This window comes from Sphaerodactylus townsendi, linkage group LG02 (genome assembly GCF_021028975.2).
Source record: "Sphaerodactylus townsendi isolate TG3544 linkage group LG02, MPM_Stown_v2.3, whole genome shotgun sequence".
Taxonomy (NCBI): Eukaryota; Metazoa; Chordata; class Lepidosauria; order Squamata; family Sphaerodactylidae; genus Sphaerodactylus; species Sphaerodactylus townsendi.
Window position 1 is genome coordinate 170,142,268 of NC_059426.1, and position 247,500 is coordinate 170,389,767.

General features: G+C 55.4%; 2 protein-coding genes across 2 annotated transcripts; both read left to right on the forward strand.

The window, feature by feature from the left end:
• Nucleotides 1–5,972: 5,972 nt before the first annotated feature.
• On the forward strand, nucleotides 5,973–138,075 carry KCNH5 (potassium voltage-gated channel subfamily H member 5). The gene is made up of 6 exons (XM_048484657.1): nucleotides 5,973–6,024; nucleotides 6,436–6,551; nucleotides 7,877–8,269; nucleotides 44,052–44,481; nucleotides 135,417–135,616; nucleotides 138,037–138,075. The coding sequence occupies exons 1-6, from the start codon at nucleotides 5,973–5,975 to the stop codon at nucleotides 138,073–138,075; spliced, it is 1,230 nt and encodes a 409-aa protein (XP_048340614.1).
• Nucleotides 138,076–181,239: 43,164 nt separating this feature from the next.
• LOC125426401 (potassium voltage-gated channel subfamily H member 5-like) lies at nucleotides 181,240–219,125 on the forward strand. Its single transcript, XM_048484658.1, has 4 exons — nucleotides 181,240–181,472; nucleotides 192,825–192,901; nucleotides 193,032–193,228; nucleotides 217,814–219,125. The coding sequence occupies exons 1-4, from the start codon at nucleotides 181,240–181,242 to the stop codon at nucleotides 218,756–218,758; spliced, it is 1,452 nt and encodes a 483-aa protein (XP_048340615.1). The 3' UTR covers nucleotides 218,759–219,125.
• Nucleotides 219,126–247,500: the final 28,375 nt, after the last annotated feature.

The window sequence follows — 247,500 nt, forward strand, 5'->3', positions numbered from 1 at the left end:
GCTGCTGCTGCTGCTCCTCCTCCTCCTCCTCCTCCTCCTCCTCCTCCTCCTTCTTCTTCTTCACTTTTTTGATTGCAATTAAAATTTTGCATCATTCAACACCTTTTCACAACCACACGTACGGTCTGCCTACTGAGGATCCGCTACCTCTCCTGTACCTTTCTACCTGGGAATTCATATCATAGTGAGGGACCCTCTTGACTGTCAAACCATTCAAAGAATCTTATCTGGTAGGCATACAAAGGGGATGGGATTTTGAGTTGCAGCCTCAGAAATATGAAACAACTTCCCCAGGGAAGTGAGCTTGGCTCTTTCACTTTTGATCTTCAGGAAGCAGTTGAAGACCTTTTTATTTATTTTATTATGAGTCACATCATCAATCAATTAAATTAGCATTTACATACTCTGGGCAGTGAGGGAGATCAGAGTTTCAAATGGATAAGCAAATAGTTTAAGTGTAGGGCTGTACCCTAATAAAGCATGTTAAGAATAGCCAAATAACATTTCCAAAAAGTGAGTCATAAGCCCCTTCCGCACATGCAGAATAATCCACTTTCAATGCACTTTGTAGCTGTGTGGAATAGTAAAATCCACTTGCAAACAATTGTGAAAATGGATTGAAAGTGCATTATTCTGCATGTGCGGAAGGGGTCTTAGAGCGACTGAGGAAACTCAAGTCTGTGTTTAAGACAGGATGACATACGGTGTCCAATTTCTCAACCAGTTCTAATTCAGCACTTTCACACTGTGTATCCCCTTCGAAGTTTTTTGTGTGTTTGTTTTGTTTTATGTATTGTTGAAGACTTTCACCACTGGAATCAACTGGCTATGGTGTCAGTTTTTTTGCTCCTAATGTTTTGCCTGCACATTATGCCACAGAGAGAAACATCACAAGAGAACCGTGTATGCACCATGGTAGGGAATTGTGTCCAATTTTGGGCACTGCAATTCAAGAAAGATATTGACAAGCTGGGACGGGTCCAGAGGAGCCATCGGTAAAAGATGAAAGGTCTGCGTTCCATGCGCTACGAGGAAAGACTTAGGGAGCTAGGTATGTTCAGTCAGGAGAAGAGAAAGTTAAGGGGTGACATGATAGCTATTTTTAAATATTTGAAGGGATGTCATATTACCTATCCTGAGCTTGCTGGAAATTATAGGATACAGATCCCAACTGTGGAATAAATATTAACTGGAAGGAGTGCAGTGATTTGAGGATCAGCAGATTCTCTAGAAGATGTGGATTTAAACGCTCAGTCTGCCAGAACGCAGTAGGTCTGGGCAGCCTTTGGCAAGTAACCTTCTCTTGGCCTGACCTACCTCTCTGGGTTGTTGTGAGGGCGGAAAATGAGAAAAGGAGATCTGAGTCCATCACCCTAAGCTTCTTGATGGAAGATTAAAAAATATATTAAATAGGTAGGAGTGTTCGCAAGTTGGACCTGCTTTCATTTAATCCAGCAGCCGCGTTAAAACTTCCAAACCTGAAGCACACTAGAAGTTTTGAGGTAGCATAATTGAAGATCTCTTCAAATTAAGAGGAACCACTGAAAAGACAGACTAGACAAGGGTACAACTAATACCCGTGAAATATTAGGTGGCCTTCATTGTGCAGTTTATGCTTTCCTATTGCATGGTTCTCTAGCATTGCTATCTGGCTTTTATTACTCTATTTATTGTGCCAAATGGAATGTCCCACAATGTCGTTCTGCAGTCATCTAAACGTGCTTTATTGTCTGTGGTATTGTTTGTGGAGGCTTTCTTTTTGGGGGTGCGTCATTCTCTGATTTTGTTTGTTGTGTTGCTAACACTCAGTGGGAAAGGGGCACGACGAAGGAAATAAATAAATGAGCAGCAGTGCTGTCTGGGGATGAGAACAAGATGAGGACAGGCCGTATTCTCGGTTGTCCATGTTTCCTGAACAGACCCAAACTCCCCATAGAGATGGCGGATCGGATCGGCCGAACTGCAAGTTCGGCCGAGATCCGCTAGTTCGGAGGGATTTAGACAGCCAAGAGTCCGAACTCGCCCCCTCTAAACTTTTCTCAATCCGAACGCGCCCTTCTCCCCGAGCGGTGGTTCTTCCGAGCCAGCCGGGGGGGAAAGGATTTTTTGCACCCAAGAGGCAGGCAGCTGTGCAGGACACTTCCTCACCGCTGTGCAGACCGGGGCTTGGGAGCTGGAGGGGTGTCAAGCTGGCCAGGGAGGATAGATGGATGCTTGGACTCAAGTCCAAGTGTCCCATCTACTCCTTCCGAGGCCCCGCCTTGACACCCTCCTTCCCAAAGTTGCCTCCCTCCGAGCTCCTTAAACATACGCACACACACAACTCCTGTCTGTGTGCAGACCGGGGCTTGGGAGCTGGAGGGGTGTCAAGCTGGCCAGGGAGGATAGATGGATGCTTGGACTCAAGTCCAAGCAACCATCTACCCTTCCAGGCCCCGCCTGGATGCCCCCTTCCTCCCAAAGTGCAAGTCGCCTCCGGTGCCCCATCCCCGCGACGCATTGGCCACTGCAACTCCTGTGTGTAGCGAGACGGGCTTGGGAGCTTGAGAGGTGTCACGCTGGCTAGGGAGGGATAGATGGATGCTTGAGACTCAAGTCCAAAGTCGGCCCACTACCCTTCCAGGCCCCAGCTTGACACCCCTCCTTTCCCAAAGTCACCCCTACGAGCTCCTTAATCCGCACGCACACACAACTCCTGTAACGCTGCAGACCGTGGGGTTCTGGGAGCTGGAGCTCTGGTTAGGAGGGGTAGATGGATGCTTGGACTCCAAGCCCCGGGCAACCATCTACCCTTCCTGGCCCAGCTTGACACCCCCCCCCCCTTTCCCAAAGAGTCGCCTCCTCCGAGCACCAATCCGCGACGCACACACACCCCTTTCCCAAAGTCGCCCCTGCGGGCACCAATCCTTGCGCTGCTTGCTTTCGAGTGGCCTAAACTTCCAAGTCCTGATCCTCACGCACACACAACTTCTTTGTGTGTGCAGATCGAGACTTGAAGCTTGCAGGGTGGCAATGCATGGCACAGGGAGGGTGACACAAGTCCAAACCCCAGCCAAGCTTAGCACCCCTTCCCATCCCAAAAGTTGCCCCCTACTTCTAGAAAGCTCCTGACCCGTTGCACGCGACGCTTGCGCGCCGCGCTATACGCGACGCACGCACAGCACGCACACACACACACAGAAGTGTAAGCACTCCACCCACCGCATGCCACCCTTTGCCACCCAGTTTCCCAACCAATCCCCAGTAAAAAAAAGATGCCTACTTGCCTTTAAAAATGAGCCGCAGGCTCACCAGGTAATTCCCCATTGAAAAGCCAATGGTGAAAAAATTCAATGCAAAACCACAGAATCTTTGTGCAAAAAATCACTGGGGTGCCTGTAGGGGACGCATTTTTAAAGGTATAGGCATGAGAGTTTTAGGATATCTTCAGAATACTGTTCTGATCATGCACCCCAAGTTTGGTGCAGTTTGCTTCATGGGGGGCCAAGTTATGGACCCTCAAAGATAGCCCCTATATTCCATTGGCTCCCATTGGAAACAATGGGTGATTTGGGCTATCTTTGAGGGTCCATAACATAGGCCCCCCCTGAACCAAACTGCACCAAACTTGGGGTGCATGATCAGAACAGTATTACGAAGATACCCTGAAATTTTCATGCCGATAACTTTAAAAATGCTCCCCCTGCAGGCCAAAATGGGGAAAAACAGCAAAAAAATAAAAAAGCATCCGAGAATCTCGGAAATTCGGGTGTATCCGAGCCTGGCAGGCTCGGATATGGGGGGATCCGACCCCATACATCCGAATTGGGCCCGAATCCGAACTGGGGCTGAATTTTTTTCCCATTTACCAACCCTAACTCCCCAAGTAGCAGAAGTCTGAGGAGCAGTATTGACCGAACTATTTCGAGGTGAAGAATCACTGGAGGTTTAGTCCAGAGGTGGGATCCAGCAGGTTCTCACAGGTTCCCGAGAGTAGGTTACTAATTATTTGTGTGTGCCGAGAGCGGGTTACTAATTGGTGATTTTGCCATGTGATTTTTGCCTTAGTTACGCCCCTCCTCTCAGCAGTAGCGCGCAGAACTTGAAGCAGTCTAGCAGGAGGTGCACCGGCATGCGTGGCAGCCTGTGCCTGCGCCTGCGTGCATTAGTTTCCCACCCAAGGACCGGTGCAGCGGCTGCGTCCTTGCCACAGCCCCGCCCAGGAATGCCCCGCCCCCGGAATGCCCGGCCATGCCCCCATCGTTCCCCGCCCAGCCCCATTGGTGCTACACCACAGTTTTAATCCCACCACCATGGGAACCTGTTACTAAAATTTTTGGATCCCACCACTGGTTTAGTCCCTTCCGCACATGCAGAATAATGCACTTTCAATCCACTTTCAGTGCACTTTGGAGCTGGATTTTACTGTGTGGTATAGCAAAATCCAGTGTGTGGTATAGCAAAATGCATTATTCTGCAGGTGCGGAAGGAACTTTAGGAATAAATTCATGCACGTGATAAAGAAGGTTTTAGTTCCTGAAAGCTTTGTTTGTTGTGAAGATATTTTGAAACCCTGTGACGGTGTGATTGTGTCATGGCTAAATAAAAATGTGTATGAAGCCAGCGGTTCGTCGGGCTTCTATGCTCTCTCTCTTCTCATGCAGAGTGGGATGAAGGAATGGTTGAAGGCCATTTGTGGTTACCTGCGATGCACAAATACAAGCACATGGTTTACCTGGAGATATTTTTCCTTCCGCTAACTGGAATCCTAAACTAAGAATAAATACAGGTTAAGAATCTTGCTTTGTAATGATCAAGTGCCTGTACTTGTACATTATGGGCAACTGGAATTTGCCTCAAACCACCATTTCTTTATTACGCTTTGTGTGAGAAGACAGGCGTCAGACAGTCACAAACAAAATTCATACACATTTTTTATTTAGCTGCGGTTGAGCCAGCCGCCGGAATGCAGCCTTTGTTATTTCAGCTGCGGCAGGCTTACCACAGCTTCTCCCCTGGGATTTGTAATATTTACTTCATTTTCAAATATACGTAATGTTCTCAGCGGAAAGGAATTACTCCTAGGAGCAGGTAGCACACCTGCCAATTGTGCATCACAGCCCAAGAAAGAGAGAGGCAAAGAGTCTGTATAACAAGAGTCCACAGCTTTTTTCGACCACAACATGGCTGCCGGTGGGAGTTGGGCCACAAAATGGCTGCCGCGGGAGGCGGAGCCAACCACACAAAGAGGAAACCGAGTTGCAGGGGACAAGAGGAGTAAATGTTAAAAATACAGTGGGAAAGAGGAGTCAGAAAGAGAATGAGCCCCACATTTAGGGACGTTGGTCACTGAAATTTTATTTTAATCTGCACAGCCAATCAGGCAGAGGCATAGCTGGGCCAAACTGTGCCCGGTGCACATTCTATACTTTCCACCCCACCCCCTCTGCGGCGTCCCCCCTTCCCCCCTTCCCCCCTTCCCACACTTACCTTAGTTCCTTTCCTTTTCCAGAACTTTTTCAGGCTGCAAAAGGCCTGTTCTCAGTAAAAACGGCCTGATGGGATCTATACTTCCCAGGAGACCTTGAGAGCCCCAAGGTCCCTGCCAGCAGGGACTGATGGGAATTGTAGTCCATGAACATCTGGAGAGCCACAAGTTGCAGACCACTGCACTAGAACATGGGGTTATCCACAGAAGTTGTGGGAGATTCAGGAGACGCATTAGGAAGTACGTCTTCACACAGCACATAGTTAAACTGTGGAACTTGCTGCCACAGGATGTAGTAATGGCCGCCAACTTGGAAGGCTTTAAAAGGGGAGAGGATAAATTAATGGGGGACAGGGCTATTTAATGGTTTCTAGTCATGATATATATCTATCCTCTCCAGTACCTGAGGCAGCCTGCCTCTTTACGTCCATTGCTGGGGAATGTGGGTGGGAAGATGCTATAGTGGACTTCCTAGAGGCAGTAGGTCGGCCAATGTGTGAACAGAATGCAGGACTTGATGAGCCTTTCGTCTGATCCAGTGGGACTCTTCTTACGGTGTAAGCACTATTACGCCCAGTTTTCGAAAAAGCAGCATCTGTGTCAATAATATGAGTGCAAAAATCACTCCTTGTGGATGGAAATGATTGGCAGTTGCTTGTAATAGTTGTCCGTAGAAGCTGTGTTGTCCGTAGCTGCTAGTATGATTGGAGAGATCTTGTGTCTGCCTGTATGGCCTCTGTCAGAAGAATGTGGTTCAGCTGGGATCCAGACTCGTACATTTCAATCTTCATTCCCTCTGCCCAGCAAAACATGGTCATTATATTATGAGTGGCGCAAACGACAATTGGGGGTCATCACTGGTGCTGCGGAACGGTTATGGCTGTTAGCTCCAACAGGGATTAATGGCTGACTGACCATAGATTGTCACACTTAATACAGCTCATGGCTTTTCTCCCCTTTTCCCACAGGCTGGACGAAGTTTGCCCGGTTGACAAGAGCTCTGACCAACAGCCGGAGCGTTCTGCAGCAGCTGACGCCCATGAACAAAGCTGAGGTGGTCCATAAACACTCAAGATTAGCTGAAGTAAGTGTGGTGCGGAGAATCGCAGCAGATCAAGAAAAACCAGTGCACCTTTCAGGTGTGAAAGTGCCATGCTCTTCTTTCCGGCAGGTGTAAGGAGCATTTGAGATTAGAGAGGCGGGAAGGCAGGTTGATACTTAGATAGGTTGATTTGTCAGTTCTAAGGTAGGCACATCACGGAAAGACAGCTGCTATCCAGCGGTGGAGCAAGGGGACACTGCGCCTGGGGCGCTTGCCCTGTACCCCTGCCGCAGCACCGCTCACCCCTGCCCCAGAATGCCCCCTCTGCAGCCCGGCCATGCCTCCGCCATGGCTCCACCTGGGGTGTCGTGCCCCCCTGTCCCATGGGTGCTACACCACTGCTGCTATCAGAGGGTACGGCTGAGGCAGCGTTGGCTACATTGTTGCTGACTTCCCTGTCCTTATTTCTTGTTTACATTGATTGGTTATCAGTTGGATTTGGACTGATGATTTTAATGGGTCCTCCCTTTCTTGGTTAGTCACCAGGGGGTCCATAAGTGGATCAGAGTGCCAGTGGGTATTGTTTTATGACCTTTATGGCACCCCACTAGTCACTTCTCTTCCAGGATGAAGATGGGGTGAACACCCTTTGGGATCGATCAGTTAACCAATTACAAATCCACCTAACAGTAGCCTTGTCCAGCCCACATTTTACTAGCTTGCTTGCACCTTGTCAAAGGCCTTGCCGAAATCAAGGTACGCTACATCCAAGACATTCCCTTCATCTACCGAGCTTGTCACTCTATCAAGAAAGGAGATGAGATTAGTCTGGCATGACTTGTTTTTGAGAAACCCATGTTGACTTTTAGGGATCACAGTATTTCCTTCCATGTGCTTACAGACTGTTTAATGATCTGCTCTAGAATATTTCCCAGTATTGATGTTAGGCTGACCAGGCTGTAATCGTTTGGATCCTCTTTTTTTCAATTTTTTTTGAAGACGAGGACAACATTTGCCCTCCTCCAGTTTGTTGGAACTTCTCCTGTTCTCCGGGGATTCTAAAAGATTACAGCAGGTGGTTCAGAGATTACCCTGGGATGTAGTTCATCAGGCCTTAGAGATTTGAATTCATTTAAAGCACAGGTGTCAAACTCATGCCCCTCCAGATGTTATGTACTACAGTTCCCATCATCCCCTGCCAGCATGATGCTGGCAGGGGATTATGGGAACTGTAGTCCATAACATCTGGAGGGCCACGAGTTTGACACCTATGATTTAAAGTAACCAGGTATTCCTGTACCGCCTCTTTATTTATTCTGTGCTGAATTTCCCCGACTGCCATAACTTGTGCATGTCTGTTGTTTCAGGTTCTCCAGCTGGGCTCCGACATCCTCCCACAATACAAGCAAGAAGCCCCAAAGACTCCACCGCATATCATTTTACACTACTGCGCTTTTAAGACCACCTGGGACTGGGTCATCCTCATCCTGACGTTCTACACAGCGATTATGGTTCCTTACAACGTGTCTTTCAAAACCAAGCAGAACAACATTGCGTGGCTGGTTCTGGACAGCGTGGTGGACGTGATCTTTCTGGTGGACATCGTGTTGAATTTTCACACGACTTTTGTCGGACCCGGTGGAGAAGTTATCTCTGACCCCAAACTCATCAGGATGAACTATCTGAAAACGTGGTTCGTGATAGACCTCTTGTCATGTTTACCTTATGACATCATCAATGCCTTTGAGAACGTGGATGAGGTAAGTAAACTCAGCCTCTATGGCCAGCTTCAATTGCTTTGTTACAATTGCTGCTGTTTCTCATGTCCCTATCATAGGCTGTTTCCGCACAGCCAGGGGAGAGACCCTGCATCGGCATTAATCATGCCGATGCAGGGTCTGGGGCCATTCACAAAAATGGCCCCATGGGATGCGCACCTGTGGGAGCAAACTCCACACAGCCGCGTATTCCCCTCCCTGGTCCCAAACGCCTCCTTACCTTCTGCTGGAAGCTGCGTTGCTCTATCGTCACTCTGAGGAGGGAAGGGGACATGCCTCCATGGCCAGAGCGATGGCTGAAGCACGGGAGACCAGGGGGCGTGTCCCCTTCCCTCCTCAGAGCGACAATAGAGCAACGCGGCTGCCAGCAGAAGGTAAGGAGGCATTTGGGGCCGGTGAGGGGAAAACGCCGGCTTCCACCCGCTGCCGTTCACATGGCAGTGGATGGAAGCCAGCGTCTGCAGAAAAACTCGCTCCCCAAGCGAGTTTTGAATACACCGTTTGGGTGGGCACAGAGTGCTACTGCATCGATTTGTCAGCGGCGCCTGTGCGAAGGGTCCCCACCAAAACAGTATTTTACCGGGCTGAAGCCGTTGCTTTCAGCCCGTGCAGAAACCGCCATAGATTGTGTGTCAGCTGATATAGTGATTTTCATTTTTTAAAATTATGTATGCTGTTGTCATTAGTCTGAGTTGGTTTTGGGAAGGTCACATCTCATTGGAAGAGCACTGCCTTTGAATATCAGTTTCTGTCCCTGATATGCATGGGCGTGATGTCAAGTCACAATTGACTTATGGCGACCCTAGATAGGGGCTTTCAAGGCAAGTGAGAAGCAGGGTGTAAGGAATTCCATAGACGCAGAAATAAAAGGCTTTGGTAGTGAAAGTCCATTTATTAAGACATCTTAGAAAGCTCAAGTACACGCAGTGGCAGGAATGACACTTCCCGCCAGAAGCACAGGTTATAATACCATTCACCCCATCCCCCCCTTCCTGTTGATTCCTTAGCGTAGGAGCGGAGACTTCATCTCGGCGGGGTAAAAGTCTCCGCCGATGCATCTGGCCCATCGCCCGGGCTGTGGAATGCACTCAAGTTTACTTCACCATCAACACCATTGAATCCTTTACACTCTGCCTCCCCTAAAGAAGACCCCTTCCCCCCGGTTTATCTTGGCGCGAAAACGTTGGAAAGCAGAAATAAGTGTGGGGCTTCCAATGTTTTGAATAAACCCGTGATTATACCCAGAGGAATATCCCACCCAAGAAACTTAAATATTACGGCGGTTGCGATTAAAGCGGTGAGTCCAGGGATAATCAATTTAAGTAGTGCTTGTAATGCCATCAATAATTTAGGTCGGGAGGGCCTCTCCGGTAGTGCGTTACCAGGCATCGGAAGCCGGAGCCTCATGTGAGCAAGCTGGAATGGAAGACAGGATGGATATTGCCTAGAGAGTTAGGCAAATCTAAAGCGGGCAGTGGACATCGTTACATCACTTTAGTAATCTGAAAAGGTCCCGCAAATCTCTTGCCAAGTTTGGAAAATTTATGCACGTCTCTGAAAGGATTTTTTGTGAATAAATTTTAGGAGCCTGCGCACGAGGGAAATCTGAGCGGTAGTTTATGCAGCTTTGCAATTTTAAGGAGTCCTTTGCTTGCTGTAAAGGCGGTCTGGACCGACTTCCATCCCTACGACTGGGGATGATGAAATCCGTGTTGGAATTCTGGGGGGGGGGGTCCAATCTGCTGCGGGTAGTTGTAGTACTTGGCCGGGAAGAAGGCGACCTGCGACACAATTTCAAAGGGGTTTGCTTTGTACTATGAACCGCGATTGTTGTATGCGTGCTCCGAAACGAATAGCCAGGTCTTCGCACCATTGTCTTGGTGGTAGTTGGTGTAACAACGTAAGCTGCTCTAGGGTTCTCAATTGCGTTCTCTCGGATCTACATGCCGTCACTTTGAACGCGTGGTAGGGCGGCGACGGCGAGGCATTTCCCAACAACCCCAAAAGCGCTTTCCAGAACTTCGATAATTTCAGATGGTGGGGCGCGGTGGGGAACCACCATAGCGTAGCGGAATGGAGGCGAGTAAACATGTTGGAATAAACAGCTTGCGTGCTAACTTAGGAGCAGAGGGGATGGAAGCACATGGAATAAAAAAATGGGCTTGCTTAGAAGATAAGTCTTCACCACCTCACCCATAAAACCGCGGTGGCCGGAGACTTTGGACAAAATCTGTAATGAAATCCATAGAGATGACTTCCAAAAGCGGGGAAGCTGCAGGAGAGGTTTCAACAGTCCATGGGGCTTTCCGGGATAGTTTTTGGCTTCTGCACAAACCGAGCAGCCTCTAATGTAAGCCTCAATGTCTTTAGCATTAAGCGCCACAGAACTACCGGCGGGCTAAGTGCAGAAGTTTTCAAAAAAGCCAAAATGTCAGCGAGCGGGCGCCGTGGCAGCTTCAAGAACTTTTGCTTGCGGAGGAAGTACGTACCAACATTCCCCCCTCCGCCAAACTCCATTCTCCAAAGCGCGGTGGGAGTCCCCTTCGGCCGCTGGGGAGCTCATGCAGCCGCCTCCTCCAATTTCCGCCCAGAAAGGAGCGAGACTGGGAGCGGGGGGGGTGGAGAGGCCGGGCGTTGAGAATCGGGTGACAGCCAACCCCAACTGGGGAGGGCTGCAGTGCGTGGAATATGCCGTAGGCGGCTCACCTCTGGTGGTAGCGGCGTCAGCGGATGGTTTCCCAGGAAAAAATGGACTGTAAAAGCGAAATGCGGCCCAGAAGTTGTTTTGCGGTTATCTTGAAGTGGAAAGAGCTTACTTGAGTTTTATGATCGACCAAACTGAAAGAGATTGTAGCCCCCTCCAGCCAGTGGCAGTGGAGGAACGCTTTCGCTTGATGGCATGATCTCCTTGTCTCCGATCCAGTTGAGTTGACGCAGAGAATTTTTTTTAGACAAAATAAGCACCACGGAACCAGTCTACCATCTTTATTTTTTCGCAACAGGGCTGCCCGGTGGCTTTGTCGAAGCGTCCAGAAAGTGAACCTAGCCGGGGATCTGGGTGGAGTGGGTGCTAGGATAAGACCGGTGGTAGCGCGTTTAATAGTTGAAAGGCTGTTTGACATTCCACTCAGACCAGAAAGGGGCGGGCTTGGCGGACAGTGAATCTTTACTATAGTCGTCAAGAGGTCTGTGAGGAGAGGAGAGTCAGTTCAGCAAATTGGGTGTAAAGATCATGATGAAATTAGCAAAACCAAGAAAGCGACTGGAGTTCTTTGCTGACCATTGGGAGTTCATCAATTTTAGCAGGATCCATTTTAAAACAGCCCTGGGAAGATCAGTACCCAAATAGTCAATGGAGGTCTGATGAAAACAGCATTTGGAGAGTTTGGCGAAGTTGTCAACGGCGTTTAATACCTCTCGGACCAACATTTTCATGCTCTTCTATAGTTTAGATGAAGATAAAGCGTCATCTAAATATACAACAACTCCTTGGCGTCGTGGAGAACCGTTGATAAGGGCCATAGAGCTCGGGGGGCCCCATAGCAGAATGGCATTATTAAATATTCAAACTGTCAAACTTGTATTAAGCGCCAGTCAGGTGTTCTATATCCTTCAGCAATTCTGACTCTGTAGTAAAAGCTTCTCTCAAGTCTAATTTAGTAAAAATCGTCCTTTGCCGGAATTAAGCTAAAGGTCCTTGATCAAAGGCAAAAGGATATTATTTATTGGACAGAGCAGCATTGAACCTCGATAATCTGTTTTAAAGCCGTGAAAGACCATCTCTTTGACAGAACAGCGTGTATTGTGTTTGACGCGTGAAACATGAGCAAGAGTTCTTGTCTAGAAAGCAGTTCCTTCTCCTCGGTGGACTCATACGTGGAATTTCTACCCTTGGGCAGTTAGCCCTGGTTGTATGACAATTTTACAGTGTGTCTCTGTGGGGTGGCAATTGGTATTCTGCTCCTAGAAAACTCGAGCTTGCGTTCCTGATATGCGGTGGGATGTCAATAGAATCGGGAGCAATCACTGAAGGAAGCCAGAGAAGTGTCAGGAAGGCGTTGGGTTTTCTTCCCAATTCATGTGTTCACGCAGGAGAAGTCCAGTGAATTCTAGGATCCTTGCTGGTAATTTTGGTTCATGTAACAACAACCAAGGCATGCAAAACTATGGAGTGTTTTGGCCACTGGCTAAATGAAACTAATTTTCTCCCAATGAGTCGACGCAATGGAGAGGAGCCGACGTGTTTTGAATTGGGCGGATCAGCCGTTTTCGAGGGCTACCGTCCATTTTAGGTGAAATGGTATGAACAACCAGGGTGGTCCAGACCTAAGCTCCTCTGCCACCTGGGGCGCGGTAAGCAGTGGGAGCAGCGGAATCCACAAGGGCGAGGCTATAATAGAAGAGTGTGTTTAGCGGGGTTGGCCAAAGAAATGTGAACAATGTGGGGCGCTGCGCTTCACTCTGGCGTCAGAATTGGGGCCCATGTCCGCTGGGGGCTGGGGAAAAAAGACAGACAGCTGCTTCCTCCTCTGGGTAAAAGCCTTAGGTGCGGCTTTGGGCGAACAGTGGGAAGGCTGACCCTGATATCGTGGTGGTTTGGCAGAGCCAGTCGAACTGGAAGCGGTTGATTTTGCTTCTTGGGACAGTTAGATGACCTGGCCCTCGTAGAACACAACCCCAAAGTGACGTTCGAGAACGTTTGGTAGGAAAGCGGCGAACGGCTTGGTGGCACAGTAGTGGTTTACTACCGGTAGAGGCGCATCCTTGTGGCGTATTTAACAGGCGCCGCGGGGAACTACAACGGATCCAATCTGCAGTAATGCGAGGAACCCGAGATTAAGAAACTTTGCGGATTTCCATAGCTTGCTATCACAGCATCGAGAAGTATTAGCATCTCATGCGTTCAGGCCACTCAGGAGGAAGTCGAGCAGCCTTGCCGCGAAATTCCTGCGGACAAATTCTGCAAGCGGTTGCCTTGCTGGATAAGTTTTGATGGTGCGGACCGGCACTTCATTCTACGGCCTGGATCTTGGCGTCTCAAAGCTTGGAGGAATCGCGGGCACTGTCGAGAGTCTCATCCTGCAAATCCAAAACAGTCCGCGAACCAGTGGAAACGCTATCTAGGACTGAGCGATGTCCACGTATTTTTTCGGCGTTCAGACGGTAGAGATCATCATAGTCTTCAAGTGGGCATTGGGTTGCAAGATAGTAGGAAGTTTGAGCGGTCCCTACATCCAAAGCGGGCTGGTATGAGGGCGAAAGTAGCCCGTTAAACTCTTAGCCTGCTGGGAGTGTAAAGTTTAAGCTGGCTGAGCAGGTTGAACGGCTGTTGTCACAGGGGCTGGAATCCGAGCTGGCGGTGCAGCTGGCGACTGGAGTGGCAGGACCCAGATGCATTATTTATAGCACAGCATGATCAAGTAACAACATAGGTTCAACTTGCGGCCCTCTGGTCTGCTGCCTCCTTAGTTCCCTCTCCAAAGCCAGCTCCCTCATGCGAGCAATGCATGTCTTAGTGCGCATGCAAAAGCAACTTTTCTCGCCCTAATTTAAGCAGTTCGTCCGTTTAAGGGCTTCAGTGGAAGTTCACTTTGCGTCATAGTACAAACGCTTTAGCGTTACCCGTTATGAAATCCAGTCTGGACTGTTCAGGACTTTATCATGGACTGACCAGATTCTGGGCATATTGCCGTTGGAAGCGTCTTTGTACGGTCCAACTTCGAGCTGGACCTAACTGCGTTGCTGTTCCAGTCCTTCTGCAGGGTTTATCTTGCCTTACCTTTGTGCCCGTTCCTCCTCCCATAGCTGGCGTTCGCGGTTCCATGCGGCAGGCATCTCGAAGTAAACCCTACTTCCTCATTCAGTCTTCTCTCGATGGGAGAAACCGGTCGGCTGGGAATGCAGAGCTTTCTTCCGAACTCTTAAATTCATCCAGAGGCGAAGAGCCTCGGAGAACCGTAGCCGCCCGTAGCCACGGTGTTAACCGAGAGCACCTCGGAATGCTGATCGCGGACCGGGATGGGGGGGGGGTCGATTAGGCGATCACGGATACCTCGAATTCCAGGTTGAGTCACCGGTGTCCTTTGGGCGGGCCCCAGTGCTGTGCCGCGGTGGTTCTTTGGGAACATCACCAAAATACGAGTCAGGAATCGTTCAATGGATTCCTGGGTTGCCTTATGAAAGGTGGTCAGGCCGTCTCCTCCATGACAGGTTGCATCTGAGGTTTTGTAATCCCCTGCGAGCGGGTAGAAATCCGATCCACAGTATTTCGATCCATAGACAGCCCCAAGCGTCTGGAAGTCCCCATAATTAGATGCGTCCGTCCCCTGCGTTCAACGGGTAAAGAGCGGGCTTCGTTAACTGTCTGAGGGCGGGGAAAAAGAGCCACCAGCGAGCCCGTTCTCCTGCTGGTTCCTCAGATCAGAAGGGAAGAGTGAACCCTCTTTGGGGGCTACGCTTTTGCTTCGCGGTAGATTCAACCTCCCATGCATAGAACCGAGGTCACTGCACGGAATATAGATGAATTAGGATTCCTGCCACAGTAAAGGAATTCCATAGGCCTTAGAGAAATAAAAGGCTTTGGTAGTGAAAGTCCATTTATTAAGACATCTTAGAAAGCTCAAGTACACGCAGTGGCAGGAATGACACTTCCCGCCAGAAGCACAGGTTATAATACCATTCACCCCATCCCCCCTTCCTGATTCCCGTAGAACCCGGAGACTTCATCTCCCGCGCAAAGATAAAGTCTCCGCCGATGCATCTGGCCCATCGCCCGGGCTGTGGAATGCACTCAAGGTTACTTCACCATCAACACCATTGAATCCTTTACACAGGGGTGGTTAGCCGTTGCCTTCATTGGCAGAGTCTTCCTTGATGCTCCTTCATCCAAGTACCAACTCTGCTTAGCTTTGAAGACTCAATGAGATCATGCCATTCCATAGCCCCTCCAGACCCTGATTTTTATTCTTATTTTTTGCCATCAAGTCACGACTGACTTATGTGACTCCTGGTGCGTTTTTCCAAACAACAGCCGGTCAGAGGTGGTTTGCCATTGCCTGCCTCTCCGTCACAACCGTGGAGATACCGTGGAGATCTCCCATCTAAATACTTGCCAGAGTCAATGACAAAATGTGGTTTAGATTCCCATCGGGAGATACACAACATTATCTGGTGTAGCGGTTAAGAGCGGTGGACTCTGATCTGGAGAACAGGGTTTGATTCCCTGCTCCTCCACATGAAGCCTGTGGGATGACCTTGGGCTAGCCACAGTTCTCTCAGAACTCTCTCTCAGCCCTACCTACCTCACAATAGGCCTGTGGTGGAGAGAGAAAGGGAAAGGAGTTTGTGTTGGTTCAGTTCTTGCTTTATGTAGTTCACTTCCAATGGTGTGGGAACCTGATTTGCCTTTCTCAGATTTAGCAAGTTTACCAGTTCTTTGATTTTCTATTCTTGGTTGATGAGAAAACTCCCATCTTTTTCTCTCTGCACTTGGGTTCCTAAGTAGTGTGCAACATTGCCAACGTTCAGAATGTTTGTTTAGATGATGTACTGTTTCTTTCGCAAGCCACCTTGAATCTCCTTACAGGCGAGAAAGAGGGGTGTGTGTAAAAAATCCAAACTCCTCCTCCTCCTCCTCCTCCTCCTCCTCTTCTCCTCCTCCTCCTCCTCTTCTTCTTCTCCTCCTCCTCTTCTTCTTCTTCCTCCTCCTCTGCCTCTTCTTCTTCTCCTCCTCCTCCTGCTCCTCCTCTTCTTCATCTTCTCCTGCTCCTCCTGCTCCTCTTCTTCTTCTTCTTCCTCCTCCTCCTCCTCTTCTTCTTCCTCCTCCTCCTCTTCTTCATCTTCTCCTCCTCCTCCTCCTCTTCTTCTTCCTCCTCCTCCTCCTCCTCTTCTTCTTCCTCCTCCTCCTCCTCCTCTTCTTCTTCCTCCTCCTCCTCCTCCTCTTCTTCTTCTTCCTCCTCCTCCTCTTCTTCTTCTTCTCCTCCTCCTCCTCCTCTTCTTCTTCTTCTTCTTCCTCCTCCTCCTCCTCCTCTTCCTCCTCCTCCTCCTCCTCCTCCTCTTCTTCTTCCTCCTCCTCCTCTTCTTCTCCTCCTCCTCCTCCTCCTCCTCTCCTCCTCCTCCTCCTCCTCCTCTTCTTCTTCTTCCTCCTCCCCCCCCTCCCCCTCTTCTTCTTCTTCTTCTTCTTCTTCTTCTTCTTCTTCTTCTTCTTCTTCTTCTTCTTCTTCCTCCTCCTCCTCCTCCTCCTCCTCCTCCTCCTCCCATGTGAAAACAACATCCAGTTTAAATGAGTAAATGCTCCTATCAGTGGGCTCCCAGCTGATGGTGATCTAGCAAAGCGAACTGAACAGCGCCTGCGAACCTTCAGCGAGGGTCAGTTCTTCCCTTTCACATTCGAGCCACTCACTTGGTCTCAAGCCAGACCGGTATTTACCTCTTGCTTCTCGTCAAGAGTGCAAAGAACAGTTCACACGACGAAAGGTTAAAACCATTCACCGGGTACAAAAAGGGAAACAGTAGGATACAAAACGCTGGCAAAAGATCGCAAACCACTTCCGTGAGGGAACCACAGCCGTGCTCCGCCAGACCCTTTTAATCAGCTGCTGCTGATATTTAGTCATTCTTTACGACGCTAAAGATGTGCGAGGAGACATTTTGGCATGATGCATGAGGAAGGCAGGGGAGTTAATACGCCAAAAAGAACGATCCTTTTCCTCTCCCAATGAAGAGAAGTTATTTTGCCCGACTTCAAGCTGCTGCTGTTTGGGAACTTGCTAGGAAGTCAGCCCAATGGAATTGCTTTCCTAGTAAACGTGCTCCGGATCGGGCTGCATTGTATTAATTTCTCCACTTCAAACACAGCTTCATTTTTATTTGCTCCTAATCAGGAGTTAAGACAAAATTTAGTGTCAGCGACGGGCTGAGCATTTTGATAAATATGGGTCTTTTCTTGACTCGGGAACCGCCTACTTTGAAACAGTAGCAGAGATGGCGTCAGAGAGACATTTATTATAATACACAAGCGAAAAATAAAGTCAGGTAACATGCTATCCTAGTTGATAAGGGAGGGCACATGCTTCGCATGCAAAAAGCAAAGAGCAGCCGGCTAAAAAACAGCCTGGCTGGGCCACCACCCGGCCCGGCCCGGCCCAGCCCAGGCCTGCCAGGCTGTTCTGGGCTGTGGGGCCCTGGCTGGTGGGGTGGGGCCTAGCAGGGGCACCTAGCAGCAACTCCTGCCAGGCCTGGTGAGGTGGGGCGAGGGGGGAAGGGGGAGAGGTGTGGGGGGCAATTTTCTACCCCCACATGACCCCAATGGTGCGTGCCCGGGGCATGGCGCCCCCCGTCCCATGGCAGCTATGTGACTGGGTTCTAGTATATCGTTGAAGGCTTTCACAACCGGAATCCAGTGGCTATTGTGGGTTTTTCAGGTTGTGTGGCCATAGTCTGGTAGTTTTTGCTCCTAACATTTAACCTGCATTTATGGCTGCCATCTTTAGAGGAATGTCGTGGCAACGTGTGTTTCTCTCTGTGGCACACTGTGGAATGATCGGGTGGCAGGGTATATGTTTTGTCCACCTCTCAGGTTCTAGCCCTAGCATTTCCAGGTAAAGGGAACAGGTGATTTGAAAGATCTCTACCTATAACGGGGGTTGCCAGTCCATGTACCCATTGGTGCTATGAGTGGCGGCTAAATAAATGTTTCTTTAAAGTATCGGTATTACATGTTCCATTATGTCACTTCCAGAGAAAACCTGGAAGGGACGTTGACCCGTTCCGCACAGATCTCCTAAAACATTTTGAAAACATTTTCAGTCCCACCTTTTAGCACGTTGAATGTCCACACTCACCCCCTCGAAATGATTTATGGCTGTCATTATGTGTGTGTGTCCCCCACACACTTTTTTTTACTTAGTTGAAGAATTGATGCTTACCAGCTTCATGCTGCGATTCTCCGTATGGATGTCTCGAAGATTAGCCCCCACCTCAAGCGATAAAAACTCATAGAAATAAAGAGATGCAGGCGAGGGAGAACGAGGGGCGGGTGAGCTCACAAAATGGCAGTGAAGAGAAAGTTCGTGGAAGGCAGAGAGGCATGGAAATTTTTTTTAAGAGACTGCACAGCGGTGAAGCCGTTTTGAAAATGTTGCAGTTTTGAGAATCGTTTTTAAGGGGATTCCCTGAAAACATTTTGAGTCTGGAAATAAAACGTTTTCAGAACCCAAAGGGGGGGGGAAACCAATGAGGGACTCCTTGGAGAAAACATTGTATTTCCTGCCTCCGAGTGTTTTAAAATGTTTGTAAGGAAATGTTTATTGGTGAGCTCTAGCAATAGCTGCAAACTCTATGGTTTTATTGTAGACTTCCCAGCAATTTCTAGAACTATCTCATGTCCATTTTGGGTTTTCTTGGAAGGGACATCTGCCCCCATGCCCAAGCTCCTGCCAATCCTACCTGAAATCTGGGAGACCTTCTTCCAGTCAGGGTAGAGACGATAAACCTGGATAGCCCATGGTCAGACTTGGTATAAGTCAACTTTGCATGGCGCCATAGTGTTAAATACATTTATTGTTTTATATTGTCATGAGCCACTCTGAGCCTACTGCAGTTGGGGATAGCGCAGAGGCGTAGCTGGGCCATACTACGCCCGGTGCGTACTCTGCATTTTCAAGCCCACCCCCCCACCCCCACTCACACTCTCACTTTCCGTAGTTCATCCTGAAAGTGCAAGCTGGAAAAAGCAGCCTGTTCACTTGAGGCTGAAAACGGCCTGGTGGGAACTACACTTCCCAGGAGACCTTGCGAGCCCCAAGGCCTCATGGGGAGTGTAATTCCCACCAGGCCATTTTCAGCCTGAAGGGAACAGGCCACTTTTCCCAGCCTGCACTTTCAGGTTGAACTAAGGTAAGTGTGGGGGGCACCACGGGGGGTGGATTTTCCACCCCTAGGCATGCACCCGGTGCAGTGTGCACCCCCTTCCCCCTGGTAGCTCCACCTCTGGGATAACGGGATATGAATGAATGAATGAATGAATGAATAAATGAATGAATGAATGAATGAATGAATGAATGAATGAATGAATGAATGAATGAATGAATGAATGAATGAATGAATGAATCTCCATGGAGTTGGCAGCACTACCGAGAGCACGAGAGGTGGGTACTTTAAACAAGCAAACACGGTGGCGTATTTCGCTGGAACGATATCCCAAATTTGCAGCCGTAGTCTACAACGCATCCTCATAACTGTGAGGATGATTCAGCAGGCATATTTGTATTCTGGCACGCTGCACGGTTTTCTTTGGAAGCTGTTGAAGTGATATTACTGTGTTCTTTTTTTAATTGCTGGGGCCCTGTAAGAGAACAGATGATTCCGTTCGAGAGCAGACACACACGCAGAGCTACGAGCAAACAGGGGGGGAAAAACCCTTGAGCGAATCAGAAGAAGGGACTTCACTGAGTCTTCCCATTGTGAAGATTTGTATGCTTTATACCAGTGGTTCCCAAACATTTTCAAGCCCCCATGACTCCCAAGCCGCATCCCTAATGCCCCCCCCACACACATGAACGCACACCTCTTTCTTGGTTTTAGGTCTACTGAGAGCCAGCGTGGTGCTGTGTTTAAGAGCAAGTGGATTCTAATCTAGAGAACCAGGTTTGACTCCCCACTCCTTCACTTGAGTGGTGGAGGCTTACCTGGTGAACCAGATGTGTTTCTGCACTCTTACATTCCTGCTGGGTGACCTTGGGCTAGTCCAGGGGTAGGGAACCTGCAGCTCTCCAGTTGTTCAGGAACTACAATTCCCATCAGCCTCTGTCAGCATGGCCAATTGGCCATGCTGAGTAGAAACTGATGAACCTGCTGACCTGATATGGTCCCCTGAATTTATCTGGAAAACCGATTCCCTACCCCTGGGCTAGTCATAGTTCTTCTGACCTCTCTCAGCCCCACCTACCTCACAAGGTGTCTGTGGTGGGGAGAGGAAGGGGAAAGGAGCTTGTAAGCTCCTTACAGGTGGTTTATCGTATCGTATCGTATGTTTAATTTATATACCACCCTCCCCCGAAGGGCTCAGGGCGGTGCACAACAGCATAACAACATCAGTAATTATAACGTCATACTACAACCTCAAAACACAACATCAAGCAGAATCAATAAACATAGCACCATAACACAGCATCAAGGTATAACATTATAAACAACGGTAAGCAGAACATTATAAAACATATCATTATAACCAACAATAACCTAACATTTTAAACAGCAGCATCAATAACTTTAATAGCATATTAAGAGGATTAGCACCTTAGCACCAAGCCTTTATTGGCATACAAGACAATGCAGGTAAAATACAGAGAGAAAAAAAAACCCCAAACCAGAGGCAACAATAACATAAATTCAAACTTCTTCTCCTGCAAATTCAAAAGAACTTCTAATACTGTAAACACACACACGTATCTCACAAATAAGATATGGCGTAGTCAAAGTAAACCAATGTATTGAGGAGTTTTAGCAGTAGGGAAGGATCTGTTTCCATCTTACCCATTACCTCTTCACAGTTTTATGGGATGGATGTTGTTTGGTGCAGGGAAATCCGCTTCTCAACATTAGGCTGCAAGGCACTGAGGCCCCTTCCGCACACGCAAAATAATGCGTTTTCAAACCACTGTCAGAACTGTTTGCAAGTGGATTTTGCCATTCCGCACAGCTTTCAAAGCAGTTTGAAAGTGCATCATTCTGCATGTGCGGAATGAGCCAGAAGAGATCCCCACGTTCAGTACATTTCAGCCTGATTCTCCGCTAGAAAAGAAGTTGGGTGAGTGCACTGAAGCCCCGCTCTGGTAAATATGATGTTGGGAAGGCAATAAAGTACATTTCGACTTTGTCCCGCTGGGCTACTTTTCCTTTAAAAAATCTTGCCTCAAAGCAGCAGCAATGGGGCTGTGGGCCTTTGCTCCCTCGATCCCCCACAGGCTCAGGTGAGGAGACTGTTGCAAAACAAAATCTTGCCTTGCAAAGTAACCGCAATGGGGCTCTTTGAAGAAGAAGAAGAGTTTGGATTTATATCCCCCCTTTCTCTCCTGCAGGAGACTCAAAGGGGCTTACAATCTCCTCGCCCTTCCCCCCTCACAACCAACACCCTGTGAGGTAGGTGGGGGCTGAGAGAGCTCCGAGAAGCTGTGACTAGCCCAAGGTCACCCAGCTGGCATGTGTGGGAGTGCACAGGCTAATCTGAATGCCCCAGATAAGCCTGCACAGCTCAGGCGGCAGAGCGGGGAATCAAACCCGGTTCCTCCAGATTAGATACACGAGCTCTTAACCTCCTACGCCACTGCTGCTCCCTGGCTCCCCTGCCCTGGCTCCCCCTTTGCCCTGGCTCCCCTGCCCTGCCACCCAGGGCTACACAGTGAGGACAGTGCTGTTGCAAACAAAATATTCCCTAGCAAAGCAGCAGCGAGGGGCTCGTTACAGGGCTGGAGAAAGGGGGAACTGTGCCCGGGGCACGGATGCATCCTGTGCCCCTGCCATGCCCCCGCCCGCCCCCGGAACGCCCCTGGACTGCTCTTGTTTTCCGTGGAGCAAGAGCAGTAGAAGAAGAAGCAGAGTTTGGGTTTATATCCCACCATTCTCTCCTGTAAGGAGACTCAAGGTGGCTCACAAACTCCGTTCCCTTCCTCTCCCCACAACAGACACCTTGTGAGGTAGGTGGGGCTGAGAGTTCTGAGAGAACTGTGGCTTGCTCAAGGTCACCCAGCAGGAATGTGGGAGTGTGGAAACGCATCTGGTTTACCAGATAAACCTCTGCCACTCGGGCGGAGGAGTAAGGAATCAAACCCAGTTCTCCAGATTAGAATCCACCTGCTCTTATCCACTACGCCACACCGGTACAAGGAAGTTTGCCACGCCGGGGTTCAGTTGTCAGTGTGCCACAGGGGCAGAGGCGGAGTGAGGGGAAACTGCACCTGGGAGGCACGCCCCCCCAGCGCCCCTACTGCAGCACTGCCTGCCTCACCCCTGGAATGCCCTGGAATGCCCCCTCCACGACTCCGGCATGGCTCGGCCTGGGGCGCTGTGCCTCCCCTGTCCCGTGAGCGCTACACCACTGCGCAGGGGCCTCCGACATAATTGGCCTTAGAGGAGCAAAGAGCCATCCCCCCCGCACAAGCCCCCAATCTTCAAAACCATCAGGAAGCAGAACGCATGCAGGCTTGAGGTAGGAGGGATGTCTGACCAGAGCTGATTCTGCCGCTCAGCTCTTGCCACAGAGGCAGCTGGTGTGACAGGAGTTGCAGTTCACGCAGGAGCGAGCTCGATAGAACAGCCCTCTTCCCTCCAGGTGTGTTGGTGGCAGTTCTGGCTCCCTCAGGTTGGGCAACGAACTGCCCATCAGATGACATCCTCCGGATTGGATGTTTCAGGGCTGCTCTTGCCGCAGTTGCTTTCCTCGAGGCAGCTTCTCTGGGTTTTTTTTTTTAGAAGAAAATCCACGCTGTTCTGTATGTGCCTGCTCCCCGACGATCGATGCTTATGTTTGTAAATACTGGGGTATTGCAAGACTGTGGAGAGCTCAGAGCTCTAGCCTTGCAGGGAAATAGAATGGCTAATGGCTGTTCCTTTGCACTGCAAAGGGAACTGGGGAAACAGCCTGCCTGCTGGAGAAGTTAAAGATTAAGACTTAAACAAAGGAGAGGAGAAGTTGATTAAATCTAACTGACATCAGCAATGTCCAAAGGAGGCCTTTCGGGCATGGTGGTTCTTTCAATTTGACAAGGAATGAATGTACTTCCAAATCCAAAACCTTTATTAGGCATAAAACCGGTGTGTGTCAAGAATTCCAAACGCAACAAGATCACTATTGCACAACTTGCAGTATACAGAGTAAAAATATAGCAACAGCTTCAGGGATTTCAACATTAGAGTTATTTAGAAGCTTAGCCATTTTTATCTTATCAGAAAGGAGCATAAATGAATGTACTTAGGAGATCTGTATTGCTCCTTTCTGCAACTAAAACAAAAAAAAATAGCACAACTGAATTAAAAATATATATATAATCTAAGATCTAGAACTAGCTCTTAATAGCAGCTGAATCTTCAAACCAGCTAGTTTTGGCTTATGGTGCATTGTGTTGTTGATGGCTTTCACAGTTGGAATCAACTATCTGTTGTGGGTTTTCTGTCCTCGTGGTCCGGTAGTTTTTGCTCCTAATGTTTCACCTGCAGCCATGGCTGACATATTCGACAATGCGGACAAAACCTGAGGAGCAAAAACTACCGGACCACAGCCACACAGCATGGAAAACTTGCAACACACAATTATGGGCTCCTTCTGCACATGCAGAATAATGCACTTTCAATCCACTTTCAGTGCGCTTTGCAGCTGGATTTTATTTTCATACAATGCTGAATAAAGGAGCAAATCATACAAAAACACAGTAAACAAATAACATAAGCTCCGTCCAGTTAATAATCAGTAAAACTTACTAATACTCCATATAAAACAGCGGTTAATACAATCAAATAAGAGGCGTCCAGAAGACCCACATTTAAAACCTTCCCCAAAAAGGAGGAACGGCGGGCCCCTCAATATGAGGGTTACCCTGATGTAATACAGCCCAGAAAGCTGAATAGCAAAATCCACTTGTGAGCAATTGTGAAAGTGGATTGAAAGAGCATGATTCTGCATGTGCAGAAGGGGCCTTGGGGTATTACTTAACAAGAATGTCAACACAGCGACTGTTTCCACACAAGTCACATTTTAGATCCCCCCAAATAGCATGACTTTTGTTCATGTTCATTCCTTTCAAAAGGATCCTTGGCTACCATTTCTATTTTTCCCTGTTTTTCCCCCAGTGTGTTGATAGATTTGTGCTTCTGTTTCCCTGAGACTTCTGTAGTCGATGCTGTGAACAGTAAGCCCCCCCACCAAATCATAAAAATGCTCTGAAATTCCTCCAAAACAGGCAAGGGGGAATAGGAGAGTGAGTTCAGAAAATGGCACCAAGGAGGAAGTTAAAGGAGAAAACATTTCAAAGTGTTCGCACGACAGAGAATCCGTCTTCAAAATGTTTCAGTCTGAAGAATCGTTTTAAAAGGGGATTCATTTAAAAATGTTTCCCAGCTGGAAATAAAACATTTTGAGGAAGAAATGGGGGAAAAAACAATTCAGAACTCCGTGGAGGAAACATTTTCTTTCCTGCCTCAAAACGTTTTAAAGTGACTGTGTGGAATGGGCCAGTGTCTAGATGCAGGGAAAAAAAGATAAATGGCCAATATTGTAATGTTGCAGTGGCGTATCTACCTAGGGACAAGGGGTACCCCTTGTCCCTAGGTAGATACGCCACTGCAGCATTACAGATACGCCACTGCAGCATTACAGATATGCCACTGCAGCATTACCCCTTGTCCCTGGGAGCCACTCTTCTGGTCATGTGGGAGGCACAAAATCACGTGACCAGGAAGTCCTGCTGCCTTGTCGTTTTCGCGGACCCGTCCGTATCAGTCGAGGCATGCAAAAACGACGAGGCAGCAGGACTTCCTGCTACCTCAAAGCGCCCTCAACCATGCCCTGGACTCCCCCCTTCCTTCCCCTCTCCTGCCGACTGGGCTCCCAGCCAGCAGGGGGAGTCTGGGGGGGAGGTGGGCACCCTAGACCTTTCCCATGTCCATGGTGACATGGGTGGGGTCAAGGGCAGGGGGTGGAGCCTGGGGGCATCAGGGGCAGAGCTGGGGGCATCCTGGAGACAATTTGTCTCCGGGCACCATTTATCCCTGGTACGCCTCTGTAATGCTGTATGATATATTCTCATTTGCAATACTGTTTGTAGCTCTCGTTACATATGTAATTGCGGGCGGATTCTGCATGGGCCAGAAACAGCGGTGTGAAAACAGTGTGAAAACGTATTGTCGAAGGCTTTCACGGCCGGAATCACTGGGGTGCTGTGTGGTTTCCGGGCTGTATGGCCGTGTTCTAGCAGTATTCTCTCTTGATGTTTCGCCTGCATCTGTGACTGGCATCTTCAGAGGATCTGATGGTAGTAAAACAAGTATATATATTCCACTTGCTTTACTACCATCAGATCCTCCAAAGATGCCAGCCACAGATGCCGGCGAAACGTCAGGAGAGAATGCTGCTAGAACACGGCCATACAGCCCGGAAACCACACAGCACCCAAGTGTGAAAATGGTGTAAAATGGTTTAAAAGGGCGTAAAAGGGTTTACACCTGTCAAGTTGCCACTGACTTACAATGTCCAGCAAGGGACATTAAAGGCACAGGAGAACATAGGAACATAAGAACGAGCCAGCTGGATCAGACCAGAGTCCATCTAGTCCAGCACTCTGCTACTCGCAGTGGCCCACCAGATATGGGAGCTCAGAAGCAGAGGTGGTTTGCCTTTGCTTTCCTTTGTCTTCTGCAGAGTCTTCTTTGGCAGTCTCCGATCCAAATGTTGACTCCACTTAGCTTCTGAGATCTGACGAAACCAGCTGCGCCGTGCCACTTTCTCTCCTGTGACTCTGCTACTGTATCTCAGAAAAGATATCCTAGTAACTGGAAAAGAATACTAAAAAAGATTGTTGATGGTTTTCCACGCTTTGTGTCCACAATCTGGTAGTTTTCGCTCCTAGCGTTTTGCCTGCATCTATGGCTGGCATCTTCAGAGGCGTGTCACAGTAAGATGTGTTTCTCTGTGCGGCATAGTGCGGTGTGATGGTGCGGCAAGGTATATGTTTTGTTCACCTCACAGGTGAGGGGAGGGTGTGAGGCACATTTGCAGGTGAAACGCTAGGAGTAAAAACTATCAGATCCCACCGCATAGCCCAGAACAAAGCAAATACCCCATTACACAACCAATCTACACTGTACCACAGAGAGGAAACTCACCTTAACGTGATATGCCTCTGAAAATGCCATCCATAGATGCAGGCAAAACATTAGGAGCAAATAACTACCAGACCGCAGCCACCCAGTTTGGAAAACCCATCACAGAGCCAGCATGGTGTACTGGTTAAGAGCAGATGCACCCTAATCTGGGGAACCGGGTTTGATTCCCCACTCTGCCACTTGAGCTGTGGAGACTTATCTGGTGAATCAGATTAGCTTGTGCACTCCAAGACATGCCATCTGGGTGACCTTGGGCCGGTCACGGTTCTTTGGAGCTTTCTCAACCCCACTGTTTGTTGTGAGGGGGGAGGAAAAGGAGATTGTAGGCTCCTTTTGAGTCCTCTTGCAGGAGATAAAGGGGGGGATATAAATCCAAACTCTCCTTCTGTGCATAGCCAGTTGATTCCAGTCATGAAAGCCTTTGACAAGACAATGCTAAAAAGACCTGATGAACGCGATGGGAGCATTTTTCCAGATGAGAAGTTCGGTCTGGTGAGTTCAGAAGAAAGAAAACTTAGACCTGTTCCTGTTTCAAAATCAGAGCACCTGCATGCCCCAAATATTGCCGCATTAACCTAGTTGAACAAGCAGCAAACGCTGCGTTCCCCTGCATTTTGGAGGGCCCCGCACTAAATGGTTGCAGTCTATCTGGTGAAATCAGCATCCCACTATGTTCTCACCATCTGGCAATGCTGTTGTAAATGTCCCTTTCAAATGTTAGTTTTCTTACTTTTGACATTTGAAACTGTTGGAATAAGCGACTTCTGCATGCCTGGACACTGGGGGGGGGGGGGGGGCTGTGTATCTCACTCTAACTGTGATGTTGCCTCTCTTGTTTGCCCTCCTTGTCTGGGCCAGGAGACCGCCCACTAACTTCCTTTCTTCCCCATGCTGGTTTCACTTCTGCTCTAGCCTTTGACCCGAGCGCATGGTCAATGGCAGCCTGCCACAGTGGGGCCCTTTCCCACTGCAGCATCCTCTCACCTGCGCACACGTGATGGCGCGATAGTTGTGCCCACTTGTCGTAGGGAAAGTAATCTCTTTAGACTAGGGTTTCTTTCTATCTACCTTTTTCCTGGAACAAAGCTGTGAACTGGAGATGCTTGAATCAATGTAAGTTTTACCTTTTACATTTATCTCTTGGGAAGTCTCTATAAACTGCACTCACACACACTACTGGGCAGATCTATGACTCTAAACTAAATCTAACAGAAACTGATACCTACGTGTCAGTAGTAGTGTTGCTGAAGTGTCAGAGGCCAATTCCGCACAGCAACTGTATAACGGGTTGCAGTCGTGATAAAGCAACCCGTTTTCCTGTTTTCGTGCTCACGTGCGTTCCGTGCAGGCAGCGATCGGAGCTCATGGAAACAGTCCAGGTGGCTGTTGCGCCTTCGCGCGGAGACTAGGTTCAGCTCGGACTGAAATCAGAGATAACAATTTTCAGTGATTTCTCTCATGGAGTTTGACGGTTGGTGAACTTGGGCCCCTTCCGCACCTGAAGAATAATGCACGTTGAATCCGCTTTCACAATTGTTTGCAAGTGTATTTTGCTATTCCGCAAATAAAATCCAGCTGCGAAGTGCATTGAAAGTGGATTGGAAGTGAATTATTCTGCATGTGTGGAAGAGGCCTTGGTCACTTCTTTTCCCCAGTAGCAGTACAAAAAAACCCCTCCGTGCTCAAACGACTGGCCAAATGCTACCACAAACCGCATAAAATGAGACACTAACACAATTAGCCCCGTAGCGCTACCATTTACTACAATTTACCGAAAGCGTTATGTTCCCTAAAGCCCTTGGATTGACGGTTTATGAGCTCTGATCCCCGTGTGTGATGAACAGGGGGATGAATTGATGAGGGTAATAATAACGCAGTTGAGGTACTAAGTAGTGAAACAGGCAAAGCTCATTTTGCGGATTTATTTGCCTGGCCGATAACCATTAGCGTCATTGTCTGTTTGTTAAAAGGAATGGGTTTGTTCTGCCGCTCGGCATAGCTGAAACAGTCACGCAAGGAGCCTTCATTCAGTGTAAAAGGCCTCGCTGGTCAGAAGAAGACCGATGAGTTCCTCATCAGAGACTATTGAGAAAACTCAGCAATGAAGGAATAAGAGGGGAAGTCCTCCTATGGATTAAAAACTGGTTGAGGAACAGGAAACAAAGGGTGGGTATAAATGGGAAGTTCTCACAATGGAGAGATGTCGGGAGTGGTGTCCCCCAAGGATCCGTATTGGGACCAGTGCTCTTTAACTTATTCATAAATGACCTGGAAGTAAGGGTGGGTAGTGTGGTGGCCAAGTTTGTGGATGATACGGTATGTAGGGTGGTGAGAACCACAAAGTTCTGAAAGAAGAGCTCCAAGCGGACCTTGATAAATTAGGTGAGTGGGCTCAGAAATGGCAAATGCAGTTCAATGTAGCAAAATGTAAAGTGATGCACATAGGGGCAAAAAATCCAAACTTCACATACACGCTACAGGGGTCAATTGCTATGTCAGTCACAGACCAGGAAAGTGATTTAGTCTTAGTTGATAGTTCCATGGGAATGTCAACTCAATGCATGGCAGCTGTGAAAAAGGCAAACTCTATGCTGGGGATCATTAGGAAAGGAGTTGATAATAAAACTGCAAGGATTGTCATGCCCTTATATAAAAAGCAGTGAATTAGACCGCACTTAGAGTACTTGTATGTTCAATTCTGGTCGTATCTCAAAAAGGATATCGAAGAGATAGAAAAAGTGCAGAGAAGGGCAACGAGGATGATTGAAGGATTGGAGCACCTTCCTTATGAGGAGAGGCTGCAGCGTTTGGGACTCTTTAGTTTGGAGAGGAGACGTCTGAGGGGCGATATGATTGAAGTCTATAAAATTATGCATGGGGTAGAAAATGTGGACAGAGAGAAATTTTTCTCTCTTTCTCACAATACTAGAATCAGGGGGCATCCATTGAAAATGCTGGGGGGAAGAATTCGGACTAATAAAAGGAAACACTTCTTCACGCAACGTGTGATTGGTGTTTGGAATATGCTGCCACAGGAGGTGGTGATGGCCACTAACCTGGATAGCTTTAAAAAGGGCTTGGACAGATTTATGGAGGAGAAGTCGATCTCTGGCTACCAATCTTGATCCTCCTTGATCTGAGATTGCAAATGCCTTAGCAGACCAGGTGCTCAGGAGCAGCAGCAGCAGCAGCAGCAGAAGGCCATTGCTTTCACCTCCTGCATGTGAGCTCCCAAAGGCACCTGGTGGGCCACTGCGAGTAGCAGAGTGCTGGACTAGATGGACTCTGGTCTGATCCAGCAGGCTAGTTCTTATGTTCTTATGTTCTTAAGACCGTATGGCCTGGAGCCAGAGCTAGGTGAGAGGGATTTGTTGTCCCCGCATGATGACAGAAGTTCTGGCGCAACCCAGACTTGACAGTGTTGCACCAATGGTGACGCTCTAGCACTTGGCTTCAAACTCTATAGAAACCATCACGTTTTATTTATTTATTTATTATTTATATTTGTATACCGCCCTCCCCAAAGGATGTATGTATGTATGTATGTATGTATGTATGTATGTATGTATGTATGTATGTATGTATGTATGTATGTATGTATGTATGTATTTATTTATTTATTTATTTATTTATTTATGGGATTTTTATACTGCCCAACCCCTGAAGGGCTCTGGGCGGTGCACAACACAGATTCTACATACAATATATACAAACAAAAAAACCCATTAGATTAAAATTTAAATTTAAGAATTTAAAACACAGCGGTAAAATTCAGTAAAAATGGCATCAGCAATAACCCCAATTAAACCCTCCCAAGGGGGGGGGAAGCAGAGCAAGAAGTGGGTCCCCTAGATGACAGGGGGACTCCGAAACTGGAGGAATAGAATAGAAGGGGCACCTCGATCAGCAGCTGGGCACTCCAAAAGCCCGGTGGAACAACTCAGTCTTACAGGCCCTGCGGAATTCACCAAGATCCCGCAGGGCCCGGACAGCTGGAGGAAGAGTGTTCCACCAGGCAGGGGCCTGGTGAATGGGGTTTTGGGGTGAATGCTAGAATGTTGCACAAGCATAATGTCATCAGTTCTGGGGCATGCCAGAAATTGTGTCTTTGCATGGTGATGATAGCGCTCCCCACCCTCCATAAGTTACCCATCTTCCACTGGAGGCCAGGCTAGGGAGATTTCCTCTGCTTTATCCTTTTTCAGTTGAGGAGAATGGGCCCTCATGAACTCCCCCCGAAACTGAACCCCCAAATCTTTAAAGACAGTTGAAAACCCCTAGCCACATAACGACACAGACACCAGCATAGTTTCTTTCTATTTCAGGGCAGCCTTTACGTCAGTAAGTGTGCAAAAATCTATTATCTGTCTGTGCTGTTCTGGGAAGAAAATATTAAAAAGACAAGATGGAATAAGTATTCTGTGGCGTGCCCGGGTTGGGGAGGCGAAGAAATACGCATTGCTCCAAGGTAGTTCACCCCGCTGTAAAAGTGAGCAGAATTCCCCCAAGGATAAAGTTGGGCCCGAAGGGTTTTTTTAAAAAAACAGTGCCTCAATTTATGCGGGATTTATAACTGATTATTAAGGCAATAGGATTGAATTTTAATTACCCTTCTCAAACATTCTCTCTCCATACATTCAAACGTACTGTATGCATTAGCAGGGAAACAGATGTTGGGTGTACGTTATTGAAACTCAAATCCCTTGTGAAAGGCACACTAATGAGTGTCGGGTCGAATTGAGGACTGGTTCCGTCTCTGAGGGTTTATGGGGGAGCGTTGAGGTCCCCAAGCCCTTCCCTTTAATGCTGGGGAGAAAAACGAGAAGAGAAAAGGAAGATTTTGCTCAGGCAACAAGGGACGTGAAGTAATCCTTTCGGACACCGACTAGAAGGTTGCTGACGGCAGCAGTACGGATTTGTAACACTTAAGTGGCTGCCCGAGCTGGGAATCGAGGGTGTTGGAGAGAAGGCATCATTCATTGAATGTTCTCCAGAATGATAATCGCAACAGAGCAAAGGAAGAGCAGGGTGAGATGAAGAAAAGGAAAAAATTGTTAAAACACTCCTTTCCCTCCCCCCCCTGCAACAAACACCCTGTGAAGTGGGTGGGGCTGAGAGAGCTCCGAAGAACTGTGACTTGCCCAAGGTCACCCAGCTGGCGTGTGTTGGAGTGCACAAACAAATCTGGTTCCCCAGATAAGCCTCCACAGCTCAAGTGGCAGAGCAGTGGAATCAAACCTGGTTCTCCAGATTACAGTGCACCTGCTCTTAACCACTACCGTCAGAATCCCAAAAACACACACAAACTCTTGTTGAAGAACAGTAGTTTTTAATGGTGTTGGATCTTCCCTGGCTAAAGCCAGAACTGAGATTTGCCCGCGCAAAACCCAGTAATTAAAACAGCTTGCACCCCCCAGCCTGGGAAAGCGCACAAGCAGTGGCGTAGGAGGTTAAGAGCTCGTGTATCTAATCTGGAGGAACCGGGTTTGATTCCCAGCTCTGCCGCCTGAGCTTGTGGAGGCTTATCTGGGGAATCAGATTAGCCTGTGCACTCCCACACACACCAGCTGGGTGACCTTGGGTTAGTCACAGCTTCTCGGAGCTCTCTCAGCCCCACCTCCCTCACAGGGTGTTTGTTGTGAGGGGGGAAGGGCAAGGAGATTGTAAACCCCTTTGAGTCTCCTACAGGAGAGAAAGAGGGGATATAAATCCAAACTCCTCCTCCTCCTCCTCCTCCTCCTCCTCCTCCTCCTCCTCTTCTTCTTCTTCTTCTTCTTCTTCTTCTTCTTCTTCTTCTTCTTCTTCTTCTTCTTCTTCTTCTTCTAAAAGTTACTGTCAGAAAGATAACATGAGATGGGCAAGCAGTGACCTTGAACACCACCTGGTACTGCATAACACTCTACAGAAACAGTGAAGAAACAGTTGGAAATGCATTTAACCCATTCCACCTCCCACTGTGCATTAAGACAGCCGCATAAGCAAAATCCCCAAATACAGGGCTCCTGACACACTACACCACACTGGCTCTCTGGAGGAGAGACTACATGGACTCTGGTCTGATCCAGCAGTCTCTTTCTTATGTTCTTATGTTCTTGGGTTCCTCTTCTTCTTCTTCTTCTTCTTCTTCTTCTTCTTCCTCCTGCAACCACTCTGGACACTTATTGACCTTTGAGAACATGCTGAATAATGCACTTTCAGTACACTTTGCAACAGGATTTTACTGTGTGAACAGCATTCTGTTGTAATCAATATTCCCTGTTTGAGAGTGTGCAGCCAGGCAGTCACTGTCCTGGGGCGGCACAGATGAAAATGTTGCTGTCCTTTGAGCTACTGATCTTGGGTGGATATTTGGGTCTGCCCAGCAGGGGGAACTCTCCTAGATGGCTCAGTTCCTCTCAGGGCCCTTCGCATATGCAGAATAATGAGCTTTTAATTCACTTTCACAATTGTTTGCAACTGGATTTTGCTATTCCGCACAGTAAAATCCGGCTGCAAAGTGCACTGAAAGAAGAGTTTAGATTTATACCCCACCTTCCTCTCCTATAAGGAGACTCAATGAGGTTTCCAAGCTCCTTTCCCTTCCTCTCCCCACAACAAACACCCTGTGAAGTAGGTGGGGCTGAGCGAGCTCTGAGAGAACTGTGACTAGCCCAAGGTCACTCAGCAGGAATGTGGAAGTGCGGAAACACAGCTGGTTCACCAGATAAGCCTGTGCCACTCAGGTGGAGGAGTGGGGAATCAAACCCAGTTCTCCAGAATAGAATCCACCTGCTCTTAACCACTACACTACACTGGCTCCAGGTGGACTCTAATCTGGAGAACCAGGTTTGAATCCCCACTCCTCCATATGAGCAGCAGACTCTTATCTGGTGAACCAGATTTGTTTCGCTGCTCCTACACATGAAGCCTGCTGGGCCAATCACATTTCTCTGTACACTCTCTCAGCCCCACCTACTCACAAGGTGTCTGTTGTGGGGAGAGGAAGGGAATGGAGCTTACAAGCTGCCTTGAGTTTCCTTACAGGAGAGAAAAGAAGAGCATAAATCCCAACTCTTCTTCTAAATACTTCTTTCTTCCGATTGGTCAGCTGGTATCCTCAAGGGCTGGACTTGGCCCCGTGGCCCCCAGTGGCTGACCCTGGATGTAAGGTTTGGCAGCGCAGGTCTCCAGCCTTCATGTTCTCTTCTCGAGTCTCTGTAAGGTTAAAAAGAAACATCGCCGGCACGTACAAGCGTTCCCGCTTTTCCCGTTGCTGAAAATAAACCTCCAGTGTTTTACAGCTTCATAATATGATTAGGCAACGTTTTGACTAGACTGATTTGATAATGATGCGTAGAAAAGGGCCATTTAAAGTTGGCACGGATGCAAAGTACGCCTGCTTTGTTGTCTCTTGCCGAATGAATCATCCTCGGCGGCCGAACCATCTGCAGCGGAATCCTTTTGTAGGAATGCGCCTATAATTGAACAGTAACGATTCGGATTGCAGAAGCCAGTTATGGTTTTTGCAGGCTGTAGTAAATGAAGAGCCTCCGGTTCCCTATCAGAGCTTGAACAACTCCCGGACGTGAGACACATGGCTGTGGAAAGGGGGAAGAAAAAGCCAAAGGCGCCCAACCGAAAGCTCTCTGAGAAGTGGTTAATGGCATGTGACACTCACCGTAATGGCTAATTAAGTTTCGGCAGTTAGACGTATGTCCTACCTTAAGAACGGAGGAAGCGGATGAGCTCCTTTCAGCTATTTAAAAACTCTGTAGGGAAACTTTTCCAATAAACGGGGGGCATTTTAGAACAGAACAGATCTATTTATCTGCATAATAGCGTGTTCCCATGTTCTGTCTTTTTGTGTGTATGTAAAGCACTGTCAAGACATAGGCGACTTATGGTAACCCTGTTGGGTTCTCAAGACAAGAGACTAAAAAGGTTAGTTTGCCATCGGACTTCCTCTGCACAGCTCCAGCATTCCTTGGTGGTCTCCCATCCAATTACTAAACAGCGCTGAATGTTAGGGATGTGCCTAGGTGATGGAGGGGTATTCCTAACTCAATGCAATATATTGACGGTGATTATATTGTCATGATATATAAAAAAGAGAGTAAAAATTCACTAAAAGGTCATCTTCTATGTTAGCAGAAGTTTGCAAAACCCAGAGGATGGAGACAGTCAGTCTAGGGCAGTGATGGTGAACATATGGCACGGGTGCCAGAGGTGGCACTCAAAGCCCTCTCTGTGGGCATGTGCACACAGAGTTCATCACGTGGGGGGTGGAAAATCACCCATTCACACATCTAGGCTGGCCTGGGCCACTGAGCACGACGTGCGCCCACTGCAGTGAGCAGGGAGGACTCAGCTGGCGGGCCTGGTTCCTGTGCTCTGGGTGGTTGCTGCATGGGGGGACGCAGAGGAGGCAGAGATGCTAGAGAGGCACAGAACGATGTGCGTGGGACTTGCTGGAGGTTTGGACAGGCTGGCCCCTGCTCGAGTGGGTGGGGCGGAGGAAGAGGGAGCCAACTGGTTTTTTCTAAACTAAAACCTCAGCATTTAGGTTAAATTGCCGGTTGGCACTTTGCGATAAATAAGTGTGGTTCGGGTTGCAATTGGGGCACTCGGTCTCAAAAAGGTTCACCACTACTGGTCTAGGGGCAAAAGTAGCAAAGATTGACCTTTAACGTGATTGGTGAATTCAACTGTAACTCTAGACCAATGAGAAGCTGTTGCATGGGTGAGGAACAGTATCCAGTTGGATGTATACATTTGTATATGCTATGCTAAGTTGAGATAGAGATAGAGTCTGAGTTAAGTTCTGTGTGAGTAGAACTTTGTTCTAGCTGAAGGGTTCTGTATAGTATTATAGTCTTATATAGAATAGACTTGTGTAACCTTGCAACTGCTAAAGTAAAACCTTCCTATGGAAAGAACATCTTGCGTGGAGAGTATTCTTTTCCAAGTATGGTAGAAGGTTGCAGTGAGTGCAAGAAGACTACTAGACATTCTCATCTTACCTGAGAAGCTCCGCTTTAAACTCTTCTGATATGTATCTAGTCAGTTAAGATGCATTCCTATTTCAGTGTAACTGCTGAAAGATATATGTAACCAACCGGCTTTCTGTGACCATTATGTGATGGGACATTCTTTCCTTGATCTCTCTTTTTTTATGGCTTCGCATGCTTGGTAGATAACTGGGCTGATCCCCGATACCTTTGGCTCTCATGGGAAACGGGATGTTTCCGTTGCTCTGTGGGGGCAGGAGGCCGGGTGGCTTTATCTCTATCTGTTGCTGAGCTTGGGGCGCCTCGGCTGCGCAATAAATCTTTCTCACATTCTTAGGGAAAACAGGAGGGGGGATTATTTCTGAATAAAGGGGAAAGCAAAAGCCAGGTTCACCAGAACTGGCTTTCTCAAAGCTGGGTACCTCGTTGCCTTCCAATAAACGCTATTGATCATCAATCCAGAGTTAGCTTCAGAGATCTGACAAGATCAGGCTAACCTGGGACATCCAGGTCCGAGCTCTGTCTCTTTAGTATCCTTTCTATTTCCTCCCAGGTAGTGGAAATATGTGCATCTTTTGTATGCAGGGTTGCAAAACCTCCAGGTGGTAGCTTGAGATTACAACTGTTATCCAGGCAGAGACCAGTTTCCCAGGAGATCACTTCACCTGAAGAAAATGGCGGCTTTGGAAGGTGGACCCTATGGCATGATACTACATTGAGGCCCCTCCCCTCCCCAAACCCCACCTTTCTTAGACTCCACCCCCACAACTTCCAGGTTGTTCTCAATCCAGTTCTGGCTACCCTATTGGTGTACAGCGGAACCTCCGTTTTCGTTGGTAATCCGTCCAAAAAAAAGTAGATGAAAACCGAAGGCAATGAAAACTGAGATTCCACTGTACCTCATTTCTTCAGCAGTGGCGTAGGAGGTTAAGAGCTCGTGGATCTAATCTGGAGGAACCGGGTTTGATTCCCCGCTCTGCCGCCTGAGCTGTGGAGGCTTATCTGGGGAATTCAGAATAGCCTGGGCACTCCCACATCCGCCAGCTGGGTGACCTTGGGCTAGTCACAGTTCTTCGGAGCTCTCTCAGCCCCACTTCCCTCATAGGGTGTTTGTTGTGAGGGGGGAAGGGCAAGGAGATTGTAAGCCCCTTTGAGTCTCCTACAGGAGAGAAAGGGGGGATATAAATCCAAACTACTCCTCCTCCTCCTCCTCCTCCTCCTCCTCCTCTTCTTCTTCTTCTTCTTCTTCTTCTTCTTCTTCTTCTTCTTCTTCTTCTTCTTCTTATTATTATTATTATTATTATTATTATTATTATTATTATTATTATTATTATTATTATTAGGATTCCAGGAAGGTAGTCATGTTAGGCCCTAACATGGATATTCTTGGCTAGCACAATCTTGGACAAAGTGACTCTCCCGCCCCATAATTCTGCCTTCCCTATGTTCTCCTCAAATAATCAGTAATCTCCCAAGCCAGGGATGGCCAACCTAGGTTCCATGATAATGTCACTTGGGTTGAAGTGAGGTCAGGATCGGGTACCAGGGTTTGTCGCAGGGCTAGCCAAACCTTTTAAGAACAATTAGGAAAGAGAGCAAATTGCAGAAGCGAAACGTAAATGCCGAAGCAGCAAAGTCAAGGGAATTACAGCAGACTCCAATGTGCTGAATAATTAAGATGGCAGATTTTTTTTGCCTTTGGGGAGATGTCTCCGAATGCTGTCAGGGAGAGTTGCTAACGTTGTCATCCTTCAGGGCTCGCTGCCCTCTCTGGACTTCAGAAGTGCAGTCCCCAAGTACAGAGTGGTGTGTCTTGTCTCTGGTTAGCATGCACATAAACACATGCGCACCGACGCCACGGCACCATGCCGCGCGTAGCCTGCCCATTATCGCATGGCAGCTGCTGAGAAATACTTTGAACTGTGATGAAATATCGGCAGACGATTCGGGTTTTCTCCCTAATATGTCTTTAATCAGGAAGAACAAACGCTGTCTTGGCTTTTAAATCGGCGGGGGGGCAGATATTTTGCAGGGAAAAAATGGATACAGCAGGCAGGAGTGCTCAATTATGAAAGGGTCTCAGACAGTAATCTTGTGTAAGAATCTGAGTGTTATGGGAACGTGCCTCAAGTTTCATCTTTGAAAAGTCGGTGGGTATGAATGATCTTTGTTCACCCCCACATCCGGAATACCATTTCCTGGAGTATGAAGTTTAGAGCAAGGTAGTTGGGTGAAGATGTGCTTGTTTCAAATGAAGATTGTTGTTCTTGTAATTTTCCTCAAAGCCTCCTGGGAAACGAAGAAAGACATCAAGCAACAACTGGCACTTTTATGCAATTTGCAAATGCAGGAGGGGGTCATCGGGCTTCACTATAATTGCTGGCCTCTCCACAGTAACTCTGAAGGTATACAGAGTCCCTTTAATGACCAAAGAGTTTTGTACTTGTAACCTCTATCTGTGGGTTCTGTGGGGCAGAACTTGGAATGAGTTTGCCACAACAAATTAACCCCCCCCCCCAAAAAATGGTTTACTTTCTTAACATAAAACATCAAATATCAACATTTAACATCACACTTCAAGGTCCTGTTTAGGTGTCATTTCAAGTCCTTCTAGTTACAGTCTTCTGATATTGCCAAGTCCAATTCTTCCTGCAAGTGGGTTGGCTCCTGAAGACTCCAAGGGCTGGGTGAACAGGATTCAACATGATGAAGGTTTCCAGGAGAACTCTCACCCACTCTCACAAAAAAACCTGAAACAATAAACTCCAACATTACAACATAGCAAAAATAAACAACTACCTTCCCACTAGTTCCCAACCACATTGCAGTTACCTTAACAAGGTGTTATGGGCTTATACAAATCAAGGTCCGAGTCTGGTAGCCTGGTCTCCTCCAAACTACATGAGCTCTGCAGCCTCCTGCTGCTTTGAGTCTCCACCCCTTTTCTGGGTCAACCCATTCTGAGCATGGGGGTTACATACTCATTACCACTGCACCCCGTTTCCCCAAAAATAAGACCTACCCTGAAAATAAGCCCTAGCATGATTTTTCAGGATTTTATCTTTACAATAGTCTTGCAAGGTGGGCAGTACCATCGACAACATCATCATTTGTTTGGAGAATGTACACACCGCCTCTCTGTGGTTCTGTTTGAGGTGGCTCACATGTAAAAAACAACACTGCATAAGTTATCAGTATTAAAAGTTATCAATACTGAGAGCCAGCATGGTGTAGTGGTTAAGAGCAGGTGGATTCTAATCTGGAGAACCGGGTTTGATTCCCCACTCCTCCACCTGAGTGGCAGAGGCTTATCTGGTGAACCAGCTATGTTTCTGCACTCCTACATTCCTGCTGGGTGACCTTGGCCTAGTTACAGTTCTCTTAGAACTCTCTCAGCCCCTCCTACCTCACAAAGTGTCTATTGTGAGGAGAGGAAGGGAAAGGCGCTTGTAAGCCACCTTGAGTCTCCTTACGGGAGAAAAAGGTGGGGTATAAATCCAAACTCTTCTTCTTAAAAAAAAACCCAGTAAAAACAAGCCAGAAAATAAAACAGCATAAAACATCTTAAAATGAGATCCATAAAACAGACCTCAGACGATAAGCAGACCATTTATACGCACACAGACACACATATATATGTAAATGATTGGACCCCCTCAGGGAGAAATCTGAATAAAAAAGAAATATCCAGGAACCAATAAAAGTAGGTTCTGAGCAAGCCCACAGTTGCTCCATGTCTGCTAGGGGCAAGAGATTTCCCACCTATAGTGCACCAACACTCCGGCAGCCTCCGGGGAAAAGAACAATTAAAATATCACTTCCAGATTTTCCTGAAAGTGACATCTGGTCTTCCTGGGAATTATTGGAAACTCTATAGTAAACAACATAGGATTTTTAATAATTCCTAGAAAGGACCTGATGCCACTTCTGGGTTTTGATGACACTTCCCTGTTTTCCAGGAAGTGATGTCACACTTTCTCTAATGGCCATTCCCCATGTCCCCCAGTTTCCCACTAGTTGCCCTTCTCACTTCACCAGTTTTTCTTCCCAGCCTGGCTTGGAAGCTTCCTTGGCCCTTGGGGTTAATGTGACCCTTGGCCCCTGACCCTTGGCCCCAATCAGGTTTATTCCTGTCTCTTCCTGGAAGTGATAAAAAAAGGGTGGCTACCCACTTTTAGCACTTCCTGTACTTTCCTCCTGGCCAAGCCTCCTTCCTCCATCTTGCTCTTACCCTTGCCCTTTCAGTATGCCAGCCTTCACCCCTAGGCACCACAGTGCGGCTGTCCAGGTCTCTGGCCATCTCTCTCTCTTGAAGCAAATGGTGGCCTGGGCCTGTGCTTCTGGATTGGAACTCCCTGACGCTGTTCTCGCTCCTGCCTGGTGGGGCTTTTGGACCCCACTGCTCCCTGGAGTTTCTTTGGCACTGCTTCTCCCTCTGGCTAAGCGGGGCTCTCAAGACACTGGGTTGTTCACAGCTTGCCTGATAGGAGGGGGGCTAAGTCAGGGTCAGAATCTGACCCCAGATAGTCAGATTTGCACAGGCCGTCTTTTGCCGCAGAGCTCATCCACTTAGCTACTATATTCCCATCAGCACCCATGGAAAATAGTGTGTTTTATAACGTTAATATTGTCCTTCCTCCAAAGATGTAAGGGTTGGCTCTGGGTATGACCCACCTCTCCTCTCCTGCATCCCATTTATCTCCACAAGAACCCTGCGAGGTATGCTATTGACATGGACATATAGTTTATGATGTTTTAAGCCATTGTATTTAATCATACAAGTTATATGAGTGTAATTTCAATTTCCGGGCACCTCAAGCACCTCTCGGAAAACTTCTACTTTCAAGTTGGCAGAAACTTGTTCAAACTCATAGGAGCAGCCTTGACACTTTGAGCTTTGATTTCCTGTGGTACCAGGGCCCCTAAATTTCAAGGAGATATGGAATTAGCAGAAACCTCAAGCCAAATGTATTAAGATAAAAGGAAAATAGAAACCAGTATTTCTACAATCACAACTGGCCAATAACCTCAACCATTGGTATTAGGTATGAGGACAGTGGTTATACACTATTATGAAATTATTAAATTTAAAATCATATGTTACATCTATGGATTTTGCTTTCCAACTTGACAGTTCATTAATAGAAATATAAAATGGGTTAAAAGGGTTTAGCCATTCAATTCAAAAACAAATTTGTAAAACAGATACCATTTGACTAGAAACCAGTAGTTGTTATAGAAACCTTTTACGCAAGGTGTTTTGGACTTAAGTTTCACCAAATATGGGAATGGGCAAGGTGTGGTAAAAGGTGGGATGAGATGACCAGGTCTGTACGTCTTCTTGACTCAAAACCAATGGTCAGAAGACAAGGAGGGATGTTTGTAAGAGGGTGTAAATTATGTTAGGCAAGCAACAGCCCCTTGAACCTCCTCCCTGTTGCTAACAGAGGAGAGTTCCCTACTCTGCGCAGAATTGAAAGAAAACAATAAATCTTTTGGATGGTTATTTTTGTAACCGGTCAGAGCTGTTGCGCTGTGGACAGGGCCTTGCCCTGTGCCTATCACTAGGTTTGCAGGGATGGGTGGGCCCAGCGCCATCTAGTGATTTTGGGGGCTGAGTGTGAATTTGAACCTGGGTCTGTTATAAACACTCTCAGTCACCCATCAGAGCAGGGCCTGGAGAAACCATTCGTTGAACCCGGCGATCAGAATTGTAAGCAGCTTTATTAATAAAGGGAGCAGAGCCAGATGGCGTTTCCTGTTCTGCTCGAAGCAGCATGGAAATAACAGCAGTTTATATTTCCCTTATTTCCCGTGAGGCAACGGTCCCTCTCCGTTCTCCCATTGGCTAAGAGCAATTAGAGTTACACCCTTCCCAATCTGCCTATTCCATATAAAAACATCAAACGTATCAAATATTACATAAACATATCAAAGCCTCTTCCTGTAATAAGCTCCCCCCACTCCCCCCATTCCCGTAATCATTACTAAAGCCCTTTATTACTTATTTTTGCAGTGAGCCTTAAGCAAGCTTGTCGGTTTGGTCATAAGGGGAAACCTTGCATCTGTATTGCGAAATTGTTAAAAGATTCTTGAGCAAATGTTTCTGCCTGCCTTTGGCTAACCCTTGCAAGCTTCTGTCTGTCAAAAAACCTTTTAACCCTTTTATAACAGGTCTCCTTAGCCCTTAAGAACATAAGAACATAAGAACAAGCCTGCTGGATCAGACCAGAGTCCATCTAGTCCAGCACTCTGCTACTCGCAGTGGCCCACCAGGTGCCTTTGGGAGCTCACGTGCAGGATGTGACAGCAATGGCCTTCTGCTGCTGCTGCTCCTGAGCACCTGGTCTGCTAAGGCATTTGCACTCTGTGATCAATGAGGATCAAGATTGGTGAGCTATAGATCGACTTCTCCTCCATAAATTCCGCATCCAAGCCTCCAGTCTATCCAGGTTAGTGGCCATCACCACCTCCTGTGGCAGCATATTCCAAACACCAATCACACGCTGCGTGAAGAAGTGTTTCCTTGTATTAGTCCTAATTCTTCCCCCCAGCATTTTCAATGAATGCCCCCTGGTTCTAGTATTGTGAGAAAGAGAGAAAAATGTCTCTCTGTCAACATTTTCTACCCCATGCATAATTTTATAGACTTCAATCATATCCCCCCTCAGTCGTCTCCTCTCCAAACTAAAGAGTCCCAAACGCTGCAGCCTCTCCTCATAAGGAAGGTGCTCCAATCCTTCAATCATCCTCGTTGCCCTTCTCTGCACTTTTTCTATCTCTTCGATATCCTTTTTGAGATGTGGCGACCAGAACTGAACACGGTACTCCAAGTATGGTCGCACCACGGCTTTATATAAGGGCATGACAATCCTTGCAGTTTTATTATCAACTCCTTTCCTAATTATCCCCAGCATAGAGTTTGCCTTTTTCACAGCTGCTATGCATTGAGTTGACATTCCCATGGAACTATCAACTAAGACGCCCAAATCCCTTTCCTGGTCTGTGACTGATAGCACCCTGTGACCGATAGCACCCTTGTCCAACATGCTAACTACTACAGCATGCTGGATCGTCAGTGTATAATATTTTATTGTGCTGTGCATACATCTGTGTACCTTTCACGAAGTAATACAAAGCCCAAAGGTATACAATTTTTATTGAAGTAACAGGGGTTAGCTTTTTGTTTGGTCATTAAAAATGATTCTTGAGTTCTATCTTGTATTGATTTTTAGCTGATTATCATACCAGTTCTTTTTTCATTGTTTCATGCTTCGCCACGGCATGGCCTCTGGCTAAAATATTCAATTGGATCAGGTCCAGCTATAAAGTTATTCATGCTTAAGTCCGAGAGAAATCAGTGTTCCTAGTTACACATGACTACTTGAGCTCTGTCAAGGCCTAGGGGTCTCACATAACAAAGTGTATTCGAGTCGTAATCCTTCACATATTGACTGATTAAAACCAAATTAGTAGGATCAGTCCTGTTGATCTTGGATGCAACTAAAGGACGCAACCCCGCCATTTTGATTTTAAAAAATCCGGTCTGATTTTTGCTTCCTCTTTGTGTGCACTGAATGTAGGAGTATTTATGTTCATACCATTTTCTTTGCAGGGAATTTTGTGATCACATTTACCATGTTTTAATACTGTATTTTTTGCTGATTATATTAAAACAGTGTTAAAGATATGAACAAGTCAGGAACGCCAGGAGTGAAAATTAGGCTTATTCGGCTATACCGATAATTTTACAGCCGAATCAAGCCGAATCCAAATTTTCTCGAACTTTCCTCAAGCTTACTGAAAATGGATAAAACAAAGGGGCTCACAACAAAAATATGCCTAACCAAGAAGAAACAAAAAGGGCATGTTTATACATCCCTAATTCTCTAGGTTACGAATTGCCACTGGCAGAAGTCCAAGGAGGCAGCAACGTGGTGTGTGTGTGTGTGTGCGCATGCGCCAGCCATTGGGTAACATCAATATATAATTCCCAGGGAAACCTCCCAAAGTGATGTCATACTACTCTAGGAATCACCAGAAGCACTATGATTTTACCATAGAGTTTCTGGCAATTCCTAGAGTGTCCTGATGTCACTGGGTTTTCCTCAGAAGTGGCATAATGCTATCACCCAGTTTTGATTTTTTAAATGTTGTTCTCTCCTACCAGCCTCCGTAGTGCCGTAGCAATGGGAGCTGATCTCCTGCCCACTCCCCAATCCCCAGTAGGCCAAATGGTAATCCTACCTGGGGTTAATGTGGCTGCAAGAAACAGCTTTGATGCATCACAGTATTTGATTAACAGCAGTCAAAAACATAGAACTCCTTGCATACCAGCATGTTTTGTTTAAGGATAGACTGATCCATTCACCTACTGGGGAGGATCTTGTTGGGCTGTTTTTCCTTGAAGACTACTGGTAGCCAGGGGCAACCTTAGCTGAGTGGCTTCTCTGATGCTGACATTGTGATGAGAGCCAGCATGGTACAGTGGTTAAGAGTGGATGGACTCTAATCTGGAGAGTTGGGTTTGATTCCCTACTCCTCCACCTGAGTGGCAGAGGCTTATCTGGTGAATGGGATTTCTTTCTCTGCTCCTCCACATGAAGCCTGTCACAATTCTTTCAGAACTCTCTCAGCCCCACCTACCTCACAAGGTGTCTGTTGTGGGGAGGGGAACCGGCAGGGTGATTATAAGCCACTTTGAATCTCCTTAAAGGTTGAGAAAAGCAGGGTATAAATCCAAACTCTTCTTCTTCTTCTTCACATTAGAGCCCAATCCCAGCAATGACCATCATCCAATCCCAAGGTCCACTTGGCACAGCCAGGGCTGCCTCGACATCTCAGTCCTCCTCCATCTATGCTACTCAGTACCCAAAAAGTAAAGGATTTTTGTTTTTCCCTAGGGGATCAGCAGCCTCTTCAGTTCCTTAAAAGTGGTACGCCTTCTGCGATTGGGCCGTGTCGCCAGAAAGTTGGACCATTATCTGGAATATGGTGCCGCGGTGTTGGTCCTTTTGGTCTGCGTCTTTGGACTAGTGGCCCACTGGCTGGCTTGTATATGGTACAGCATCGGGGACTATGAGGTCATCGATGAGATAACAAATACCATCAAGACGGACAGCTGGCTCTTCCAATTGGCTGAGAGCATTGGGATGCCCTATCGATACAACACGACCGGATCAGGACAATGGGAAGGCGGACCCAATAAATACTCTCTGTATATAACATCCCTCTACTTTACCATGACAAGCCTTACGACGATAGGATTTGGAAACATTGCTCCAACCACCGACGGAGAGAAGATCTTTTCGGTGGCCATGATGATGGTTGGCTGTAAGTAGGATCTTATTTCCGTGTTGCCGCAATATTTCTTTTTAATGATTTTGCATGGGATTTCTAGAGCACCGCCATCAAATTGTGACAGATATTTCTCATTATGCCGAAGTAGAGCTGTGGGGAATTTGGCCTGCAGCAGTTTTATTCAAATTGTACGGTGGGGCTGTCCACCCACTCACATGAAGTTCTGAGAAGTTTGTCTCTTCTTCTGGTACAATGACCTCAGCGGCTATGCCTCCATGCAATGTATGCTCATTGGGTCTTGGAATCATTCTAGATATGACAATCTGTTTACCTTACAAGCACAGTCCACTGATGGATTTTTTTCAGGAGCATATCTAGAAATACAAATGTGCCTGTAGTCTTCTTCAGATGTTAGAACAGCCATTCTCAACCAGGGGTCCCTGGTACCCCGGGGTGCCATGAGCATGTCCCAGGGGTACTGCGGCAACACTACCGCCCCCTCATTTTTGTGGTGTCTCCCACCAGTGCCAGCAAGGACATGGAGCTGGCCCATGGGACAGGGCCAGCCACAAGGTCAGCAGCCACCACCACCCCCAGTGCTACCCTTCACCCTGGGAGGGGAAGGTGGGGTGTGTGGCAAGCAGGGGCAATGGGAGGGGAAGGTGGAGGGTGGTGGCAGGGGTACTGTGAGATATGAAGAGTGAGGTCAAGGGTACCCTGACCTCGAAAAGGTTGGGAAACCCTGTGTTAGAATGATAGAATCATAGAGTTGGAAGAGACCCCAAGGGCCATCCAGTCCAACCCCCTGCCATGCAGGAACTCACAATCAAAGCACTCCTGATAAATGGCCATCCAGCCTCTCTGTTAAAAAACCTCTGAAGAAAGACTCTACCACAGGTAGCATATTCCATTGTCTAGCAGTCCTTACCAGCAGAAAATTCTTCTTGATGTTTAGGTGGAATCTCTTTTCCTGTAGTTTAAATCCATTACTCCCTGTCCTAGTCTCTGAAGCAGCGCAAAACAAGCTTGCTCCTTCTTCAACATGACATCCCTTCAAATATTTAAACATGGCTGTCTTGTCATGTAATCCATTCATTATACCTTTATTGGCATATTAAAAGATTGTCAGAAGAATGTAAACGTGAAAAACATTAAAAGAAAAGGTAAAAGGTCCAAATGCAGAGTTTAAAAGTTTAATTTTTTTTCTAGATATATGGCTACCGCTGAGGTAATTTGTGAATTATAATCACTTAATAAAAAGTGAGGAACCTGTAAGTGTGATTGGGTGGACCATGAGGTGAACAAAGGTTGAATCAGGCGTACGCATAGGTCATGGTAAAGATTATATTCCAAAAATGTTTGAGATATAGTATCTGGAGAGTTGCATCCACAGCGGCATAATCTTTGTTGTTTGGGTATACGAAGATATCTTCCAGAGGTGGCAGCTGTTGGAAAGCTGTTAAAATGTGCTACCTGTGTTCCCCCGAAAATAAGACAGGTCTTATATTAATTTTTGCTCCAAAAGATGTGTGAGGGCTTATTTTCAGGGGATGTCTTATTTTTTTCCATGATTTTGCACCCTCCCCCCCACGTGACCAGATCAGCAGCGCCGGGGAATCTGTACCTAGGGTTTATTTTTGGAGTAGGGCTTATATTTCAAGCGTCCTCCAAAACCCCCAAAAAATCATGCTAGGGCTTATTTTCGGGGTAGGTCTTATTTTCGGGAAAACAGGGGTAGCATAAAAACTCGACGTTGTTTGATAGATGAAGAGTAGAGAAATATTTGACTCTGGATCTATAATTTGGCTTTATCCCAAGAAAGCAAGGGGAACATATAGCTGCCTTTGATGGGTAAAGGATCATGTTCATGTTTCAGTCTTTGTTTGAAGATGTGTGGTTCGTTATTTATATCTATATTGTCCAGATTGATCCCTATAGTTCTGATTTTATCCACAATAACTTTGGACCAATAACATTGGAACTGATCTTTTAAAAAAATTCAATTGAAATCACCATTGCTTGAGCCAGTATTTTATAGTGACAATTCAGGCTGTCATGCCCCCCCCGCCCTTAGCCTTCTCTTCTCCAGACTAAACATCCCCAGCTCACTATGTCTCTCCTTGTAGGGCAAGGATTCTAGACTTTTCACCATTTTGGTTGCCCTCCTCTGGACCCGTTCCAGCTTGTCCATATCCTTCTTGAATTGTGGTTCTTCAGATGTAGTCTTTTAAAGACATTTGTTTGGGAATATCCAGCCTCTTGTACTAGGAACAGTTGCTATGTGGTCTGAAACAAGCACTCTGCAAATATATATGGTGCTTGTTCAGGGGCGGAGCGATGGGGAACTACGCCCGGGGCATGTGTGCGCCCTGTGCCCCCTGCTGTGGCTCCCCTCCACACCCCAGCCATGCCCCCACTGCGGTGCGCGCCTAGAGCGTCGTGCCCCACGTCCCATTAGCGCTACGCCACTGTGCTTGTTTCAGCCAAATGCCAGCTGTGTGTATCTGGAGAACTGTGGCTATATCATGAGGCTGGATGCCCCCAAAGGCAGCATCTCAAAGAGGCTACGCACATCTTTACAAGTTCATAAAGCACACAAGTTCATTCATTCGAAAGCCCGGATTGCCTGCAGCTCCATCCTGAATCTACCATCAATGGACCAACACATTGTTGTGTTCATTGTTGTGGAATTCAAGTCTTATCATCTGGATTGGTGGTTCTGAATGTGTGTGCTGTTAACGTTTATGAAGGTTGGAAGACAGAAGGTCTTGGTGATAGGGCTGGGCAACTGGAGAAGACATAGAAGACCCTAATGTTCCTGAGTACAGGGATCATTTATTTGATTTACGCTCTGCACTCTCTCCCCACAAGGGACTTGGGACGACTGACAACATTTAAAATACAATAAATAACAGCATGGCGTAGTAGTCAAGCGCAGCGTTCTCTATTCTGGAGAACCGGGATTGACTCTTCCACACGAGTGGCTGCCTCTTATCTGGTGAGCTGGATTTGTGTACCCTCTCCTGCACGCGAAGCCTGCTGGGTGACTTTGAGCTAGTCACAGTTCCCTCCAAACTCTCTCAGCTCCACCTGCCTCACAAGGTGTCTGTTGTGGGGAGGGGAAGGGAAGGTGGTTGCAAAACACTTTTGAGACTCCCAGCAGTTGAGAAAGGCAGGGTTTAAATCCAAAACTGTTCTCTTCTTAAAAAATCAATTCAAACAACAAGACAATCTGGAGGATTAAGACAACCGGCCTGCTCCATAATAGTGACCAAAGCCTGCAGAAAATAGTGACCAAAGCCTACAGAATGCTGGAAGATCCTACAGAGCACAGATATCACCTGGGAGATGGTTCCAGGGAGAGATGCTCTGGTAGTTGACAAGTGGGCAGTTTGTGGGTCAGGTACCTGATGAAGGCATCATGACCGTCTAAGGAGGTGAGGGGTGGCATATTGAGTCACACAGGTGAGACGATCCCGGACAGTTTGTCGTTTAATAGGTTCAATATGGTTTAATAGCACTTTGGCCCCTTCCGCACATAGAATAGAATAGAATAGAATAGAATAGAATAGAATAGAATAGAATAGAATAGAATAGAATAGAATAGAATCTTTATTGGCCAAGTGTGATTGGACACACAAGGAATTTGTCTCCGGTGCATATGCTCTCAGTGTACATAAAAGAAAAATACATTTGTCAAGAATCATAAGGTACAGCACTTAATCATAAGGTACAGCACTTAATGATTGTCATATGCAGAATAATGCCCATTCAATCCACTTCCACAATTGTTTGCAAGCGGATTTTGCTATTCCGCACAGTCAAATCCAGCTGCAAAGTGCATTGAAAGCGCATTATTCTGCATGCGCGGAAGGGGCCGTAGAATTGACATCGGAAGCTGGGTGGAAGTCAGTGTGTAACCTCTATCTGTGGGTTCTGTGGGGCAGAACCTGGAATGAGTTTGCAACAACAAATTAAAAAACAAACAAAATGGTTTACTTTCTTAACATATAACATCAACATTTAACATCACACTTCAAGGTCCTGTTCAGGTTGCATTTTCAAGTCCTTATATTTACAGTCTACTGATACTGCCAAGTCCAATTCTTCTTTGCAAGTGGGTTGGCTCCTGAAGACTCCAAGGGCTTGATGAACAGGATTCAACAGGATGAAGGTTTCCAGGAGAACTCTCACCCATTACAAACACAAAAAGAACCCTTAACAAGGTGTTAAGGGCTTATATAAACCAAGGTCCGGGTCTGGTAGCCTTGTCTCCTTCAAAACACATGAGCTCTGCAGCCTCCTGCTCCACCCCTTTCTGGGTCAACCCATTCTGAGCATGGGGGTTACAAGTGCAGGTGCCAAAGTATTGTTGTTATATATGCAGCCACATTCTAGACCACTCGAAGCTCCTTTTGCCCTCTCCGCTGTCTCTGCGCACAACCTGGTATTTTGGCTATAGCTGTACATCCGAGCTGTAGCCGTTGTCATTCTGTCGCTTTGCTTTTTTGAGTGCCGTGACCTGAACGAGCTCGAACGGCGGTCCAGTCAGGCTGGGCCTATGGGAATCAAGATGAACTCCTCTTGGCGGCATCGAAACGCCCAAAGGCGTTAAGGGTGTTTCGTTCTCTCAAAGTGTGGAAGGGCTGCGGCGTGGGTTGCGCAGCGACTTCTTTTTTAATCTCCTGGGAACGGTATTCCTCATTACCTTGGAAGCTGGAGGCAACACTGTGTATTTCTAGACATGACACATTGTATGGTTGATGCTCCTGTCTTTTCAGTATTCCTGCACATCTGCGGCTCCTCTAGAGTGTCTTTTTAAAAGCGACACCTACAAAAGACGCTGCCGCTTCCTCCCTCTGTTATCAAAGCGACATCAGGTGCCTGTCAGGTGGATGCAAACATCAGTGTTGTTAATCAGGAGGCTTTTTGACAACTATCCGTCATGCTAGTACACTGCGCCAGGAAATGCCTTATGTGGACTTATTGATCAGTTGAGGCTCTTGCCTTGTGGAAGACACCACAAGGTTTGTGCTCAATCCTTGGGAAGGGGCCATAGCTGGGCTTCCCATTTGCCAATCTATGCTGGGAGACCTCTCTTGTGTTAAATTTAGTTTAGGGTCACGGATCTGCCCAGTAGTGTGTGTGAGTGCAGTTTATAGAAACTTCCCAAGAGATAAATGTAAAAAGTAAAACTTACATTGATTCAAGCATCTCCAGTTCACAGCTTTGTTCCAGGAAAAAGGTAGATAGAAAGAAACCCTAGTCTAAAGAGATTACTTTCCCTACGACAAGTGGGCACAACTAACGCGCCATCACGTGTGTGCAGGTGAGAGGATGCTACAGTGGGAAAGCCCCACTGTGGCAGGCTGCCATTGACCATGCGCTCAGGTCAAAGGCTAGAACAGAAGTGAAAACAGCATGGGGAAGAAAGGAAGTTGGTGGGCGGTCTCCTGGCCCAGACAAGGAGGGCAAACAAGAGAGGCAACATCACAGTTAGAGTGATATACACAGCACCCCCCAGTGTCCAGGCATGCAGAAGTCACTTATTCCAACATCTTGCTGGGGTTCCCGTTTGCCAGTAGACCCCAATCTGAGACCCCAAAGAGCCACTGCCAGTCTGCCTAGACAGTAGTGACCCTAAATAGCCATGGATCTAGCTTGGGATAAGACAGCTTCGACCTCGTTGCTCCAGTAAGAGCAAAAATGGGGTGGCGGCGGCATGGCATTGTGCAATATCACAACATCCAGTCTTGTTGCATGCTGAAGTTATGTCATGGACTCCTAGAAGTTCTCCAATCTTTGTGGCAAAAACCATAGAGATGTTGGGAATTCTTAAAGCATTGTGATGTCATTTCCTGGTAAAATCAAAGAGCAGCTATAGATGCGGGGAACCAGGACTGGGAGTTCATGGGGGACTCCACTTGCCATGCCCCCTGGCAGAAGCAAAATAAGTGGTAGACTATTGTTTGTGCCAGCTGTGACCAGTGAGTACACACTACAAATTTGGCAGTTCAAGGGGACTTCTGTGCACAAATGATGTCAGGCAACATCTGGCAATTGTGTTTATATTAAAGTTCACAGCAGGGGGGGTATTTTCAATCAGGAAAATGACATGGGCGGAAGAGAAACAAACAGGTCAACTGATTGTGTTAATTTCCTTCTGGAACTTGAAGATTGACTTTTGTCTTTTTCTGTCCTCTTTTGTTTCGAAGTCTTTTGCCGTTCTCTTTAGAGAACTTAATTATAAGAGAAAGGTTGTCCCTGGTCGCATGTTTCTGTCTTCCTTTGGGCTTGTTACACCTCCTTCGAAAACAGCCTGATGAATGGGCCCAGCACGAGGCAGCTGTTGCAGCCTCGCCAGATGTGCCGGAGGCAAGTCCTCGACACTTGGAAACAATCCTGCGCCAATAAAAACCTGATTCTTTGAGGGTACATTAATGTCAATTAACTTACTCCTCCAGCTTTTTGCTCAGCTGTAGCAGTTGAGCGGTGTGTGTGTGTGTGTGTGTGTGTGTGTGTGTGTGTGTGTGTGTGTGTGTGTGTGTGTGTGTGTGTGTGTGTGTGTAATGAGTTGGGTTAGAGAGAAAAAAGCAGGACAGTTGATAAATGTTTATAGCAAATAAAATATGTCATAAGGTAAGGGCATATTATAAGATACAAGTTATATAAAGGCCATATGATGAGTTATGAAGGGGATTGAAACTAAAATAGTCAGGATCAGCATATCCTGGTATAGATTTATGATGCAATCGTGTTTGGGATTCTGGGCACAGTTCTGGTCGCCCCCCGGTCTCAAAAAGGCTGTTGTGAGGATGGATGGAATTATGACAAAGATCAAAACATGGATGAAAGTTTAGTTTATTATATGCATAGATGGAGAGAAATACATAAACATGGAAGGGGAAAATTATTTTTAGTTCTTCCTTAAATAGAAAAGAAGGTAATATCTTTTTGAAGTTAACAAATCTATTGAATGAAATATGTTCTGCAATGATTATCAAATTGTGTATAATTTGTGTATAATTGGTTTGTTAGTTGTATTTGAAATTCTTAACAAACTACTTAAAGAAAGAATATTGCTATCATCTGAGAAATATCGAATCTGGCTGTTTACGGGCAGTAAAGCCATTTTATTGTACAATGAAAAAAAAGGCTGTTGTGGAGGGGCAATTCAAATGATTAGTGAGTTGGTGTACCTTTTGGGGAAAAGTTGACTGAGGCCCCTTCTGCACAAGCAGAATAAAGCACATTCAATCCACTTTCACAATTGCTTGCAAGTGCATTTTGCTATTCCGCGCAGTAAAATCCAGGTGCAAAGTGCATCGAAAGTGCATTATTCTGCATGTACGGGAGGGGCCGGAGGGCCTCATTACAACGTACATAACAAATGAGTTTTCCGTCAACTCATCTCTCTTTTTTGGCCTTTTAAATGGAGAATGCAGAAAAGAGAGGATGTTCTATTCCTCAAGTGAAACAGTCTTAGGTGTCCTGTACTCGACCAGAGCAGAGTGGGAGACTCACAAGCAAGGTACAACAGTTTAAAACAGGGGTCTGCAACCTGTGACTCCGGAGCCGCATGCGGCTCTTTTGTACTGCAGCTCTGCGTGGCTTGGGTCCTCTCAGCCTCCTTCGGAGAGTCGCCCTAAGGGTTAATGGGAAAGAGTTCCCGTTCCTAGAGAGGCACAGCCCTAGACAGCTATTCCAAGCCACTTCCTGCTTTCCTGTCCCAGCTGCCTGGTTGGCTGATGACGGTGATGTAGCACTTCATGGATTTCATAACACACTATAATTGTTTATACAAAGTGTAAAGGCGAAAAAAAAACCCAATATATACAGTGTTATCTTCATTTTAAATGTCAAAAAGTATTTGCGGCTCCAAGTGTTTTCTTTTCGGTGGAAAACGGGTCCAAATGGCTCTTTGGGTGTTAAAGGTTGCAGACCCCTAGTTTAAAAAAAAGAGAGGAGGTTTTATTGCATAGAAGAATTGAGATCCTAACTCCTCCCAGGGTCTGACTAAAATAAAGCACTTGCTTGACTGGAACAACTTGAGGCTTGAGGCTTTGATTCTTTCTTGACTTCTTCCAAGAAAGTCCACTTTGTCTGTGCTTTCTCTTGGTTCCTTCAGTGTCCTCTATCTGGACTCTACTTTCTGTTTCAGACTCGATACACTTTACACACCTTAGACTTTTATACTCCTTATACACCTTAGATGTAAGAAATATTACAGCCTTCCAGCTCCACTGGCACTTTAGACTAAATTAACAGAACAGGAGCACTACTGGGTTATGCCTCTAGGGGGCTTCTTAAAGGGACAGGGTCTAACTAAGGTTCCCTACCTTAGTACAAAAGGAATTAAACCCATACTAGCTATAGGGGTAACTGAAACTAATAAGAAAATAGTGAAAGCTTCTCTAAGGGCATGACAGAGGAGTTGTATCATACTTGCATACTTCCATAGTGGCTGATAAGAGCAAGAAAAATGCCCTTCCTCTTGTCTCCCCACAATGGTAAGGAATTTACTTGCCAAGCCAGAGCTAAAAGAGAAACAGGTGGTTTTGCCTTTGCCTGCCTCTTTGTAGCAATCCTGAACTTTCTTGGTGGACTCTCACCCTGGGGCCCCTCCCGCACATGCAGAATAATGCACATTCAATCCACTTTCACAATTGTTTGCAAGTGAATTTTGCTCTTCCGCACAGTAAAATCCACCTTCGAAGTGGCCATACCCCTTCCGCACATGCAGAATAATGCACTTTCAATCCACTTTCAATGCACTTTGCAGCTGGATTTGACCGTGCGGAATAGCAAAATCCACTCGCAAACAATGGTGGAAGTGGATTGAAAGTGCATTATTCTGCATGTGCGGAAGGGGCCCGGGAGATCAGGCTGCCCTGGGCTATCCAATCCAGGGCTCTGCAGATCTAGCTGCTCTTAAAGGCGCAGGAGCGAGTTAAGTTTTCTTTTGAAAGGCGATCCATCCTAGGGCACACCTCCTGTGCCTCACCAGGTGCAGCCGGCCGGGGGACGATTCTCACCGCGTGCTTCAGAAGACGTTTTCCAAATCCTGGCGCCCGACATCCTTTTTGCCGGCCTTCTCACATTTTCACAGGCACAGGAATGTTTGCAGCATTGCGGCAATTCCTAAATAAATGCAGGGGGAAACATTTCTGTGTTATTGAGGACACTCAGACTATAAGCGCTGCATTTTTAATCAGGCTCTGAATGTAGAAACCCCAGAAGGAGTTCGCTGCTGAGATCTTGGTGCAGCATCTTGCAGGCTTCTTTCTTTCCACCTGGCCAGCTTCCGCTTGAGTTTACAGAGCATGGCCCTGTTTAGGATCCGAGTTGGGGGACGGGCTGGGTGGATCTGCCAAGTCTGAAGGCAGAAGTGGGGGAAAGGAGCTGTAACCTACGGTTACAAGCTCTAGGTTGCAAAAATTCCTGGAGAGTTTGTGGTGGAGTGGGAAGAGGGCAGGTTTTTGGGGGAGGAGAAGGTATGGGAGGCCATCCTCCAAAGCAACTTTTTCTCCAAAGGGAACTGATATCTTCAATTTGGAGGGCTTCTAAGAGCTTCAAGGAATCTTCAGGCTCACACTGGAAGCTGGCAATCCAACTGGAATGGGGTATAATGCTTCAGAGCCCATCTTCGATATCCACCATTTTCTCCAGGTGAACTGATCTTTGTCACCTGGAAATCAGACTCATGATCCCAAGATATCTCCAGCCACCCCCTGGAGGTTGGCATTCCTAGAAAGCAGAGGTGCAGAGACCCAGGAGCCAACAAAGGGTAGGAAAATGGAAACAGACCTCAAGAGGCGTATGGGGGGCAAATGGCGCCCGAGACAATGTCTCAGGGCGTGCTCCCCACTCAGGGGTGTGACCCTGCCCCCTGAGCCCCGCCCACAGCCTCCATGCCTTTAAAAGCCAGAAAACCCAGCTTTTAAAGGCACAGAGGCCGGGGGCGGGGCTCAGGGTGGGGCCACACACCCCAACCCCGCCCCTGGCCTCTGTGCTTTTGAAAGCATGTCCCTGGTCTCGAGGCCAGCTTCTGCTCTCCCCAGCTTCTGGGGATGGTAGAATCCGGGCTGCAAAGAGCCAGGGAGGAAGAGTGCCGCAGCCCCGCCCTGCCCCGCCCCACCCCCTCCCCTCCCTGGAACCTGGCTCCTTCTCTCTCCAGGGCCTGGGGAGGGCAGAAATCAGCCTCCAGGCCAGGGACGAGGAGGCTGGGGGGCGGGGCTTTGTGGGGTGGGGCCCCACCTCAGAACCCTGCCCATCAGCCTCCGTGCTTTTAAAAGCACGTCACTGGCCTCGGGAGCTGGAGCTTCTGCCTCCTCCCACGAGGCCCTGGGGAGGAGAGCAGAAGACAGGCTTCTGCCGAAACCGAGGGGAGCCAGGGGGGGGTGCTGTCGCCCCCTCCCCTCCCTGGAGAATGGCTTTTGCTCTCCCCAGGGCCTGTGGAGGGCAGAGGCCATGATGCCAGGAGGGGGACCAGGAGGCACGACTGCCCACCTGTGCTCCCTACAGCCTGGCTTCTGCCTTCCCCAGAGCCTGGAGAGAAGAAGCCAGCCTTGAGGCCAGGGATGTACTTTTAAAAACATGGAGGCTGAGGGCCCCTCCCCCATGTGACTGAAAGGCATGTGCTAGGGGACTTGGGTACGCCCATGTCCCCATTGTTGATACTCCCCTGCCAGACCTGGAGGGGGTGTTGTGGGACAGTGGAGGCAGCTCAGCTGCTCTGGTACCCTGCCATATTATTCAGTAAGAATGAAGGCGTGGTGACGACTCACTATCAGCCAATCGCTGAGCAGGGCTCACTTCCAGCCTAGCCGTTTGTGATGATTGTTTAGAAGTGAGACCTGCACAGTGATTGGCCACCAAGGCCGTTCAGGGGCCAGCAGCTCCAGAATGTCTCTCTGCCCCACGAGTCGCAACCACCCCCACGCCAACCGCCACCTGCTTTGGGGGTTCCACAGCGGTGGCAGGCAGGAGACTACTCCACACGGGTGCAGACAGGCAAAGGGTGGGAAGGCTGAGTGAGGAGCTGCAGCTGGCTTTGGGGGCGGGGAGTCCCTGGTAGGGGGCCAATGGCCACTTTGTGGGGAAGGGAAAGAAGTCTCCTACGGGTTCTGGTGAGGCTGGGGCAAGGGAGGAAGAAAGGCAAGAGGCGTTACCCCCTCAGGGCCCACCATTAACCCACCAACCTTTCCAGCATGTGTTGTAAGTCTTTGTGGAATGGGTTTTACTGCAGCACACCATGGCGGTTCCACAGTGGTGGCATCTGAACTTCTGTGCCAAGGATGATTTGCAGTGTCCCCCTCCCCCAGTACAATACGGCTGAAGTCTCTCTTTTTTCCTCCAAGCATCAGTCTATGAATCTCCTCTCCCTTTGGCAGCCTTTGGGCCCTGACAGGATGAGTAAATATGTTGACCGTTAGAGTTTCCTTTTTTTTAAAAAAAATCAAAGTATGTAGAACTGCTTGTACTTCTCATGGAAGAGTGGGAAGCTACGGCACGTTCGTCAGCATTTATTCCGGAAAGATGCAGGTTTGGATTTGTCTGTATAGCAGCAGTGGCGTAGTGGTTAAGAGCAGGTCCACTCTAATCTGGAGAACCGGGTTTGATTCCCCACTCTGCCACTTGAGCTGTGTATTAATCCAAACTCTCTTCTTCTTGTTGTTGTTCTTCTTGTTGTTGTTCTTCTTCTTCTTGTTGTTCTTCTTGTTGTTCTTCTTGTTGTTGTTGTTGTTCTTCTTCTTCTTTCTTGTTGTTGTTGTTGTTCTTCTTCTTCTTGTTCTTCTTGTTCTTGTTGTTGTTGTTCTTCTTCTTGTTCTTCTTCTTCTTGTTGTTGTTGTTGTTGTTGTTGTTGTTGTTGTTGTTCTTCTTCTTCTTCTTCTTCTTCTTCTTCTTCTTCTTCTTCTTCTTCTTCTTCTTCTTCTTCTTCTTCTTCTTCTTGTTATCAGGTCCTCATGGACCACCAGTGGGGGATGGGGAGTAGGTTTGCCAGCTGCAGATTGGGAAACTCCTGGAGAATTGGGAAGTTGAACTTGGGGAGCTCAGTGGGAGAAAATGCCATGCAGCACACCCTCCAAAGCATCCATTTTCTCCAGGGGAACTTATCTGTCTAGTCTTGAGATTCTGGAGGATCCCCAGGTCCCACCTGGAGGCTGGCATCCCCAGTACCAAGAGCATTGCACTAAGGCTCAAGAGACCCAAGTGCAGCCCTTCACCCAGCTGCAAAGCTCAGCCCTAAAAGAGACATGCAACGATCACAGATCTCTGTACATCTTTAAGTAGGAAATTTTCACTTGTGTGCAGCAGAGGGAGGGTCCCTCAGGGCTTGGGGAGGACAAGGGATTCAGTCCTTCAAATCCCAACCATTTTCATTAACCCCATTAAAGGGCTTCCCACACAGTGGTTAGCATCATAATTATTTTCTAAGTGATTCAAAGTGCTGCGAGGTTTTCAAGGCAAGAGATGACCAGAGGTGGTTTTTGCCTCTGCATTTCGACCCTGTCCTTCCTGCTGGTCTCCCATCCAAGAATTAACCAGGGGCGACGCCTGCTTAGCTTCTGAGGTCTGACAAGAAAAGGCTAGCTTGAGCCATGCAGGTCAAAGGGGGGGAAAAAGCCACAGGCTTTTGAAAGACATATTTTTGAATTCATGAGACCAAACAGGGTTTGAATGGTGAACAGTGTCATCCTAGGCAGAATAATTCTGGTCTGTATATTTCTTTTCCCCTTCTTGCACAGTCTGTGGCAGTGGCGTAGTGCCCATGAGGTGGGGCGCACGCAACGTCCTGGGTACGCCCTGGTACAGGGCGTGGTACTCTATGGTACTCTATGCTGGGGATCATTAGGAAAGGAATTGATACTAAAACTGCAAAGATTGTCATGCCCTTATATAAAGCCGTGTTGCGACCGCACTTGGAGTACTGTGTCCAGTTCTGGTCACCGCATCTCAAAAAGGATATCGAAGAGATAGAAAAAGTGCAGAGAAGGGCAATGAGGATGATTGAGGGATTGGAGCACCCTCCTTATGAGGAGAGGCTGCAGCGTTTGGGGCTCTTTAGTTTGGAGAGGAGACGTCTGAGGGGGGATATGATTGAAGTCTATAAAATTATGCCTGGGGTAGAAAATGTTGACAGAGAGAAATTTTTCTCTCTTTCTCACAATACTAGAACCAGGGGGCATCCATTGAAAATGCTGGGGGGAAGAATTAGGACTAATAAAAGGAAACACTTCTTCACGCAACGTGTGATTGGTGTTTGGAATATGCTGCCACAGGAGGTGGTGATGGCCACTAACCTGGATAGCTTTAAAAGGGGCTTGGATAGATTTATGGAGGAGAAGTCTGAGATTGATCTAAGATGGTGCGACCTTAACAGTCCATGTGCTCGGGAGCAACAGCCGCAGAAGGCCATTGCTTTCCCATCCTGCCTGTGAGCTCCCAATGGCACCTGGTGGGCCACTGTGAGTAGCAGAGAGCTGGACTAGATGGACTCTGGTCTGATCCAGCTGGCTTGTTCTTATGTTCTTATGTCCTTATGATGGGGCGTAGAGGGGTGTGGGGGGGCATGGAGGAGTGGGGTGGGCAGTGCCGCAGCGGGGCGCAGGGCACACGTGTCCAGTGGTGGGATTCAAACATTTCAACAACAGGTTCCGATGGGGGTGGGATTCAAATAATGACTGTTAAAAGTATTTTAAAAATATTTTTAATATCACTTTTTTATTTTAAGTATTAAAATATTAATACTTAATATAAATATTTTAAGTATTAAAAAAGTGATATTTTAAGTTTTAACAACAGGTTCTACAGAACCTTCGGAACCCCCTGAATCCCACCTCTGGCGCGTGCCCTGGGCTCAGTTCCCCCTCACTCCGCCCTGGTCTGTGCCCAAATCACATTTTTTGCAGACCAGTTGGCATCCATGTCAGGGAATTCAAAATAAAGAGGTGTGCATCTTGTGCACAGATCGTGGAGATCTAGATGACAGCACCTGCTGCCAGAGTAAGTTGGCAGAAGCCTGGCTGAACCGAATCAAACCAGTCTGAACCGGTGCTGTGGCCTTCAATGTGATTGGGCAGTGTTTGTATAATAGTAGAGCACTATCATGCACATTGTTCTGTTAGGGTTATATGTTTACTGCGAAGCATGCTGCCGGTTTGTTTTCTGATGTTCACTTGTATATAGCTCGCACCTGTGGTAAAATTCTTCTCGCTGAACTGTGTGGTGGAGTTATTTGTCTGCTGTGCCAAGCCGTTTTCAACTGCACTTACCTTTACTGGAAACGCACTTTTCTGCTAGTAAAACGCACACTCTGTCAATCCATCCATCCATCCATCCATCCATCCATCCATCCATCCATCCATCCATCCATCCATCCATCCATCCATCCATCCATCCATCCATCCATCCATCCATCCATCCATCCATCCATCCATCCATCCATCCATCCATCCATCCATCCATCCATCCATGATCTTGGTCATATCTGTTTTGGACCTTTGCTGGTCACAGTCAGCTTTGCCTACCTTGCAAGATTGTTGTAAGGATACAATGCGTTTTGGGTGGAAGTTTACACTGGGCGTGTACATTCAGCAAAGCTGAACGGCGGCGGGAGGGGGGAAGACAGGAAAAAAACCTTATTAATATTTTCCAGTTTTTTCCCACCTGAAAAATGGTGATGGTTTAAGATAGCTGCAAAGGAGATCCTGAAAAAATGCTGATTTGGGGGGCATTTTGGGGCCATTTTGGCTCTGCTGCCATTTAACAGAGTTTGGATTTAGAAGAGTTTGGATTTATATCCCCCCTTTCTCTCCTGCAGGAGACTCAAAGGGGCTTACAATCTCCTTGCCCTTCCCCCCTCACAACAAACACCCTGTGAGGTGGGTGGGGCTGTGAGAGCTCCGAGAAGCTGTGACTAGCCCAAGGTCACCCAGCTGGCGTGTGTGGGAGTGTACAGGCTAATCTGAATTCCCCAGAGAAGCCTCCACAGCTCTGGCGGCAGGGCTGGGAATCAAACCCGGTTCCTCCAGATTAGATACACGAGCTCTTAACCTCCTACGCCACTGCTGCTCCTGAAAGTAGCTAGTATAGGGGTTCAGCTTTGGGGGGGTACCCATTTTTTTGGGGGGGATTATTGCACCTGAAAAGGAAAAAAATACCAAAAAAGATCCATACCCCTCGCTTACACCGTCCCGACCACATTGAAGGATGTGGGGTAAAAATCCAATCATTCCAAGCCGAGTCAGGTACTAGAGAGCGCGGTTTCGATTAAACCGAGGCACGCAGTACTTCTAAAAAAGAAGGCATCGGCATTCACAGACTCCACCTGAAGAATATTTCCCATCTTTTAATTGCCGGTCTGCTAATTTCCATATCTTCTCATTAAATACCCCATTTATGATTATGTGGGCTGACTGCTTGCAGTGGTTTAAAAAAAGGGACCGATTTGCTTCAAGCACGCGATATTCAATTCGCTGAGGCAAAAACAGCGCAAGCCATTTACAGAGCACGAGAGAGACGGCAGAATCTCCGGCGTGGGATGACGGTTGTGTATTTCAAAGGTCAATTCTGCCTGTACAGGGTTTTTTCCCCTGGTAAAATCCACAGAGCGGACCTTGGCATGAAGCGTGGTTTCATGCACGGGTTACGAGATCCCACCTGTCCACACAAGCGAGACTTTTGTAATGAGCAGTGAGCAAAGAGCACTGAAATCAGACCTGGGGCAACGTTGTTTGTCGTTTGTGCAAGCAGTATTTACATCCAAGCAGTATTTTCACACTTTCTCAGGCTCAGACTCCTTGGCAGTGGGATTTATGATACTCATCAGCTTGCTTCTTGTGAGGTAGGTTAGGCCAAGAGAAGATGACTAGCCCTAGGTCACCCTGTGAACTTCATGGGCCGAGTGGGCATTTGAAATTGAGTCCCAGCCTGAGACATTAACCACTCTGCCGCGCTGTTCCTCAGTTTGGTCTGCTAGAAGTAATGCAGGATGTAATTGGCTGATGGGAATTGTAGTCCATGAACATCTGAAGCACCAGAGTTGGACCCCCTTGAATTTTGCCCTGCTGAGGTTCACCCCTCCCCAAACTTCACCACCTTCCAACTCCGCCCCCTAAGATCTGCAGATATTTCCCAGTACCATGCTTGTGTGATCTGCTCTGTATCCTAACATCATGCTCAAATACGTTTCCCTGCCTCCACTGACCAATGGTATCCAGTGGAGGACAGAGGCATATCTAGGGAAAATGTAGCCTGGTGCAAAATCTGAGTTTTCCACACACCCCCCCCCCCCCCGCTTCTGTGGGTGGCCACCCTCTCCCACCACGACCAAACAACCTTTTTCACACCAGGTCTTGAAGTCAGTGTATGGACCCAGGGGGAAGGAGGAGGGGGTGGGGGGATTTGCCACCCCCACGTGACTAAATGGCTGCAGCCCAGGGACATTTGAACCCATTTGTCCCCATGGGAGATACGCCCCTGGTGGAGGATGAGACATACTCTCCCAATAAAATCTGGCTATTCAAGACATTGAACTAGACATTACAAGGAGCATTGGATCCGGGGCTGCTTTTTTTCACATACCTTTCTGCATTCTTCAGGACTCTCAGTTGTGTTTAGATTGCCCCACGTCGGTGTGAATCCTGGCAGCGGTCTGTGAAATAAATTAGAAACGGGACACAACTTCCCTGTGCCAGTCCATGCAAGTGTTGCTTATTGGATTTTGTAGAAAGCCTGGAGCAACGGAAGAGCTGAGCCAGCAGGTTTCCAGCACGGATACGCTCCTAGAGCGGAGAGCAAACTTGGCCTTGTAAATATCTGTGGGTGAATTACATTTGCAGCTGCTTCCAGATCACAAAAGAATGGCGAGGTGCCGGGAGTCTCAGATGTGGTGTTGTGAATTTGTCACTTATATATAGAAAAGATCTAGACCAGAGTTCCCCGACATGGTGTCTGGGAGCACCGTGGCACCCAGTGACACCCTTTCTGGCAACTGCCAAACATATTTGCCAGGGGGAACATGGATTATCAGTCTAATACAGTGTTTCCCAACCTTTTTGAGGTCAGGGTACCCTTGATCTCACTCTTCATATCTCACGGTACCCCTGCCGCCACCCTCCACCTTCCCCTCCCATTGCCCCTGCTTGCCACACACCCCACCTTCCCCTCCCAGGGTGTAGGGAAGCACTGGGGGTGGTGGTGGCTGCTGACCTTGTGGCAGGCCCTGCCCCATAGGCCAGCTACATGTCCTTGCTGGCACCAGTGGGAGGCACCACAAAAATGTGGTGGGGCGGTAGTGTTGCCGCGGTACCCCTGGGACATGCTCACGGCACCCCAGGGTACCAGGGAACCCTGGTTGAGAATGGCTGGTCTAATGAATAAACGAAAAAAGACTGTGCCATGCAGAGGCATACATCTCACCGTGACAAACCAGGATAGCTCTAGAAATTGCCAGGAAATCTGTGATAAAGTCATAGAGTTTCCAGCTATTGCTAGAGCTTGCCAATGCCACTTCCTGGTTTTCTCTGGAAGTGACATCATGGAACATGGAACACAAATACTTAAAAAAACCCAACCTCCTGGCAGTTGGGGAGGCCAGTCACGGACAGCTACTGCACCCTTTCAGAATGACAGCTTCTTGCCATTCCTGGAAGAAAGGGGAGCAAGCGGTCACTAGAAATGCCTGGGTTGGCCCCATAGGAGTAGCTGCCATGGGGACGCCTGGGACAAACACCCCAGGCCCCCCGTGGAAGTCACATTGGGGGTGGAAAAATCGCTCCCACTCTTTCAGGAAGGAGGAGGGGCATGGCTGGGCCCAGCCAAGCCCCTCCCCGGAAGTGGCTGGGCCTTGGCCCCCCACAGCGCCCCCCCACTTACCTGAGTTTAGCTGGCTGCAAAGAGCAGCCTGAACATAAGAACATAAGAACATAAGAACAAGCCAGCTGGATCAGACCAGAGTCCATCTAGTCCAGCTCTCTGCTACTCGCAGTGGCCCACCAGGTGCCTTTGGGAGCTCACGTGCAGGATGTGAAAGCAATGGCCTTCTGCGGCTGTTGCTCCCGAGCACCTGGTCTGCTAAGGCATTTGCAATCTCAGATCAAAGAGAATCAAGATTGGTAGCCATAAATCGACTTCTCCTCCATCAATCTGTCCAATCCCCTTTGAAAGCTATCCAGGTTAGTGGGCATCACCACCTCCTGTGGCAGCATATTCCAAACACCAATCAGACGTTGCGTGAAGAAGTGTTTCCTTTTATTAGTCCTAATTCTTCCCCCCAGCATTTTCAGTGGATGCCCCCTGGTTCTAGTATTGTGAGAAAGAGAGAAAAAGTTCTCTCTGTCAACATTTTCTACCCCATGCATAATTTTGTAGACTTCAATCATATCCCCCCTCAGCCGCCTCCTCTCCAAACTAAAGAGTCCCAAACGCTGCAGCCTCTCCTCATAGGGAAGGTGCTCCAGTCCCTCAATCATCCTCGTTGCCCTTCTCTGCCCTGGTGGGCCTGGTGAGAACTACACTTCCCAGGAGACCTTGTGAGTGAGTTGGACTCGCAAGGTCTCCTGGGAATGTAGTTCCCACCAGACTGCTTTTCACACCAGGCTGCAAAATGCAGCTGGCTGAACTCAGGTAAATGGGGGCACCACAAGGTGTGTGTGTGTCCCAGCCCATTCCCCCCCATGCCACTGGCTGGCCCTGATCCCGTCTGTCTCCCAAAGGAACTCCAAAACAATCTTCTTGACTTGCTTGCTCCCCTGACCCGTGATGAATTCCAGGAAAACTTTCGCCTCGTGTTTGCAGCCAGCAGCTGAGCAGAGAATGGGACGGAAGAGAGAAATAAGGCGTCGGTGGCTCATCGGTTTCAGCCCAGCTAGACGTCCCTTATTTATTTATGCATTTCTTTATTAACATTATTTATACCCGGCCATGTTCAAGATTGCTTCCAAAATACAATAAAACGCAATATAATACAAGGACAATAAGACCCAAGTCAGGGAAAATACAACATCACGTCATACCATAAAAGAACCAGCTGACAATAAAATACATGATAAAAAGCCTAAATTGCTGCTTATTAAAATCTAGATGTTAAAAACGGTTGGAACTAAAAAAAATCTTCGTCTGACAAACAGGAGAGCAACGAAGGAGCACACCAGGCTTCTGTAGCAAGAGCGTTCCAAAGTCCGGGCGCTGCCACTGATAAGGCTCTGTCCCAAGTTTTTCGGGTGGGATGGAGAAATAGCCCTTCCTAGATACTCTCTGTAAACAGGCAGGTTTATGTGGGAGCGGTGGTCCTTCAGATAAGCTGCCCCCGGGCTCTGAATTTTGGGATTCTTCTGGGAGAGAGATGTTGTGCTCTCATAGAGATCTCTCACCTTTGGCCAATGGCAGAGGACAGAGACTCTTATTCTTAAGTGCTGGATTTGAGTCAAGTAGCATCTTAGACGCATAACAGGATTTTTGAGGTGTAACTTTTCAAGTCTCTAATGGGCTACAATTCCCATCAGCCCCATGACCAATTGGCCATGCTGGCAGGGGCTGATGGGAATTGTAGTCCATAACATCTGGAGTGCCAAAGGTTCGCCACCACTGCTCTAAGCTCTCTTCAGCCCCTTCCGCACACGCAAAATAATGCGTTTTCAAAACACGTTCACAACTGCTTGCAAGTGGATTTTGCCATTCCGCACAGCTTCAAAGAGCACTGAAAGCAGTTTGAAAGTGCATTATTCTGCATGTGCAGAATGAGCCTTCGTCAGCTACAAATGGAGCTTTGACTCTCGAAAGCTTATACTCTGAACCAGAGGCATAACTGGGGGGGAATTGTGCCCGGAGATGCCTCCTTCTCTGGGCACCTTCCATGCCCCCACACTCGGGGGCAGGGCTTGGAGGCATGGCCCCACCCCTGTGGCCCACCCTCCCCAGCCTCCATGCAGGCCAGCGGGTGGGGCTTGATGGTGAGGGCGCCTGCAGGGGGGATGGGGGGGTATGGTGGCATGTGGCTGGGGTGCACGCCATTGGTCATGTGGGGGGGCACCCGGCACCTACGCACATGACCCAAAGGCATGCACTTGGGGACATGGGTGACCCTATGTCGCTATCCAGTGGTGGCAAACCTATGGCACTCCAGATGTTCATGGACTACAATTCCCATCGGCCCCTGCCAGCATGGCCAACAGGGGCTGATGGGAATTGTAGTCCATGAACATCTGGAGTGCCATAGGTTCGCCACCGCAGCTATAGGCCATATACCTCTGCCCTGAACCTTTTTTGGATCTATAAGGTGGTACTGGACTCAAATTTAGCTGTTCGACTGCAGGTCGACATGGCTAACCTGTGAGATGTCCTCTCGGAAGAAGAAGAAGAAGAGGAAGAAGAAGAGTTTGGATTTATATCCCCCCTTTCTCTCCTGCAGGAGACTCAAAGGGGCTGACAAACTCCTTTCCCTTCCCCCCTCACAACAGACACCCTGTGAGGTAGGTGGGGCTGAGAGAGCTCTGAGAAGCTGTGACTAGCCCAAGGTCACCCAGCTGGCATGTGTGGGAGTGTACGGGCTAATCTGAATTCCCCAGATAAGCCTCCACAGCTCAGGCGGCAGAGCGAGGAATCAAACCCGGTTCCTCCAGATTAGATACACGAGCTCTTAACCTCCTACGCCACTGCTGCTCCTTAGGTGGTAGAGGTGCCACTGTGTTAAAAAGGGGGTCCTTGGTCCACTATAGGTCAGTCTGGCAACAGTTTAATAATCTGACTATTGCACATATGATTGATGGTTGTTCCATGCGTTTTAATTTTGAAATGGCTGTTTTCAATTATGTTCGCTGCTTTGGGTCCTGAGGCGTAGCAAGGCGGGAAAGCGCCCGGTGCATTGGTGCGTCCTTCACCCCATCCGACCTTGGAACGCCCCCACCCCGCCCCAGAACGCCCTCACCACACCCCCACAGAAGCGCACACCCGGTGCATCGCCCCCTATCCCCTTGGAGTTACGCCTCTGTTTGGATCCCATAGGAAGAAAGGTGGAATAAAAGTTTTTTTAAAAAAAATAAACAAACAAAAAACTGGCTTTATAAACCATTTTTAAATTGGTTCATAACACAGCAATTTTTAAAAAATAATTAGCTAGTTAGTTTAGCAGCCGACTCTGGTAGGTATACTGCTACTGAACCTGGAGGCTCCAATAAACCACCAGTATCACTGGCCATGGTGCGTTATTCTAGCAGGGAACAGCAAAGACCGCTGTTCCTTCTGGTCGCTTTTCTTAATTAAATTGTATCGGCCTTAATTTCTCAAAAAGACATCAAACTGAGGTTTCGGTAATGTGTTCATTTGTTTAAATTTAGGAAATTAGCCATTTGGAAGGCAGATGATTCATCAACAGAAAAGTCTTTAATTGGTTGACAACCAGCCCAGGCTGTAGCACGTCACTGATGGCAGGCGGATAATCCTCAGGAAAAGAAAACTGTGCAGAACCAGACTCGATTCTCGACCTAGAGGGGATGTTCTTACAGTCCCTGCGGTCAGTGACTTCTACTGGATACGGAAGCTTGATATTCAGTCTATCACGTTTTCTCAAAGGCTGTGGTTCTCAACTAGTGGACTGTGTACTACAGGAGGAATGCAGAAGTAGTCTCGGTGGGATGCAGGGTTTTCATAACAGTTGCAAAGAATTGCTGTCCCTAGTTGCCATCTCAGCTTACAGGTGTGACATGCTGTCACCTGTTGACTCTATAGACCATGAATTATCTACCTGTGACTTTTAGCCTGCTAGTAGCAATCTTGGATACTTGGCATTTCTCTTATTCCCCTGTTTCTTCGGTCCATCAGCAAGTGTATTTTATGTGCTGCTTCCCATCAAACCTGTCTGTCAGGGATTACTTTATTGTGGTTCTGTAATTTTTGTGCCCTCAACAGTTGCACATGTAAGTCAAGTCATACCTGACTTACAGTGACCCCAGGAAAGGGGCTTTCAAGGCAAGTGAGAAGCAAAGGTGGTTGGCCATTGCAATGGCGTACCACCCATGGGGACACGTGGGGTCATATGTCCCCAAGTGGAGGCTATTAAGTCACGTGGGGGGCACACCGCTCTGCGCCCAATTGTTTGCGAAGGGCAAAGGGCCTGGGCTCGTAGGGCTCCCAGCTGACACAGCTTACTCGGAAGAGTTGCAAAGAAGTGTGCGCCGCTTTGGGAAGGGCGCAGCCAAAGAAATGCGGGACATGCCTGACCACTGCTCAGTCAAAGACGCTTTGGACGTGGCCTCAATGCTCCGTGTCTTCTGCCAGACACAAGCCTGACTTGCGGCTTGGAGCAAGTGTATTGAGATCTGCAGTATTCGCGCAAACACCCGCCTGATCCCCCAAACTGGCAAAGGCCCTCCCTGAGGCTTTCCAATGGGACTTCCACTCTGAGCACAAGCCGGGCCGGATTCACCTGGGGTTCAGGGGGAGAGAGACTGCAAATTCGGCTTTGTCTTTGCCTGAAAGCAACGGGGCTGTGGAAGTGGGTGGTTGGGGTGCAGGCCTTCTCTTTCCCCTTTCGTGGGAATTTGGTGCCCGCATTTGTGTCCGAGGGCTCTTTCAAACCACCAATGAAATATCTGCCTGGCTGCATCCTAATTTCTGGAGTCTGTTGGTTGAATTTTGGGGAAGTCTTCAGTTCTATAAAGGAATGGTGAGTCTAGCGGCTGAGTCGCCTTTTGAGACTGGGCATCCCATCAATCTGGCAGAAGAGAAATAAGGCCGGGCACCGGGCAGGGGGGCAGGTTATAACAAGGGCGTGGAGGAGCTGCCAAAAGGAGACTCTCCGGGAATAAAACCGGGGCCAAAAAGGGCCACCGCCCCAAGAGGCTGGCCCTGAAATCCCATCAAAGGGGACCCTCCTGCTCCTGTCTGGCACTTTGCTTCGAGACTGTTTATTCAGCCACAAATCCCCTGACAGTCCTTCACAGCCCCACTGAACCCAGCAGCAGGAGGAAGCAGCCCTTTGCCAAACTGCCTGCAGCCACCGGCAACATCCTCAGTGCTCCGTGGTTTTGCCGAGTCGCCCCCAGAAAACTCAGGCTTTACCCCAGGATCCATTTTCCCTAGATATACCTTTGGGCTATTGCCTTCCTCTGGAGTCTTCCTCAGAGGTCTCCCTTCTGAGTATCAACCCTGCTTAGATGAGATCAGGTTATTCTATGTTTCCTAACTTTTTCCATTAAAAGTCACCATAATGCTCTCTCTCTCTCTCTCTCTCTCTCTCTCTCTCTCTCTCTCTCTCTCTCTCTCTCTCTCTCTCTCTGGCTGTTTCCGCACTGCCATGGTGGGGGTTGGGTTTGCGTACATGACGCCGACCCAACCCCCCTGGGACCGTTCGCGTGAACAGTCCCAGAAACTACCGGGACGACGGTGCCGTGCTGCGCCGTCGGCCGATCGACTTACCTTCCCTGTGACCGTCCGGCGCGTTGCCGAGGCCAGGGGACACGCCCCCCCTGCCCTGCGCGACCACTCCGGAGTCGCAGGGCAGCAGGGGCGTGTCCCCAGGCCTCGGCGACGTGCCGGACAGGGGGAGGGATGGCACCTTCCAGCCGCTGCTGTTTGCACGGCAGCGGTTGGAAGCCGCTGTTTCCCAAAAACCTCGCTCAGGGAGCGAGGTTGGGAAACAGTGGCTCCGCGCCGCTGGGGAGGTGTGAGGGTGGCACAACTGCGAAGCAGCTGCACCCCCCATGTGAACAGCTCCCTGGGGATGGCGTTTTTGCCGTCCCCAGGGCGCTGTATTAGGCCCGTGCGGAAAGGGCCATTCTCTCTCTCTCTTTGTAACAACAGAATGTTCATAAATATAGAAATGCTTCTTTGGAAAAGCTCAGGGTAGGCTACATTGTTCTGCCTTCTTCATTTTATCCTCAGACCACCCCTATGAGGTGGGCAATGTTGAGAAAATGTGACTGTTTAATGTCACCAATCTTCATGACACTGCGGGTATTGGAACCCTGTTCCTCATGTCATTGGAGTCGGACACTTGAACCACTGCCCTGGTTTGTCTCCGGTGCTCTGCTGGGCCAGCAAAAGCAGAAAGCTGAGCTGCTATTGGATGTCCATATTGGAATTGAGCTGCTATTGGATGTCCATATTGGAATTGAGCTGCTATTGGATGTCCATATTGGAACTGAGCTGCTATTGGATGTCCATATTGGAATTGAGCTGCTATTGGATGTCCATATTGGAACTGAAGACCTAGAGGCACATATTCTCTCCAACAAAATGGAACTGAAGACCTAGGGACATATTCTCTCCATACTGGAATGAAATTGAAGACCTAGGGGCATATATTCTCTCCAACAGAATGACAAATTACTACTCAACTCAAAGCAGAAGTTACAGTACAACTTTCAAATTTTGCCTTCTGTGGGCCCTTCGGCCAATCACTCACGTAGCCTTGGGTAGAGTTTAACATGTCACTGTCTTTTCAGACATTTGATGACTTCAGAGAACCTGAAACCACCCCTCGGTTTGGCTGGAGAGCTCTGATTGGCACCTTTCCAGGGGAGATGCAGAACGGGCACAAGAATAGATTCGCAAGTCGTGGCTGAAATGCAACGACAGGAGGAAGCGTGTATGTGGGGAGATAAGCCCTGTTGTGTACAGCAGGTGGCCCGGTGCCAGGGGTATCGAGTCACTCACTTAAATGAGCACAGCATTTGACTAAGAGAAGTGAGAGGCTGAACGCTCTTGCCCAGGCGGAGAGCTACGAAACCCACGGTGACTGGAGGGACTTTGTAGGGAAAATTTCTCAGTCACTTTCTCAGTCACTCTCTCTCTCTTAGAGGCATTTTTTATTTGGCATCTGTGGGATTTAGACCCAAAAATCCACATTCCTCTTTTGCTTCTCCCTTGTGCCAATTAAACCCAGGAGTCATTATTCTCGCACGCTTTTAAAAATTCCTCGTAGCGATCCTTTTCTTGTAAGAATGTACGACCCCTTCCGCACATGCAGAATAATGCACTTTCAACCCACTTCCAATGCACTTTGCACCTGGATTGTACTGAGCAGAAGAGCAAAATCCACTTGCAAACAATTGTGAAATGCCTGTCTGAGGGTCCCTTTACATCTTTGGGTAGTGTGACCAGATGTCCTGCTTTTGGCGTGACAGTCCCACTTTTAACCAATTTGTCCCACGTCCTGTGGGGTTTTTTTAAATGTCCCGATTTTTGGAAGGCTGCCACACTGCCTTCTGGGGCGCTCCCCTTTTGCGCTCCTGCGGCCGCGTGCGCACGCGTCCCGCTTTAAAAAGGTGAAAATCTGGTCATCTTATCTTTGGGGCCCACCATGCCCCCCCTCCTTGTTAGGAGGATTTTTAAGTAAGGTTTTTGCGGGACGCTGTTTTTATGTATTAATCACTGCTTTAAATTAGTATTTTAAAGTTTATGGGGTTTAATCCATCGTTTATTGGTTGCTGTTTACTCGTCCCTCTTGTTACTTGTATTTTATGATGGTTATATTGTACACCGCCCAGAGCCCTTTGGAGATGGGGCGCTATACCGAAATCAAATCAACAACAACAACAGCAACAACAACAACAAAAACAAAATGCATTATTCTGCATGTGCGGAAGGGGCCTATGCATTTCAATGTTGTTGGTCAACCAACATTGCCTATCAAAATATGTTATGCCTATAACTAGCAGACATCATGTAGAAAAATACCATATACATTGCATAGCGTGATCCCATAACATGTATACGCAGCGCAGAATTTTCTAGAAAAGCAAGACCAGGAACCAAATCCACTGACAAAAATGTAAATGAAGAAGAGAGAATCTGCAAGACTCGTGAGAGGGATCCCATCTTGGTCTCTCTTCCCAACCCCCACCACCAACCCCTTTTATGTCTACAACCCTGCTTTCTTCTACTATTCCTGTCCCTCACTGTTCCCCAAGGTGGAGACACAGTCTCTCAATGTAGTGGGAAATATTAGCCTAGATCAGACTGCTTATTAATGTTGCAAGAAGCTGGGTAAGGAATCTTGAATACCAGTGCATACGAAGATCAGCTCTTGGAAGAAAATCCACAGAGAGGAATATAATGCAAATTTGACAGTCTTTATTGTAGGGATAAGGGGTTTACAATCACTGGGTTCAATGTTGCAAACATGCACACACTGAGTTCCTAAGGTATCGATAGGTTGGAAAATAGATTTGGAATAGAGAGGGGTATGGGATATATGGGTAATATAACCTGATCACGAGGTGAAGAAGATCCAGGGTTCAGAGCCAAATGGCCAGCGTCTGGTTCCAAGGGACGACATGTTGGGCACAGCAACAAAGAGGAGGAGGAGGAGGAGTTTGGATTTATATCCCCCCTTTCTCTCCTGCAGGAGACTCAAAGGGGCTTACAATCTCCTTGCCCTTCCCCCCTCACAACAAACACCCTGTGAGGTAGGTGGGGCTGAGAGAGCTCCGAGAAGCTGTGACTAGCCCAAGGTCACCCAGCTGGCGTGTGTGGGAGTGTACAGGCTAATCTGAATTCCCCAGATAAGCCTCCACAGCTCAGGCGGCAGAGCGGGGAGTCAAACCCGGTTCCTCCAGATTAGATACACGAGCTCTTAACCTCCTACACTACTGCTGCTCCTACCCACAAAGACGGAAAGGTGTCAATGGCAACTGATCTCTGGACTATAGAGAGCAGTGTCCATGGAGAAGATGGCTGCTTTAGAGGCTGGACTCTATGTCATTATACCCTGCTGAGCTCTGTCCCCTCCCCAAACTCTTTCCCCTCTCTACCCCCCCCCCATGAATCTCCAGGAATTCCCAGACCAGAGCTCACAACTCTACCATGCATGATTGAGCTAGAATAACATCTTTACAAAATGTTGATGGCCCTAATTAGTAATTGCATGTATGGGGGTGGGGCAAGGAGCAAGATTTATGGTTATTAAAAAGTCGTTGGCGTTTACAGGACTTTATCTCCACGTGTTTGCCTACAAGCGGCATTTTTTAACCTCAAGCTCTCCCTTGAATGAAGTGGATTTATGTGGAGAAAAGGGATAGGAGAATTGGGCTGCGACTAGGTGGAAATAAGGAAACGAACCCCAAATGGTTCACACACGAGTTTTGTTTTGTTTTTTAAAAGTGAGTGCTAAATTAAGGTGACCAGATTTTCACTTTTTAAACGCGGGACGCATGCGCGAACGCGGCCGCAGGAGCGCACTGCGTTTTGGGGCACTCCCCTGTTTCCCACCCTGTGACAGGGCAGGAAAAGGGGAGCGCCCCAGAAGGCAGTGTGGCAGCCTTCCAAAAATCGGGAGAATTAAAAAAGCCCGTGGGACACGGGACAAATTGCTCAAAAGCGGGACACTCCCGCCAAAAGCGGGACGTCTGGTCACCTTGTGCTAAATGCTACACAGCTGGTTTTTGAGCCTTTCATGCAAGTGGACACCGGAAATATATCCTGGCTGCCAATTCATATTATACCTGAATCATCTCTTGTAAATCGGGGTTTAATTAATCCAGCTGGGCTAAATAATACCCTCTATATTATATTAAGGGGATAAATCCTACTGGAATTTTTTTTCCCCCTGCAGAGCCCAATTGCCAAATTTCCGCAGCTGTTTAATTTGCGGTTCAAGCTGGAGCTTGTTTCAGTAATTCAAAAGGGCAATTAATTGTTTAGCTGCCTTTGACCCAGTGATCCGGGCTCATCACTCAGAGCATCTGCTTCCATAGCCAATATACACCCAGGATCCCGGATTCTTCTCTTCCTTTGTGAGTTACATCTAATCACGGGAAGCTTATGAATTCCTTCCCACTAAGAACTCTTCTGGGAAGCTTATGAATTCTTTCCTGCTAAAATGGAGCCGGCGTGGTGTAGTGGTTAAGAGCAGGTGGATTCTAAATCTGGAGAACCGGGTTTGATTCCCCACTCCTCCACCTGAGTGGCAGAGGCTTATCTGGTGAACCAGATGTGTTTCCACACTCCTACATTCCTGCTGGGTGACCTTTGGGCTAGTCACAGTTCTCTCAGAACTCTCTCAGCCCCACCTGCCTCCCAAGGTTGTTGTGGGGAGAGGAGGGGAAAGCAGATTGTAAGTCGCCTTACAGGAGAGAAAGGTGGGATATAAATCCAAACACCACCACCACCACCACCACCGCCACCACCACCACCACCACCACCACCACTACTACTACTACTACTACTACTACTACTACTACTACTACTACTACTTCCTCTTCCTCTTCCTCTTCCTCTTCCTCTTCCTCTTCCTCTTCCTCTTCTCCCTCTCCCTCTCCCTCTCCCTCTCCCTCTCCCTCTTCCTCCTCCTCTTCTTCTTCCTCTTCCTCCTCTTCTTCTCTTGTCATAACAACTTAGGCCCCTTCCACACATGCAGAATAATGCACTCTCAACCACTTTCACAATTGTTTGCAAGTGGATTTTGCTATTCCGCACAGTAAAATCCAGCTGCAAAGTGCATTATTCTGCATGTGCAGAAGGGGCCTCTGTGGTGTAATGGTTGAACTAGACTGGTGAGAATCAGGTTTCCGATTTCCATACTCTGGCCCCTCTCGCACATGCAGAATAATGCACTTTCAATTCTCCGAACTGTAGCAGGTGAGGCTTGGGGTACTGTTCCAGTAATGCATGTGACAAGGCTTCAAAATCAAAGAATCATTGAATCATAGAATCATAGAGTTGGAAGAGACCCCAAAGGCCATCAAGTCCAACCCCCTGCCATGCAGGAACACACAATCAAAGCACTCCCGACATATGCTGATCCAGCCTTTGTTTGAAACCTCCAAAGAAGGAGACTCCACCACTCTCCGAGGCAGAGAATTCCACTGTCGAACATCCCTGACGGTCAGGAAGTTCTTCCTAATGTTTCGGTGGAATCTCTTTTCCTGCACCTTGAATCCATTACTCCGTGTCCTAATCTCTGAGGCCGCAGGAAACAAGCTTGCTCCCTCTTCGACATGGCATCCCTTCAAACATTTAAACATGGTTATCATGTCACCCCTTAACCTACGCTTCTCGAGACTAAACATCCCCAGCTCCCCAAGCCTCTCTTCATAGGGCATGGACTCCAGACCATTTTGGTTGCTCTCCTCTGGACCCGCTCCAGCCGGTCAATATCCCTCCTGAACTGCGGTGTGCAGAACTGTACACAATATTCCAGGTGAAATCTAACCAATGCAGAATAGAGAGGTACAATTACATCCCTTGATCTTGACACTATACTCCTATTGATACAACCCAGAATCGCATTGGCTTTCTTGGCCGCCGCATCACACTGCTGACTCATATTTAGTTTATGGTCTACTACCAGATCTCTTTCGTGTCAGGTGTCACCCATCCTATATCTGAGCATTTCATTTTTTCTGCCTATGTGTAGTATCTTCCATTTATCTCTAAAATGATGCATCGAGAAATGATGATCATAGGGATGTCATTTTGGTGGCAGGCCTGGAGCAACGATACCATCTTGCTTTGCTCTCCACTTACAAAGTCAACGTTCTTGAGCCGTAATCTGGGAAAATATACTTCAGGTTTTTTATGACGGTGCCTATCCTGTAATAAATTCTAATAAATGTCTGTACAAGATTTGAAGCCGAATGTCTGAAATCTGTCAGTTGCTGTTGGGCTTAGTTGGAGTTCGGGATGAAATGCAAAACAGGCCAGCTGTCAATCTAGGGAACACATCTGTCTCTTTTAAAGTGACGCAGCAGCCGCTGAGCTCCCTGCCGTGTCCTACACCTTCCCGCCTGCTTCACCGGCGTAACGAAGCATGCACGTATTCCCGCACTGGACGAAAACCGAGGGCTTTATTTGTTTGGGGATCTGCCATACAAATTCTGGTTTGATGCAGCCCGTTTGCTTGAGTGGGAGCGGACTGGATTTCCGAGGAAAGTCAGATCTTTCTTAGCGCTGTCGTTTGCTGCCCAAAGGACTCTCCTGATGTTGCAGCAACAAAAAGCTGTTGACATTTTGTCAGGATGGTGCCTACATTTTTGCATGTGAGCTATGAATCGTTTCCTTCTTTCAGAGCAACTGGGGAACTAGAATGGGAAAACTTTAGGGTGGAGGTTCCCAAAAAAGGGCGGAACAGGAGCAGTCTGTATCATTGGAAATGAAACGTTAGGATCAAAAACTACCAGACCACTGCCACCCAGCCCGAAAATCCCACAACAGCCAAACCTGTACTCCTTTCAAGGAGCTTTGGATTGAAGGATGGTATCCATCTAGTTAAGATCCTAGTTTCTTTCCCAGTTTTCAGCACCAATAACTTTGTTCGCATATAACTTACTAGTGGAATGGGCGAACCTTTGCCAGCACTCAGATGTTATTGCGCCGGACCTACAATTCCCATCAGCCCCTTCCAGCATGACCAATTGGCCATGCTGGCAGGGGAACTGACTAAGGAAATTCTGATAAAATACCGTCCATAACATCTAGAGTATTAAAAAATTCTTTCATCAATTCTTTAATGCTGGCAGGGGCTGATGGGAATTGTAGTCCATAACATCTGGAGTGCCAAAGGTTCGCCACCACTGATATAACACTTGTCTCTCCCTCTAGGAAGGTGAACAGTTGCATCAAGCGGGTGGCTGGGATATTTATAATGCAGAATTAAAGGGGATTCCCCCCCCCCCTATGCAAGTGCTAGTCTGGCTTTCAAACCAAAAAGTCAGCAGGACGTACATCATGTTTTCAGTGGGGATCATAACAGTGCTGCGGGTTTTTTTTGCGATGCATTAAAGAGATTAGAATTCCGTTGGACATCTGACATCCCAAATGAGGCATTTGCTCAAAAAGAGATGGCCCTGACTGTAAGACAACTCCGCCCACGTTGTTGTAGAGACACACACAAAAAATACGCTCCTGTACATATAGATGTGAATGTAAAATGCCCTTTTTTGATGGCCTACCTGGGAAAAAAACTTACCGTTTCATTTGAGAAAACACTGCATTCTTTGTCACAGCTTATTCCCCCCCCCCCCTTGAAATTGGATTGGATTTTATATTTACAGGTTTTAGGATAAGATCAAGGCCAGGAACAGAAGAAGACAGGCAGAAATGATTTGCTTTTGGGTGCACCCATTCTCTGATGACTCACACTCCTGACAATTCCCATTCCTTAAGAGTGAAGCCGGTATTGCATGCGAATGCTTTTTGCTTAGGCAGGGCCTGAACCAAATTTCCGCACAAACCTTATAAAACGTGTTGAGGTCGGAAATAAGACATTTCCTCCACGGAGTTCCGCACTGTTTTAATCCCCAAATGTTTTATTTCCGTCCTCAAACCGTTTTAAACAAATCCCCCTTTAAAGCGTGTCTCTGGCTGAAACACTTTGAAAACGTCTTCAGTGGCTGTGCGATCGATTGACGACATTTCCAACGCGTCTCTGTTCCCCTGAACTTCCTCCTCGGCCCCATTTTCTGAGCCCGCTCGGTTCCCCGTCACCTGTTTGTTTGCAGCGTTTAGCAGTCTGCTCTTTTATTTTGGAGGAGACTATCTTTGAAGCATCCCATATATGATGAGTAGAGAATGCAGCTTGAGGCTGTGAAGCACCGAGGCATCAATTCCATACAAAACTAATGATGCGGCGGCCAAGAAGGCCAATGCGATTCTGGGCTGTATCAATTGGAGTATAGTGTCTAGATTGAGGGATGTAATTGTACCTCTCTATTCTGCATTGGTTAGACCTCACCTGGAATATTGTGTACAGTTCTGGGCACTGCAATTCAAGAAGGACATTGACCGGCTGGAGCGGGTCCAGAGGAGGGCAACCAAAAAGGTCTGGAATCCGTGCCCTACAAGGAGGGAACTGGGGATATTAAGAACATAAGAACAAGCCAGCTGGATCAGACCAGAGTCCATCTAGTCCAGCTCTCTGCTACTCGCAGTGGCCCATCAGGCCCATGCAGGATGTGAAAGCAATGGCCTTCTGCTGCTGCTGCTGCTCCCGAGCACCTGGTCTGCTAAGGCATTTGCAATCTCAGATCAAGGAGGATCAAGATTGGTAGCCCTAGATCGACTTCTCCTCCATAAATCTGTCCAAGCCCTTTTTAAAGCTATCCAGGTTAGTGGCCGTCACCCTGTGAGGTGGGTGGGGCTGAGAGAGCTCTGAAGAACTGTGACTAGCCCAAGGCCACCCAGCTGGCGTGTGTGGGAGTGCACAAGCTAATCTGGTTCCCCAGATAAGCCTCCACAGCACAAGTGGCAGAGCAGGGCATCAAACCCGGTTCTCCAGATTAGAGGGCACCTGCTCTTAACCACTACGCCACATTGGTCTACTATGTTCGACCACCGCAAGCACTTTCGCTCCGATCCTTGGGTTTCTTTTCCCTGCCGTTATCCAACTTAAGCCACTGCTGGAAACCTTTGCAACTGCTCGGTAGCTGTAGTAGTTTTGGTTCCTTTCCGTCTGTCTTGCAAGCTGCTCTTTCATCTGTGTGGTAAGATAAATCGGTTCTCCGCTAGGGTCATAGATGGATGGGTCAAGCAATTAAATTATGTGTGTGTATTACCATAACCTCCATAATGCCGAGCAAAAAAAGAGGACAAAATTACCTTGACAGTAACACAAACTTAAATTAATGCCATTAAAAATATATAATGCGTTCATAATCACTGGTTGCCTGATTAATTGGCTTACTGTCTGTTTCTGTGATCGACTGCCAAGCTGGAGCATGTGGAGAACAGGGAACGTTCAGAGGTGGGATCCGGCAGGTTCTCACAGGTTCCTGAGAGTAGGTTACTAATCATTTGTGTGTGCCGAGAGGGGGTTACTAATTGGTGATTTGGCCACGTGATTTTTGCTTTAGTTACGCCCCTCCTCTCAGCAGTAGCGCGCGGAACTTGAAGCAGTCTAGCAGGAGGTGCACCGGCGTGCGTGGCAGCCTGCGCCTGCGTGCATTCGTTTCCCACCCAAAGACCAGCTGCATCCTTGCCACAGCCCTGCCTAGGAATGCCCCGCCCCCAGAATGCCTGGCCATGCCCCAGTCGTGCCCCGCTCAGCCCCATTGGCACTACGCCACAGTTTGAATCCCACCACCATGGGAACCTGTTACTAAAAATTTTGGATCCCACCACTGGGAACGTTACCAGCTCTGGGTTGGGAAATTGCTGGAGGTTTGGGACTGGAGCCTGGGGAAGATGCCATTTAACAGGGGAAGGATGCCATTTAAGGACAAGATGCCAGCCTTCAAATGGGATCAGTGATGTGGCTTCAATGGCCGATTCCCCACGGTCAGTTGATTGCGTGACACTCAAGCAAAATATCAAGGATTCATGACTGCACTGCCTGACCGACGAAGAAGGATTCATCCCGGTTCTGGTGCTCATTCTCCCCCCGAATCAGCTCGAAAGTGCCGGATTTGATTCCCTGCTCTGCCACTTGAGCTGTGGAGGCTTAGCCGGGGAACCATGCCAGCTGGGTGACCTTGGGCTAGTCCCAGTTCTTCAGAGCTCTCTCAGCCCCACCCACCTCACAGAGTGTTTGTTGTGGACGAGGGGGGAAAGGGAAAGGAGTTTGTAAGCCCACAGGTGGGATCTAGCAGGTTCTCACAGGTTCCTGAGAGTAGGTTACTAATTATTTGTGTGTGCCGAGAGGGGGTTACTAATTGGTGATTTTGCCACGTGATTTTTGCCTTAGAATGCGCCCCTCCCTCTCAGTAGTAACGGAAACGGTTCTAGAAGGAGGTGCACCGGATGCGTGGCAGCATATTTTCGTGCATTCGTTCCTTGGAGACCGGGTGCAGCGGCTGCGACCTTGCCACAGCCCCGCCCAGGAATGCCCCGCCCCTGGAATGCCTGGCCATGCCCCCGTCGTGCCCCGCCCATCCCCATTGGCGCTACGCCACAGTTTGAATCCCACCACCATGGGAACCTGTTACTAACATTTTTGGATCCCACCACTGTGTAAGCCCCTTTGAGTCTCCTTACAGGAGAGAAAGGGGGGATATAAATTTATTTATTTATTTATTTATTTATTTACTTACTTACTTACTTACTTACTTATTACATTTATATACCGCCCTCTCCCGAAGGGCTCAGGGCCAGTGGAGTTTGATGCCCCCCAGGCGCGTGCCCAATGCAATGCACACACCCCTTGTAGCTACGCCCAGTGGCGTATCTAGGCAAACTGGAGTTTGGCGCCCCCCATGGGCAGCCACCCTCCCCCACTGTGACCAAGCAATGATTTTTTACACCAGGTTGTTTCAAAGTCACCATCACATTATAGAACATGCCCCAACTCATAAATCTGAGCACAGCAATAAGCCATGCCACACAGCAGAATTAATTTTTTGAAAACATTTTCAAAATGCTTTCAAAATGTTTTATTACTGCTATGAAAACATTTTATGGTGTTGGTTATCCAGACCCCCAATTGGGGGAAACAGCATCACTTTCAATGTTTCAAAGGAGAATCTGGGCTCCCTAAACAGTGATGCTGGAATCCACCTCCAAACAGCATCATTTTCAATGGTGTTTAAACTAGGGAGCCCAGATTCTCCTTTTAAATCCACCTTAAAGGGACAATCTGGGGTTTCCAGTTTAAACAACATTGGAAGTGATACTATTTAGGGGTTGATTCTCCCCCACCCTGAAACAGCATCACTTGCAATGTTTAAACTGGGGACCTCAGATTCTCCCTTTAAATCCATGTCAAAGGCGGGGGGATTTAAAAGGAAAATCTGGGGAAATTTGGAAGGTGCCTGCTGTCAGGGGTGCAATTGTTAAGCTAGCAGCACCAAACTTTCAGGGTATCTTTAGGAGACACTCCTAATGATACCACCTAGGTTTGGTGAAGTTTGGTTTAGGGGGTCCAAAGTTATGGACCCTAAAAGGTGTAGCCCCCATCTTCTGTTAGCTCCCATTGGAAACAATGGATGATGGGGCTTCCCCTTTGGGAGTCCATAGCTTTGGAACCCCTGGACCAAACTTCACAAAACCTGGGTGGTATCAGTAAAAGATTCTCCTGATGCTATCAGCCAGGTTTGGTGAAGTTTGGTTCAGAGGGTCCAATGTTATCGACCCTCAAAGGAGTAGCCTCATCTCCTATTAGCTCCCATTGGAAACAATGGGGGATGGGGCACCCCCTTTGGGAGGCCATACCTTTGGACTCCCTGAACCAAACCTCACCAAACTTGGGTGATAGCATCAGGAGAGTCTCCCAGAACATCCCTGAAATTTTGGTGCTGCTAGCCTAAAAACTGCGCCCTCTGCAGGCCAAAAATGAAAAAACACTGAAAATACAAAAAATCCCACAAACAAACCTGCGCCCCCCACAGGGCTGCGCCCAGGGCAACTGCCCACTTTGCCCAATGGGAGGAACGCCTCTGCTCAGGGCGGTGAACATGAATATACAAATAGAGCACAAAATCCAAATCTTCTTCTTCAAACCTAGATTGCATCGAGATTGAACGTGTGGCTCACTGCTATCTGTTTGTATATACACAATAGGCTGCGCACATATGCAGCCCTTGAGCTCGCGGAAGTTAGCAGTGGGGCCTGCGTTTCATTTCCACAGAGGCGAATGTACGAAGAAGGCTAAAATGAATGTTGATTGCACACCTGGGTTTATGGACATGAGCCCCGAGGCGTTTGAATGGATCATAAACAGTGTATACTAATTAATCTCAAATTTCCTCACTGCGAGTCACCCTATTACCGGCACAGAAGATGCATAATTAGTAATCCAGCGATACATGTAAATGGAAATATCGTGCTTTTTATTTATAGCCCTGCACTGCTCCCTCAGCTCGATTTTTTGCTTTGTGGGGGTTGGAGGTAATGGATGCTCCGGGAGCGCAGCCTCATTTCTTCTTCCATTATCAGATGGCCACAAAAGCAACACAGCGGATGGTTTTGATGCGCTTCATCAAATCGAAAGGTTTTAATAAGAGGCTGAGGGTCGGCCAAGCTGCCTCCTGCCAATCACTGGAGAAATACAGGAAGCGGCATTTCCTGTACCTTGTTTCAATTACGATTACCTGGAATCAGGGAGACCTTACGATTACCTGGAATCAGCATTCTTATTTCAAACACCAGGGGGCGTTGCAAGGATGCGGACCCTTTGTGGGAAGGCCTTGACTCAGTGGCTGTTCTGTTGCCCGAGCAAACTAAAATCAGGTGCCTTGACTTGGCCAGAAAAGAGGGTATGACCCACAGACGAACGAGTAACAATGTATTGTCGAAGGCTTTCACGGCCGGAATCACTTGGGTGCTCTGTGGTTTCCGGGCTGTACGGCTGTGTTCTAGCAGCATTCTCTCCTGACGTTTCGCCTGCATCTGTGGCTGGCAGCTTCAGACAGGCGAAACATCAGGAGAGAACGAGTAACAGTTCGAAAACGGTTTAATCAGAGGAGGAGGCAGGGGGGGTCATGTTGCACCGAGCACACGCCTGGGGGCGAAAAATCACCCCCACAGCACCCCCAGGGATGCCCTTCTGCAGCACCCTCCCACCCCGCCCCCCACACTTACCTTAGTGAAACAGTGCAGATTGGAGAAGTGGCCTGTTCCCTTCAGGCTGAAAACGGCCTGGTGGGAACTATACTTTCCAGGAGACCTTGCGAGCCCCAAGATTGCGAGTGGGAGTGGGGAAACACAGAGTGCGCACTGGGTGCAGTATGGCCCAGCTACGCCTCTGGGGTTGATAATATTGAAAGTGTAGTACTCTGACTCCTCCCATGAGGTCTAACTGTGAAAGAATACTTGCAAGGCTGGAAACAATTGGAGATTATCTGAAGGGATTGCAGGTTCCAATCCTCCCTTAACTGTTTCTAAGGAAGTCTGTTCTGCTTGCTTCTTCTTTTGAGTCCACCCAGTGTCCTCTCGCTGGACTCTGTTTCCTTGCAGTTCTGTTGAAACTTGATTGCTCACATACCATGGGCCTTTAACACCTTAAACGTCTGAGATATTGCTGTCTCCAGCCTTCCCCGGACACCTGACAACTAAACCGACTGTAAAACAGGAACAGCTAACTAATAAGAATACTACAGTGCTCTTGCCTATAGAGGGCTTCTTAAAGGGACAGGGTCTAACTAAGGTTTTCTCCTACAGAACACTGTACAAAAAGCAACTAACCCAGAGGTGGGATCCAGCAGGTTCTCACAGGTTCCTGAGAGTAGGTTGCTAATTATTTGTGTGTGCTGAGAGGGGGTTACTAATTGGTGATTTTGCCACGTGATTTTTGCCTTAGTTACGCCCCTCCTCTCAGCAGTAGTGCGCAGAACTTGAAGCAGTCTAGCAGGAGGTGCACCGGAGTGCGTGGCAGCCTGTGCCTGCGTGCATTCGTTTCCCGCCCAAGGACCAGTGCAGCGGCTGTGTCCTTGCCACAGCCCCGCCCAGGAATGCCCCACCCCTGGAATGCCTGGCCACGCCTCCGTTGTGCCCTGCCCAGCCCCACTGGCGCTACGCCACAGTTTGAATCCCACCACCATGGGAACCTGTTACTAAAATGTTTGGATCCCACCACTGAACTAACCCCATTCTAACTAAGGGTATAACTGAGGCTTAAATAAGGAAAATAGTGAGGGTTTCTCTGGGGGCATGACAGGGGCAGAATAATTACTTTACACACAAAAGGTCCCAGGTTCCATCCCTGGAATCTTCACATAAAAAAGACCAGGTAATAAATATTGGGCCCTGATATGGATGGCCCAGGCTGGCCTGATCGTGCCAGATCTCAGAAACTAAGCAGGGTTGGCCTTGTGTGGGAGACCAACAAGGAACATCTCACAGTCACTGTGCAGAGGCAGGCAATGGCAAACCAACTCTGCACGTTTCTGGCCTTGAAAACCCTACTGGTCGCCATAGGTCAGCTGGGACTGGATGGCCCTTTATACACACTCACAGTAAGGGATGAAACAAACCTTGGAGAACCTTTGCCAGTTAAAAGGATTAGGTAGTAGGGGATATGACTTCTACCGGAGACTCTGGAGAGGGACTGCCAGTAAGAGGACATGACACAGTCCTTGGCCGATGACTGGTCTGACTCAAAAAAGAAGGTTCGAGTGTATGCATGGGCAGTTAAAAAACTAGAAACCCAAAATTAAAGCAGAAGCAGAAGCAAGCCTTTCTTGGCATAGACAACAGTACAACAGTAATAAAAACAGATTAAAAGCATATACAATACAGGTCGAAGGAAATCTACTGGCGTTTAGTAATTTCCAGGAGAAAGTCTGCCACTATCCTACAGAGAGAAGGATCAGGGTTGTCCAACAAGTAGTGTAATCTAATTAAATCGGGGAGATGGGGTAAATGTAAAGGAGTAAGATTCACATACTTGGATCTGATTTCCTTGAATCTGAGACAGTGTAGTAATTGGTGGGCCAGAGATTCAACGGAGCCATCGTTACATGGGCACAATCTTTTAGCCTTTTCTTGCTTATTAAATCTGCCATGTAACAAGGCCAAAGGCATTACATTAAACCTGGCGAGCATTATGGCTCTCCTTTGAACAGGGTTTATTAAGCAATACAGGTAGTGTGCCAAGTGGCCCCGTTCAAATGGGAGAGAAAAATACAGGGGGGAGCACGTTTTCTTGGCTGCGGTGATTAGAAACCCAAAATGTTTGCTGTGTGAGACAACTTCAATTATGTAACTCAGTTATGTAACTTCAACATTTTTACAGGAGAAAACAGAGACATGCTCAGAAGACCCTTGTGAGCCAGCGTGGTATAGTGGTTAAAAGCAGGTGGATTCTAATCTGGAGAGTTTGATTCCCCATTCTTCCTCCTGAGTGACAGAAGCTTATCTGGTGAACGAGACGTGTTTCCGTACTCCTGCATTCCTGCTGGGTGACCTTGGGCTAGTCACAGTTCTCGCAGAACTCTCTCAGCCCCACCTACCTCACAAGGTGTTTGTTGTAAGGAGAGGAAGGGGAAAAAAGTTTGTAAGCCACTTTGAGTCTCCTTACAGAAGAGAAAGGTGGGATATAAATTCAGACTCTTCTTCTTCATACAAAGGATCACTAAAGGCACGACTAAACATTACGGTGTCTCCTTTGGTATGTAGCACTGGCAGCCATTTAAGATTGCTGTGGTGGCTCGATTCTGATCAGGACTACCAATGCACGGGGGAGAGAGGGCTCTTGCCTTCCCCCCAGACCATTTTTCCAACCTGGGGATCAATGTTTCATCTAGTTTATTTATTTATTTATTCATTCCACTTTTATACTGCCCTCCCCCAAAGGGCTCAGTTGTCATTAGACTCAGAGGCCGTTTCCACACGGCCGTTTCCACACGAAAAGTTGTCATTAGACTCAGAGGCCGTTTCCACACGGCCAAGGCAGCGGCTCTCCACTGGCTTAAAGTAAGCCGGTGGAGCATCAGGAACAGCTTGCATGGATCCGTGCAGGCAGTCCCGACACTGCTGCTGCCCGCAGGGGCGGCTCCACACGGAGCCGCCTCTGCTGTGCAACAGGAACTTACTTTGCCTTCTGTGTGCAGCTCGGGACCACTGCAAAGACACGTCCATGCTGCCCTCTGACCAGGTTCTGATGGTGGTGGGATTCAAACAGTGGTGCTGCCCCACACACGCACCTCCAGTCCCTGTTGGGCAGGGAGGCTGCTTTAGTAACCCCTTCTCAGCACTCAGAAAAAATTAGTAACCACTTCTAGAGAAGTGGTGAGAACTGGTTGGATCCCACCTCAGAAGGCAGCGTGGACGTGTCTTTGCAGCTGTCCCGAGCTGCACACAGAAGGCAAGATAAGTTCCTGTTGCACAGCACAGGGGCCTGTTTGCATCGCGCCGGCAGGAAGGCGCCGCTTTTGGAAAACCTCACTCCACGAGTGAGGTTTAAAAGCGGCGCCTTCGCACTGCTTGTAAGTGGTACGGCTGGCGCTGCTATGATGCAGCAGTGCCAGCTGTGCGAACAGCTCCCCGGGGACAGCATTTTTGCCGTCCCTAGGGTGCTGTATTCCGCTCGTGCAGAAAGGGCCCTAGTTTCTGGAAGTTTGATCCCATATCCTGCCTGCTCTACTAATTTTTTCACTCTGGAAAAGCCTATAACCCACTCCCTCTGTTTAAAAGCCCAGACAGTGTTTGTTCTTTAATTAAGGATAGTTTTTTTTGGGGGGGGGGAATTTCCTGACCTGTCAGAGAACAGGGTTCCTGATGTGCTATTTTTACACGCTAGCTAGGGTTAGCATAGGGGGAGAACGATGCTAAATAAGTACCTTGAAAATATCCTGATGCTACAACGTGCACAATTGACAGTCTCAGGCGGTGTCCGGCACATGTACTCTGCTCAGGCTGCACAGGGGTAAGGGAACGGGTTATGTAATGCAGAGGTGCGTAAAGGCCCAGAAAGCATTTTTAATTTTTAATGGCATCTGTAAAGGTTTGTTCTTCCTAGGTTTATGCATTAAGCCTGTTGACAAGTACCAGAGAGAGAGAGAGAGAGAGAGAGAGAGAGAGAGAGAGTATTCACTAATAGCACCATTTAAAGCGAGGCGGGGGGATCTCTCCGTGGAGGCAATGTGGGTCTATGCTGGCAGATTTGCCCTCTTCGGGGCACTTGCCCTGGTAGAGGGGTGGATCCATTGGCGGGCAGCCAGTGCGGCCCGCCAAAACAGCCAGATGTGGCGGGGTGCCATGCTGGTGCTGCTGTACCCCTCTATATACGCTGGTGTTGTGAGCGTGTTCTGGAGGCGTGGCCGGGGGCGGAGCTTGTTTCTCCTCTGGAAACACTGGTGCCGGATTCTGGTCTTAAGCCACCATCTATGGAGGGCTTTCCAGTAGTGGGAGGGTTTGTTTGACTTTTTGGCTCCCTGTGCCACCGGAAAGCCCCCCTCGAGAATGATGGGGCAGGGAGGCGGGACTGTAGAACCACGTCTGGGTTCCTGGCCATTTGGGTGAGGCTGCCCGATGTTTCATTTGCTAATTGCAAGTAGGTTATTTCTTCATTAAAGAAGAGATAAGCAATGGTCTCGTTGGCCAGCTCCCCGTATAAGACGGCGGTGTCTTTTTTCAAAACTGTTTTCATCTAGCCTCATTAATTTTATTTCTTTGAAAAGGCTCCTGTTTTGTGAGTTCTCTTCGTTCGTGTGTTGCATGGAAGCCCCTGGCCTGGAAATGTGGCAAGTCTGAGGGTTCTGGAGTCAAAAGGATTAGAACTTCAACCTTTTGCTTCTGAGACAGGCCGTTAATGAAAGAGAATTATTCTTAGTGATGAACAAATGCTCATTTCTTTTTGATGCTTGTTTATGCCTGGCCCACAATTTCCGTCCTCTGCTTTTTCACAGTGGCTCGGGCGGCAACGGTGTACACGTTGCACAGTTTTGACGTGATGTTTCTATGGTGCTCGGACGTACAATGTGGGTCAGTTCTACTACATACGTAGGACGCTTGAATGCTTTGACGTGCAAAACGAAGGAGGCGCCTTTCACCAGCAGCTTTTGGGATGGAACAGAAACGGTTTGAAAATGGGAGTTTGATATGCTCAAGGGACAGAATACAATTGAAACGAGGGTCAGAGCAACAGGGATGTCACATTGGAAAACGTCCCTTGCCTGTATCTGATCATAAAACTGGAAGGGAACAGGCCAAATATTTCATTTATTTATTTATTTTTCGATTGATATCCCGCCCTCCCCTGTAGGGCTCAGGGCGGCAAGCAACAACAGCAGAACGTCAATAATCATAGCATCACAAAAAATCATAGCCTCACAGCAGCGTAAACAGTAAACCATTAATAATCATAGCATCGAGAATAATCATAGCAGCATTAACTGCAAAACATTAATCATATTGAAAATAATCATAGCAGCATAACAGCATAAACAGCAAAATAGTAATAATCATAACATCACAAATAATCATAGCATCACACAACTACAAGATTAAAATGCAAGGAACTAACATAGAGTCTGCTCCACCCACAGCACAACCCTCCCCCTCCCCAGTGGCATACCTAGACAAACTGGAGCCCTGGGCAAAACCTGCTTGATGCCCCCCCAACAACAACAACAACAACCTTTATTAGGCATTGAAAGAATAAAAGAAAGAAAGAAAACAAGCATTGGCAGGAAGGGAGTGGATTTAAAAGGAGAATCTGGGGAAATTTTTTGGGTGTGCCTGCTGTCAGGGGTGCAATTATTAAGTTAGCAGCACCAAAATTTCAGAGTATCTTCATGAGCCCCTACTGATGATACCACCCAGGTTTGGTGAAGTTTGGTTCAGGAGTCCAAAGTTATGGACCCTCAAAGGTGTAGCCCCCATCTCCTATTAGCTCCCATTGGAAACAATGGGGGATGGGGACACTCCCTATGGGAGTCCATAACTTTGGACTCCCTAAACCAAACATCACCAAACTTGGGCGATATCATTAGGATAGTCTCCTGAAAAATCCCTGAAATTTTGGTGCTGCTAGCCTAAAAACAGCACCCCGTGCAGGCCAAAAACAGAAAAAACACTGAAAATTCAAAAAATCCCACCTGCATTTTTGGCGCCCCCCACAAGGTGGCGCCCTGGGCAACTTCCTACTTTGCCCAATGGGAGGAACGCCTCTGCTCCCCCCAAAAGTTCCCAAATGGGTTCACAACAGGTGGCGCCCTTATGCTGGTGGAACTCCTGTTGCTGGCAGAACTCCTGTTGTAGCTGCCAGACCCCTCCCCCTGCAGGTGTTTCCAATGGGGTGGGCGGGGAAGGACTCTCAATAAAATACGTTTATTGATTTTCCCCAAAAAAGGTTGCCAGCAAACTGCAGACTGGCATCAGTCAGAACAGAATGTTGAAAACTGGCAAACTTTTTTTTTCAGTTAGAGATAAATCCTGATCTCTGGTACAGAATTATGCTCTTATTGTCAGTGACACATTAGCAGGGTCCCCACCTAGGGCAGGGGATATCCGGTCCCCCCCACCCCCCGTGTTGTTCAGCTGGCCAACAGGGGAACTTAACAGTAGCAAACTTAGCCCTAGGCCCCTGTTGTGGTGATGTGTTGACATCAGTTCTGGAGTACATGGGAAGTGACATCATCACGTTTCTAGTGAAGAGTAGACACTCTGGTATTTGGGCAAAAAAATTATGGTAAGAATGACTTCTACCATGGAGTTTTAACCCAAAAACCAGAGCATCCTCATGTCACCAGCAATGTGATGATGCCACTGCTGGTGGCCACTGTGAGTGACATAGACTGGCTACTGAGGCTGAGGCTTTAGTTTAGTGTACCAGCTAGTTGCCGTGGGATATCTGGCAACCTTACTCGCTTGGGAGCAGCAGCAGCAGAAGGCCATTGCTTTCCCATCCTGCATGTGAGCTCCCAAAGGCACCTGGTGGGCCACTGCGAGTAGCAGAGTGCTGGACTTAGATGGACTCTGGCCTGATCCAGCAGGCTACTTCTTATGTTCTTATGTTCTTACATGTTAAGAGACTAACAAGGTTTATGGGGTATAAGCCTTGAAGAGTCAGTTAACTATATTGCCAAAGGCCCCTTCCACACATGCAGAATAATGCATTTTCAATCCACTCTCAATGCACTTTGAAGCTGGATTTTACTGTGCAAACAATTGCGAAAGTGGATTGAAAGTGCATTATTCTACATGTGCAGAAGGGGCCAAAGGCTTTCACAGACCGAATCAACTGGCTGTTGAGGGTTTTCTGGGCCACATGGCCATGAAATGATAGTTTTAACTTCTAACATTTTTGCCTGCCTCTGTGGCTGGCATCTTCAAAGGCATGTCACAAGACAGCAATCCCACAGTGATATGCCTTTGAAGATGCCGCTGTAGATGCGGGCGAAGCTTTAGGACAGTGATGGCGAACCTTTTCGAGACCAAGTGCCCAAATGGCAACCCAAGACCCCCTAATTTATCGCAAAGTGCCAACACGGCAATTTAACCTGAATACTGAGGTTTTAGTTTAGAAAAAACGGTTGGCTCCGAGGCGTGCGTTACTCTGGAGTAAGCTTGGTGGTAGTCGGTGGCTTTGCTTTGAAGCAACTGTGCAACTCTTCCAATGGGTGAATCACGACCCTAGGAGGGTTTACTCAGAAGCCAGCCCCATTGCCAGTAACCAAGCTTACTCCCAGGTAAAGGATCACACTTTAGTTCTTCGCATGAAAACCAGTGAGTTTAATCAGTGGGTTTAACAGTGCTTAACAGGGTTACCTAAACTGCTTCCCCAAAACTAGGTCGTAGGTTTAATGCTAATAATCGAGCCCAGCGGCCCAGGCAGCCTAGATGTGTGTGTGGGGGGGGATGGGGGCAACTCTGTTTGCGTGTGCCCACAGAGAGGGCTCTGAGTGCCACCTCTGGCACCCGTGCCATAGGTTCACCACCACTGCTTTAGGATCTCAAACTACCACACGTTGGCCACGCGGCCCAGAAAACCCAGTCAAAGCTAACTGACGAAGAAGAAGAAGAAGAAGAAGAAGAAGAAGAAGAAGAAGAAGAAGAAGAAGAAGAAGAAGAAGAAGAAGAAGAAGAAGAAGAAGAAGAAGAAATTGGAGTTATACCCTGCCTTTCTCTCCTGTAAGGAGACTCAACTGTGACTAGCCCAAGATCACCAATCAGGAGCCTAACAGCAGAGAAATAAATCCGGTTCATCGGATAAGAGTCCGCCGTTCATGTGGAGGAGTAGAGAATCAAACCCAGTACTCCAGATTAGAGTCCACCTGCTCTTGACAACTATACCACACTGGCAAAGGGAGCTTTGTCTCTCAAAAGCTTGTACACCCCCCACAATCTCACAGGTCTCTAACATGTTACTGGACTCAAATCTAGCTCTTCTACTGCGGACCAACTGTGGCTGGCCTCCTGAAGATTTCTATTCTATTGAAGCTGGGTGAGTTAGCAGAGGGAGGACCCACCATTTTACAAGGCAGCTGAAATATATACAAAGCTCACTTTCTTAGAGGGCTTGGAATTTTATTGCTTTAATAACACGGAACGTTTCATTCACCATCTCAAATTGGACTATTTGCTGTGCTTATGAAATGTAAAAGTATAAATGTCTGACAGTGCGGTTTTCCGCCGAGCGTTGGCAATTTAAGCACAGTGCAGTCCAGCGACAAAGACAGAAATAAATCTGCCTTGGATTATGCTGCGTGTTTGCATGTGGTTCACTTTGTTCCAAAACAGAAAACGTTTCATAGGGTTAAGACACCCTAACCCTAACCCTAACCCTAACCCTTGCCCCCAACGGACCTCAACATTTCTTTGGGGAAATGGGGCTCTTTTCCCCAGAACATTTTTTTGTGTTTTTCCCCTCTTGGGTCTTCATTTCTATACTTCTTTTAAAAGAAAATAGCTAACGGGAACTGCCAGCAACCCAGAAGATTCGTCAGTTAGGGGCATCCAAAGCTTTCTCAATTATTTTCCCTTTTGAGGGGAATTCTTTACCTCAGGAGATCTACCCATTCTCAAGTTTGTGGAAACATAGAAAGCTGTCATTGTTGATTAGCTGCTGCTGGTCTTTCATACCGAAGATTATTTGTGTGTGTGTGGTAGATGCTGTCAAGTTACTTATGACATATGGCAACCCTATGGATTAATGATGCCCCAAATATAATTAACAACCCTGCTCAGGTCTTGCAAACTGAAATTCGTGAATTTAGTCATTTCATCCTGTGTTCAGTCTTCCTTTTCTCCTGCTGCCTTCGATTTTTTTTCTAGCATGATTATTTTTTCCAGTGACTCCTGTCTTGTCAGGATGTGACCAAAGTATGAAAGCCTCAGCTTGGTCATTTTAGCTTCGAGGGAGAATTAAGGATTGATTTGATCTAGAACTCACTTTATCCTTTTCGACAAACTGTGTGAGGTGAGTCAACGGTCTTTCTGTCAGCTTTCTCAGTTGCCTAACTTTCACATCTGGGCATAGTAATGATTCATAGAATCATAGAGCCGGAAGAGACCACAAGGGCCATCAAGTCCCCTGAACCAAACTTCACCAAACTCAGGTGGTATCATCTAGACAGTCTCCGGATGATACCCTGAAATTTTGGTGCAACTAGCTTTACAAATGTGCCCCTGCAAGCTGAAATGCAAAAAGACACCAAAAATAACAAAAAAAATCAGACGGAACTGAATATTCAGGTATATTCGAATATATTATTTGTCTTATTCGGGCATACAGATAACTTTATGCTCAAATAAATCAGAATCCGAATTTTACCGAGTTTGTAGGGTATTGTCCAAGCCTACCCCAAATTGCTATTTTTATTTAGCTTCTTCTACGCATTCTTCTGTTGATGTTTTCTGTTTCCATGTACAATGTTCCTCTTAGAAATCTTCCCCAGAAAATGTACCCGTTTTTCAAATGTACACGGGCCAGTATATCAGCATCATAAACTCTATGCTTATCTTGTGCATATATTAACATATATTGTCATAACAACACAGGTGTACATAATGCAAATGGATCTACCAAACCAATGACAAAGACTGGAGGGCCAAATCCATTGACAAAAATAGTGAAAATCTTTTGATTGCTGTTGATAATATTTTCTCTTGTTTATTTTTGTTTAGCTCTGTCTTTTTGTTTTATGGATCCCAGATGCTTGAAGTTATCTTGTTTCTAGCTTTACTACATAAGATGTGGGTTTTTTTTTTAAAAAAAAGACAACATACTTTTTTGTACATTTTACTTGTGAGACACTTATGTAACAGCGGACAATCTGTGTTTAATTCAAGCTGATAGAACAGAGGTGAAAGAATTTTCCTTCCTGTTCCTTCCCTCCTAATGGACCCCTCGGGCTCCAGGCTGCAATCTAATTTAACAAGATTGTAGTATTTGGAGTCTTAACCTCTCTGAAGGCTCTTTCTCCTTTTCCCGTTTATCTCTGATTAGGGCCTCCCTGGGAAGATAAGAATTACTCAGTGTTAAATCTTTCTCCATCTTGGCTTCCCTCTTTCCTCTGAATCAAGGATGGCTTTCCCAGACTCAAAGCACATGAAGTATGGAATCGTACTTGATTCTTGCCCAGTCTAGTTCAACCATTACACCACAGAGGCCCTTTCCACACATGCAGAATAATGCACTCTCAATGCACTTTGCAGCTGGATTTTACTGTGCAGAATAGCAAAATCCACTTGTAAACAATTGTGAAAGTGGTTGAAAGTGCCTTATTCTGCATGAGCGGAAGGGGCCTAAGTTGTTATGACAAGAGAAGAAGTAGAAGTAGAAGTAGAAGTAGAAGTAGAAGTAGTAGAAGAAGAAGAAGAAGAAGAAGAAGAAGAAGAAGAAGAAGAAGAAGAAGAAGAAGAGAGAGAGAGAGAGAGAAGAAGAGAGAAGAGAGAGAGAGGCAGGAGTCTGGATTTATATCCCCCCTTTCTCTCCTGCAGGAGACTCAAAGGGGCTTATAATCTCCTTGCCCTTCCCCCCTCACAACAAACACCCTGTGAGGTAGGTGGGGCTGAGAGAGCTCCGAGAAGCTGTGACTAGCCCAAGGTCACCCAGCTGGCGGGTGTGGGAGTGCACAGGCTAATCTGAATTCCCCAGATAAGCCTCCACAACTCAAGCGGCAGAGCTGGGAATCAAACCCAGTTCCTCCAGATCAGAGTGCACCTGCTCTTAGCCACTGCGCCACTGCTGCTTCCTGACCAGTGTTTGTCCAGCTGGTGTTTGAAGACTGCCGGTGAAGGACAGCTCACCACCTCCCTAGGCAGCTGATCCACTGCTGAACTATTGGTCCTGTAAAAAAAAATAATTGCTAATGTCCCGCTAGTGCCTTTCCACCAGTAATTTATACCTGTTATTTTGAGTTCTCCATTGGTGTACTTTTCTCCAGTAGGGACGATGAGAATTTCACCATGATCACATTTGATAATCAAACACATTGTGTTTAAAGGCATCTATCAGCCGATCAAGTGATCTATTAATTTGATGCTAACCAGCCTCAAACGGCTGGCAAGTTGGTTTATTTTATTTATTTATTCACTTATATCCTGTACTGGCGATCCAAAATTTGTTTGTTTGTTTACTTTATATCCCGCTGCCTTGGGGTTCCAAAGCAGCTTACATTGTTCTCTGCTCCTCTGTTTTCTTCTCACAATGATCCTGTAAGGTAGGTAGACTGGGAATGTGTCACTGGGCCAAAGTCACCCAGGACAGAGTAAAGATTTGAATTCCCACCCCAAAAGAAACCATGCATGAAAATAACCTTCCAGTTCAAACTGATCGGCAGCCGTTACCATCACTAAGACCCCTTCCGCACATGCAGAATAATGCCATTTCAATCCACTTTCACAATTGTTTGCAAGCGGATTTTGCTATTCCGCACAGTAAAATCCAGCTGCAAAGTGCATTGAAAGTGGATTGAAAGTGCATTATCCTGCGTGTGCGGAAGGAGTCTCAGATCGCAAGTGGGTTATTGTATCTATTTGTCAGAGGACACACTGTTGGTCTCCCTGTAGGAAACTTATGCATGCCTGTATGAATATTTAGGAAGGCTTTCATTTGACTCTGAATCAGTTTGGAAGAAAATGGAAAGATTAAAGAGGACTGCGATCCAATGTGAAAAGGAAGGATGAGATCCAATGGAACAATAATCAGCTAATGGTTAGATGGGGCTTTTCAGAGGTAGAGTGAAATTGGTGACCTATTTTGGTCCATTTTTCATACATACATAATAGTATCCCTGCCCTCAAGAAACTGAGGTGTCCAAGAAAAAAATGGCCAGAAAATGACCTCTATAATGACATTCCAGGAATTTCCCCATGTCACTATGACATTTACTATAAAGATTAGGGGAAATTCCTAGAATGTCACCCAGAAATGACTTTCAATCCTTCCCAAATGCTACTCTCCACCAGGCATTGTCCTCAAAATCTCCCAGCATTTGCTGAGGCAGTGCTGGTGATCCCAATAGGACGCTCTCTTTGAACCCCATTTCCCTCATGCTGGTAATCCCAATAGGACACTCTCTTCGACCGCATTTCCCTCATCTACCAAATACTACCAAGTGAATATCTGCAGGCTGTTTTGGGTTTTCCGTGCTGTGTGGCTGAGGTTTGCTAGTTTTAGCTGCTAATGTTGTTCCCGCTAAAACTACCACACCTACGGCCGCACAGAACAGAAAAGCCACAACAGCTAGTCGATTCCAGCTGTGAAAACCTTCAAGAACGCATTGAATACCTACACATTTTTCTCTCCTTCTGAGTAAAGCGGGAATTGTGGGACCAAGAGATTTCCCTACATTAATTACAAGCGAGGATCAATTTTGAGAAGCGGATGGGGAAGCCACACAGTTTTAGCATTTTTTGATATAAAAATATTAAAAGGCGCTATAATTTCATGAATTGTCGACTAAGATGCAGCTTTTCTTATTTCATGAGAGTTAATATCTACTTGCTGTAGGCAAATGCTCCGAAAATAGCATTATTTGTTTTGGAGCCTGGTCTTTGCAGCCCTGACGGAATGCTTATTCTGTAGGAAATCAATTTATGTACTGCCATCATCCAGGTTGCCAGAGGTAATGCATATATTAAGGATAACCTCGAAGTTAATAATATGTATGCATTATGGCTGTATTCTCTGAGAAAGCCAAATGTGCTTAGACGGCTGCTTGTTATGTTATTAAAATAGCCAGTGGCAAGTTGTGCGTTGAGTGCCAGGCTAGTCCTGGGTTTGAAATCCCCTACCTGCCCCGTAACTCATCAGGCATTCGGTGTTGGAGCGCCATTTACAGTCATCCCACTGGCTGACTGTGGTGCGATTCAAATAATTTAACAACCGGTTCCGGTGGTGGGATTCAGATAATTTAACAACTGGTTGTTTACAAGCACCATTTTAACAACCGGTTCTGCCGAAGTGGTGCGAACCTCCTGAATCCCACTACTGCTGTCAACCCCGTGAAACTAATCGAGGGCAGGGGGAGAAAACTGGAAATCCTTTATGAAATATCATTTGAAAAATTATCCAAATGGAGAAGAAGTGGCAGGGTTTGAAATCTGAAGGAAACCGTGATGTAGGGGTGCGTCAGCGGACCCAGTAGGGCCTCAGAAAGTGCACAGGAATGCCTGCGCCATCTGTCCCCTCCCGGACTCACACGTACGCACATCCCGAGATCTCCCAGACACCCAGGTCACAAGATACCTGAATGTGGATTCGACCCAGACAGGAACGTTTCTCCCTGCACGTACGCAGCCCTCCAATGAGTCATGAATTGCGCAACTCTCTCCCGCTCTCCCGCTCTCCCGCCTTCCCCAAACCCTTAATAAAGGTGCCAGGGACCCCAGCTCGGCAGATTAGCCGCTGGCTTCTCTCCACCAGCTTCCTGATTTCGCTGCGTCTCGTCTCCATTCATTCCGTCGTCCGTAACGACTTCACCGTAGATTGTAATTATCAGAAGACATTAAAAAAACTCTGGAGTCAATGTTTGAATTGTATGTAAGAATCTAGAGTTAACTTTTAGTCAACATAGGATGTATGGCGGACTGTATTTGCATTTGTTTTTTTCTTTATATTTGTGTGTTTTGTTTGTTTTTGTTGTCATTATTATTTTCATCACTCCTGCAGAAAATGGCTCTATGGCATTGTACCCCATTAAGGCCCTTCCCTTCAGCAAACTCTGCCTCCTCAGACTCCACCCCCAAAATATCCAGGTATTTCCCAGCCTGGATATGGGAACCTTACTGTCAGATGATGTCACTGGGAATGAAGACCCTGGCTTGCATCCCCAGTGAATCTCACTGAACCATCTTGGGCCAGTCCTGTTCTTTCCCAGTTCCACCAAGTTTGGTTGTTGTGAGGAGAAGATGGGGTAGGGGTAGGGTTGCCAACCTCCAGGTGGGGCCTGGAGAGCTCCCACTATTCCCACCGATTTCCAGACAGTAGAGTTCAGCCCTCCTGGAGAAAATGGCTGCTTTAGAGGGTGGACCTCTAGAGTGTTGGAAGGAAGGGAGGGAGGGAGGACGGACGGATGGATGGACGGACTAGGGGGGGAGGGAGGGAGGGAAGAATTCTGAGTGAGACAGCATCACACCCTCAGGGGAACAACCTGTAATTAGACAGGTGGCTCGGCCTCACCAGCCACCGGGAAAGCGCTCGCCCCACTCCAAAGGGGCAGGCGAGAGTTGGTGCGCCCGCCCTGCAGGTAGGGGCCAGTGGCTCGGCTCGTGGAGCCGCAGTGCAAGGGCAGAAGAGCTGCATGCGGCTCTCGAGCCGCAGGTTCCCTACCCCTGCTCTAGATATTGAACCAGAAGTCTTTATTGGCAGACATCGGATGGCATAGCTATAGAAAGCCAGTTCTGCAAATTGTCCTTGGGTTCAACCTTTTATCACCCTAAAGCTCCCCCTCCTTCCCTCTCCCCCCTTTCTCTCCCCCACCCCCCATATCAAAGACAGTGTGAAACAGGACAGGAAACAGCCATTATTCCCCTCAATGTGTGAAAGATAAGAGCAGTGCCCGGCACTTGGGCGCCTCTAGTTCGCTACATCGCAGAGATCAAGGGAAGGCAGGAAAGTGAAAGTGAAGATCCATTACCATGACAGAGCCCTTTTGATGTTGGAACAGCTCTTCCTGACAAAAGGAAACCATGACCTTTCATGGTTCTGAAGCCTCTCCTAAAGGGTATGAAAGAGAGGGGGCACTGGAGAATTCTGGAAAGACAAGGGTGGGGGGTCCAGTAGTCCCCTTTTATATTAAAAATACTCAGCAGAGAGCATGTGGTTCCCCCTAATTTTGGCTGCAAGCACATTGAGGGTGTTAATAGCTTTATCTGTGCTCTTTTTATTTCCTTTGGTAGCTCCGTTTTTCGCATTCATATCTGCAAATTTATGTTAGCAATATACGCTGGGAATTTTGAGAAAGCCAGGGGCTCTTTGATTCAGTTGCTCGTTCAAGACTGACCCAAGGAGGTAGCGTTCGCTTATGTGGGTAATGGTTAGGAAAACACACACACACACACACACACTTGCAAAAGTAAGGGATCGTCATTAGATGTAAACCTTTGGGGGATAGCTAGTCAAATTAACTGTGCGGCAAAAGTCAACAGTTCTCTCTGGCACGTCCCCGAAGACCAGCTAACCTAGATGCTCACAGGACATTTATGTAATTAAATTATAGTTGCGTATTAACTGTGGAGGCTTTTTCTACACCACGGGCTCTATCTTTGCAGAGAGAAGGCCCCCCTCCCGCAAAGAGTGACATCTTTCGGGAAAAAAACTAAGTTTGCTTCCTGTCTCGATACATTTCTTTCCCCATATTTCCCAGTAATTTACAAGCGGCTATTGTTATTTCTGGATAGGCAGTGTGGCGTAGTGGTTAAGAGCAGGTGGGCTCTAATCTAGAGAACCGGGTTTGATTCCCCACTCTTCCACATGAAGCCTGCTGGGTGAACTTGGCCCAGTCACAGTTCTCTCAGAACTCTCTCTGCCCCACATGCCTCACAAGGTGTCTGTTGTGGGGAGGGCAAGGGAAGGGTTTGTAAGCTACCTTGAGTCTCCTTACGGGAGAGAAAGAGGTGTAGAAATCCAAACTCCTCTTTTTTTCTCTTTCATCTCCTCGTCCTCGTCCTCGTCCTCGTCCTCGTCCTCGTCCTCTTCTTCTTCTTCTTCTTCTTCTTCTTCTTCTTCTCCTTCTCCTTCTCCTTCTCCTTCTCCTCCTCCTCCTCCTCCTCCTCCTCCTAAATTTAGAGAAGCATAAAAGAGACCAATGCACAGCTGCTGATTATATAAGTGATTTTACTAACTATTTGGGGAGGGTTACATGGAGAAAAATATAAGAACACCTTTCTATTCTCGCAGTAGACTTAGTTACATAGTTCTGCCATGTGGTGACAACAAAGGAACATACTTAACTACATAACTTTTGACTAAGTGACCACTGGCTGACCAATACCTTAATGAATAGACCTGGCCATAAAACTGTGACTTCAGTAACTAATTAACATACACACAGTTAACCCTTTCATGTCTGAGTTGTGACAGACACTTGCAAAAATTCCAACACAGGACCCCAGTGGCTGGCCATCTGCTTTGCTTGGCAGGAGCAATGGTAGGAGAAAACCCATTAGCAGCACTTGAGCTATGATGTCACTTCCAGGCATGATTGTGGGTAGCTCCAGGAATCATTTTAACCATAGAATTTCTGGCAACTGCTAGAGCTATTTACTGGCTTTCCCCAGAAGTGCCTGACTCTCCCAACTGTTTTTCTCTCTCCATCTTTTGCAACATGAAATGTTCAAGGGACTATGTTGGGAGAAATATACTTACAGAGCAGAGTTAGTGCAATCAGGAGGCAGAGACGGTTGCTTGACTGAAGCAAAGTTTACTTACTAACAGGGAAGGGTAACTTGGAAGAAAACAAGAAATATCTTTCTAACTAGCTAGCTCCAACAGCCAGCTTGCTGCTTGACCAGAGGTGGGATCCAGCAGGTTCTCACAGGTTCCCGAGAGTGGGTTACTAATTATTTGTGTGTGCCGAGAGGGGGTTACTAATGGGTGATTTGGCCACGTGATTTTTGCCTTCGTTACGCCCCTCCTCTCAGCGGTAGCGCGCAGAACTTGAAGCAGTCTACCAGGAGGTGCACCGGTGTGTGTGGCAGCCTGTGCCTGCGTGCATTCGTTTTCCACCCAGGGACCGGCGCAGCGGCTGCGTCCTTGCCACAGCCCCGCCCAGGAATGCCCCGCCCAGCCCCATTGGCGCTACGCCACAGTTTGAATCCCACCACCATGGGAACCTGTTACTAAAATTTTTGGATCCCACCACTGTGCTTGACTATTACATGGCTACTACTCACACACAGAAAATTAGACTGAGCACGTGCAGAGAGCAACGAAGAATATATATATATAAAGCCTACGTGCAGACTGGCATGTAGCCATGCCAGGTCTGCTTGACCAATAGGGATCAACTACCTGGTCACTGACTCCTGACCTCACTAACTAATTAGCATGCACCAATTAACTCCTTCATTACTGGATTGTTTGACTGGCACTTGCCAAATCCCATCAGACTATTATATGCAGTTCTATTTTCCATTGGATTCAGACTGCTTGCTTTCATTTTTGTGGAGGATCCCTCTCTGGCACGGCAGTCCATGCCCCTTGTCAAGTTGCGATTGGGATCTCTATTCAGTTTTTTAAAAAAATGTTTGAAAAGTACATTGTCATCACGGCCAACAGAGGAAATATTGGCCACGGCAGCACAAATCAAGCACCTGGAAAATGTCTGACTCAACTTGTGATCATTACTTGGTGAAACCAGAATTCAGCTTACGGGCGATCACTGGAATCTTGGTTTTTCTTAGCAAATCGTTTGTCATTTTTGCTATTGCCAGAGATGTGTGTTGTCAGGCAGCGCATGAAGAGGTTTGTGTTGTCAGGTGGTTTGTGAAGAGATCTGTGTTATCAGGCAGCCATGGAATATGTCAGAATGTCTGTTTCCATGTCATAATGATAGTCAAAACTCACTGTGGGTAATAAGCTAATTTCAAACCAAGGTTTCAGACCCTGGTTTGAAGGAGCCACAACTGAGATGCCTGCATTCAAACTATCACTCTTAGGCTCCTTCTGTACATGCAGAATAATGAAGAAGAAGAAGAGTTTGGATTTATATCCCCCCTTTCTCTCCTGCAGGAGACTCAAAGGGGCTGACAATCTCCTTGCCCTTCCCCTCCCCCTCACAACAAACACTCTGTGAGGTAGGTGGGGCTGAGAGAGCTCCGAGAAGCTGTGACTAGCCCAAGGTCACCCAGCTGGCGTGTGTGGGAGTGTACAGGCTAATCTGAATCCCCCAGATAAGCCTCCACAGCTCAGGCGGCAGAGCTGGGAATCAAACCCGGTTCCTCCAGATTAGATACACGAGCTCTTAACCTCCTACGCCACTGCTGCTAATGCACTTTCAATCCACTTCCACAATTGTTTGCAAGTGGATTTTGCTATTCCGCACAGTAAAATCCAGCTTCAAAGTGCATTGAAAGTGGGTTGAAAGTGCATTATTCTGCATGTGCGGAAGGGGCCTAATTCTAGTTGGGGAAGGAACGTACTGTCATATTGGAGCTAATTTATGGTGACCCTGAACGGTTTTCAAGGCAAAGGTTGTTCAGAAACAGTTTGCCACTGCCTGTCTCTGCATAGTGACCCTGGATTTCCCATTCTCGCAAAAGGGGTAGAAAATGTTGACAGAGAAAATGTTGAAATGCAGTAGAAAATGTTGACAGAGAGAAATTTTTCTCTCTTTCTCACAATACTAGAACCAGGGGGCATCCATTGAAAATGCTGGGGGGAAGAATTAGGACTAATAAAAGGAAACACTTCTTCACGCAACGTGTGATTGGTGTTTGGAATATGCTGCCACAGGAGGTGGTGATGGCCACTCACCTGGATAGCTTTAAAAGGGGTTTGGACAGATTTATGGAGGAGAAGTCAATCTATGGCTACCAATCTTGATCCTCTTTGATCTGAGATTGCAAATGCCTCAGCAGACCAGGTGATCGGGAGCAGCAGCAGCAGAAGGCCATTGCTTTCACCTCCTGCACGTGAGCTCCCAAAGGCACCTGGTGGGCCACTGCGAGTAGCAGAGAGCTGGACTAGATGGACTCTGGTCTGATCCAGCTGGCTTGTTCTTATGTTCTTATGTTCTTAGGGACAGAGGCAAGGGTAGCTCTAGGAATTGCCATAAAGTCTATGATAAAACCATAGAATTTCCAGCACTTTTTAGATCTACCTGTGCCATTTTTTTTTTACTGGGAGTGACCTGACACTTCAGCCAGCCTCGTGCATCCTTAGATACCTGCCCGTGGCTCTCTTTCCTGTTGTCAGACACTACTTGGCAACTCTACATAAAGGGCACCTGCAAATTTTCAGGTTGCTGGTTTTTAAAGCACTTTACCAAAGGCTACCTGGAGCCTCGATGCTGCTCTGCCATTGAAATCCATTGAGGAACGAAGTGTTTATTTTGTAAAGAGATGCTGGCATTTTTCCCAGACAGAGGCCAAAGCTGACTAGCTCATCCTTCACGGGATATGAGTTACAGGTAATAAACAGGTCAAGTCCAATCAATCTAGGACAATCAATGTGAGATTAACCAGCACAGGGACTATGCATAATGATTCTTGAATCTAGACGATAACCCCTTCCGCACAAGCCAATAATCCCGGATAGGAGATGGGGGGAAAACCCTTGTTGGTCGGGGAACTTCGCACGGCTCCCACTCCTAACACGGGTCCGTTCCGCATTTTCACCCCCAACCAGGGTTTTTCAAGAATCGCACTTTCAGCGATTCTCTTGTTTTAACGTGGGTGGCAGCTAACGACTGATGTAGTCAGATGAATCTTGGAAATTGTGACATCTTTCAGTCACATGTTAAAGGCCTGTATCTTTTATGGAAGAGGTCCAGTATGGTGTCAGATTAGGATCTGGGAAACTCAGGTTCAAATCCCCATTCGACCAGGGAAGCTTGCTGGGTGACCTCGGGCCAGTCACACATTCTCATCTGTGACTCTGGCTGGTGTTTGGACAGGAGACCTCCAAGGAATCCCAGGGTCATGATGCAGAGGCAAGCAATGGAAAACAATGAGGGACTGGAGCACCTTCCCTATGAGGAGAGGCTGCAGCGTTTGGGACTCTTTAGTTTGGAGAGGAGGCGGCTGAGGGGGGATATGATTGAAGTCTATAAAATTATGCATGGGGTAGAAAATGTGGACAGAGAGAAATTTTTCTCTCTTTCTCACAATACTAAAACCAGGGGGCATTCATTGAAAATGCTGGGGCGGGGGGGGGGGGCTCATTACAACGTACATAATAAATGAGTTTTCCGTCAACTCATTTCTCTTTTTTTTTTGAAGAAGAAGAGTTTGGATTTATATCCCCCCTTTCTCTCCTGTAGGAGACTCAAAAGGGCTTACAATCTCCTTGCCCTTCCCCCCTCACAACAAACACCCTGTGAGGTGGGTGGGGCTGAGAGAGCTCTGAGAAGCTGTGACTAGCCCAAGGTCACCCAGCTGGCGTGTGTGGGAGTGTACAGGCTAATTTGAATTCCCCAGATAAGCCTCCACAGCTCAGGCGGCAGAGCTGGGAATCAAACCCGGTTCCTCCAGATTAGATACACAAGCTCTTAACCTCCAACGCCACTGCTTTTGGCCTTTTAAATGGAGAATGCAGAAAAGAGAGGATGTTCTGTTCCCCAAGTGAAACAGTCTTAGGTGTCCTGTACTTGACCAGAGCAGAGTGGGAGGCTCACAAGCAAGGTGTAACAGTTTAAAAAAAGAGAGGAGGTTTTATTGCATAGAAGAATTGAGATCCTAACTCCTCCCAGGGTCTGACTAAAATAAAGCACTTGCTTGACTGGAACAACTTGAGGCTTGAGACTTTGATTCTTTCTTGACTTCTTCCAAGAAAGTCCACTTTGTCTGTGCTTTCTCGTGGTTCCTTGGGGGGAAGAATTAGGACTAATAAAAGGAAACATTTCTTCATGCAACATGTGATTGGTGTTTGAAATATGCTGCCGCAGGAGGCGGTGATGGCTACTAACCTGGATAGCTTTAAAAGGGGCTTGGCCAGATTTATGGAGGAGAAGTCGATGTATGGCTACCCATCTTGATCCTCCTTGATCTGAGATTGCAAAGGCCTTAGCAGACCAGGTGCTTGGTAGCAGCAGCAGCAGAAAGCTGTTGCTTCCACATCTTGCATGTGAGCTCCCCAAAGCACCTGGTGGGCCACTGCGAGTAGCAGAGTGCTGGACTAGATGGACTCTGGTCTGATCCAATAGGCTCTTTCTTATGTTCTTAAAACCTCTTTGAAAATCTCGTGCCTTGAAAACCCTACAGGTCACTATAAATCAGCTGCACCTCAATGGCACTTTACGAATGCACACAACTCCCTATTGGTATGGTATAACGTGACCATGTCAGATCCCAAAAGCTAAGGAGGGTCCATACAGATGTGGGATCCAGCAGGTTCTCACTAGTTCCCGAGAGTGGGTTACTAATTATTTGTGTGTGCCGAGAGGGGGATTACTAATTGGGTCTGCTTTTCCATTAGAAATTCCATTAGGTCCAAAAATCATCAAGTCCTGTTGTTTCCTATGTGGCTGGTTAGCGAAAGTAGAAAACGGGATAATTCTCCCTGTTGGGCTGCTTTAAAAACATGTTTTAGTAATATGGTCAAGTTCCTTGTTTAAGGAAAGTGTCCTTCTTTTGATTTCTAGAAACAAAATTAAGTATTTGAAAGTATTAAGTATTTGACAGGCAGTCAGTTAGAGGAGAAGTGGTTGTTTCTGTTGGCAGTAGACGATAGGACTTGCTATAATGAGTTTAAATGATGGACAGAAAGATACCAGCTCGAAATTAGGAACTTTTGTTTTTACAGTAAGAGTTTTTTACAGTAACAGAGAAATTATTAATGCCCCGCCCCCGGAATGCCCAGCCACGCCCCCGTCGTGCCCCGGCCAGCCCCATTGGCGCTACGCCACTGTTTGAATCCCACCACCATGGGAACCTGTTACTAAAATTTTTGGATCCCACCACTGGGTCCATAGCTGGGTGGGAGACCACCAAGGAAGAATCCAGCTGCAAAGTGCGTTGAAAGTGGATTGAAAGTGCGTTATCCTTGATGTGCGGAAGGGGCCTCCATCTCCACCCTTCTTTTAATGACAAAGATGGGAACAGACGTTAGGAAGAACTTGTCGAAAGCAAAGAGGCTGCTGGCTAGCAATCAGCACGCTTCCAGCTTTATGTAATTCCTGTGGAGATATTACCTGCGCTTTCCAGCGGTTCTCATGCAGAAGGAAATGTGCTCCAAGCATACCTATAAATATCTGCTTGCTTATTTGGAATGTTGGCTTTGTGGGAATTTGCGAATTGTTACCTAGAGTTTTACGAGAGACAGCTGCCGTATGTTCACCCTGCCAGGCAATCAGATGCAAGAGTCAATCGCAACAGCAGCGTTGCAGCCATTAAATATGAAATATGCTGTGCCGAGCCAGGAGCGATGGCTGTGCTGTTGTGGTCACGCCATCTTTCAGGAGGATTTCCGGCACAGTGCTCTTTTGATCCCTCCAAATCTAATCAGCGGGGTAATTAGCGAGTCTGACATTTAATGGTCATTATTGTTTTTGCTGAAGACACATTCGGGGAAGATGTCTTTTTTTGTGTCAGGACTGGAAGTTCTTTGCGCTTAAAAACAGGCACGTTTGCATCTGGGAAATTTAAGTATCCAGGTTCAAGCTAAACCAGGGGTCTGCTACCTGCGGCTCTCCAGATGTTCATGGACTACAATTCCCATCCAATTGGCCATGGTATGCTCTCCCACTGAGCCAGATTCAGGTATGTTCATATGTGTTCAAGATCAGTCCCCCACCCCAAAATTCTTAAAAGGCCAACCCAGAACCTCCAAGGTGTCCTTCAAAGACTGTAAGAACCTCCAGAACCTCCAAGGTGTCCTTCAAAGACTATAAGAACCTCCAGAATTTCCAAGGTGTCCTTCAAAGACTATAAGAACATCCAGAAAATGATCTTTAGGGGTACCATTCATGCTTCTATCACATCCAACTGAGGGAAAAGTATGTTTTGGGCAGGGACATGACTCAGTGGTAGAATATCTGCTTGGCATGCAAACAATCTCAACCTTTATCGCTGGAACCTTCAATTTACAAGATGAGGAAGTTGGTGATGTGAAAGACCTCTACCAGAAACCTCAGAAAACCTTTGCCAGTCTGAACAGACTGTTCTGACTTCGATGGACCAATGACCTGACTTTGATGGACCAATGACCACTGGTGAGGAGTCCATCCTATAAAGTGTTGTTGCCTCCAGTGGAATAGTGGAAGGAAACTTCATGTGCCCATGCTTCCCTGTTCCCAGTTGTTCCTTGAAAGAAATATAGATCTGTTTGCAATAAAGGAGTTTTGTTGTGGACAAATGACTGTCTTGTCGCCCAATTTGCTTCGTAATGTGACTGGAACTTTGTGTCTGTCTGAGGAAAGTGGATGAGACTGAATTGAAAGAGCTGCCAAGAAGTCACCCCCAACGCATCCACAGTCTATTAGCCAACTCCTGTGGCCCTGATGACAGCTGCCATCTGAGCTGGCAGAAGTTAATGATGGAAGTGGACAGTGTTGACCCTGTCAGCTAAAACAGCCCCAAGTCCCTCTTTGTGCCGCACACTTATTACCTGTGACATGCCCGACACCGCAAGGTGCATGATGGAACAAACATGATACGGCTTTAATCCCAAAATTTCAGCCGTGACTTGGTAATGATACACGAAGCAAGGGCCTTCAGCAATACCTTGTTCTGAGGGGAAACCGTGGATCGGGCAGCCTGTGACACATAGCGCTGCCAGTTGTTTGACAGGCAAATTTTTGATTTGCACCGCCATTCAAAGCAAAGCCTAGCCAGGAGTGTGTTTGCGTGGAAATTGCAATTAGTTGGTGGTTGGGATAGGATTCCTTTTTTAATGAGGGAAATGACAAAAGGAGAAAAGTGATGTATGCTGTTGGGTTTCCCCCCTTTTGTTATCAACTCAAGTCTTCACGAGCTTTTGGCAGTCCAAGAAACCCATAATTAATTATCAGCTCTTCCAATATCTCGCAAGAAACTGGGCAGGATTTGCCAGTATAGTCAGTGTGTGTGTATTCGTATTTGGTGACCCAGTAGAGTTTTCAAGGCAAGAGACTTTAGAATCATAGGCTGTTTCCGCACGGGCGAAATACAGCGACCCAGGGACGCTAAAAACAGTGTCCCTGGGGAGGGGTTCACACAGCTGCTGCCGCTGCATCGCAGCAGCAGTGGCCTCGCAACCCCCGAGCGGCGCGAAGCCGCTGTTTCTGAACCTCGCTCCTTTGGTGAGGTTTTTCAGAAACAGCGGCTTCCAACCGCTGCCATGCAAACGGCAGCAGGTGGAAGGCGCCATTCCCCCCCCTTCCTGAACGCCTTACCTTCCCTCCGACCTTCCGGTGCGTCATTCCTGGGGGGGAATGCGTTGGTCCCCCCAATCGTGGCCATGCAGAAATGGCCATAGAGTTGGAAGAGACCCCAAGGGCCATCAAGTCCAACCCCCTGCAATGCAGGAACACACAATCAAACACTCCTGACAGATGGCCATCCAGCCTCTCTTTAAAAACCTCCAAAGAAGGAGACTTCTTCCAAAGAAGGAGACAATCTCCAAGGTAGTGCATTCCACTGTTGAACAGCCCTTACTGTCAATAAGTTTTTCCTGATGTTTAGGTGGAATCTCTTTTCCTGCACCTTGAACCTATGACTCCTGGTCCTAGTCTCTGGAGCAGCAGAAAACAAGCTTGCTCCCTCACCAACATGACATCCCTTCAAATATCTAAAAATTCGGCCACAGCTTCCAGCACTTCATAGTAATGACTGTTTAAAAGACATATAACCTTCAGTTAATCAGTTGTCCCTTCCCTTTCACACAAGAAGGGGGTTATATACTTTCCCCTATCTTGAACATAGAAGGGACAATATAACAATATGTGAGATACAGATTCCACACAGTCCTGGTGTTGTGGGTTTTCCGGGTTGTATGGCCATGTTCCAGTAGCATTTTCTCCTGACATTTCGCCTGCATCTGTGGCTGGCATCTTCAGAGGATCCTCTGAAGATGCCAGCCACAGATGCAGGCGAAACATCAGGAGAAAATGCTACTGGAACACGGCCATACAACCCGGAAAACCCACAATACCCTAGGAGAAAAATTGTTCTTCCTGGGTGGACATCCTCACACCCATAAAAATGATCATCCAGATCAAGCCCTACTGCCTCTTTTTCCTGTAATTACATCCCCGCTAGCCTTTTTTTTTCCAAAATGGCTTTTTGTTGGGGTTGAGGAGAATTGTGGGTTTGGCGGCCTCCCAGATCTAATCAGAAGGCTGAGAAAACTTCAGCGCTGGGAAGCGGCCAAACAGGCAGCCGCGAGTGCCCGTCAACAAAGCCGCCGCTGCCACCAAGTTATGAAAATGACGAGCGGAGATAGAAAGACATTTGAAATGCAGGTCACTTGAAACCGCGAACGCTTGGAGAGAAAATGAATATCGCAAGTAGGGCAAATTTGATTTTTGAGCATGTCGTTCGCGAGTACTGCAGCCTCGCTGACTCTATTCTTTGCAGGCCTTTCTTCTAGACTAGTGTGATGCTGAGCAGTTTTGGGTGTGAGAAAAATGAATAGATCGGAGGTCAGGATCTCGAGAGAAAAAGCTTGGAGATGAATTGGAGAGTTGTTTCGGGTCCCGGTTGTTTTGACAGCAATACATCCCACAACTTCCTCTTACGGACACAATGAAAAAGAGGTTGGCCTGTCGAGCTGCCACTCAGGACAGGGAATCCCCTTTCCCCTGCTCCTGAAGAAAAAAGTTAAAAAAATCACCCCTGCAATGCCAGCAACATCACTTCCTCGAAATGCCAGAAATTACCTTGGATAGCTCTAGGAACCCCCCAGAACCCCCATGGTTTACCATAGAGCTTCTGGCCATTCCTAGAGCTACCCGTGTCCCACCCTGCTTTTTGCCAATTGTTACCAGTGTGCAAAACCACATCCCTGCTTCTAGTTTCCAGCCAGTCTGAAACTTTCCCAAATGAGGCCTTTCGTGCTGCCTTAATGAGGGACAAACTGAAATCCTCCAGCGCTGTCAATCATTTCTCTGCGACCTCAGGGGAGTAACGGCGCAGAAAGCTCTGGGGTGGCCAATTACCATAATGCAATCCTCTGTCTGGAAATAGACAATCCGTAGACTTTTTGCATCGTCTAATTGATTCTTTGGTGCTTTGTTAGGTTGCAGCATAAATGAATAACCGTCCTGTTACCTTGCAGCTGTGAGGCTGAAGAAAAGGCGACCCAGCGCGGCACCCTGTTTATTGGGGCAGCCAATCAAATTCCCCCAGAAATCCTCTATGGAGGCCCATCTTGTAGCTTGTGCCCTTCAGCATCTGATATTTCGATGCGCATTGCCTTTAAATATGGAAATCGCCATTTAGCCATCTACCTAGAAGAAGAAGAGGAGTTTGGATTTATATCCCCCCTTTCTCTCCTGAAGGAGACTCAAAGGGGCTTACAATCTCCTTTGCCTTCCCCCCTCCCCCCCACAACAAACACCCTGTGAGGTAGGTGGGGCTGAAAAGATCCGAAGAACTACGTCTAGCCCAGGGGTAGGGAACCTGCGGCTCTGCAGATGTTCAGGAACTACAATTCCCATCAGCCTCTGTCAGCATGGCCAATTGGCCATGCTGGTAGGGGCTGATGGGAATTGTAGTTCCTGAACATCTGGAGAGCCGCAGGTTCCCTACCCCTGGGCTAGCCCAAGCTCACCCAGCTGGCATCCGTTAGAGTTCACAAGCTAATCTAGTTCACCCGTGTAGCCTCCACCGGTCAAGTGGCAGAGCTGGACATCAAACTCATTTCTCCAGATTAGAGTACACCTACTCTTAACCACTAGACCCGTGGTGGCGAACCTATGGCACTCCAGATGCTATGGACTACAGTTCCCATCAGACCCTGCCAGCATGCCCAATTGGCCATGCTGGCAGGGGCTAATGGGAAATATAGTCCATAACATCTGGAGTGCCAAAGGTTCGCCACCACTGCACTAGACCATGCTGGTTCTCTACCCTGTTTTTGTGGTCTCACTTTTTAAACACATTGAAGATAGCAGCCAATGGTACCCCTTGTAGGACTGTCAACCCCTGGGTGGGGCTCTGAAGATCTCCTGGGATCATAATTGATCTCCAGACAACAGGGATCAATTCCCCTGCAGGGAATGTCAGTTCAGAAGGTGGAATCTATGGCATTATATTCTGCTGAAGAAGAAGAAGAGTTTGGATTCATATCCCCCCTTTCTCTCCTGCAGGAGACTCAAAGGGGCTGACAATCTCCTTGCCCTTCCCCCCTCACAACAAACACCCTGTGAGGTAGGTGGGGCTGAGAGAGCTCTGAAGAACTGTGACTAGCCCAAGGTCACCCAGCTGGCGTGTGTGGGAGTGTACAGGCTAATCTGAATTCCCCAGATCAGCCTCCACAGCTCAGGCGGCAGAGCTGGGAATCAAACCCGGTTCCTCCAGATTAGATACACGAGCTCTTAACCTCCTACGCCACTGCTGCTGAGGTCCCCCTGGGCCCCTAACCTGGCTCTCCCCAGGTTCTATCCCCAAATCTCCATGAGTTTCCCAACCTGGATCTGAAGACCCTGCCCTTCCGTCACCCACCAGTGACTGGGAGGACCTCTCCAGCCTAGAGTCTCGTGGAATAATTTCCCCTTGTGTGCCTCACTTCCTGTTTTGTTCATGACGTTTTAAATACTTTTACCATTTTGGTTCCAGCTTCGGCTTTCATGGATGAGAATCCTCTTCCACTCAGAAGCTGTTGTTACAATCAGATTTTGTTGGTTCTTTATCAGTTAGTTTGGCTGCAGCAGATCAATATGTTCACAATTCTGAAATTATTATAGGCTTCCCAAGAGCCAGTGGGGTGTCGTGGTTAAGAGCAGGCACTCTCTAATCTGAAGAACCAGTTTTGATTCCCCGCTCTGCCACTTGAGCTGTGGGGGCTTATTTGGGGAACCAGATTAGCTTGTGTACTCCAACACAGGTCAGCTGGGTGACCTTGGGCTAGTGAAGTTCTTTGGAGCTCTCTCAGCCCCACCTACCTCGCAGGGTGTTTGTTGTGGAGCAGGGAAGCGAAAAGGAGTTTGTAAACCACCTTGAGTCTCCTTACAGGATAGAAAGGGGTGATATAAATCCAGACTCCTCCTCCTCCTTTTCTTCTTTCTTCTTTATTTTTATTTATTTATTTATATTTGTATTTATATCCCGCCCTCCCCCAAAGGGTTCAGGGCGGCAACCAACAGTATCTTCTTCTGGGATGCCGTGTGGTTTCCGGGCTGTATGGCTGTGTTCTAGCAGCGTTCTCTCCTGACGTTTCACCTGCATCTGTGGCTGGCATCTTCAGAGGATCAAGAAGCCTTCGACAATACAGTTTCTTCTTCTTCTTCTTCTTCTTCTTCTTCTTCTTCTTCTTCTTCTTCCCCCCCCCCCACCCCCCCCCCCCCCCACCCCCCCCCCCCCCCACCCCCCCCCCCCCCCACCCCCCCCCCCCCCCACCCCCCCCCCCCCCCACCCCCCCCCCCCCCCACCCCCCCCCCCCCCCACCCCCCCCCCCCCCCACCCCCCCCCCCCCCCACCCCCCCCCCCCCCCACCCCCCCCCCCCCCCACCCCCCCCCCCCCCCACCCCCCCCCCCCCCCACCCCCCCCCCCCCCCACCCCCCCCCCCCCCCACCCCCCCCCCCCCCCACCCCCCCCCCCCCCCACCCCCCCCCCCCCCCACCCCCCCCCCCCCCCACCCCCCCCCCCCCCCACCCCCCCCCCCCCCCACCCCCCCCCCCCCCCACCCCCCCCCCCCCCCACCCCCCCCCCCCCCCACCCCCCCCCCCCCCCACCCCCCCCCCCCCCCACCCCCCCCCCCCCCCACCCCCCCCCCCCCCCACCCCCCCCCCCCCCCACCCCCCCCCCCCCCCACCCCCCCCCCCCCCCACCCCCCCCCCCCCCCACCCCCCCCCCCCCCCACCCCCCCCCCCCCCCACCCCCCCCCCCCCCCACCCCCCCCCCCCCCCACCCCCCCCCCCCCCCACCCCCCCCCCCCCCCACCCCCCCCCCCCCCCACCCCCCCCCCCCCCCACCCCCCCCCCCCCCCACCCCCCCCCCCCCCCACCCCCCCCCCCCCCCACCCCCCCCCCCCCCCACCCCCCCCCCCCCCCACCCCCCCCCCCCCCCACCCCCCCCCCCCCCCACCCCCCCCCCCCCCCACCCCCCCCCCCCCCCACCCCCCCCCCCCCCCACCCCCCCCCCCCCCCACCCCCCCCCCCCCCCACCCCCCCCCCCCCCCACCCCCCCCCCCCCCCACCCCCCCCCCCCCCCACCCCCCCCCCCCCCCACCCCCCCCCCCCCCCACCCCCCCCCCCCCCCACCCCCCCCCCCCCCCACCCCCCCCCCCCCCCACCCCCCCCCCCCCCCACCCCCCCCCCCCCCCACCCCCCCCCCCCCCCACCCCCCCCCCCCCCCACCCCCCCCCCCCCCCACCCCCCCCCCCCCCCACCCCCCCCCCCCCCCACCCCCCCCCCCCCCCACCCCCCCCCCCCCCCACCCCCCCCCCCCCCCACCCCCCCCCCCCCCCACCCCCCCCCCCCCCCACCCCCCCCCCCCCCCACCCCCCCCCCCCCCCACCCCCCCCCCCCCCCACCCCCCCCCCCCCCCACCCCCCCCCCCCCCCACCCCCCCCCCCCCCCACCCCCCCCCCCCCCCACCCCCCCCCCCCCCCACCCCCCCCCCCCCCCACCCCCCCCCCCCCCCACCCCCCCCCCCCCCCACCCCCCCCCCCCCCCACCCCCCCCCCCCCCCACCCCCCCCCCCCCCCACCCCCCCCCCCCCCCACCCCCCCCCCCCCCCACCCCCCCCCCCCCCCACCCCCCCCCCCCCCCACCCCCCCCCCCCCCCACCCCCCCCCCCCCCCACCCCCCCCCCCCCCCACCCCCCCCCCCCCCCACCCCCCCCCCCCCCCACCCCCCCCCCCCCCCACCCCCCCCCCCCCCCACCCCCCCCCCCCCCCACCCCCCCCCCCCCCCACCCCCCCCCCCCCCCACCCCCCCCCCCCCCCACCCCCCCCCCCCCCCACCCCCCCCCCCCCCCACCCCCCCCCCCCCCCACCCCCCCCCCCCCCCACCCCCCCCCCCCCCCACCCCCCCCCCCCCCCACCCCCCCCCCCCCCCACCCCCCCCCCCCCCCACCCCCCCCCCCCCCCACCCCCCCCCCCCCCCACCCCCCCCCCCCCCCACCCCCCCCCCCCCCCACCCCCCCCCCCCCCCACCCCCCCCCCCCCCCACCCCCCCCCCCCCCCACCCCCCCCCCCCCCCACCCCCCCCCCCCCCCACCCCCCCCCCCCCCCACCCCCCCCCCCCCCCACCCCCCCCCCCCCCCACCCCCCCCCCCCCCCACCCCCCCCCCCCCCCACCCCCCCCCCCCCCCACCCCCCCCCCCCCCCACCCCCCCCCCCCCCCACCCCCCCCCCCCCCCACCCCCCCCCCCCCCCACCCCCCCCCCCCCCCACCCCCCCCCCCCCCCACCCCCCCCCCCCCCCACCCCCCCCCCCCCCCACCCCCCCCCCCCCCCACCCCCCCCCCCCCCCACCCCCCCCCCCCCCCACCCCCCCCCCCCCCCACCCCCCCCCCCCCCCACCCCCCCCCCCCCCCACCCCCCCCCCCCCCCACCCCCCCCCCCCCCCACCCCCCCCCCCCCCCACCCCCCCCCCCCCCCACCCCCCCCCCCCCCCACCCCCCCCCCCCCCCACCCCCCCCCCCCCCCACCCCCCCCCCCCCCCACCCCCCCCCCCCCCCACCCCCCCCCCCCCCCACCCCCCCCCCCCCCCACCCCCCCCCCCCCCCACCCCCCCCCCCCCCCACCCCCCCCCCCCCCCACCCCCCCCCCCCCCCACCCCCCCCCCCCCCCACCCCCCCCCCCCCCCACCCCCCCCCCCCCCCACCCCCCCCCCCCCCCACCCCCCCCCCCCCCCACCCCCCCCCCCCCCCACCCCCCCCCCCCCCCACCCCCCCCCCCCCCCACCCCCCCCCCCCCCCACCCCCCCCCCCCCCCACCCCCCCCCCCCCCCACCCCCCCCCCCCCCCACCCCCCCCCCCCCCCACCCCCCCCCCCCCCCACCCCCCCCCCCCCCCACCCCCCCCCCCCCCCACCCCCCCCCCCCCCCACCCCCCCCCCCCCCCACCCCCCCCCCCCCCCACCCCCCCCCCCCCCCACCCCCCCCCCCCCCCACCCCCCCCCCCCCCCACCCCCCCCCCCCCCCACCCCCCCCCCCCCCCACCCCCCCCCCCCCCCACCCCCCCCCCCCCCCACCCCCCCCCCCCCCCACCCCCCCCCCCCCCCACCCCCCCCCCCCCCCACCCCCCCCCCCCCCCACCCCCCCCCCCCCCCACCCCCCCCCCCCCCCACCCCCCCCCCCCCCCACCCCCCCCCCCCCCCACCCCCCCCCCCCCCCACCCCCCCCCCCCCCCACCCCCCCCCCCCCCCACCCCCCCCCCCCCCCACCCCCCCCCCCCCCCACCCCCCCCCCCCCCCACCCCCCCCCCCCCCCACCCCCCCCCCCCCCCACCCCCCCCCCCCCCCACCCCCCCCCCCCCCCACCCCCCCCCCCCCCCACCCCCCCCCCCCCCCACCCCCCCCCCCCCCCACCCCCCCCCCCCCCCACCCCCCCCCCCCCCCACCCCCCCCCCCCCCCACCCCCCCCCCCCCCCACCCCCCCCCCCCCCCACCCCCCCCCCCCCCCACCCCCCCCCCCCCCCACCCCCCCCCCCCCCCACCCCCCCCCCCCCCCACCCCCCCCCCCCCCCACCCCCCCCCCCCCCCACCCCCCCCCCCCCCCACCCCCCCCCCCCCCCACCCCCCCCCCCCCCCACCCCCCCCCCCCCCCACCCCCCCCCCCCCCCACCCCCCCCCCCCCCCACCCCCCCCCCCCCCCACCCCCCCCCCCCCCCACCCCCCCCCCCCCCCACCCCCCCCCCCCCCCACCCCCCCCCCCCCCCACCCCCCCCCCCCCCCACCCCCCCCCCCCCCCACCCCCCCCCCCCCCCACCCCCCCCCCCCCCCACCCCCCCCCCCCCCCACCCCCCCCCCCCCCCACCCCCCCCCCCCCCCACCCCCCCCCCCCCCCACCCCCCCCCCCCCCCACCCCCCCCCCCCCCCACCCCCCCCCCCCCCCACCCCCCCCCCCCCCCACCCCCCCCCCCCCCCACCCCCCCCCCCCCCCACCCCCCCCCCCCCCCACCCCCCCCCCCCCCCACCCCCCCCCCCCCCCACCCCCCCCCCCCCCCACCCCCCCCCCCCCCCACCCCCCCCCCCCCCCACCCCCCCCCCCCCCCACCCCCCCCCCCCCCCACCCCCCCCCCCCCCCACCCCCCCCCCCCCCCACCCCCCCCCCCCCCCACCCCCCCCCCCCCCCACCCCCCCCCCCCCCCACCCCCCCCCCCCCCCACCCCCCCCCCCCCCCACCCCCCCCCCCCCCCACCCCCCCCCCCCCCCACCCCCCCCCCCCCCCACCCCCCCCCCCCCCCACCCCCCCCCCCCCCCACCCCCCCCCCCCCCCACCCCCCCCCCCCCCCACCCCCCCCCCCCCCCACCCCCCCCCCCCCCCACCCCCCCCCCCCCCCACCCCCCCCCCCCCCCACCCCCCCCCCCCCCCACCCCCCCCCCCCCCCACCCCCCCCCCCCCCCACCCCCCCCCCCCCCCACCCCCCCCCCCCCCCACCCCCCCCCCCCCCCACCCCCCCCCCCCCCCACCCCCCCCCCCCCCCACCCCCCCCCCCCCCCACCCCCCCCCCCCCCCACCCCCCCCCCCCCCCACCCCCCCCCCCCCCCACCCCCCCCCCCCCCCACCCCCCCCCCCCCCCACCCCCCCCCCCCCCCACCCCCCCCCCCCCCCACCCCCCCCCCCCCCCACCCCCCCCCCCCCCCACCCCCCCCCCCCCCCACCCCCCCCCCCCCCCACCCCCCCCCCCCCCCACCCCCCCCCCCCCCCACCCCCCCCCCCCCCCACCCCCCCCCCCCCCCACCCCCCCCCCCCCCCACCCCCCCCCCCCCCCACCCCCCCCCCCCCCCACCCCCCCCCCCCCCCACCCCCCCCCCCCCCCACCCCCCCCCCCCCCCACCCCCCCCCCCCCCCACCCCCCCCCCCCCCCACCCCCCCCCCCCCCCACCCCCCCCCCCCCCCACCCCCCCCCCCCCCCACCCCCCCCCCCCCCCACCCCCCCCCCCCCCCACCCCCCCCCCCCCCCACCCCCCCCCCCCCCCACCCCCCCCCCCCCCCACCCCCCCCCCCCCCCACCCCCCCCCCCCCCCACCCCCCCCCCCCCCCACCCCCCCCCCCCCCCACCCCCCCCCCCCCCCACCCCCCCCCCCCCCCACCCCCCCCCCCCCCCACCCCCCCCCCCCCCCACCCCCCCCCCCCCCCACCCCCCCCCCCCCCCACCCCCCCCCCCCCCCACCCCCCCCCCCCCCCACCCCCCCCCCCCCCCACCCCCCCCCCCCCCCACCCCCCCCCCCCCCCACCCCCCCCCCCCCCCACCCCCCCCCCCCCCCACCCCCCCCCCCCCCCACCCCCCCCCCCCCCCACCCCCCCCCCCCCCCACCCCCCCCCCCCCCCACCCCCCCCCCCCCCCACCCCCCCCCCCCCCCACCCCCCCCCCCCCCCACCCCCCCCCCCCCCCACCCCCCCCCCCCCCCACCCCCCCCCCCCCCCACCCCCCCCCCCCCCCACCCCCCCCCCCCCCCACCCCCCCCCCCCCCCACCCCCCCCCCCCCCCACCCCCCCCCCCCCCCACCCCCCCCCCCCCCCACCCCCCCCCCCCCCCACCCCCCCCCCCCCCCACCCCCCCCCCCCCCCACCCCCCCCCCCCCCCACCCCCCCCCCCCCCCACCCCCCCCCCCCCCCACCCCCCCCCCCCCCCACCCCCCCCCCCCCCCACCCCCCCCCCCCCCCACCCCCCCCCCCCCCCACCCCCCCCCCCCCCCACCCCCCCCCCCCCCCACCCCCCCCCCCCCCCACCCCCCCCCCCCCCCACCCCCCCCCCCCCCCACCCCCCCCCCCCCCCACCCCCCCCCCCCCCCACCCCCCCCCCCCCCCACCCCCCCCCCCCCCCACCCCCCCCCCCCCCCACCCCCCCCCCCCCCCACCCCCCCCCCCCCCCACCCCCCCCCCCCCCCACCCCCCCCCCCCCCCACCCCCCCCCCCCCCCACCCCCCCCCCCCCCCACCCCCCCCCCCCCCCACCCCCCCCCCCCCCCACCCCCCCCCCCCCCCACCCCCCCCCCCCCCCACCCCCCCCCCCCCCCACCCCCCCCCCCCCCCACCCCCCCCCCCCCCCACCCCCCCCCCCCCCCACCCCCCCCCCCCCCCACCCCCCCCCCCCCCCACCCCCCCCCCCCCCCACCCCCCCCCCCCCCCACCCCCCCCCCCCCCCACCCCCCCCCCCCCCCACCCCCCCCCCCCCCCACCCCCCCCCCCCCCCACCCCCCCCCCCCCCCACCCCCCCCCCCCCCCACCCCCCCCCCCCCCCACCCCCCCCCCCCCCCACCCCCCCCCCCCCCCACCCCCCCCCCCCCCCACCCCCCCCCCCCCCCACCCCCCCCCCCCCCCACCCCCCCCCCCCCCCACCCCCCCCCCCCCCCACCCCCCCCCCCCCCCACCCCCCCCCCCCCCCACCCCCCCCCCCCCCCACCCCCCCCCCCCCCCACCCCCCCCCCCCCCCACCCCCCCCCCCCCCCACCCCCCCCCCCCCCCACCCCCCCCCCCCCCCACCCCCCCCCCCCCCCACCCCCCCCCCCCCCCACCCCCCCCCCCCCCCACCCCCCCCCCCCCCCACCCCCCCCCCCCCCCACCCCCCCCCCCCCCCACCCCCCCCCCCCCCCACCCCCCCCCCCCCCCACCCCCCCCCCCCCCCACCCCCCCCCCCCCCCACCCCCCCCCCCCCCCACCCCCCCCCCCCCCCACCCCCCCCCCCCCCCACCCCCCCCCCCCCCCACCCCCCCCCCCCCCCACCCCCCCCCCCCCCCACCCCCCCCCCCCCCCACCCCCCCCCCCCCCCACCCCCCCCCCCCCCCACCCCCCCCCCCCCCCACCCCCCCCCCCCCCCACCCCCCCCCCCCCCCACCCCCCCCCCCCCCCACCCCCCCCCCCCCCCACCCCCCCCCCCCCCCACCCCCCCCCCCCCCCACCCCCCCCCCCCCCCACCCCCCCCCCCCCCCACCCCCCCCCCCCCCCACCCCCCCCCCCCCCCACCCCCCCCCCCCCCCACCCCCCCCCCCCCCCACCCCCCCCCCCCCCCACCCCCCCCCCCCCCCACCCCCCCCCCCCCCCACCCCCCCCCCCCCCCACCCCCCCCCCCCCCCACCCCCCCCCCCCCCCACCCCCCCCCCCCCCCACCCCCCCCCCCCCCCACCCCCCCCCCCCCCCACCCCCCCCCCCCCCCACCCCCCCCCCCCCCCACCCCCCCCCCCCCCCACCCCCCCCCCCCCCCACCCCCCCCCCCCCCCACCCCCCCCCCCCCCCACCCCCCCCCCCCCCCACCCCCCCCCCCCCCCACCCCCCCCCCCCCCCACCCCCCCCCCCCCCCACCCCCCCCCCCCCCCACCCCCCCCCCCCCCCACCCCCCCCCCCCCCCACCCCCCCCCCCCCCCACCCCCCCCCCCCCCCACCCCCCCCCCCCCCCACCCCCCCCCCCCCCCACCCCCCCCCCCCCCCACCCCCCCCCCCCCCCACCCCCCCCCCCCCCCACCCCCCCCCCCCCCCACCCCCCCCCCCCCCCACCCCCCCCCCCCCCCACCCCCCCCCCCCCCCACCCCCCCCCCCCCCCACCCCCCCCCCCCCCCACCCCCCCCCCCCCCCACCCCCCCCCCCCCCCACCCCCCCCCCCCCCCACCCCCCCCCCCCCCCACCCCCCCCCCCCCCCACCCCCCCCCCCCCCCACCCCCCCCCCCCCCCACCCCCCCCCCCCCCCACCCCCCCCCCCCCCCACCCCCCCCCCCCCCCACCCCCCCCCCCCCCCACCCCCCCCCCCCCCCACCCCCCCCCCCCCCCACCCCCCCCCCCCCCCACCCCCCCCCCCCCCCACCCCCCCCCCCCCCCACCCCCCCCCCCCCCCACCCCCCCCCCCCCCCACCCCCCCCCCCCCCCACCCCCCCCCCCCCCCACCCCCCCCCCCCCCCACCCCCCCCCCCCCCCACCCCCCCCCCCCCCCACCCCCCCCCCCCCCCACCCCCCCCCCCCCCCACCCCCCCCCCCCCCCACCCCCCCCCCCCCCCACCCCCCCCCCCCCCCACCCCCCCCCCCCCCCACCCCCCCCCCCCCCCACCCCCCCCCCCCCCCACCCCCCCCCCCCCCCACCCCCCCCCCCCCCCACCCCCCCCCCCCCCCACCCCCCCCCCCCCCCACCCCCCCCCCCCCCCACCCCCCCCCCCCCCCACCCCCCCCCCCCCCCACCCCCCCCCCCCCCCACCCCCCCCCCCCCCCACCCCCCCCCCCCCCCACCCCCCCCCCCCCCCACCCCCCCCCCCCCCCACCCCCCCCCCCCCCCACCCCCCCCCCCCCCCACCCCCCCCCCCCCCCACCCCCCCCCCCCCCCACCCCCCCCCCCCCCCACCCCCCCCCCCCCCCACCCCCCCCCCCCCCCACCCCCCCCCCCCCCCACCCCCCCCCCCCCCCACCCCCCCCCCCCCCCACCCCCCCCCCCCCCCACCCCCCCCCCCCCCCACCCCCCCCCCCCCCCACCCCCCCCCCCCCCCACCCCCCCCCCCCCCCACCCCCCCCCCCCCCCACCCCCCCCCCCCCCCACCCCCCCCCCCCCCCACCCCCCCCCCCCCCCACCCCCCCCCCCCCCCACCCCCCCCCCCCCCCACCCCCCCCCCCCCCCACCCCCCCCCCCCCCCACCCCCCCCCCCCCCCACCCCCCCCCCCCCCCACCCCCCCCCCCCCCCACCCCCCCCCCCCCCCACCCCCCCCCCCCCCCACCCCCCCCCCCCCCCACCCCCCCCCCCCCCCACCCCCCCCCCCCCCCACCCCCCCCCCCCCCCACCCCCCCCCCCCCCCACCCCCCCCCCCCCCCACCCCCCCCCCCCCCCACCCCCCCCCCCCCCCACCCCCCCCCCCCCCCACCCCCCCCCCCCCCCACCCCCCCCCCCCCCCACCCCCCCCCCCCCCCACCCCCCCCCCCCCCCACCCCCCCCCCCCCCCACCCCCCCCCCCCCCCACCCCCCCCCCCCCCCACCCCCCCCCCCCCCCACCCCCCCCCCCCCCCACCCCCCCCCCCCCCCACCCCCCCCCCCCCCCACCCCCCCCCCCCCCCACCCCCCCCCCCCCCCACCCCCCCCCCCCCCCACCCCCCCCCCCCCCCACCCCCCCCCCCCCCCACCCCCCCCCCCCCCCACCCCCCCCCCCCCCCACCCCCCCCCCCCCCCACCCCCCCCCCCCCCCACCCCCCCCCCCCCCCACCCCCCCCCCCCCCCACCCCCCCCCCCCCCCACCCCCCCCCCCCCCCACCCCCCCCCCCCCCCACCCCCCCCCCCCCCCACCCCCCCCCCCCCCCACCCCCCCCCCCCCCCACCCCCCCCCCCCCCCACCCCCCCCCCCCCCCACCCCCCCCCCCCCCCACCCCCCCCCCCCCCCACCCCCCCCCCCCCCCACCCCCCCCCCCCCCCACCCCCCCCCCCCCCCACCCCCCCCCCCCCCCACCCCCCCCCCCCCCCACCCCCCCCCCCCCCCACCCCCCCCCCCCCCCACCCCCCCCCCCCCCCACCCCCCCCCCCCCCCACCCCCCCCCCCCCCCACCCCCCCCCCCCCCCACCCCCCCCCCCCCCCACCCCCCCCCCCCCCCACCCCCCCCCCCCCCCACCCCCCCCCCCCCCCACCCCCCCCCCCCCCCACCCCCCCCCCCCCCCACCCCCCCCCCCCCCCACCCCCCCCCCCCCCCACCCCCCCCCCCCCCCACCCCCCCCCCCCCCCACCCCCCCCCCCCCCCACCCCCCCCCCCCCCCACCCCCCCCCCCCCCCACCCCCCCCCCCCCCCACCCCCCCCCCCCCCCACCCCCCCCCCCCCCCACCCCCCCCCCCCCCCACCCCCCCCCCCCCCCACCCCCCCCCCCCCCCACCCCCCCCCCCCCCCACCCCCCCCCCCCCCCACCCCCCCCCCCCCCCACCCCCCCCCCCCCCCACCCCCCCCCCCCCCCACCCCCCCCCCCCCCCACCCCCCCCCCCCCCCACCCCCCCCCCCCCCCACCCCCCCCCCCCCCCACCCCCCCCCCCCCCCACCCCCCCCCCCCCCCACCCCCCCCCCCCCCCACCCCCCCCCCCCCCCACCCCCCCCCCCCCCCACCCCCCCCCCCCCCCACCCCCCCCCCCCCCCACCCCCCCCCCCCCCCACCCCCCCCCCCCCCCACCCCCCCCCCCCCCCACCCCCCCCCCCCCCCACCCCCCCCCCCCCCCACCCCCCCCCCCCCCCACCCCCCCCCCCCCCCACCCCCCCCCCCCCCCACCCCCCCCCCCCCCCACCCCCCCCCCCCCCCACCCCCCCCCCCCCCCACCCCCCCCCCCCCCCACCCCCCCCCCCCCCCACCCCCCCCCCCCCCCACCCCCCCCCCCCCCCACCCCCCCCCCCCCCCACCCCCCCCCCCCCCCACCCCCCCCCCCCCCCACCCCCCCCCCCCCCCACCCCCCCCCCCCCCCACCCCCCCCCCCCCCCACCCCCCCCCCCCCCCACCCCCCCCCCCCCCCACCCCCCCCCCCCCCCACCCCCCCCCCCCCCCACCCCCCCCCCCCCCCACCCCCCCCCCCCCCCACCCCCCCCCCCCCCCACCCCCCCCCCCCCCCACCCCCCCCCCCCCCCACCCCCCCCCCCCCCCACCCCCCCCCCCCCCCACCCCCCCCCCCCCCCACCCCCCCCCCCCCCCACCCCCCCCCCCCCCCACCCCCCCCCCCCCCCACCCCCCCCCCCCCCCACCCCCCCCCCCCCCCACCCCCCCCCCCCCCCACCCCCCCCCCCCCCCACCCCCCCCCCCCCCCACCCCCCCCCCCCCCCACCCCCCCCCCCCCCCACCCCCCCCCCCCCCCACCCCCCCCCCCCCCCACCCCCCCCCCCCCCCACCCCCCCCCCCCCCCACCCCCCCCCCCCCCCACCCCCCCCCCCCCCCACCCCCCCCCCCCCCCACCCCCCCCCCCCCCCACCCCCCCCCCCCCCCACCCCCCCCCCCCCCCACCCCCCCCCCCCCCCACCCCCCCCCCCCCCCACCCCCCCCCCCCCCCACCCCCCCCCCCCCCCACCCCCCCCCCCCCCCACCCCCCCCCCCCCCCACCCCCCCCCCCCCCCACCCCCCCCCCCCCCCACCCCCCCCCCCCCCCACCCCCCCCCCCCCCCACCCCCCCCCCCCCCCACCCCCCCCCCCCCCCACCCCCCCCCCCCCCCACCCCCCCCCCCCCCCACCCCCCCCCCCCCCCACCCCCCCCCCCCCCCACCCCCCCCCCCCCCCACCCCCCCCCCCCCCCACCCCCCCCCCCCCCCACCCCCCCCCCCCCCCACCCCCCCCCCCCCCCACCCCCCCCCCCCCCCACCCCCCCCCCCCCCCACCCCCCCCCCCCCCCACCCCCCCCCCCCCCCACCCCCCCCCCCCCCCACCCCCCCCCCCCCCCACCCCCCCCCCCCCCCACCCCCCCCCCCCCCCACCCCCCCCCCCCCCCACCCCCCCCCCCCCCCACCCCCCCCCCCCCCCACCCCCCCCCCCCCCCACCCCCCCCCCCCCCCACCCCCCCCCCCCCCCACCCCCCCCCCCCCCCACCCCCCCCCCCCCCCACCCCCCCCCCCCCCCACCCCCCCCCCCCCCCACCCCCCCCCCCCCCCACCCCCCCCCCCCCCCACCCCCCCCCCCCCCCACCCCCCCCCCCCCCCACCCCCCCCCCCCCCCACCCCCCCCCCCCCCCACCCCCCCCCCCCCCCACCCCCCCCCCCCCCCACCCCCCCCCCCCCCCACCCCCCCCCCCCCCCACCCCCCCCCCCCCCCACCCCCCCCCCCCCCCACCCCCCCCCCCCCCCACCCCCCCCCCCCCCCACCCCCCCCCCCCCCCACCCCCCCCCCCCCCCACCCCCCCCCCCCCCCACCCCCCCCCCCCCCCACCCCCCCCCCCCCCCACCCCCCCCCCCCCCCACCCCCCCCCCCCCCCACCCCCCCCCCCCCCCACCCCCCCCCCCCCCCACCCCCCCCCCCCCCCACCCCCCCCCCCCCCCACCCCCCCCCCCCCCCACCCCCCCCCCCCCCCACCCCCCCCCCCCCCCACCCCCCCCCCCCCCCACCCCCCCCCCCCCCCACCCCCCCCCCCCCCCACCCCCCCCCCCCCCCACCCCCCCCCCCCCCCACCCCCCCCCCCCCCCACCCCCCCCCCCCCCCACCCCCCCCCCCCCCCACCCCCCCCCCCCCCCACCCCCCCCCCCCCCCACCCCCCCCCCCCCCCACCCCCCCCCCCCCCCACCCCCCCCCCCCCCCACCCCCCCCCCCCCCCACCCCCCCCCCCCCCCACCCCCCCCCCCCCCCACCCCCCCCCCCCCCCACCCCCCCCCCCCCCCACCCCCCCCCCCCCCCACCCCCCCCCCCCCCCACCCCCCCCCCCCCCCACCCCCCCCCCCCCCCACCCCCCCCCCCCCCCACCCCCCCCCCCCCCCACCCCCCCCCCCCCCCACCCCCCCCCCCCCCCACCCCCCCCCCCCCCCACCCCCCCCCCCCCCCACCCCCCCCCCCCCCCACCCCCCCCCCCCCCCACCCCCCCCCCCCCCCACCCCCCCCCCCCCCCACCCCCCCCCCCCCCCACCCCCCCCCCCCCCCACCCCCCCCCCCCCCCACCCCCCCCCCCCCCCACCCCCCCCCCCCCCCACCCCCCCCCCCCCCCACCCCCCCCCCCCCCCACCCCCCCCCCCCCCCACCCCCCCCCCCCCCCACCCCCCCCCCCCCCCACCCCCCCCCCCCCCCACCCCCCCCCCCCCCCACCCCCCCCCCCCCCCACCCCCCCCCCCCCCCACCCCCCCCCCCCCCCACCCCCCCCCCCCCCCACCCCCCCCCCCCCCCACCCCCCCCCCCCCCCACCCCCCCCCCCCCCCACCCCCCCCCCCCCCCACCCCCCCCCCCCCCCACCCCCCCCCCCCCCCACCCCCCCCCCCCCCCACCCCCCCCCCCCCCCACCCCCCCCCCCCCCCACCCCCCCCCCCCCCCACCCCCCCCCCCCCCCACCCCCCCCCCCCCCCACCCCCCCCCCCCCCCACCCCCCCCCCCCCCCACCCCCCCCCCCCCCCACCCCCCCCCCCCCCCACCCCCCCCCCCCCCCACCCCCCCCCCCCCCCACCCCCCCCCCCCCCCACCCCCCCCCCCCCCCACCCCCCCCCCCCCCCACCCCCCCCCCCCCCCACCCCCCCCCCCCCCCACCCCCCCCCCCCCCCACCCCCCCCCCCCCCCACCCCCCCCCCCCCCCACCCCCCCCCCCCCCCACCCCCCCCCCCCCCCACCCCCCCCCCCCCCCACCCCCCCCCCCCCCCACCCCCCCCCCCCCCCACCCCCCCCCCCCCCCACCCCCCCCCCCCCCCACCCCCCCCCCCCCCCACCCCCCCCCCCCCCCACCCCCCCCCCCCCCCACCCCCCCCCCCCCCCACCCCCCCCCCCCCCCACCCCCCCCCCCCCCCACCCCCCCCCCCCCCCACCCCCCCCCCCCCCCACCCCCCCCCCCCCCCACCCCCCCCCCCCCCCACCCCCCCCCCCCCCCACCCCCCCCCCCCCCCACCCCCCCCCCCCCCCACCCCCCCCCCCCCCCACCCCCCCCCCCCCCCACCCCCCCCCCCCCCCACCCCCCCCCCCCCCCACCCCCCCCCCCCCCCACCCCCCCCCCCCCCCACCCCCCCCCCCCCCCACCCCCCCCCCCCCCCACCCCCCCCCCCCCCCACCCCCCCCCCCCCCCACCCCCCCCCCCCCCCACCCCCCCCCCCCCCCACCCCCCCCCCCCCCCACCCCCCCCCCCCCCCACCCCCCCCCCCCCCCACCCCCCCCCCCCCCCACCCCCCCCCCCCCCCACCCCCCCCCCCCCCCACCCCCCCCCCCCCCCACCCCCCCCCCCCCCCACCCCCCCCCCCCCCCACCCCCCCCCCCCCCCACCCCCCCCCCCCCCCACCCCCCCCCCCCCCCACCCCCCCCCCCCCCCACCCCCCCCCCCCCCCACCCCCCCCCCCCCCCACCCCCCCCCCCCCCCACCCCCCCCCCCCCCCACCCCCCCCCCCCCCCACCCCCCCCCCCCCCCACCCCCCCCCCCCCCCACCCCCCCCCCCCCCCACCCCCCCCCCCCCCCACCCCCCCCCCCCCCCACCCCCCCCCCCCCCCACCCCCCCCCCCCCCCACCCCCCCCCCCCCCCACCCCCCCCCCCCCCCACCCCCCCCCCCCCCCACCCCCCCCCCCCCCCACCCCCCCCCCCCCCCACCCCCCCCCCCCCCCACCCCCCCCCCCCCCCACCCCCCCCCCCCCCCACCCCCCCCCCCCCCCACCCCCCCCCCCCCCCACCCCCCCCCCCCCCCACCCCCCCCCCCCCCCACCCCCCCCCCCCCCCACCCCCCCCCCCCCCCACCCCCCCCCCCCCCCACCCCCCCCCCCCCCCACCCCCCCCCCCCCCCACCCCCCCCCCCCCCCACCCCCCCCCCCCCCCACCCCCCCCCCCCCCCACCCCCCCCCCCCCCCACCCCCCCCCCCCCCCACCCCCCCCCCCCCCCACCCCCCCCCCCCCCCACCCCCCCCCCCCCCCACCCCCCCCCCCCCCCACCCCCCCCCCCCCCCACCCCCCCCCCCCCCCACCCCCCCCCCCCCCCACCCCCCCCCCCCCCCACCCCCCCCCCCCCCCACCCCCCCCCCCCCCCACCCCCCCCCCCCCCCACCCCCCCCCCCCCCCACCCCCCCCCCCCCCCACCCCCCCCCCCCCCCACCCCCCCCCCCCCCCACCCCCCCCCCCCCCCACCCCCCCCCCCCCCCACCCCCCCCCCCCCCCACCCCCCCCCCCCCCCACCCCCCCCCCCCCCCACCCCCCCCCCCCCCCACCCCCCCCCCCCCCCACCCCCCCCCCCCCCCACCCCCCCCCCCCCCCACCCCCCCCCCCCCCCACCCCCCCCCCCCCCCACCCCCCCCCCCCCCCACCCCCCCCCCCCCCCACCCCCCCCCCCCCCCACCCCCCCCCCCCCCCACCCCCCCCCCCCCCCACCCCCCCCCCCCCCCACCCCCCCCCCCCCCCACCCCCCCCCCCCCCCACCCCCCCCCCCCCCCACCCCCCCCCCCCCCCACCCCCCCCCCCCCCCACCCCCCCCCCCCCCCACCCCCCCCCCCCCCCACCCCCCCCCCCCCCCACCCCCCCCCCCCCCCACCCCCCCCCCCCCCCACCCCCCCCCCCCCCCACCCCCCCCCCCCCCCACCCCCCCCCCCCCCCACCCCCCCCCCCCCCCACCCCCCCCCCCCCCCACCCCCCCCCCCCCCCACCCCCCCCCCCCCCCACCCCCCCCCCCCCCCACCCCCCCCCCCCCCCACCCCCCCCCCCCCCCACCCCCCCCCCCCCCCACCCCCCCCCCCCCCCACCCCCCCCCCCCCCCACCCCCCCCCCCCCCCACCCCCCCCCCCCCCCACCCCCCCCCCCCCCCACCCCCCCCCCCCCCCACCCCCCCCCCCCCCCACCCCCCCCCCCCCCCACCCCCCCCCCCCCCCACCCCCCCCCCCCCCCACCCCCCCCCCCCCCCACCCCCCCCCCCCCCCACCCCCCCCCCCCCCCACCCCCCCCCCCCCCCACCCCCCCCCCCCCCCACCCCCCCCCCCCCCCACCCCCCCCCCCCCCCACCCCCCCCCCCCCCCACCCCCCCCCCCCCCCACCCCCCCCCCCCCCCACCCCCCCCCCCCCCCACCCCCCCCCCCCCCCACCCCCCCCCCCCCCCACCCCCCCCCCCCCCCACCCCCCCCCCCCCCCACCCCCCCCCCCCCCCACCCCCCCCCCCCCCCACCCCCCCCCCCCCCCACCCCCCCCCCCCCCCACCCCCCCCCCCCCCCACCCCCCCCCCCCCCCACCCCCCCCCCCCCCCACCCCCCCCCCCCCCCACCCCCCCCCCCCCCCACCCCCCCCCCCCCCCACCCCCCCCCCCCCCCACCCCCCCCCCCCCCCACCCCCCCCCCCCCCCACCCCCCCCCCCCCCCACCCCCCCCCCCCCCCACCCCCCCCCCCCCCCACCCCCCCCCCCCCCCACCCCCCCCCCCCCCCACCCCCCCCCCCCCCCACCCCCCCCCCCCCCCACCCCCCCCCCCCCCCACCCCCCCCCCCCCCCACCCCCCCCCCCCCCCACCCCCCCCCCCCCCCACCCCCCCCCCCCCCCACCCCCCCCCCCCCCCACCCCCCCCCCCCCCCACCCCCCCCCCCCCCCACCCCCCCCCCCCCCCACCCCCCCCCCCCCCCACCCCCCCCCCCCCCCACCCCCCCCCCCCCCCACCCCCCCCCCCCCCCACCCCCCCCCCCCCCCACCCCCCCCCCCCCCCACCCCCCCCCCCCCCCACCCCCCCCCCCCCCCACCCCCCCCCCCCCCCACCCCCCCCCCCCCCCACCCCCCCCCCCCCCCACCCCCCCCCCCCCCCACCCCCCCCCCCCCCCACCCCCCCCCCCCCCCACCCCCCCCCCCCCCCACCCCCCCCCCCCCCCACCCCCCCCCCCCCCCACCCCCCCCCCCCCCCACCCCCCCCCCCCCCCACCCCCCCCCCCCCCCACCCCCCCCCCCCCCCACCCCCCCCCCCCCCCACCCCCCCCCCCCCCCACCCCCCCCCCCCCCCACCCCCCCCCCCCCCCACCCCCCCCCCCCCCCACCCCCCCCCCCCCCCACCCCCCCCCCCCCCCACCCCCCCCCCCCCCCACCCCCCCCCCCCCCCACCCCCCCCCCCCCCCACCCCCCCCCCCCCCCACCCCCCCCCCCCCCCACCCCCCCCCCCCCCCACCCCCCCCCCCCCCCACCCCCCCCCCCCCCCACCCCCCCCCCCCCCCACCCCCCCCCCCCCCCACCCCCCCCCCCCCCCACCCCCCCCCCCCCCCACCCCCCCCCCCCCCCACCCCCCCCCCCCCCCACCCCCCCCCCCCCCCACCCCCCCCCCCCCCCACCCCCCCCCCCCCCCACCCCCCCCCCCCCCCACCCCCCCCCCCCCCCACCCCCCCCCCCCCCCACCCCCCCCCCCCCCCACCCCCCCCCCCCCCCACCCCCCCCCCCCCCCACCCCCCCCCCCCCCCACCCCCCCCCCCCCCCACCCCCCCCCCCCCCCACCCCCCCCCCCCCCCACCCCCCCCCCCCCCCACCCCCCCCCCCCCCCACCCCCCCCCCCCCCCACCCCCCCCCCCCCCCACCCCCCCCCCCCCCCACCCCCCCCCCCCCCCACCCCCCCCCCCCCCCACCCCCCCCCCCCCCCACCCCCCCCCCCCCCCACCCCCCCCCCCCCCCACCCCCCCCCCCCCCCACCCCCCCCCCCCCCCACCCCCCCCCCCCCCCACCCCCCCCCCCCCCCACCCCCCCCCCCCCCCACCCCCCCCCCCCCCCACCCCCCCCCCCCCCCACCCCCCCCCCCCCCCACCCCCCCCCCCCCCCACCCCCCCCCCCCCCCACCCCCCCCCCCCCCCACCCCCCCCCCCCCCCACCCCCCCCCCCCCCCACCCCCCCCCCCCCCCACCCCCCCCCCCCCCCACCCCCCCCCCCCCCCACCCCCCCCCCCCCCCACCCCCCCCCCCCCCCACCCCCCCCCCCCCCCACCCCCCCCCCCCCCCACCCCCCCCCCCCCCCACCCCCCCCCCCCCCCACCCCCCCCCCCCCCCACCCCCCCCCCCCCCCACCCCCCCCCCCCCCCACCCCCCCCCCCCCCCACCCCCCCCCCCCCCCACCCCCCCCCCCCCCCACCCCCCCCCCCCCCCACCCCCCCCCCCCCCCACCCCCCCCCCCCCCCACCCCCCCCCCCCCCCACCCCCCCCCCCCCCCACCCCCCCCCCCCCCCACCCCCCCCCCCCCCCACCCCCCCCCCCCCCCACCCCCCCCCCCCCCCACCCCCCCCCCCCCCCACCCCCCCCCCCCCCCACCCCCCCCCCCCCCCACCCCCCCCCCCCCCCACCCCCCCCCCCCCCCACCCCCCCCCCCCCCCACCCCCCCCCCCCCCCACCCCCCCCCCCCCCCACCCCCCCCCCCCCCCACCCCCCCCCCCCCCCACCCCCCCCCCCCCCCACCCCCCCCCCCCCCCACCCCCCCCCCCCCCCACCCCCCCCCCCCCCCACCCCCCCCCCCCCCCACCCCCCCCCCCCCCCACCCCCCCCCCCCCCCACCCCCCCCCCCCCCCACCCCCCCCCCCCCCCACCCCCCCCCCCCCCCACCCCCCCCCCCCCCCACCCCCCCCCCCCCCCACCCCCCCCCCCCCCCACCCCCCCCCCCCCCCACCCCCCCCCCCCCCCACCCCCCCCCCCCCCCACCCCCCCCCCCCCCCACCCCCCCCCCCCCCCACCCCCCCCCCCCCCCACCCCCCCCCCCCCCCACCCCCCCCCCCCCCCACCCCCCCCCCCCCCCACCCCCCCCCCCCCCCACCCCCCCCCCCCCCCACCCCCCCCCCCCCCCACCCCCCCCCCCCCCCACCCCCCCCCCCCCCCACCCCCCCCCCCCCCCACCCCCCCCCCCCCCCACCCCCCCCCCCCCCCACCCCCCCCCCCCCCCACCCCCCCCCCCCCCCACCCCCCCCCCCCCCCACCCCCCCCCCCCCCCACCCCCCCCCCCCCCCACCCCCCCCCCCCCCCACCCCCCCCCCCCCCCACCCCCCCCCCCCCCCACCCCCCCCCCCCCCCACCCCCCCCCCCCCCCACCCCCCCCCCCCCCCACCCCCCCCCCCCCCCACCCCCCCCCCCCCCCACCCCCCCCCCCCCCCACCCCCCCCCCCCCCCACCCCCCCCCCCCCCCACCCCCCCCCCCCCCCACCCCCCCCCCCCCCCACCCCCCCCCCCCCCCACCCCCCCCCCCCCCCACCCCCCCCCCCCCCCACCCCCCCCCCCCCCCACCCCCCCCCCCCCCCACCCCCCCCCCCCCCCACCCCCCCCCCCCCCCACCCCCCCCCCCCCCCACCCCCCCCCCCCCCCACCCCCCCCCCCCCCCACCCCCCCCCCCCCCCACCCCCCCCCCCCCCCACCCCCCCCCCCCCCCACCCCCCCCCCCCCCCACCCCCCCCCCCCCCCACCCCCCCCCCCCCCCACCCCCCCCCCCCCCCACCCCCCCCCCCCCCCACCCCCCCCCCCCCCCACCCCCCCCCCCCCCCACCCCCCCCCCCCCCCACCCCCCCCCCCCCCCACCCCCCCCCCCCCCCACCCCCCCCCCCCCCCACCCCCCCCCCCCCCCACCCCCCCCCCCCCCCACCCCCCCCCCCCCCCACCCCCCCCCCCCCCCACCCCCCCCCCCCCCCACCCCCCCCCCCCCCCACCCCCCCCCCCCCCCACCCCCCCCCCCCCCCACCCCCCCCCCCCCCCACCCCCCCCCCCCCCCACCCCCCCCCCCCCCCACCCCCCCCCCCCCCCACCCCCCCCCCCCCCCACCCCCCCCCCCCCCCACCCCCCCCCCCCCCCACCCCCCCCCCCCCCCACCCCCCCCCCCCCCCACCCCCCCCCCCCCCCACCCCCCCCCCCCCCCACCCCCCCCCCCCCCCACCCCCCCCCCCCCCCACCCCCCCCCCCCCCCACCCCCCCCCCCCCCCACCCCCCCCCCCCCCCACCCCCCCCCCCCCCCACCCCCCCCCCCCCCCACCCCCCCCCCCCCCCACCCCCCCCCCCCCCCACCCCCCCCCCCCCCCACCCCCCCCCCCCCCCACCCCCCCCCCCCCCCACCCCCCCCCCCCCCCACCCCCCCCCCCCCCCACCCCCCCCCCCCCCCACCCCCCCCCCCCCCCACCCCCCCCCCCCCCCACCCCCCCCCCCCCCCACCCCCCCCCCCCCCCACCCCCCCCCCCCCCCACCCCCCCCCCCCCCCACCCCCCCCCCCCCCCACCCCCCCCCCCCCCCACCCCCCCCCCCCCCCACCCCCCCCCCCCCCCACCCCCCCCCCCCCCCACCCCCCCCCCCCCCCACCCCCCCCCCCCCCCACCCCCCCCCCCCCCCACCCCCCCCCCCCCCCACCCCCCCCCCCCCCCACCCCCCCCCCCCCCCACCCCCCCCCCCCCCCACCCCCCCCCCCCCCCACCCCCCCCCCCCCCCACCCCCCCCCCCCCCCACCCCCCCCCCCCCCCACCCCCCCCCCCCCCCACCCCCCCCCCCCCCCACCCCCCCCCCCCCCCACCCCCCCCCCCCCCCACCCCCCCCCCCCCCCACCCCCCCCCCCCCCCACCCCCCCCCCCCCCCACCCCCCCCCCCCCCCACCCCCCCCCCCCCCCACCCCCCCCCCCCCCCACCCCCCCCCCCCCCCACCCCCCCCCCCCCCCACCCCCCCCCCCCCCCACCCCCCCCCCCCCCCACCCCCCCCCCCCCCCACCCCCCCCCCCCCCCACCCCCCCCCCCCCCCACCCCCCCCCCCCCCCACCCCCCCCCCCCCCCACCCCCCCCCCCCCCCACCCCCCCCCCCCCCCACCCCCCCCCCCCCCCACCCCCCCCCCCCCCCACCCCCCCCCCCCCCCACCCCCCCCCCCCCCCACCCCCCCCCCCCCCCACCCCCCCCCCCCCCCACCCCCCCCCCCCCCCACCCCCCCCCCCCCCCACCCCCCCCCCCCCCCACCCCCCCCCCCCCCCACCCCCCCCCCCCCCCACCCCCCCCCCCCCCCACCCCCCCCCCCCCCCACCCCCCCCCCCCCCCACCCCCCCCCCCCCCCACCCCCCCCCCCCCCCACCCCCCCCCCCCCCCACCCCCCCCCCCCCCCACCCCCCCCCCCCCCCACCCCCCCCCCCCCCCACCCCCCCCCCCCCCCACCCCCCCCCCCCCCCACCCCCCCCCCCCCCCACCCCCCCCCCCCCCCACCCCCCCCCCCCCCCACCCCCCCCCCCCCCCACCCCCCCCCCCCCCCACCCCCCCCCCCCCCCACCCCCCCCCCCCCCCACCCCCCCCCCCCCCCACCCCCCCCCCCCCCCACCCCCCCCCCCCCCCACCCCCCCCCCCCCCCACCCCCCCCCCCCCCCACCCCCCCCCCCCCCCACCCCCCCCCCCCCCCACCCCCCCCCCCCCCCACCCCCCCCCCCCCCCACCCCCCCCCCCCCCCACCCCCCCCCCCCCCCACCCCCCCCCCCCCCCACCCCCCCCCCCCCCCACCCCCCCCCCCCCCCACCCCCCCCCCCCCCCACCCCCCCCCCCCCCCACCCCCCCCCCCCCCCACCCCCCCCCCCCCCCACCCCCCCCCCCCCCCACCCCCCCCCCCCCCCACCCCCCCCCCCCCCCACCCCCCCCCCCCCCCACCCCCCCCCCCCCCCACCCCCCCCCCCCCCCACCCCCCCCCCCCCCCACCCCCCCCCCCCCCCACCCCCCCCCCCCCCCACCCCCCCCCCCCCCCACCCCCCCCCCCCCCCACCCCCCCCCCCCCCCACCCCCCCCCCCCCCCACCCCCCCCCCCCCCCACCCCCCCCCCCCCCCACCCCCCCCCCCCCCCACCCCCCCCCCCCCCCACCCCCCCCCCCCCCCACCCCCCCCCCCCCCCACCCCCCCCCCCCCCCACCCCCCCCCCCCCCCACCCCCCCCCCCCCCCACCCCCCCCCCCCCCCACCCCCCCCCCCCCCCACCCCCCCCCCCCCCCACCCCCCCCCCCCCCCACCCCCCCCCCCCCCCACCCCCCCCCCCCCCCACCCCCCCCCCCCCCCACCCCCCCCCCCCCCCACCCCCCCCCCCCCCCACCCCCCCCCCCCCCCACCCCCCCCCCCCCCCACCCCCCCCCCCCCCCACCCCCCCCCCCCCCCACCCCCCCCCCCCCCCACCCCCCCCCCCCCCCACCCCCCCCCCCCCCCACCCCCCCCCCCCCCCACCCCCCCCCCCCCCCACCCCCCCCCCCCCCCACCCCCCCCCCCCCCCACCCCCCCCCCCCCCCACCCCCCCCCCCCCCCACCCCCCCCCCCCCCCACCCCCCCCCCCCCCCACCCCCCCCCCCCCCCACCCCCCCCCCCCCCCACCCCCCCCCCCCCCCACCCCCCCCCCCCCCCACCCCCCCCCCCCCCCACCCCCCCCCCCCCCCACCCCCCCCCCCCCCCACCCCCCCCCCCCCCCACCCCCCCCCCCCCCCACCCCCCCCCCCCCCCACCCCCCCCCCCCCCCACCCCCCCCCCCCCCCACCCCCCCCCCCCCCCACCCCCCCCCCCCCCCACCCCCCCCCCCCCCCACCCCCCCCCCCCCCCACCCCCCCCCCCCCCCACCCCCCCCCCCCCCCACCCCCCCCCCCCCCCACCCCCCCCCCCCCCCACCCCCCCCCCCCCCCACCCCCCCCCCCCCCCACCCCCCCCCCCCCCCACCCCCCCCCCCCCCCACCCCCCCCCCCCCCCACCCCCCCCCCCCCCCACCCCCCCCCCCCCCCACCCCCCCCCCCCCCCACCCCCCCCCCCCCCCACCCCCCCCCCCCCCCACCCCCCCCCCCCCCCACCCCCCCCCCCCCCCACCCCCCCCCCCCCCCACCCCCCCCCCCCCCCACCCCCCCCCCCCCCCACCCCCCCCCCCCCCCACCCCCCCCCCCCCCCACCCCCCCCCCCCCCCACCCCCCCCCCCCCCCACCCCCCCCCCCCCCCACCCCCCCCCCCCCCCACCCCCCCCCCCCCCCACCCCCCCCCCCCCCCACCCCCCCCCCCCCCCACCCCCCCCCCCCCCCACCCCCCCCCCCCCCCACCCCCCCCCCCCCCCACCCCCCCCCCCCCCCACCCCCCCCCCCCCCCACCCCCCCCCCCCCCCACCCCCCCCCCCCCCCACCCCCCCCCCCCCCCACCCCCCCCCCCCCCCACCCCCCCCCCCCCCCACCCCCCCCCCCCCCCACCCCCCCCCCCCCCCACCCCCCCCCCCCCCCACCCCCCCCCCCCCCCACCCCCCCCCCCCCCCACCCCCCCCCCCCCCCACCCCCCCCCCCCCCCACCCCCCCCCCCCCCCACCCCCCCCCCCCCCCACCCCCCCCCCCCCCCACCCCCCCCCCCCCCCACCCCCCCCCCCCCCCACCCCCCCCCCCCCCCACCCCCCCCCCCCCCCACCCCCCCCCCCCCCCACCCCCCCCCCCCCCCACCCCCCCCCCCCCCCACCCCCCCCCCCCCCCACCCCCCCCCCCCCCCACCCCCCCCCCCCCCCACCCCCCCCCCCCCCCACCCCCCCCCCCCCCCACCCCCCCCCCCCCCCACCCCCCCCCCCCCCCACCCCCCCCCCCCCCCACCCCCCCCCCCCCCCACCCCCCCCCCCCCCCACCCCCCCCCCCCCCCACCCCCCCCCCCCCCCACCCCCCCCCCCCCCCACCCCCCCCCCCCCCCACCCCCCCCCCCCCCCACCCCCCCCCCCCCCCACCCCCCCCCCCCCCCACCCCCCCCCCCCCCCACCCCCCCCCCCCCCCACCCCCCCCCCCCCCCACCCCCCCCCCCCCCCACCCCCCCCCCCCCCCACCCCCCCCCCCCCCCACCCCCCCCCCCCCCCACCCCCCCCCCCCCCCACCCCCCCCCCCCCCCACCCCCCCCCCCCCCCACCCCCCCCCCCCCCCACCCCCCCCCCCCCCCACCCCCCCCCCCCCCCACCCCCCCCCCCCCCCACCCCCCCCCCCCCCCACCCCCCCCCCCCCCCACCCCCCCCCCCCCCCACCCCCCCCCCCCCCCACCCCCCCCCCCCCCCACCCCCCCCCCCCCCCACCCCCCCCCCCCCCCACCCCCCCCCCCCCCCACCCCCCCCCCCCCCCACCCCCCCCCCCCCCCACCCCCCCCCCCCCCCACCCCCCCCCCCCCCCACCCCCCCCCCCCCCCACCCCCCCCCCCCCCCACCCCCCCCCCCCCCCACCCCCCCCCCCCCCCACCCCCCCCCCCCCCCACCCCCCCCCCCCCCCACCCCCCCCCCCCCCCACCCCCCCCCCCCCCCACCCCCCCCCCCCCCCACCCCCCCCCCCCCCCACCCCCCCCCCCCCCCACCCCCCCCCCCCCCCACCCCCCCCCCCCCCCACCCCCCCCCCCCCCCACCCCCCCCCCCCCCCACCCCCCCCCCCCCCCACCCCCCCCCCCCCCCACCCCCCCCCCCCCCCACCCCCCCCCCCCCCCACCCCCCCCCCCCCCCACCCCCCCCCCCCCCCACCCCCCCCCCCCCCCACCCCCCCCCCCCCCCACCCCCCCCCCCCCCCACCCCCCCCCCCCCCCACCCCCCCCCCCCCCCACCCCCCCCCCCCCCCACCCCCCCCCCCCCCCACCCCCCCCCCCCCCCACCCCCCCCCCCCCCCACCCCCCCCCCCCCCCACCCCCCCCCCCCCCCACCCCCCCCCCCCCCCACCCCCCCCCCCCCCCACCCCCCCCCCCCCCCACCCCCCCCCCCCCCCACCCCCCCCCCCCCCCACCCCCCCCCCCCCCCACCCCCCCCCCCCCCCACCCCCCCCCCCCCCCACCCCCCCCCCCCCCCACCCCCCCCCCCCCCCACCCCCCCCCCCCCCCACCCCCCCCCCCCCCCACCCCCCCCCCCCCCCACCCCCCCCCCCCCCCACCCCCCCCCCCCCCCACCCCCCCCCCCCCCCACCCCCCCCCCCCCCCACCCCCCCCCCCCCCCACCCCCCCCCCCCCCCACCCCCCCCCCCCCCCACCCCCCCCCCCCCCCACCCCCCCCCCCCCCCACCCCCCCCCCCCCCCACCCCCCCCCCCCCCCACCCCCCCCCCCCCCCACCCCCCCCCCCCCCCACCCCCCCCCCCCCCCACCCCCCCCCCCCCCCACCCCCCCCCCCCCCCACCCCCCCCCCCCCCCACCCCCCCCCCCCCCCACCCCCCCCCCCCCCCACCCCCCCCCCCCCCCACCCCCCCCCCCCCCCACCCCCCCCCCCCCCCACCCCCCCCCCCCCCCACCCCCCCCCCCCCCCACCCCCCCCCCCCCCCACCCCCCCCCCCCCCCACCCCCCCCCCCCCCCACCCCCCCCCCCCCCCACCCCCCCCCCCCCCCACCCCCCCCCCCCCCCACCCCCCCCCCATCCCTAACCCCCCCCCTCCCCCCCACACCCCCCCCCCCACCCCCCCCCCCCCCCACCCCCCCCCCCCCCCACCCACACCCCCCCTCACCCCCCCCCCCCCCAAACCACCCACCCCCCCACCCTCCCGCCCCCTCCTCCCCCCCCCCCCCCCCCCCCCCCCCCCCCGCCTCCCCCCCCCCCCCCCCCTCCCCCCCCCCCCCCCCCCCCCCCCCCCCCCCCCCCCCCCCCCCCCCCACCCCACCCCCCCCCCCCCCCCCCACCCCACCACCCCCCCCCCCCCCCCCCCATAAGCCCCTTTGAGTCTCCTACAGGAGAGATATATAAATCCAAACTCAGTGGTGTAGTGGTTATGAGCAGGTGTACTCTGATCTGGAGGAACTGGGTTTGATTCCCCGCTCTGCCGCTTGAGCTGTGGAGGCTTATCTGGGGAATTCAGATTAACCTGTGCTCTCCAACACACGACTCTGGGCTAGTCACAGTTCTTCGGAGGTCTCTCAGCCCCACCTACCTCACAGGGTGTTTGTTGGGGCGGGGGGGAAGGAAAGGAGATTGTCAGCCCCTTTGAGTCTCCTTACAGGAGAAAAAGGGGGATATAAATCCAAATCTTCTTCTTCTTCTTCTTCTTCTTCTTCTTCTTCTCCTCCTCCTCCTCCTTCTCCTTCTCCTCCTCCTCCTTCTCCTTCTCCTTCTCCTTCTCCTTCTCCTTGCCTTGGTCCAAGTGGGACTAATGACACTGCAGGGTATAGGTTTTGGGATATTGCAAAGGATTATGAGGCTCTGGGTAGGCAGCCAGTTAGAAAGGCGGACTACAAACCCACGTTTAGCTGAAAACGTGGTTGCCAAAGTAGCTTGTAGCAGTTAGGAAATACCGTGTTTCTCCGAAAATAAGACAGTGTCTTATATTAATTTTTGCTCCCAAAGATGCGCTATGTCTTATTTTCAGGGGATGTCTTATCTTTCTGTGTTCTGTTTGTCTGGCATGCTTCTAAACAAAAACTTTGCTACGTCGTACTTTCGGGGGATGCCTTTAATTTCGCAGTTCAGCAAAACCTCCACTATGTCTTATTTTCAGGGGATGTCTTATATTCGGGGAAACAGGGTAGTATAAATATCCATTGTAATTTCAGTGAGCTTTCAATCCAAGCAAAATAGGAGTCTGCTTGGCCGATGGCGCTTGGCACTTCAAGGCCTGGCAAACCTAATGAGGACCAACTGCATACTGTGAAATTATCTTTTCCTCTCCTGCATGCACCCACTTCGGTTTGTTGGAGTGAATGTTTCGAAGATTCGGCCAGCCGAACCCAGGGCCCCGACTGAACGAATGAGAACGACGTTTCCCGTTTGTCTGATCGCTGACTTTCTGTTCTCTTTCCAGCTCTTCTTTATGCAACGATTTTTGGAAATGTCACCACCATTTTCCAACAAATGTACGCCAACACCAACCGCTACCACGAGATGCTGAACAACGTGAGAGACTTCTTAAAGTTGTACCAAGTCCCCAAAGGCCTTAGCGAACGAGTCATGGATTATATTGTCTCCACGTGGTCCATGTCGAAAGGGATAGACACGGAGAAGGTAGGAACGTGTCCGGGAAACGTTCAGTTTGCTAAATGATCCATGTCTTTTTGCACTGCCTGCCGTGTTTTCCCGAAAATAAGACAGTGTCTTATATTAATTTTTGCTTTTAAAAATGCGCTATGTCTTATTTTCAGGGGATGTCTTATCTTTCCGCTCCACAGCTGCATGCTCTGGTCGACGGGCATGCTTCCAAACAAAAACTTTGCTACGTCTTACTTTTGAGGGATGCTTTATATTTAGCACTTCAGCAAAACCTCTACTACGTCTTATTTTCAGGGGATGCCTTATTTTGGGGAAAACAGGGGAGTATATTAAGCAAAACAATGTCGAGTGATCAATGCTCATATTATTGGGGCTGTTCATTCAAATGAGTGGGAAAAGCAATTGTCATTCTTGACAGCGTTATCCATATTCAAGAGACAAAAAACAATGACAACTTATAACGTTACAAAACCTTCAGAAATGTAGCTGGTTCGGTCCGTACCTTCTGTTTTTCACATTTGCATGAAATAGCAGTGGAAGGGAGGGAGGGGGGAAGAATGGAAAATGAAGAGAGACAGTGAGTCAGAACGTAATGTACATGTTAGGCACAGTATCCAACCAGAGGAGCTAACCAGTGTTCCCACTAAGCTAGATTGTGGTGATAGGTTGGACTGTGCTCCACAGACTGCCGATTATTATATTGTCTCATCTAGTTACAGAAGAGCTCCAAGTTCAGCCTAAAGCGGGCGACACAGTCTCTCTTTGCCTTTCCAAGTCTGCTTCCTCTTATCATAGCTGCGCATTTACAGGTTCCCAGTTGGTGACTTGGTTTGCTTTTAGCCGTTGCTTGCTGTTATATATTGAACTGTGTTATATGAGAATCAATGGGTTGGATTGAGCCCTTCTGCTGGGGTAATGGCACTTGTGCAACAGACCTTCCAATGCTGGGGGGGAGGCGAATTTTGCCAGTTCATAACTCCCATTGCAAACCATCACTTTGCAATTTATGGTGACCTTCTTCTCTCCCCCCACCCCACCCCAAGCAAAATGTTGTGGATCTCAGCGGGGTGTAGGAGCATAACTTCCAGGTGTAGAGGACTTGGCATCAAAAGGAAGAGGCAGAGTGGGGGAGGAAAATTCATTTCTACAAGCACAACTCCTTTCATGCTTGGTATACTAAACATTCTTCCTCCACATCCAACGTTGCATTTGTTTATTTTCCCCCAATATTTCCCAGTCTTTTAAAAAAACACAAACAACAGATGCACCAAATGCACTCAGAATGGAACTTGGAGAATGTTTATTTCTCTGGAAAAATGTATACCCTTCTCACCCAGACAATCAGTGACTTATAAGTACATGACTCTTTATATCTATAGATATCTATATATATCTATATCTATATCTAGATATATATCTATATATCTATATCTATTATCTATATATATATATCTACATATATATCTATATCTAGATAGATAGATAGATAGATAGATAGATAGATAGATAGATAGATAGATAGATAGATAGATAGATAGATAGATAGATAGATAGATAGATAGAGAGAGAGAGATCTAGATAGATAGATAGAGAGAGAGAGAGAGAGAGAGAGATCATAAATAGAGAGATAGAGAGATAGATAGACAGACAGATAGATCATAGATAGATAGAGATAGAGATAGAGAGAAAGAGAGAGAGAGAGAGAGATACAGATACAGATACAGAGATACAGAGAGAGATAGAGATAGAGATAGATGATAGAGAGAGAGAGAGAGATAGTGAGATAGAGAGAGAGAGAGAGAGAGATGATTGATAGAGAGAGAGAGAGAGAGAGAGAGAGAGAGATGATAGATAGATAGATAGATAGATAGATAGATAGATAGATAGATAGATAGATAGATAGATAGATAGATATACTGTGTGTACATACACACACAAAATATGCTTAAAGAAAACAATTTTTTAAAAAGAATGATTCTTTTAAAAATCATTTTTTAAAAAAAGATTATTTAAAGAACTATAAATAGTGCCAACAGATCTTAAAAACAACAGCAGTCAATAACATTGACAAGCACCAGAAATGTCAATCAAATCAATAATTTAGATCTCAGGAGTGAAACCAACATGCAGCCTAGAGGAATAATTCAGAAAACCACGGCAGGGTTCAGTCAGAGGTGTTCAAATGCAAAGGTCAGGCCTGGGGGAAAAAAATTCATAAAAGGCCTGGGGAAAAGAAACGTTTTGACCAAATGCTGGAAACGTACAAGATTCAGTGAATGGAAGTAGCAAAGTAGATGCAGAACTATGACCAAGATACTCCCTTGAAAAGATTGGGGTAACACATAGCAGGGCTGTCTAGGGTGACTGATGGCCAGGTTTGGATGGAAGCAGGTGGTTCTTTAATTGCTCTGCACCCTGACCGTTTCACACCCAAGGTACACAATTCACAGCACCGACTGAACAAAAGCTTGTAATCCACCACCCAGCAGCTGTGACAAAAATAACATCTGTCTGTCTGTAACGCCCCAGGCTAGCCCGATCTCATTGGATCTTGGAAGCTAAGCAGATTCAAATTCAGCTAGATGGGAGGCCACCAAAAAAGTCCATGGTTGCTACCCAGAGGAAGGAAGGGGCAAACTGCCTCTGAAGGTCTCTGGCCTTGAAATCCCGTGGCTGCATCGTCACGACTAGGGTTGCCAATAACTGAAGTTACACAATAAGGCTAGAAGTCAGACAGTATAAATTATAAGTTTACTAAGGCCCTTTCTGCACCGCAATGGTACGGGGGTGCGTCGGCGTAAACGATGCCGACGCACACCCCCGGGGCCGTTCACATGGACGGTCCCGGGAGGGCGGCAGGCAGCGGCGCAGCCTTTGCACAGGCTGCACCGTCCCTGCAAGCTTACCTCGTCCCCTGACCTCCGGCTCGTCGCAGAGACCAGGGGACACCCCCCCACAGGCTGAAGTGACGGCTCTGGAGTCGCAGGCCAGGGGGGCGTGTCCCCTGGCCTCTGCGACGAGCCGGAAGCCAGGAGACGAGGTAAGCTTGCAGGGATGGTGCGGGCGACATGGCGCCTTCCAGCTGCTGCCGTTCGCACAGCAGCGGTTGGAAGCCGCTGTTTCCAGAAAAGCTCACTCGGGGAACGAGGTTGGGAAACAGCAGCTTCGCACCACTGGGGGGGGGGAGTGAGGGCGGCCATGTGAACAGCTCTCTAGGGACGGCGTTTTTTCCATCCCTAGGGTGCTGTTTTTGGCCTGTGCGGAAAGGGCCTAAGTCTACAATATATATACTTATGGGCACTGGTGGGATTCTAATAATTTAACAACCGGTTTGCCCCCCCCCCCACTGCGCCCCCCACTGCCCTCTTACCTGCTGTGGAGGAACTTCTTGTGGGGGCGGAAGGGGGGCAACAGGGCCTTGATGCCGATGCTCTGAAAGCCCCCTCGCTCCCCCGGGAGAGGATGCTCCAAGGCTTTTGGCCCCTCAGAGCAGCCGGGCTGCTCTGGGGCTCTGAAAGTCGCTTTTAACAACCGGTTCTCTGAACTCAACAAAAAATTAGGTGCCGGTTCTACCGGACGGGTGCGAACTGGCTGAATCCTACCACTGCTTATGGGGCCGTATCTCAGGAAAGTCAATGTGGTGTAGTGAGCTATCCCTAAATGGTCAGGAGCAGCAGTGGCATAGGAGGTTAAGAGTTGTGTATCTAATCTGGAGAAACCGGGTTTGATTCCCAGCTCTGCCGCCTGGGCTGTGGAGGCTTATCTGGGGAATTCAGATTAGCCTGTCCACTCCCTCACACGCCAACTGGGTGAATTTGGGCTAGTCACAGCTTCTCGGAGCTCTCTCAGCCCCGCCTACCTCACAGGGTGTTTGTTGTGAGGGGGGAAGGGCAAGGAGATTGTAAGCCCCTTTGAGTCAGGAGAGAAAGGGGAGATATAAATCCAAACTCCTCCTCCTCCTCCTCCTCCTCTTCTTATTCTTCTTCTTCTTCTTCTTCCTCTCATCTTCGTCTTCGTCTTCGTCTTCTTCATTATCATCTTGGAAGGACCGTCTCTCCCATTCCGATACCCCCACGTTGCTTGTGCTCTTCATCACACAATCTTTTTGTGGCACCTGGCCCTTCCCCCTCTTCTACCAGGGCGAAGGTCTTCTCTGTGGTGGCTTCATCCTAGTGGAATGTTTTTATCAAAGGACACACATGCCCTGCAGGGCCTTGCTAGCTTTCTCAGGTTTTGCAAGTCTGAACTCTTCCAACAGGCTTATAAATTATATGTCTTGCAATTCTCGCATTGTTTCCACCAGATCATTTCACAGTTAACTTGCTCCATGTAGCTGTGTTTCAATAGGATATTTATATAGCTGGTTTTAAATTCTGTTATATACAACAGTCTAACTGCAGTAGGGAACTGTGTGGTAGTTTCCTACCTCTGTGCAGAAATGAGCCACCTGGGAGAGGTCCTGGACCAAGGATCAATAAGCAGACTCTAGATATGGAATCAGAAGTCTTTATGGGGTTGGCAACAGGTACTCAGCTTCAGAACCCTAGTTGTGGGGAATCTGGCTTTTACAGTAACATTTATCTCTTCCTGAATGCTCGGATCTCCCCCCTCCCTCATTCTCATAGAATGTGGGAACAACAAGGTGTGAAAGACTTTGTTTTTGAAAGCAAGTATCCCAAGGCCACAGTGATAGACTCCTGTCCGGCTGCACCCATGGCCTCTGCTCCTCCCTCCTCCCTTCTGGAGCCCGCAACAGGGGTGCACTAGTTATCTACGTTGCTAAGCATTGGAACATTGAAACAGAACAAAAGGCACATTAACATACAACAGGTTAAATGAAGATCCGCAGAGGCGGAGCTACCAGGGGAAAGGGGGGGTGCATGCAGAGGTGGGATCCAACCAGTTCTCACCACTTCTCTAGAAGTGGTTACTAATTTTTTTGGAGTGCCGAGAAGGGGTTACTAAAGCAACCTCCCTGGCCAATAGGGACTGGAGATGCGTGTATGCGGCGGCGCCACTGTTTGAATCCCACCACCATCGGAACCTGCTATTAAAATTTTTGGATCCCACCACTGGGTGCATGTTGCACTGTGCCCCCGTCCCCCCACCTGTGGCGCCCCCCACACTTACCTTAGTGAAAGAATGCAGGCTGGAGAAGTGGCCTGTTCCCTTCAGGCTGAAAACGGACTGGTGCGAACTACACTTCCCAGGAGACATTGTGAACCCCAAGGTCTCCTGGGAAGTGTAGTTCCCACCAGGCCATTTTCAGCCTGAAGGGAACAGGCCGCTTTTCCAAGCTGAACTAAGTTAAGTGTGGGGGGGGGGCAGGGCGCCGCGACAGAGGTGGGGGCATAAAACACAGAGTGCGCACCGGGCACAATATGGCCCAGCTATGCCTCTAAAGGTCAGCATTCGCACTCTTGTCCTCAGCCCAGATGTGTCCCCTGGTTTCTCCTGGTCTGAAGTCGGGAGGGGTAGGTGCCACTCCTGACAGGGAGCTCCCTCTCTTGGTGGCTGCCCAAGATGTATGGCATCAATATGGTAACCCTGTGGCTGTGCGACTTTCTGCAAACGTTAGTTATATATTTATTATTATTATTGCTTTTAAGATTGTCTACTGATTTTTTTAACTTTGCTATGAGCCAGTGATAGTGAACCTTTTTGAGACCGAGTGCCCAAATTGCAACCCCAAACCCATTTATTTATCGCAAAGCGCCAACACGGCAATTTAATCTGAATGCTGAGGTTTTAGTTTAGAAAAAACGGTTGGCTCTGAGGCGTGCGTTACTCAGGAGTAAGCTTGGTGGTAGTCAGTGGCTTTGCTTTGAAGCAACCATGCAACTCTTCAAACAGGTGAATCACGACTTTAGGAGGCTTATCGCAGAAGCAACTCCTTACTACAAAGCAACCGAAGCCTACTCCCCGGTAAAGGATCGCGACTGAAGTTCTTCGCATGAAAATCAGTGGGGCTCTACAGCGCTTAACAGGGTTGCCATCTACACCGCTTCCCCAAAACCAAGTCCCTAGGTTTAATGCTAATAATCGAGCCCAGCTCCAGGCCAGCCTAGATAAGCACTCTGTTTGCATCGTGACCACAGAGAGGGCCTTGCGTGCCGTGGTCTGGCAATCTTCGCGCTATAGGTTCCGCTGCACCACTGCTATAAGCCATCTCAAGACTTATTATTGACAAATAAATGAAAAATAAGTCCCAAATCTGTTACATTTAAATATATTAGCGCATTTATTTGTTAGCAGCCATGCAATTTAAAAGGTGGTTGAGGTACAGTATTTAACTGGATAAGACCCCCCCCCCCCTTCTTGTATCTTCAGATAATTTGCTCTACAGTATCCGCTTGACATTTTCCAAAGAAACCGATGACTTTTACGCAACGGGATTCCCATTACAACATTATTCACCCCAAGCTCATATACTAGATTTCAGACAGGAAAAGGTGCTCAGCTAGGAGAAGATTAATTCCATTCTGCACAATTCAAATAATGAACTGAACAGGGAAGAATCCCATGTGCCTGCCGACACGGGGCTTCTATATTTAAACCTTGGCAGCAGGTTCCTATGGCAACGGGAAACTCTATTGTGTGGGAACTGGAGGGGTTTAAAAATAGCCCGCTGGCACCAATAGCCTGATAAGACTATGTCATAAAATAGTTTGTTTGCGTGTGTGTGCGTGTGTGTGTGTGTCTGAACATGAGAGAAAGAGCTGTTGTAGAGAAATGGGCCAAATTTTAGACTGGAACTATGGAGAGGGAGAAATTGCGACCCACTAGTAGTCGAGCATGCACTTTGTATCTTGAAGACCCCAGGTTCCAGGGGAAAAATAAATAAATTGATGACTAGTGGTTTTGAAGGTTAAGGTTTGTTAAAACAAAATAAGAACCAACACAGAGAAGTGAGATTGGTATTCATAGACACTCTAAAGCAGTGGTGGCGAACCTATGGCACGGGTGCCAGAGGTGGCACTCAGAGCCCTCTCTGTGGGGATGTGTGCACAGAGTTCGTCATGTGATGGGGGCAGAAAATCCCCCTCCAACCATTTAGGCTGGCCTGGGCCATTGGGCATGACATGTAGGTAATCCTGTTAAGTGCTGTTAAACCCCACTGATTTCCATGGGAAGAACTAAACCTAGGAGTAAGCTCGGTTGCTGGCAATGGGGCTTGCTTCTAAACCCTCCTAGGGTCGTGATTTACCCATTGGAAGAGTTGCATTGTTGCTTCAAAGCAAAGCCACCGACTACCACCAAGCTTACTCCCGAGTAACGTACGCCTTGGAGCCAACCGTTTTTTCTAAACTAAAACCTCAGTATTCAGGTTAAATTGCCGTATGTATGTATGTATGTAGTATGTATGTATGTATGTATGTATGTATGTATGTATGTATGTATGTATGTATGTATGTATGTATGTATTTATTTATTTATTTATTTATTATTGTTTAGTTTTGTATCCCGCCCTATCCCCGAAGGGCTCTGGGCGGCGTACAACAAAGTTAAGTTACAATCCGTTGGCACTTTGCGATAAATAAGTGGGTTTTGGGTTGCAATTTGGACACTTGTTCTTGAAAAGGTTCACCATCACTGCTCTAAAGATCCAATTTTACTTAGGTGGTTAATGACCAAGTGGTTAAAAAAAATACTTTTAGTGTTCATATTCAGTGCATAAGAAACTGGGAGTCCTAATGGCATGTGTACTTTGTGCTTTGTGAAATTTCTCTTTGTGTGTTTTTGGTGATGAAAAGACTTTTAAGGACTAATAAAATTTTTATCAATTCCAGGCATTTCCAGTTTAAGTATCTCAGGGGCTGGGGAAGGTTGTTAAAACCGAATAACAGCGCGACAAAACAGTGTAATATATGGAATGACGAAAGCCAAGAAAACTGCCTTATTTCACATGAAATAACTTCATTTCTGTTCCTTTTATTAAAAAAGCCACCCTGAACGATTCTGTGTTATGTGTTCTGCAGAATGACTGAGAGAACTGAGGATCTGTCTGAAGCTCAGAACTTTGGAAAATGTTTGTGAAAGTGAAGAAGAGTTCGGATTTATATCCCCCTTTCTCTCCTGTAGGAGACTCAAAGGGGTTTACAATCTCCTTGCCCTTCCCCCCTCACAACAAACACCCTGCGAGGTGGGTGGGACTGAGAGAGCTCCGAAAAGCTGTGACTAGCCCAAGGTCACCCAGCTGGCGTGTGTGGGAGTGCACAGGATAATCTGAATTCCCCAGATAAGCCTCCACAGCTCAGGCAGCAGAGCAGAGAATCAAACCCTTGCACAGATGCATGCGAATGGGAAAACAGGGAAGTGGGTTACTTTATCCTGACTGCAACCCATTATACATTTACTGTGCAGAAGGGGCCTTAGCAGAGGCGTATCTAGGAAAAATGTAGCCCAGTGCTAAATCTGAGTTTTCTGCCCCTCCCCCTGTATGGGTGGCCACCCTCCCCCGCCTCGACCAAACTTTTTTTGCACCAGGTCTTGAAGTGTATGGGCATGGGAGGAAGGAGGGTTGTGTGGGGGTAATTGTCGGCGCCCCACGTGACTAAATGGCTGCAGCCCAGGGTAATTTGACCCCGTATGTCCCCCTTGACGGTACGCCCCTGCGACTTAGAGAGCTGGGTATGTTTTGTCTGGAGAAGAGAAGGTTAAGGGGTGACATGATGGCCCTGTTTAAATATTTGAAGGGATTTCCTAACCTGGACGTGTCAACCCCCACCCACTCACTTCAAACTGCCCCCCCTTCCTATCTTGTTGTGATGTGTTAAATCCACAATTGGGTCGGTGGCGACTAATTGTACCCCAAAGCAGCGCACAGAACAGCTGAGGCGAGCCACTTTTCGCTAAGATGACTCAAGTGCTCTTCAGAACGCGCTGCTTGGATACAGTCGAAACACTTGAACGTTTGAGCTTTAATCAAAACCCACTTGACAGCAAGTGAAAAATTAATAAGTTGCCTCTCTTTAAATAGGTCATTACACAGGGAACAGCAAACAACGCTGGTTCAGCCAGCTTTTTCAATTAAGCTTGCGCTCTTGCCCAGTGCCAGAAGGCAAGTCCACATATATATTCCCTCCCTGGTTCTTTTAGTCAAAATTATTGTCAGGCTTAAGTGAGACTTAGAATATGAGAGAAAGGGAGGATATAAATCCAGACTCCTCCTCCTCCCCTTCTCCTCCTCCTCCTCCTCCTCCTCCTCCTCCTCCTCCTCCTCTCCTCCTCCTCCTCCTCTTTCTTCTTCTTCGATTCCCATTCCTCCATTTGAGTGGCAGAGGCTTATCTGGTGAATCAGATGTGTTTCCGCATTCCTACATCCCTGCTGGGTGACCTTGGACTAGTCACAGTTCTCTCAGAACTCTCTCAGCCCCACCTGCCTCCCAAGACATCTGTTGTGGGGCGGGGGGAAGGGAAAGGAGCTTGTAAACCACCTTACAGGAGGGAAAGGTGGGGTATAAATCCAAACGACTACTTCTACAATTATTCTTCCTCCTCCTTCTCCTCCTCCTCCTCCTCCTTCTTGATTCCCACTCCTCCATTTGAGTGGCAGAGGCTTATCTGGTGAATCAGATGTGTTTCTGCACTCCTACATCCCTGCTGGGTGACCTTGGACTAGTCACAGTTCTCTCAGAACTCTCTCAGCCCCACCTGCCTCCCAAGGTATCTGTTGTGGGGCGGGGGGTAGGGAAAGGAGCTTGTAAACCACCTTACAGGAGAGAAAGGTGGGGTATAAATCCAAACTACTACTACTACTACAATTACTCTTCCTCCTCCTCTTCCTCCTCCTCTTCCTCCTCCTCTCAGCCCCACCTACTTCACAAGGTATCTGTTGTGGGGAGAGGAAGGGGAAGGAGCTTGTAAAGCCACTTAGAGTCTCCTTACAGGAGAGAAAGGTGGGGGTATAAATCCAAATTATTATTCTTCGAGTACAGATTATTAGAAAGCACAAAGAGCCTATTGTACTTGAGCCCCTAGCATTTGTAAAAATAAATCCCCCAGTTTGATCACCCTTTTTGGCCCCATTTAAGATCAGTAGGTCCAATTTCAACTGAAAGAGAGATAACTGCTTCCAGTCCAAGTAAGCTCGTTTGCGCCTGATAAGTATTGTGATTTATTGTCCAAGATTCTTTGGTCTGAATGACAAAGGGATTTGCCTTGTTGCTTTGCAGCCTCTGCCCTGGTGCTCTAGGCCAGTGGTGGTGAACCTATGGCACAGGTGCCAGAGGTGGCACTCAGAGCCCTCTCTGGGGGCACGCACAAACAGAGTGCCCACACACACACACATCTAGGCTGGCCTGGGCCTCTGGGCTCGATGATTAGCTTTAAACCTAAGACCTAGTTTTGGGGAAGCAGTGTAGGTAACCCTGTTAAGTGCTGTTAAACCCCACTGATTTTCATGGGAAGAACTAAAGCGCGATCCTTTACCTGGGAGTAAGTGCGGTTGCTGGCAATGGGGCTTGCTTCTGAGTAAACCCTCCTAGGGTCGTGATTCACCCGTTGGAAGAGTTACACGGTTGCTTCAAAGCAAAGCCACCGACTACCACCAAGCTTACTCCTGAGTAATGCACGCCTCAGAGCCAACCGTTTTTTCTAAACTAAAACCTCAGTATTCAGGTTATGTATAGAGAGAGAAACAGGAAATATGCAAAGATAGTAATTTGTGAAGGGTAAAAGGAAAATAACCTAACATTATAATTTCTAAACTTGTATCTATATAAAAGACCTATTGGTAATACCATATACAAGGAAACACAAATGTTTGTTTTGAGGTAGAGATAACTGGACAGTTGTATATTTTATGTTTGTTATTGTATGTTTGTTTGTTTTTCTATTATGTTAAATGGTATATATTTAATAAAAATAAGTTAAAAAAAGCAAAGCCACCGACTACCACCAAGCTTACTCCTGAGTAACGCACGCCTCAGAGCCAACCGGTTTTTCTAAACTAAAACCTCAGTATTCAGGTTAAATTGCTGTGTTGGCACATTGCGATAAATAAGTGGGTTTTGGGTTGCAATTTGGGCACTCGGCCTCGAAAAGGTTCGCCATCACTGCTCTAGACCTTCCTCCTTGCCTCACCCACCATAGCTCCCACGGGCCACAGGTGCCGAGCCGGGCCGCTCACCTGCAAATGACAACGCTTTGAGAATCAAAACGTTTCGTTTTGCGAGCGCTGACACCAAGCAGTGCGATTAATCCAGGTTTCGTGGGGATGACTGCTTTTCTTCTTTCCCCTCTTAAACGTCAGACTGGGCAACGTGCACAAAAGAGTTGGTTTAAAAAAAGGAGAAGGAGAGAAAACACCATTATGCACGGACTCTAACGGCCACCGCGGCTGATGCGGTTCGCGGAACCTTTGCAAAGCCCCGGGTCAGCCAACCTGGTCTAATGAGTTTTCTGCCAACAAAACAGGGAATGTTAACACCAGGGCCCGGAGGAGGAAGACGCGTTCAGCAGAAAAGGAAAAACGGTCCTCATTAAACGAACGCCAACCTGTGCACCCGCAGAAGTGGCATCCGGAGCTCGGGGAGGGGTTAAATGATGCGTTCGTTGGCTTGGTGTGCTGGAAAAATGAGCCGAAGGCCTTCTAATTAAGGGGGGGAGGGGAGACTTGAAATCTTTTTAGAAGAGCAGGGAACTAGCAGAGGTGGATTCTGCGCAAACATCTTTAGGATGTTGTAAATAACGTTTTGGGGGAGTCAGTCAGTTTTATTAAGGCCATTAGGCCAGCAAAAAAGAGAAGAGAGGAACAAGAAAAAGAAAGAACAGTAAACAAAAGAAAAAAGAAAAAATTGAATTTGTACAGAAATCCATGGCATAAGTCTATACACAAAAAATATCATCAGATTGTAGCATTATTACGGTCACCATCATGTGGTCTGGCTCTTGGTCCTAACATGATTCTTCGCTTATTATGTGCCAGCATACAAAATTTAGCTAATTGGAAGAACTCAAATATCCCAACTTTGTTTGACTGGCATTTGAAAATGTTAGAGCTTATAAAGATTGCTCAACTTCAAGGGAATGATGCACTAGAAAAAACTTACAATCTAAAAAACCAGTGGGATCAATGGAATAAGTATTTAGAACGAAAATATGCTGTCCAAAGCAAGTAGTTGGATAGACAATTGTGTACGACAACGCTAACACCAGAGAAGACAATCATAAGTTTGCTGAATAATTATATTTTATTGTTGTTAAAAGTGTAGATACAGACTGGAAATGTAACTTTTTCTCTTTTGTTCTTTATCTTTCTTTCTTTCACTTTTCTTTTTCCTTCTTCCTTTTTTTGATATTATATTATTTTCTCTCTTTCTTCTCTCTCTTATCTGGTTCCCTCCTTTCTTTTTCTCTTTCCTCTCTCCTCCGTTTCAATGTCACTTAATTTTCTTTTCTATATCGAATTTATGATTGGGGGATGTGAATGTAAAAACCACTGTAATGTCTTGAGTATTTGTACTTACACAAAACCCCAATAAAGATCTGAAAATTCAAAAACAAAAAAACAAAAAAACCCCAAAAAATTTAGCTACCTGCTGAGACATAAAAGAAACTCGGTCTTCCAGTAAAATTCTCACAAGGACTGAATCGGAATTGACTCTAGTTCAATTTCTGTCCTGAATAAACAATGGGTGAATTAAAGCCTCCCTTTCCCCTTTACGGAGTTCGCGATGCAATAGAATATGTAACACCGAGTCCCACTTCCCCCTGAGTTACAAGCACATAATCTCCTATGCCGTGGGATTTTTTTTGAAATCTGCCCATTGGATTGGCTGGTGGAAAAGCGTCAAAACGGGCCCTGGAAAAGGCCCAGCAACGTTTTTATTTTTTTTTGGGGGGGGGGGAGAACTTCGCACAGGTCTCTCCCTCAAAACGACCTTAGTCCCGTTATTATCCCCCTCGACCTGGGTTTTGCAAAAATCGCTAAACCAGCCATCTTTTCGCACGGTCCTGGGTTGAAGACGCTCCCGTGCGAACACAGCGGGCAGGAGATGCTTTATTTTCCCCACCTGCTGGCTGATTCCTCCCTCCCTCCCTCCCTCCCTCCCCCCCCTTTTTACGTTCACTTCTGCCGCCGTCTGCCGTGTCAGGAACATTCTGCCTGCCCATCATTTTGTGCAGTTCGATTTCGAATACCTTTAATGGCATATAGATTGTTTAAGATTAGCTTAGCAAGATAATAACAGCCTTTACAACTTTACAATTTCTGACGAGTTAAAATAACACCATTTAAAAATTTAGCCACCGCTTCCAACAGCTCGTAGTTGTGGCTGTTTAAAAGATATATAACCTTCTGTTTATCTGTAATGCCTTCACTTCCATGCAGGAAGGGGATTATGTGCTTCTTCCTACCTATCTCATAAAAGGGACAATCCAACAGCATATGAGATACTGTTTCCACAGAACCCATGCCCCACGGGCATTTCCTTTCTTTATGTGGGATTCCAAGGTGGCGTCCAAGGCTAAAGGAAGAAGGCAGGGCATTACACCTAGCTAAGGTGATTGCTCTACGCCACCGGGCCTCAACCAGGAGATAAAGGTACTGGGCTGCAATTAGTCTATCCACAGGTATTCCCAGAGAGATCGGGGAACAGGTTTTATTAGCTTCCTCTAGCATCTGTTGAAACTCTCTGTCAAAAAGTCTCTTCTTGATAGCCCCATAGACCTCCTGCTCTGTTAGCATTAGCAGGTCCTCCAAGGAAATGCCCAACTCCTTAAGTTTGGCTTCGATTTTAACCCACCACTGGGTTGTGCGGAGGGTGGAGCGTCCCTGGGATGTATAGTCCAGTTCATCTCGATTAAAACAAATCCTGGCCCAAAACTTGAATGTACGGCACCAGGCCAGAGTTTCCAGCCGATGCTGGCCTGTTTCTAAGCACAGGGCCGACATAGGGAACAGAATGGGGCAAGCCAAGGATTTTATACAGAAAGTATGACTGGACCCTTTCACCCTCTCTGCTCCATGCCCCTATCCAGATGGGGATCCCATAAAGGATTTGTTGACTCACTTTGGCATTAAATGCTCTCATTTGGTGCAGTTCATCCCACCTGCTATGGGTTGGCCCTCTTATTTTATTTTATTTTATTTTATTAAACTTATAGGCCGCCCATCCCCCGAAGGGCTCAAGGCGGCTTCCAACATGGCTGTTACATAGGCAGCAATCAACAACATAAAATACTGAAATCATTGAAACCGAAGAACTGAGCAGCAGTTTACTACAGGGCTACAGGCTAAGCAACCCAGTTCATAAATTCGTTAAGACAGGCGCCCCGCCGACAGACCATTAAAAGAGGAAAAAGGGGAGGGAGGAAGTAGGGCCTGGGATGGAATTTATAAGCAAGACAGGCCCAGCTTTAACAGAATGGAACGGCAGTCTCAGTTTTGATTCCAATTCCAGTGTCGATAGGGGGCAGTAGATCCACGGCCGGCCTCCCCGAAAGCCCGGTGGAAAAGCTCCGTCTTGCAGGCCCTGCGGAACTCGTTAAGGTCCCGCAGGGCCCGCACAGCCGGAGGTAAGGCATTCCACCAGGCGGGGGCCAGAGCCGTAAAGGCTCTGGCCCGGGTTGAGGCCAGCCGTATCATTGCAGGACCAGGGGTCACCAGTAGATCTGCCGTTGCCGAGCGCAGCGACCTATGTGGGACATAAGGGGTGATGCGGTCCCGCAGGTATTCTCTGAGCGCCTCCCCCCCCATTTTACAGGTCCCCCCAAGCATGTTTTTTTCTCCCTGGCAGCGAGTATGACTGCAAGTTCACTCGTGGATCTACAGTAACGCCTTTATTATCGGCTGGCCATTGCAAGAAAGTCCCTTTCCCTCTCTTTTTCGGGAATGTTTTGTGTGTTGAACATGCAAAGCTGCGCAGGCGCATCCGATTAGATTGCGGGGTTCATTTCTGTCTGCCTTTGCAGCTAAATAAAACACGCGTGTTGTTAAAAAAAAAAGGGGGGGGAGCGTTTCCGTTCAAAGGTTCAAAAACAACCTGAATTGTTTTCGTGGACTCAAATGTTGATGTAGATCTAGGACGCTCATACTCGCTGCCGCGGGGAGAAAACTCCCTCGGGGGACTTTGTACAACTAGCAACTGGTGATGCTAGTTCTTGATGGACAGCTGAAAGTGAGACCTTGATATTACAAGACACCAATTTGCTCCATCCTTTCCCAAGTACGGTTTGCCAACTTCGTTTGTTCGTTTGTTCGTTTGTTTGTTCGTTCGTTCGTTCGTTCGTTAGTTCCTTCCTTCCTTCCTTCCCTCCCTCCTTCCTTCCTTCCTTCCTTCCTTCCTTCCTTCCTTCCTTCCTTCCTTCCTTCCTTCCTTCCTTCCTTCCTTCCTTCCTTCCTTCCTTCCTTCCTTCCTTCCTTCCTTCCTTCCTTCCTTCCTTCCTTCCTTCCTTCCCTCCCTCCCTCCCTCCCTCCCTCCTTCCTTCCTTCCTTCCTTCCTTCCCTCCTTCCTTCCTTCCTTCCTTCCTTCCTTCCTTCCTTCCTTCCTTCCTTCCTTCCTTCCTTCCTTCCCTCCCTCCCTCCCTCCCTCCCTCCTTCCTTCCTTCCTTCCCTCCCTCCCTCCCTCCCTCCCTCCCTCCTTCCTTCCTTCCTTCCTTCCTTCCTTCCTTCCTTCCTTCCTTCCTTCCTTCCTTCCTTCCTTCCTTCCTTCCTTCCTTCCTTCCCTCCCTCCCTCCTCCCTCCCTCCCTCCTTCCTTCCTTCCTTCCTTCCTTCCTTCCTTCCTTCCTTCCTTCCTTCCTTCCTTCCTTCCTTCCTTCCTTCCTTCCTTCCTTCCTTCCTTCCTTCCTTCCTTCCTTCCTTCCTTCCTTCCTTCCTTCCTTCTTAAGTGCTGTCAAGTTGCTTCTAGCTTAGGGTGACCTTCTGAATTATTGGCCTCCCAAATGTCCTATTGTGGGCAGCCTTGCTCAGATCTTGAAAACAGAGGGCCATGGCTTCCTTTATGGAATCAGTCCATCTCTTTTCCTGCCACTTCACCTTTCCCTAGCATGTCTTATCCTGTGACTCTCGCTTTCTCACTATGTGGCCAAAGCCTGATAGCCTCAGTTTAGTCACTTGAGCTTCTGGGGAGAGTTCAGGCTTGATTTGATCCAGAGCCTACTTCTTTGTCTTTTTGGTCCCGTCCGCACATGCAGAATAATGCACATTTAATCCACTTTCAGTGCACTTTGCAACTGTGGCTCATTCTGCACATGCAGAATAATGCACTTTCAAACTGCTTTCAGTGCTCTTTGAAGCGGTGCGGAATAGTAAAATCCACTTGCAAACAGTTGTGAATGTGGTTTGAAAACACATTATTTTGTGTGTGCTGAAGGGGCCTGCCAAATCCACTTGCAAACAATTATGAAAGTGGATTGAAAGTGCATTTTTCTGCATGTGCGGAAGGGGCCACAGTATCTGTACAAATCTCCTCCAACCCCACATTTCAAAGGAGTCAACTTCCTGCCAGCTTTCTCCATTGCCCACAGCAGAGTATACTGAATAATTTTTTTTTAAAGTACTTCTCATGATCATGACAATAATTCACAAAAGTACAGTGCGCTAATGTGTCCAAATGGATCTCCTGCAACTGGAAACTCCAGACTTTGGAGCGGGGGGCATTGCAGCCGCCTGGGCGTGATGGAAGGGAACATTTCTCTTTCCCCCTCTCTTCCTCCTCCTCTGTGGCCAGTTGTAATCTGTATGGTGGTTCGGCAGCTCTGTTCTTTCACACTTCCCCTCAGGGACGTGGCACGGTGCCTCTCTGTGATGTGCTGCGGCCCAGATTCATTACATAACAACCGATTTGATTGCGCCAATAACGGATCTTTGAAAAACCGTCTGTTCCCAATCTTCCCACACTGAGCACAGAAGCGCCGGAGACGACAGCCAACTTGGGGGTGGGGGGGCCATGAAATAGGATTCCACTGGGGAAAGAAAACGATTGTCATGCCCGCATGCTTAATTCCGTGATTTAGTATTAAGCTAGTAACCCAGCAGGGAGACGTTACTCCAGCAGTCGGCCTAGTATAGGGCTCTCCCAACCTCCTGTAACCATGGAACAGCCATGGAGTGAAATAGAGGAGTGAAAGAAGAAATTGCACGTTGGTTCAGCCCCAGGGATGCTTCCAAAAACAATATCCGTTTAAGGGCACGTGATCTCGTCTGACGTTGACCAAAGTGGCGTGCCCCCTCCCTTTGGATCACAACTTTGAAAACTATGAGTGAACCTTGTGTTGTGTTCTGATTGATTAGATCTGGGACTCTATTGGTGCAGATTCAGGGTCCGGCCTGTTATAGGATAGGGCAGTGATAGCGAACCTTTTTGAGGCCAAGTGCCCAAATTGCAACCCGAAACCCACTTATTTATCGCAAAGTGCCAACACGGCAATTTAACCTGAATGCTGAGGTTTTAGTTTAGAAAAAACGGTTGACTCCGAGGCGTGCGTTACTCAGGAGTAAGCTTGGTGGTAGTCAGTGGCTTTGCTTTGAAGCAACCATGCAACTCTTCAAACAGGTGAATCATGACCCTAGGAGGGTTTACTCAGAAGCAATCCCCATTGCCAGCAGCTGAGCTTACTCCCAGGTAAAGGATCGCGCTTTAGTTCTTTGCATGAAAATCAGTGGGGTTTACAGCGCTTAACAGGGTTATCTACACTGCTTCCCCAAAACTAGGTCTTTGGTTTAATGCTAATAATCGAGCCCAGCAGCCCAGGCCAGCCTAGATGTGGGGGGGGGGGCGCACTCTGTTTGCATGTGCCCACAGAGAGGGCTCTGAGTGCCACCTCTGGCACCCGTGCCATAGGTTCGCCACCACTGGGATAGGGTATCCAACCTATGATGGGAGGGGTACCCGAACAAACCATACCCGGAATAGGTGACACTACTGGCATGAAGCTGTTGGTGCAGATGGCAGACAGGAAATGGGCTAATAGCCCTTTCAGGTTTTAAGACTGTATCATTTAGGAATTGTGTATGTTGGGGGAAATTCAACAGCTTTGTTTATGACACTGCAAACATGAAGCATTATGGCTAAAAGACGTGTATATCTCTGGAGAATCAAAGGAACTTTATTGACTTATGTTTGTCTGTGTATTCAGACAGTTGGCTGCTCTTTCCAGGGAGCGCCTAGGGAAATGCCGGCTTTTAATAGAAAGGCTCTGTTTTCATATCAGACTAGATGCTTTGTAGTTCACAAGGCATCCTAAGGCCAGAATCTCTTGAAGTGTATTCTTCCTACATCACCTCTGGCATCAGGAGACAAGGGGGGTCTTGGGTTATCTCCAGTGGTGGGATCCAAAACATTTTAGTAACAGGTTCCCATGGTGGTGGGATTCAAACTGTGGCGTAGCACCCATGGGGCTGGGCGGGGCATGATGGGGTGTGGCTGGGCATTCTGGGGGCGGGGCATTCCTGGGCGGGGCTGTGGCAAGGACGCAGCCGCTGCACCGGTCCTTGGGCGGGAAACGAATACACGCAGGTGCAGGCTGCCACGCACGCCGGCGCACCTCCTGCTAGACTGCTTCAAGTTCTGCGCGCTACTGCTGAGAGGAGGGGCGTCACTAAGGCAAAAATCAGGTGGCAAAATCACCCATTAGTAACCCCCTCTCGGCACACACAAATCATTAGTAACCTACTCTTGGGAACCTGTGAGAACCTGCTGGATCCCACCTCTGGTTATCTCTCTTGGAGCATCAAGACAAAGGATCCAAAGAATAGGTCTGGGAAGGAGTGTATTGATTATTTGAAACAGCCCAGGAAGGGCTTCCAATTGAAGATAGGTGGACATGCCAAACATTATTTATGCATTTATTTACTTATTCGGATTTATATCCTTCCCAATCCCCGAAGGGCTCTGGGTGGATTGCAACAAGTTCAAAACGCTCTATAAACATTCACATTAAAAATATAAATCCTAACCAACCATGTAAAATTGCTGAGCTGATAACATAACGTTGTCCATCTCACCACCCACCCCTCCTTCATCCCTCTCCCCTCAGAGACCAAAAGACGTTATACTGTGTTCAATCAATCCGGCTGGCTAATTGGTACAGACCTGGTGGAACAGCCACGTCTTGCAGGCCCTGCGGAATTGACATAGTTCCTACAGGGCCCTGACGTCACTAGGCAGTTTGTTCCACCAGGCTGGGTGTGCAGGGGTCACAAGGGCGAGGGGCCGGGGGCGATTTTCCGCCCCAGGCGTGCGTCCAGTGAGTGACGCACCCCCATCCCCTTGCTGCTACGCCACTGCGAGGAGGTTCCCCTCCGCTGAACGACGGGGCCTTGTAGGGCAATACGGGGAGGTGCGGTCCTGAATATATGCAGTTCCACTAATTCATGGTTAGATTTGAGTGCAGTAGCACCTTAAAGATCTTTGAGGTGTGAGCTTTCAAGAGTCAGATCCCCCTCTTTTTAGATATGGGAGCTTTGATGCTTGAAAGCATATTCCCCCCAAATCCTGTTGGTCTCTAGGATGCTACTGGACTTGAATCTAGTTCTACTGCAGACCTGCATGGTTACCTTCTGAATCCATAACTCATGGACGTATTGTGGTGGAGTAACGAGAGATTCTGGGGATTGAACAAGGAGCAGCAGCAGTGGTGTAGTGGCTAAGAGGAGGTGCACTCTTATCTGGAGGAACCGGGTTTGATTCCCAGCTCTGCCGCTTGAGCTGTGGAGGCTTATCTGGGGAATTCAGATTAGCCTGTGCACTCCCACACACGCCAGCTGGGTGACCTTGGGCTAGTCACAGCTTCTCAGAGCTCTCTCAGCCCCACCCACCTCACAGGGTGTTTGTTGTGAGGGGGGAAGGGCAACGAGATTGTAAGCCCCTTTGAGTCTCCTACAGGAGAGAAAGGGCAGATATAAATCCAAGCTCTTCTTCACTTTCACAAACATTTTCCAAAGTTCTGAGCTTCAGACAGATTCTCAGTTCTCTCAGTCATTCTGCAGAACACATAACACAGAATCCTTCAGGGTGGCTTTTTTAAATAAAAGGAACAGAAATGAAGTTATTTCATATGAAACAAGGCAGTTTTCTTGGCTTTGGTCATTCCATATATTACAAACTTCTTCTTCTTCTTCTTCTTCTTCTTCTTCTTCTTCTTCTTCTTCTTCTTCTTCTTCTTCTTCTTCTTCTTCTTCTTCTTCTTCTTCTTCTTCATGCAAACAAAGTTGCCTTATACTGTGTCAGATTCTTAATCGATCAATTATGGTCTTGACTAGCAGCTCCAAGGCTTCAGGATGAGATTTTCATCTATTGTTTATTCAAACTATCGATGTTGGTTGTTAATGGGTTCCTGTATACTCTCCCCTCATTTCCCCCCCTTTGTTTTCTTGTTCTCTCCTACTCTCAGATAATATTGTGTATTAGACCTGTCGAGATGGGGAGATATATATATCACATGATGTTACAATACGATGCTGCTGATACTAAATGCCGTTATTAGAGTTTATGCTTAGGTTTGGGGTTTTTTTAACCTTAACTGCTTTTAATTTTGTATGTCGTGATACAGGACCAAATACTAATGTCTCTGGAAGAGAACCACTGATTTTAGAGCACCTCAGGGCTGGAGCTGGGGGGAACTACGCCCAGAGCATGTGTGTGCCCCTACCACGGCACGCCATGCCCCAGAATGCCCCCGCCATGCAGTGGTGTACCACTCATTGGGCAAAGTGGGCAGTTGCCCAAGGCGCAGAAATTTTTAGTCACGTGGCGGCACCTGATTTCTAAGCCCCACCCACTCTGGACAGTGGCCCACAAGCCACCAGAGGCAGAGCAGGAGGATGGGGGAGCTCCGCCTCCGGTGAACTTGGGCTGCTGGGGCCGTACGGGAAGGGTGAGTGCCGCGGCTGGGCTGCTCCATCCATGTGGGGGCATCAAACTCAGGTTTTGCCCAGTGCTCCAGTTTGCTTAGGTACACCACTGCCACCATGCCCCTGCACCAGCATGCGTCTGGTGCATCACGTCCCCCACATCCCCTTGGCGCTACACCACTGACCTCAGTTCATTTTGAAAGAGGTTCGGTTAAAAGCTGTCCATAAAATTAACTTTTATATGATAAAAACCCTTTCATTCTTAAAAGTGTTGAATGTAAGAGGGATACTACAGTCTCTGACCATACCTCAGTTAAGTTTAATCTTAATAGGAGCAGCAGTGGCGTAGGAGGTTAAGAGCTCGTGTATCTAATCTGGAGGAACCGGGTTTGATTCCCAGCTCTGCCTACCCCCCCCCCCCCCCAATACCTCCCCCCCCCCCCCCCCAACCCCCCCCCCCCCCCCCCCCCCCCCCCCAAACCCCCCCCCCCCCTCCCCCCCCCCCCCCGAAACCCCCCCCCCCTCCCCCCCCCCCCCCCCCCCCCCCCCCCCCCCCCCCCCCCCCCCCCCCCCCTCCCCCCCTCCCCCCCACCCCCCCCCCCCCCCACCCCCCCCCCCCCCCACCAGCCCCTCCCCCCCCCCCCCCCGTCCCCCCCCCCGCCCCCCCCCCCCCCCACCCCCCCCCCCCCCCACCCCCCCCCCCCCCCACCCCCCCCCCCCCCCACCCCCCCCCCCCCCCACCCCCCCCCCCCCCCACCCCCCCCCCCCCCCACCCCCCCCCCCCCCCACCCCCCCCCCCCCCCACCCCCCCCCCCCCCCACCCCCCCCCCCCCCCACCCCCCCCCCCCCCCACCCCCCCCCCCCCCCACCCCCCCCCCCCCCCACCCCCCCCCCCCCCCACCCCCCCCCCCCCCCACCCCCCCCCCCCCCCACCCCCCCCCCCCCCCACCCCCCCCCCCCCCCACCCCCCCCCCCCCCCACCCCCCCCCCCCCCCACCCCCCCCCCCCCCCACCCCCCCCCCCCCCCACCCCCCCCCCCCCCCACCCCCCCCCCCCCCCACCCCCCCCCCCCCCCACCCCCCCCCCCCCCCACCCCCCCCCCCCCCCACCCCCCCCCCCCCCCACCCCCCCCCCCCCCCACCCCCCCCCCCCCCCACCCCCCCCCCCCCCCACCCCCCCCCCCCCCCACCCCCCCCCCCCCCCACCCCCCCCCCCCCCCACCCCCCCCCCCCCCCACCCCCCCCCCCCCCCACCCCCCCCCCCCCCCACCCCCCCCCCCCCCCACCCCCCCCCCCCCCCACCCCCCCCCCCCCCCACCCCCCCCCCCCCCCACCCCCCCCCCCCCCCACCCCCCCCCCCCCCCACCCCCCCCCCCCCCCACCCCCCCCCCCCCCCACCCCCCCCCCCCCCCACCCCCCCCCCCCCCCACCCCCCCCCCCCCCCACCCCCCCCCCCCCCCACCCCCCCCCCCCCCCACCCCCCCCCCCCCCCACCCCCCCCCCCCCCCACCCCCCCCCCCCCCCACCCCCCCCCCCCCCCACCCCCCCCCCCCCCCACCCCCCCCCCCCCCCACCCCCCCCCCCCCCCACCCCCCCCCCCCCCCACCCCCCCCCCCCCCCACCCCCCCCCCCCCCCACCCCCCCCCCCCCCCACCCCCCCCCCCCCCCACCCCCCCCCCCCCCCACCCCCCCCCCCCCCCACCCCCCCCCCCCCCCACCCCCCCCCCCCCCCACCCCCCCCCCCCCCCACCCCCCCCCCCCCCCACCCCCCCCCCCCCCCACCCCCCCCCCCCCCCACCCCCCCCCCCCCCCACCCCCCCCCCCCCCCACCCCCCCCCCCCCCCACCCCCCCCCCCCCCCACCCCCCCCCCCCCCCACCCCCCCCCCCCCCCACCCCCCCCCCCCCCCACCCCCCCCCCCCCCCACCCCCCCCCCCCCCCACCCCCCCCCCCCCCCACCCCCCCCCCCCCCCACCCCCCCCCCCCCCCACCCCCCCCCCCCCCCACCCCCCCCCCCCCCCACCCCCCCCCCCCCCCACCCCCCCCCCCCCCCACCCCCCCCCCCCCCCACCCCCCCCCCCCCCCACCCCCCCCCCCCCCCACCCCCCCCCCCCCCCACCCCCCCCCCCCCCCACCCCCCCCCCCCCCCACCCCCCCCCCCCCCCACCCCCCCCCCCCCCCACCCCCCCCCCCCCCCACCCCCCCCCCCCCCCACCCCCCCCCCCCCCCACCCCCCCCCCCCCCCACCCCCCCCCCCCCCCACCCCCCCCCCCCCCCACCCCCCCCCCCCCCCACCCCCCCCCCCCCCCACCCCCCCCCCCCCCCACCCCCCCCCCCCCCCACCCCCCCCCCCCCCCACCCCCCCCCCCCCCCACCCCCCCCCCCCCCCACCCCCCCCCCCCCCCACCCCCCCCCCCCCCCACCCCCCCCCCCCCCCACCCCCCCCCCCCCCCACCCCCCCCCCCCCCCACCCCCCCCCCCCCCCACCCCCCCCCCCCCCCACCCCCCCCCCCCCCCACCCCCCCCCCCCCCCACCCCCCCCCCCCCCCACCCCCCCCCCCCCCCACCCCCCCCCCCCCCCACCCCCCCCCCCCCCCACCCCCCCCCCCCCCCACCCCCCCCCCCCCCCACCCCCCCCCCCCCCCACCCCCCCCCCCCCCCACCCCCCCCCCCCCCCACCCCCCCCCCCCCCCACCCCCCCCCCCCCCCACCCCCCCCCCCCCCCACCCCCCCCCCCCCCCACCCCCCCCCCCCCCCACCCCCCCCCCCCCCCACCCCCCCCCCCCCCCACCCCCCCCCCCCCCCACCCCCCCCCCCCCCCACCCCCCCCCCCCCCCACCCCCCCCCCCCCCCACCCCCCCCCCCCCCCACCCCCCCCCCCCCCCACCCCCCCCCCCCCCCACCCCCCCCCCCCCCCACCCCCCCCCCCCCCCACCCCCCCCCCCCCCCACCCCCCCCCCCCCCCACCCCCCCCCCCCCCCACCCCCCCCCCCCCCCACCCCCCCCCCCCCCCACCCCCCCCCCCCCCCACCCCCCCCCCCCCCCACCCCCCCCCCCCCCCACCCCCCCCCCCCCCCACCCCCCCCCCCCCCCACCCCCCCCCCCCCCCACCCCCCCCCCCCCCCACCCCCCCCCCCCCCCACCCCCCCCCCCCCCCACCCCCCCCCCCCCCCACCCCCCCCCCCCCCCACCCCCCCCCCCCCCCACCCCCCCCCCCCCCCACCCCCCCCCCCCCCCACCCCCCCCCCCCCCCACCCCCCCCCCCCCCCACCCCCCCCCCCCCCCACCCCCCCCCCCCCCCACCCCCCCCCCCCCCCACCCCCCCCCCCCCCCACCCCCCCCCCCCCCCACCCCCCCCCCCCCCCACCCCCCCCCCCCCCCACCCCCCCCCCCCCCCACCCCCCCCCCCCCCCACCCCCCCCCCCCCCCACCCCCCCCCCCCCCCACCCCCCCCCCCCCCCACCCCCCCCCCCCCCCACCCCCCCCCCCCCCCACCCCCCCCCCCCCCCACCCCCCCCCCCCCCCACCCCCCCCCCCCCCCACCCCCCCCCCCCCCCACCCCCCCCCCCCCCCACCCCCCCCCCCCCCCACCCCCCCCCCCCCCCACCCCCCCCCCCCCCCACCCCCCCCCCCCCCCACCCCCCCCCCCCCCCACCCCCCCCCCCCCCCACCCCCCCCCCCCCCCACCCCCCCCCCCCCCCACCCCCCCCCCCCCCCACCCCCCCCCCCCCCCACCCCCCCCCCCCCCCACCCCCCCCCCCCCCCACCCCCCCCCCCCCCCACCCCCCCCCCCCCCCACCCCCCCCCCCCCCCACCCCCCCCCCCCCCCACCCCCCCCCCCCCCCACCCCCCCCCCCCCCCACCCCCCCCCCCCCCCACCCCCCCCCCCCCCCACCCCCCCCCCCCCCCACCCCCCCCCCCCCCCACCCCCCCCCCCCCCCACCCCCCCCCCCCCCCACCCCCCCCCCCCCCCACCCCCCCCCCCCCCCACCCCCCCCCCCCCCCACCCCCCCCCCCCCCCACCCCCCCCCCCCCCCACCCCCCCCCCCCCCCACCCCCCCCCCCCCCCACCCCCCCCCCCCCCCACCCCCCCCCCCCCCCACCCCCCCCCCCCCCCACCCCCCCCCCCCCCCACCCCCCCCCCCCCCCACCCCCCCCCCCCCCCACCCCCCCCCCCCCCCACCCCCCCCCCCCCCCACCCCCCCCCCCCCCCACCCCCCCCCCCCCCCACCCCCCCCCCCCCCCACCCCCCCCCCCCCCCACCCCCCCCCCCCCCCACCCCCCCCCCCCCCCACCCCCCCCCCCCCCCACCCCCCCCCCCCCCCACCCCCCCCCCCCCCCACCCCCCCCCCCCCCCACCCCCCCCCCCCCCCACCCCCCCCCCCCCCCACCCCCCCCCCCCCCCACCCCCCCCCCCCCCCACCCCCCCCCCCCCCCACCCCCCCCCCCCCCCACCCCCCCCCCCCCCCACCCCCCCCCCCCCCCACCCCCCCCCCCCCCCACCCCCCCCCCCCCCCACCCCCCCCCCCCCCCACCCCCCCCCCCCCCCACCCCCCCCCCCCCCCACCCCCCCCCCCCCCCACCCCCCCCCCCCCCCACCCCCCCCCCCCCCCACCCCCCCCCCCCCCCACCCCCCCCCCCCCCCACCCCCCCCCCCCCCCACCCCCCCCCCCCCCCACCCCCCCCCCCCCCCACCCCCCCCCCCCCCCACCCCCCCCCCCCCCCACCCCCCCCCCCCCCCACCCCCCCCCCCCCCCACCCCCCCCCCCCCCCACCCCCCCCCCCCCCCACCCCCCCCCCCCCCCACCCCCCCCCCCCCCCACCCCCCCCCCCCCCCACCCCCCCCCCCCCCCACCCCCCCCCCCCCCCACCCCCCCCCCCCCCCACCCCCCCCCCCCCCCACCCCCCCCCCCCCCCACCCCCCCCCCCCCCCACCCCCCCCCCCCCCCACCCCCCCCCCCCCCCACCCCCCCCCCCCCCCACCCCCCCCCCCCCCCACCCCCCCCCCCCCCCACCCCCCCCCCCCCCCACCCCCCCCCCCCCCCACCCCCCCCCCCCCCCACCCCCCCCCCCCCCCACCCCCCCCCCCCCCCACCCCCCCCCCCCCCCACCCCCCCCCCCCCCCACCCCCCCCCCCCCCCACCCCCCCCCCCCCCCACCCCCCCCCCCCCCCACCCCCCCCCCCCCCCACCCCCCCCCCCCCCCACCCCCCCCCCCCCCCACCCCCCCCCCCCCCCACCCCCCCCCCCCCCCACCCCCCCCCCCCCCCACCCCCCCCCCCCCCCACCCCCCCCCCCCCCCACCCCCCCCCCCCCCCACCCCCCCCCCCCCCCACCCCCCCCCCCCCCCACCCCCCCCCCCCCCCACCCCCCCCCCCCCCCACCCCCCCCCCCCCCCACCCCCCCCCCCCCCCACCCCCCCCCCCCCCCACCCCCCCCCCCCCCCACCCCCCCCCCCCCCCACCCCCCCCCCCCCCCACCCCCCCCCCCCCCCACCCCCCCCCCCCCCCACCCCCCCCCCCCCCCACCCCCCCCCCCCCCCACCCCCCCCCCCCCCCACCCCCCCCCCCCCCCACCCCCCCCCCCCCCCACCCCCCCCCCCCCCCACCCCCCCCCCCCCCCACCCCCCCCCCCCCCCACCCCCCCCCCCCCCCACCCCCCCCCCCCCCCACCCCCCCCCCCCCCCACCCCCCCCCCCCCCCACCCCCCCCCCCCCCCACCCCCCCCCCCCCCCACCCCCCCCCCCCCCCACCCCCCCCCCCCCCCACCCCCCCCCCCCCCCACCCCCCCCCCCCCCCACCCCCCCCCCCCCCCACCCCCCCCCCCCCCCACCCCCCCCCCCCCCCACCCCCCCCCCCCCCCACCCCCCCCCCCCCCCACCCCCCCCCCCCCCCACCCCCCCCCCCCCCCACCCCCCCCCCCCCCCACCCCCCCCCCCCCCCACCCCCCCCCCCCCCCACCCCCCCCCCCCCCCACCCCCCCCCCCCCCCACCCCCCCCCCCCCCCACCCCCCCCCCCCCCCACCCCCCCCCCCCCCCACCCCCCCCCCCCCCCACCCCCCCCCCCCCCCACCCCCCCCCCCCCCCACCCCCCCCCCCCCCCACCCCCCCCCCCCCCCACCCCCCCCCCCCCCCACCCCCCCCCCCCCCCACCCCCCCCCCCCCCCACCCCCCCCCCCCCCCACCCCCCCCCCCCCCCACCCCCCCCCCCCCCCACCCCCCCCCCCCCCCACCCCCCCCCCCCCCCACCCCCCCCCCCCCCCACCCCCCCCCCCCCCCACCCCCCCCCCCCCCCACCCCCCCCCCCCCCCACCCCCCCCCCCCCCCACCCCCCCCCCCCCCCACCCCCCCCCCCCCCCACCCCCCCCCCCCCCCACCCCCCCCCCCCCCCACCCCCCCCCCCCCCCACCCCCCCCCCCCCCCACCCCCCCCCCCCCCCACCCCCCCCCCCCCCCACCCCCCCCCCCCCCCACCCCCCCCCCCCCCCACCCCCCCCCCCCCCCACCCCCCCCCCCCCCCACCCCCCCCCCCCCCCACCCCCCCCCCCCCCCACCCCCCCCCCCCCCCACCCCCCCCCCCCCCCACCCCCCCCCCCCCCCACCCCCCCCCCCCCCCACCCCCCCCCCCCCCCACCCCCCCCCCCCCCCACCCCCCCCCCCCCCCACCCCCCCCCCCCCCCACCCCCCCCCCCCCCCACCCCCCCCCCCCCCCACCCCCCCCCCCCCCCACCCCCCCCCCCCCCCACCCCCCCCCCCCCCCACCCCCCCCCCCCCCCACCCCCCCCCCCCCCCACCCCCCCCCCCCCCCACCCCCCCCCCCCCCCACCCCCCCCCCCCCCCACCCCCCCCCCCCCCCACCCCCCCCCCCCCCCACCCCCCCCCCCCCCCACCCCCCCCCCCCCCCACCCCCCCCCCCCCCCACCCCCCCCCCCCCCCACCCCCCCCCCCCCCCACCCCCCCCCCCCCCCACCCCCCCCCCCCCCCACCCCCCCCCCCCCCCACCCCCCCCCCCCCCCACCCCCCCCCCCCCCCACCCCCCCCCCCCCCCACCCCCCCCCCCCCCCACCCCCCCCCCCCCCCACCCCCCCCCCCCCCCACCCCCCCCCCCCCCCACCCCCCCCCCCCCCCACCCCCCCCCCCCCCCACCCCCCCCCCCCCCCACCCCCCCCCCCCCCCACCCCCCCCCCCCCCCACCCCCCCCCCCCCCCACCCCCCCCCCCCCCCACCCCCCCCCCCCCCCACCCCCCCCCCCCCCCACCCCCCCCCCCCCCCACCCCCCCCCCCCCCCACCCCCCCCCCCCCCCACCCCCCCCCCCCCCCACCCCCCCCCCCCCCCACCCCCCCCCCCCCCCACCCCCCCCCCCCCCCACCCCCCCCCCCCCCCACCCCCCCCCCCCCCCACCCCCCCCCCCCCCCACCCCCCCCCCCCCCCACCCCCCCCCCCCCCCACCCCCCCCCCCCCCCACCCCCCCCCCCCCCCACCCCCCCCCCCCCCCACCCCCCCCCCCCCCCACCCCCCCCCCCCCCCACCCCCCCCCCCCCCCACCCCCCCCCCCCCCCACCCCCCCCCCCCCCCACCCCCCCCCCCCCCCACCCCCCCCCCCCCCCACCCCCCCCCCCCCCCACCCCCCCCCCCCCCCACCCCCCCCCCCCCCCACCCCCCCCCCCCCCCACCCCCCCCCCCCCCCACCCCCCCCCCCCCCCACCCCCCCCCCCCCCCACCCCCCCCCCCCCCCACCCCCCCCCCCCCCCACCCCCCCCCCCCCCCACCCCCCCCCCCCCCCACCCCCCCCCCCCCCCACCCCCCCCCCCCCCCACCCCCCCCCCCCCCCACCCCCCCCCCCCCCCACCCCCCCCCCCCCCCACCCCCCCCCCCCCCCACCCCCCCCCCCCCCCACCCCCCCCCCCCCCCACCCCCCCCCCCCCCCACCCCCCCCCCCCCCCACCCCCCCCCCCCCCCACCCCCCCCCCCCCCCACCCCCCCCCCCCCCCACCCCCCCCCCCCCCCACCCCCCCCCCCCCCCACCCCCCCCCCCCCCCACCCCCCCCCCCCCCCACCCCCCCCCCCCCCCACCCCCCCCCCCCCCCACCCCCCCCCCCCCCCACCCCCCCCCCCCCCCACCCCCCCCCCCCCCCACCCCCCCCCCCCCCCACCCCCCCCCCCCCCCACCCCCCCCCCCCCCCACCCCCCCCCCCCCCCACCCCCCCCCCCCCCCACCCCCCCCCCCCCCCACCCCCCCCCCCCCCCACCCCCCCCCCCCCCCACCCCCCCCCCCCCCCACCCCCCCCCCCCCCCACCCCCCCCCCCCCCCACCCCCCCCCCCCCCCACCCCCCCCCCCCCCCACCCCCCCCCCCCCCCACCCCCCCCCCCCCCCACCCCCCCCCCCCCCCACCCCCCCCCCCCCCCACCCCCCCCCCCCCCCACCCCCCCCCCCCCCCACCCCCCCCCCCCCCCACCCCCCCCCCCCCCCACCCCCCCCCCCCCCCACCCCCCCCCCCCCCCACCCCCCCCCCCCCCCACCCCCCCCCCCCCCCACCCCCCCCCCCCCCCACCCCCCCCCCCCCCCACCCCCCCCCCCCCCCACCCCCCCCCCCCCCCACCCCCCCCCCCCCCCACCCCCCCCCCCCCCCACCCCCCCCCCCCCCCACCCCCCCCCCCCCCCACCCCCCCCCCCCCCCACCCCCCCCCCCCCCCACCCCCCCCCCCCCCCACCCCCCCCCCCCCCCACCCCCCCCCCCCCCCACCCCCCCCCCCCCCCACCCCCCCCCCCCCCCACCCCCCCCCCCCCCCACCCCCCCCCCCCCCCACCCCCCCCCCCCCCCACCCCCCCCCCCCCCCACCCCCCCCCCCCCCCACCCCCCCCCCCCCCCACCCCCCCCCCCCCCCACCCCCCCCCCCCCCCACCCCCCCCCCCCCCCACCCCCCCCCCCCCCCACCCCCCCCCCCCCCCACCCCCCCCCCCCCCCACCCCCCCCCCCCCCCACCCCCCCCCCCCCCCACCCCCCCCCCCCCCCACCCCCCCCCCCCCCCACCCCCCCCCCCCCCCACCCCCCCCCCCCCCCACCCCCCCCCCCCCCCACCCCCCCCCCCCCCCACCCCCCCCCCCCCCCACCCCCCCCCCCCCCCACCCCCCCCCCCCCCCACCCCCCCCCCCCCCCACCCCCCCCCCCCCCCACCCCCCCCCCCCCCCACCCCCCCCCCCCCCCACCCCCCCCCCCCCCCACCCCCCCCCCCCCCCACCCCCCCCCCCCCCCACCCCCCCCCCCCCCCACCCCCCCCCCCCCCCACCCCCCCCCCCCCCCACCCCCCCCCCCCCCCACCCCCCCCCCCCCCCACCCCCCCCCCCCCCCACCCCCCCCCCCCCCCACCCCCCCCCCCCCCCACCCCCCCCCCCCCCCACCCCCCCCCCCCCCCACCCCCCCCCCCCCCCACCCCCCCCCCCCCCCACCCCCCCCCCCCCCCACCCCCCCCCCCCCCCACCCCCCCCCCCCCCCACCCCCCCCCCCCCCCACCCCCCCCCCCCCCCACCCCCCCCCCCCCCCACCCCCCCCCCCCCCCACCCCCCCCCCCCCCCACCCCCCCCCCCCCCCACCCCCCCCCCCCCCCACCCCCCCCCCCCCCCACCCCCCCCCCCCCCCACCCCCCCCCCCCCCCACCCCCCCCCCCCCCCACCCCCCCCCCCCCCCACCCCCCCCCCCCCCCACCCCCCCCCCCCCCCACCCCCCCCCCCCCCCACCCCCCCCCCCCCCCACCCCCCCCCCCCCCCACCCCCCCCCCCCCCCACCCCCCCCCCCCCCCACCCCCCCCCCCCCCCACCCCCCCCCCCCCCCACCCCCCCCCCCCCCCACCCCCCCCCCCCCCCACCCCCCCCCCCCCCCACCCCCCCCCCCCCCCACCCCCCCCCCCCCCCACCCCCCCCCCCCCCCACCCCCCCCCCCCCCCACCCCCCCCCCCCCCCACCCCCCCCCCCCCCCACCCCCCCCCCCCCCCACCCCCCCCCCCCCCCACCCCCCCCCCCCCCCACCCCCCCCCCCCCCCACCCCCCCCCCCCCCCACCCCCCCCCCCCCCCACCCCCCCCCCCCCCCACCCCCCCCCCCCCCCACCCCCCCCCCCCCCCACCCCCCCCCCCCCCCACCCCCCCCCCCCCCCACCCCCCCCCCCCCCCACCCCCCCCCCCCCCCACCCCCCCCCCCCCCCACCCCCCCCCCCCCCCACCCCCCCCCCCCCCCACCCCCCCCCCCCCCCACCCCCCCCCCCCCCCACCCCCCCCCCCCCCCACCCCCCCCCCCCCCCACCCCCCCCCCCCCCCACCCCCCCCCCCCCCCACCCCCCCCCCCCCCCACCCCCCCCCCCCCCCACCCCCCCCCCCCCCCACCCCCCCCCCCCCCCACCCCCCCCCCCCCCCACCCCCCCCCCCCCCCACCCCCCCCCCCCCCCACCCCCCCCCCCCCCCACCCCCCCCCCCCCCCACCCCCCCCCCCCCCCACCCCCCCCCCCCCCCACCCCCCCCCCCCCCCACCCCCCCCCCCCCCCACCCCCCCCCCCCCCCACCCCCCCCCCCCCCCACCCCCCCCCCCCCCCACCCCCCCCCCCCCCCACCCCCCCCCCCCCCCACCCCCCCCCCCCCCCACCCCCCCCCCCCCCCACCCCCCCCCCCCCCCACCCCCCCCCCCCCCCACCCCCCCCCCCCCCCACCCCCCCCCCCCCCCACCCCCCCCCCCCCCCACCCCCCCCCCCCCCCACCCCCCCCCCCCCCCACCCCCCCCCCCCCCCACCCCCCCCCCCCCCCACCCCCCCCCCCCCCCACCCCCCCCCCCCCCCACCCCCCCCCCCCCCCACCCCCCCCCCCCCCCACCCCCCCCCCCCCCCACCCCCCCCCCCCCCCACCCCCCCCCCCCCCCACCCCCCCCCCCCCCCACCCCCCCCCCCCCCCACCCCCCCCCCCCCCCACCCCCCCCCCCCCCCACCCCCCCCCCCCCCCACCCCCCCCCCCCCCCACCCCCCCCCCCCCCCACCCCCCCCCCCCCCCACCCCCCCCCCCCCCCACCCCCCCCCCCCCCCACCCCCCCCCCCCCCCACCCCCCCCCCCCCCCACCCCCCCCCCCCCCCACCCCCCCCCCCCCCCACCCCCCCCCCCCCCCACCCCCCCCCCCCCCCACCCCCCCCCCCCCCCACCCCCCCCCCCCCCCACCCCCCCCCCCCCCCACCCCCCCCCCCCCCCACCCCCCCCCCCCCCCACCCCCCCCCCCCCCCACCCCCCCCCCCCCCCACCCCCCCCCCCCCCCACCCCCCCCCCCCCCCACCCCCCCCCCCCCCCACCCCCCCCCCCCCCCACCCCCCCCCCCCCCCACCCCCCCCCCCCCCCACCCCCCCCCCCCCCCACCCCCCCCCCCCCCCACCCCCCCCCCCCCCCACCCCCCCCCCCCCCCACCCCCCCCCCCCCCCACCCCCCCCCCCCCCCACCCCCCCCCCCCCCCACCCCCCCCCCCCCCCACCCCCCCCCCCCCCCACCCCCCCCCCCCCCCACCCCCCCCCCCCCCCACCCCCCCCCCCCCCCACCCCCCCCCCCCCCCACCCCCCCCCCCCCCCACCCCCCCCCCCCCCCACCCCCCCCCCCCCCCACCCCCCCCCCCCCCCACCCCCCCCCCCCCCCACCCCCCCCCCCCCCCACCCCCCCCCCCCCCCACCCCCCCCCCCCCCCACCCCCCCCCCCCCCCACCCCCCCCCCCCCCCACCCCCCCCCCCCCCCACCCCCCCCCCCCCCCACCCCCCCCCCCCCCCACCCCCCCCCCCCCCCACCCCCCCCCCCCCCCACCCCCCCCCCCCCCCACCCCCCCCCCCCCCCACCCCCCCCCCCCCCCACCCCCCCCCCCCCCCACCCCCCCCCCCCCCCACCCCCCCCCCCCCCCACCCCCCCCCCCCCCCACCCCCCCCCCCCCCCACCCCCCCCCCCCCCCACCCCCCCCCCCCCCCACCCCCCCCCCCCCCCACCCCCCCCCCCCCCCACCCCCCCCCCCCCCCACCCCCCCCCCCCCCCACCCCCCCCCCCCCCCACCCCCCCCCCCCCCCACCCCCCCCCCCCCCCACCCCCCCCCCCCCCCACCCCCCCCCCCCCCCACCCCCCCCCCCCCCCACCCCCCCCCCCCCCCACCCCCCCCCCCCCCCACCCCCCCCCCCCCCCACCCCCCCCCCCCCCCACCCCCCCCCCCCCCCACCCCCCCCCCCCCCCACCCCCCCCCCCCCCCACCCCCCCCCCCCCCCACCCCCCCCCCCCCCCACCCCCCCCCCCCCCCACCCCCCCCCCCCCCCACCCCCCCCCCCCCCCACCCCCCCCCCCCCCCACCCCCCCCCCCCCCCACCCCCCCCCCCCCCCACCCCCCCCCCCCCCCACCCCCCCCCCCCCCCACCCCCCCCCCCCCCCACCCCCCCCCCCCCCCACCCCCCCCCCCCCCCACCCCCCCCCCCCCCCACCCCCCCCCCCCCCCACCCCCCCCCCCCCCCACCCCCCCCCCCCCCCACCCCCCCCCCCCCCCACCCCCCCCCCCCCCCACCCCCCCCCCCCCCCACCCCCCCCCCCCCCCACCCCCCCCCCCCCCCACCCCCCCCCCCCCCCACCCCCCCCCCCCCCCACCCCCCCCCCCCCCCACCCCCCCCCCCCCCCACCCCCCCCCCCCCCCACCCCCCCCCCCCCCCACCCCCCCCCCCCCCCACCCCCCCCCCCCCCCACCCCCCCCCCCCCCCACCCCCCCCCCCCCCCACCCCCCCCCCCCCCCACCCCCCCCCCCCCCCACCCCCCCCCCCCCCCACCCCCCCCCCCCCCCACCCCCCCCCCCCCCCACCCCCCCCCCCCCCCACCCCCCCCCCCCCCCACCCCCCCCCCCCCCCACCCCCCCCCCCCCCCACCCCCCCCCCCCCCCACCCCCCCCCCCCCCCACCCCCCCCCCCCCCCACCCCCCCCCCCCCCCACCCCCCCCCCCCCCCACCCCCCCCCCCCCCCACCCCCCCCCCCCCCCACCCCCCCCCCCCCCCACCCCCCCCCCCCCCCACCCCCCCCCCCCCCCACCCCCCCCCCCCCCCACCCCCCCCCCCCCCCACCCCCCCCCCCCCCCACCCCCCCCCCCCCCCACCCCCCCCCCCCCCCACCCCCCCCCCCCCCCACCCCCCCCCCCCCCCACCCCCCCCCCCCCCCACCCCCCCCCCCCCCCACCCCCCCCCCCCCCCACCCCCCCCCCCCCCCACCCCCCCCCCCCCCCACCCCCCCCCCCCCCCACCCCCCCCCCCCCCCACCCCCCCCCCCCCCCACCCCCCCCCCCCCCCACCCCCCCCCCCCCCCACCCCCCCCCCCCCCCACCCCCCCCCCCCCCCACCCCCCCCCCCCCCCACCCCCCCCCCCCCCCACCCCCCCCCCCCCCCACCCCCCCCCCCCCCCACCCCCCCCCCCCCCCACCCCCCCCCCCCCCCACCCCCCCCCCCCCCCACCCCCCCCCCCCCCCACCCCCCCCCCCCCCCACCCCCCCCCCCCCCCACCCCCCCCCCCCCCCACCCCCCCCCCCCCCCACCCCCCCCCCCCCCCACCCCCCCCCCCCCCCACCCCCCCCCCCCCCCACCCCCCCCCCCCCCCACCCCCCCCCCCCCCCACCCCCCCCCCCCCCCACCCCCCCCCCCCCCCACCCCCCCCCCCCCCCACCCCCCCCCCCCCCCACCCCCCCCCCCCCCCACCCCCCCCCCCCCCCACCCCCCCCCCCCCCCACCCCCCCCCCCCCCCACCCCCCCCCCCCCCCACCCCCCCCCCCCCCCACCCCCCCCCCCCCCCACCCCCCCCCCCCCCCACCCCCCCCCCCCCCCACCCCCCCCCCCCCCCACCCCCCCCCCCCCCCACCCCCCCCCCCCCCCACCCCCCCCCCCCCCCACCCCCCCCCCCCCCCACCCCCCCCCCCCCCCACCCCCCCCCCCCCCCACCCCCCCCCCCCCCCACCCCCCCCCCCCCCCACCCCCCCCCCCCCCCACCCCCCCCCCCCCCCACCCCCCCCCCCCCCCACCCCCCCCCCCCCCCACCCCCCCCCCCCCCCACCCCCCCCCCCCCCCACCCCCCCCCCCCCCCACCCCCCCCCCCCCCCACCCCCCCCCCCCCCCACCCCCCCCCCCCCCCACCCCCCCCCCCCCCCACCCCCCCCCCCCCCCACCCCCCCCCCCCCCCACCCCCCCCCCCCCCCACCCCCCCCCCCCCCCACCCCCCCCCCCCCCCACCCCCCCCCCCCCCCACCCCCCCCCCCCCCCACCCCCCCCCCCCCCCACCCCCCCCCCCCCCCACCCCCCCCCCCCCCCACCCCCCCCCCCCCCCACCCCCCCCCCCCCCCACCCCCCCCCCCCCCCACCCCCCCCCCCCCCCACCCCCCCCCCCCCCCACCCCCCCCCCCCCCCACCCCCCCCCCCCCCCACCCCCCCCCCCCCCCACCCCCCCCCCCCCCCACCCCCCCCCCCCCCCACCCCCCCCCCCCCCCACCCCCCCCCCCCCCCACCCCCCCCCCCCCCCACCCCCCCCCCCCCCCACCCCCCCCCCCCCCCACCCCCCCCCCCCCCCACCCCCCCCCCCCCCCACCCCCCCCCCCCCCCACCCCCCCCCCCCCCCACCCCCCCCCCCCCCCACCCCCCCCCCCCCCCACCCCCCCCCCCCCCCACCCCCCCCCCCCCCCACCCCCCCCCCCCCCCACCCCCCCCCCCCCCCACCCCCCCCCCCCCCCACCCCCCCCCCCCCCCACCCCCCCCCCCCCCCACCCCCCCCCCCCCCCACCCCCCCCCCCCCCCACCCCCCCCCCCCCCCACCCCCCCCCCCCCCCACCCCCCCCCCCCCCCACCCCCCCCCCCCCCCACCCCCCCCCCCCCCCACCCCCCCCCCCCCCCACCCCCCCCCCCCCCCACCCCCCCCCCCCCCCACCCCCCCCCCCCCCCACCCCCCCCCCCCCCCACCCCCCCCCCCCCCCACCCCCCCCCCCCCCCACCCCCCCCCCCCCCCACCCCCCCCCCCCCCCACCCCCCCCCCCCCCCACCCCCCCCCCCCCCCACCCCCCCCCCCCCCCACCCCCCCCCCCCCCCACCCCCCCCCCCCCCCACCCCCCCCCCCCCCCACCCCCCCCCCCCCCCACCCCCCCCCCCCCCCACCCCCCCCCCCCCCCACCCCCCCCCCCCCCCACCCCCCCCCCCCCCCACCCCCCCCCCCCCCCACCCCCCCCCCCCCCCACCCCCCCCCCCCCCCACCCCCCCCCCCCCCCACCCCCCCCCCCCCCCACCCCCCCCCCCCCCCACCCCCCCCCCCCCCCACCCCCCCCCCCCCCCACCCCCCCCCCCCCCCACCCCCCCCCCCCCCCACCCCCCCCCCCCCCCACCCCCCCCCCCCCCCACCCCCCCCCCCCCCCACCCCCCATGGAGCTCTCTCAGCCCCATCTACCTCACAGGGTGTTTGTTGTGAGAGGGAAAGGGAAAGTGTTTGTAAGCTCCTTTGAGTCTCCTTACAGGAGAGAAAAGGGGGATAAAAATCCAAACTCCTCCTCTCTTCTTCTTCTTCTTCTTCTTCTTCTTCTTCTTCTTCTTCTTCTTCTTCTTCTTCTTCTTCTTCTTCTTCTTCTTCTTCTTCTTCTTCTTCTTCTTCTTCTTCTTCTTCTTCTTAATCCTCCAGAACTTTTGATTTCTATCGTATTCCAGATCCATCCCATGCATACGATACAGTGTTCATGGGACAGACTTGGAACATTTCCAGACTGCGCTTCAAAGCAACCATTTTCTCCAAGGGAACTGGGGGCTGGCAATCCTGTGTCTCTGCCCCACTCCCTATTTCAAGAGATAGGTGAGGGAGCCAAGAAATGGGAAGAGGATCTTGGGTGTAGCTTAATCCTTCCCCTCTGTGAAGCTCAGACCTGACGGGAAAGCTCTTTAGGTGTTCAAAGGGCTGGTTCCTACCATAGATTTTGCAATCCCTCCAGAACTGGGGAAGAGAATTAGCCTCGATTCTTTCTTCTAGAAGGTCCCGCTGTGAAGAAGACTTTCTTTCTGGCCCTGAGGGCTGTCTTTTGGCTCCAACAGTACAGCCCGCTGGCTCAGTTTCATTTGGCAGTGAAACTCCCATGGAGAGCCAGAAGCGCTTGCAAGCAGCTAGCCTTTTGCACAAGAACATTCAGCTGAAATAGTGGAGAAAAGGTCTTAACCTTCTCCGTGGTGTCTGGCTTATTATGTATGCGCCCCACGCCCCCAGTGGCCGGTGGGAATTGTAGTCCACCTCGAGTTCAAGGCCAGAGACTTTAATTATTGGAAACGGCCTTTCATTCTTTTCATCATCACGGATGGGCCATTCTGGGAGTTGTATGAATTGTGCAAGAGGCGCGCGAGAGACAGATTTCGCTCGGAGGAAGTTTAATGGCGAGAGAGTCTGCGTGAGGCCTTTCTCCCGCCCTGCGGCGGACGATTGAAGAGGAGCGCGGGGTAATTAATTGTGCAGGCTTGCACCCCAGGTCCATCATCCCCCCCCCCCCCGCTAGGATGGAAGAAGCTGTATGCCACTTGAATATCGAAAAAAGGTTTTCCTCAGATAGCTATAGTGCATGAAAGAGTGCTGAGCAGATCAGTAAGCAGTTCAGACAGAAGGCCAAAAGAAGAGAGGAAACTAGATTTTAAGAACTCTCTGAAGTTCTACTTGACTTTTCTTCCCCCCTAAACCTTACCCAAGGGGGGATTTCTGCGAACTTGTCTTTTCCCAGAAATATCCCAATTACTATTTGCATAGCCCTTTCATGTTATGCTGTAATTGGCTCGTTTGACCTCCCAATTACCTTACGGGGGAGATCAAACTCCTTCCCTTCCTCTCCCCACCGCAGACACCTAGGGAGGTTGGTGGGGCTGAGACAGTTCTGAGAGGACTGTGATTGGCCCAAGGTCACCCAGCAGGCTTCATGTGGAGGAGCGGGGAATTGAGACAGTTCTGAGAGGACTGTGATTGGCCCAAGGTCACCCAGCAGGCTTCATGTGGAGGAGCGGGGAATTGAACCTGGTTCTCCAGATCAGAATCCACCTGCTCTTAACCCCTATGCCATGCGGACTCTTCTTGGGGCATGGGAACATATCCTCCTCAAATCGCCAGGAGTTTCCCAATGTGAGAACCAGAGTGGTATAGTAGTGAAGAAGAAGAAGAAGAAGAAGAAGAGGAAGAGGAGGAGGAGGAGGAGGAGGAGTTTGGATTTATATCCCCTCTTTCTCTCCTGCAGGAGACTCAAAGGGGCTTACAATCTCCTTGCCCTTCCCCCCTCACAACAAACACCCTGTGAGGCTGAGAGAGCTCCAAGAAGTTGTGACTAGCTCAAGGTCATCCAGCTGGCATGTGTTGGAGTGTACAGGCTAATCTGAATTCCCCAGATAAGCCTCCACAACTCAAGCAGCAGAGCTGGGAATCAAACCCGGTTCCTCCAGATCAGAGTGCACCTGCTCTTAGCCACTAAGCCACTGCTGCTCCTTAAGAGCAGGTGCACTCTAATCTGGAGAACCGGGTTTGATTCCCTGCTCTGCTTGAGCTGAGGAGAAACCAGATTAGCTTGTGCACTCCAACATATGCCAGCTGGGTTACCTTGGGCTAGTCACAGTTCTTCGGAGCTCTCTCAGCCCCACCCACCTCACAGGGTGTTGCTGTGGATGTGGGGGGGGGGAGGGAAAGGAGATTGTAAGCCCCTTTGAGTCTCCTTAAAGGGGGGATATAAATCCAAACTCTTCTTCTTCTTCTCTTCATCTGGCAACCATTCCCCCACCCCCAATTTCCCATTGGTGGCGAGGGGCAACCTGGCAACGCTATCTCTGCTGCACTGAATTAAACGTCCCCGAACCAGTTTTTGAGGATGGGTTCTCATTTGGGCTGACTCTCAGATGAGGAAGCAGGATGTTTATGGAAGATTTAAACCAGCTGCTGTGGAATTGTGTACCCTGTCTTTGAAATCCCACTGCAGAGTTCGGGCCCAGCACTGGGGTTGCGTGCGGCCTCCTTGCTTGCTGGCTTTGCAGTAAGCAGCAAGGTAGTTAATCATTAGCACAGCTAGAAACGTATGGAGAAAGCCTGTGATGATAGCAAATCATATATATCGGTGTCCTTGCTGTGTCCCCTTTCCCTGCTAAGAGTTGTTTAGAGCACAGTTTGCTGCACAAAATGCCTCGGTTTCATCAATTTTTCAGTGGCACAACATGGCCCTGTTTGTGTGTTATGATTTCGTTAGCGTCTGGGGGCTTTGCGACGATTTTAGGCTGGCTGTTGGGGGAAAATGCACGGCCCCGTTGTTCTCGGCTGCGTCGGCGCCAGAAAAGTTTCTCTAAAACTGTCCCTTTCGCAGTCTGTTACAAAACGAGTGTTTATGAGAGAATCAATGTCCTGCCTCATCCTCACATTTATAAGCAAAGCTACGCATGGCCTTCGTGTAGATCGTTGGCCAAACGAGGCAGGTTTGTTTTGTTATGTCTCTATCTCATTGAAGTTTGCAGCACTCAATCAAACAAATGTTTGTAACTTTAGACTCGTTACGCATGTAATGGCAAATTAGGAGCCAGCGTGGTGTAGTGTAGGCTGACCAGACGTCCCGCTTTTGGCGGGACATTCCTGCATTTAAACCATTTGTCCTGCGTCCCCTTCAAATTGTCCCGATTTTTGGGAGGCTGCCACACTGCCTTCTGGGGCGCAAGGCAGTGTGGCAGCCTCCTGCGTGCGCGGCCGCAGGAGCACTGCCTTCTGGGGCTTGCCTTTTCCCGCCCTGTCACAGGGCGGCAAACGGCAAGCCCCAGAAGGCCATGCGCTCCTGCGGCCGCATGCGCATGTGCAGCCGCCTATCCCCCCCTGTGTCCCGGCTCACAAAGGTGACCATCTGGTCACCTTAGTGTAGTGGTTAAGAGAGGTGGACTTTCGGAGAACCGGGTTTGATTCCCCACTCCTCTGCATGAGACGCAGAGGCCGTTTCCGCACAGCAAATATACAGCAAGTTGCAGGTGGGAGGAAGTAACCCATTTCCCTGTTTTTGCGTTCACACGCATCCATGCAGGCAGCGATTGGAGCCCACGGAAACAATCTGGGTTGCTGTCGCGCCTTCGTATGGAGATGCGTCTCTTTCTTTCATTTACTTCCCACCCATGCCTAGCTACGCAGGCCAAGGAGCAAACAATACCTCATTTGTTAAATTACTGCCAGAAAAACACCAGACAAACTTACTCCTACGTGAATGAAGAGACAGCAGAATGTCAAAGAAATAGGTTGAAAGAATGTGGACTTTTTGAGCATATGCTTAAACGGACTGGGAATCTCTAAGTCGGGATGGGCAGAGAGGGTCACTCGGATTTGACTAGTGACTCTCCAAGCGATTATGAGTAAGTGGTTTTGGTGGGTTTTCCGGGCTGTGTGGCCGTGGTCTGGTGGATCTTGTTCCTAACGTTTCGCCTGCATCAGTGGCTGGCATCTTCAGAGGTGTATCACAGAGGGACGTCTGTTACACACTGTGTCCAGGGAGAAGGGAATGTTTTAGTGGGGTAGATATTGTCCATGTCCCAGGGTGGGGAACCGATCAGTAAGCGTTTGGGTGGAACTTGTTATGCAAAGATGTGGTTGACAGTACCCACCGGCAATACAATACAATACTATCCACCACATCCACTGGTGACTTAGGAAGATTTAAAATGTAATAAAATGACAGCACCCTGTGGCTTGTCAGGCAAGTGTGGAATTGCCTCAACAAATTAACAACCCTTTAATTTAAACACAACAATTTTATATTATATTATTTAAAGATAAATAATAATGGATAGAAGAAGAAGAAGAAGAAGAAGAAGAAGAAGAAGAAGAAGAAGAAGAAGAAGAAGAAGAAGAAGAAGAAGAAGAAGAAGAAGAAGAAGAGTTTGGATTTACATTCCACCTTTCTCTCCTGTAAGGAGACTCAAGGTGCAGCAGTGGCACAGGAGGTTAAGAGCTCATGTATCTAATCTGGAGGAACAGGGTTTGATTCCCAGCTCTGCCGCCTGAGTTGTGGAGGCTTATCTGGGGAATTCAGACGCCAGCTGGGTGACTTTGGGCTAGTCACAGCTTCTCGGAGCTCTCTCAGCCCCACCTACTTTCAGGGTGTTTGTTGTGAGGGGGGAAGGGCAAGGAGATTGTCAGCCCCTTTGAGTCTCCTGCAGGAGAGAAAGGGGGGATATAAATCCAAACTACTCCTCCTCCTCCTCCTCCTCCTCCTCCTCCTCCTCCTCTTCTTCTTCTTCTTCTTCTTCTTCTTCTTCTTCTTCTTCTTCTTCTTCTTCTTCTTCTTCTTCTTCTTCTTCTTCTTCTTCTTCTTCTTCTTCTTCTTCTTCTTCTTCTTCTTCTTCTTCTTCTTCTTCTTCTTCTTCTTCTTCTTCTTCTTCCAAGCTCCTTTCCCCTCCTCTCCCCACAACAGACACTTTGTGACATAGGTGGGGCTGAGAGAGATCAGAGAGAACTGTGACCAGCCCAAGGTCACCCAACAGGAATGGAGGAGTATGGAAACACTTATGATTCACCAGTTAAGCCTCTGTCACTCAGGTGGAGGAGTGGGAAATCAAACCTGGTTTTCCAGATTAGAATCCTCCTGCTCTTAACCACTTCACCACACTGGTAGCAGAGGTAGCTGTATATCTTTCCCCTGAAGGGTAAGATACAAGGGTGTGCGTGGGGGGATTGCTTCGGGAAAGCATCTGAGGAACTATTTCCTCAGTGGGGTACAGCAGACCTGCTCTGAAACACAACAATGTTCGTACCAAGCAGCGTTTTACGACCGTCTCTACCGACTGAACTCCCACGTTGTGTCTGGCAACACCTGCAGCTCTTTTAAAATATTGAATAGCTCCCCAAAATATAAAGCCTGCCCTGTCCTCAGGTTGCTAGATTGTACCTTACATAAGAACATAAGAACATAAGAACTAGCCTGCTGGATCAGACCAGAGTCCATCTAGTCCAGCACCCTGCTACTCGCAGTGGCCCACCAGGTGCCTTTGGGAGCTCACATGCAGGATGTGAAAGCAATGGCCTTCTGCTGCTGCTGCTGCTCCCGAGCACCTGGTCTGCTAAGGCATTTGCAATCTGAAATCAAGGAGGATCAAGATTGGTAGCCATAAATCGACTTCTCCTCCATAAATCTATCCAAGCCCTTTTTAAAGCTATCCAGGTTAATGGCCATCACCACCTCCTGTGGCAGCATATTCCAAATACCAATCACACGTTGTGTGAAGAAGTGTTTCCTTTTATTAGTCCTAGTTCTTCCCCCCAGCATTTTCAATGAATGCCCCCTGGTTCTAGTATTGTGAGAAAGAGAGAAAAATTTCTCTCTGTCAACATTTTCTACCCCATGCATAATTTTATAGACTTCAATCATATCCCCCCTCAGACGTCTCCTCTCCAAACTAAAGAGTCCCAAACGCTGCAGCCTCTCCTCATAGGGAAGGTGCTCCAGTCCCTCAATCATCCTCGTTGCCCTTCTCTGCACTTTTTCTATCTCCTCAATATCCTTTTTGAGATGCGGCGACCAGAACTGGACACAGTACTCCAAGTGCGGTCGCACCACAGCTTTATATATGGGCATGACAATCTTTGCAGTTTTATTCTCAATTCCTTTCCTAATGATCCCCAGCATAAAGTTTGCCTTTTTCACAGCTGCCATGCATTGAGTTGACATTCCCATGGAACTATCCACTAAGACGCCCAAATCCCTTTCCTGGTCTGTGACGGATAGCACTGACCCCTTCCCTTCCCAAATGCTACGTCGGGATACCTTTCTGCCGTTTTTGAACCGCACAGTGTTTTTACAGAGCAGGTTAGAACCCGCTTGCCTTTTCAAAAAACATTTGGAAGCCGGCAAGTTCTGAAGAGCTTTGATTTGCCAGCTCTGATCTTACTGGGACATGAGATAAGAACCAGGCCTCTGTACATTTCCACAGGATCCTGCCACTTTCCCCCCTTTGTGTTCGAAGAGAGTGTTCGCAAGGGCTGGGTTCTAAACAGCCGCCTTACCTTTTGATCCGGCACTTAAAAGGAACTGGAATGTTATTGAGATCAGACGGCAGCAGTCGCTCCTGCATAACTCGAGCTGTCTCGACACTTGCTTAGGTCTTTGGATGCTTTGTGGAGATGTTGACAGAGACTCCCCTTCAAAACAGAGGAGGTGAGAAGTTGGCTTGACATGTGATTTTTGTCTACACGAGAAGCAAACATGTTGCATAAGAGGGTATTTTTACACTGGAATATCTTGGCTCCTGTCACCTTTCAAATTCTACAGTGTTCTTTTGCTAAATATAAAGCAAAAGCGTGTAAATGTAAAACTGCCTGAGTAGCCAGAATAGCCGGAGCTCATCAGAGCTTGGAAGCTAAGTAGGATTGACCTTGGTTAGTACTTGGGTGGGAGGCTACCGAGGAAGTCCAGGGTTGCTACGCAGAGGCAGGCAATGGCAAACTATCTCTGTCTTGCCTTCAAATCCCATAGGGTTTGCCATAAGTTGCTTGTGAAGTAACAGGACTTTTATTGCCAGGAAATCAAAAGGACACGTTTCTTAGAAGAAGCAGTTTGCCTGCCATAGCAATAAGAACATAAGAACAAGCCAGCTGGATCAGACCAAAGTCCATCTAGTCCAGCTCTCTGCTACTCGCAGTGGCCCACCAGGTGCCTTTGGGAGCTCACATGTAGGATGTGAACGCAATGGTCTTCTGCGGCTGTTGCTCCCGATCACCTGGTCTGTTAAGGCATTTGCAATCTCTGAAATCAAGGAGGATCAAGATTGGTAGCCATAAATCGACTTCTCCTCCATCAATCTGTCCAAGCCCCTTTTAAAGCTATCCAGGTTAGTGGCCATCCCCACCTCCTGTGGCAGCATATTCCAAACACCAATCACACGTTGTGTGAAGAAGTGTTTCCTTTTATTAGTCCTAATTCTTCCCCCCAGCATTTTCAATGAATGCCCCCTGGTTCTAGTATTGTGAGAAAGAGAGAAAAATTTCTCTCTCGTCAACATTTTCTACCCTCCATGCATAATTTTTTTTGTGACTTCAATCATATCCCCCCCCTCAGCCTCTCCAAACTAAAGAGTCCCAAACGCTGCAGCCTCTCCTCATAGGGAAGGTGCTCCAGTCCCTCAATCATCCTTGTTGCCCTTCTCTGCACTTTTTCTATCTCCTCAATATCCTTTTTGAGATGCGGCGACCAGAACTGGACACAGTACTCCAAGTGCGGTCGCACCACTGCTTTATATAAGGGCATGACAATCTTTGCAGTTTTATTCTCAATTCCTTTCCTAATTATCCCCAATGTGTATGAACAAGATCTCAGGGAGCAGTGAGACAGTGAGCAGCAAATGTGATGGTCTCTAAGGAGCTACTCGTCTTCAGTCTAACCAGTGGTGGGATCCAAAAATTTTAGTAACAGGTTCCCACAGTGGTGGGATTCAAACAGTGGCGTAGCGCCAATGGTGCTGGGCGGGGCACGACAGGGGCGTGGCCGGGCATTCCAGTGGCGGGGCATTAATAATTTCTCTGTTACTGTAAAAAAACTCTTACTGTAAAAAAAAAGTTCCTAATTTCCAGCTGGTATCTTTCTGTCCATCATTTAAACTCATTATAGCAAGTCCTATCGTCTCCTGCCAACAGAAACAACTACTTCTCTAATTGACTGCCTGTCAAATACTTCATACTTTCCAATACTTATATTTTGTTTCTAGAAATCAAAAGAAGGATACTTTCCTTAAACAAGGAACTTTACCATATTGCTAAAACATGTTTTTAAAACAGCCCAACAGGGAGAATGATCCCGTTTTCTACCTTCGCTAACCAGCCACATAGGAAGCAACAGGACTTTATGATTTTTGGACCTAATGGAATTTCTAACGGAAAAGCAGACCCAATTAGTAACCCCCTCTCGGCACACACAAATAATTAGTAACCCACTCTCGGGAACTGGTGAGAACCTGCTGGATCCCACCTCTGAGTCTAACCCTTCTGACAGCTGGTTTCCCCTAACAACACATCATTTGTTGAGGTTTAAGATGTTCCAGCTGATGCCCAGGCAGTCCATATGATCCTCTAACTTCTTAGCCAGGGTCCTGCCATATTTCTGTCTACAGAGAGCTTAATGCTGAAGCAGCCTTGAGAATTGTTTTGCTTTCAAGTGCTCCGTGTACCCGTCTGCCCTGCAGCTGCAGTGGAGTGGGGTTGAAACTGAGTGCCTGAGTTTCCCAGTTCTCACCCACTGAAGAATGTGGGCACATGTGAGTGTGTGAAAGTACTTTCCCACTGCAGGGAAGGTAAGGGGAGGGGGTTGTGGGCCTGACATATCTATCCTGGGTAGTGGCATATCGAGAGAAAATGGAGCTGGGGCAAGAACTGAGTTTACCGTCCCCCATGGGCAGCCACCCTCCCAAACCTTCTCATGCTCCCCCCTTTTATCTTCCCCATCCTCCCTCTGTGTGCATGCCACCCCCTCCAGCCAAATCCTCCCCGTCCTCCCTCTGTGTGCATGCCACCCCCTCCAGCCAAATCCTTCCCGTCCTCCCTCTGTGTGCATGTCACCCCCTCCAGCCAAATCCTCCCCGTCCTCCCTCTGTGTGCATGCCACCCCCTCCAGCCAAATCCTTCCCGTCCTCCCTCTGTGTGCATGCCACCCCCTCCAGCCAAATCCTCCCCATCCTCCCTCTGTGTGCATACCACCTCCTCCAGCCAAATCCTCCCCGTCCTCCCTCTGTGTGCATGCCACCCCCTCCAGCCAATTAGTGCCCTTCCCCCTTCTTATTCTGTGGGTCCAGCCCACCTCCATGCTGGCCCACTTCTGCCCAGCCCACCCATGGCCTCCCTGTCAGGTGTGGGGGCCGTCCTTAGGCCTGCTGGCTCGCCCGAGGCCGCCGGGCTCTTGTGGCTCATGCGTCAGCTGCCCACCAAAGGGACTGCCCACCGCCAAGCTGTGTGCCGCAACCGCACGCCTCTTGCCCTCCCCTGCCTCGCTCGCTCACTGCCTCCACTCCTGGCTCGCCCTCTGGCTCGGGATATGTTGCTGGGTAGCTGGGTTGGAGTGACTGGGTGAGTCCAAGGCGGGGGTCACTCCTGGACTCCAACACGAGGAAGGGGAAGGAGGAGGGGTGATTTTCCGCCCCACACATGACTAAATGGCCGCTGCCCAGGGACATTTGTCCCCGTATGTCCCCCTGGGCTGGTGGATATAATGCTTTGCCTGTTCCAATGTACTCAGTTCTGACAATGTAAGTCAACAGCTTTTCTATGCTTGTGATCAATAGATAAGAATTCCGCTTTCTAAGTACTGATTCATTTATTGGACTCGTCTGGGGTTGAGACACCACAGCTGCAGCTGAAGCTCCCCCTATAGCAGTGATGGCGAACCTATGGCACGGGTGCCAGAGGTGGCACTCGGAGCCTTCTCTGTGGGCACGTGGGCACAGAGTTTGTCATGTGGGGAGCGGAAAATCACCCCCCCCCACACACACACACACATCTAGGCTGGCCTGGGCTGCTGAGCACAATGTGCGTGCACCGCAGTAAGCAGGGAGGACTCGGCTGGGGGACCTGGTGCCTGTGCTCTGGGTGGCTGCTGCCTGAGGGGGGGGCGCAGTGGAGGCAGAGATGCTGGAGAGACACAGAGAGACACAGAGTGATGCGCGTGGGACTTGCTGGAGGCTAGAGCAGGCTGGCCCCTGCTCAAGCAGGTGGGGCGGAGGAAGAGGAAGCCAACCGTTTTTTTCTAAACTAAACCTCAGCATTCAGGTTAAATTGCCAGGTTGGCACTTTGCGATAATTGAGTGGGGCTTGGGTTGCAATTTGGGCACTCGGTCTCAAAAAGGTTTGCCATCACTGCCCTATAGCAGTGATGGCGAACCTATGGCACGGGTGCCAGAGGTGGCACTTGGAGCCCTCTCTGTGGGCATGCGCACACAGAGTTCGTCATGTGGGGGGCAGAAAATCACACACACCCCACACACACATCTAGGCTGGCCTGGGCCACTGAGCACGACGTGCGCACACCGCGGTGAGCAGGGAGGACTTGGCTGGCGGGCCTGGTGTCTGTGCTCCGGGTGGCTGCTGCCCGGGGGGGGGGGTCGCAGAGGAGGCAGAGATGCTAGAGAGGCACAGAGCGGTGCGGGCGGGACTTGCTGGAGGCTAGAGCAGGCTGGCCCCTGCTCGAGCGGTTGGGGTGGAGGGAGAGGGAGCCAACCGGTTTTTTCTAAACTAAAACCTCAGCATTCAGGTTAAATTGCCGGGTTGGCACTTTGTGATAAATAAGTGGGGTTTGGGTTGCAATTTGGGCACTCGGTCTCAAAAAGGTTCACCATCACTACCCTATAGCAAGTTCCATTTCAGAGATATAAGGAACACTTCAGAACTGAACTAAATAGGCGCATTTCAAAATAGGCCATTGTGTAAGCAAAGTCACACTTCAGTACATTTTCTGGAGTTGTGGTTACGAACAAGAGTAGCGCCTAACTACCGAAAGGATAAATTTAACTACCGATGAACACATTTCCAAACGGCACCCCTTGCGCACACGTTATCCATGATTAGCAGAGACAGCCAAGCAAACATTGACTTTCTGCCACTCTTATCTAGAAATCATTAGTGAGATTATGTATTCCCCATTCCCCTGTTTTTTTTTTCTCTAAAGCTATTAAATCCTTCAAAAAGACCCATGTACAATGTTCCGATCAAGCCTGTTATATGGCAGCCAGGGATAAAAGTAGAATGAAATACAAACAAATTGACATGGATTTTTACACCCAACCATGTCTGGGAGCGCAGAATTAATAGCAAAATAGTATCACCACTACTGTGTTAACCTTTTTTTTCCCACTTGTTCTATGTCAGGCACCGGTATCTCACACTAGGATTTACAGTGCATATGTAAACAGAGTTATACCCTTCTAAATCAATTAAAGTGAATGGACAGATATCTGTTTAGAATGCTCAAGTGGATACAGACCTCTGAACATAAGAACAAGCCAGCTGGATCAGACCAGAGTCCATCTAGTCCAGCTCTCTGCTACTCGCAGTGGCCCACCAGGTGCCTTTGGGAGCTCACAGGCAGGAGGTGAACGCAATGGCCTTCTGCGGCTGCTGCTCCCGAGCACTTGGTCTGCTAAGGCATTTGCAATCTCAGATCAAAGAGAATCAAGATTGGTAGCCATAGATCGACTTCTCCTCCATCAATCTGTCCAAGCCCCTTTGAAAGCTATCCAGGTGAGTGGCCATCACCACCTCCTGTGGCAGCATATTCCAAACACCAATCAGACGTTGCGTGAAGAAGTGTTTCCTTTTATTAGTCCTAATTCTTCCCCCCAGCATTTTCAATGAATGCCCCCTGGTTCTAGTATTGTGAGAAAGAGAGAAAAATTTCTCTCTGTCCACATTTTCTACCCCCTGCATAATTTTATAGACTTCAATCATATCCCCCCTCAGACGTCTCCTCTCTTCAGTAGAACAGAATAGGAGTTTGGATTTATACCCCACTTTTCACAACCATAGGAGTCACAAAATGGCTTATAAACCCTTCCTTTCCTCTCCCTACAACAGACACCTTGTGAGTGAGGTAGGTGGGGCTGAGAGAGTTCAGAGAGAAGAAGAGTTTGGATTTATACCCTGCTTTTCTCAACTGTGAAGAGTCTCAAAGTAGCTTGCACACTTTTCCCCTTCCTCTCCCCACAGTAGTCACCTTGTGAGGTGGGTGGGGCTGAGAGAGTCCAGAGAGAACTGTGACTGGCCCAAGGCCACCTAGCAGGCTTCATGTGTAGGAGCAGGGAAACAAACCACCAGATTTGAGTCTGCGGCTTATGTGGAGTAGGGAATCAAACCCAGTTCTTCAAATTAGAGCCCATCGCTCTGAACCACAATACTATGCTGACCTTTAACCACTACACCACACTTCTTCAAGTGAAGGAGGTAGCAGAGAAAGGCCAATGATATAGGGTTGCCAACTACCAGATGGGGCATGGAAATCTGTTGGAATTTCAACTGGTCTCCAGTATACATTGGTCAGCTGGGAAAAAATGGCTACTTTGGAGGGGGGACTCTGTGGCTTTATACAGAGGTGGGATCCAGCAGGTTCTCACAGGTTCCCGAGAGTAGGTTACTAATTATTTGTGTGTGCCGAGAGGGGGTTACTAATTGGGATTTTAAGCCACGCGGATTTTTTGCTTTAGTTACGCCCCTCCTCTCAGCAGTAGTGCGCAGAACTTGAAGCCGTCTAGCAGGAGGTGCACCGGCGTGCGTGGCAGCCTGCGCCGGCGTGCATTCGTTTCCCACCCGGCGCTGCATCCTTGCCACAGCCCCGCCCAGGAATGCCCCGCCCCTGGAATGCCTGGCCACGCCCCCATCGTGCCCCGCCCATCCCCATTGGTGCTACGCCACAGTTTGAATTCCACCACCATGGGAACCTGTTACTAAAATTTTTGGATCCCACCACGGGCTTTATACCCTACAGAGGTTCCTCCCCTCCTCAAAACTCACCCATAGGCTCCACCCCCAATTCTTTAGGATTTCCCAAACTTAGAGCAGGCAATCCAATGATAGCTTTGAGTCCCTCCCAGTCTCCTCCCTGGGAATAACGAAAGAAGCCCTTGTTTTCTGCGGAGCTTCCGAAGTGGTTTCCCTACTCTGAAAGCCCCATCAAACTAAATGAGACCAGAATCCAAATTTTTCCCACGAGAGTCCCGGCGGAGGAGGACCGCCTCATCCACTTCCTCTCTTGCATTTTACAGCGTCTATAAAAGCATATTTTAATCATACCAACGCCGCTAGTTGTGACACAGCCGTCTGGGTGGTTCTATTGATTTTCCTTTTGTACAAATGAGAATCCATCATTTCACTCTGGCAGGATTCCTCTTTTTATAAATAATAGGACCAACAGATGCCTGTTCTGCAGCTTGCGACTCACTCGCTTTCCGGAAGAGTAGATATTTTGAATGCCGCCCTTCACGAATTAAATGAGATGAACTCATTCCAGTGTTGAAGGAGCAGGCCCATCAACATTTATTTTCAGCTGTTGTTGTATTCCAGAAATCTTTTGAATAGTTGCACTGACATAAAAACTAATAGAAGCAGATGCTCTTCTCTTTTTTTTAACCCTCCTCCCCCCTTACCGGGGTTCACAGTTTGAGAATTGACTCCAAAGGTGTGTGAAAGTTTGCCGTTTCGCGCTCTGTGCTCTAACTCACATGGGCTGTTTCCGCACGGCCACGCTTGGGGGGTGCGTCGGCGTATATGACGCTGATGCACCCCCCTGGGACCGTTCACACGAACGGTCCCGGTAGGGGTGGGGAAGACGGTGCAGCCTGCACAGAGGCTGCGCCATCCCCCGAACGCCTTACCGTCCCCTCCTGGCTTCCGGCGCGTCGCACAGGCCAGGGGACACGCCCCCCCGACCTGCACGACAGCTCTAGAGTTGCAGGGCAGGGGGTGCATGTCCCCTGGCCTGTGCGATATGCCGAAAGCCAGGAGGGGACGGTAAGGTGTTCGGGAAAGGGGGGGTAATGGCGCCTTCCAGCTGCTGCCGTTCACACAGCAGTGTTTGGAAGCCGCTGCTTTTGAAAAACCTTGCTCAGGGAGTGAGGTTCGAAAGCAATGGCTTCGCGCCGCTCGAGGGTTGTGAGGCCAGCGCTGCTGCGATGCAGTGGCGGCGACCGTGCGAACCCCTCCCCAGGGACGCTGTTTTTAGCGTCCCTGGGACGCTGTATTCCACCCGTGCGGAAACAGCCATGGTTACAAGCCCTTTGCTGGCAACTGTTAGGAGTATGGGGATGGTAAGGTTAGCAACTTTATTATCCACCCCCCACCCCCCATACTCCTAACAGTTGTCAGCAAAGGGCTTGTAATGCCATCGAGTCATTTTCTCCAGGGGCACTGATCTTCATTATCTGGAGATCAATTCTGATTGCAGGACATCTCCAGATGCCATCTGGAGGCTGGCAACTATTACGAATCCCACCACTTAGCCATATTTACTGCAGGTGGAATGCAGCACACTAAGAAAGAACTGGTTCTGGTGGGTTTTCCGGGCTGTGTGGCTGTGGTCTGGTGGATCTTGTTCCTAACGTTTTGCCTGCATCTGTGGCTGGCATCTTCAGAGGTATATCACAGAGAAAAGTCTATTTCACACTGTGGACCCTTCCGCACACGCAAAATAATGCGTTTTCAAACCACTTTCACAACTGTTTGCAAGTGGATTTTGCTATTCCGCACAGCTTCAAAGAGCACTGAAAGCAGTTTGAAAGCGCATTATTCTGCATGTGCGGAAGGAGCCTGTGTCTAGGTGAGAAGGGAAAGTTTAGAGTGGTATATTGTCCATGTCCCAGGGTGGGGAACCAATCATTGTTTGGGCGGAACTTGCTATGCAAAGGTGTGGCTGAGTGCATTGTATTGCGGGTGGGGTTATCAGTCCATTTTTTAAGTACTGGGAGCCAGGCTTTGCTAATTTTTAACGTCTCTTCTTTCTTATTGAAGTTGTCCTGGTGTTTGTGAATTTCAATGGCATCCCTGTGCAGTCTGACATACCGTGTTTCCCCGAATATAAGACAGTGTCTTATATTAATTTTTGCTCCCAAAGATGTGCTATGTCTTATTTTCAGGGGATGTCTTATTTTTCCTGTGTTCTGTTCGTCGGGCATGCTTCCAAACAAAAACTTTGCTATGTCTTACTTTCGGGGGATGCCTTATATTTCGCACTTCAGCAAAACCTCTACTATGTCTTATTTTTCGGGGATGCCTTATATTAGGGGAAACAGGGTAGTAAGCTTCTGAATTGTCCAGAATTTCAGTGTTCTCAAATAAAATATTATGTCTAGTTTTGTTTAACACATGTTCTGCAACTGCAGATTTTTCAGGATGGTTAAGCCGACAGTGTCTTTCGTGTTCCTTAATGCTCCTTATAAGAGAGAACTGCTTGTGATTGACTGATTTTTAGAAGCAGAGTTCTTTAGTCAGTGAGAGGAGTTTTGTTCAGAGTACGCTAGTGAATGGATGTGTGGGATGAGTTCTGTTCTCTGGTGGTTTTAAGGCTACTCTGATTGAGGGACTGGAGAGTCAGATTAAAGAGGGACCTGTACTGAGTCCCTAGTGTAACAAAACAATCTCGCTAAAGAAACACACGGGTTGCTATTCTGATTCCTCCGAAGGGAATCCATGCTTAGATACTGAGCAAGGAAACTTATGAGAGTGGTGGGATTATAATAGAGAAAAGAGAGGAAATTGACCTTCTAAGAGATAGAAGGAATTCCTGCTCTGGAAAGCAATGTGTAGGCAAGATATATCGAGTGAAGGAATTGTCTTTGCAGTTTGGGTGAGGGAAACTGTTTTGAAATACTTACCTGAGGGTAATCTGAAGGACTTTCTAACTAAGAGAAAGAATACTGAATATTATTTCACCAATACTTAAGTGCAAATATCTGTATATGTATATCAGCCTGATGGTAACATCTTAGAGGAACTAAGCTACCGGTAGGAACCTGAACTATACTGTAACCAAATATGAAGAAAGTTACAGCGGCAGCTTGTGTAGAATAACGTTGCAATTTACCTGCTTCATATTTCTTGCTATTTCAATATTTTGACAAAACAGTTTCTGTTCCTGTAAATAAAAACTTCATTTTTCTTCTTTTTAAAATTATAAAGCATCTGGTGCCTCAGGTTATATTTCTGACAGAAAGGAAAAAGTTTATTTCCTGTTATCTCAGAGCAGACCTCTGCCTGGCTCAGAGGTGCCCACACTGAGCAGCTGATGAACATTTTACATTGTCGTTTTATTTTTATAAATGTGGGAAAGCACAAAGTGAAATATAACTTAAAATCGTCACATTTACACTACTGCTGTATTATAACAGTGGACAAGGGGGCAGCTCAGTAGCAGCCGAAATTGACACGTGGAATTTTGGAAGGAAAAATCTCAGGGCACTTGTGGGCAGAGGGAACGCCCACATAGTTGTTATAGCAACCCTAGCAGATACTGACAGTGTCACATGATGCCATGACATCACTTCCCAAACACTCGGCCTCTAGGACAGCAGCCTTCCAGGAAACTTTCCTTTAAGTTCAGTAACTAGTCTGACCCTGCTCTTGGGATCCCTTAGATCATAGGTGTCAAACTCACAGCCCTCCAGATGTTATGGACTACAGTTCCCACCATCCCCTGCCAGCATCATGCTGGCAGGGGATGATGGGAACTGTAGTCTATAACATCTGGAGGGCTGCGAGTTTGACGCCTGTCCTTTGATTATGCCTTGATCCAGCATGAAGCCCTCTTACCACATAAAGCATTGTTTAGATGAAAAATAATATATGAGAACAGGTGGACAGCATCTTGTGACATTTTTGATTGTTCACAAGGGGAATGTAAATCGAAGCTAGAGAACAGTTAACAGAAGGAAATAATCGTCGAGGGTTTTTCTACGCATAACTATTAGAAAGATTCAAAGCAGACAAAAGGCTTGATGGTTTTGATGACGATAAATCTGAATTTGAACAAGATTTGTGCACAAACGGTGACCACGTTGTAGCTAAGATGTATGAATTTTTGTTGAGATTTGGAAAAGGAGGAGTGAAAGAATGTGTGATGAAGTGGGCTGTTAATTTTGAGTAGAATGGGCAAATATGTGGTTTGAAGGTCTCAAGCGTTCTCTAAGTTCTAGACTTAAAGAGAACATTTATATTATTATTATTATTATTATTATTATTATTATTATTATTATTATTATTATTATTATTATTATTATTATTATTATTATTATTAATTGTATTTAATATACCGCCCCATCCCTGAAGGGCTCTGGGCGGTGTACAACATAAAACCGTATATATAAAATCAACATGAATACAATTTCCATAAATACACTTAAAACAGTAATTGCTTCCAAAAAAGGCGTCTCGCGAAAGCCTTACTTAAACTAAAACTTAAACTTAACCCTCCTAAAAAAAGGGGGAGGGGGGAGGTAATGGGTCCTGATGACATTGAGGACCCAGAGAATAAAGGGGAATAATTATAAAATGATGTATCGATGGTACTTATCAGTGGAGAAACTGGCAAAAATGTAGAAAAATGTTTCAAATCAGTGTCGTAAATGTGAGCATCATGAAGGCTCATTTTATCATTTATGGGGGTGTTGTAAGGACCTTGGTGTTGTGAGGAGGGCTGGGGGCCCCGTACCCCAGTCACTACTCCCACGGGTTACGTGGGGGCCCGTTAGGTTGCCAGCTCCTCCCCCTGGAATAAGAAGCGGGGGAGCGCTGCATTGCCTTTGGCCTCTTCCTCCTGTGCTCACAGCGCCCTACTCCTGTCAGTCTCCACCTCCCACTGGTTTAGGCCAGGGGTCTTCAAACTATGGCCCTCCAGATGTCATGAACCCTACCACTTGGCCATGCTGGCAGGGGCTGATGGGAATTGTAGTCCACGAACATCTGGAGGGCCATAGTTTGAAGACCCCTGATTTAGGCCATCAAGATTGGAGGGTATGGCAGCATGTAGAGCTATGTGTACTCCCATAAGGCTCAGCAGCTAGTTGGAACCAGAGGCCACAGGCTCACACTTCAATCATGCTATGTGAGACCGTGGGGGGGGGGCAATTTGGGACCTTGTCCTGGGTGCCATTTTCTGCAGCTACACCTTGGTGTAAGATACCTGAAAATTCCAGATACAAATTCATGCAGTAATCTGAAGACTTTAAAGACTAATATACAACTGAAACCAGAGGTGTATCTTTTGGGCTTTAGGGACAGAGAGCTTGAAAAGAATGAAACTTTGTTTTTTCCACATGGTATTGTAACCTCTATCTGTGGGTTCTGTGGGGCAGAACTTGGAATGAGTTTGCAACAACAAATTTTAAAAACAAAATGGTTTACTTTCTTAACATATAACATATAACATATAACATCAACATTTAACATCACACTTCAAGGTCCTGTTCAGGTTGCATTTTCAAGTCCTTATATTTACAGTCTACTGATATTGCCAAGTCCAAACCTTCTTTGCAAGTGGGTTGGCTCCTGAAGACTCCAAGGGCTTGATGAACAGGATTCAACATGATGAAGGTTTCCAGGAGAACTCTCACCCATTACAAACACAAAAACCCTTAACAAGCTGTTAAGGGCTTATACCAGGGGTCTTCAAACTATGGCCATCCAGATGTTCATGCACTACAATTCCCATCAACCCCTGCCAGCATGGCCAAGTGGTAGAGCTCATGGGAATTGTAGTCTATGAACATCTGGAGGGCCATAGTTTGAAGACCACTGGCTTATACAAATCAAGGTCCGAGTCTGGTAGCCTTGTCTCCTCCAAACTACATGAGTTCTGCAGCCTTCTGCTGCTTTGAATCTCTACCCCTTTCTGGGTCAACCCATTCTGAGCATGGGGGTTACAGTATCAGCAGTGAGAATCATATACGCACGCAAATGGAAAACTGCATCCGTACCTATAACGGAAGACTGGTTTGTGAAATGCTAAAACTGACAGAGATGGCAAAACTTACTTCTTTCATTTGAAAAAAGAACTGATCTAAATTCATGGATAGTTGGAAACCCTTGAAAGGCTTTTTTGCCTGAAATAGGGAAAAATGGATTGATGCTTTGTGGTTGAAAACTGTGACTTGTTTTAAGGATATCGATTAAGAGTTCATTTCTATTTTGACTGTAAGTAGGGAGCAAGGGATAAAATATTTAAGTGTGACTATATTCAATACAGAAGGAATGGGGAACCTTTGTATGGATTTTTTCGCTTTGTATGGTTTTTATACTGTGACCTCTTTTTTCTCTTTAGGATATTGATTTGTTATAGCGTTTAATAAGTCTTAATACAGAAAAGAAAAAGAAAAGGAAAAAAATCATATCTGGATCCAGCTCAAGCTGTGAATCCTATTCTATCTGTATTGAGTTTCATGGTATCTTTTTTTATTCCTGTGAACTACTTAAGGGAAAACCAGTTTTGGTCAAAAAGCGGAGTAAAAATAATATGTTTTCTTGTGTATCTTGGATTAAAGAAACATTAAAGTGAACCAGTATGATATAGCAGATAGTCCCCTTCCGCACATGCAGAATAATGCACTTTCAATCCACTTTTAAAACACTTAGCACCTGGGCAGAATAGCAAAACCCACATGCAAACAATTTTGAAAGTGCATTATTCTGCATGTGCGGAAGGGGCCTGAGAGTATCAGAGTAGGATCTGCTTGATCCAAGTATAGATCCCCACTCACACCATGGAAGTTTGCTGAGTGAACTTGATCCAGTTACACAGTCTCAAAATAACACACCTCACACAGCTATTAGGACAAAATGGGGAAGAGAGGCATGTTGTAAGGTGTTTTGAGTTCCCATTGGGGAGAAAGACGGAGTACAAATGAAGTAAATACATACATTGGCACCTTCCACTGAACTTGCTTAGAGGGATCTGGGTTAACCTGCAGCTTACCCTCCTTAAAAACAGTGAAGGTCACAGAAAAGTGCACAAGATGACTTTCAGCCCTTGAGATCATTCGACATAGCAGACTTCAGGGTTGCCAGACCATGCCATAGAGTTCAACACAGAGTTTCCAGCTATTCCTAGAGTGACCTGCTGATGTCATGGCACATGGCACATGTGCTACCAAAGTTATGGACCCTCAAATGGGTAGCCCCAGTCTCCTGTTAGCTCCCATTGGAAACAATGGGGGATGGGGCACCCCCTTTTGGGGCCCATAACTTTGGCCCCCCGAATCAAACCTCCCCAAACCCAGATGGTACCAAAAAAGCCCAAATGCCTTGCATTCGAATTCGTTCATATTTGGGCAGGACATATTCGGCAGATTTTGACCCGAATATGCCTGAATCTTTGCCCAGATTCAGGCCGAATCCAGTATTTGTTGCGCCCAAATCTCCAAGCCTAGTGAATTTATTGTTGACCTTTGGGTACTTAATTTTGTTGTTTTAGGGTTATGTTTTGCCTTCCCTTCTGCTATTTATTTAGATCTCTAGCAACCAGTCTCCTGTTAGCTCCCATTGGAAACAATGGGGGATGGGGGCACCCCCTTTTGGGGTCCATAAATTTGGCCCCCCGAATCAAACCTCACCAAACTCGGATGGCATCATCGGGTCAGTCTTCGGATAATACCCTGACATTTTGGTACCACTAGCTTTACAAATGCGCCCCCTGCAGGTCAAAATGCAAAAACACCAAAAAATACCCCCCCAAAGCCCGAATACCTTGCATTTGAATTCGTTCATATTTGGGCAGGACATATTCGGCAGATTTTGCCCTGAATATGCCTGAATTTGCCCAGATTCAGGCCGAATCCAGTATTTGTTGCACCTGAATCTCCAAGCTTAGTGAATTTATAGTTGACCTTTGGGTACTTAATTCTGTTGTTTTAGGGTTATATTTTGCCCCCCCTTCTGTTATTTATTTAGATCTCTAGCAACCATTTGGCGGTTGGCAACCCTGTTACCAGCAGGAGCCCCCCACCACCACCACCACCACCGCTATGGTAAGCCTATGATTAAATTGAGTAGGAGTGGCAATGAAAACAGAAACACAGGAATGCCAGGAAGTGTGGCTGAGAAGAAAGCTAGCTAAGAAGCATGCTTTGACGGAACTTTCCCCTTGCTTTCTTGTAGGTAAAGGCGACGTGTTTGGTGACATCTTCTGGAAGGAGACCACCCTGGCCCACGCTTGCGCTAACGTGCGGGCCTTGACCTACTGCGATTTGCACATTATAAAGAGGGAGGCCTTGTTGAAAGTTTTGGACTTTTATACCGCATTTGCAAACTCCTTTTCAAGAAATCTGACACTCACCTGCAACCTGAGGAAAAGGGTAAGCGCTTCTAAAATCAAGAATTGCTCGAACATCGTCAGGTAGAATGGCCTTCTGTATTTATTTAGTAAAACATTTGTAGCCCATCTTTCTCCAAGGATACAAACTTCTGCAAAACACAAAATGGCGGACGTGAGCGGTGGGAACCGAAGTAAGACGTTTGGGTGAGAAAAACAAAGCGTTCCTTGCCTGATGGTGTTTGCTCAGCAGGCAGGAATTTTTTTCTACCTGGGCTGGGGGGTGGGGGAGGAAAAATGACTAGTTCAACTATTTTTGAAAAACCCAGGTTGAGAGAAATATAATGGGACAGACTCAATTTGGGGAAGAGAGCTGTGCAAAAGTCTTCCCCAATACACTTTTTATACCAGTGGTGGCGAACCTTTGGCACTCCAGATGTTATGGACTACAGTTCCCATCATCCCCTGCCAATTGGCCATGCTGGCAGGGGCTGATGGGGATTGTAGTCCATAACATCTGGGGTGCCAAAGGTTCGCCACCACGGTTTTATACCATCCTAAAGATGTTACGTTCATGTCGGAATCCACCATATAGCTGGAAGGAACCTCCTAAGTCATCTATTCCAAGCCTCTACGCAATGCAGGAAATGCACTACTACCTTCCCCATCCCACATCCCCAGGTGAATCTTACTCTATGTCCAGTGGAAGGTTAAAAAAAACCCCTTCAGTATCCCTGACCAAAAAAATCATCTTCAGTTTTCCCTGACTAATACAGCCTGGAGGAAAATTCCTTCCTGACTCCAAAGTTGCAATTGGAGCATGTAAAAAAGGGCTACAAGAATCGAGCATTGACTCATCCCTTCCTGCCCTGTCTCTCATGGCCTGCCTGAGTTCACAGAATCAGAGGGACATCTAGCCTCTGCTTATGAAGAAGGAAAGCCCACCTCCTCCCGAGGAAGCCTGGAGACCAAGCTCTATGAGGAAAGTCTGAGGGACTGGGGACTGTTCAATCTAGAGAAGAGGGGACATGTTTGCTCTTTTTAAGTATTTGAAGGGCTGTCGCTTAGAGGAGCACAGGGAGCTGTCCCTGTTGTGGATAGGACTCACAATAATGGGTATACATTACAGGCAGAAAGGTTTCATTTGGATCGTAGGAAAAACAATTTTACAGCAAGGGTTGTGCAACCGTGTAATTGGGTACCGTGTAATTGGAGCATCAGTGGCGTAGGAGGTTAAGAGCTCGTGTATCTAATCTGGAGGAACCGGGTTTGATTCCCAGCTCTGCCGCTTGAGCTGTGGAGGCTTATCTGGGGAATTCAGATTAGCCTGTACACTCCCACACACGCCAGCTGGGTGACCTTGGGCTAGTCACAGCTTCTCGGAGCTCTCTCAGCCCCACCTACCTCACAGGGTGTTTGTTGTGAGGGGGGAAGGGCAAGGAGATTGTAAGCCCCTTTGAGTCTCCTGCAGGAGAGAAAGGGGGCATATAAATCCAAACTCTTCTTCTTCTTCTACCTAGGGAGGTGGTGAGCTCCCCCTCAGTGGCAGTCTTTAAGCAAGAGCTAAAGAGTCACTTGTCAGGATGCTCTAGGCTGATCCTGCATTGAGGGGGGAGGCTGGACTAACTGGCCTCTATGTCCCCTTCCAACTCTATGGTTCTACGATTTTATAAGCCTGTCCCACTGAGAAACTGCTCTAACTGTCAGGAAGTTGAGCCGGAAACTATTTTGATTTAATCTTCAGCCACTGGTTCTGGTCCAACCTTCTGGGGCAGCCGAAAACAATTCCGTCAGAGCATGTCATCTCATAACCAAGCTGCGGATCTCTCTATCGATGCAACCCCCTTGGAAACCACTCTAATCTCCTCCCAAATTAGTTTTAAGAAAAGTACCTTTAGGGTCGGTTTAGGCGCCACTTCAACGAGTAGATGCCCGTCTTATCTTGGTGTGTGTGTGTTCCAAGCCAGTTTAATGAAGGTTATATAAAATTTTATTTGCCTGCGGAAATTTCATCACTGTGATGAATGGATTTGCGAAGCCTGCACCCAGATGCTTTTATGGCCGGAATGGATTTCTTCTCTCTGTAGCTACTTCATCATCAGATAAGGAGTGCGTGGAGGGGAAAATAACTCATAAATATTACCATCTGAAACCTAGTGCTCATAAGAAGGCAGGGGGGCGTTACGATTTGCCGGGTCCCGGGTTAGACTTCCAAAATTTGGCTTGCCTGTTGCAGGGCACCCAGTTTGAAGATGTGGGACAGTTCAGCCAGACTGGAGATGAGCTGCTGCTCAGGGGTAAAAAGTCACATATGAAAATATCTACTCAAAATGTAAAAAGGCTACTAAACACCAAGGCTGTGTTGAATGGAAAGAAGGTGACAATACCATATTCAGCAGGGGCGTATCTACCAGGGGACATGGGGGTCAATTGACCCCGGGCGCCACGCAGTAGATCACGTGGGGAGCGCAAAATCACCCCCCATGTGATTAAACTGGGAGCCTGCACATGACCCTCTGGACGGGCTGTGGCAACTTAGCAAGTTGCGGGCCCGCCATGGCTTGCCAAGTTGCCAGGACCCAGCGCCGGCTGCTTCAGCCTCCCCACCTCCATCGGAGCAGAGGCTGTGCCTGCTTCGCTCCGGGGATTGGAGTGGTAGACTTGAATAAGTTGGGTGTCAGGGGGGGCACCGGAGCAGATGTTGCCCTGGGCGCCATTTTCCCCCGGTTCACCTCTGGTAGTCAGCAAAGTTGAATGCATGATCAGTCTCTCCTTGTTGTGTCATGTTGTTTTGAGTCACGGTGGTGTAGAGGCTACAGCATTGGGCCAGTCATTTTCTCTCTGCCTGATCTACCTTACACGGTTGTTGTGGGGAAGAAGAGTTTGGATTTATACCCGACTTTTCTCAACTGTAAAGAGTGTCAAAGTGGCTTACAAACACCTTCTCTCTCTGCCCCTACCTTGCAAGGTAGGAGGGGCTGAGAGAGTTCTGAGAGGACTGTGATAGGCCCAAGGTCACCCAGCAGACTTCATGTGGAGGACTGGGGAATCGATCTTGGTACTCCAGATTAGAGTCCACCGCTTTTGACCTCTGCACCACGCTGGCTTTCACAGCAGGATTTATGCTGTCTGGAGCGACTTGGATAAAGCGCTGGATAAAAAATGTACTAAATAAATAATAATGATTATTAAATGGAACCTCCATAGTCAAAGGCAGCAGCTCTGTTAATATCTATGCTGAAGAGGGGAGCATCAGAAAGAGGCACTGCATCTAGCACTTCTAGGAGTATCTGGTTGGCCAGAATCTACCAGAGCCATTCCCAATTTTGTATTTCTTTAATGTCTTCTCCTTCCAAATCTAGCAGATTCTGGACTTTTTAGTGTTAAGTAATCGTGGTTGTTCTCTTAGAAATAGGAACCCGCAGGCAAACGAAGCTCAATTGAAATCTCTGACATCTGACTTTTAAATCTGGGTGTTTCACGGGATTCATTTCAAGAGAGAATAACAGAAATAGCCTGAACGGGACTTCTGTCAATCACGGTTTTATTTCTCACTGAATAACTGCAACATTTCTTGTTAGTTCAGTTTCCCCCAAAATTTTGCTGAAGGGGATTCCCACTGTTTTGGAAAGCAATAAGAGCATCCTGATTTTGAAGTTGAGAGAGAGAGAGAGAAGATATCGCATTTCCGACTCACAGTTTCTCTGCATTTCTCTGTGGCACCAAAATGCAGGTGCTTTATTTATTTTTAGTCCTCTCTGGAGTTCTGGGGTCTGTGCTGAAAGTGAGTTGTGGATGGCTTATCGTTTGCCCAGGAGCGGCAGGAAATATCCCACTGGCCCCCTCAGCCCTCGATAGTTTGTGGAGAGGAAAAATTATATGGAAGGGTTTAGTCAGTGGTGGGATCCAAAAATTTTAGTAACAGGTTACCATGGTGTTGGGATTCAAACTGTGGTGTAGTGCCAATGGGGCTGGGTGGGGCACGATGGGGGCGTGGCCGGGCATTCCATGGGTGGGGCATTCCTGGGCGGGGCTGTGGCAAGGACGCAGCCACTGCACCGGTCCTTGGGCGGGAAACGAATGCACGCAGGTGCAGGCTGCCACGCACGCCGGTGCACCTCCTGCTAGACTGCTTCAAGTTCTGCGCGCTACTGCTGAGGAGGAGGAGGGGCGTAACTAAGGCAAAAATCACGTGGCAAAATCACCCATTAGTAACCCCCTCTCGGCACACGCAAATAATTAGTAACCTACTCTCGGGAACCTGTGAGAACCTGCTGGATCCCACCTCTGGGTTTAATGGTGACACTCTAGGAATCTGCCCAAGCTCTGTGGTAAAGACCACTGAGATTGGGTGGATTCTTAGAATGACACCTGGAAATGAATGACACTGCCTTGAAATGTCGCCTTCTCTAACCATAATATATCAAATACATTTTAATCCCATCTTTCCCACCCAGGGAGCTCAAAGAAGAGGACAGGGTCATCCATCTGTCCTCAAAAAAGTCCTGTGAATAGGGCTGATAGTTCTCCTGACTACGCAGTGGCAGTCCTCACTGCTCCTCAGCTCTGGGCAGTTTTACCATAGAGTTTCTGATGATTCCACTGCTTGACATAACTTCCATGGAAAACAGGAACCGATGAGGGAGGTTCGGGAGAGACTGGTGTGCTTGTGAGGGTGAGAGAGATTGTGCTTCCTTGAGCTCCTTGCACGAATAACGCCATAAAAACGTGATAGGGCAGTCTAGCTGTATCATTTTTCAAGGGCATCGCCTACCATTGATTTTTTAAAAATCACAGTTTCTTTTTCTACCAAAAAAATGGTTCAGATGAAAATAGTTACAGGTGGGTTGCCCTGTTGGTCTGCAGTAGAAGATCCTGACTAGAGTCTAGTAGACATGGCAGACCCATACAGTGGCGTAGTGCCCAGGGGACGAGGGGGTCTTGCCCCGGGTGCGTGCGGGGGTGGGGGTAGTGATGTCAGGGTGGGGGAGTTTCTGGATGTTCTGGGGATGTTCAGGAGCGGGCGTGGGCGTGGCAGGGGTGCAGTTTCCCCTCGCTATGGCTCTGAACCCACAAGATTTCCAGGATTTAACTTTCAAGAATCAAAACTCCTTTCATCAGACATCTAATTCCCTCCATTTCTTGGTAAGCGAATCCAGAGACTTGTTAGCATCCAGTTGTACTCTTTCCTGGGGCTTGTGCCTCGACATCCATCTTCTGGTAGCTCTCTCTCAGCGATGCAATACGAACCCCATTAGTATTTCTTCTGTGATCTCACAACTTGAGGCAATAGGCAGACTAACATCTGACACAACCGTTTTTCAGGGGTGTTTTTAGTCCAAATTACAGCAAGGAGCCGCAACAGACGACTCGGCAGGCCGTTCTTTCTGGGCTTTGATTTGGATCTGAGTTGTGATCTTGGGGTAACGTGATTATCTTCCTTTTCCAACTCTGGTGCTCAAATCGCCCCAAACTGGGTTTGCAGTTGGCAAAGACAGAGGCGGAACAATTTAGACTGAGCCGAGGTACGTCTGCATACCTGAGGAGGGTATACCACTCTGGGGTTGGAAATTCTTGGAGTTTTAGGAGTGGGACCAGGGGAGGGCAGGGTAAAAGGCCATAGAGTCCACCCTCTAAACCAGCTGTTTCTCCCAGGGGAACTGACCTCTGTAGCCTGGAAGTCGTTCTGGGAGGCCTCCAGGCCCCACCTGGAGATTGGCAAACCAGTAGTTATGTACAGATGAGAAATTACAAAAAAAAAATCAGTTCCTTTTGCTGTCCTGGTAGCATACTACTGATGGTGGCCATAGCAGGAGGCCACATCTGAAAGGGCAGCTCCTATGCAATCAAATTGGGGGGGGTGATAAGTATGTTCCCCTTGGCAGCTACCTCTGGCAGTGCCATTCTTAGAGTGACACCTGGAAAGCAGCAGTGGCGTAGTGGTTAAGAGCAGGTGTACTCTAATCTGGAGGAACCGGGTTTGATTCCCCGCTCTGCCGCCTGAGCTGTGGAGGCTTATCTGGGAAGATCAGATTAGCCTGTATACTCCAAGGCATGCCAGCTGGGCGACCTTGGGCTAGTCACAGTTCTTCTGAGCTCTCTCAGCCCCACCTACCTCACAGGATGTTTGTTGTGAGGGGGGATGGGAAAGGAGTTTGTAAGCCCTTTTGAGTTGCCTATAGGAGAGAAAGGGGGGATATGAATCCAAACACTACTACCACTACCACTACCACTACCACTTCTTCTTCTTCTTCTTCTTCTTCTTCTTCTTCTTCTTCTTCTTCTTCTTCTTCTTCTTCTTCTTCTTCTTCTTCTTCTTCTTCTTCTTCTTCTTCTTCTTCTCCTCCTCTTCCAGCAGCAGTGGCGTAGTGGCTAAGAGCAGTGGCAAAGAGCAGGTGCACTCTGATCTGGAGGAACCAGGTTTGATTCCCAGCTCTGCCGCTTGAGTTGTGGAGGCTTATCTGGGGAATTCAGATTAGCCTGTGCACTCCCACACACGCCAGCTGGGTGACCTTGGGCTAGTCACAGCTTTTCGGAGCTCTCTCAGCCCCACCCACCTCACAGGGTGTTTGTTGTGAGGGGCGAAGGGCAAGGAGATTGTCAGCCCCTTTGAGTCTCCTACAGGAGAGAAAGGGGGGATATAAATCCAAACTCCTCCTCCTCCTCCCCCTCCTCCTCCTCCCCCTCCTCCTCCTCCTCTTCTTCTTCTTCTTCTTCTTCTTCTTCTTCTTCTTCTTCTTCTTCTTCTTCTTCTTCTTCTTCTTCTTCTTCTTCTTCTTCTTCTTCTTCTTCTTCTTCTTCTTCTTCTTCTTCTTCTTCTTCTTCTTCTTCTTCTTCTTCTTCTGGTGAGCCTTCTGCGGGTTTGCCAGCCCGTGTTCCCACCACATCCTGCTGCGGGTTCACCAGTCCAAGTACTCAACTCCATCTCAATCTGGCCTGGCCTGTTGTGGGCTGAGCAGTTCAGGCATCCACTCTGCTCCTGATTTGTCCTGGCAAGTCACCCCCTATCCCAGTCTGGACTGGTGAGCCCACGGTGGGCGCATCAGCTGGGGCAGGGGTCTGCAACCTGCAGCTCTCCAGATGTTCATGAACGACAATTCCCATCAGCCCCTGTCAACATGGCCGATTGGTGGGGGCTGATGGGAATTGTAGTTCATGAACATCTGGAGAGTCGCAGCTTGCAGACCCCTAGGGCAACCCCCCCTCTCTGTGCTGATCTAGGCTGGCAAGGCTATTTCCTTTACTTTTGAAGAGTTGTCTTTTTTTGTTGAAGAGTCACAGTTCTCTCAGAACTCTCTCAGCCCCACCTACCTCACAAAGTGTCTGTTTGGGGGCAGGTGGAAAGGGAGGGAAAGTAATTATAAGCACCTTAAAGGTAAAGAATAGTGGGATATAAAAGCCAACTCTTCCCCCTCCCCTTTTCATCTAAACCAGTGGTGGCGAACCTATGGCACTCCAGATGTTCATGGACTACAATTGGCCATGCTGGCAGGGGCTGATGGGAATTGTAGTCCATGAACATCTGGAGTGCCATAGGTGTGCCACCATGGATCTAAACTGTCAGTTGCAGAAGAATTCACACCACTGGAGGAACCAAAGCAGCCGCCAGATTTCATGACCGTACAGTTTTAAAATTGCACTTTCTGATACAGGTTCTGCCTAAGATTGAAACTGCAATTGATTTCTTCTTTCCAAACTGCTAGCAAAATGAGAAACTTGGCAACGGTCATTGCGTCGGCTGCACACAAACACATGAAATTGCTTTATGCTGAGTCAGACGCTTGGCCTATCAAAGTCATGGCTCTCCTAACTGGCAGCTGCTCTTCTGCATAGATCTTCTCACCTACAATTTTAAAGCCAAGATATGCATGGTGTAGTGGTTAAGAGCAGGTGGATTCTAATCTGGAGAACCGGGTTTGATTCCCCACTCCTTCATCTGAGTGGCAGAGGCTTAGGAGGTTAAGAGCTTGTGTATCTAATCTGGAAGAACCGGGTTTGATTCCCAGCTCTGCCGCCTGAGCTGTGGAGGTGTATCTGGGGAATTCAGATTAGCCTGTGCACTCCCACACAAGCCAGCTGGGTGATCTTGGGCTAGTCACAGCTTCAGAGCTCTCTCAGCCCCACCTACCTCATAGGGTGTTTGTTGTGAGGGGGGAAGGGCAAGGAGATTGTAAGCCCCTTTGAGTCTCCTGCAGAAGAGAAAGGGGGGATATAAATCCAAACTCTTCTTCTTCTCTTATCTGGTGAACCAGATGTGTTTCCACACTTCTACATTCCTGCTGGGTGACCTTAGGCTTAGGGTGGTCGCAGTTCTCTTGGAACTCTCTCAGCCCCACCTGCCTCACAAGGTGTCTGTTTTGGGGAGAGGAAGGGAAAGGAGCTTGAAAGCCACCTTGAGACTCCTTACAGGAGAGAAAGGTGGGATATAAATCCAAACTCTTATTATTATTTCTTTAAAATATTAATACCCTTGACAATGCCAGTTGTCAAGGCAGCTGACGAAACACAAGATACGATATGCAATTATAGCATAACTCAGCGTTAAAAATAAACCACGGGTAGTTTAATAGTCAAGTTTGCAAAAGAAAAAAGCACAACTGTCTTATCATCTGGGGAATATATTGTGTAAAGTGGACATAGAACACAAAAATGGTATAAAAATAGGGTTGTTGTACAATCGGCAGGAGGTTGTGGAGTAAGGACAGAGGGGAAATGCATTTCATGATGTCACTTCTGGAAAAAAACTACGTAAGCTACCTTACATCTCTCTAGGAATCTCTAGGAAATCTATGTCTCTCTAGGAATCTGCTTTGGAGAGTGGGTGGGATGTGGGTGGGGGGGGAATTGCAGCATTGTGTGATGTCATTTCTTGAAAAAAAATTAAGAAGAAGAAGAAGAGTTTGGATTTATATCCCCCCTTTCTCTCCTGCAGGAGACTCAGAGGGGCTGACAATCTCCTTGCCCTTCCCCCATCACAACAAACACCCTGGGAGGTAGGTGGGGCTGAGAGAGCTCCGAAAAGCTGTGACTAGCCCAAGGTCACCCAGCTGGCACGTGTGGGAGTGCACAGGCTAATCTGAATTCCCCAGATAAGCCTCCACAGCTCAGGCGGCAGAGCTGGGAATCAAACCCAGTTCCTCCAGATTAGATACACGAGCTCCTAACCTCCTACACCTCCTACGCCTCCTACGCCACTGTCTCTCTAGGGCCCCTTCCACACAGCAAATGTATAACAGGTTGCAGTCATGTTAAAGGATCCCATTTTCGTGTTCACATGCATCCGTGCAGGCAGCGATTGGCGCCCACGGTAACAATCCAGGTTGCTGTCGTGCCTTCACACTTAGACAGTAGATTTTTGTTTAGCTTACTTTCCACCGATGCGTAGCTATGCAGACGTGCGCACATGAACCCCCACAGCCATGCTGGCATGTAAAAACTGCATTAAAATGCCCTACAAGAAGCAAATTATGAATGCCAGGAATAAAAACTAACTAAAGGAAAGATCTTAATTACAACAAAGAGGTGGGAGGGGTTAATCAAAAGGCCACACGCAAGTATAATTTCCTCAGACCTCTCTCACCATTTTTATTCCACCTTTCCTTCCAATGATTTCAGTGTGGTCTATCCCCATTTATCCTCATAGCAGGGAGACCTATATCTCCAGGACTAATTCCACTGTAGCCCTTCCAGGGGATGGATGGGCAGGCTGATGGGAATTGTAGTCCATAACATCTGGAGTGCCAAAGGTTCGCCACCACTCTGTGACTGACTCACGGTCATCAGCTGAGCTCCATGGGTGAGGGGTTTTCTTTTAACCAGGGGGCTTTCGACCTGCATCTCAAGGGGGTATGCTAACCATTGCACGGTGCTGCCTCTCATCCTTCCAGTCCCGAATGACTGGAGGAATGTGTTCCAACCTTCCATTTTTTAAATACAAAAGTGTTGGTAATATGAAAGCATCTGTCTAGAGGAATGTCGACGACTATATAGATGACAGCCCGGGGATGTTTGCCAAAAGTATTGACCTTCCAGAAACAGAGCCCTTTTACAGCCAAAGTATAATTGGCTCCGAAAGGGAACATTTTATGCATTGTGTTTACCCCCCACCCCCAAAAGGGGGGGGAGATGGGAAAAGCAGGAGCAGATTTCTTGCTGTAATTGAGTCCAGCCTGGCTGGATTCCAAGGAAAGAGTTCTTGCCAGTGTTGTTTTAGATGGGAAGAAACAATTCGACCCCTTTTGTACCCATTTTTTGCATGTTCTTTCTGTGAATCTTTGTATTTTGCGCAGTTGCGTGGCTTGCGTTCCCAATTTTTGTTGTGTTTCTTTTGCTCAGTTTTTATGTTCTTGATATGCCATTGTTGCAAAAAACAGGTACCAATTTTAACAGTGATAATTCTATTAGAATATTGCTGTTGTTGTTAGCAACAGTAGTGTAGTAGTAGTACCCTGTTTCCCCGAATATAAGACACCCCCTAAAAATAAGACATAGTAGAGGTTTTGCTGAAGTGCGAAATGTAAGGCATCCCCCGAAAGTAAGAGGTAGCAAAGTTTTTGTTTGGAAGCATGCCCGACTAACAGAACACAGAAAAATAAGACATCCCCTGAAAATAAGACATAGCGCACCTTTGGGAGCAAAAATTAATATAAGACACTGTATTATATTCGGGGAAACACGGTAGTAGTAGTATTTCTTGCATTAGCCATAGGCCATCACAATCAATGTATAAAACAAATGTTAAAAGACATATACTGTAACTATAAACAACATACCAAGGATAAAATCTTCTGAATTCAAATTGCCCAGAATGAAACCGAAACTATTGTAACACCCGTTCATTTCTGTTAAATGTTGTATAATACAATAAGCTTATCTCATTACCAGTTGCCTAAATCAACGTATCAATGGGGAATGTAAAAGCACAAAGTGCAATATCCAACACAAAATATGACAAGCAATACCATCAATGTAGCCTGATGGATGGATGGATGGATGGATGGATGGATGGATGGATGGATGGATGGATGGATGGATGGATGGATGGATGGATGGATGGATGGATGGATGGATGGATGGATGGATGGATGGATGGATGGATGGATGGATGGATGGATGGATGGATGGATGGATGGATGGATGGATGGATGATTGGACTTTTATACTGTCCCATCCCCGAGGGGCTCTGGGCGGTGTACAGCATAAAATATAATTATAAATAAGTTACTAAAACCTTTAAAACAGCGATAGCAATAATAGAAGGCGTCCAACCAACCCCATTTTTAAAATCCTCCCCAGGAGAGGGGGGCGGCAAGTCCCATTAGATGATAGGCCCAGATGTAAAGAGCCAATTGGGGGGGGCACCATTTCAGCGGCTGGTCCCTCCAAAGGCCCGGCGGAACAACTCCGTCTTACAGGCCCTGCGGAACTCTTTTGAATACCAAAGGGGAATGGGCTACAATTTGGCTTTATTCGGAGTCATTAGGGCTGTTTCCTTCTTTATTAATACTGATAAAAAGATGAAAGCGGCCACTTTTAGTGTGACTATTGAGAACACATCTGCCAGAAGATAACTAACTTTGTCCTCATCTGCCCCTTTCATGTCTGTCAAAATACCTGCGAGATATCTATTGTGTATACGCTCATAAAATTAGTAGTAGTAGTCGTCGTCGTCGTCGTCGTCGTAGTAGTAGTAGTAAGAGTTGCCACCCGCCAAATGGGCCTGTAGATCTCCTGGAATTAGAACAGATCTCCACAAAACAGAGATCAGTGCCACTGGAGAGAATGAGCTGATTCAGGTGGTGGGCTCTATATAGCGTTGTACCCTGCTCCTCCCCAAATCCCTCCCTCCCCAGCTTCCAAAATCTCCAGGTATTTCTCAACTCAAGAGTTGTCAACTGTAGTAGCAGTAGTAGAATTTACAAAAGTTATACCATGCCCTTCTGCCCTCCCCAGAGTTGCCGAGGCAGCTAACAGATTCAAAACACGCATCATAAAAATATGTTTTTAAAAACCATTAAAACCACATAAAAACACATCATTAAAATAATTAAAGCCAAGCAAGACACAGAGGCAAAACCATTAAAAACAGCATGTGGTGAATGAGAGGGTTGACGGCTGTGACAATTAAGAACATAAGAGAGAGCCTGCTGGATCAGACCAGAGTCCATCTAGTCCAGCACTCTGCTACTCGCAGTGGCCCACCAGGTGCCTTTGGGAGCTCACGTGCAGGAGGTGAAAGCAATGGCCTTCTGCTGCTCCTGCTCCCGATCACCTGGTCTGCTAAGACATTTGCAATCTCAGATCAAGGAGGATCAAGATTGGTAGCCATACATCGACTTCTCCTCCATAAATCTGTCCAAGCCCCTTTTTACAACTATCCAGGTTATTATGCCTAATAAAGGTTTTATATATGTATGCATGTAAAACTATCCAGGTTAGTGGCCATCACCACCTCCTGTGGCAGCATATTCCAAACACCAATCACACGTTGCGTGAAGAAATGTTTTCTTTTATCAGTCCTAATTCTTCCCCTCAGCATTTTCAATGGATGCCCCCTGGTTCTAGTATTGCGAGAAAGAGAGAAAAATTTCTCTCTGTCGACATTTTCTAGCCCATGCATAATTTTGTAGACTTCAATCATATCCCCCCTCAGACGTCTCCTCTCCAAACTAAAGAGTCCCAAACACTGCAGCCTCTCCTCATAAGAAGAAGAGTTTGGATTTATATCCCCCCTTCCTCTCCTGCAGGATCCTGGTCGGAAGTACACCTTTTTGAAACCGTGCGCCGAACACAGAGCAGGGGTCCCCTCCACTTTCACTTTTGAAGTGGGGAATCGACCCAAGTTAGTGCTGGAATAGAAAGTATTCTTTGCTTTATTTCACGTAACCCTTTCCCCCCTTGTTAGCAAGTAAACCCTTTTTATATAATCACAGCAACTGTCTCGTGGTCTCTTATTTGCGCTCTGCGAAGTCAACATTTAATTCCAACAAAAAGGAATGTTTAATCTCCTTTGTCCTGAAGTTGTCTGATTTTTTTTTTTTTTTAATCTACGGGACAAGTCTGAGCCTCCCATGAGCCAGAGCTGTAGGGGGTGAGGAAGAAACAGGACATTTGGTTCCCTCCATCAATAAAAAAAACTTGCCATGTTCCTACCGGGAAATCTTTTCCTTGCTTCCCCCCCCCCCCTTTTACATGGTCCAGTATTTGGGAAGCGATACCAAAAAAAAATGTGGAAAAGACGATTCTCGATCATTTCTCCCAGGCGGATAGAGCGAGATTAACCCCCTGAAATCTCTTTTCCAGGCAAAACTCCAGGCCGAAAGACGACAGGCGTTTAGAGAGGCGTTCCGATTCTGGAGATTAAGTCATTGTCAGTTGCTTTTACCCGCCGAAACGAGAACACGGTTCTCCGGGCCCATCAGCCGCTAACCCCCATGAGATTTAACAATGCCGTTTTAATAGCCAGATGCAGCTACGTTGGCAGAGGGATTATACTGAAGTTATTGGGGAGGGCAATTTCATTGACCGGACCGTTTGTCCCGAAAAGCCGGCGTGCGAATCAAAGTGATTCCGTCGGAAGGGGGGCAGGGGCAAAATCTCATAATGTTCTAATTGTAACAAAGGAACATCGTTTCTCCCTCCTCCGTCCCGAGACTTCCAGTTACTGGAATGAGCCGAGCTGAAGATTTCTTCTCGGGATTTAATAAAACGGAAGCGCCAGAGAATGAGGTTCGAAGTGTGGATGACACGTGAAATGTTCGTAGGTTGAAGTCCACATCTTGACACTTTTCAGAATCGCTCCCTTGTTATCGTTTTCTGGAACGCAGCTGTGACAAATCAAAAGTAATGTTGCAGGTACATAAGCCAAGGGTTAGCTTGGAGCAGCAGCGGCGTGGTGGCTAAGAGCAGCGGCTAAGAGCAGGTGCACTCTGATCTGGAGGAACCGGGTTTGATTCCCAGCTCTGCCGCTCGAGTTGTGGAGGCTTCTCTGGGGAATTCAGATTAGCCTGGGCACTCCCACACACGCCAGCTGGGTGACCTTGGGCTAGTCACAGCTTCTCGGAGCTCTCTCAGCCCCACCTGACTCACAGGGTGTTTGTTGTGAGGGGGGAAGGGCAAGGAGATTGTAAGCCCCTTTGAGTCTCCTACAGGAGAGAAAGGGGGGATATAAATCCAAACAGGAGAGAAAGGGGGGATATAAATGCTTCTTAGCGCAGTCCGTGGGACATGAAGACGAGAGTTGGGAACCAAAATAGCAGTTGCAACCCTCTGTTGAAGAACTACCTGTGGCCACCCCTGCACGCTACTGAATGGGGAACACAGCACACTTGTGTAGCTAGAGCCAGCATGGTGTAGTGCAGTGATGGTGAACCCTTTTGAGACCGAGTGCCCAAACTGCAACCCAAAACCCACTTATTTGTCGCGTAGTGCCAACCCGGCAATTTAACCTGAATGCTGATGTTTTAGTTTAGAAAAAAATGTTTGGCTCTGAGGTGTGCGTTACTCGGGAGTAAGCTTGGTGGTAGTTGTTGGCTTTGCTTTGAAGCAACCGTGCAACTCTTCGAACGGGTGAATCACGACCCTTGGAGGGTTTACTCAGAAGCAAGCCACATTGCCAGCAACCGAGCTTACTCTCAGGTAAAAAGGATCGCGCTTTAGTTCTTCACATGAAAATCAGTGGGGTTTAACAGCGCTTAACAGGGTTACCTACACTGCTCCCCCAAAACTGTGTCTTAGGTTTAATGCTAATAATCAAGCCCAGTGGCACAGGCCAGCCTAGATGTGTGGGCGGGGGGCAATTTCCCCCCCACATGATGAACTCTGTTTGTGCGTGCCCACAGAGAGGGCTCTGAGTGCCACCTCTGGCACCCGTGCCATAGGTTCGCCATCACTGGTGTAGTGGTTAAGAGCTGGTGGATTCTAATCTGGAGAACCGGGTTTCATCCCCCACTCCTCCACCTGAGTGGCAGAGGCTTATCTGGTGAACCAGATGCGTTTCCACACTCCTACATTCCTGCTGGGTGACCTTGGGCTAGTCACAGTCCTTCGGACCCCTCTCAGCCCCCCCCCCCACCTCACAAGGTGTCTGTTGTGGGGAGAGGAAGGGAAAGGAGCTTGTAAGCCACCTTGAGTCTCCTTACAGGAGAGAAAGGTGAGGTATAAATCCAAACTCCTCCTCCTCCTCCTCCTCCTCCTTCTTTAGGTTCAGTTTCAGGAGCCAGCTCAAGGTGGACTCAGCCTTCCATCCTTTCGAGGTCGGTAAAATGCGCACCCAGCTGGCTGGGGGTAAAGTGTACACAGCTGGGGAAGGCAATGGCAAACCACCCTGTAAACATAGTCTGCCTAGTAAACATCAGGATGTGATGTATTGTTGAAGGATTTCCTGGCTGGATTCATCTGGTTGTGGTGGGTTTTCCGGGCTGTGTGGCCATGGTCTGGTGGATCTTGTTCCTCACGTTTCCCCTACATCTGTGGCTGGCATCTTTAGAGGTGTATCACAGAGGGAAGTCTTCCCTCTGTGATACACCTCTGAAGATGTCAGCCACAGATGCAGGGGAAATGTTAGGAACAAGATCTACCAGACCACGGCCACACAGCCCGGAAAACCCACCATAATCACGATGTGATATCACCCTGTAGGTCCGTAAGGACCTTGTACTTTAAGCCACCTTGTGCCACAAAAGAAAACATACATAATTTACTACAAACGTTTCTCATTCCGTGCTTCTTTCAAGAAACTCATGGTGACTTTCCTAGTTTTCTCCTCCTCTGTTCTAGCCTGACAATAACCCTCAGAGATGAGTTGTTTTATTTACTTAAGGCAGGGGTCTTCAAACTATGGCCCTCCAGATGTTCATAGACTACAATTCCCGTGAGTCCTATCACTTGGCCATGCTGGCAGGGGCTGATGGGAATTGTAGTCCATGAACATCTGGAGGGCCATAGTTTGAAGACCCCTGCCTTAAGTAAATAAAACAACTTATCTCTGAGGGTTATTGTCAGGCTAAAACAGAGGAGGAGAGAACTAGGAAGGTCACCATGAGTTTCTTGAAAGAAGCGCCGAATGAGAAATGTTTGTAAGTAAATTATGTATGTTTAATGACGCTGTAACCTGCCCAGAGCCCTTCGGGGATGGGGCAGGATATAAAACGAATAAAATAATAAATAAATAAATAAAATAGTTTATTCACCACAGTTAAATCAAGACTGTACCTATTTGGGCCCTATTAGCGTCTCGTCTTTCTTGCTCTGGATTTCCTGTTAGTGCTAAGGGATCAGCCTAAGAAAACCAAAGTCCAAACATCGGCAGAAAATAATTGCGGGGGGAGGGTACAGATATGTCCCCTCTTGGACACTTCGCTTTCATCCTTCACTCTCCCAGCAGTGGCGTAGGAGGTTAAGAGCTCAGGTATCTATACTGGAGGAACCGGGTTTGATTCCCAGCTCTGCCGCCTGAGCTGTGGAGTCTTATCTGGGGAATTCAGATTAGCCTGTACACTCCCACACACGCCAGCTGGGTGACCTTGGGCTAGTCACAGCTTCTCGGAGCTCTCTCAGCCCCACCTATCTCACAGGGTGTTTGTTGTGAGGGGGGAAGGGCAAGGAGATTGTAAGCCCCTTTGATTCTCCTGCAGGAGAGAAAGGGGGGATATAAATCCAAACTCTTCTTCTTCCTCCTCCTCTTTTTTTGACATGTTCAGAAGCAAAGTATTCAGAACGGGAGGGGGGGAGCAATGAATGTCACATGATCTAATACAAAATAAAATCCTCGGCGACTCCCGCCTTCCCTTCTGAGCACCCTGACAACCTTTATTAAAAGCTTCCATATCCCTTTATCATAACTCAGTCCGCTCTCTGGCAATTTTCCGCCTGACTATTTTTATTTATTTATTTATTTGCAAATAACTTTACATAATGAATTGTGTGCAGGAGTCGCTCTGTTTAGACAACTTCAACGCCCGGGTCCTTTTGCATGCTCACTTTTGATGAGCGTATTTATAGCCCGTGTTACATAATAAGGATTACTTTTTTGTCCAACCAGCGTTTTCGTTTGCTAACTGCTCCGTGCATTGCTTGCATGCTTAATGGAGCTCCAAGCCTGGAAGTTTACACCGTAATTGGCGTTTGGGGGCTTCTTAGCCCGGAGCCTCTCAGTGTCTCCTTCCTTTTTAAAAAAGCCGATTTAATTATTTGAACCAAAGGGGGATGCAAAACGAAAACTTGGAAAAAAATAAGCTCTTAGTTAAAATAACTGCCTACAGATGTTCTCCCCAGTTTGACACTGGCGCAGCACATTTGAGATTTTGTCCTCCTTCCAGAAAAAGAGATTTCCATAGATCTGGGGACTTAATATGCATTATCCACACCGAGGACTAAAAGCTGGTTTTAAAACTTCTTCCTAGAGAATGCTGGGGATTTCTAGTACTGAGAGGGGCCAACGGGGAATTGTGAATGGGATTTTCGGCACCTTGCTAAGAAAATATATCATCCCAGACTTTTGTGACAGTTAAAATGGAATCAAATTGAAATGTTGACAAAGTCTCCTCCTCCTCCTCCCCCTCCTCCTCTCCTCCTCCTCCTCCTCCTCCTCTCCTCCTCCTCCTCCTCTCCTCCTCCTCCTCCTCTCCTCCTCCCTCCTCCTCCTCCCCCCCCCCCCTCCCCCCCTCCTCCCCCCCTCCCCCCCCCCCCCCTCCCCCCCTCCTCCTCCTCCTCTCCTCCTCCTCTCCTCCTCCTCTCCCTCTCCTCCTCTTCTCCTCCTCTCCTCCACCACCTCCTCCCCCTCCCCCCCTCCTCCCCCCCCCCCCCTCCTCCTCCTCCTCCTCCCCCTCCTCCTCCCCTCCTCCTCCTCTCCTCCTCCTCCTCTCCTCCTCCTCTCCTCCTCCTCCTCTTCTTCTTCATTTAACTTCCAGGAACATTTTTCAGTGGGTCATTTTAACCCAGAACACCGCGGGTCATCTGTGGCCAGGAGCAAGGCCGGAAGGCCAACCCCTGTCTCGAGCCCTGTGCCACTCTGATCCGGACCACCAAACACAGTTCAGTCTGCCTCCACCAGCCTCCGCCCAGTGGTGGGATCCAAAATTTTTAGTAACAGGTTCCCTCGCCAGCCCCCCTCAGCATCTGCAGCCGCACTCCAGGCAAACCTGAGCCCCTGGCAAAACCCTGAGCTGGATGCCCCCCCCACCCAAGCAGCCACACCCCACCACGACCCCCCAAAAGCAATTTTGCACCCAGGTCATTTCTAAATCATCAATCACATTATAGAAAAATGCCCCAACCTCGCGAAATCTGAGCACAGCACGTGGTGAAACACACAGGTTCTTTTGACAGAGACTGGTGAGATAAAAGGCACGAAAGGCCGAGAATCAACGAATTGCAGTACCTGGAAGCGATTAACCGTGAAGTTCACGGAATCGCGAATGGCCATATGGAACCTCTCATTGTTCAGCAGGATGCCTCCTCGGGAGGCGTGTGGAGACGAAAAAGCGGACCCACCTGCAACCTCTCGGCACACACAAATAATTAGTAACCCACTCTCGGGAACTGGTGAGAACCTGCTGGATCCCACCTCTGCGCCTGCCCCCTCCTGCTCTGCTTCTAGTTTGGGGAATGATGCAGTGTGAGCCCAGCCCCTGCTGACCCTTCACTCGGAGCCAAGCAGCACCATTGCAGGCCGCCTCCCCCACCCTTGCAAGGGCTGCTCGGCTTTCGACTTCTGCTCCCAGGGCCGCTTTCACTCCTCCCAGCCTCTTCTTCCCTAAAGTTAATGGAAGGAGCTGCTGCTGGCATCCGAGCCATGGACTCCCACTCGGCTCTACTCATTTCTTATTTATCCTTTGGTCGAAGATGGCACTCAAGGATGAGTTGAAATCTGCATTGAGTTACCTTGCGCTGCCCTAGAGAGATAAATGAGAAAGATTAGGGTTACGATAACAGCCAAGAAGACTCTCGTATTACTCCTATCTTGACCATCTCAGGTTTATAGATAAAGAGAACTCTTCACTTTCCAGGGCTGACAGACAGTTAGCTTTTACTTAACCTCAACTAGAAGCATTGTCTACTTTCCCCTTATTCTGACTGTCCCCTCAAATAGCTCTGTAGCGTGAGCGGTGCGAGCAAAAATGGCTGCGGCAGTCGCCGTTATCCTGAAGAAGAATTGTTTTTTTATACCCCACTGGTCTCTACCTTTAAGGAGTCTCAAAGCGACTTACAAACACCTTCCTTTCCCCTTTCCCACAAGAGACACCTTGTGAAGTTGGTGGGACTGAGAGAGTTCAGAGAGAACTGTGACTGGCCCATGGTCATCCAGCAGGCTTTATGCCAGCCCCATTTTGCGACGGGCAGAATACAGTGACGCCTTTGAAGGTCCCCACGGAGCGGCGCTAAGCCGAGTGTTCCGAACCCTGCTTCCTGGGCAGTTTGAACAGCGGCTTCCAACCACCGTCGTATGAACGGCAGCGGCTGTTTGGCGTTCATTCCCCCCTTTCCCGGTCGCCTTACGGTCATCCGGATCCGATCTTCCGGTCCCAGCTCACGCACACTCCTGCCCTGCAACCTGCCTGTCGCCCAGGGCATGCGTTCGGACGCATGCATGCTGCTTTTCTCCAGCAGGTTGCGCCATCTTCTCCCCGGCCTCACCGGGACTCCTGCGTCATATACACCGATGTACCTCCCCCGGAGCGTGGCCGCATGCGGAAACGCCTCCCAGGGAGGACTCCAAACCTGTTTCTCCAGACCATCTTCCCCTCCCTCCACAGGCCGGTGACATGAGGCCTCCTGCCTCTTCCCCACCAAACCGAAATGGAATCCCTGACACCGGAATCCCATCACTTACAGCCGACCGCTGTCACTATGCACGGCAGCATGTTTCCATTTTCCTAGAGGAAGCTTGTACCCAGTGATTAATTGAGTTCTTTTTCCGTCAGCGTCCCATGGGCCCGAACATCTTAAATCGTTGACTATTTATGAACGTCACTGTCTGAGTGGATGCCTGTATTTCCCAGGAGGAGAGAGAAAGGAACAACAGGGTCTTGTTCTACCCTTTTAATTTTTCTCTGTAATAAAACCTTCCCCATATTTATCGTAGAGCAACAGCGGCCAAGTATTAGCCACCGTCAACATCTCTACGAGTCCTGGCGTGACATTACAGAGAAATCCCTAAGCTGTCATACTTTCAAATAAACTTTACGTTTAAGTGAAAAATAGCGGTTTTATTTAAAGGAAGGGATCCCTTTTTACCTCAGAACCAACCCCACACTCTGGAGCTTTCCCCACTTACCTTCTGCTGCGCGCTACTCCGGGAAAGTAGCGCGGGGTCCAGCGGCACTCCCCACTTGCAATGGCGGCAACCACGCAGCTGCCCTGACGCTGCCGTTCTTGCACCACCTCAGCGCGCATCATTCCTGGCGTTGAAGAAACGGCACCTTTTGATGACCCCGCGCAGGGTCGTGGGGAACCCCGAGAGCGCGCCAGGAATGACGCGCGCTGAGGGGGCGCGAGAGCGGCGCGCGGCAGAAGGTGAGTGGGGAAAACCCCACTAACTATTCCACCGTTCCACCAAATATAACGAAGCTGAGCTGTTTTTTTAGGTTCAACTGAGACACCTTTTGTGGCAGCAAAAATAAGTAGGAGAGACGAAGTGTGGCAAAGAGGCAGTGTAACGCACACCTTCTCAGAACACAACGGAGAGATGCCGTTACAGGTTTTACATACGAGGGGCCTCAGAAAGAGCGGGAAAACTACGGTCACCATTAGACATCCACCTAAATACGGAAGGAGAAGAGCCTCTAAACAGGGTTGCCAGTTCTGGGTTGGGAAATACCTGAACATTTTGGTAATGGAGTATGAGGCGGATGGGATTTGTGGGGGGCAGGGATTTCAGTGGGCTATAATGCCATAGAGTCCACCTTAGGAGCAGCAGTGGCGTAGTGGCTAAGAGCAGTGACTAAGAGCAGGTGCACTCTGATCCGGAGGAACCGAGTTTGATTCCCAGCTCTGCCGCTTGACTTGTGGAGGCTTATCTGGGGAATTCAGATTAGCCTGTGCACTCCCACACACGCCAGCTGGGTGACCTTGGGCTAGTCACAGCTTCTCGGAGCTCTCTCAGCCCCACCCACCTCACAGGGTGTTTGTTGTGGGGGGGGGAAGGGCAAGGAGATTGTCAGCCCCTTTGAGTCTCCTACAGGAGAGAAAGGGGGGATATAAATCCAAACTCTTCTTCTTCTTCTAATAGAACTCAACTCTATTTCTTAAACCTTTAATGGTCTTTATAAAACATAACATAACAACCATCATAACTAACACAGTTTGAAATGCATAGTAATAACACTAGTTAAAATTTTTGCCACTGCTTCCAAAACCTTGTATCTATCACTATTTAAAAGAAAAAAATAACCTTCTGTTCTTCAGTTATTCTTTCAAACTCCTGTAAAAGGGAGGCTATATATTTTTCCCTACATAACCCATCGAAGGGACAGTAAGAACATAAGAACATAAGAAAGAGCCTGCTGGATCAGACCAGAGTCCATCTAGTCCAGCACTCTGCTACTTGCACTGGCCCACCAGGTGCCTTTGAGAGCTCACATGCAGGAGGTGAAAGCAATGGCCTTCTGCTACTGCTGCTCCTGAGCACCTGGTCTGCTAAGGCATTTGCAGCCTCAGATCAAGAAGGATCCAGATTGGTAGCCAGAGATCGACTTCTCCTCCATAAATCTGTCCAAGCCCCTTTTAAAGCTATCCAGGTTAGTGGCCATCACCACCTCCTGTGGCAGCATATTCCAAACACCAATCACACATTGCGTGAAAAAATGTTTCCTTTTATTAGTCCTAATTCTTCCCGCCAGCATTTTCAGTGTGTGCCCCCTGGTTTTAATATTGTGAGAAAGAGAGTATAACATCATATGGGAAACAGATTCTACACAATCCAGATCACATAAACATTTCCTATTGTGGGGAATCCCTAGAAGCGAAGAAGGGAATATATTGCATTTAGCAAGGGTAAGAGCTCTACACCATCGAGCCTCCATCAGTAAGTACAGGTATCTGGAAACAACTAGTCTATCAAAGGGAACATTAAAAAAAATTGCGGAACAAAATTGGCCATGCTGGCAGGGGCTGATGGGATTTGTAGTCCATGGACATCTGGAGAGCCGCAGGTTGCAGACCCCTGTGTTAGCAGCATCCAACATCTGCAAAGAAATAGAACACAACTGTTAATGGTCCTGTTGTCCATGGATCTTTTCGCACAGCCACCCGCCGGCACGATCTCTTCCCCTTTGTTTGTGAATTCTTCAACCCTGTTTCCTACTCCAGGTGATGTTAGAACCTTTGGAATGCATCTCTCCTCTGCACTGTACTCTTTTTTAAAAAAGCATTGTTCATATTTTAAATGAGTTTCTGAAGCACCGGGACCGCTGAGTGCCTTATTACATTTTGTAATGCGCCCGGAGCACCAGCTGGCACCAGGAGGGGGTGTGTGACATATAATTAAACATTGTATTCACGGCCCTCTGTCGCTGGCCCTGGCGCTGTGGAATACGGGAGTCGAATGAGCCCCGCACAGCTCTCAAATGAAGATGCATGTCCCCGTATTTAGGTCATAGCAGGGAGATAAAAGCGTCACGCTGGTTTTCCTTCCTACCGCCTTTTCTAATGAACATGTTTAAAGTTCAGAATGACTGTAAACAGCTGCATTCATTCACTCAGGCATGGCAATCAGATATTTACTGTATTTGAAAGCTTTTCTCTTTTTTTAATGATGCCAAACTCCGCTTTGATCACCAAGTTGATTCTCTGGATTAACTTTCAGAGTGTCACATTCCGCCCCATCCGCCACTTCTGGCTCGGAAAATCACTCTGGCTTTCTGAATGCACACAAGAGGACATTGGGAGGGGAGATGTAAACGTTATGGGGTGAAATAACGGGGTTGCCATATCTTTATTACTTTAGAACTCCTTCCATTGGAACCATCTCTGATATTTGATAACATCTGCCCATGGTGCAGGGATAATCTTTTTGGCTAGGCTTGGTTCACACACACAGGAAAATGTGATAGAACAGTTAATAGCACTTTGGAACAGTGGCGTATTTGCCTAGGGACAGGGGTAACCTCTGTCCCCAGGCACCACTGATCTGGTCACATGGGGGCACAAAATCAGCCCCCCATGTGACCAGGAAGTCCTGCTGCCTTGTCGTCTTCTGGTGCCCTCAACCCTGCACATATCATCATCAACATGGCGGGGCCAAGGAAGCCAGAGGACCCCTCCTCGTCCCCCGCTGCCAGCTCCCTCCAAACCCCTCCCTGCCTTGGCTCCGAGCCAGCGGCTGGCAGTCCCTTCTGCCCTCCCCTTCTGGGGAGGACAGAAGCAACTGGAAGGCTCCATGCTGGGGACTTTGCTTTTCTAAGGTCAGGGGGTGGGACCAGGGGTAGGCATTGCCCAGGAATCGCAGGGGAGGGGTACTCAGAGAATGAATGTCTCCGGGCACCATTTCCCCCCGGTATGTCTCTGCTTTGGAATGTTCAATAGTTCTTTGGAAGTTTAATCCATGCCCTATGACAGTGGTGGCGAACCTATGGCACTCCAGGTGTTCATGAACTATAATTCCCATCAGCCCCTGCCAGTATGGGCAATTGCCCGTGCTGGCAGGGGCTGATGGGAATTGTAGTCCATGAACATCTGGAGTGCCATAGATTCGCCACCACAGCCCTATGAGGAGAGACTTAGGGAGCTGGGGATGTTTCGTTTGGTGAAGAAAAGATTAAGAGGTGACATGATAGCCATGTTTAGATATTTGAAGGGTGGGGGAGCAAATACATCTTCCTTTCTAGGCATCATGCAAAAATGGTTTGACTGTGATCTTCCTTAAAAGATCGTATGAATCCAGGTTTGGGAAACAATGGGACAAAGCTGAGGAAGAGCCAGAAAGTGTGATGAGGTCATGTGGATGCTTGGGGGGAAACACTCAAGTTTGGACATGAAACTAGAGCAAATCCTCCATAGGGAAACAACCTAGGATTGGGGGGATTCAGGTTAAATCCCTACAAAGGCATGAGGCTTGCAAAGGGACCTTGGGTTAGTCGCATACTCTCAGTCTGACCTCCCTCACAAGGCTGTTGTGAAGATAAATCATTGAAGGAAAGAACCTTGAGTTTTCCGGGAGCAAAGATGGCATAAAAATCTGGAAGATTTATATGCCAAATAGGCCATCATATAATGTGGTATTCTGAGCCAGCAGCCAAACAGTTTTTCCTTCACACTGTAATATCTCGTTTCTTAACTTCCTTTCAATAATCTCTTTTCAGTACATCTGTGTAGTTCCCAACACACTGTGAAATATGTCCTAACAGGGCCCTGTGGGAAATACTGTTCCACGGTGAATAACAAAGTACATGCAATTGGGTAGTAATACAGCTGTGAACAAGGACCAAATGGAATTTTGATATCCATTATCAAAAGTTGCCTTGGTCAGCTATCTTTGAATTCGGCTTCAAAGGAAATTGCACAAAAGAAATGTGGGGGCGTTATTCTCTCTGGTTCGACACTGCTTCATCACACTTGGAAAGTATTTCCTTCCCTCTTCCCAGTTTTTGGTGCATTTCTTACTATCTGTCGGATTTTTTCTTCCTCGTAGATCATTTTCCGAAAAATCAGTGATGTCAAAAAAGAAGAGGAGGAGCGCCTTCGGCAGAAGAACGAAGTGACCTTGAGCATCCCGGTGGACCACCCTGTGAGGAAACTCTTCCAGAAATTCAAGCAGCAGAAGGAAATGCGAAACCAAGGGGTAACGATAATCGACCCGGAGAAGAACACGCTCCAAGTGGAGACACGGGCCATGCCGAACGGGGCCGCCATCACTGGCACGAGCGTGGTCACGGTGTCCCAGATCACTCCCATCCAGACGTCACTATCTTACGTGAAAACCTGCGAGGTCATCAAACAGAACAATCGGGAATCCATGGAGCTGAAACCGAATGGAAACGGCGATTCCAAATGCCTCAAGGTTACCAGTCCCGTGAGGGTGAAAAACGGGAACGGGAAAGGGTGGCTTCGGTTAAAAAACAGCATGGCGGGTCAAGAAGAGAAAAAGGAGGACTGGAATAACGTCACCAAGGCCGAGTCGTTGGGGTTGTTGTCCGACGACCCCAAGGGCGCCGACTCAGAGAACATGACGAAAAACCCTCTGAGGAAAACGGACTCTTGCGACAGCGGGATAACTAAAAGTGACCTTCGTTTGGACAAAGCCGGGGAGAACCGCAGCCCCCTGGAGCACAGCCCCATCCAAGCCGATGCAAAGCACCCTTTCTACCCCATTCCCGAACAGGCCTTACAAACCACTCTCCAGGAAGTGAAACACGAACTCAAAGAAGATCTCCAGTTGCTCAGCAACCGGATGGCTGTCCTGGAGAAGCAGGTGGCCGAGATTTTAAAAATACTATACGACAAGAACGTGTCCCAAACACCTTCCCCTCAGTCCCATTTACCTCTGCAGCTACCGCCCCAAATACCTTGTCAGGATATTTTTAGCGTATCGAGGCCAGAGTCCCCCGAATCAGAAAAAGATGAGATCCACTTTTAATATAATACGATGCCTATTTCTCTTTATATACGTATCCTAGGCGTATATTGGGCGTACACACTGCGCACACACAGACACGCAAAAGAGATGCACACATATAGAATGTGTGTGTGTTTATAAACATGTGTGTGTGTGTATAAAGTAAATATATATATATAGACATATATATTTTCACTTCCATTCAATATGACTTGAACACAGAACAAAAATGGATTTTGATATGTAGATTTATTGCATGTCCAGCTGGATTCTGGTCTGCCAAGTTATTATCATAGATATTGCTTGTATATGATGCAGTTGACTGCATGCACACTTTCAATTTATTTATAATCTCTATTACAAAATAAAAAAGGATGAATTTTGTTTTAAAACAAAGGGAAGAGGCTGTTTTTTCCCCTCCCCCAAAGCCGGTCTGCAAAGATTCATTGAAATCTTGGTTGCTTGGCGAATTGAGCTTTCAACAAGAAAACCTTTTTAAAAAGTCGTTATGATTTTGGTGCTCCGTCCAGAGATAAGGGCAGATTATGCTATAGCTGGGTTCTTAATCTGTGGGGTATGCCTCTCCTGGGGAAGTAGACTCCGGACTCCTGAGGAAGTACAGACAGAGCCAGTGTGGTGTAGTGGTTAAAAGCAGGTGGACTCTAATCTGGAGAACCAGGTTTGATTCCTCCACCTGAATGGCAGAGGCTTATCTGGTGAACCAGATGTGTTTCTGCACTCCAACATTCTTGCTGGGGGGACCTTGGGCTAGTTTTCTCGGGACTCTCTTAGCCCCACCTACCTCACAAAGTGTCAGTTGTGGGGAGAAGAAGGGAAAGGAGTTTGTAAGCCACCTTGAGTCTCCTTGCAGGAGAGAAAGGTGGGATATAAATCCAAATTACTCCTCCTCCTCCTCCTCTTCTTCTTCTTCTTGGGGAGGTGTGAAAGTTTCCTCTCAACTACACATTTTAATCTGTGTTTTATGTACACAAAACTCGCAAAATTTATTTTCCTAAAACTGCTTCGTTGCTTGTGTTTATGTTCATTTCAGTGAATAGAAGTAATAACAAAAACCTTTGCTGAGGCTAAATTGCTATTAAATTAGAAAAGTCGATGTACATAGGGTTAGGGTTAACCCTGTGCTCACATCAGCATGAATATATTATTATACACTACCAAAATTGAAGATAAGAGGTACTTCACTGGACACTTTCTTACTGGCATTGCATTCTGTCCTGTCGTGATTTATTTTCACCCTACCAAACCCTGCCCCAAACCTCAACGTTGTCTTTTATTGGTAGAAGCCAGATCAGTAGGGATGGCACTTCAATCCAGGGAGAAATTTTGATGAAAAAAATTTTTTGAAGTCTTTCTGCAGCTGCCGACACCACCTTCGCTCCAGCTACACAAAAATGAAGGGAAGGAGCTTTGTTGTGATGCCACTCTTGGTTCTGCCTGGAAGTGATGTTATGGTAATCTAGGAATTCGATGATCTCTATGGTAAAACCACAGAGATTGGGGGGAATCCTAGGCTGATTCCGCCTGGGCCAAAAACAGCGGAGTGAAAACGGTGTGAAAACAGTATAAACCCTTTTACACCGTTTTAAACCCTTTTACACCGTTTTCATACCGTTTTCACACTGCTGTTTTTGGCCCATGCGGAATCAGCCCTAGAGTGTCATGATGTCACTTCCAGGTCCAGCCAGAAGTGATGTCATGCAATGTCACTCTCCCCCCTCCCCCCCCATCCCATTTCTGCTCTTGGTAGAGTAAAGGGCCCCAGTGGGGCTTAGATCCCTGGGATGAGATTTCGCTTGCCGTCCCTAGGGCAAGTACTTTTTACACGTTAGTTACTATTTGTCCACTGTTATGCAACTGGTCGATTTTCATGAACAATGTCTATTTTTGGGGGTGCTGTGTGGTTTCCGGGCTATATGGCCATGTTCTAGCAGCATTCTCTCCTGACATTTCGCCTGCATCTATGGCTGGCATCTTCAGAGGATCTGATGTCTATTTTTGTTATATTTTCCATAATGCTAGTCCGGTGGACAATCGGTCAGTGTATTTACACATAACAAGTTCGTGGTTTGGTATTGAGCTTACCACGGCAACTGGATGATGTGGGATCAGTTTTATAACTATTTCCCCACTCCTACATTCCTGCTGGGTGACCTTGGGCTAGTCCCAGTTATCTCAGAACTCTGTCAGCCTCACTTCACAAGGTGACTGTTGTGGGGAGAGGAAGGGGAAAGGAGTTTGTAAGCCCTTTTGAGCCTCCTTACAGGAGAGAAAAGGGGGGGGGGATGAATACAAACTCTTCTGCTATGGCCATCACTCTTTTTAAACAGTCTCTGTTGATTCAGATGCTCCTTAACCAAGTAACTGGGACAGATGAAAAGAAGTCCGTTCATCCGAAAAGGAAATTTTACATTCCCTCATCCAGGGCCTTTCCGACTCTCTTCTCCCCCCCAATTCTAATTTAAATAAATGCCATTAAAACTCTCCGATCAGACTGGCAGGGGCTCAAGAATTTATCTTTGTCTCCTGCGGCAAACTACGGAGCTGCTTTGCTGTTATCGTTTCCCTACTTTCTCTCCACATTTTCCTGTCAGATAAAGAACGTTTTATTTTCCTCACCGCTTTACATTTAAAGAGAGGCAAATTTCCTCTTCCAACCTCATGCGCCTACATCTCTTCCATCTCCCCTCACAGAAGCTCAAGAGCTGCGTTTGCAAGGAGAAGAGGTTCGGTTTGGACGGTTTTCAGTTGGGAGGAATTCATCCCCTTTCCATTGATATGCCTGTTAAGATTTGTTTAGTGCACTAAGGAGAATAGTATCCAAGTTACAAAAACTAGTGGTTCCACTCAACTCTGTGTTAGTCAGACCTCCTCTAAGGTTGTGGTTGCCCAGTCCTCCTTTAACAACCAGTGCCAGCTCCAGGCTGAGAAACTCCTGGAGATAGACTCAAGGTGGCTTACAAGCTCCTTTCCCTTCCTCTCCCACAACAGACACATTGTGAGGTAGGCAGAGCTGAGAGAGTTTGGAGAGGACTGTAATTAGCTCAAGGTCACCCAGCAGGAATATAGGAGTGGGGAAGCAAATCTGGTTCACCAGATTAGAGCCTGCCACTGATGTGGAGAAGTGGGGTACAGTGGCAAAGCTACCAGGGGACCGGAGGGTGCGTGTTACACCAGGCGGTGGCGCAAAAATTGCAGGTTCATTTGTGTGTCTTGGCATTTTTTGTGTTTTTTCAGTTTTTGGCCTGCAGGTGCTCAGTTTTTATGCTAGCAGCACCAAAATTTCAGAGATTTTTCGGGAGACTCTCCTGATGTTACCACCCAAATTAGGTGAGGTTTGGTTCAGGGAGTCCAAAGTTATGGACTCCCAAAGGGGTGCCCCATCCCCCATTGTTTCCAATGGGAGCTAATAGGAGATGGGGGCTACACCTTTGAGGGTCCATAACTTTCGACCCCCTGAACCAAACTTCACCAAACCTGGGTGGTATCATCAGGAGAGTGTCCTAAAGATACCCTGAAATTTTGGTGCTGCTAGCTTAACAATTGCATCCTGACAGCAGGCACCCTCCAAATTTCCCCAGATTCCCCTTTTAAATCCACCCCCTTCGGCATGGATTTAAAGGGAGAATCTGAGGTCCCCAGTTTAAACATTGAAAGTGATGCTGTTTCAGGGTGAGGGAGAATCCACCCCAAAACAGCATCATTTTCAATGTTGCTTTAACTGGGGACCCCAGATTCTCCTTTAAGGTGGATTTAAAAGGAGAATCTGGGCTCCCTAGCTTAAACACCATTGAAAGTGGTTCTGGTGGGTTTTCCGGGCTGTGTGGCCATGATCTGGTGGATTTTGTTCCTAACGTTTCGCCTGCATCTGTGGCTGGCATCTTCAGAGGTGTATCACAGAGAAAAGTCTGACTTTCAACCAGTGGCGTAGCTACCACAGGGAAGGGGTGTGTGCGTTGCACCGGGTGCGTGGATTGGGCGGGGGGGGGGGGGAGCAAAAATGTATTTTTGATATTTTAGTGTTTTTACTTTGTCAGCCAGCAGGGGGTGCAATTTTTAAGATAGCATCACCAAAATTTCAGGATATCGTCTGGCGACACTCCTGATGATACCAGCCAAATTAGGTAAAGTTTGGTTCAGGGGGTCCAAAGTTATGGACCCCAAAAGAAGGTGCCCCCATCTCCCATTGTTTCCAATGGGAGCTAATAGTAGATGGGGCTACCCTTTTGAGGGTCCATAACTTTGGACCCCCTGAACCAAACTTCACCAAACCTGGGAGGGCTCATCAAGAGAGTCTTCTAAAGATACTGTGAAATCTTGGTGCTGCTAGCCTAAAAACTGCACCCCCTGCAGGCCAAAAACTGAAAAAACACTAAAAATACAAAAAACACAAACGAACATGGGGGGGGGGGGCAGCAAAACTCTGACTTTGCACCGGGCTCCGTTTCCCCTAGCTACACCTCTGCGTTCAACTTCCTATCCACCACTGCAATAAATCCAATTGATTGAACAGGGCGATAAGGCGGTTGGCTATCAAGAGCAATTTCGTTGTTAAAAATACCCACTCTCTTGGAGTTTTGGCAAGGCACCAGTTCGACAGTGAAGATTTATCTGCTGATCCATCATACCCGGCAGGGCTGTTAAGCATGCAAAGCAAAGGGGTTTATTGATTGCTATAAAATAGCTTACTTAACGCTAAAATGCAAAGGTGGCTTTTGTAAGATGTACTGCTTCCCCATTCCAATAAAAGAGTCGCAGAAGAAGTTCTTTTTTAATCACAGCAGACATTGCAAAGGTAACCCTGCCACCCGTCGGCAATCAAACGGGGAAAGCTGTAAAAAACATGTCTGTTCCTAACTAAAAGTGTGTATTTTCTCCCGACTAGCTTGCTACAGTGACAGATAAACTTCGAAATCAGTGTTTACATATTTCTGTTAGCCTATCCCTGAAAAACTGATGCTTCATTCAGGGCTCAACTATGGCCGTTTCCACACAGGCCAATAATTGCAGAGTGCAGCCCGGGTACATGAGCCCAGCGCAGATCTGGGCTGTTCGCACGGAGGCGTGTCTGTTCTTTACCTTCCTTCCTGGCAACACAGCTGGTCATGAACGACCCCCGCAGCCATACTGAGTCTCTGGACATCCGTGGTCTCCTGTGCGGCTATGTAGGAGAGAGGCGGGGAGGAGAAAACCCTACAGTGGAGCCGCATAATGCAGCCCAAAAGAATTGCAGAAATCACAATTCTTGTAAAACTCGGGTTGCGGGGGGAAACCTGGAGTGGACTCACTTCAGGAGCAGGATCCATGTGAAGTTCTCCGCCCCCCAACCCGGGTTTTATCCTTAACCCGTGTTTATTGGCCCATGAGGAAAGGGCCTATGTATTACAATTGATTCTGCTTTTATTTTAAAGGGCTTTTCTTCTGATTTTGCAAATACAGCTTCCTGGATTGTCAGGTCAAAGAGAGGAAACTTTACTCTTATCACATTTCCTTGGGGGTAGCCAAGACACCCCCCCCTCCTCCCATAATGTACTGACATGTGTAGAAACCCCCCCCCCCCCATTTTTCTAGCAAGTATATTTTTACCCACAAGGGTTGCCAAGTTTGAGCTAGGAAATGCCTGGAGATTTGGGATTAAGCCTGGTGGGGGAATTTGGGGAAAAAGAGAACTCGGTAGATTTAATACTACAGGGAAAGGATTTCTGTAGTCTAGAGATCCGTTGCAATTCTAAAAGATCTCCAGGCCCCATCTGCAGGCAGGCTATTCTATCAGGCTGGCTACCTACCCTTCCTCCAAAGAACTCAGAGCCATGTACCAGCATACTCTTCTTTATCACCCTAGGACAAGATTGCCAACAGCCATTGGAAAGGTCCAGAAGGTTTGGAGGTGGAGCCTGGGAAAGGTGAGGTTCGAGGCTAGGAGAGACCCTAGCCAGGTATAATCCCCAGATGTCAGCTTCCAAACTTGTCATTTTCTCCAGGAAAATTGATCTCTGTCATCCGGAGATCAATGGTAAGCCTAGGACAGTGATGGCGAACCAATGGCACGGGTGCCAGAGGTGACACTCAGAGCCCTCTCTGTGGGCATGCACAAACAGAGTTCACCATGTGGGGGGGAAATAGCCCCCCCCACACACACATCTAGGCTGGTCTGGGCTGCTGGGCTTGATTATTAGCATTTAACCTAAAACCTAGTTTTGGGGAAGCAGTGTAGGTAACCCTGTTAAGCGCTGTTAAACCCCACTGATTTTCATGCAAAGAACTAAAGCGTGATCCTTTACCTGGGAGTAAGCTCGGTTGCTGGCAATGGGGCTTGCTTCTGAGTAAACCCTCCTAGGGTCGTGATTCACCCGTTGGAAGAGTTGCACGGTTGCTTCAAAGCAAAGCCACCGACTACCACCAAGCTTACTCCTGAGTAACGCACGCCTCGGAGCCAACCATTTTTTCTAAACTAAAACCTCAGTATTCAGGTTAAGTTGCCGTGTTGGCACTTTGCGATAAATAAGTGGGTTTTGGGTTGCAATTTGGGCACTCGGTCTCGAAAAGGTTCGCCATCACTGGCCTAGGAGACCTCCACCCTACACCTGGAGGCAGAAGCTTAGTTCCAAGGGGGTGGGGGGGTGACACACTAGGAGCACAACCCTGTGGGGGTGTGGGGTGTGGGCATTCTGGGGTGGGGCGGGGGTGGACGTTGGCGTGGCAGGGGTGGAGGACACACCAGTGCACCCGGCGCTTTCCCCCCTTGCTATGCCCCTGCCTGGAGGTTGGCAACCATATCCAAAGGAGAAAGCTAGGGTGAGAAAGAGCACCTGACCCAAAGTCACCCGGCCATCTTCCCAGCAGAACCGGAATTTAACAAAATCAGATGTTCGACACTATTTGGGTAATGCACGTTGGCGAATCAATAACATATTGGGATGGACGAGGTAGAGGTTGAAGAGAGGAAGCTGCAAATTCACTAAAGGAACTGAATCCTGCAATGAACTGCATCGATATTGGATCTATATACTAAAATAGCAAAGATGGCTACATTTTTGGATACTTAAACCTGATGACAGAAGCTGTCAAGAGGGATCTTTCATTAAATGTGAAAAATGTCCAGATTTGGAAAAAATGTGTAATATATGTCTGTTTGTGTTATGTGTGTGTGTGTATACACATATACACCTGAAAATAATAAAAGGAGCCTCTGTAGCTTTAAGCAACAGATTCCCTCCATGGCAGTTGCTAGGCAACCACAGTATTTCAAGGTTTGGTTCCATCAGTAAAAGCAAGGGTAAGGGGCAGAGACCTTTCCAGGGCTGTTTTAGCCTTTGAGAGAAGACTCATAGGCAGTGATGTATCTAAGGGGGGGAAAGGGGGTAGTGCGACCCAGGTTTCACTTGCCTCTGTCATGTGTGTGGGGGGTGCATTCAGCTGCCCCTTCACTCTGCACCCCCCCCACCAGCCTCCACTTGTCCACTGCCTCACAGGGCCCTAGTTCACCCACTCCACCACCTCCCTCTCCACTCACACAGTCCCGACTCACTGCCTTGTCTTGCCCCACCACCTTCCTCTCTCCCCATGCACAGCACTCCCATGGTCCCATTTCGCTGCCTCGGCCACCCACCACCTCACCTGGCCCTGACTCGCTTAGCCGGCCACCTTGCACACCCCCTCCCTCTCTCACACCCTGCACCCAGCCCCTAGCCGAACTCCCCCATTGTCCCCCCCACTCTGCCGAACTCCACTTGCCCCTAGCAGTGAGGAACTGGCAGCAGCAGGGAGGCAAATGCCACCCAGGGCAAGCCCCGGGTGCCGTTTTCTAGTGGCACATCACTGCTCATAGGGGCTAGACCTGGCTAAGGGTTCCAGCTCCACATTGGAAATTCCTGTAGATTTTGTTGTGGAGTCTGTGGAAAACAGGGTTTGGGGAGGGCAGAGGCCTCAGCCAGTTACAATGCCATAGAGGGCCTCCTCCAAAGCAGCCATTTTCTCCAAGATGCTTTGGTTCCCTCTGCGGAGAAAGGTGGGATATAAATGAAGTAACAAAATAATGCATTTAGCTGAAGATCCAGAGGTGTAGCTCTAAGGGGACAGGGGGTGCGCGACACACCAGGCGTGCGCCCCTGTGGGAGTGTGGTGAGGGCGTTCCAGGGGGGGACGGGGGCGTTCTGGGGTGGGGCGGGGATGTTCCGGGGCGGGACAGGGTGGACACGGGCGTGGCAGGGGCAGAGGATGCACCAGTGGGCACTTTTCCCCTTTGCTACACCTCTGTGAAGACCGGAAGCAGATAAAAGGTAGTTTGGTGAATTCCTGAGGACAGAATGAGACAGGAAAAGGAGAGACCGTATGGGGGCTGCCAGGAAGAGGGAAACAGGAAACAGCGTGCAGAGGGGGGTTCAGGGAAAAGCGAAATGCCCCTCTTTGACTCACTGAGGGTTTCTTACGATGCAAGCGGACCAGGACTGAGGGTCACCACCACATAACCGGGCCATAGGTTTCCTAAGTAGTGGCTGCTGGCAGGGAATCCATAGACAGCGGGGCAGATAAATGTAGCTTGGCTGTTGAGTGGGAAGGATAGAAGGAAACAGGAAGTGGGGGCTTGCAGGAAAGGGAGAGAGAAATGTGAGGGAAGGAGGAAATGAGATGTCTCCCGCAAGTTCCTATGGGTACCCTCTTGTCTCCAGGAATGTATTTATTTGTTTGTTTGTTTGTTTATTATATTTATAGACCGCCTCACCCCCAAATTTCCTAACCAAGTTCTGGCAAACCTATCCCAGGGTTCTTTGCGTCCAGGTTCAAGCGCCAAACTCTTTTGCGGCATCTCCGTTGCTTGTCGGGCCAACGTTTTTCTCTATTCTCGAGCTGCAGTCCCAGACTCTATGACCCTGGTCCGCAATTACGACTCCGAGATGCCAACCTTCAGTTCTTTCTCCCCTTGGGAAAAATCTGCATCTTGAAAACACACACACACACACACTTATTCGGGCTTGCCCATGAGCTCCGATATCTTCGCCGCTGTCCCCCGACTGTACCAGAGTCAACCTGGCAAACGGAGGGCGGCGTCAAGCCGGTTGTGTCACGAAAGCCTTCATTTTCATCTCAAGCGAAATCGGTGGGCAGAGCATCTCCCGCGGGGAGGCTTTTGATAGATCGACAGCAGGCTTTTACCGCTGCAGGAGGGGGGCCCGGGCTGGCCCACCGGCCCTTTCGTAAGCCATCATCAGCCCTTTGTTATTTTGCTCTGAAAAACAGCCAGGTGCCACAGGGCCGTGCCAGAGAAGGATGTGTGCTGGTCGGCTGTTAGTGATTGGCACACGGTGTCTTTATGCGCTCGGCAGCATGCAGGGAGGTTTTGAATGCTACAGGTATGCATATGTGGCAAACAGCAGTTGGGACATTCTGTGTGAAGGATCCTTCGGCTATCAGCCCCCGGAGGAGAAAAATTACGACTGGCCATTTCACAAGTAGGGTAATATATGCATGACTCTAGCGGTTCAGCATCTCCCACGTTCCAGCCCACAATTTAGGCTGCGAGGTTGGACATCTGCCAGAGGGCTTGGACATCTAAGAATGGCAGCTTCTAGGCGGGACCTGGGGGCCCCTTACGGTTGCCAACCCCCAGGCAAGCAATCCAAGCAAGCATCTGTCTGGTTGTGGTGGGTTTTCCGGGCTGTGTGGCTGTGATCTGGTGGATCTTGTTCCTAACATTTCACCTGCATCTGTGGCTGGCAGTGGCGTATCTACCTAGGGACAAGGGGTACCCCTTGTCCCCAGGCGCCACTCTTCTGGTCATGTAGGGGCACAAAATTGGCCCCCCACGTGACCAGGAAGTCCTGCTGCCTCATTTTCATGTGCCTCAACCTATCCATGTCAGTCGAGGCACGCAAAAACAATGAGGCAGCAGGACTGCCTCAGAAGAGACTGCAGCAGGGGGAGGGGAGGTGGGCACCCTAGACCTTGCCCATGTCCATGGTGACATGGGCGGGGTCAAGGTCAGTGGGGGGTGGAGCCTGGGGGCATCAGGGGGTGGAGCCGGGGCGGCGGTGGCGCAGAGCCTGGGGGGCATCCTGGAGACAATTTGTCTCTGGGCACCATTTACCCATGGTGCACCTCTGGTGGCTGGCATCTTCAGAGGTGTATCACAGAGGGAAGTCTGTTACGCACTGTGTCCAGTGAGAAGGGAATGTTTTAGTGGGGTATAAATTGTCATGTGCCCAGGTGGGGAACCAATCAGTAAATGTTTGGGTGGAACTTGCTATGCAAAGGTGTGGTTGACAGTATAGTATTGCAGGCGGGGGTTTTCAGTCCAGGGAGTGATTCACATTTGCATTCCCTACAGCAGCAGTATTGGTGAATGAAAATCCTGTGTTTGGGTGGAGTCCATTGTCCATGAACTTGGCATGCCCTTGGCCTTTGCTTCTGGTTTTTTTTAAAGTACTGGTAGACAATACAAAGCATCTGTCCTTCCGAATCCTTAAACCACGGGGTATTATTTTGTTAACAACATAATCCTTGAGTGTTTTTGGATGGAAGCAGAACCTTAACAAAGGCCCCTTCTGCACATGCAGAATAATGCACTTTCAATCCATTTTCAATGCACTTTACAGATGGATTTCACTGTGCGGAAGAGCAAAATCCACTTGCAAACAATTGTGAAAGTCGATTGAAAGTGCATTATTCTGCATGTGCAGAAGGGGCCAAACTGTAAACAAATAAAAAAAGGGCTTGAACAGATTTATGGAGGAGAAGTAGATCTATGGCTCCCAATCTTGATCCTCCTTGATCTCAGATTGCAAATGCCTTAGCAGACCAGGTGCTCAGGAGCAGCAGCAGCAGAAGGCCACTGCTTTCTCATCCTGCACGTGAGCTCCCAAAGGCACCTGGTGGGCCACTGCGAGTAGCAGAGTGCTGGACTAGATGGACTCTGGTCTGATCCAGCAGGCTAGTTCTTATGTTCTGTGTTCTTAAATGAAAGTAGGGTAGGTTGCTCAAAGGTTAACAATCCAAACAAGCATCTGTCCTTCTGAATCTTTAAACCACGGGGTGTTCTTTTGTTAACGCTATAATATAGTACGTGGGCAATGTGATGAACTATAGAATACTGAAATATGCTATGCCCATTGGTCAACCAAACTCATTACGTTCAAAAACCACACACAGGGGAAAAGTGGAAGTGCTCTATTTATATACAAAGGTGCAACAGAAACATATATGCAAATTACACAGACTATAAACACACTGTTAATGTGCACCCTATTGTTATAACGCACACACCTTTCTTAGGAATTTAAGTCCTATATGCATCACAGTCCGTGAGAATTTCGAAGTTTGTGATATTGTTCCAAATCAGCATCAAAGTCCATGAATATCTCAGTGTGTAACAATATTCCAGCCCAAAACCCTATTTATGATAATATGGGGCTTTCATGCCTTCATCAGTGGTACTGGCCATTCCTTTTCTCAGCTTGTTGGGAGTCACTCAAAGAGACAGTTTTTCTGATATTACATCTGCCATGTCCCCTTACCAACAGCCAGTGGCGTAGCACCAGCGGGGAAGTGGGGGTGTGACGCCCCGGGTGGAGCCATGGCAGAGGCATGGCCGGGCCGTGGAGGAGGCATGGTGGGAGTGTTCTGAGGCAGGGCGGGGCGGGTGGTGCTGCAGCAGGGGTGCAAAATGCACCTGTGCCTGGGCACAGTTTCCCCTCACTGCGCCCCGGCCAACAGCAAAATCAAGAGATATTATTGAGATGCCGAGATACTAATTAACAAGCTTTCAGCAATCTGCCCCACTTCCATTCCAGCTGATTCACATATTGGGGCTTTGGAAGTTTGCATTTTGTTAGCTTTTTCAGATAATGAAAGCAATAGAATTTGGGATAGCGTGGATTCTGAGGACAGACCCGATCATGGGAGTGATCCAGATTGGAATGAAATCAATGTTAAAATGAAGGAAAAAAAGAACGAGATTCTGCCTGCATGCACAAACACCCAAAGATGATGTTGTTAACAAAAGAATACCCCGTCGTTTAAGGATTTGGAAGGACTTGTGCTTGCTTGGATTGCTAACCTTTGAGCAACCAAACTACCCCACTTTCATTCTGGTTGAACATCCAGGTACGGCCTGGAACTGTCCCAGAATTACAACTGGTCTCCAGACAACAAAGATCAGTTCCCCGTGGAAAGAATAGCTATTTAATATACACTTCGCGCCCAGACCTATTTGCCTCCGAATGGTATCAAATTCTCAAATCAAAAATTTATTCAATAGGTTTATTGCTTGAAGATCTCTGTATGCTGACACCCTGAGAGATTTTCTGAACCTTAAAAAGTAGATTTCTAGAACAGGAATATCATATCTTGTTGGGGCAAGCAAATAAATCATGCTCACCCCTCTCTGTCGGAATAATACCGGAACAGGGGCACATAGCCAAATATCTTGAATTATTAACTGAACCCCAACAGAGATGGATTATCACAAGGGCCAGATCCAATACCTTCCCATCGGCCATTACAAAGGGTCGTTACGTATCCATCCCTCTCCAGGATCGGGTTTGTCCACACTGTAAAAAATCAAGTGGAGACTCTTGCTCACATTATTCTTGACTGTCCGAGATATGTGGGCATCAGGAATTTCTCTCCCAGGCTGGCCCCAGACAAATCTGAAAGTGACTCTGACTGTTCTGTTGTGGAGCTTCAGTGTTGGGATTCAGATAATTTAACAACCGGTTCCGGTGGTGGGATTCAAATAATTTAACAACGGGTTGTTTACAAACCGGTTGTTCACAAGCACCATTTTAACAACCGGTTCTGCCAAAGTGGTGCGAACCTGCTGGATCCCACCACTGGCTATATGACATCATACCTGATGAAGTCTTTCCCTCCCCAAACTCCACCTTTCTCAGGTTCCAGCCCCCAAATCTCCAGGTAGGGCTGGCAAATTCCAGGCTACAGAGATCAGTTCTCCTGGACAAAACGGATGCTCTGGAAAAGTGCACTTTATGACGATGTACCCCACTGAGGTTGCTGTTCTCTCCAGGCTCCGCTCGCCGAATTTCCAAGAGTTTGTGGACCTGGAGGCGGAGAAATAAACAGGGAGGGGGGAAAAAGATTCAGCACTGTTTCCCCCTCCATTTTTCTGTCCCCCATGAAACATCGGCTAGTGCTGCCTTTGAAAACTATGCATAGTTTTAAACCTTAATACCGGGCTTAACCAGAGAGCATTTGCATGCATCTGTTTGTTTGTGGGGTGACAGTTCTAATTGTCATCCTAATGATGTCTGAAAAAAACCGGTTTCTGGTGAGCGGTTGGAGATTTTCTTTTCTATTGTGCCATCAATGTTTCCCTGGGCAGATGCGGGAGCTCATGATTTCTTAGGGGAGTCCATAACTATGACAACCGCTTCTCAGGGCCATTTTTTTCCGCTCTCTTCCAGAGTTGAAATTGGAACAGCTTTATGTAAGGAGGGGGGGAAACGGGGAGGAACGAGTCCAGGTGAGCTGGGCTGTTTCACATTTTCGAAAATCACTTCATTCTTTCAAGAATATCCTATCCTGTCTTCTCAACGCTATTAAAACTTTTGCTGAAAGAATAATAACGATGGCACTGCCTTCTGCTTGAAAGGAAAGGTCTCTCTCTAATAAGAAGTTTTGCCACTTTTTTAACAATTCATTTTTTAACAAAGCCGACACACACTCGTTCTTGCTTAGCAATCAAGTGTCGCTCTCAGAAGGCCGAAAACGCTAATAGTGACATTTCGTTCCGATGTCATATTTGAAGCGGCATCCTTTCCACACAATTGGACGTTGAGTTTATTTTGCAGTGTGGGGTTCAGGAGGTTTCGGGAGAAGCTAAAAATAGTTTTGAGGTGAATGTAACCTAAGTTAGTTAGTTGGAATTTCATTAAGAGCTTGGAAGCCAGAAACTTCAGATGTGACCGATAGTCACAAATAGGGTTTAAAAATAAAGTGCCTGGCAAATTATTTTAAGCAGCTCAGTGCTCAACCCCAATCCAAATGAAAGCTAGAATTAGCCATTGCCACGGGGGTAGGGTTGAAGGTTAGGGATCTGGGGTGGGCATATGACATTGCTGATATCACATTGCTATGTCACTTCCAAGTACCCAGAAGTGATCATGAGTACCGTGTTTCCCCGAATATAAGACAGTTTTGCTCCCAAAGATGTGCCATGTCTTATTTTCAGGGGATGTCTTATTTTTCCTGTGTTCTGTTCATCGGGCATGCTTCCAAACAAAAACTTTGCTATGTCTTACTTTTGGGGGATGCCTTATATTTCGCACTTCAGCAAAACCTCTACTATGTCTTATTTTTCGGGGATGTCTTATATTAGGGGAAACAGGGTAGTTCTAGGAACCTCAGAAATTGTATGGTTTTACCACAGAGTTCCTGGTGATTCCTGGAGCTAGCCATTTTCGCTTTCAGGTTGCACCTATATATAAATAAATAAATTTATATTACGTTTATATTCTGCCCATTCCCAGCTAAGGCCAGGCTCAGGGTGGTGTATCTGGAAGAGGTGTATCGCTGCAGAGTACGCTGGTGTTTTTATTTTGATTTGGGGGAGGAGCTCGGCGTTCCGTCCCACTCGCCAAAGCCTCCATTTTCTCCAGGGGAACAGACCTCCGTAGTCTGGAGAGGTGCTGTAATCAGTGGTGGGATCCAAAAATTTTAGTAACAGGTTCCCGTGGTGGTGGGATTCCAACAGTGGCGTAGCGCCAATGGGGCTGGGCGGGGCACGACGGGGGCGTGACCGGGCATTCCAGGGGCGGGGCATTAATAATTTATCTGTTACTGTAAAAAACTCTTGCTGTAAAAAAAGTTCCTAATTTCCAGCTGGTATCAATCTTTCTGTCCATCATTTAAACTCATGATAGCAAGTCCTATCGTCTACTGCCAACAGAAACAACTACTTCTCCTCTCATTGACTGCCTGTCAAATACTTAATACTTTCCAATACTTAATTTTGTTTCTAGAAATCAAAAGAAGGATACTTTCCTTAAGCAAGGAACTTTACACCATATTTCTAAAACATGTTTTTAAAACAGCCCAACAGGGAGAATGATCCCGTTTTCTGCCTTCGCTAACCAGCCACATAGGAAACAACAGGACTTTATGATTTTTGGACCTAATGGGATTTCTAACAGAAAAGCAGACCCAATTAGTAACCCCCTCTCGGCACACACAAATAATTAGTAACCCACTCTCGGGAACTGGTGAGAACCTGCTGGATCCCACCTCTGACTGTAATTCCTAGAGATCCCCAGGTCCCACCTGGAGGATGGCATCCATACTGTGGAGGTTGACTACGAGAACCATTTTCCAACATGTGGCAAAATGCATTATTTTCAGAACATGGCGAAAACAGTGGTATCAAAAACCGTCTATATACCACAGCAATTGTGTTTCTATTGTGCTCCAGGGCCAAAAAATGACAACCCATTAGTTCAGCAATTCCCAACCAGGGTTCCGTGGTACCCTGGGGTGCCGTGAGTATGTCCCAGGGGTACCGCAGCAACACTACTGCCCCCCCTCACTTTTGAGGTGTCTCCCACCGGCACCAGCAAGGACATGGAGCTGGCCCAGAAGGCAGGGCAGAGGTGGGATCCAGCAGGTTCTCACCAGTTCCCGAGAGTGAGTTACTAATTATCTGTGTGTGCCGAGAGGGGGTTACTGATTGGGTCCGCTTTTCCGTCTCCACGCCCTCGCCTCCCTGAGAGGCATATTGCCTTTGAACGTGAAGGTTCCATATAGCAATTGCGACTAATAATGTCACTCCCTGAACTGGGTTAATCCCTTTCAGGTACTGCAATTCATTGATTCTCAACCTTTTGTATCTTTTATCTCACCAGTCTCTATCAAAGAACCTGCGTGTTTCACCATTGCTGTGTTCAGATTTGGGAGTTGGGGCATTTTCTATAATGTGATGATGATTTAGAAATGACCTGGTGCAAAAAAATTTGGGGGTTGTGGTGGGGTGGCTGCCCATGGGGGGGGCATCCAACTCAGGTTTTGCCCAGGGCTCAGGTTTGCCTAGGTACACCTCTGCCCCCTTTGCTGAAATGGGGCTGGCGAGGGAACCTGTTACTAAATTTTTTGGATCCCACCACTGGGGCAGGACTTGCCGCAAGGTCAGCAGCCAATTCCCCCCCCCCCCCCAGTGCTTCCCTTCACCCTGGGAGGGGAAGGTGGAGGGGTGACAAGCAGGGGCACTGGGAGGGGAAGGTGGGGGGATGACAGGGGTACCATGAGATAGGAAGAGTGAGGTCAAGGGTACCGTGATGTCGAAAAGGTTGGGAAACACTGCATTCGTTATTAGAACTGTGCACAGAAACGATTTTGAGCACTCCAATGAGTTCATTCTTTCTTGCAATCCAAAGCAGCCCAGCCTCGGAAAATCTTTGCCAGGTAACTCACTGAAGTCAGTGGGCTTAGAAGGGTGTAAGTCTGCTTAGGACTGACAGGGAACTCTTCAGTGTGCCGCGTTGTCTGTTTGTTTGGTTGCCTGGGACGGGCCGTGAATCAGCAATACCAGCGGACCTTATGGACACTGCCTTTGCTTGAGGCCCTTTGGACATGCCGTGAGTCCCCTCTCGTGTTTCCAAAACAGACGTTTCTTTTAGAAAGGCACAGTTTGTACTCAGTGAATCATTCCAGAGACTGCCATCCTAATGTACATCATGGCGCGAGGAGCAGGGGTTTTCCCAGGTGAACGATGGCAGGAGGAATAGAATAGAAAATAATGCAGTGAGCAAAGGACAGTAAACACGGCCCCTGCAGCTGTTATCCTGTTCTGGCAAGGTAGCAACAAGGTGCAAGTATCAGGTAAGCAGGTAACAAGCAGGCAAGGTTTCCAGGCAGCGCTTGGCAATTGGCAGTAGGGTTGTGGGGGGAGCAGCACCCTGGGAGGAAAATTAAAAAGAAAAACAAGGCCTCATCTACCTACAGAACATTCTTACCATAGAGTTCCTGAAGATTCCTAGAGCAACCATTTGTCACCTCCAGGAGCTCTAGGACTTGCCAGGAACTCTGTGGTAAGAACTTCCTGTACCCACACAAGGCCTTGTTTTTCTTTTAAATTTTTTTCTCCCACTGCTGTTTTCAGGGGCAGTGGGCTATGGCACTTGGGGCAGGGTATTCCCGCCACCACTGGGGGTTGGGCTGTGCTACATAAGGGCAGGATCCAAGGATCAAGGCAAGAGATTAAGTTGGAGACTAGAGATCTTCCCAAGAGTCCAGCAGGCCCTAAAAAGCAGGAGCATAACAAACAGCAACTCTCTAGGCCAGTGTTGGCAAACCTATGGCACGGGTGCCAGAGGTGGCACTCAGAGCCCTCTCTGTGGGCATCCCAGCAAACAGGTTAAGAGCAGCCTCCCCCACACACACACATCTGGAAGGCTGGCTCTGGGGCCTCTGGGCTCGATTTATTAGTGCATTTTTAAACCCTTGGGGTTTTGGGGAAGCAGTGTAGGTAACCCTGGTTAAGAGCTGTTAAACTCCCACTGATTTTCATGCAAAAGAACTAAAGTGTGTTCCTTTTACCTGGGGAGTAAGCCTCAGTTGCTGGCAATGGGCGCTTACTTCCATGAAATGGCTCCCTCCTAGGGTCGTGGATTCACTCGTTGGAAGAGTTGCACGGTTGCTTCAAAGCAAAGCCACCGACTACCACCAAGCTTACTCCCGAGTAACGCACACCTCGGAGCCAAAAGTTTTTTCTAAACTAAGACCTCAGGTATTCACATAGGTTAACATTCGGCGTGTTGGCACTTCTATGTCAAAATAAGTGGGTTTGGGGTTGCAGTTTGGGCACTCGGTCTCGAAAAGGTTCGCTATCACTGCTCTAGGCTACAGCTAGGGACGCCAGGTCTCCCACTATAGCAGAAGACCTCCTGACATTCCGCCTTGTTGCTAGAGTTTGCCAGCTACGAGTTGGGAAATACCTGGTGATTTTGGGGATGGGGCCTAAGGAGGGTGGGGTTTAGTGAAGGGAAGGGCCCCCATGGGGTACAATGCCAGACAGTCCACATTCCAATGCAGCCATTTTCTCCAGGTGAACTCACCTCTACAGTCGGGAGATCAGCTGCAATGGTGGGAGATCTCAAGCCACGACCTGGAAGCTGGCCACCCTACCTGTTGCCCACCAGGGGAAATGGGGTGGAAAAATGTCTACCAGCATTGCTCTGGAACACGTTTGAGCAGAGGTGATATATGGTGGGCGCTCTAGGTTAGTTATTTATTTATTTATTTATTTATTTATTTATTTATTTATTTATTTATTTATTTATTTATTATTGCGTTTTTATACCGCCCTCCCCCGGAGGGCTCAGGGCGGTGAGTTTTGAATCTATGACAGAGTTTTTGCAAAATGCCGATGTGTCTGCCACGCCAGTTCTAGTGTATACTGAAATGCACATGTAACCCCTATGTTCAGAATGGGTTGACCCAGAAAGGGCTGGAGACTCAAAGCAGCAGAAGGCTGCAAAAACTCATGAAGTTGGAGGAAGCAAGGCGACCAGGCTGGGACCTTGATTTAAGAAGAAGAAGAGTTTGGATTTTTATCCCCCCTTTCTCTCCTGCAGGAGACTCAAAGGGGCTTACAATCTCCTTGCCCTTCCCCCCTCACAACAAACACCCTGTGAGGTGGGTGGGGCTGAGAGAGCTCCGAGAAGCTGTGACTAGCCCAAGGTCACCCAGCTGGCGTGTGTGGGAGTGCCCAGGCTAATCTGAATTCCCCAGATAAGCCTCCACAGCTCAGGCAGCAGAGCTGGGAATCAAACCCGGTTCCTCCAGATTAGATACACAAGCTCTTAACCTCCTACGCCACTGCTGCTCCTAATTCTTTATAAGCTCTTAACACATTAAAGTAACAGCAAAGTTGTTGGGAACTAGTGAGAAGGGAGTTGTTTATTTTTGCTATATTGTAAATGTAGTTGATGGGAGTTCGTTTGGGGACCTTCATCATCTTGGATCCCGTTCACCAAGCCTCTGAAGTCTTCATAAGCCAACCACCAGCAGGAAGAATTGGACTTGGCACTATCAGTAGATTGTAAATATAAGGACTTGAAATGCAACCTAAAAGGACTGTAAATTGTTAATGTTAAGTGTTAACGTTAAAAGTGTTATTTGTTAAGGAAGTAAACCATTTTGTTTTAAATTTAGTTCTTTGCAGCTCCTTCCAAGTTCTGCCCCACAGAACCCACAGATAGAGGTTACACACAGAGACTTGGGCACAGTGGAATCCATGGGCAGAACTCTGTGGAGACCTCTGAAGAATCTTTGTCCCATGTACAGGTAGGCTTAGGGCAAACCTTGACAGCTATCCAGGTGGGCCCTCCTTCTTCTTCCGAGGTAGATCTATAAGTGTTTGGGGGAACGGCTCAGCTACGCAAGCTACTGAGTTGCGCAATAAACCATGTATTGGCCAATAAACTACACCAGCGATGGCGAACCTTTTCGAGACCGAGTGCCCAAATTGCAACCCAAAACCCACTTACTTATCGCAAAAGGCCAACACGGCAATTGAACCTGAATATTGAGGTTTTAGTTTGGAAAAAAACGGTTGGCTCCGAGGCATGCGTTACTCGGGAGTAAGCTTGGTGGTAGTCGGTGGCTTTGCTTTGAAGCAACCGTGCAACTCTTCCAACGGGTGAATCACGACTGACGGGGTGCATGAAAGGTGCATCTCGCTGTGACCCGCCTCCAAAGATGCCAGGCGGAGATTTGGGCAAAACGTGAGGAGAAAAAATGACCAGACAGTCAGACGACCCGGAAAACCCACCGCTGCCAGTGGATTCCAGCCACGAAAGCCTTCAATTATGCAAACAGGCAAAAGCTCAGCAGGGGGAGCTTCCCCTCCCTGGCAGGTCCCTGCCTACCCACAGGAAGGAAGCAGAATGGCCACTGACGTATTGGCAGTTGCTAAGATGCCTGAGCGGTGCCAGCAAACACAGAGCCATCTTGGGGCGAGAGCATGTGCTAGCTGAATTTCCCCAAAGGCCTTTTACATGACAACTTATGTCTGTCATCATTTGAACATCTCTTTCTCCTTGACTGTGGTAGGAGGTGTCGAGATGCAAAGGAGGTGGGTGGTGACCCCAAAGTGACAAAAAGGGTCAAAGGGTGTCCTTGTGCCCAAAGGATGCCCACAGTGACAAAGGGTTACCCTTGGCACTGCTGGTACGTTTGGGGCACTCTCACTTGTCATCTTGAAGCAGCCGTGACTGGTGGAGGGAGATCAGTCCTTGCTATCTGACCCTGGAATTTTGCGCTCACAATGCAAAGGCTCCGTGGCTGTGGCAGAGGCCCCTCCCCGTGCCACCAGGGACAGGGTGTGGAATTCTGAACATCTTGATCCCAGAGCAACAATGGCAGAGTCCTCTCCTGAGTTCCAGGGCTCTGCTGCTTTCCATCTGGAAATGCAACTGCTTTTGGGAAGGGGAGAGAGTTATAAAAGGGTCAGGGAGACGTCTCTCTCTCTTCTTGGAGCGCAGACTGCGGAGCTGGTTGCAGTTGTGTGACTTTGCGTGCAACTCCATGGCCTTTTAGTTGCCCTTTTGGGCAGGGGGGGTGTTTGCTGAATTTATCTGGGTCGTGGAGAAGGAAGGGATATCTTTGCTCGTGCTGGGAGCAACATTCCGGACCATCTTTGGGAAGTGAGGGCTTCTCAGAGTCTGCAGAATAGTCTCAAACCCTGGAGGATTCCGGGGGGGGCGTACAAGGTGGCTGGCACTTTCCTTTTGGCGTGGTGCTCTAGGCGTGGGAAGTTGGCTACCTCTGACTTCAGGTGTTGCCTTCAGTCCTGCTATGGATAGACCTCTCTCTCCACGTATCTGTCCAGGGCCCCGTTGAAAGCTATCTGTGCCTGTGAGCACTGCTGCACCTTCTGGCAGCAAAGTCCATATTTTAGGCACTCGCTGTGTAAAGGAGTGTTCCCTTTTGTCCGTCCTCCATCTACTGCCCACCAACTTTATTGGATGCTCTCTGAGTTCTAGCATTTTGGGAGAGGGAGAGCAAATTCTCCCTGTCTGCTCTCCCCCCCCCCTTTTTTTTTTTTGCCATCGAGTCACAGCCGACTTGGTGGGGTTTTCGAGGCAAGAGATGTTCACGGGTTGTTTGCTGTGGCCTGCCACGGTGTTGCGACCCTGGCGTTCCTGTGCATAATCCTATAAGCCTTTGCCATTTTTCCCCCTTAGTTGTTTCTTTTCTAAGCAGAAAAGTCCTGAGCTGTCCTCTCCTGATAGGAAGGGGGCTGTATTCCTTTAATCATCTTGGTTGCTCTCTTATGTCCTTTTTTCTAGCTCTGCAGTATCCTTCTTGAGATATCCTTTTAGACCACTGAACATGAGTCAGCAGTGTAATGCGGCGGCCAAGAAAGCCAATGCGATTCTGGGCCGTATCAATAGGAGTATAGTGTCTAGATCAAGGGATCTCTCTATTCTGTATTGGTTAGACCTCACCTGGAATATTGTGTACAGTTCTGGGCACTGCAATTCAAGAAGGATATTGACAAGCTGGAATGGGTTCAGATGAGGGCAACCAAAATGGTCAAAGGTCTGGAATCCATGCCCTTTGAAGAGAGGCTTAGGTAGCTGGGGATGTTTAATATGATGAAGAGACTGTTAAGAGGTGACATGATAGCCATGTTTAGATATTTGAAGGGATGTATTTTTGCATGTATTTATAGCTTTAAAAGGTGCTTGGATAGATTTATGGAGGAGAAGACGATCTTTGGTTCCCAATCTTGATCCTCCTTGATCTGAGGTTGCAAATACCTTAGCAGACCAGGTGCTCGGGAGCAGCAGCAGCAGAAGGCCATTGCTTTCACATCCTGCATGTGAACTCCCAAAGGCACCTGGTGGGCCACTGCGAGTAGCAGAGTGCTGGACTAGATGGACTCTGGTCTGATCCAGCAGGCTAGTTCTTATGATGACCCTAGGAGGGTTTACTCAGAAGCAAGCCCCATTGCCAGCAACCGAGCTTATTCCCAGGTAAAGGATCACGCTTTAGTTCTTCGCATGAAAATCAGTGGGGTTTAGCAGCGCTTAATAGGGTTACCTACACTGCTTCCCCAAAACTAGGTCTTAGGTTTAATGCTAATAATTGAGCCCAGTGGCCCAGGCCAGCCTAGATGTGGGGGGGGGGGGCGACTCTTTTCATGCCCAAAGAGAGGGCTCTGAGTGCCACCTCTGGCACCCGTGCCATAGGTTCGCCACCACTGAACTACACGCAAAGTTCAGGAAAATACTTAGAATGGATACAAAAACAAACACAACCAGCTTCGTTGTGGCTCAGCCAATTTCAGAGTTTCTTCAGGCAACGGAAGAAAAAAACGGCTCAAACGATAAGACTGCCGTCTCTGTCAACTCACTGTTGGTGACGGCTACAGAGCCGTAGCTGAACTCTCAGCTAGACCCGATGTTCTCCATTGGGATTTCTAGTTTCTCCGTTCCCCTTCTGAATACAAACTTTCAAATGTGAAACCTTGAACTCTGAATGTGAAATTGTGCCTTGACGGTTCTTTCATTGGGGAGTCGACGGAGTTTTTATTTTGTCAGGTAATGGATTTATTCAGGTCTTTGGTGCCCTGTTTTTCTATCTCAAGGAATGCTGAGTGCGGCGTCTTCTGTGGGAGAAAATGGGGCACGTTCCTTGCGGTGCCAAATGCAGCTTGGGAAATTCCTGGAGATTTGGGAATGGAGCCAAATGGCTTCATTTGGGTGTTTTCCAAATGGCTTCATTTGGCGTAGGAGGTTAAGAGCTCGTGTATCTAATCTGGAGGAACCGGGTTTGATTCCCAGCTCTGCCGCCTAAGCTGTGGAGGCTTATCTGGGGAATTCAGATTAGCCTGTACACTCCCACACACGCCAGCTGGGTGACCTTGGGCTAGTCACAGCTTCTCGGAGCTCTCTCAGCCCCACCTACCTCACAGGGTGTTTGTTGTGAGGGGGGAAAGGCAAGGAGATTGTAAGCCCCTTTGAGTCTCCTGCAGGAGAGAAAGGGGGGATATAAATCCAAACTCCTCCTCCTCCTCCTCCTCCTCTTCTTCTTCTTCTTCTTCTTCTTCTTCTTCTTCTTCTTCTTCTTCTTCTTCTTCTTCTTCTTCTTCTTCTTCTTCTTCTTCTTCCTCACATTTCCCACCCCTCTCAGCATTTCCTAAACTTTCTCCCTGCCACCATTTTCTCTGCTCACTCTCTGTTTAGCGTGCCTATTTTGGGAGCATTTGACCAGAGTTCTTCCTTTTGGGGGGCTCAACACTGAAGGATGGACTATAGAAGGTGCAGAGAACCGCAGCATCCCCCTGTGAAGCATAGTTTGGACAACATACGCTAAAAACGGTGAGAAATCACAAAATTGCGGCAAGGAATCATTTCGAGGAAGTGAGTACGGGCATAGATCGTGGTAAAGGATGGGGGGAGAGCAGTGGTGGGATCCCAAAATTTTAGTAACAGGTTCCCATGGTGGTGGGATTCAAACTGGCGTAGCGCCAATGGGGCGGGGCGGGGCATGACGGGGGTGTGGCCGGGCATCCTGGGGGTGGGGCATCCCTGGGTGGGGCTGTGGCAAGGACACAGCTGTTGCGCCAGTCCTTGGGCAGGAAACGAATGCACGCAGGCGCAGGCTGCCACGCACGCCGGTGCACCTCCTGCTAGACTGCTTCAAGTTCTGCGCGCTACTGCTGAGAGGAGGGGCGTAACTAAGGCAAAAATCACGTGGCAAAATCACCCATTAGTAACCCCCTCTCGGCACACACAAATAATGAGTAACCTACTCTCGGGAACCTGTGACAACCTGCTGGATCCCACCTCTGGGGGAGAGTTTGAAAACATTTTAGAAACGTTTTTGAGGATTTGTGTGGAAAGGGCCATTGTCGCCCTGGGCATCTGCTAAAGGGGCACCTGGCAACCGTAATCTAGTCCCATCTTGAAAGAGGAAAGGCTGAAGTCGTGCTCCTTCCAATTCAAATCCATTCTCTCTCCTTCCTCCCTTTCTTCCTTTTGGATGCTTGGCTTGAAATGTTTCAGAATCCCGCGACTCTGATGCAAGCAAAGTCGTAACGCAGAATGGGAGAAGAGGCCCTGTTAATTATTCAACACAGTTTTAATCCGTTCAGGAGCGCCATTAATCATTTCAAAAGGCTCTTTTTAAATGTATTTCGTGTGTAAGAAATTAAAGCTCGAGGAGGTAAATGAAATTCCTTTTTATTGCTTCAAAGATTTTTTTATTATTATTTTTTTTTAAGAAAAGCTCGTTCAAGCTATTGACTGCCAGGAACGGCATCACGGCACGCTTTCACGTAAATCTAATTAAAATATTGAACATAACCCAATTAAAAGCTATTCCCTTACAGCTACTTTTTACGTTCAGCCGAGCCAAAAGGCCCCAGCTGTGAGACAGAACCCTTTTCCTATCAACGCAACTATTTACTCTAATATTTCCCCAACTTCTGATTGCTGAAGCACACTTTATTGCTGCATTAATTGGTGGCGGGCTGACATCTCCTCTGTGCTGTCGGCAGCCGAAATAGTCCGGCTTAGCCTGGTCTCCTCCAAGTTTGGAAACTAAGCATGGCCAATATTTGGATGACAGATGACCAAGGAAGACCAGTCTAGCTATGCTGCGGAAGGTAACGGCAAACCAGACCCATTCCAGACCTTTTATCGTTTGGGTTGCCCTCCCACTGGAGGAGGGCAACCAAAATGGTAAAAGATCTGGCATCCATAAGAACTAGCCTGCTGGATCAGACCAGAGTCCATCTAGTCCAGCATTCTGCTACTCGCAGTGGCCCACCAGGTGCCTTTGGGAGCTCACCTGCAGGATGTGAAAACAATGGCCTTCTGCGGCTGCTGCTGCTCCCGAGCACCTGGTCTGCTAAGGCATTTGCAATCTCAGATCAAGGAGGATCAAGATTGGTAGCCATAGATCCGTAGGCAGGAGCGACCTTATTGCACTCCAGGACAGGGACTACATATTCTCCTATCAGCTCCCTGCCACCATACAGCCACATTGGCCAAGTGCTGGAAGGGGCCTGATGGGGAATTGTAGTCCATAACATTCTGAGTGCCAAAGGCTTCTGCCACCATACTGCCATAGATCGACTTCTCCATAAGAATCTGTCCAAGCCCCTTTTTTAAAGTGCTATCCAGGTTAGTGGCCATCATCACCTCCTGTGGCAGCATATTCCAAACACCAATCACACGTTGCCAAGTGAAGAAGTGTTTCCCTTTGTATTAGTCCTAATTCTTCCCCCCAGCATTTTCTAATGAATTGCCCCTGGTTCTAGTATTGTGAGAAAGAGAGAAAAATTTCTCTCTGTCAACTTTTTCTACCCCATGCATAATTTTATAGACTTCAATCATATCCCCCTGAGATGTCTCCTTTCCAAACTAAAGAGTCCCAAACGCTGCAGCCTCTCCTCATAAGTCGAAGCGGTGCTCCAGTCCCTCAATCATGCTCGTTGCCCTTCTCTGCACTTTTTCTATCTCTTCAATATCCTTTTTTCGAGTGATGCATGCCACCAGAACTGGACACAGTACTCCTGAAAAGTGCGTCGCGCATTCACACTGCTTTATATAAGGGCATGACAACCTTTGCAGTTTTATTATCAACTCCTTTCCTAATGATCCCCAGCATAGAGTTTGCCTTTTTCACAGCTGCCATGCATTGAGTTGACATTCCCATGGAACTATCAACTAAGACGCCCAAATCCCTTTCCTGGTCTGTGACTGATAGCACTGACCCTTGCAGTGTGTATGTGAAGTTTGGATTTTTTGCCCCTATGTGCATCATTTTTCCTTGCACCTGTAAGATGGATTCATGCCCTACGAGGAGAGACTTAGGGAGCTGGGAATGTTTTGTTTGGTGAAGAGAAGGTTAAGAGGTGACATGACAGCCGTGTTTAGATATTTGAAGGGATGTCGTGTTGGTGAGGGAGCAAGCTTGTTTTCTGCTGCTCCAGAGACCAGGACCAGGAGGAATGGGTTCAAGGAGAAGGAAAAGAGATTCCACCTAAACATCAAGAAGAACTTCCTGACAGTCAGGGCTGTTCAATCATGGAATGCACCAACTCGGAGTGTGGTGGAGGTTTTTAAATAGAGTCTGGATGGCCATCTATCAGGAGTGCTTTGATTGTGTGTTCCAGCATTGCAGGGGTTGGACTTGATGGCCCTTGGGGGTCTCTTCCAACTCTATGATTCTATGAAACCACCTCTGAATGCCTGCTTTGATAGATAGACATCTGAACATCTCTTGCCTAGAATGTCCTGTGCATGGGGTCACCGGGAGTCAGCTGCAATAGAATGGCATGTTGTTATTCTCTTCATACTTTCAGGACATTTGTCCATTCAGTCCCATCTGATCTGACTGGCATCATCTCTCCAAGGTCTCAGGAGGGTCTTTTTGTTGGGGAATTGTTTCCCTATTTGGGTAATAAGCAGAGTGAGAGGAAAGACCAGGAGACTTTTGCTGTGATTATGAAAAGAAACTTTACTTAACTAAATCAGGGTAGGGTATACATGGAATAAACATAACAAATCCTTACTATTCTAGTACAAACTTAGTTACAGAACTTAGGCACATGTGAGCCCACATGTGGCCTAGGCATTCACGTCTTAAGGTGAATCCATCTTACAGGTACAGGGAAAAACCTCGTGTGTCAGACAAAGAAAACATAGGCCGTTTCCGCACAGCCCATTAACGACGGCCTGGGGGCGGTAAAAACACCGCCCCCAGGCCGCCATTTCTCCGCGACAGGCGCCGGGCCGTTGCAACGCAGCCCCCCCCCCCCCACCCCCCCCCCCCCCCCCCCCCCCCCCCCCCCACCCCCCCCCCCCCCCACCCCCCCCCCCCCCCACCCCCCCCCCCCCCCACCCCCCCCCCCCCCCACCCCCCCCCCCCCCCACCCCCCCCCCCCCCCACCCCCCCCCCCCCCCACCCCCCCCCCCCCCCACCCCCCCCCCCCCCCACCCCCCCCCCCCCCCACCCCCCCCCCCCCCCACCCCCCCCCCCCCCCACCCCCCCCCCCCCCCACCCCCCCCCCCCCCCACCCCCCCCCCCCCCCACCCCCCCCCCCCCCCACCCCCCCCCCCCCCCACCCCCCCCCCCCCCCACCCCCCCCCCCCCCCACCCCCCCCCCCCCCCACCCCCCCCCCCCCCCACCCCCCCCCCCCCCCACCCCCCCCCCCCCCCACCCCCCCCCCCCCCCACCCCCCCCCCCCCCCACCCCCCCCCCCCCCCACCCCCCCCCCCCCCCACCCCCCCCCCCCCCCACCCCCCCCCCCCCCCACCCCCCCCCCCCCCCACCCCCCCCCCCCCCCACCCCCCCCCCCCCCCACCCCCCCCCCCCCCCACCCCCCCCCCCCCCCACCCCCCCCCCCCCCCACCCCCCCCCCCCCCCACCCCCCCCCCCCCCCACCCCCCCCCCCCCCCACCCCCCCCCCCCCCCACCCCCCCCCCCCCCCACCCCCCCCCCCCCCCACCCCCCCCCCCCCCCACCCCCCCCCCCCCCCACCCCCCCCCCCCCCCACCCCCCCCCCCCCCCACCCCCCCCCCCCCCCACCCCCCCCCCCCCCCACCCCCCCCCCCCCCCACCCCCCCCCCCCCCCACCCCCCCCCCCCCCCACCCCCCCCCCCCCCCACCCCCCCCCCCCCCCACCCCCCCCCCCCCCCACCCCCCCCCCCCCCCACCCCCCCCCCCCCCCACCCCCCCCCCCCCCCACCCCCCCCCCCCCCCACCCCCCCCCCCCCCCACCCCCCCCCCCCCCCACCCCCCCCCCCCCCCACCCCCCCCCCCCCCCACCCCCCCCCCCCCCCACCCCCCCCCCCCCCCACCCCCCCCCCCCCCCACCCCCCCCCCCCCCCACCCCCCCCCCCCCCCACCCCCCCCCCCCCCCACCCCCCCCCCCCCCCACCCCCCCCCCCCCCCACCCCCCCCCCCCCCCACCCCCCCCCCCCCCCACCCCCCCCCCCCCCCACCCCCCCCCCCCCCCACCCCCCCCCCCCCCCACCCCCCCCCCCCCCCACCCCCCCCCCCCCCCACCCCCCCCCCCCCCCACCCCCCCCCCCCCCCACCCCCCCCCCCCCCCACCCCCCCCCCCCCCCACCCCCCCCCCCCCCCACCCCCCCCCCCCCCCACCCCCCCCCCCCCCCACCCCCCCCCCCCCCCACCCCCCCCCCCCCCCACCCCCCCCCCCCCCCACCCCCCCCCCCCCCCACCCCCCCCCCCCCCCACCCCCCCCCCCCCCCACCCCCCCCCCCCCCCACCCCCCCCCCCCCCCACCCCCCCCCCCCCCCACCCCCCCCCCCCCCCACCCCCCCCCCCCCCCACCCCCCCCCCCCCCCACCCCCCCCCCCCCCCACCCCCCCCCCCCCCCACCCCCCCCCCCCCCCACCCCCCCCCCCCCCCACCCCCCCCCCCCCCCACCCCCCCCCCCCCCCACCCCCCCCCCCCCCCACCCCCCCCCCCCCCCACCCCCCCCCCCCCCCACCCCCCCCCCCCCCCACCCCCCCCCCCCCCCACCCCCCCCCCCCCCCACCCCCCCCCCCCCCCACCCCCCCCCCCCCCCACCCCCCCCCCCCCCCACCCCCCCCCCCCCCCACCCCCCCCCCCCCCCACCCCCCCCCCCCCCCACCCCCCCCCCCCCCCACCCCCCCCCCCCCCCACCCCCCCCCCCCCCCACCCCCCCCCCCCCCCACCCCCCCCCCCCCCCACCCCCCCCCCCCCCCACCCCCCCCCCCCCCCACCCCCCCCC

Bases quoted from the DNA above. Each gene is read 5' to 3' on its own strand.
- KCNH5 (XM_048484657.1), top strand. From the start codon at position 5,973: ATGCAGGACTTGATGAGCCTTTCGTCTGATCCAGTGGGACTCTTCTTA. The intron at 6,552-7,876 runs GTAAGTGTGGTG...CTGTTGTTTCAG, and splicing joins AACACTCAAGATTAGCTGAA to GTTCTCCAGCTGGGCTCCGA. The intron at 135,617-138,036 runs GTAGGAACGTGT...TTCACACCCAAG, and splicing joins AAGGGATAGACACGGAGAAG to GTACACAATTCACAGCACCG.
- LOC125426401 (XM_048484658.1), top strand. From the start codon at position 181,240: ATGGCCTCCCTGTCAGGTGTGGGGGCCGTCCTTAGGCCTGCTGGCTCG. The intron at 181,473-192,824 runs GTGAGTCCAAGG...TTATTTATTTAG, and splicing joins AGCTGGGTTGGAGTGACTGG to ATCTCTAGCAACCATTTGGC. The intron at 192,902-193,031 runs GTAAGCCTATGA...GCTTTCTTGTAG, and splicing joins CCACCACCACCACCGCTATG to GTAAAGGCGACGTGTTTGGT.